This window comes from Artemia franciscana, chromosome 1 (assembly GCF_032884065.1).
Source record: "Artemia franciscana chromosome 1, ASM3288406v1, whole genome shotgun sequence".
In the NCBI taxonomy this organism is placed as follows: Eukaryota; Metazoa; Arthropoda; class Branchiopoda; order Anostraca; family Artemiidae; genus Artemia; species Artemia franciscana.
In genome coordinates, this window is record NC_088863.1 from 7451489 (window position 1) to 7739846 (window position 288358).

The window sequence follows — 288358 nt, forward strand, 5'->3', positions numbered from 1 at the left end:
TAATACGAAAAATAATTAAATTATTTGCTGCGACAAATTCAGAAACACTTCAGATTACTATGGCAAATTTAGAAACACTTCAGATTATTATAGCAAATTCAGAAACACTTCAGATTATTATGGCAACTTTAGAAACACTTCAGATTATTATGGCAAATTCAGAAACACTTCAGATTATTATGGCAAATTCAGAAACACTTCAGATTATTATGGCAACTTTAGAAACACTTCAGATTATTATGGCAAATTCAGAAACACTTCAGATTATTATGGCAAATTCAGAAAAACTTCAGATTATTATGGCAAATTCAGAAACACTTCAGATTATTATGGCAAATTCAGAAACACTTCAGATTATTATGGCAAATTCAGAAACACTTCAGATTATTATGGCAAATTCAGAAACACTTCAGATTATTATGGCAAATTCAGAAAAACTTCAGATTATTATGGCAAATTCAGAAACACTTCAGATTATTATGGCAAATTCAGAAACACTTCAGATTATTATGGCAAATTCAGACAAACTTCAGATTATTATGGCAAATTCAGAAACACAGGTGAACCTGTTTTTGAATGGCTGTTCACAAAAAACAGAGATTGAAGGAAAATTATCGATTGAGGAAAATAGCGGATTCGGCTCATTGCAGCTTCAAATAGTAATTTTTATAATGATAATACCTATGCGTAGCCGAATCCATGATGGCAAGTATTTATAAAGCCCCACCACCACCCCCAGAAAAAAAAGAAAACGAAGAAATCAGTGATGTTTCTTGGAAAGATGCGTAATAACTGTGAATATTACGTTTATATATTTTGATATAGTGAGTTTGCTCAGCCCGCCATTGAGTAGTCAATTTTAAACATGTACATGGAAATACAAAACATTCTAGAAAGCAAGTTTTTTCTATTTGTTTAGGGCATATTCTTTATAACCGCTAAATGCTAAGAAAACAATTTGTTTTTATAATATTTTCGAAACAAATTATGATGTAATGAAATGAAACGTCTAAAATAGGCAAACACAGCCCTGTTTCATGTGCGTCTTCCCAAATTATCGAGCTGTAATGTATTTAAGTTCAAACACACACACACAAATATATATTTATATATACCAGCTGGTCAAAACTAAGATTTCTTGTCTGCCTCCCGTCCCCCATTTCTCGTTATCATAATCTGGCTACCTCATTTCCTGCTTAAAATACTAAGGGCAATGAAAGTGAAAACGTAAGAAGTGAATAAATAAGAGTAAGTGTAAAGAATTGCTTCAGAGGAAAGTTGCACATTCACATACATCATAAAAAAATTTAAAAAATCAAAAATTTAGTATTTATACAAAAAGGCCTCGACCTTTAATTAAGCAGGTTCTAGTAGTTGCAGGCACCAAACTTAAAAAAAAAGAAAGATATATGAGTCCAAAATGGAAGAAAAATAAGCTAAAACATATTGTATCAAACAGCTGAAGAGGGTAGTTTAATCGAAGATGCAGTTGCTTATGAGAAGCAACAAATTGTAATTTTCTAAATTTTTACTGCCAAAAAGCGTTGTTAAGTTTGACAACTTAGTTCAGCTTATTTTCATTGTTGAACGTGGCAACAAAGACGAAAATGTGACGCTTCCTTAAAAACTCAATAAAAAAGGAAATCGCAGTTTTAAGGTATGGACATAAGTGAGTTCGATCCGACGAAAAGATGGGACTACAACCAAAAATGGAGATAATAAACTAATATAATAATAGAACCTAATATAAAATAATAATAGACAAATATAATAAACAAAAAGATAAATAAATCTTGCTTACAGCCGATGCTGTGCGTTCCGTTTTTACTCCAAAAAAACGGTGACCCTGATCCGGCGATCCAAATATGTATCCAAAAGCACGTGTGTCTGTCATGTCCTGTGCGATAAATGAAATCTTATGGACCGGATGATGATAAAGACAATCCTAGAAAAAACCATTAATTGTGCGCTTCAAGTGGTCATGTTGTACTCCTAATTTTAGACAGTTTTACAACATCAACAATAAACAAAGACAAATATTTCATTTTAATTGTCTCCAGGGGAGGAGGGGGGAAACTTTAAATAAAAAACCTTATTTTCCACAAATCTACATATATTCTAACATTATCGTCATTACACTACTGATTAAGATAGACCCCTCCCCCCCCCCCAAACGGGACACGATCTAGTTTCATGCAAGATCAGTGGGTTCGCATGGCCCAGACCTTTAGGGGGAGAAAGACTTTCAAAGTCAACTTTTGAGAAATATAAAATCATCTTCCGACTACATCAACTATTACTCACTCTGGCACCAAGCTGCACTAAGCGCAAGCGGCACCAAGCTGCCAGACGCCAAAACAGCTACACAAAATTTTGTAATACATTTTTGAAACTTGGACAGTATCCTTAGATCTAAAACGGTGAAAATTGGGTGAAAATCAGTCAAAAGGTGAAAATCAGAAAAAGTCAAAAATAAGAATTTTCTTATTATTATAGTGAGTTTTGATCCTTCTCTAAGAAAACTATCATAATTCTGGCCACCATAACCAATGGTTAGATTTCTCACATGGTTAGACAGTATCCTGAGATCTAAAACGGTGAAAATTGGGTGAAAATCAGTGAAAAAGATGAATTTTCTTATTATTTTTGCGAGTTTTGATCCTTCTCTAAGAAAAGATTGAAGCAATATCATAATTCTGGCTCAGTGATTGGATAGCTTTGAGACCACTATAACCAATGGTTAGATTCACTATCCCTTTTGTGCTAGTTGCAGCTTCAGCCTTGTTACAAAATCAGAGGGAACATAAGCCTTAAACCCCAAATCTTTACGCAAAATAGGTTAGGCTATAACCTGTTAGGTAATTTATGCAAAATAGGCTAGGGTATAAAAAACTTCCAAATATCTTCAGGTAAAATTTTTAAATACCCCATTTCTTGCACAAATTACTTCTCCTAAACTTTCAAAACTTACCCCACTTCTTTCGTCTCTAAGTCGGATCCCATCCAAGCCAATACATATGAATATTCGTTGCTTATGTTCACCAGCCGCCCTTACTGCAACCTTTAACTCAGACAGCGCTTCTTGACAAATGGGGTCACCTCTAGGACCACTCACTTCTAACACACCAATAAGTTTGGCTCTGTAGACAACACCTTCTCCTTCAAAACGGTGTGGATTGCTCAAATCCAGAGGCTTTTCTTGTCCTAAGAACGAAAAAAAAAATTTCCTAATGTGCTAATAACAGACAAGAATGAACAGAAAAAAAGTTTCAGTTTGACTCGTATATTGACGAGCCATCTCTTCCTTCTGTTATCAAGGCATAATTTATTATGTTTATTGCAAAAAAAAAAAAACAAAAAAAAGACAATGGACAGTGCCAAGGCAAGAAACAACACAGTAGAATAATACACATCTAACTGACATAATTAAATCCTCAAAATGATTTCCATTACAACGGATACACTTATTCGTCAATTTCGCATGACCTATTCTACCATTGTCTATTAAATAAAGTGTTGTTTTTAAAAACCTAGATATAATTTTCAGTATTCTCAGAAATTACAAATTTAATTAATTTTTCATCATGGGGGAGGGGAAACCTCTGTCCCAAACAAAACAAGTTATTCTGTAAAAAAGATAACTTTCTTTCAAATCATTTCAAACAACAAATCAAGAGGCTTTTTTGCCCTGCAAACAAGAAAGAAAAAGTTGAACCCCCCTCACAAGTAAAACCCTAAACTTTTCCAAAAATGACAAGGTTTGATCTGGCTCACACCCTCTACCAACTATTAGCAGCCTTGCCCTGTATAGGCTCGATATTTTTAAGTATTGTCTCTCATCTGACTTTTTTTTCACCTTTCCATTTTAGGATTATAACTCAAAATGAAGCGATTGATATCGTCGAAACAACTAGTTTGATTGGTGAGTTGTGCTATACATACGATTGACCAGTTTTTCCTTTTCACAGATTAAAAAAAAAGCAAGAACAGCCAACAGAGCCTTGGCAATAAAAATATAATAGCAACCATTAAATAAATGCGTGTCTAACCAGTAGAAATAAATTTACATACAACTTAGTCTATTATATCTTACACAAATAACGTAACAGCCTCTAGAAGGTTTGGAGGCAGAGATAGAGCATTCCGTCTCCAAAGTAGTTTTATTTACCCTGATAAATCTTCTCAGACGCACAGGACTAATAGATATATTCATTCCCAAATCCCAATTGTCAACCGTTCTTTGTCTTATTTCATACATCTAGAGATGTCCTACCACTTTCCACGTCGAATATTTACCTAGCTACAAATCCTTCCCCGGTACTTAACTCGTTAATATTCTGAAATATAAGATGATGAATGAATCCAAACAGCAAAAGATGTGGAAAAAATATTTGAGATAACGATGAATGAAAGTGAACAACAAAATGTGAAGTTAGAAGACAAGCCACACCGATGAAGACATCGAGTCATAAACGAAACTTGCGGTTAGATGACAACAGTGAGAATCAATACGAATTTCAGAAGGATATAAATCCTATATAATGTTTGACTTAGTGAAGCATTAATAGGAAGAAGGAATTGAACTCGCGGCAGTTTTTCTTAGTTTAATTGAAATTACTGATTTGACATAACCCGGGCTCCCGGTACTATAACATTAATTACAGTATTAACTAATAAAATATATAACATAACATTAAATATTTATCAGGAGGCTAAAAGTCCATAAAATGCAACAAATAAAGCGATTTATCATACAAATATTTAAACTCCTACGTTTTGTCATACGGTCATATTTCGTACGTTTTGGTCATATTTCGGAGATTTAGACCAATCTGTATCTTCTTTAGCTAAGAGCCTTTCATTTAGGGAACCCATGGGTATCAAACAGTTCCTGGTAACGAACTGTAAGTAAACCTCTGTACAGCAAACTGTAAGTAATCAAATAAAGTAAATGAGATTTACTTTATTTGACCTCAGTAAATTAGCAAAAATTAAACAGATTTTCTACGGACCAAGGTTTAAAGCAAATTTTCAGGAAAACAAATGAAATTAAAAAAAAAATATTCAAGAATAATTCCATAAACAGAGATACAGGCAAATTTGGATTGAATTCAATTTATGATAATTTACTGAGGTCAAATAAAGCAAATCTCATTTCACCTAAGAGCTTTGACCTCTGTCCACCCGATATATCAGATAAATCTAATGAGCCGGAAAAGGTCAATGAGATTTGCTTCCTCTGTTGCACTGAAAAAAATAAGAGCAACAAAATATATGTGAATAGTTTATTGGGTATAAATTTTGTTTGTTTTATTAATGTCTTTTAGTTTTACTGCTGATGATGGACACTGTATATGTGTTCGAAATATCCAGTTAAAAAGTTTTGTACGTGTTTCACTGTCAATTTCACCCCTATTTTGAATTGTTATATTTTCGTCATGGAAATGCAGTGTGGTCTTCGAAGTTATATGGGTTTGCTATAATAGTCCACCTTTTAATCAAGCGACAGAATTCCTCCTGTATTGACTGATATAGGTTTTTACATCTGCCATTATTTGGAAAATTGACATATTCAAAGTGGCTTATATTTACGTATTAAATGAAGGGTTGTGGAAGATTTTCCTCACAGTAAATAAAAATAGATAAACAAGGGTCATTTCGAGTATAATCATTAATTATTGTAATAACTCCCCCCAAGAAAAAACAAAATAGGGGCTATGCAGTCATTTTTGAAGTAATATTTAGGTTATATGTGGCTATTACAGAAAGAATAAAAACATAAATTTAATAAGGAATTAAAAAATACGGTCTGTGATACTCATTCTGAAAAAAGTTTTCTGTCAAATATTCCATTTTTGTAGTATTCAGTTACTAATGACATGACTCGCCTTTGCTTAGGTAGAGTATTTGATAGTATTTTTGTTTGAATTTGGGTTCTATACATTTCTTTGAAAAACTTATTTTTTCTTTCATAATTTTTTTTATTTACCCTCACAGCTCAGAAACACTCAAAGAATGCTTCTAAACTTAAATGTGGCAGAGGGAGGGTTCTCTAACCGTAATATAGAAGGGATGAGGCAATGAGTATGAGTTGAATTTGGGTAGGCTGCACAATACATGTTGGAAACAGATCCAGAAACATTTTTTAATGCAATTATTAGGAAAACTAAAACAGAGCCTGAGATTTTAATACCCAAGTTATTTGAAAAAAAGCTAATTTAATTTCTATTTAAGGAAAATACTGAGTACGAGCCTCATATGGCAAAGAAGACAGACTATGTGACAATGATGCAGCCTTTCAAGACTTGCTCCCAGCATACGAAGCGGGAATAATGCAGCCACCTCTGCCCTAAGAGGCGACAATAAGGCCACTTCTGTGCGTCCTCGCCCCATGGCAAAAATGGAGTTGCCGAGCTTTTTGTGTTTCCACAGTCCCATGGTGGTGAAGTTACCACGCCTTCGAGACCTCCATAAGCACGGGGAAAATGCGTCCCGCATGCAAGATGAAGTTACCAATCATATCGTTAGTAAAATGATTTGATATTCTTTGTGATTATTTGTAAAGCTTATTTATTACCGGTAAAAAACTTAATTTTTTTTTTTTAGCACGATGAATCCATTCTTTAAGTGGTTAACAAAGGCGAAAAAACTAGGAACTGTTGGGAGAGCATGTTCGATGCCTGTTAGAGGGGGAGGAGGGTATTGCCCAATCCTAAAAAATAGGTTTCTCACACTTGCTGAAGTAACATATTCTTTTAGGCTTAATAAAGGGAAAATAGCAAGAACCCTGTCCAATAATTTTGAGAGACTTTGACTCATCCCAAGCCCCTAAAGAAATAGACTTTTCATCATGTTTTAAAGGTAAAATTTTAAGATTTTTCGTATGATGAATCCATTGAGGGCCCTGGTCCTCATATTAATAATACATTCTATTTCAGTCCGTTGTATATTCTTTTTTTTCGGGGGGGGGGGGGGGGTAATAATATATTTCCTTTCAGAATATTATCATAAATGTTTCAAGGGAAAATAAATGTTTATTCTTTCTCCAGGAACCCCTTGAAATGACAGCAGAGCTGACCAAAAACGAATTAACCAACTGGCCGATTTTTATGGCGAAGAACCAACGAAAGTGGACACTATTACAACCAACACCTCCATAAGTTTTTTTAAGTCTTCTTTCCAAGGGAGAACCTTGTAATAACCGAAGGGTAAAGGAGGGTACTCTATCTACAGTTACGGGATAATTTCAGGCTCTTAAACCTTTAAGTAGTAGTATGGGGTTTCTAGGTCAAACCGGTCCCTTTGCCCCACAAGAAATTTCTAGCCTAATAATATATTTTATAAGCTTAATATAAAGCAAAATTGTTTAAAAGGGGCACTAACTTGCTATTATTTATTTAGGTTCATCTACCCATATTACCACTGAGTCAAGGGTCCTACATAGACAACAAAGAGACAATTATCCTGTCACCACCAATGCAATTCCACGAGTCTTTTCACGGGCCCCCAAGAAAATGAATAGGAGGAGGTATAAGTTCGGGGGTGAAACCAAATAATATAACCTCCCCCAATTTTGATTTAGACTTTTTAATGAGGGACATAGGCCTCGATGCGAAATTTTTTGACAGTATTTTAGAGCAAGTGCCACCTAACGAGGTCGAGAAGGTAATGGAAGACACAGTGCCCACCCCTCATAGTGACAGTGATGAGGAGGAAGCAAGACAAAGTGGTGCTGGTTCAACCCACTATTGCCTGTTCTTTTCTTGGTCGACACCTCCATAAATATTGTTAATGTTTTTAGGGCTGAGTTTGGAGACTCCTTCAACACCCTTTCAAGTGGTTAAATCAATAGGGATCCAGTTGAAATAGTCCACTCCTATGTGGGCAAGATTAGAGCTCTTCTTTTAAAAAAAATTGGGGGGGGGGTAGGGACAGCATAAAATCATCCGTTGCTCAAGAACTATTCTTTTAAATGAAAAGTCTGGAGACTTTTACTTGCATTACCTAAAACCGAAAGGAAGACGCTTCATCCGGACTCGCATAGTTTTGAGGGTGGTTTTTCAGAGAATATGGGAAATATTTTTAATAAGGTGAAAAATTATAATGAGATGGGGAGTGGATCAATAGTATTATTTATAGAAAGCTCAGATGTTAATGTTTTGAAATTTCAAAAGGGATTTGCTTTGAGAGGCGGGAGGGGGAGGGGTGTAAGATATAATGCAAATTTTAAGGAGTGTAGAGGCACAGAATGCTTTCGTTTCGATACGGGCCTAGAGTCTTCAAGTAAGCAATCCTCATGGCAGGACATAACCCATTCTCAATGATGCCACTAAGACACATTTGGATGATTTAGCAGTGAACGGGAATGGAGAGAGGGCAGAGTTTCCTAAAGAAGATATTAACTATTCAAAGGGGCAATATCCTGTAAGACTTAAAGGGATAGACATTTTTGAGAGGGCTAATGAACATTTAAAAATTGTTGTTACAGTTTACAGCACAATACAGAACATAAAGAGGGAAAACTTAAAGACAAAAAGGGGGATATATTCCTATTTTGTCAAGGGGAGTAGCTTTAGTGGACTGGCATATAAGTTTTGTTAAATGTTATGTAGTAATACTTTCTACCCGTTTACCTGTACAATTCCAACTATGATTTGAAATTCATATTAACAGCGCTGGCACCTTTGCAGAAAGGTGAAGTTGTAGATGGCGCATAGGTAGATGGGTCTTTTACACTTAACATCACACCCAGATCACCTACGAGGTTGCTGCTCTTGGAATTCAAATGGATAACATTTGACAATGATAACAAATACTTGAACAAAATCCGTTATTTTTATTTTTATAATTTTTTGCCGAGAAAAAAAATCGTTTTTTTAATTTTATAATTAAAAATTGGCGGCCATCTAAGCGTATTTTTATAATTTTTCGGTAAATCCTTATTCAAGTACAAAAAAGCGACAATTTTAATGTTTCCCCCTCCTTAAACAGCACTTTCCAGATGATAAATGTATGATTTATTAACGAGTAAGGGCATATACCTATATGGGTACTACGACTCCACCACGAGACTAGGTGAATAAAAATTGCTGGCCATCCAAGAGTATTATGATCCACTTCACTAACTTCAATGCACCACTGCCGACTATGGATTTGCTACAAAAAAAGTTAGGACAAAAGGAGGGTGTAAAAATAAAGGAAGATTATTGTAAAATGTACCTGGCAAGTGATGTATTGACGTTGTTGGATATTGTCTGTAAAAGCAAGGATAAAATTTACGAAGAACTTGGGTTGGATTTAGGTTATTATTTTTGAACTCCTCATCTTGTGATGAATTTAATTCTTAAAATCAGTAAAGAAAAATTAGGGTTGATCACCGACGTAGATCAGCACTTATTTGTAGAGATCAATGAGGGGAGGGTATGTTTTTCACAGGAACCGTATCCTGGAAACCGATAAGACTGGATAAAGGACCACTGAAAAGTCGAATGCGGTTTTCCAGAATTGAACTCCATTTATTCGTCGGCAATGTCTCGCTACTCTTTACCTGTAAGAAACACAAATGGCTGGTCACTCCTTTTGATCTAAGTTTCCCCGACATTGCCACTGTTGAGGAGAATGGATTACAAGAATGGTTTTTCGTAATTGGTGGTGAAATACCACTGGAACCTCATGACTCGGCAAAGGATTTTACTTCCCGTATATAAATATACCGTTGCCTAGGGATTCACTATAATATTTCTTTGGTAGAGTAAAGGGGCATGCACTGGACACCTTGAAAACAAAAGCTTATTACCAACCTTCATGCAAAACAGAGCATTGTCGTACACCACGTTCTTTGGCGGTGGATGCTGGCCAACCGTTTCTGGGTCAAAGATTCACAGAGCCCGCCAGCTCAATCAGAAGCAATATAGGAAAACATTTTAAATTCAGCCTTCGGTAAGATGTGCGAAAGTGCACCATAGAAGTCGTTGTGACGTTATAACCGAACCAAAAGAATGCGCCCGAATCATTGCCGATCCGGATTTCAGATTGTTCACGATCATAGACTCCAAGAAAAAAAGTTTTTACATAGAGAAAAATGTGAATTTTCAATAAAAATATTGCCGCTGGCAGTGTATTTCTAAAAATTTCCAAGAAACCCATGTGACGAGTCCATTTAAATGGACGAGTCCATTTACCAGAAGCTAGTGAAGCGCCTGGTCCCAAAAAAGTTATTATATTTAAAATCTGAGACGAAGAGCGACCTGATTTCCCACGGTGTGCTTGCAGGTCCGAAGGTCAACTGTGAGCAAACGCAGAATGAGGAGATCAAACAAGTCTGCAAGGAAGTACCTACACACTACATAATGGCTCTTTAAAATTTAAAAATTATACAGTATAAGTCTAAAAAATGCCATGACAACCATATCAAACAAAGTCTAAGAGTGCGCAGACGGTGTGAATGTAAAACCGCACGGCCATTGCCTCACTTTAGATCGAGATGTATGTGTAGAGTTTAAAAAACGTCTCGATCTGGAGAAAATTCAATAGTTGGCAGGATGTGAGGTCCTTTTTTCTATCCCAGCAGTCTCCATCCAAGTAGTTTGTTCTTCAATCACCATCCCAACAGTTTTTTTCTCAATCTAACTCAGCAGTATTCCTGTTGTTTTTTATCGTGTTTTTTTTTACGCAAGGCAGAATCGTGGCTGTTGTTCTTGTTTTTTAATATACCAGTGTATTTATTTTCAATATATTTAAATAAAAACTGTCTAATATACTATGAATTTAAATGCATCCCGCAGCGGCCACCACCCCTTCCAGCCGCCACCGCGCTATGGCTGTGTGCTATGACTAAGTGTTTTCTGATCTCCAAGCGCCTATTTTTTTTGCCTATGCAAATAATTTCAGTGCTTACGTAAATATGTTTTAGAAACTTGTAGTGCATTTTATTTATATTAAAGAAGAACATGTATTTGATTTTTTTTCTTTTTGAACACAGGTATTTATTTAACAGATTGAGTTTAGGCTAGGTTAGTTGTATTTTGACAGCAAGAAGAGTAACATGCATCAATTTAAAACCCCATTCAGACCATTCCTTTGGGGGCCATCACTTTCTGGCAAAACAACGCTTTTAATTAAAATGATTCAAAATCTTGATAAAATATTTTGAGATCTGAAAAACATCTATTATTGCTACTCTGTGGCAAGTCCTATGAAAAAATTAAGACTATTTCACCACAAAATAACTTCATATGGGGGCTTGACTAGTTTGATATTATTTAACAAAAATTTCCGTAACCGTTCTTCTCCACAATCTCCATCTTCAGAGCAAATGTATCAGAACACTTGCTTTGAATTTATTTTTTAGCAATTAAACCCTATGGTTACATTCTATAGGATCTCATCAAAACACACCCAAAGAGTTACGTGGTCACTGATATTTTTGACAGTGAAATAACTTTACATCTACCATTTAACATTAAAAAAGGTTATTAGTTGTCATCATGGCACTGAAAAAACTACAGGACCAAAGACATTTGTTTTCCGTACTAGATAATTCAAAACCGCGACATCAGAAGGCAATACTCAAACACGGCATTGATAATAAAATCATTAATCTCCTGTCTAAGCTTTGTTTAAATTTAACTGAAGGAAATTTTCAACTTCCAAAAGTGGTTAAGCAACGGACAAAGCAACATCCCTCACTTGTACGTGCCCTAGCTTGCAAAAATAAGGGAAGATTTTAAAAGAAAACGACTTCTTCAAGAGGACGGTAGCTTCTTTTTACTACTACTGCCAATAATTGCGAGAGTTGTAAACAGTATTCTCTAGAGAAAATGGCTAAACCCTAAAAATTGACTTCAATTGAACTCACCCTTTCATTAAAAGGGCACTTTGAAGATAATGGTGGTAAAATTGTTAACAATGACACGATTGCCGACGATAAAAATTAATTGTGCTTCAAAATGCACTTCGACGTGTCGATAGGCATAAACCCTACCGTGAAAGACAGCTCAAAGTACTGGTTATTGATCAGCAATGTAAAACTCTTGACGTATCTCGTAGAAAATCAACATGTTGATGACAAAAAGAATGAAGTTATAATTCATGGCAAGACTTAAAATTTAACTAATTTAGTATCAGATTTAATTTCAAATGGTAGAAGACTTGAATCATTTGATAGTCATTTAGATAAATTTTAAAGTCATCAAACTTCCCAAAAAGTCTTATTGAGAATAAACATTTTCTAAACATGTTAAGGGAATATGGTCAAATATCAAAAGATGTTTTAAATCGTTTTCGGAAAATACTAGCACGTCAACCGGTGATAATGATTTACAGGGTATTAACAGCGTCTTAATATCAGAAGGCGTCTTAATATTAGAGAATCACTAATTAGTATGAAAAAGGGTAGCGATCACCACACCAAGTTTAAGTCTAAAATGGCTCAAGTTTTGAAACGAATTTATGAGAATATTGGTGAAGTGGAAAGTTTTAGTTTCCCCACCATACTTGCTAGAGTCACTAGAATTAAAAAGAAGCTAGCGACAGAGTACTTACAGAGTGAACCCAACTATACTCTCCATCGAGTTCGCGGTAGTCATTATAGAAAAACTGAAGCCTTTTCCTATTGCATATATTACAAGCAGATTGTTTGACTCTAGTCAAGATTCAAAGGCGTCTTAATGTCCAATACAAGTGTAATGTAATTGCAATCAGTGTTTTGAGTCGCTGTGCATTTGCCGATCCATTGTGTACAAAGGGAGGTGATGAAGTTACTAAAGCACAGAAATTAATCTTTGAACAAGATTCTTATAGAAAAATTCAAACAGATGGAGGAACGCAATTTCATAACCCACATGTAAAAAATTTTTTTATTAAAATAAAATACAACGCTCTGTCTAAACGTATGATAAAAAGGATACGACTTTTAATCTCGAGAAATTAAACATTGAAAAAATACTGCTGCTTTTATTCAAGATTTAGAAAAAAATATTTTGGTTTATAATCAACCCCCTCTTCTATCCCAGTCCAATCTTATTCCTCTTGAAGTTCATCACGGTGAAAATATACTTGACATTTTTCTTGAGCAATTTTCCAATGAAAAGCAAGTGAATAATAATAAATTTAATGTTGGTGATACAGTTCCGACCAATCGAACAAGTTAAATTTTTGAAAAAGGGAATTACATGTGGTCCAATAATTTTTTTAAAATAAAAAAAGTCTTAGACAATAAAATTGTAGCAAATCGTCTACTTGATACGGAAGATGAAGAGATTCTTGGTGGTTTTTATGGGTATGAATTACAGTTGAAAACAGGGGAATGTATCAGATTGAAAAGATGTTAAAGAGTGAAAATTGCAAGGGTAAGACAGTTGCTTCTTCGTTGGCTAGGATACAACTCTGACTTTGATTCTTGAATTGGCGCTGAAGATATTCACAATGCCTAATGATTTCTGTTTGATATTCATGTCCACATATATATATATATATTGATTGTAGATATATATATATATATATATATATATATATATATATATATATATATATATATATATATATATATATATATATATATATATTTATTGTAAAGATCATTCCTCATGTCAGGCTACGGCCTATGCAAATGGTTTACAAATTTTTTTCGCTCTGCATTACCCCTGGCTAAAAAATATATTGCTCCGCTTGTCATGGATTTTGCGTCGTTTACACTACAGCATTGGGACTCTGAGAAGAATTTTAAAGCAATTTTTCAGAAAAACTCAAGTCTAGCACGCGATCCCTCGGCCAGCGATTCAAATCAAGTCAAGGTTGAAAAGGTTTACAAAAGGCAAGAAACTCTTCATCCCTCATCAGTCTCTACTCAGGTCAGAAGCGAAAAACATCACTCTTGACAAAGAAGAAAAAGAAATCCAAGAGTAAAAATTGTTAGCTCGAAAAACCTCATCATTGAATCTGTTCAATGTAGAAAATGTTGATGTGAGTGTAAAACATGGTTACTATGAACAATTTATCTGCAACAGGCGCTCTCTGAAAAAGTACATTTTCAAATTTATTCAAGTGAAGACTGTTTCATAACTTTGACTTCCACATTTGTAGATTTGCAAGTGATTGTCGAAAAATCTAACAATGAAAACCAAGTACAGCCGGAGGATTATCCTATCCAATTGTGTACTAGACAATCTGTTAAGACAAATCAGTGTCTGCATAAATAGAACGTTGGAGAGCAGAAGCAACGATCTATAGAACTGCAAGCTACATAGAATCCATGGCTGATGACTCCAAAATCCTACAAGAAATTGAAAGCTTTACCATAGGATACGAATGTAAAACAGATACTGGCTCTTCTAATATACTTCGAGAGGCGACAACCAGTGATTCGCACTTTATTGGGAAAATAAATCATGAAATATTTAGTATACCTCAATGGTTGCCTCCAAATGTTAAGATTGATATAAAGCTACAGCATGCTCCGTCCGATTTCATTTTGCTAAAAGTACTTGCCACTGTACCTGATGCAACAGTCTCGCTCACTTCGGCAATACTTCAGGTATGAAAACAAGAGGTTATCAATTCTGTTGCTTTGGCAATTGAAAAATTAAGAACTAGTGGAAATAGTATCAAACTGCTCGTTCCGCAAAAAATCACGAATCAACGACATAGTGCTGCGAATTCACGTACCTACATCGATTCGTTATTTATCAATAGTGAAATTCCTTCAAAACTCACTTTGGCTTTTATAGAAAAAAGTGCTAGTGCAATCAGATCATAGACAAATTCCCCACACAAATTTGAAATATTTGGAGTTTCATCTCTTGTTTGTAAAGTAAACAGAATTCCACTCTACAGTTTATCCTTTGATATATCCAATAGGACCCTATATGAATTCCCAACTTCGAGATTCACAACTATTTGAAAATGGTATAACCGATCCCAATGTTTGCAAAAACTCATGGTATCATTGTATTGGTTTTTTCTGGCATTCAAGATACGAGTATTGTCCGAACAAGCACTGTATGTTTAGAGTATACCTTTGTCGAACCGTTAGTGGAGAGTATTGCAATAGTCTCGCTAAATCAATTTGAAACCTACAGGGAAATTACCCCCGACAGTAGTGTTCTATTAGACTTGGGACCAAATTAAATAATCAAATTGTCAACGTATTCAAATTGGTTCCGTACATGTCCAAATACAAATCCTATTGCATACCATCAGATTTCCTTGAATAGATTCATAGCGCTAGTAATAGCATTTTCATTGTTAATAGTAGTCCATCAACTGTAAAGACGGGTCCTCAGTTATACCTCTGAAATATCGACGAATATAGAATTTTTCAACCCTCTTGGCCTGCCGTATACATTCTACAAGCCTGAAATAAGTATTCAACTTGGTTCCGTACATGTCCAAATACAAACCTTATTGCATGCCATCGGATTTTCTTAAGTAGATTCATAGCTTTAGTAACAGCATTTTCATTGTTAATAGTAGTCCATCAACTGTAAAGACTGGTCCTCAGTTATGCCTCTGAAATAGCGAAGACTATAGAATTTTTCAACCCTCTTGGCCTGCCGTATGCATTCTACGCGCCTCAAATAAAAAATTCTTGAGGAAAGTGGAAAAACTATTATTCAAAATCGGATTCGAGTACAAGATTTATCAACCAAAAGCTGTGGTTTTATGCACTATCACATATTATTTTTCTATGTTGTGGATATACTTACAGTAAATTTCTCAGCATTTATGTAGACAATCCTCGATTGAGCGACTTTCCTGTTGAAAATACCCTTTCGTAAATGTATAATATAAAAATCAGTGCCTTAAAAGTAAAGTGCTTTAAAAATGTTTGTGAATTTGTGCATTTATCAAACTTGTATGTACAAAAGTCTTCATTCTTTAGATTTCTTCTTCCACGTATAGGTAACGTTCAAGAACGATAAAAGACGGCAGCTCGTCAAGATTCAGCTTGAAATCATCTTGACATGCAAAGTCAGAGTCACATCTTCTACAATATAATGTAACTTCACGTTTATTATATCTGAATGTAAAGTCAATAATACTGTTTCCATGTTTTAAAATTCAAGTGTTTCAATTTGCTTATTTGAAGCAATAGCCCAGAGAATCATTTCATGAAGAACCATTTTCTGTTACAGCCAATTAAAATCACTAGGTTTATAATCACAGAAGCCAGAATCTTCCCAGCGATGTCGTAAAAACCAGACTCCAGCAATTGAAGCGTAGAAAGGTTCTTCCTCCCAAAACAATTTAAAACCACGACGATACCAGTCTCTTAAACTAATCTGAAATCAAGTTTAAAGTTTTTTTTTTCCAATCATACCAGGGTAAGCATTTTACTACTGATTACATATATCATAGAAACCATTGGAGCATAGAAAACCTTTAGTGTGAGAGCCACAGATATCTTCAAGACAGAAATTACAGTCTTTAATTTGCACTGCATATCCTTTATACAATTTAAATGGTTTGCATAATCTACACTTTTCGTCATTGTAGTCAATAACAATAAAATTCTCACAGAATGACCAGCTACCAAATGTATACAAACATAATGGACACATGTAAAAAGTTTTTCAATGTTGACTACCTCACTTCCAAAAAAACTGGCTTGGGATCGATAAAATGAATGTCTTCTAGGAGGAGGATTAATCGTGGGACGATGCAAAACTTATTCGATTTATTTGTTGTTTGAATCTAGGTAGTATTCAAAAGTAAATCCACAATATCGTTTCGATTAGTAAGTCAATAAACTGAGTAAAAGCATCTGGCCCATGACGTAAGAGTTTCATACAACAGTTCAAAGATGGAGAACCATTTTTCTTTACAACGTCAAGCATTCTTTGGGAGAATATTTTCCTTTGAATTGATAACTCCTGAAAATCATCACTTAGAATCAAATATTTTTCCAAAGTCACTAGATTCCACATGTTTTCTCAAATTCAAAATCAATGTTCTCAAATTGTTTCAATTAGTTTCTCAAATCAAACCAATTTTAATCTTGATACTCTCACTGTCGATTATAGACTAGCGAAGACTGTTGGTCTTTGTTAGTCTATTTTGTTAGACGAACAAAAATATATTGATTCAGATCATTGATTCAGACCTATTACGTAACATGCAGGTTTGCTATAATATTACATAACAAACAGGTGAACTGTAGCATTACTCAAGACCCAGATGCACGTAATAACGTTTTGAGGGATTGGTAACTCCAATAGTATAACCCCTATCTGTCTGCTTTGAGTAATTGGGCCGTCACGTCTGTAAAGAGCGGGGAGTTGCGGTGTGGCCAGGACCTCTCATATGCTGGATAATTTCTACTCTTTTTTAGTTTTAATTTGACTCTACTTTCATATCAGATACTTTTTTTTACTGAACTACTTTGCATTTAATACTCTCCGGTCTATTACTAAGAATAAGAAAATTAGTAATAATGTCCCTTCTGAACTACCACTAAACGGTGAATTTTACTTTCTTTTAGACTATTTCTTCTTCAGTATCGGGTAGTCAAATATGTGGATAATAAATATACAATTTTTTAACAACAAACGTCAAAATAGCTAGCGAAAAAAGAGAGCGTATCCTCTCCCCCCTCTCCTTCCGTAATTAAGAACCGTTGACGAGTTTGCAATAATAATAAAAAGAGGGTAGAGAAAAAAGTTGAATATCGTTTTTGTTTTATTATGTATAATTTTTTTTTTGTGTCCGACGCAACTTTAACTTCATTTCCGACTCTTGTTTACCTTTTTTCAAAACCGAATTTTATGGCAAAAATTATTGCAGAAAAATAAAAACCTCTAAGATACATAAGTATACCTGGGAGGAGAACAGGGAAGGAAATTCACAATCCATCCATACAGAACTAAACAAAAGATTATCTTTTTAATAAAGGCTTCATGGCTCTGTCACAAGCAAAGATATACCGCTAGTCCTGATAATTATCACGCTAATTAACGGCTCAAAATCTATATTTGTTTGGCATTAAGCGTCAGATGTTTTATGGCCCAAAACATGAACAGCATCGCAATAATTTTGGGAAATTGGCTTAGAAGGTTATTATATCTCCCCAAAGAAGAAAGATAATTATATGAAGCTGTGGAAATAGCCAGGAGGCAAATATTAGTGCCGTTTCTAATTATCCAATAGAAAATATAAGCTTAGAAACCATAAAAGGGGTTATTCCCACAAAGAATTCTTACAAGTAAATGTGTTTGTGTGTCGTTAGAAAAGTACATAACTATCGGTAACCCGTTAGTTCGATCAATACCTGTCAGCCTGAATAATATTTCGAATAGAACTATGTGATTTAGTGACTTTGTACTCATTTAAAACTTTTGAGAACATTGTTCACCGCAACTTAAATTAAACGTTGTATCTTAGTGATAAATATAATATATAAGTGTATAACTATATAAATAACAATATAAGTTATATAATATATAATAATATAATTATATATAATAACATAATAATACAATTATATATATAATAATATAATATAACAATATATAATAACTATATAAATAACAATAAATAATAATAACAATATAAGTATATAAGTGTATATATTATATAAATATAAGTGTTGCAACAAGAATTTTCATTGTAGCTTACAGAATGATTCATTGGTTCATAGACGCATTAAAGATAAACTGATCGGATTAGAAAAAATACTACCCCCCTCCCCTCAAGTTGGAACCTATCAAAATACTATTGCTAAACATCAAATGACGTAAATTACTTCTCGTCATGAATAATTGTCTAAATTACCTTATTGTACTTGCAATCCAAATAAACACATACCAATCTGAATAACATATTGAATATTTACTTTGTGATTTAGGGAAACTCAACACATTTTAAGACTTTTAAGAACATAATTCAGTATAACTGAAATATCTTCTCTTGGTGATAATATATATATATATATATATATATATATATATATATATATATATATATATATATATATATATATATATATATATATATATATATATATATATATATATATATATATACACATATATATATATATATATATATATATATATATATATATATATATATATATATATATATATATATATATATATATACACATATATATATATATATATATATATATATATATATATATATATATATATATATATATATATATATATATATATATATATATATATATATATATATATATATATATATATATATATATTGTGAAAAAAAATCATCACATATTAAATTATAATGCCTATATCTACAAGCGTATAGAACAAAACTGAAGGGATTACAACATATCCAACCCCCAACCCCCCCATAAAAATCCTGTTAAGTCAAACATGGTCCCACCAAAATAAAACCTATTGCAAGACACGAACATACACAAATTACTTTTCTTTATGGACAATTTTCCAAATCTCCTTATTGCACTAACATTTCAAGTAAAATTTATGTCTTGGTTTTCCAAAAGCAACGTTGAAACGCATGCCTGATTAGACTTGCAGTCTATACAAGTGTCTGTCAATACATACATCGGTACCCAGGCAGTTCCCATTCAGAAGAGGAATTCCGTGCTTGACTGCAACACGTCACTGGTAAAAGTCTAGTTTTAGAGTCTTGAACCCTGTATATAGATTGAAAATTTCATCTTCAATGACAAATATAATAATATTTATTTAATTTTTATTTTATTATCAATAAGTTTTTTGTTATCATTTTTTTATAATCAATAAAAAAATACATAATTGTAATTAAGTGTATAATTATACTATTATACCACTACTACTAACAACTCACCACAGCACCAAGCCGCCTGAGAGTAATAAAGCTAGGCACGCTTCTCCTTCATCCCAACTTATTCAAAGCCTCCCTCTTAACACCCTCTTAGAGTGCACCCATTTCCTTTAAATCTTCAGTTATGACAACCTCCCAGAAGGATAACTAAAATATAATTACAAAAACAAATAATTATAATCAAGAATTTTTTTTTATTATCAATAAAATGTGAAAATTTTACCAATCATGAAGATTGTTTTCTCAAAGTATTTGTTACCTGCCCTTAAAGGGGGCGTTTGTATGAATGTCTGGCTGTTGTTCAATGCCTCAGCAAGTATTTACGCCTGTAAGCCTATCTGGACTTACAGTATTTTCTGGAGTCTTGTGTATGTTGCTTAAGCTAATTGCACCAGCATTTATTAATATTATTTATTAGCTAACCCGTCATACAAAAAGAATACAGAGCATAAACAAAGAAAAAAAGAAAGATAAATCACAGCAAACACAAGAACCAACAATTGCAAAACACAATTGAAGAAATTCAATAAGCTATTCGATTAATACTGAAGACCTTGGCTAAAATGGTTGGGCTTTGATAGACGACCATTATATACAGACAGTTGCTTTTCTAAAGAGATTAAATAAAAAAAGAAGTTTTCAACTGAAAGTAAGGAGCAACATTAAAACTTAAAGCAAACAGAAATTATTCTGTATATGAGGGGTTTCGTCCCCTCGTCAATACCTTGCTCTTTACGCTAAAGTTCGAATGTTGTTCCAATTTTGTAATAATGACCCCTGAATCATAAAGGCCGTTTAATTAGAATAAATAGCTCTTGGGAAAGTACTAAAAAACTTTAGTGTAAAGAACGAGGTAGCCTATTGACGAGGGGGCGAACTCCCTCATATAAAGAATCCTTTCAATCCTCTCACGTAACCCCCTCCCCACCAGAAAAAAAACCTGAAAACGTCTATATATTTCGCAATAACCTATACTATATGTAAACAATGGGCAAAGTACACAACTTGCAGCCCTTCCCTTGGGGACTGTGGGGGATTAAGTCATCCTCAAAGCCATAGTTATTAGATTTTTCGACTATGCTGAACAAAATGGCTATCTCGAAATTTTGACCGGGTGACTTTTGGAAAAAATGTGAGTGGGAGGGGGCCTAGTGGCCCTCTCATTTGGTTGCTTAAACAGGGCACTAGAACTTTTAATTTTCGCTTGAATGAGCGCTCTCGCAATACTTTCTCGATATTCTACGACCACTGGGTCGATACAATCACCCATGGAAAAAACTTCTACAGTAGGGTTCTCTGATACGCTGAATCTGATGGTGCTATTTTCACTAATGTTCTATGACATTTAAGGGATGTTTCCCCCTTATTTCAAAAATAAGGCGAATATTCTCAGGCTCCCAACTTTTGATGGATAAAAATAAACTTGGTCAAACTTATACATTTGAAATCAACGTAAAAATCCAATTCTTTTGATGTATCTATTGACACAGAAAATTCTGTTTTTTCAGAGTTTTGGTTTCTATTGAGCTGGGTCGCTCCTTCCTTACAGTTTGTTACCACGAACTTTTTGATAATAGGGTTAGCTAAGTTGATCCTGACAAGCTAAGAACTGTGGGCCCGTTGGGAGAAACGTAGAACTTACTTATCTGAATTCGTAAAATTTTCCAAAATGGTGGTATGTATAAGTAATGAGGAACATGGACAGACTTAAAAAGTTTCGAAAGCACACAGTGGTTGAAGCAGCTTATCTGTGACGAGAGATGCATAAGATAGCACAACACGGTATTCAATACGAACTAATATGAGTGGTCATGTATTTCTTATTGAGGATCCAACAGTACACAAAGGAAAACATGCCCAGATTTACCAATAGGCCCACTAGACTCAGGCCTAGGGGCGCACAATGCCAGAAGACGCAATAAATTATCATTGAATGATTTTTTTCTTATCTTATCTTTTTTTTTCTTTTTTTTCTTATCATCAAAGGGTCAGGTGCATTCTGTCGCCGCACTGCCTATTCACAGAAAAGTGATTTTAAAACAGTATAGAAATTCCGTAGCCACTTATAACTCTTAGACGTCTCCCAAGGATAGGAGCTGAAAGTTCGGTATAACATCTCTTTTTGGTCTTTTTTATTAATTTTGGCTCATCAGTTGCTTTTAGTTAAGTCCGTCAACTATCCCCGACTTTTCGGGAATTACCCCACAAATTTCGCAAAAATGTAGCAGCAAATACACTTGGGCCTAAGGGCATCAAAGCTTTAAATCTAGCCCTGAAGATAAGTGATGTGGTCAGTGGCATGATCCTACTGTTCCCGAGAGAAATACCCGCTGATGGCGCTTGCTTCCAGTAGAAAAATACTACTTCAGACTTTTCAACATATAATCCAAGACTGAATTTTGCATACTCAAATTGTAGTGAAGTCAAAATATCGCTAGTTCGCTGGAAACTGCGAATCAATTCAGAATATCGTCTACAGACCAGACAAGAGACAAATTTAGACCGGCGAGGACACAATACGCTGGTGCAGTCAAGTGGGCATCAAGAAGTCCATTGATTATAGTCTACTGATAAAAGATGTTTCGATACACCAAATAAATTGACCAGTAAAAAAAGTTTATCAAACTAGACGTATTTTTTAAAATTTCTTAGTAACATATATAGCAATAATGTTTCTTTTGTGGCATTACTATCGGGTTTTTTTCTCAAGTATGTACTTACTGCTTCCCTCAACAACCTTTCTTATTCCAAAAAGGGGGCCAGCAGTATGTTCGTGGTCCCTTACAATCTGATAACCACCAAGACAATTTGTCACCATACTCTGTCAAGTTAAAAAACAAACGTAAATAACTTGTATTATAATTTAACATTAGCAGCATTCCTCAACCCCCCCCCCCTATTAAATTTTATCCAAGATAAAAATGGTTTAAAACCCCCTCCCCAGTCTTCAATACAAAAATACAAATGAAAATATTTTTTCTATGATCTCCTAGTGTTTATCAAAAGTTACCCAGATACTGAACTTGATTCTTCTGAACCAAATGAAAAAGAATAAGAACCAATTTAGTCTGATCAAAGCCGCAACCCAAAATCAGTTGGAAGCCCCTGGTTCAAAATGTAGCAAAGACGCACAAGAAAAGGACTAGAAAGTTGTTTTAAACGAGGCATACCTCAAGTCATCCCAAAGTCCTTAAATAAATGCAAAGACGATAAACCAGCTCTTATGATTCTTAGCCAAACAAAATGGGTCTCGGAGGAGGAGTTCAAGCCGCCTGACAGAACTACTCGATTTAAAAACTAATTGCTTATTCTGTTCAAGCAGTTTTCGAGAAGACTCACAAGAAGGATGACAGCTTTCACGTTTGTACAACATAGTTCAGAGAGATGCTGGAAGCAGTTTTTCAAGAGCAAAATGATCACTCGTCTGAAATAGTTCAAGGCCAAATTCTAGCAGCAAATTTGGATCTGCAGGCATTACCTGGATACCTTGCATCTGGCGAAAACCTCCCTTTGAAACATAAAGAGAATCGAGATTGGAGTGCAAACATGCCTCAAAAGCAAGCATTTGAAAAGGTGATATGGTTGTTTGAAGCAAATGATGACGAACAGTTAGAGTTCATGATTTGGTCAACATGATGGATGAGTTTCTTGTTGATTGAAAAGAGCCTTTGTATAGCGAACTTTACAAAAATAACCATGTCAAGGAGAGATTTGGCACTGGAGTGATGACTGCGAAGACCTACAGTAAAGCTAATGTTGTTACATCAAGGCCCATGGCTCATGCTATACTGCAAAACTTAAGCATAATCAAATGATACCAACGACTATCGACAGAAAATAAACATTACTAGTGCGGCTGCTGAGTGGTTGAGAGCCATAGAAAATGCATTATTTAGAATATATCTGAGAAAATCAAGAAAGACGACCTGGAAGATGTGAAAAAAACTTAAACTGACTCTGAAGTGCCTCCTGAAGAGAACCTGTTTGTGGCAAAGATACTAAGCTGAACATAGCTACCAATGGCCAAAGAATCATGCAAGCCAATCAACCTAAGGCTGTTCAACATCGTCTTTAAGTAAGACCTGCTGTGAAGATTCATCATCAAGTTAGGCACCGCCTAGTTGATACTCTCAGCGCTATGGGTTTTGTTCATCTTACTACTAGACCAGTTGACTTGAGTAAAATGCTTCAGCGTCTGCAAACATTGAAACAGAGGTGTTGCAAGGTAAGCTCTGTGTCCATCATGTTGCTGACAATGCATAACATGCAACATAAGAAAAATCAATGGACACAACATCATCAATGCTATGGGATTGTTATTTGTAATTACAACACTTCTTTGGTCGTCACAAGCACTCCAAAACAACAAACAGTGAGAATTCTTTAAAAATGACTTTTCTTTTATTTTTGATTTGCCAAATGTTTGAGAAATATATCCATAAATGCAGCATCACATGACATCTTACTGCAATAAAAGCAAATGGTTTCAGTGACACTTTATTGATTTAGGTAACGAAAAAAACAGGGGCCTCTTCACCAACGTATTGTCTTCTTGACTATTCTGCGTTGAATATTGTTTAATGTGTTTGTAAGACTATTTGACTTAATTTTATATTTTTCAGATTGTAAAAGCAAAATTTTTCTATGAATAAAACATACTTTTTAATATGCTTCTTAAACAAGTTTTGTTTAGGTTCTTCAACAAGCCAAAATCAGTTGCGTATACCCAAAGCTATATAAATATATATAAATATATATATATTCATAATATATATATATATATATATATATATATATATATATATATATATATATATATATATATATATATATATATATATATATATATATATATATATAGGTAGCTTATCAAATATTCAGTCCAGAGGAAAAGCTTTCAAAAGTACCTTTTTAGTCACAATGAACACTATTTTTGCATGTTTAACAAATGTTTCAAAGTATTTTCTGCATGCACCATCCAGCAATATATCTCTCAACCCAAGATATAAATTTACATAGAAGACTCTACAAATAGGAAAAAAGCAACAATACTAAGTTTAAAACTGAACTGTCTACTTGCCTTTTCTAGAAAGAACGTTTCTTCCTTTGAGAGCTAAGTCTCTCTTGACACTCCCCATAGAAAGGCCAATGTGTTTCTTGCCATGTTTTTTTGAGGTTCCAGATCCCTCGTCTTCTCCATATTCCATGGTTCCAGGCCAGCAAAACTGAGGCTTAGTCACTGAATTTCTTCATTTTTCTGAAATAAAACGTTAAAAAATATAATAACTTGGAAAAAAAAGGATGTCCAAAGAAAGAACATATAAGGAAAACAGTCAACCAAGTTCATATGGTTTTTAAACTTAGATAAGGACGAACGAGACATCTAAAAATTCCAAACCAGACAAAAATATTAAAAGAAGCTCCTATTGTGTATATGTAGTATTAAATGTACTAACAGCATAATATCAAACATACTACATACATACATATCAAACAGCATATTTTTTTAGTTCTCAGTTTGTTAATTTAATGAATTACTTAAAAAAGAAACTTAATTTGTTTTAGAAGGCACTATAACCTGAACCATGAGTTTATTTAATGATAAATTTCCAACAACTTGACAACTGTGTCTCCCCTATAAGGCTTCATGGTCAAGAAGCAAATGGGGAAGGAACACAATGTAGGCTTACTGATAAAAAAAAAAGAATAAAAAAAATAAAAAATAAAACAAATGCAATCCCTCATCTAAAAAATCTCACAAACTATGATCAGACAGTTTCTACTCATAAGATATAAGTAAATAGTAACCCTTGTCAATAGAAACCAAAACTTTCAAAAATAAAAAAGAATTATTAATTTAAGAGCTAAACTTTATTTTTCCCTTTTTGAAGCAAAACTCCCCCAAAATGGAAGAAGTATTGATCAAATGAAATTCAAAATGTAAGAGCCCTAAAGCCACTATCCCAATAATATGAAAGTTTCTACTTTTTCAGACAAAAGTAATCATGAATGTATTTTTCCCCCTGGATGATCAAACCAGTAGTCATATGTTTTTGAAAGAGGATTCACTTGTGTGAGCATTTCAAAGCTATTTAAACTATTTTCAAGGAAGAAAAAAAAACATTACACCCCAGGAAAGTGCAGCATTCTAGCATTCTAGCATTCAACTCATAAAGACCAAAGTGCTGTCAAGCAAAATTTTAGGGGATTACTGAAAGGGTGTTTACATAGCCTCCAAGTCTTAGGGGCCCTATTTGCATACAGTACCATATACCATATGTCCTTAAACTTAAATGCAACCCATAACAGCAAGATTATAACCAATTATTCATCAAATAAAACTTATATTTAAAAAGTATTGCATAATTGCATGCCACCAATTATTGTTTTGACAAATTGGTTGTTCTATGGGGAGGTGGGTATCTACACCTAATAAAACAGTTTAGAGCAATGTCTTCAAAATTCCTATGAGAGGTAGGCTACATCCTATAAATACAATAAATACTCATATGAGTCTGGATTTGACCTCTAAACTCTTTCATTAAGAAAAATACATATATTTAGATGAAAATGGGATGGAAGCATGCAGCACGAATGTCAAGGGATGAAAGTTACCCATCTATTCCAGAGATAATCATTTATTTTGAAAAATATTACTTTATTTTTAAATGCAGATGAGCTAAATCAGCTATTTTTCAAAGCATTGCTTTGCAGAAGTTTTGCTTTAGTTAAAAAAGTAGAAAATATTATGTTCAACTTTAAGTTTTAGTTTTGTTTTTTTTTTTTGCTTTTTATCAGATTATTCATTTTCATTTCAGAGCGCATGAAGAATGGTGACCCAGAAAAAATATGCAGAAACAAACAATTCTGCCAGGAGGGCAACCCCCTAAATGTTTTAAAATAGTTCGTCTTTGGTATCTTCATTCAAAAATGCCAGTTTTTACCATTTTGAATGCAAGAATGAAAATAAATTGATTAGTATCATCTACTCCTGAGAGATTGGTAGATGAGTAGATTGGATGCATCTACTCCTGATACTTCTGGCAGCACCTTGATTTTTAATATCTTGGATGGAGCTTCTTCTGGTTGACTAAAAATCCTGTCACTCAATTCCTTTGTCAAGTTGGCATGTAAGAAGTCATTCCATGTAGGGTTGTTGGATTTTCCAGTAAAATTTTCATTTTTATCAAAAATTAAGATGCAAATATGCACCAGCAAATATAAACAAAAATTCTCAAATTTTTCAACATTTATATTTTGGTGGATGGAGATGAGAACAGCAAACTGGGCTAAAAGAGGCTTCATTCCTTCAAGATTCATCCTTCCTCTTGTCAAGTTTCTTGTGATGAGGCAAGAGGTAGAATTTCTTCATAATGTATTTTAAAGGTTTCTGTGTTCAAATGTTCAAGAATTGATATGTGGGCTAAGTGAAGGTCTGCAGAGATTTGTGGTAGAGAATGATGAGACTAGGGGCATCTCATAATGTATTTTAAAGGTTTATGTGTAGTCACTTAGTGTAGAGTCTGGAATTCAGGAAAGAAAGATAAAATGTTCAAGAATTGATATGTGGGCTAAGTGAAGGTCTGCAGAGATTTGCAGTAGAGAATGATGAGACTAGGGGCATCTACATTGACCTATTGCTGGTCAGGTTTACAGGTTCTTCTATTGAGAACTTGGGCAAAAAATGTGTAAAAAAAATGGCTAATATTTACTTCAGCTAATTCCCTTTTTCAATTAGCTTACTTAAGTAATTCTTACACTAGCAAAAATTCTCAACTTTTAGATGAAGAATCCACTTAGAAAGATCCTGAGGGTAATTTCAAACATTTTTAAAATTAAACTACTACATTGCCTGAAGCACACAAATATCCAGAAAATTTTGAAAAATACATCTCCACCTTCCTAATATTTTTTCAATTGACACCTTAGCTTATCCTTAATATTCCTTAACCTATAGCTAATGCTGCTTTTTCAAATCTGAGTCAAAAGAAACTGTAGTTTTGACTATTTTCACCATCTAGGGGGCACTGGTCTTGGGTGAGCTTGGAAAATTTTGTGTTTTAAAAGAGGAAGTTTTAAAAATAAAAATAAACAACAAATGACAGCAAAGCAAATAAACCATATACATTTCCCAATTCTAATCTTAAAGGCTTCAGGAATATATATTAATAACAATAAGGTGTATTACCTGTTTTTTTTATTAAACACTAAATCAAAAAATTAAATAAAAAAGTGAACAACAGTCCATCACAAATGCAAATAAGGTCAGCTTTATGGAATTAACATAAAAACAACACAAAGAATCACAGGATTAATATAAAACATAAAAAAAAACAATAAATCTTAAGAAGAACCATAAAAAAATGTTCTGTGCCAAACAAACTCTTGAACTTTTGTATCCTTTCTGTAACAGCCATAAAAGGTTCTTACAAAAAATTTGATATTGCATAAAATAAACAAGAACATCCAGTTTTTAAAAATGGTAAAATGAATGGAATAAAAGCTGTTGTTTTTTGCACCTATGAATTTATAAACTGGTTAAGTGAATCAAAAAAAAATTCCTATGGAAATAAAAATGTAGGCTATCTTAGTAGACTGTAAGTACTTGAATTATTTACTTAGAGTAAATTCCAAATCGATTGTATTTAGTGATTACTTTAGAGTTCTCCTATCCCAGGGCAGAAGATTTAGGATATTTTGACAATACTTATAGTAATAAGTTTGTATTGTTCACTTTTTACCTTCCAAAAAACTGTCTAGTAGCCTAAGGAAAAAACAATAATAGGTGCAGAAAGACATAAGCATTATAAATATGAGTAAATAAAAACTGGGATGGAATAGCCAACCAGTCAGCTATCAATAAAGTTTCTATAGTTACACATGTTTAGATTAACCAACCAGATCGCTGTTAGATCTCATCTATATATATAATTTAACCTTAGTTAGCCAACTAGTCAGCTAACAAGAGAACTATATCTACTTTATAGAATCAGCAAACTAGCTGGCTATTAATAAGTATGTAAACTTCAATTTAAAATTGCCAACTAGTCAGCAATCAATAGAGTTCCTTAAGTTTCACATGTTTTGATTAGCCTACCAGTTGGCTATTAGATTTCACCTATATACACTTTAGCCTGAGTTAGCCAACTAGTCAGCTAATAAGAGAACTGTATATACTTTATACAATTAGCTAAATAGTTGGCTACTATAATCCCTGTGTATATTTAAACTTTAGTTTAAAATAGCCAACTAGTTAGCTATCAATAAAGTTTCTAATACACAGCAGAATTAGCTAACTATTTTGCTATTAAGATCCCAGGTATATACACATGTTAATATTAGCCAACCAGTAGGCTATTATATCTCATGCATATATACACCAATATACAGCCTGTACATTAGCCAACTAAGTACCCAACTACTCTGTACCTATACAGCCTGAATTGGCCAACTAAGCAAACTATATATACTTTATGGAATTAGCTAAATAGTTGGCTACTAAAATTCCATTTATATATAAACCTTAGTTTGAAATAGCAAACTTGTCAGCTATCAGTTTGATTTAGAGTGCCTGTTAATTTAAACTTTATCTTAACCATCATTTTGATATGATTGGCAGGAAGGGGTCAGAGGTGGGGACGTGGAACATCTTGCTTTCCACTCATCATCCCTAAACAATATTTAGACTGTTTGGCTATACCACTTGGTTATAAACATCCTAAATATAGCCAACCAGTTGGCTACTGAAAAACAGTTCAATTCAATTTATTTTCAAAATGGGCAGCAGACAAGCCAAATATTCACTTAGTTGTCAAAACATAAATATATATACAACCTGTAGTCAACACTTATGAAATAATTTAAAATAATTCTAGTCATCTGCTTAAAATCAGTACACAATAACTGACTAGTCAAAACATAATAAAAATATAACTAGCCAACTAAAGGAGCAGACAAGCCAAATATTTGTTTTAGTTGTCAAAACACAAGTACATGTACAATCCATAGTCAACACTTATATGATAATTTAAAATAAATCCAATCATCTACTAAAATCAGTATGTCCACTTAAAATCAGTAAAATATAATATAACTACACTAACAAACTGAAGCTGTCGCTATTCCTGCTTACTAGCAGTAGCATTAAAAAACTTTACAATTGAGGGAACATAGCTTTTCAAATATCTGTTTTGAGACACATTGATTGGCTGTATATGAGGTACAGCTTCTGCCACTGCTCTTTCTTGATGTGGTTTGAAATCAGGGGGCAGTATGGATCAATGGGATGTCCTGTTCAACACCCCTGTACCAAAAGCAAGAGACAGTTTTTGTTGATGGCTAGCAAGGGAATCAAGGCCAAACTTTTAAAGGAGGGCACAGTATGGGACTTTGGGCACTTTTGAAATTACCAACAATGCCCAAAATTGAACTCTCTCAATCATGTCTGACTGCTCCTGCGTTAGGCTGTAATGCCAAATTCCAGAACAGTATTAAAGGTAAGACCATATAAAAGAGGCATAAACTTGCAAAAGGTGATCTGAAGGAACTCCATGTAAAGAGAGCAGCTTCGGGGAGCTAATACCTGCATTACTTCTCTGGATCATCATTTCTGTCTGTTTCTCCCACTTTAAATCAGCAGTAAGATACACCCAAAGTAGTTTAAGTCCAGTTATACAGCTGGAAGGAGGAAGGGGAGGGTAAAATTCTGGGTTACTTTCAAGAAAAGAGAAAGTCAGCAGAACAGACTTCTGGACATTAAAAGTCATCCTGTCTGCAGCAGCATCATCTGATATATCAGCCATGATGGTAGCTGTGCTGCTTTGGATAATTTTGTAGCACAGTTCTGCAATAAATAAATAATCAACATATTTCCAGCAATCTGGTATGATTATTGCCAGATTGTTTATCATGATTAGAAAAAGAAGTGGACCCAGTATTGTGCCCTGAGGCACTCCACAAAATATAGGCATTTCATCAGAAAAAGTCAATTTGTACTTGGTATGCTGTGTTCTATTTGCAAGGAAATTAGCTATAATTCACGCTAAAAAAGGGTAGACATTAAACTTAGAGAGGAGCTTCTTTATCAGTGCACTATGACAAATTAGGTCAAAAGCTTTCTTTAGGTCAATTGCTATCAGATTAATCCAGCATTCAGGCTCATCCAGATGTTTGAGAATTGCACCCAACATACTTATCAGATAATGGGCAGTGGATGTTTTGGGCATGTTTCCAAACTGTCTAGGATCAATAAGCTCAATTACCTGCTTCTTTACCCAACCAGCCAAAAAACACATAAACTTTGCTAAACACAGGGGTCATTGTAATTGGTCTAATTCCAGAAAAATCATTTGGTGCATCTTTTTTTGGGATTGGTGTAACATATTGATTTTTCCAAATGGATAGGTAATCACCTGATTTTGTGATTAGATTAAAAATATAGGCCAAAGGGAAACATAATCTGTCAGGGAACACTTTAATTAGATCTAGAGGGATATCAACTGGTGTTACACTAGTTCTTTTCAAAAAACTTAGCTTATTTTTACTTCATTTGGTGACATAATAGGGAAATCACAAAAATCAAGTAGAGAACTTGGTATTTCATCTGTTGGTAGAGGAGGGGTGGACTATACAATATTAACCAGGTGAGCATTCAGCTTATTTGTAGTTTCAAATTCTTTTTCATCTAAATTAAAATCCACTCCTTTCTCTTTTTTACCAACTATATTTTTTATTTCTCTGAATCACTTTTTTACCCACTATATTTTTTAGTTCTCTGTATCACTGACTTTGCTTTGACTTGAACAAATGATTCACTTTTCTTTCTATACATTCATGGGCTGCATTTCTTGTTATTTTCTGAATTTTGTTTTTTATTTTATTTGCTTGTTCATGTTTACCTTTGCAGAAAAGCTGCCTTTTTTTAGAATGAGCATCTTTATATTCTTGGTGATGTAAGCATGATCTACAGAATGATGTTTTGAAGTTTTTTTGGGAAGACAAGACTTATATGCACCTGACAAAACAGTTTGAAAAACTGCCTGACTCTTTACACCAATGACTTATAGCTATTTGGCATTGCAGGAAATAGTAACCTACAAGCTGATCTCAACCAAATTTGAGCATGGACAGATAAGTGGCTTCTGTGCTTCAACATATCAAAGTGCATTGCTCTTTATTTTGGCTTTAGCAATCAGCAGCACCAGTATACCATGTACAAGAGCAAAACATCATCAAAAGTCTTGCTTCCTACTTCTAGTAGTGGTAGAAATCTAAGAGTCCTGTTGAATGACAGTTTAAAATTCTACATTCACAGTGTCTATGCAGTTTTGAAAGGAAATGCAAATTTGAGATTCCTGGAAAGAACCATCAGTAGTCAAACCTCTGAAGTTCTGAAACTATGCAAAGCTATGGTTAGGCTGATTCTGGATTACCATCTGCTAGCCTCTCAACACTCATTTTTTGGCATAGGCATAACAACATGATGCTCACCTATAGGTGCCTCTAGCAAGCAGACCAGAAGCTGTCAACCTTCTCTTCTCACCAAAGACAAACAAAGACTTTCCAAAAAGGTGTTCAAATCCACCATTAACACCAAGGTCTGACTAGATTTTTCAGCCAGCAAGAGGTGAATGATTGGAACCAATTAAGCCAAGAGACAGTCTCCATAACCAAACCTGAGGAATTCAAAAAGAGGCTCAACAAGGAATGGAAGGTCAAATCATAGATTCTAGGGAGAAAGTCCCTCCTAGACCTCACTATCATAACATTCTTAGAAGCCAATGGACAATCAGCTTGGAGGATGATGTGGCTTGTCATACCTAACCATCTTGCACACTAAATCCAAAGTTGCTGTTGTGTGGTGGTGCCAACTCTAAATTGCAAGAGAATGGTTCTTGAACCATACCTACTAGGTGATCACCATTACCAAGTGGGCTCAAATTGCATCTCTCTAGTAGGCTACTCTCTAGTTCTAATGGTTTGTTGCTTGGTTCATCAACACAGCAACTGGATCTATTGCTACCTATCATCAAGTATGGAACAAAGCAATCCTAAAAACTAATTTGCTCATAAGTGCAAAGTAAGGTAATTAACATAGAACATAGGGAATACCTTCACATGGTATATTTTTGGTCCTGGATCCATTACTGATTTCATTTTCCTAGCCTAACATCTTTTTAATAGCCTATAGCAAAAAATAGCTAAATTAGAGTATTACCAGGTGGGGTATATACTCTGTTAATATATGGGCCCTAGGCTCAAAAAAATTTATGAATTCCTTAAAATAAACTGGAAAACAAGGAAAATAGAGAGGATAAAGGATTTCCCCTTACAAAATGTGCTAACTATGATTATTCTGCATGTTATGAAGTAATAATTCTTTTCTAAACATGTTTCTTTCTGTGTGGCTAAGCTTCTAGGATTCCAGGCCTACTGCATTTTAAAAACACTGAGGTCAAAAATTCAATGAAATAAGATTAACAAACCGAAGTTAATCTAGGCTACAATAAACAGTGTTTTGCAAAATCTTATATAGCCTACAGGTATAGATCAATAATATGTACAGTTTTCTAAGCCCTGTGAATAAGAAAAAAACATTGATTTTAGCATGATAAAACCTCCCAGGATATAGCTTATTTAAGCCCTTGAAAGTTCCATTGACTTATCTCAACAAGTCTCACCAAAGATTAAGAAAAAAGTGGGTAAAATTCTAGTTAATTGACTTCTTACTATCTTGGAAAGGGTTTAGGTTAGGAAAAATGAAACTTTCAGGAATGGGTCTACAGGCTAAAGTATGTCCTGGGAAGGTATTTTAAAGTACCTACCTCCACTCCTTCTCTCTAGAGGGCCCTGAAATTTGCCTACATGACAGGTCTATACCTATTGAAATTTTGACAAAAAAACATTTTACCTTAATTTTCAGTTACTAGCCTAGTTGCTTTTTCTCTGCCATTAGTTCTGAAAATGCAATTCCTGTTATTTGAGTAGAATCTTGAGCCATAGCCTATCAATGTTTTTTTTCAACATTTAGGAAATGTATTTGTATATCTTTAAAACTTTATACAATGGAATTGAGCAAAGTTATGAAGCTGAAAACAATTTTGATGTACTTCAAATAAGCCTAAGATCTATTTTGCAAGGTTTCATTTTTCTAACACACATGTTTTTAAAGGTCAGGGCCCTCTAGAGGGAGAAGGAGTGGAGGTAGTTGCTTCCAAATACCTTCCCGGGACATACTTTAGTCTGTAGATTCATCTCTGAAAGTTTCATTTTCCTAACCTAAACCCTTTCTGAGATAGCAAGAGGTCAATTAACTAGAATTTTACCAAAAAGAGCATGGTTTACAATGTCACTTATTCAAAGCAATAATAGCAACAAGATACTTCACTTTCTTCAAGCTACCCTAGACCTACTATTATTTGACAAGATACAAAAAACCGACTTGTCGCTTGTTTCTTCCAAAATTTGTCTTATGCAACTGTAATTGTAAACTTAAAAAGCCCCATTATTCGCTCTTTTCTCAAAGTTTGCGAACTTTGTTTAGGGACCCGACAGACTTAGCCTTTTCGGGCACCGATTTCAGCAGCTCCGTGTGCAAATAACAGCAGTACAGAAACAATGCCCTTTTCTGAAATTGCAGCTTGGAGCAATCAAAGGATTTTTACTTGTACAGCTCCAGAGTTGATAAAAGAAGTTGTTTTCATTGTTGTTTAATGACCAAATGCAGCTGGATCATCAATAGCTTCCCAGTCGAGTTTACGCTTCCTCGAGGACCACTAAGCATCCAGCCTTCATTTCAAAATGTTAATAGATTTAGCAGTATCTTTGGCTTGAGAGTATATGTGTGTACCTGTGGCAGATTTGAGTATCTGTGGCAGTGAGTTTATTCCAGCTATTGACAATTCTTGAGGAAAAGAATTGAGTGTCGGCTCTGGTTAGAGTAGACTGCTTAGCAAGTTTCAGGCGTACCAGAAGGTACGTCTTGAAATAGGAGAGGTTATTGAACAAACATCTTACTTGCACTAAGGAAATACTCTTTAGAGTGCTCCCAAACTTCCATTTACATGATTTATTTAAAACAATATTATTCAAGTAGAAGAACTGAACTTTCTCTGTCAGTAAGCAGTAAAAAGGAAAATTTTGTAATCATAAGAAAGTTAATCTTTGTACCTTTTGCATTAAGGTTTATTTAACTTTGATTGTTATTGGGAAATCCCGAAATAGAGTGATTTACGTTAATTAAAGATGGCTGTCGCATAAGATTGACATCAGTGTAAAAAATATTGTGTACCTTTATATTTGGTTTGTAAAACCCACTGATGAATTAAAGATCTTTGGTATACTGACCATATGAAGGGAGCATAATCATTAACCTCTTGATTTGAGGCTGGAATGAATGGTGTGACAAGAGGTGGTTCGTCTCCCTTATTAAATTAAAGTTTATTTTTAAGGGAAAAAGCTTAAATATGCTTGGAGGATGAAAATGCCCTGTAGATCTTTGCATCTAACTCTTTTGCTTAATGGCAGGTAATCAGACAAAAGAAGACAATGTTTGGCAGGGGCAACGGCAAGAGGAGAATGAACATTCGTGATGCGTATACATCAATAGATAGTCATTGATCCTTAGGTGAACATGAAACAAGATAACATAGGGATAAGAGAGTAATTCTTTTTGAGAGTCAAAATTAAGAAAAGAGTTTGCGACCTCAATGTTGGTGCAAGGATCCTACTCGGTGCAGCAGTCCAGTAAGGCAGTCTCTAAAACCATTAATCCCTATGTGATCTGGATCAGACCAGTGTAAGCCAGGTTAATTTCATAGTTGAAAATACTTCGGGTAAGTTGAATTAACATTCTCTCATTCCTGGTCAAACTTCTTGTATATTTTGCACATATTTGGTTACCTAAGGCACACGTAGAGGCAGCAGTTACCGGCTCCATGGTAATAGCCGCTATTCTTCTGAAATTAGGCAGCCATGGTCTTTACCTAGTCCAGGGGCTTGGCATTTACAGCTAAACAATGGTAATAGGAATCCACATTGTGGGTGAAGTTTTTAGCAGTTTGATTTGACTGTGATAATCCCATGTCAAATCTTTAATTCCTTATTCTTCGATAGATCATATATCGTTTGTCATTCTAGCTATACTTATATCTGATCACTATTCTAAAACAAGATCAGTCGTAATGATGATGTCTCACGAGATTTGTTCCTCTAGTCTATTTTTTCTGAGCTACCTATTCTGCACGCGCATCTGAAGTCTTGGATTCTTGCTTACTCATAGAACAATCTCACTTCTTCCATACCCATGATTTCGATGACTCGGTCTTAGTTTCCTTGACAAGGGACTGCCCCCCTCACTCAATTTCTTCTCCGAAACATATTTTTTTATTGGCGTGTTTAATTTAGACGGATTGATAATAGTCCTATCCGGGATTTCATGCTTCCTTTCATCTTATTGCTGCATCTGGTTATACTCTAGCAACCAGCCATGGAGAAAGTCCCTACATTTCTAACTGGTTAGAGCATAACCTAGAAGAATACATAATCAGAAGAGTGTATTTCATTCTATTATTAATACTGGTTCTTCTTCACTGTTATAGTTTAAAAAGAACATTAGTTTGTTGAACTAAAGCAGAATCATCTCTGACAGTATTGTTATATTTCGTACTAAATTAACTTTTACCTTCGACTTCAACTTTAATAACGTCAAATTAATCAATGTATGCATTTCTTTTGACCCCCCCCTCCACAAAAAAAGCTCCATGGCCTGTGAAAGTAGGGAAAAACACTAAAATCATATTTGTCAAGATTCATAATAAAGTTAAGGGAAATAAACACGGAGATGAAAAAATAACAGAAAAAACAAACAGAAAAATGCAAATAATTACATCAAACCCTCTTTTTTTTATTATTTACACTTATTTGAAATAACCAAATAATATATATATATGTTACTATTATTACTTAAAAAAAGAAGAATAAGAAGAAAAATTCACCCAAATGACTTTTCATTAATATTTTGAAGACCCCAATGGAGTGACAATCTCCGATATTCTTGGGTTGGGAGTTCCAAGCCCTACTATATATTAACAACCAATAAAACTTCAAAGTTACGAGTTCCATGAAGATTTACACTAACTCGGGGTTGTAACACTTTCAAGAAACAAGAGGGAAGTTGACCATGAAAATATTTATGAAGAAAAATAACCGAAGATCGGACATACTGTGGACGGAACCTAAGGAGGGATTTTGTTGACGTAAATAAAACTAACCAATGGGTCTTTTTAAGAAGAAGAGACATTGGCTTTCATAGGGATGGAAAAGTACTCATCCAAACAAAAGAATAGTAATTTATCTACTGCTGTATGAGAGAATTATAAAGAAGCTTTAAAATGCACCCAGGAAAAATATACTTTAGCATACGTATCATGCCTAAGTTTCTTGACACTTTTATTCAGATAAGGTTAATATGGTTCTTAAATAAAAGATTTTCATCGACAAGGCCTCCTAGAAACCTAATAAGCCTATTTGTGATCTAGAAATAATACTTTTAGAACTTGGGATAATATTCAAACCAGGAAATCGCAAGCCAATCCCGAGAAAAAACAAAACTTTGACTTGAAAATATTTACAGCAAGACAATTTGCTTCAAACCCTTCATAAGCTCTGTCCATCGGTATTTAAAGCTTTATTAACAAATTATTTTGATCCCGCTTGGCACAAACAATCGTACTATCATCAGCAAATGCAAATAAATCAACATTTTGTTTATTATATACTGAATTAGGATATCGCAACTCATCTGGGTGACATATATTGCCATAAATGGACCTTGGAGCATCTCTTTTAGCCAAATATAAGTTATTGCCATATACAATATAAAGCAAAGGACCAAGGATAGACCCTTGCGGAATTCCAAAGTCTACTTCGGCCTTAATATCAGACCTGGGATCAAAAGAAATGAACCGGCCATGAAGATAAGATTGCGACCATTTTAATGCTTCTCCCCAAATGCCAAAATATGAAAATTTTGCTTGAAGAATATCATGGGACAAACTGTCAAAAGCTTTTCTCACATCCTAAAAAATTGCCGCTGTTGTTTTCTTCAAGGCTAAAGCATTATTAACCAAATTGAGAAATAGTAGTTTCTACTATTTGTGTCAGACGAAATTTATTTATTGAAAATATCACTACCGATTACTAAGATAGAATAAAGAATCTTTCTCCCTAGTAACAAAGTCACTCCTTTTTAGGCACGAGATGTGGAGAAATGGGATATGTTGGGAGTGGAGTGAAATGAGAGTAAAGATGGAGATTGAAATGTAAGGCTCCAACTGAAAGATTGCTACGACTCCAACTGCCACGACTACTATAAAAAATTTGGGGTAAATATTCTGTGCGATTCTGTCATAGATAAGAATTAGAAAATGTATGTATTTGACGTGAAACATTTTGCTTAAAGCAATAAAATTTTGCTGTCTATTCACTGAAGAAAAATATACTGTTGGCATTTTCATTGCATAAGTAATTAAAAGAGTCTCTTTTTTCCTGTTTTGGAATTTTCTATGGAAATTTCATTCTAATATATTTTATAGACGCCAAAATTTATTTTATTATATTTTATTATAGACGCCAAAATTTAAATAGTTGCTTGGTTGTTTTGCTTGACAAAAGTTACTTTGCTTCGCTTGTTTTTGTTTTAGTAAGTAAAACAAAAATTTGGCTTTTGAGACAACGCCAATCAACAAATAAGAACAGATAGAAGATCCACTTTGAATTTAATCGGATTTGAAGCCGTTGTTTTATTTTTTATTTTTTTTTTTTTTTGGTGAATTTGTTTTAAAACTTAGTATTTTTTAATAGGAGCACTTAGCCATTACTGGGTCACTCTATTCTAGGGTGGATGAACATTCTAAGATATATTCTTAGAAATTATGTTTTGTCTTTTAATCTTTGTTTATCTTGTGCTAAGGACGCCTAATTAGCATACAGGCGAAATACCCGCGTTATTTTAGTTTTACATCTTTTCTCTCTACTAGCTGCAGTTTTTCTTGTAATGTCTTTTCATTGAGTTTTATCTCTTTGTTGTTTATTCTCATGTCTGGCCAATTCGGCTTAAGAACTTTCACTCTTTCTTTAGAATAAATTGGGTCAATTGAGCATAAGGCTCCAATAAGAAAAGATCTTAAAGCATATAGAAAGAAAGTTTGTGAAGGTTTTTATCTGCATGTTTCTAGAGAGAATTGGAACTTCGTTTTAATGTAGTATATAAACCTCCACAGAGCCTGCTCTATGACTTTATGGACATATTTGAAGAACAGTTAATGTGACTCAATTAACTCTATGCCATGTTTTATAATTGGGACTTTGATAATTAGGGGCTCTAAGCCTCCTTGTTGTATTGACAGGTTTGGGCTTAGATCAGGGTTTTCAGTGGTTGAAAGGGGAGGGAATTCTTCATTAGAGAGAACTAGAGCCAAGACTTTCAATTGTATACCTGATTTAAGGATAGCTTCATACTTTTTGGCAGCACCAATGGTGATTTTTTCTTCTATTGCCTTATTGATAACCTTTTCAACATTTTTTTATGGGACCTGCTTTGTCTTTATTATGATGGTTGCCAAGACAATTTCGCCACTTCTCTATAAATAGAGAATATTATGTTAGATGGCTATTGGCACATATGGAACATCTAGGGCTGCTGCAACATACTTTGGCAGTGTGGCTATGTCTTTGGCAGTGGACGCAGATCATGACACGAGGAATATATGTCTTGACCTTTTTTTCAATACCCAAAATAGAAATAAATTCTGGGAGTTCATAAGGGAGTAAGAATAAACCCGTCAACATTCATCTTTTCAGATGCCTGATGACCAAAGAGGGAACGTACTCTTGTAATACCTTGGTCTTTCAGTTCTTCTGATAAAGTATCTACTGTAAAAATACCTTATCAGAGAAAAAAATATCCTCAGGCAAAAAACCCTTGGGGGAATTTGACTAATTACCGGAGTAGGCTACTTTGATCAGGAAAGGTGCCCAACGGATATCGATGAAAAAATTACATTCTATAATAATGTTTGACTACACTTAGTATCAAGATAAAATATAAAGCTAGACAGATAGTAACATTTCTAAGAATCTTACACCTTTACCTACCTAGCTGAATATTTCACTGTCAGTAATCTACAGACTATCTACCTAGTTAGATATATATCAGGAGGGTTAAGACTTAAGTATTATCCACCTAGTTAGATGGTTCTGCTGTGCCTAAGGGAAATGAATTATCTGGCTTGTTGGATATTGACCCCAAACTACTTAGAGAATATACTTATCTGCCTAGTTGAATATATATATATAAGAAATACTAAGCTACATTATTGTAAACTTTGAAAGTAGTGAAAGTAGGTTAGATACATAATTAAATTCTTAATCATAATTAAGTTCTGTGAAATTCCCACTTCCTAGATGACTACATTAATATTATAAATTCTGAATATTTGCAGGAACTGACAGATTAAAATAGGTCAGCTCCTGTCACATGCTTCAATGTTTGTTTCCTTGTTTTAGTGTATATAAGCCAACGTTTTAGATTATTTTATTCAGTTTTTATTCTGTGTCTGTCCTCGTCGTGTGTACATTTAATGTATTATATGTGTAAATACACATTTTTATACTCGACACACAAACCTTATGAAAGTTAGAGACACTTTACATCCTCTACCGGTCGAACCCCAGATTGTGGGCCAACGCTACCATAAGACTCTCAAGAAGAGAGCACAGAGAAAGATAGTCATAATTTACAGAGAAGTAGTAGAGAAAGCTTTTACATTATTATCCAACTAGGTAGATGTTCGTGCTGTTGTCTTAGTTTAATTCTTATTTAACTAGGTAAATATTCTGTATATAGATTCTCTAAGCAGTTTGGGGTCAATATCGAACTAGCCAGATTAGCAGGTAGTAAGCTTCAAGTAAATCATCTTTTTTGGCTACTTTGGCCACTTATCTTCTAACTACATATTTCCTTGTTCTTACTGTCGTATATCTATTGAAAACATAGTTCTTTTTTCTTCATTTTTAATTTTGATCCTCATTGTTGCATGTCTTGTAGTCACATATTTTCTGTTCTTTACTTTTGATTTGAGTCGATGTAATTTTCCCTGCCTTATCTTTTAACCGCATATTTCTTTGTTGTTCACCTTTTAGCTCGTTGTCATTGTCGTTGGCACGAGTTCTGCTTGTTATATTTTTCCGCATGTATTATTTTTAATTTATTTGCATTTTTAGTTTTAACAGGTTTCTTTATTGTTGTCTTAATGGGAAAGACGTATCTCAATAATTTGTAAAAAAAAGTAATCCAAACCTTGCAAACAAGGAATTGATCCAAAAAATTTTTGTTCCACAACTTTTTTTCAAAAAAGTTGCTCTGATTTTCTTGTTACATTTTTCCATATGTGCTCTTAATGTGAGACGCATCTCTAATAATAAAAAAATGAATAATTCAAGAAATTCTTGTTTCCATGGCTTGCAAACAAGGAATAGTTTACAAAATTTTAATTCCAAAACTTCTTTTTCAAGACGCAATAATCAGATAATTTTGTTCAGGAAATCACTTCAGGTATGATTGCCTCTCTCTCCCTTTCTTTTCTCTCTTTCTCTCACCTGCTCTCCCTCTTTTATTCATGTGCTTAATAAAACACGATCTGATTTTCATGGGCTCTTTGTCGTTTTTTTTCTTGTAGAAATCAGCATTTAATAGACATTTATATTTGTTCCGATGAAAGGTTGCAGATTCAAATTTGATAGAGAGAACTTGAGTTTTCTTGGCCAAAATTTCTTGTGCTTCGCACTAAAATTGTTGTGTTCGTTGCAAAAAAAGTAAAGACAAATTCTGTTTCTTTTCTTAATATTTGCCTTACAATAGGCCAAATAATGCCTTTTTTCATAAACTTTCAAGATTCATTTAATGAAAATAAATTTCGTAATATTGGCATAGGCCACGGCTAAATTACGCTATTTTTTTACAACATCGATAAATTACAAGGTGGAAAAGGTACAAACGAAGAGTTTGAGAAACGATGGGTAGGGCATCTCAATGGCTCGATTTTGTTCCTGCTTTGGGGTTGGCAGGCGCTTTATGCAAGGAGGTGACAGCAATAAACGATGCTACTCATACAGCCATATGAAACTAAATTAAACACTACTATTTGTGTCCAGATTTTTAAAAGGGTGTATTTTATTAAAAATTATTGAAAAATTTTCCCCAGCATAGAAATAGTAGGCCAAACTATAAATTCTTAAAGAAAAACCGAGAAGATTTAAACTATTATTTTCTTTTTCCCCGGAAAGACTATGTCAATAGTCTTAACAGATAGTCAATAGTCTTCTAAAACAGAAATTAATAAAAAAAAAACTTTTTCTAATAAATAATTTTTTCAACGAAAAGTAAAGAACTCCATTAAACCAAAAATTAGCAAAAATAAAATCCAATAATCTACCAAGCGCAAAACTACCACAAATCGGGATCGATAATTACATGAAACCTAAAACGAGCCGAAATTGCAATAATCAAGTTAGCTTGCGAAGAAAGGAATACACTCATTGACTTTCCATTTTCGATTTTATTAAATGTAATAATGGCTACCGTCGCAATGGGATCTGACGGTTGGAATTTTTATTGTTCAAACCAGAAAACTAATTCCCATATCCAGAGGAGGGGCAATAGGTTTGAACCCTCCCCCACCTCTGAAATTTTGTTAGAGTCCTTTTGAAATTTGTCTATTGCATTTTGCTGTAAACTAGGTTATTTCTATAATCTGCGTCTGTTTTTTTTCTCGGTGATCTAGACAAACTATGCTATCATTCTGTCGGCCTTTCTTTTGTAACCTTTTGCAGGTTTGCTAATTACCTTCAGGTCAAAATACAACATGTGGGGGTCAGGGTGCAACTATAGTTTTGAATTTAGAAGAGGTACATAAAGAATATGCCATCAAAATTGTCCAGTATGCCAACAAATGTGGAAACACGTGCTAAATTTCAAGGTGTTTGGGACTCGGTGAGAGAGAGAGAGAGAGAGAGAGAGGCACATAAGTACAACTAATTGCTCTATATTTCATTAATTTGTTTATGTAGCCTAGTTTAGTTTCCAATCAAACAGTTCGTGGTAACGAACTGTAATAAGGTGCGACCCGGCTCAATAGTAACCGAAACTCAAAAAAATGAAATTTTGATACCAATAGTTACATCAAAAGAATCGAATTTCAATGCCAATTTTAAATATACAAGTTTCATCAAGATCAGTTATACCCATCAAAAGTTACGAGCCTAAGAAAGTTTGCCTCGTTTTAGAAAATAGGGGGAAACACCCCCTAAAAGTCATACAATCTTAACAAAATCACACCATCAGATTCAGCGTATTAGAGAACCTAATTGTAGAAGTTTCAAGCTCCTATCTAGCAAAAATGTGGAATTTCGCATTTTTTGCCAGAAAACATATCACAGCTGCGTGTTTATTTGTTTGTTTTTGTTTTTTTCCCAGGAGTGATCGTATCGACTGAGTGGTCCTAGAATCTTGCAAGAGGGCTCATTCTAATGGAAATCAAAAGTTCTAGTGCCCTTTTTAAGTGACCAAAAAAATTGGAGGGCACCTAGGCCCCCTCCCACGCTCATTTTTCCCCAAAGTCACCAGATCAAAATTGTGATATAGCCATTTTATTTGCCATAGTAAAAAAAACCTAATAAATATGTATTTAGGGACGACTTACTCCCCCGCAGTCCCTGTGGGAGGGGCTGCAAGTTACAAACTTTGACCTGTGTTTACATATAGTAATGGTAACTGGGAAGTGTACAGACGTTTTCAGGGATATTTTTTTGGTTTAGGGGGGAGAATTGAGGGGGGGTTACGTGGGAGGATATTTTCAAGGAGAGACTTCTCAGGGGGGAAGAGAATTTCAATGAAGGATTATCTAGCTTTATTTGAAAAAAAAAGGAAAAAATAAATATGAACAGTTTTTTCTACTGAAAGTAAGGAGCAGCATTAAAACTTAAAACGAACAAAAATTATTATGCATATGAGGGAACTTACTCTTTACGCTAAAGTATTTTTAGTAATTTCAACTATTTATTCTACGGCTTTTGTGATTCAGAGGTCATTCTTAAGGAATTGGGACAACATCTAAGCTTTAGTGTAAAGAGTGAGGTATCGACGAGGGTTGAACCCCCTCATATACGCAATAAAAACATACGAATATAGATGTTCGATACGTAAGTTAATTCGTAAGTTGCGTATATTTTTTACCAATGAAAACGTTTGTAAAAAATTTAAAGTTCTAGTTGCTTTTTTAAGTAATCAAAAACTTGGAGGGCCACTAGGCCTCCTCCCTCGCTTTTTTTTCAAAATCTTTCGATTAATTGCAATTAATTAATATGCAAATTTCGTTTTAATTATTTATATGCGGAGAGCCAAGATCAAAACATGCATTAATTAAAAAACGTCCAGAAATTAAATAAAAAAAAACGTTTTTTTAACGGAAAGTAAGGAGTGACATTAAAACTTAAAACGAACAGAAATTACTCCGTATATGAAAGGGGCTTTTCCTCCTCAACGTCCCGCTCTTTCCGCCAAAGTTTCTTACTGTTTTAAAGAGTAGAGTTAAGAGAAAGGGTCAAACTTTAGCATAAAGAGTGGGGAGTTGAGGAGGAAAAGCCCCTTACATAGATGAAGCCAAACCCTTGCAATTGGTGTCAATGAAAGCTTATGAAAGGTTTCAACATTTGGTACCTATAACGAAAATTTTCCCATGAGAAACAAATTGTGAAAAAATTCACAAGAACAGAAACTTTTATGTTTTAGCTCGTTTTTCAGCCGAAAATGCTCTTGAAGTTTTTTTTTTGTCCATGTACCAATTACTAGGGTAATCTGGAATTCATAAAAATTGCCCTCGGCTTTGGAATGAATCGTGGCCATTATTTATTTTTAAGTTGCTATGTTTATCCTGATCCAAGACTAACTATTACTATTACTACTACAACTAAAACTCACCACAGATCCAAGCCACTGAGGCTATCACAGCTGCACACACCCTTCCCCCACCCCAACTAATTTAAAGCTTCACTGTTTACCCCGCCTCCCACTCCCTCACAAAGTTCCAATCCCTATTAAATCCTGCCTTGAATTCTTCACCTCATTCGGAGACGCCCTGCTTTTCAATTGGCCGCATATGGATATTCAAAATGAACCATCTTTTATATTCTGTCACCCTTCATCATTTAAACATATCCTAGCCATCTCAACCTTTCATTCATTATAGCCCAAGAAATTTGTATTGAACAACATTTTAGCACAGCTTGGTGTTTTAAAAATGGCGAGTGAAACGGGTACACTATCAAAAACTGTCTATAGACAATTCCTGTGGAAGGCATTTAACAAATCTTTTTCGGCTTTACAAAGCGCCCGCTTTTCATTTTCAGCGGTATTACAAATTCAATTCGGTATTCTATGAATTTGACTATAAGCGCCAAATTATTGAATGCAGTTCACCAAACTTGTTTGATAAAAGCTCTTCTTGATTTTACATAGTCCGTTAGAATAGTATCATCTATAAAAAATCTTATGTTAAATTAACTGACCTCTGCGATATACAAGATTTCTGCACGCCCCAAAGTTGTTTCAGTTTCAGAGGTCTGTTCACTTACTAACTTTTAGCCAAAATATCACATATCTAAATAAAAAGGATACTTACCAACAAGCTGCATTGTGTCATTTGTACCCTTTGTCACTTTCCTGACAAGTTTAATCAGGTACTTCATCATAAATGCAGTGGCAGCAATCCCACCAAGAGGTAGTACAATCAAGAAATATTTCAAAATATAATGAGATCTTGCCAACGAAGAATATTTGATTACACATACGGTGAATCCTGAAAACATAAGAATTTCTTTAATTAAAGGTATGATATTTGTTTATGTCTGATAAGCATACGCAGGATGACGCTTAAAGGCAAAAGGAGCAGTAAATATATTGAACAATTTTGAGATGGTGGAAACCTATTGCAATTCAACTCTTTCCCCTGCTGCGCAAGGAAATTCAGTGAAAATTGGTTATTTATTCTTACTATGCTAACTGTTTATACTAATTTTGTGCCCTCTCTGCCTTCTGTGCTTTTATTATGGAGAGTTTTTCTGTCTTTTTACCAATCTTGTACCGTGCGTTCAAGCACCCACTAAAATGCTATGCTCAAAATATTTCCCTTTTAAGTTGAAGTATTAGCTCTCAAGCAATTGAATGGGGATTTAAGTTGACGTATGGGGTAGAGGGAGGGATTGGGTAGAAGTTGAGACAATACGACCATTGGTTGCATTATTTTTACCATTTTGAAGAATCAATTGCAATTTGACAATTTTATTTTACCAAATCATGATTAAAAGTTGTGATGAAATAATTTTGAATTTTGATTCTTTTTTATATAGTTTTTTTTTTATACTTCCGATTGCTCTGTGCCCTAGACCTGAAGCTCGTTTGTGTCCAATCGTCACAATATAATTGATTCAAATACTGCTGTTTCAAACTTCCTTATACTTAAGTCTTCCAACACTGGCAGGTGCATAAGGTGACAGCGCTGCCTCTCCATGACGAAATCTCTTGTGCTTTTGACCCAAGTTCTTCGAGCAACGATTTCAAAAGCGCAGCATCTTTTTCAAACCATTTGCCTAGTGTTGCCTTCTGTCACCCACGTCTTCTGATACCGGGAGGAACCCAATACCATACATTATGGGGCAGGAAGTTCTCAAACCCTGGTTTCGCCTTTTCAGCTGAATAGTCAACGCCCGAGATTTACAGTCGTATATTAGTACAAAGAGGATATTGCTATTGAAAAGCCAGAGCTTGAGGCTTAGGGAGTATGCTGGATTCCTCAAAGCATTTCTTAGTTTATTGAAGGCGCTTCTTGTGCAAGCAATGCGTGTGGTAATTTACCGCTCAAGGCTTCTGTCACATTTAATGACACTACCAAACTACTTGAACTCTTCAACTTCCTCTATTACATCAGATTTGACTTTGTATTGACGTTGTTTTGCATCACCTTTGTTTTCTGTGCACTGATTTACAGACCAATTCGCCCAGCTATGCTGGAAAGCACAGCAATATTATTCTGTAGCTGTTCTCTTGAATGAGATAGGAGGGTTATATCATTAGCAAAATCTCAGTCGCAGAATCTGTGGTTTTGGTTCAGCTAGGTTCCACTTCTGAAATTATATATTGAAAGTATATAGTCGATGAGTATAGCAAATAACACTGGAGAGAGGATGCATCCTTGGCGTACACCAGACTTCAAACTGAACCATTCGGTAGGGACCCTATCATCAGTCCGTCGAGCACATGACTGATTCTCGTATAGTCATGACAATTATACGAACAATCTGGTCAGGGAATCCGTAATACCATAGTATTCTCCATAGCGAGTATCTGTGGACTGAGTCAAACGCCTTCAAAAAGTCAATGAAGGTAATAATAATAATAATTATAGCAGTGGTTTATTACACGAATAGGCATTCTAAAGTTGGCTTAAAAACCTTCTAATAGGATTACAAATGAAGATTTCCTGATTTATATCACAATCGAGTAAGGAGCGATCATGTATCTAATTATATACAGCAATGCTACTCTTTCAGCACAGGATGATTTAAAGATTGGTTTTATATATCTGAGTCTGGATATTTCGATACTTTCCTATTACGATTACCTTTTGAATTTGCGTTATTCAATTTCTAATATGCAATGCAACTTTAATGAACTTGCAGCCCATTACTAAAGATTAGACCTATCCATTAATCAAGCTTAACCACAAGTACTGTTTTTCTGTAGCCTTAATAGTATGTGATCCTGAAAGTGTAAGACCCAGTAAGTCAGATATCATCCCAACGCCAGAGCTGACTTATCTTGGTCTGCTGATTGGGTCCTCCCTAAAGAATAGAAGAAAACTTCTGTATCAAGTTTAATGAAGACAAACTTCGTGCTGCTTGTGCTAGTCTAATGTATTTGGAAGCTAGTTTAAAGCGCAGGATTTTAGTGAAGTTGCTTTATGGTGTGGTCCTGCCCTACATAATTTGCTTAAGCCCATTTTGAGATGTATTGCCAGATGTATGTATTTGGGGTTTTAAGTACTGCGGAATGTATTTGAGATGATACACGTTCAGTGAACAAATTATTTTTTGAATTTGATAAGCAGAATCTCTAAATTCCGATTTCAGGCTCTAAATGGGTCCCTTTTACCATGGCTTTTAATTGGAAACAGCCTTTACCATTCCGAATCTCTGACAATGGGTGCTGTCTGTTTGGTTGGCTATCCAATGGAACAGGGTACTGGTTATTCGAAAGGTTATTTAGTAGATCCAGTTGTCATTTGTCGCTTGACCTATTGGGTCTTTTTGAACTTGATCACACGCGGCCTTATCCAAGCTCAATTTTTCAGCCGCATAAGCCCTTATTGCTACATCAATCTCCTCAAGAGTAATATCTGGCTTATTACAATTTGGGCCTTAATCTAAATCCCCTTTGAGATAGGCACTGGTTCTCTCTTTTTTGTCGTATGTCTCCCTCCCATCCATTAATTTCTTATGAATGTTAGAGCGGATGCAGCTCCTTCAAGTCCTGATTCCATCAGTTTTTGCATGTCAATCTAGACCCACTGAATATGATAAGCTAGCGGCGCTTATTCTGGCATGGTAGGACCAACGTTTTGATATTGTAATTTGCTTTCCACCAAGAAACTTTACTACAACAGACATGTAATTTTCTGCCAAATTTGTTGTCACGTTGTCTTTTAAACATCCTGCTTTGTGGCAAACGTCATCAACTCTAACGTGTATGTCCCTTGTATTTTTTTCTAGGAGTTTCGTAGCGGTGTTCAAAAGGTCTATACATAGGAAGTTCACGTTTTTGGGGACACAGGTATCACAATCCATGTGATTCCCAAATATGTGATCGGGCTCTTCTGAAAAGCTTTTCGAGATTTTCAGCGGATCCTGAAAGCTCAAATTTTTTTTATTGAACCCCTAATAGAAATTTAGAGTGGATGCCCCTATTCAATTTAACTAAACTATAAAGATAGGCTGTATATTTTTTTTGTTACATGATTTGCACATTCCTGCTTTTGGATGTGCACCCAGTATGGAACACATTGTCTCAATTTAAGAAAATACTAGTCACCATCTCCAATACATTCTAAATACGGGAGATTGTGCATTTCTTCACTTGTACAGAATCCTTCAAACAGAATTTGGGTTACTTTACTCTTGGATGACCCGTTTTAGTTAATAAAGCATACGTGGTCCACGGGAGTCTTTTTACATTTCTTGGAGGCAGAATATATGTAGCAATACTTATTTTTATGCTAACATACAATAATTTTCGGTAAATGAATCAATGATAACAGCAACATATTCTTTTATGGTATTAACATGGCCTTTACTTCGCTTATTCCAACCTCCATCGAAGATTACTTTGGGCCAGAAAAAGTCGTTTTTGTATCGATCTTCATGGATAGCTAACTTAAATGATTCCCGTCCATTTTCTTCTAAAATAGTAGTCAGCTGATTCATCCAAGCACTGCACAGTCTATGCTCTATGCGCATGTAAATTCCAGATGACATATTCTTAACACCTACAACTCTCATATTGCACAGAGGGAGGAATATACATTTCCAGAGGACATAACCCCCCAAACAGCTTTTAAATTGATATCCCCTCGCAACTGACTAATTTGTTGATTTTTTTTCTTTTCATCAACATCAATGAATGTATTTAAATATTCTCGAACAGTCATGACGGGGAATGGGGGTTCACCAACAATGCGTTTTTTCTATTTACAGTCACAGGTAACCATAAACTCTAGTTGCAATCCGGTGTTATCTACATTTCTTAGTTTTAAATTAGACTTCAGATCTTTGTGACTTGATTGGTGATGAATTGCACCCATAAACTAATTTTGTATACGCTTTAGATCTACAATAAATTCATATCAGGAAGAACTGAAATATCAACAGTAAGAGCAGTTTTGGAATTTGAATAGCAAGTAAAATGAACATAACTAACATTCTTCGTAGCCACACTGGCTACAGTTTCACCGGAAACCTCAGACGAAGTAGAAGCGCGAGTAAAAGAACCGGTTCTCTTACTGGCGACGATAAACCGGTTCTTTTACTAAGATGATGAACATTCCACATTTTCCACATTTGATGCTTCGCCATGTACTTGTTTCCCATGGTAGGATCTAGATTTATTCTTGCAATAGAAACTGTATTAATTATTTTAATAAGTAATGGGTAACAAAAATTCTAATGTGGCAAAAAAAATGGCAACATAAATCAAATGAAGTTGTTTGTGATTTCGTCCAGTCCATCGTTAATTCTCTGTTGGTTTAAATCTATTTTACACAATAAAGAGAACATACCTTGATCAGTTCTAGGACTTTATCCCTCCCCCCAAAAAAAATCATTCTTGCTGAAAGGAAATTATCCAAAAAATTCCTCCAGACAGTCCCTCCCTGCAAAAAATCCCCCTCAAAAAATGTCCCTATGTTTCCCAATAACAAATACTATCTGTGAGCAATGGAAGAATTACAAAACTTAAAAAGGCAGTTAAATTTCTACAATGGGGCTCGCCGATTATTTTGTAGTTTGGGAGGGAGGGAGATGCTTCAAAGGTTGCGTTTTAATGCCAAAAAATTCCTGTTCTCATTGATCCATCAGATAAGTAAAGAACTAGTTCTAAGGGAGAGATGAGGGGAGGGTGGAAGGGGTACAAAAGAAATTAAAAAAAAGCGTAAATAATGCAAAATTGATATCTACTCCTTTATGATTTCTGGGAATATTTTTGGTTTATGCTGTTACTGTCAAAGTGAAGAGTAACATTTTCCCCAAAACTGAGCATGATTTGTTCCAAATAGGAGGGAGACTGTTCATTCCTCATCTACATCTCCACCTTATGGTTGCAAAGACTTTGAAGGGTTCCATTAGATTAGAAATTGATAGTTCAAGTCCTTTTTTTCATAAGTCAAAAGTAATTTTAGACCAACCATCCACAGGAGAGGCGGATAAATGCCGGCCACCACCCTGGTCAGTGTTTAGGTTCAAATCTTAACATAGCATGGGAGGTTCAGCATTTCTCTTCAGATTATTTGGTGCCTCAAAGACATTTTGCGAGTCTTGGCATCGGTTGAGTTTCTAAGAAAATTTTAGGGGAATATTTGAGCCACTATTTCCAAATCAAATAACTTCGAATAACTTAATTCAAACACATTCAAATAACTTAATTAATTTTTTTCCAAAATGATAAACAAAAATGTAAAATACAGTGAAGCTATTTTTTCCAGAAATTATTATTAAAAAAAGAAGTCCAAAATCACTCAAATTTTGGTAGTTAGTTGTAATCTTGCCGTGTAACAGGGAAAATAGTATTGGTTAAGAACTGCTGTAGTCGGTTTTAGCAAACAAAGGCTACTGACTGACCTACAAACTCTATTAATCTAATTTAATCTAATGGTTTTTGTGGGACCGTAATTATGTAACTTAAAGCCCTTATGGAGGGTTTTACGGAAAAACCCTGTTGTAGATGTTCTAAACTCCACTCTACTTAGGAATACCATTTTTATTTTATATTAGTTTTGCATACAGCCTAGGGCTTTAAATGGACCATTAGGGCGGAATGGGGCAAACTGTCCAAACACAGCTTAAACCATAAAAAAGAAATGACGAAAACACTTCGCACTAGTTCCTGAGACGCTCCCATTCCTTATGAATCTTTTTTTTGCTACTTACACTTCCATTTTGTTGCCTAAGCTTCCCGATCTGTGTAAAAAAAAAAAAAAATCAGAAGTCCAAAAATTAGCTTTTTAAGTTATTGTGCTGTATCAACTGCTGGAAAAAAAGAGAACAGACATTTATTATTTGTAATAGACAAGACAAATCTAGGAAAGAAGGTGAAAAAAAGGATGACTGGCGTTTACCCCCAGAAAACACCACTCCCCCCTCCGGCGATAAATACCACCGCCACGTGGCTGGCTGGTCTCAAATCACTATAGATATAAAAAAAGAACTAAAACCCTCAATTTTTGAAATAATGAACACACTTGGAAGCTTCTGTGACCATGAAGTGGAAGTATGGATGAGGAGGAGGCAGTTCTCGACTTGTATGGAATACATTCTGCTCATTTTGGGGTTTAATGTTGCTCTTTAATTTAATAATATCAGTGAAGACCAGAAGTATTTCCAGCAATCATAAGGGAGTAGATATTTGATTTTCCAATTTTCAGGCGTTTTTTAAAGTTTCTTTTGACTCCCTTTGAAAACCCCTCCCGAAATAAAATCCTGGGTATAGCCCTGGGGATTATGCATCAATTTCCACCTCACCCTTGCCTCGTCTCTCCCTTAGAACTAAGTCTATATTATTTTTCTGATGGACCAATGAGAGCTGGAATGTTTTGGCATTAAAATGCACCCTTTGAGGTATCTCCTTCCCTCTCAAACTAAAAAACAATCAGAGAGCCCCATCGTAGAAGTTTAAGTGCCTTTTCAAGCTTTGTAACTTGTCCATTACTTCCAGATAGTATTTGTTATTGGGAAACATACTGACATTTTTCTCGGGGAAGTTTTATAGAGAGGGGGGATTTCTGGGGGAATTTTCAGTGGGGAAAACATTTTTAGAATAATTTCCTTTCAGCAAGGATCAAATTATCTGGCAAGAACTGCATCCGTATACTTTTCTTAGCACTTTCCAACTAAACTAAATAAGGAACTCAACTCAAACAGTAAAATTCGGAAAACCCTCTTCACCTCCTGCAAGGGGGAGGGTATTTTCCAGAGGGATAAATCTGTGGGAGGGGTATCTTACCGTTGGGGCTGTTTCTTGGGGGGGGGGGGTAAACGCCTGGAAACCAAAAAAAATGTAACACACAACTTGTAACACACAAGGATAAGACTTGGAAAAAGCAAGAAAAGAACTAATTGCAGCAAGTGTAATTTGTTTCTTTTATGTTCACTTCAAATTTCAATAGACATGAACTTTCAAATGTCTAAAACGAAAATTCATTTCCTATGAAGTACGGCCCATAAACCTAATATTGAACGCTGAAGTAGGTCAGGAGAATTAATACATCATGATCAACCAGATCAAATAGATATATAAAGATCGGGAATAGACAGCAACTCGAAAATACATACAAAAAGATCTGTCAAAAAAGTTTACAGATTTCTCCCCTACTTTTGAAATTATTTATACCAGTAATACTTTTCTAGATTATACACTGTTCCTTGTTTAAACTACCCAACATAAATCATAAGAAGCAAATAGAAATTTGCTTGATTTTACATGCTGATATTTATTTGGGGAATTAATTGGGGGATATCTTAATTGGGGTTGGAATTTTCTGAGGGATTTTTGTATGTAAGGGGTTTTTCCAAAAGAAAAAACTAAATTTATTTGAATTATTAACAGAAAAAAATATCCCTGAGAAAATTTTACACGGGAGAAACTCTCCACTTGAGGGAAAGCAGGAAATGTTTTCAGCCAGGGGGGGGGGATATTTAGTATGAATATAAGAACAATAGTTTTAATATTCATAACGTAAGTAAAAATTAAATATTCTCTTCGAATGACAGTATGTAAAGAAGAATTCTTCAGGCAGAATTATCCGCAAGAAATTTTCTGAGGGCATTTTCATCAAGGATTGAATTTTCCACGAGCAATTTTCCAGCAGGGAGGAGCATTTCAAGCGGTAAGACATTCAATGGAAGAATTTTTCGTGGGTCGTGGAATACACATGAAAAGGCGAAGATCCAGCATTATATGAAAAATGTGTGTTTTTCTAGTTTTCCCCGTTGTCCTTACTTATTTTTGCTCTGTTTGTTAACTTTTTCTTTAAAAATGGGAAATAATATCATTTATTCGGAACTGCAAAAGAGTGAATTTTCTTCTGCGATTACTTTGCAACGTTGCCAGATGGGAGGGAAGTCCTTAAAAATAAAAATGAATAAATAAAGGTGCAATACATAAAAGGCCTAAATATAATCAATGACGTTTCCGTAGAAGCTAAAAAATTATTTAGACAGTCAGCCTGAACATAACTTGCATTTAAGTAGTAAATAATCTTTTTAATGTCCTTTCAATCATTTTCTTTTTTCTAAAAGTAAGGTAGTCATTATCTAGCTGCTTTTATCTAAAAAAATATGAAAAAGCAATTCACGAGTCAAAATTCAGTTATTTTAGTCTAACAAATAAATATTACAGCGGTAAAAGAAATAATTACAAGAATTGAGGTATATTTCTACGAAATATGATGCACGGACTTATATTTTTTAGAAAATATATAGAAATATTCTATATCGAAAAAGTAGTAACGAATTTGAAGTAAGGCGCTTAGTTGTCGTAATTCAACTTAGGCAGCCTATTCCCTGGAAGAGTGGCGGATCCCGGAGGGGATTTTAGGGGCATATGTACAACCAAAAAGGTAAAAATTAACCGTAATTAAAAGAGTAGAGGAGTGAAAATACCGACGGAAGGCAAAACTTTCATTTGTGCCCCATTCACGCATAAATTCTATATCAGCTCCTGTTCTGTAAGATACGCCAGGAAACTTTGTCAACTTCAGTGCTAGGTAAGGAGAAATTCAATAGTATAGCTAAGGGAGAACCAAATACAGTCAAGAAAATATGAACCCGAGCTACGCCTATGCTATGCAGTACGAAACTGTCCAAAAATGGATATAAAACAGTGTATTTAATAAGACGGTGAGAAGAAAAAAATAAATGAATTTTTTTTTTCTGCCATTTAGAATTACCCCAGAATTTTGTCCTGGGTATAACTAAGGCGAGAATGGCCACTGGATGTATTTCACAGTGTCGCTCTCTATTAAAGGGAGATCACCAGGGTGGGCATTTCAAAATAGTCAACTTGAGGTCGACATGCTTTCGGTAGATCTTATGGAGAGATAATAAAGCCCTCGTCCAAAGAAATTATCGTCGGTGTTAGTTTTTCATGATTGTTGCAGTTCCAAAGATTTAGAAATGGTATTGGATGAATGATGAAAATTGAAAATATTGTTAAAGACTATGTTGGTTATGTGACAACAACACACCAAATCAACTTCTGCTCGATCAAGCTCAGTTCTCTCTCTAACACCAACATCACTCTTTGCTCAAATATTTGAGTGCGGAAGCACTTGTTGGTAAAATATCACCAAAAATAGAGTGCATCAGCACTAAGCTCTACAGCTTGTGCCATTGCAACTACTCTTTGACTTTTCGAATTCACAAAAATCTCAGCACTTCCATCTTGAGGCTAGCCTAGGAACTGTGTTTACTATTTTCTGAAGGGGTCAGAGACTCAAGTATAATGTTTTGTCATTAAACTTCTTTTGTCAGCATATCCAACTTTCCTTAGCATGCGCAACTTCACGCACTTTGCTATTTGTAGAAGGTTAATACTTTTGTTGTATGAAGTTGCTGAAATAAACCAGGTACAACAGATACAGAGAAGTAAAGTTATCCATGTTGACTCAAGGGAGAATTGAAATAGCTGCTTACCTGAACCTGCCTTGACTGCAGCACTGAAAATATTGTAATGCTTTAGCATGCAAAACTGGAAACAAATCAAAATTGATATGGTTCTTTCATTTCTATCTTAGCTTTAAGCAGTATACCAAATTATACCAAAAGTAAGAGCCTTTGGTTTATACATAATATTGTCAGGATATTTTATGGAAGAAGAAAAAGTTTACAGAAAATGACACTTGGTAATCCCCTAAATTCTAAATATCATGCAACTTCGCCACATACTAGTTTTCTGAAACTAAATGTACACAACGGTAATGAACATAACGCTATACAAAATAGCATATAATAATTGGAGTTTCTTAATTTATTTGTGGTCAACTCTTGCTCACTCTAAATAACGCAGCAATATAAAAAGCTAATAACAAATTCCGTTTCATTGATTGTTATTTTGTTATCTGAGAATAGATTTAGATAAGATCTAATCTTCTTGGTATATTTAAACAGACATGTATATTGGAATATGCTCCATTTTACACTTAAATCCTAAACAAGTCATTCAAGTCTTTCAAAACATAAAAGACTTAGTTGCTTTATTCAAAAATAAAATCATATCTAGAGTATTGAAGTTTTTGCAGTTTCATAAATTACCTTAGAACACTGACCTTCTCACTTATTGAGTTACAGCCGACCTTCTCACTTATTGAGTTAAAGCTGACCTATATACTGCAAGCACACAGAATAAACGTACGATTTTTACCTTAGTTAACATCACTATCTTCATTCAAGGTTACCATAAAATATTAAGGTGAGCGCAACAGCACATAACGGTATTTCAGAAAACTTCATCATTAATCCAAGATTCAAATAAAAAAAAAGTTAGAATGAAATGTGCTTGAAACTAAAGCAAAGAGATGGAATGACCAAAGAAATGAGAGATAACGGTTAACGACGTGAGACAGATCTTCAAAGTAAATAAATAATAAAAAAGTTTCTTACCTGAAAGTAAGGAGAAGCTTGCAACTTACAACTAACAGAAATCATCCCGTATATAAGGGGAGCTGTCCCCTACTCAATCCTTAGATTTTCACGCTAAAGTTTCCAAGTGCTTTAAAGAAGGTTCTAATTCTGATTAAATGGCCTTTGTGTTTCAGGGGTTGTTCATAAGGAAGTGGGACAAAAAGTCTAACCTTAGCATTAAGAGCAAGGTAGTGAGAAAAAGGCAGCCCCTACTAGTACGGAATAATTTCTTTTTCTTTCCAGTTTTATTGTTCTCTCTTAGCTTCAGTCGACTTTATTTTGTTTTAATTTAATTTCTGATAATACTATTTTTAGAATAATACCGTAAAATCGTCCCCCACAAAAAATTTATCCATGGATATTTCCTTTCGTTTAAGATTACTCCTGGCAAATTTCCTTGGATAATTTTACCTGCGAAAACTTTCATCCGAAAACTTTCACTCGTTTGCAAAATTTTCCTCGGAAACCTACAAAAAATAACATCTGAAAAAGATGGAACATTCGTCAGCAAATTTAATCTTGAAATAATTCAATTATTAAAATTATTTTTATTTCGGCAAATCTTATTTAATGGGAAGACAGTTAATGTACACAAGACCGCTATATCCACATTGGAGAAGCAGATAAGTATGTTACAAAGAGTTTAATTTCCAAAAAGGAGACAACAAATTTCAAGAAAAAAATTAATGGCAATCAGTATGAATGATAGATATATAAAAACAGACAACCAAAACTTTCATAAATACTTCAATATAAAAGTTCAAAACAGAATTGGAATACTTAGGAAAAATGAGGCGTTAAATGAACAATTTTTGCCCCCCCCCCCGAATCTGTCCCAAACTTAAAATCGTTCTTCTAAGAAGTTTCTATTTCCTGATAAGGTCATTGGCAAGTGCTGTTCAGAATATCCCACCCACAACAAATTTCTTTTTGAATACGATTTTGCAATTCGAAGAATCGTTTACATCCAAAAATCCTCCAGTGCCTTTTGAAAAAAAACGAGAGTAGAGGGGGTTTTCCGCTGAAATCCACCAGATTAGGTTTCAACCCATCCATATTTTTTTTAGATATTACGTTCATCTAAATCCCCTCCTATAGCTTTATGAACAAAATGACAGTGGAGAGGTGTCTTCAGTAGAATTAATCAGGAGAGGTTTCAACCCAGTCAAACTTAGATTTAGACATAACTTTGCAATTTCAAAAATTACGTTCACCTAAATCCCCTCTTATAGCTTTATGAACAAAATGACAGTGGAGAGATTTCTTCAGTAGAATCCATCAGGAGAGGTTTCAACCCAGTCAAACTTAGATTTAAACATAACTTTGCAATTTCAAAAATTACGTTCACCTAAATCCCCTCCTATAGCTTTATGAACAAAATGACAGTGGAGAGATTTCTTCAGTAGAATCCATCAGGAGAGGTTTCAACCTAGTCAAACTTAGATTTAAACATAAATTTGCAATTTCAAAAATTACGTTCATCTAAACCCCCTCCTAGAGCTTTATGAACAAAATGACAGTGGAGAGGTTTCTTCAGTAGAATCCATTAGTGGAGGTTTCAACCCAGTCAAACTTATTTTTGAACATAACTTCATAATTTCAAAAATTATGTTCATCCAAGTCCCCTCCTATAGCTTTATGAACAAAATGACAGTGGAGAGGTTTCTTCAGTAGAATCCATCAGGAGAGGTTTCAACCCAGTCAAACTTAGATTTAAACATAACTTTGCAATTTCAAAAATTACGGTCATCTAAATCCCCTCCTATAGCTTTATGAGCAAAATGACAGTGGAGAGGTTTCTTCAGTAGAATCCATCAGGAGAGGTTTCAAACCAGTCAAACTTAGATTTAAACATAACTTTGCAATTTCAAAAATTACGTTCATCTAAATCCCCTCCGATAGCTTTATGAGCAAAATGACAGTGAAGAGGTTTCTTCAGTAGAATTCACCAGTGGATGTTTCAACCCAGTCAGACTTGGGTTTAAATATAACTTCTCAAGTAGAACCCAACAGTGGAGGTGTCAACAACCCAAATTTCGTTTTAGTTTTAAAGTTCCAAAATCGTGTTCATACAAATTCTTTCCCATGCTTTTGTGAGCAAAATAACGGTAGTAATGTCTCTTCATTAACATTTTAATTTATTTCACTTGAACTACTGTTTAAATCATTTTACATTCAGGGGAATCAATTCACAAAATCTAGAGGGGGGGGGGCAAAAGTATGTTTGAAAATATAGAGGGTCAATTTTTTTTAAATACTAACGACAAATAAATGTATTTCTAAATGAAACCACCTAACATTTAGGAGGGCGGAGGAGGGGCGGAGCTGACAATAAAAAAAGGGATGGCACACTTGACCCCCCCCCCCCCTTGAAAGTAAACATTAAAATTTTGATGCATCAGTGAAATGGACAAAAAATGAAGATATACTGCTTTGTCTAGATAACTTTTAAAAATTGACTTGTGTTGCCCCATTCAAAGTAGCCAAAAAAAAACTACAAAAAAAAGAGACATATTGTTAGTGATATCAATGGGGCGGGGGAGACAAAGGTGTATGTGCGTTCCTAGACTATTTTATCCTCTCCTATATTCTAAAAATAACTTTTTTCATGGGATATTTTCATTGAAAATTGCCCTTAATTATCATTTCATCGCAAAATTGAAAATACAAAATTTTCCACCCTCCCCCGCACTTTGAAAAAAAAAACACTTTGTCCCCCCAGTCTTTGCAAAATACCCTTTGCCACGCCCTATTTTTGTGAATTGAGCGACTCTGGAAACAATTTCCAAGGCAAGTTGGGATAATATCAATCATTGGAAGAAATTTTAATTTCTCTACAAGCTACCGTAAATTTTATATTTATAACATGACATAACACGATCATTAACACATATCTTGTATCTATAATACGATAACATGAATCCCAATAACACGACTGGCAATATTTTGCAAATAATCAATCTTTTGGCTGGTTTGTTACCATGCTAGAATTTGTTTTTAACCCCGCGAAAAATAATATTAATTTATTAAATACTTAAATTTAATAAATTAATTAAATCTTAAATTAATTTAAATTAATACGCGAAAATTAATACTTGAAATTTTAACGTGATTGTTAGAACCTAACTTTTAGCTTTTAACAAACCTAAAGATGAAACTGAAAAGGACATTCCAAAATATTGCCTGACTTTTCCATAGCTACTGATGAAGCCAAACACCTTCACTAATTGAAGACATAGGGAACTGAGTGAATTTCAACCTTTTATTATTAAACGGGCAATAATTTTATATATATATATATATATATATATATATATATATATATATATATATATATATATATATATATATATATATATATATATATATATATATATATATATATATATATATATATATATATATATATATATATATATATATATATATATATATATATATATATATATATATATATATATATACTAGCTGTTGGGGTGACGCTTCGCGCCACCCCAACACCTAGTTGGTGGGGGCGCTCCCCCCCCCAAGCCCCCCACGCGCGTAAGTCCTTACGCGCCATTGTAGTTGTGTCCCTGTGTCCCACCTGTGAATATAGATAGATATTTATATGTTTTTGATTACGTAAAACTTGCGAATATACAACATTCTTCGCTGTCCCATTGTCTGTGCATATAAATAGATTGTCAGGTTTACCGACTCTTGAACATGCAACATATAATTGTCCATGGGAAAAACAATCCGTAATCAGATCTATACCTCATTATTCTAATGATTGCCCTTGAGCTTTGTTGATGGTGATTGCTAATCGAACATTTCCTGTGTCCCCGTCGTCATTTATATATATCCCCTTTGTGCCCCCCGGCGTCCCCGTTGTAGTTGTGTCCCGGTGTCCCACTCGTTATTTGTGTCCCGGTGCCCCCCCCCCCCCCTGTGTCCCGGTCGTTATTTATATTCCCTGTGTCCCGGTCGTTGTTTGTGTCCCGATCTGTAATTTCGTCAGTCAACAAACATGACGTCAGTCGACAAACAACTTCATGACGGAATAATGCTTAATCCTCATAATGACGTCAGTCGACAAACATGACGTCAGTCGACACACAAACATGACGTCAGTCGACAGACACACAGACAAACAACTTATTTTTATAGATATATATATATATATATATATATATATATATATATATATATATAAAATATTTTTTTGGAAAATTAGCATATTACTTTTTAATGTATGAAAAAAGAACTCACGACTCAGGGAGAATTCGTTTCTCCCTCTCAGTACCCTTAATATTTTTCGTAAATATTTTGTAACTTTTGACATTGTTTACCAAAGAACTAAAAAAAAAAATCGCCGATTTAAAAAATTGTTTTGAGGCCTAAAGTGAAAAAATAGACTACGGCCGTTAGAAATCCTTTAACAATACTGAATAAAAATACTGAATAATCTACGTTTTTTTGGTAAATTTTGAGACATTTCTATTACTAAGCTATGAAATAAGTGAACATACTATCTAATTCTTGTTTTTATTTTTTTTTCTTCCGAATTTAATGGTTAGTTGACTTGGAAATTCAATTTTTACCATTGATGAACCCTTTAAGATGATAACTTGTTTCTCTTATTTTTGGCAAAAGAAAAAGGTTAAAATATTGGTTAAGACTTACTAACTGATTCTAAATCTATTTGTTAAAATATATAATTCACAGGCATTGATTCATCATGATCTAATTGAATAAACAATTTATGTCAACTAATTTTGCCTTGTTTACTTTATTCTGTTAGCCCTTAATAGAGCCCTTTATTCTGTTAGCCCTTTATCCTTTAATAGCTATGCTTTTTGAGCGCTAGACGTTGCCGAAAAATCATCAAAACCCATAGAAGAAGGCGTAGATAAATTTTAACAGCGTAACATAGATATGGCAAAATAAGAGGATTTAAAAATTGTTTATCCAATTGGATCAGGATGAATCAATGCCATTATAAATATAACAAAATGGATTTATAATCTTTAACGGTACACAAAGGACTTAAAATTAAATTTTCGAGTAAAACGATTTTTATATTAACTCATTAAATTGAAAGAGAGTTCTGACACCCAGAGTAGCAAAAAAAAATAAATTGGCAATTAGAACAACTTTAACCGCAAAAGACAGATAAATCGATATTTTTTATACTATTTCTTCCACTAGTGATATAATGTGAAATAAGTCTATAAGTTCACAAAATATAATCTATAAATAAATAGAACCGAATTAACAAAACGCAACAACTTAACACTCAAAACTACAAAAATACATGAAGGAATTAGTGTGGAATAGCAGTAACCACACTGGTCAGGAAGATCATGTGAGGATATGTTTCACAAATCTTGTAATGTAAATCAGAGGACTACTGCGGCAAGTCGCCTGCATTTTTGAGGTCATTAAACGTTGAGTGGATCCTAAAGTGAAGGCGAGATTCCAGGCTGTAACCTTTGTAGTTTGATCTGCAAGTTAATATGGACATTATTAATATAAACGTCTGAAAATCGTAAAAAGAAAACGTTTCACAAGGATAGTATGAAGAAGCACCCCTAGGTCTCTAAAATTCGAATGGATGCTGTAGAAAAGACGAGATCCCTGGCTGTACCCTTTGTGGTTGAATATGCAAACGATAAAAAAAGCTTCTTATTGTTCTAATTAAACGAACCTCGTGTTTCAAGCGTCATTCTTGAAGAATTGGGATAAAATTCTGACTTTAGCAGAAAAAGTGAGGTGTTGAGGAGGGGACAACCCCCTTCGTATACGTAATAATATCTGTCCGTTCTAAGTTTTAGTGTTGCTCCTTTCTTTCATTTCAAAAACCTTATTTAAAAAAAAATTAATTAAACGTCAAGTGGATCCTAAAGTGAAGTCGAGATTCCAGGCTGTAATCTTTGTAGTTTGATCTGCAAGTTAATATAGACATTATTAATATAAACATCTAAAATCGTAATAAGAAAACGTTTCACAAGGATGGTATGAAGAAGCACATCCAAGGTTTCTAAAATTCGAATGGATGTTGAAGAAAAGACGAGATCCCTGGCTGCATCCTTTGTAGTTTTATATGCAAGTTAATATGTACATTATTAATATAAACGTCTAAAAATCGTAAAAAGAAAACGTTTCACAAGGATGGTATGAAGAAGCACATCCAAGGTTTCTAAAATTTGAATGGATGTTGAAAAAAAGACGAGATCCCTGGCTGCACCCTCTGTAGTTTGATCTTCAAGTTAATATATATACATCCTTAACATAAACGTCTAAAAATCACAAAAAGAAAACGTTTCAAAAGGATGGTATGAAGAAGCACCCCCTAGGTCTCTAAAATTCGAATGGATGTTGAAGAAAAATTGAGATCCCTGGCTGCATCCATTGTAGTTTGATTTGCAAGTTAATATGAACATTATTAATATAAACGTCTAAGAATCGTAAAAAGAAAACGTTTCACAAGGATGGTATGAAGAAGCACATCCAAGGTCTCTAAAATTTGAATGGATGTTGAAGAAAAGACGAGTACCCTGGCTGCACCCTTTGTGGTTTGATCGGCAAGTTAATATATACATTCTTAACATAAACGTCTAAAAATCACAAAAAGAAAACGTTTCAAAAGGATGGTATGAAGAAGCACCCCCTAGGTCTCTAAAATTCGAATGGATGTTGAAGAAAAGATGAGATCCCTGGCTGCATCCCTTGTAGTTTGATTTGCAAAGTTAATATGAACATTATTAATATAAACATCTAAAAATCGTAAAAAGAAAACGTTTCACAAGGATAGTATGAAGAAGCACCCCCTAGGTCTCTAAAATTCGAATGGATGTTGAAAAAAATACGAGATCCCTGGCTGCATCCTTTGTAGTTTGATATGCAAGTTAATATGTACATTATTGATATAAAGGTCTAAAAATCGTGAAAAGAAAACGTTTCACAAGGATGGTATGAAGAAGCACATCCAAGGTCTCTAAAATTTGAATGAATGTTGAAGAAAAGACGAGATCCTTGGCTGCACCCTTTGTGGTTTGATCAGCAAGTTAATATATACATTCTTAACATAAACGTCTAAAAATCGCAAAAAGAAAACGTTTCACATGGATGTTATGAAGAAGCACCCCCTAGGTCTCTAAAATTCGAATGGATGCTGAAGAAAAGACGAGATCCCTGGCTGCACCCTTTGTAGTTTGATAGGCAAACGATAAAAGGGAAGCTGGAATAAAATACCGTCCACCTCTCTTGTCTCTGCTGCTCATAAACTATTCGAACAATTACAACTGGGACTAATGTCAACTCTAGTACTATAAATTTATATTTAGCCCATTCAACTATAGCCCTATTCAAACCTATTACCGTCACCTCTAGCAACTTAAGAAAACAAGTAGCAAATTTAAAAGTTTTTCAGTTTTTCCTTTGGTACATCTAGTTCAAACGCCCTGAATACAAAATTAAACAAAAGTGTACGAGCCATGATTAAGTTTATTGAGGCTCGTAAATTAATTACGGAATGATATAATAGAATTAATTATTAGGAACTGGACAATTTCAATTTGTGAGCTAGAACTATGAAGCAGCAATTAACTTTTGTTGAAAAAATAACATAACACAGAAGATTAAACTCATCCTGCATTTCACACAAAAAAAAAAAGATCCGAAGACAAATAAAAAATAATCAATACGAAGAAAAAAAAACGAGAATGATAATGCGAAGAAGAAAAAGAGAATAAATAATACGAAGAAAGAAAATGACTATGAGCAAATCCATGTTGCAATATTCCTTGCAAGATAGGGGAAATGTTCTCATATCCAGCCACATTCGATCTAATTGAATCAATTCTTCTACAAACCCTCAGAACTCTTATTTGTAGCATCGAGGTTCGAGTTCCATTTTAATAGGCTATTACTTCTTTCGTCTTATGCAACCTATCAAAGATTAAACCTTGGAATCGTATAACAAAAACCTTGGAACTACCACAAATAGGATTTTCACTGAAACGGAAGGTTATCTTGTCAATCAATCAGAGGGATCAACAACTTTCCTCTACTTGGCGTACATATTCAATCACCACGTGTGCCACCACCTGGCATAGTTCCACCATGAAATTCCTGGCGTACTATACTCGCTTTCACCAGGATGGGGCTGGCTTGGATAACTAAAATCCTAATCAAGCTTATTTTTTCCATTAAGCTAGTTTTAATAGCAAAATTTAATTTTTAGATTTTCGGGAACTCAGCTCCAAACCAACTTTGACCAATTAAACAAACCCAGATTTCAAAGTGCTTTCACAGCAAAATTAATGGCAGTTACTTCAATTAGAGCCTTAGTAATGAGCCAAGCACATTCAATGTGTTTATGTTTCCCCGTCCACTTTGAGTGGAAGAAGACTTAAGACTTAGTCACAGAAGTCTTAAGACTTAGTCACAGAAACTTAGCTTTGTCACGGAAACTTCAGAAAGGACTAACTCGATTGGAAATTGAGAGTTCAAGTCTCCTTTTTCAGAGTTGAAAGTGATCCGAAATTGAAAAAATCCCTGGTCAATGTCCCTGATCAATTTGAATTTTGTACCAGCAAGTCATATGGCAAAGAAGACCCTGATATACCAAAAAATTTTCTGGAGGATAAGGGCACCCCCAAAAAATAGGATGCCTTCCCCCCGAATAAAAATACTGGCCCATTTGAGCACGAGACCCGAAAACAGGACAACTAACTTTTTCTTCAAAGGGTTGAAGTACGCTCAATGACACGCAATTGCGTATGCCCCTGGGCCTTGTATATCCTATTGCATAGATTTCTTTTTTTTTACTCGGGGGCATAGGTACCCCTCGATATTGGAACCCAAAAGAGAACCATGAATTCTTTCTGATTAGCCTAAAAATTAAAAGGATCATTGCCTGGTCTAAGGCAACCACACACTTTGTTTGAAAGGAAGTGGATAGTAAGGGACAAGGAAATGAGCCAATTCCTTGCTGCCTGATCAGTTTGACAATGGGAAACTAAAGTCTGCGGTCCAATGGAAACCTACATCTAGGGATTAATGGAAACCTAAACTGAAAATCAAATACATCAGAGGCATCATCCCCCAAAAGAGGACCCAAAAAGGGCAAAAAAACTTTTTTTGATTGGCTATTCTTAAATCATTTAAGAAACTAAAAAAAAAATGGCTACAAATCGGGTTAAGCATCGTTTTTATAATTACAAGTTTTTCCTTTACAATTCACCCATTTTTTCAATTTTTTAGTCCGAAATCATATTTGAACTTTCCCAAATTTCAAATCTTAGCTCCCTCCCATCAACATAGGTTTCCAAACAATTGTAATTGGTGGAGCAAATATAGGCTAGGCCACATTGCTCCAATTATAGAGATTGAAAATCCAGCATAACGCTAGTTCAAACACGGTGCGACATTTCTATTATTTCACACAACTTCATTCATTCTCTAAACCCTTTTTTTTCTCTGGTTTATTCGATACTCTCATACTTTTGTCCTTTTCTTAAAATTTATGTATTATTTTGGATTGTTTTTCAAGATTCTCGATTATTATGCTAACTTAAATTTCCTAGGTCACAAAACCCATCTGTGATCTTCAAATAGATTCCAACAAGACGTGATATATCCATCCAACTACTAATGTATCTATAACGTCTCATTTTCTGAATGCAGTATCCCTTCCTCTCCAATAAAAAAGCTTCGCATTTTCTTTTCATTCTGTAGGCTTGTCCTTACTAAAAGAAATAAAATTTGATTACATTTTACAACAGTGGTTTAAGCAGCTCTTTTAAATATTTTTATTCATACGGTGCCTCCCTTTCATTGGTAAAAAATGCAAACCCAAATATTTTTAGTATTAAAAAATTTATTTAGAACAAACTTAGTTTATTAAGAGACAACGAATAACAATTTTATATTATTGATATGGTATATTATTATTTCAATGTGGCGTAAATAGAATATGCAGAATATGAATAATACAACCATGAAACGGAGAAATTTTGAAATACAAGTTCCTTACCTAGCCTTCTCTAATAGGACTTTGCCCTGGTCTCTCTTCCCATGCTCAATAAACATGAGGCCTAGTTCTACCATGGCATATGGAATGATATAAGTATCTTCAATGATTTTGGATTCGAGATCAATACAATCAATTAAGGTGTCTTCAGCTTGAAGTGGACTCTTCATGTGACGTAAACAAGTGCCTTTCAAAAGAAGGGCCAAAGCAAGGTTGTCATGATAAAATTTGTCACCTGAAACATGTTTTATACATATTACAATTTATACATCGATATATATTATATATAAGCAAAAAGTATACAGAAATGACAAGAGAGGAATCTTTGACTATATGAATTAAATAATATGAACTAAATAATAAATAATTAAATAATTAACTAAAAATAATTTTTAAATATAATTAATTAAAAATAATTAAAATTAATAAATAACTAAATAATTAAATGCTAATAGCACCACTGATGTTGCAGCGTAACATAGAAGACAATTATAATAATACTAAAAAGACTTGTTTTTAATTTAGATTTAATTAGAGGTCTAAAAATTTTCATTTGGGATTTAACCTGGAATTTTTTTAGAGCATAGCAAATTCCATGTTTCGTAAACCAACTTTATTGATTGTAAACCAGAGAGGACTAGGTAGAAATAGAACTAAGAGAATGTAAGCATTACCGAATGTCATACAGATGAAATAAAATACCATGATATAAGAAAAATATTCGATATAAGAAAAAACAGAAAAAATTGAAAAAAAAGACTAATTTTCCTTGAAAAAAAAAAGAAAAAAAGAACTTATTACTTATTGCACAGCTGCAAAACAAAAATAACAAAACAAAATCCAGCAAACTAATACCTTTATTATTTGGTAGGTAACACTAGAGGGGGCTTTTTATTTTATATATTTTTTATTTTTATTTATTTATTATTATTTTTTTTTTTACAGACTAATTTTAGTATATTCTGCTATTAGTTCCCCATTTTCTTTGCTTCATAAATATACATTATATATATTTATAATTGATAATAAATCATAGATTACTATAAGCGAGGGACACCAAAACTGTCAGAAAGCGGCTAAAAAACACTGAATACAAACAAACAATACATTTTAAACACAGACATTACAAAATTCACACATGCAATACAAACAATACATTTCTTGTTCACGTTTAATTTAAAAGCACTATGTGAACCTTTCAAAGGCCAACTTGAACAAGTCCAAAAACAAAAAGCTGTGATAAAAGATATCACTGTTTGTTTTAGTTTTACCAGAAAAAGAAATGTCCATAATTTCCTGGCGTTTAATGTTCTTGAAAAAACAGGCAAAGAAAGGTCTTTTAGCACCAGGAGGCAATGCAGTTTTTACACACATCCCGACCTCTCCTCCTTGACGAGCACCCCAAAGACAAAAGAAAGGTCATCTAGATGACACCACATCAGAAACTATTCTTGGGTGCAAATTTACCCCTTCCCTCCCTTATATGCACCATTGAATGAGCACAGGCATTCTTTTGCTGTATTTCACAATGGACTTGGTCAAATCAGTTTCTTAAAACAATCTAGTGCTCTAAATTGTCTTGGTTTTACCAACTTCACCAAGAGTCTTATTAACTACCACTAATTTATATTTTTGAGTATAAATCTTTACTCTAAGGAAAGATGCCTGTGATCTTACGAGTTAGGGGATATTCATAACGCGTACATTGGGGCTAAAATGTTTAAAATACAAAATTTTGGCTTGATCTCAATAGCTTCTAAATTCCCCTAGGCTTTTACTGGCTTGCTATATCAATAGGTGAGATCTCAGAAACTGCTAGCAGTCGTCTATCAGTCCCGATTAAAATCTTAAGATAAACATAATTTCTCATACCCAAAACCCTTTTTGTTTGGAAAAGAGGAACTCAAAAATAAAGAACAGACTTGTTTATTAGGCGGCTAAAACATTCTTTCTGTTGAAGATACTTTTGGATCGCGCTCTCTAATATCTGACAGCTGAAGTGAAAACAAAGTTTTATCCCAGCTTAAATCAACTCCGTTTACATTGTTTATTAGAATGTGGTAAAAATTTCAAAAAAAGAAAACTAAATAAAATAGTCTCTTTTATGTTTAAAAGAGGAATTCAAAAGGGAAAAACAGCTTTCTTTAGTGATGCTACAACAGACATCCACTTAACTGAGGATATGACTGTACTTCTCCAAGGACAAACAGCCTAAACCCAAAATATCACCGACAGAACAATTGAAGACGGACAAGGTAAGTTAGTAAAGAGTGAAGTGTCTTATCTATAGTTGATTTTTTAAAGATAGAAATAAAAAAAAAGATATTACTAGATTCTACTATTAAAGGAAGGAAGAATCTAGAATATTATAAAAAAAAAAAAAAAAAAAAAAAAAAAAAAAAAAAAAAAAAAAAAAAAAAAAAAAAAAAAAAAAAAAAAGATCCTTTCCAGACAAATTCAACATTTCTCAAATTACTTATATTTATTTACTTATGAACTCTACTGATATTTATTTCTAATTCATTTACTTTACCTCCTTATTTGTTTTTTATTTTACGTTTTTATTTATTTGTCTGTTTTGCCTACTTATATATTTTACCGACTCATCTTTTAATTAAGTTTACTTATATTTCTTTATTCACTTATCCAAAGTATTTGCGTATTTGTTTGTTACAAAATATTATCTATTAAATTTAGATAGACGCTTATAATATTCATTACATATAAGCCAAATTTATTGTTAACATGATTTGCATTATTCATAATATAAAAGATCTCATTCATTATTTTTCTGATTGCTTGTCACAGATGGATGATAGACTATCTATGAACAAGTGAAAATGACCTCATTTGTATACAATCCTCAAAAAGGTTTATGCAAGCTTAGCCTCTCGCTGAGACTAGCTGAGACTATATTGGCCCTTTTTCTACAATTTGCCATGGCAACTTGATTTTAATTCATATAAATAAAATTTATGACTTTGCAACTTTGAATAATTATGAATTAATTGACAGGCATTAGGATAAAATTCAATAAAGAGTTAGAAGGAAACTCTCCGGCTCCTCTGAGCATATAGCTTACCTTGACGTTGATTTTGGATTTCCGTAGCTTCTACATCAGCAATTCTGTACATTCCTTCAATACAGTTCCAATCTTTTCCTAATATGCGAATACCGTTCCACACCAAGATCATTTCTAGTCCAGGTAGACAAAGGCTGTTTTTCTGATTAATAAAACGGGCACTTTTCTTCACTGAAAACTTTTCCATAGGTAATGACTTTCCAGCAATTCTCTGCTTCCATTGAGGAAGTTCTCTATTAAAAAAGTTTCTTAATAATATTAACGAGACAAAAAACCCAAACAAGTCGGTGGTGCAAGATATTAGTATACACACAGTAAAGAGCAATTTGTGGCCCCTTTATAGTTACAGATCAAGGATCAGTGGAAAGTGCAAGTTCGGTAGAAGAAAAAAAAGATTACTTTCCTACATTCCATTGAAAATAAGTGTGCTTTCACTCCATTAGTGTATGTCTATGAAGGGTTTTAATTTCATTAGTTAGTGTCTATGACGTGTTTTCATAAGCCAATTACATTACTACTTAAGCCAATGTCAAAAGGGAAAGCGAAATAGCGCCATCTGTGTTTCGTGGAAGTAAAACATCTAGAGGAGGAAATGCCTTTCCCCTCTCCAACTGAAGCCACTGGTACAAGGGTAGCAAGAAAATAGGTTGTCAAGCAAAATCCTAAAGTTAGTAACAGTTTTATTCTTCTTTTTAATTCGATTTTGGCGTACATTTGGCCAAAGGTAAAAAGAACTTCTTCAGCACAATAGATATATAATATCAACATTAAATTTTAGTTCTGTCGACCGATTCTTATGTGTCTAGACTATTTTTTATTTGCTATAAAATAGGTTAGGATGCACAGCTTATACTGGTTTAAAAAATGTAAACATATATACATATTCTGTCTTTTTGCAAAAGTGGGTCTTTCACATTTTGCGCAATATAAAGCAATTGTTTACTTTTCTTTTGCTAGTCTATCTTATACGCACCAACTTAGCCTTAAACAACTTAGAATCAGCAAAAATATATATAGAAAGAATTGAATTGACTTGTTTTTAAGAAATTTAGTTAGGATCAAATAAATCTCGACTTTTGATTGACCTCCGAATGGTATTGAGTTAAAATTAAACTCGTTTAGAATTCTCCTAGGTCTGCTTGGCAACGCAGCACTGTCAGTGGCATAAGTACTTTTGAATTCTAATAAAATAAATTAAATAACGAATAAGAATATAATAAATAATTTGATATATTAAATAAAATAATGAACATGAATTTATAAACACAATACTATATAGATATTAATTTAACAATATAATAAATAAAATAGTAATATCATATTATATAAATACAATATAATATGAATATCAACAGAACAGTACAATAAATAAATACAAATTTATGTTAAAGTGTCAAAGCCTTCTCTCTATTTTTAGTTCAAACATTTTGAAAGTCAATCGCAAAAAAGCAATACTCAAAATTATAACTCAGCCACCGTGACTTTCAAAATACTTTCTCAGCTCAAAATACTTTCTGCAAAGCACTAGTAAAACAAAATCAGAAAAGATAATGAGTAATCTGACGCTTCTGTGGAAAAGTTTGACCCGCAACCAGAGTGAAAGAAATGCTCCGTCAGCTCATATCTCTGCTGAGGCCTGGCAACAGCATTTTTTGAAAGAGTTTTCAGAACCTGATTTCAAAGTAGAATATCCCCTTAAATGTGATCTCAATCGGATACTTTCGAAAAAGACTGCACCCACGTTTATTGTTTCACTGTCTGATATTAGGAATTCCGCGCAAAAAATTAAGAAACGTTTTTCGAGGGGTACAGATAATATTTGTGCTAAACACATTCTTCTTGGAAGTCCCCTACTATTTTGTCTCCTTGATCTCATGCTCCAAATGGTGTTGACAACGGGAATAGTTCCGACCTCGTTCTCTTCTGGTCGTCTTACTCCTGTTCCAAAAAAGAATAAATCGCTGAATGAGTGTTCTTCATATCGCCCTATTACAGTTGCTACAAATTTCTGCAAGATTTTTGAAACAGTCGTAATGCCAGAACCTACAGATAAATGCTACATGCCGCCATATCAGTTTGGCTTCCAAAAAGGCCTAGGGTGTGCCCACGCGCTTACTGCATTATCCTCAATACTTATAGGTGTTGATAAGTCTGGTGATTCGCTCGTCCTAGGGAGTCATGATGTAAGCCATGCTTTCGACTCTCTGACTCAAGCACAAATTCTCCTTGAGCTATATAAACGGGGAGTTGACACGTCTGCCATTCGTGCTTTGTATGAAATGTATAACCATCTTGCTGTTGTAATCAGGCTACCTGATGGGACCATAACACTTTTCTTTATTCCAGTCCGTCGAGGCGTTAGACAGGGTGCTCTTACCTCTCCAGTAGCCTTCAATAACTGTATCCTGAACGCCCAATACAGCGCAGTTCCTTCGCGGGTTTTAAAAGGGATTGATGTGTCACTTATCGCTTATGCAGATGATATTTTTAACCCCAGTCGAACAGCACAGTCATTCGAAAGAAATTTTGCTATTTTAAGCAAAGAATATGCTAAGATTAACCTTACATTCAATAGAAAAAAATCAGACGTGGCTCTGCTCAACTGGGGTGAAACTGGAGCAGGATTTACTATTAATCTTGACGGCGCGCCAGTTTCCCCAAAATCACAAATGGAATATTTAGGGCTTCCTATCGGTGACACTCTTAAAGCAACTAGAAGGCTCTTGATCCTTCATTTCCAACGTCGAACAGCAACTGCATACGGAAGCTTGGTAGCAAACAAACTTCAACTCAACCGCAAATTGCTGGCGAAACTTTACAACGCTTCTGCACTCCAGAGTTTACTATACCTTGCACCTTTTTGGCGTACGTTTACGATAACCGAGATGAGGGAGCTTAGGCGAATCTATTTCCGGTATGCCAAATACCTGCTTGTCCTTCCACCATGGTCAAGCAACTCCTGGGTCATTAGAAGATACGGCATCATAGACCCGAATGCTTCTATCAGAAAAAGCATAGAAGCTTATAATATTAGAATTGGTCGGCACCAATGGAGCGCTATTTTGATTCAATGAATGTTGTGCTTTTGTATGTTTTAATTGTTTTTAAGTAAGGTGAAGTGTTGTTTAGTTTTTTAGGTCATTTTCTTTTTCCTCTTTTCTTTTATTCACATTATACTCCGTTTTCATGTGTATTATAACGGGTTATAAATAAATTCAATTCAATTCAATAACGACCGAGACTACACTGCCTTTTTATTACGCAAGCAACAAAAGGTAAAAAACCGAAAAATCCGTGGTGGACAGTGAAATCTAGACGAAACTAAATGAATATTTCGGCTCAAACAGTCATATTTGGCAAAACAAATAAATAAATGCATAATTAATCTTAAAAGTGAAATTCGTGAAAATTAAAACTAAAACAAACAGTTAAACAGTCAAAACATCGTTACTTAAAGCACGTTCAGCCAGGACTAAACTTGAGTCGTAAACTAGAAACTAGAAGCTCTAAGTAATGATGTTGGGACTGTTTTATTGTTACTTTTAATTTTCATGAATTAGTGCCGAAACTCTATAGGCAACTGTGTATTCTCCTGATGAGCCCTTGTGTTGGGTTGTTGCCTCTGAATTATTTGTCTTTTTTTTATGTTTGGTAAATGACGACTTATACTTACTGACGACACGACTGCCTGTCCCTAGATTATTCTTTATGGTTGATTGTGTATGGCTATGCTGTTTCACCTATGTGATTGCATGGATGAGTAGGGTTAAGGCCTCATTCAAGTGCTGATCTATATTAATCACTAATGTAGGAAAACAGTCTTCCTTTTCTCCTTCTTCTTTTTTTTATGTGTTTGTGCTGTCGCACTGATGATTTCTCTTTTCATTATATATATATATATATATATATATAATACCACTGTTCACGCCAAAATATTCATTTAGTTTCATTTAAGTTTCACTGACAGAATAATTTTCCGTTGTTTACCTTATGTTGCTTGTATAACACCAGTAAAACTTCAGCTTAAAAAATGGCGGCGAAAAAAAGGGGTCGGGGAGCCCTTCTTTCCTCATCATTATTTTTAATCGTTTCAAGTTTTATGGAATTTTTTTAACAAGTTTTATATCAAGTTTTTGCTCTTTACTTTCATTTGAAAAAAATTGTTATTTTTAAATTTTCACAGAAAGCTGCCTTCTCTTTGCCATTTTTACAATTTATCCCCCCCCCCCCTCTTGCACCACAAAATAATATATTGAAAACACAAGCCCGTGCAATATAGTTACTGAAGAAATAGAAAATAATTTAAAGTTAAAATTGAAAAAAAAAACCAGAAATGTTACCGCATCAAAGCGTTAACCTCGTCCCTCTCCCTGGATGTCATTCTGTCACCTAGCATCAGTAAAAAGGCACATTTCATGTAAGCGTAGATACATTTTGACCATTTGCTTTCCAGTACAAGTTTGCTCATAAATTCCACGGCAGTTCGCCATTCTTGTTTGAAGCTAAAATGACAGAAAAAATTTGTCAATTAATAATACTACTGATAACTCTCTCTAGTACCAAGTCACCTGATGCCCCCATAGCTTCGCATGCTTCTTCTCAACCTCACTATTATCTTCTTACCCAACACATGCTTCTTCTAAACCATTATCTGTATTTAAGGCCCTTTTGGAGGATATTCCAAAAGGAAGATAAGAAAGAATTGCAGTCTACATATTATAAATATGCAAAGCACCTCTTACGACTTCCACCATGGACAAGTAACGTATTGTGACAAGTCAGTATGGGATTTTCGACCCTAATGAAGCAATCATAGACCAGATCGCCAGATATAATTTTAATATTGTTACTCATCCTTGAGCAATTATTTTGAGGCAATAGTTTTTGTTTTTTGTAGTTAGATATCCATTTGTTCTTTATTTTTCTTGTGTTTGTGTATTCATTTGTAGTGTGTTTTCGCTTTTTTATCTTATACTCCATCTGTTTCTTTTGATGGGAAATAAATATATACATACATACTATGTTAAGTGATTAATTCTTTAATCCCTTTAATTCTCTTAAATTTTTCTTATACCCCCCCCCCCAATCGAAGCGCTTTACTTTTCGCTTGATCCCACATGGATTGCAAAAAAGCTCTATTTTCTGACCATTTATCACTCTTCGTGCGTAAGACATAACCTAAACATCTAAGTCTTTCTGTCACTATAGCTATAAAGGGAGAGGTTGAGCTCCATTTTTCGAAGAGCTTCATTTTATATACGATCGTTCAAACAAGCACCTAGGACGATGATTACACAATACCCTTGGAAGACAACTTGCATATCTCAGTGTAACTGGACCACCGTGCAACCGACCAACCGCGCAACTGAACCACCGTGCAACTGTACCACCATGCAACTAAACCACCGTGAAACTGAGCCCTCGTATAATTGAACTTTCGTGCAACTCAACCACTGCACTTACATTGAGTATAACACAAGTTAGAATTTTTACACGTTTAACCTTGTTAGAATTGTTTGCTTTTTAAAGTCATGATATAAATGACTGTCAAGGTGATAAATAAAAAGCCCTATTATGTTGTCACAAAAACAAAGAAAATCGGAGGTCACAAACACTTAAAGCCAGATTCATTTCTTTTTTTTATGTATGATAATGGGGGTTCCCTTCGCCCTGTCACTGTCTACGGGTCTAGGCATTTTTCCCCCCTCTCCCATGGACAAATCCTCCCCTGGAAAGTACCCCACGTGCAAAATATGGTTTTCCAAATTTAAAATATTTTATTTGAGTTATGATATGGTTCAGTTTAATTGAGAAGTGCTAAGGAAAGTAGAAAAGAGAATTTATATGCAAGTTTTGCCCCACCCCCTTCAAAAATGTGATAACTCAAAGGGTGCATTTTAATGCCAAAACATCTCAGCTCTCATTGAGCCTTCGGATAAATGCAAAAGTAGGTCTAAGGGAGAGGAGGATGGAGGTAGAATCTGTTTTATAACAACCGAGCAGTTCTAGACTTTTTTTTATAAGTCGAAAGAGATTGGATACCAACCAACCGACCACAAGGGGCATTTTTCGGGGGGATATCATTCACGGGGAGGTAGTATCCAGGGGGGTTTCTGCGAGGTTGTCATTCCCGGACATATTTTCCACAAAAGGTGTTTTCCCCAGGGGGTGGTTGCACTCCAGTCACTTTTGACTTTTAAAAAGGTCATTAAAACTTTCAATTTACAATCGAATATAAAACATGATTAACAAACGTGATTAAGGAAAACCCGCACAGTCCTCGGGGCAAGGGCTGTAGGTTATTGCAACTTACCCATTGTTAAAATTTAAGGTTTTTATAGAAGGGATGGTCGTACGAACCTTGGAAAAGGCTCATTCGATTGGAAATTAAAATTTCAAAATCAGAGGACAACCAACCTTTCTCTCTCTCTTAACTGCCATCCCCCCCAGAAATTCATCCGATCAAAATAAAAAAAATAATATTTGTTTAAAATAGTCTAAAGATCAAATAACCATTCCTCTGGGGTTATCAATCCCACCAGCAGCTCCTGGAGCAAGGACTGTAAGTTAAGCTAGTTGCTCAATGTTAACATATAGGGTTTTTATTTTTTACTTAAAGGGAGGTGGCTCATTCGATTGGAAATAAAAACGTTCCAGTGCACTTTTTAAAAGATAAAAGTGATCGAAGGGCTTCCACCCCCCACCCTCTTTTTTCCCAAATACATCTGATCGATAGCGTTGAGATGACCAAGTTATTTAAAACAGTTCAAAGGTTAAGTGACTATGCCTCCAGGTTAGCTGCTGATGCATGGGCTGTAAGTTATGCAAGTTGCCTATTGTTAACATACACGAAAATATAACAGTTTAAAACAGGGATGAAACCTTTTAATTGACAGTGAAATAAATATAAAATTTTTTAACTGGATATTTCGAACACATATACAGTGTCCATCATCAGCAGTAAAAATAAAACACATTAATAAAAACAAACAAAATTTATACACCCGGGGGAAAAGCTGCGAGTTATGAACTTTGGCCATTAGTTACATATAGTATTGGTTATTTGGGAAGTATACAGACGTTTTCAGGGGGGATTGATGGGAGGGGGCTACGTGGGAAGATACTTCCACGGAGGAATTTTTCATGGGGGAAGAGAATTTTTCATGAAGGAAAGATATTAGCAGGCATATTAAGGAAAGGGGAGTGGGGCTTCAGGTTTTTTAACCCTTTTAATCTCAAAATTTACCGAATTTTTCCACAGATATAGTGCTACATAATTCCCCCATTGAGATAAAATAAAACACAGATCTACAAAATAAAATTTAAAATAAAGCACAAAAAATGAAAATAAATATAAAACAAAACACAGAGGTATAAAGTAAATTGATAACATAACATAAAGAAAGACTCTCAAGAGACCAAAACCATTACAGGTAACGGAAAAATAATATCATAAAATAACATATAATAGATAGTTACCAGTGAGACCAAGTCAATTCCCAATAGCATATGTGATGAAATTGAGGCCAAATGTTTTGAGATTTCCAAGACATGGTGTACCAGCGAATAGCCTCATCAATATTGCACTTAACAAACTCTAAACGACCCTTAAAAAATAGGAACCAAACACCGTCTGGATATAGCTAAAAGAAGAAAGATTGTTGTTTATTTTTTTCGTTAGGGCTATTAAGCATCTGCTGGCAAAGTGTAAAAATATTTGCGTAACTGGTAAAGTAAGGTCTATCAAACGTTAATTACTTTTAAGGCCGTGATTAAGTGAACTGATGGAACTCGAAAATCCCATGTTAAAACTGAAAATTTATATTTAAAAAGTACTCAAGTATTCATTGGCGGAAGATACCGCTTTTAGTATCACGCCGTAGCTTCTTGAAGATACTACAAAATGTTTGCCAGGATTTTGCTCTATTTCTTCTAATTGCTTAGAAATCTTAGAAAATGTCTAGCTCTTTTTCACAAATGTACTCTATGAAGGATATTACTTTTAGAACAAAATCAGTGCTATCATGAGCAGAAGACAATAACCTGTAAGATGATTGCAACCGTTTTTCGATGTATTTTCCTGTTTTCGACCAGTGCCATGGAATATTTTCAGTTATCTGAAATTTTTACAAGTTTTTGCCAGAAAAAATCGTTCCAGATTGCCGATAATACCCCTAGAGACCAGATTCACAAGCTGATATAACTAACCTGCTATTTCCATTAATGAATAAGTGCTATTTGAAGGGTTTTTGACACTCAACGGTCTCTAGAGAACTGAGATAACAGAAGGCTACCCTAACTTCAATTTTTGAACCTTGATGTTTTCAAGTTCACTTAATCACGGCCTTAATAAAGAAAAACAATATATGAATAATACAAAAGATAAGACATACTGATCCCTTTAGAACAGTAATCTTTGATCGGATTGACTTGCACATTTGAAGAAAAAACATGTTTTAGTGACACGGTTTTCCTTGCCTATGCCCCCATCAAAAAATAGTCAATAAATTGTGAAAAGCATCAAAAAAGTGTTTTGCTAAGGAACTTGCCCTTCATCAATCTAAAATGCAAACACTTTATTCCGAGAAAGTCAAGAATTCACCTGATCTACTGTGGAAGCCATTACTTCGTACTACCTCCTCCAATTTGCCAGACCCGTCACAAAAGCCATGTCTCGACTCAAAAAGAAAGCGTCTTGTGGGATAGACGAGGTGAGCACTCTACACATCATTAACAGAAGTTATGTATGGGTGCGTCATCTCAGCCTTCTCATGCAAATGATATTTGATGCAGTTATTATTCCTTCCACGTTCTGCATCGGTGATCTGACTCCGATTCCCAAAAAGGAGAATCTGAGTCGCTATGTTCCTCCTTCCTTCACATCACAGTCTCTACTACGCTTTGTAAACTTTTTGAACTCCGTTTTATTGATGAGCTAACGGTCCCCCATATCAGCTCAGTTTTTAGGATAATCTTGGCTGTTCTCATGCTCTTACAGCAATTTTTACTGCCCTCACCGACTCTGAGTCTTCAGGAGAAAGTCAGATCCTCGCCGGACACGACGTTTAACGTGCGTCCGATTCCTTAATTCATTCTTCCATACTTCTTCATATGGCAAAGCGAGGTGTCAACCCATCAGTTGTCCGTGTTTTCAGGGATTTGTATAGGAATCTTAGAGTGCGTTTAAAACCCCCAACCCGTTTACCCCTGCAGTAGGCTCTTCATCAATCCAAATACAATTGCATTAACTTTCGTGTGAGGCCAAACTCTTCGAATCCCTCGAATATACCTTCAATTCCTCAGTACCCCATCCCCGTTAAGAAAGGGACTAGACAGGGAGCTATTACTTCGTCAACCGTGCTCAATAATGCTGTCCTGAACGCTCAGGCAAAACGTCTTCCTTCTTGCATTCTTGGAAGAATCAATGTGTCTCTTATTTTTTATGCCGATGACATCTTGAATCTCAGCTGCACGATCCAGCTCATTGAGCAGAATTTCAAAATCGTCACAGATGAATATTCAAAAATCGGACAGTATTTTAATCCTAAAAAAGCCGAAGCTGTCCTTTTCAATTGACGAAATCCCTCTACTTCTCTCCTAAGTCTGGACGGTTCTCTTATCAAACCCGCAGAGCATGTTACATACCTGGGCCTTCCAACTGGTGCATCTATTGGCCACACACGTTTTTTGCTGATATCTCACGTTGAGCGTACTTACGTTGGAATCGTAAAAGGCAAACTACGCTCAAACCGTTACCATCTGGCATCCATCTACAGCGCCTCAGCCCTTCCACATCTGCTTTACATTGCTCCTTTCAGGAATTTTTTTTACAGTTATAGGTAAAAAGCACCTAAGATCAATCTTCTTCAGATTTGCTAAGTATCTTTTACATTTACCTCCTTGGACAGGAAACCGTAAAATTATAAATTTGTACAAGCTTGCAGACCCAAATATTAGTATTGATAAATCTCTATCCCGTCTTCAAAGAAATGTTCATCGTCTATGGTAATCAATCTGTTCGCAAAAGTTTGTTCGTATTAATGTAATGTATGAGATGAATTTTTTTTTTTGTCATGCATTTGGATTTACAATGTGTGTTTCTGGCCTTATTTTTCTTTTTGTTTTCTTTAGTGTTTACTCCGTCTTCAAAGAAATGTTCATCGTCTATGGTAATCAATCTGTTCGCAAAAGTTTGTTCGTATTAATGTAATGTATGAGATGAATTTTTTTTTTTGTCATGCATTTGGATTTACAATGTGTGTTTCTGGCCTTATTTTTCTTTTTGTTTTCTTTAGTGTTTACTCCATCTATTGTACCTTTTCTGACGGTAAATAAATTAATAACGATAACAAATAATATATGTATATATCAAAAAATATGTTGTTACTAAGTAGAGTTTTGGCATTTGACCTTAACGCCTTTACTTGATTAGTTTAGATTTTATCTTGTTTCACAATCTCTTTCCCCTTGCAAGGTCCGTATTTTCAACAAAATTTGCTGAGAGATTTCAATGTTGCGAGCTGGGTAATATTGTTTCGCAGAGTAGTATTTAGTTTAGTGTAGAATAAAGTTTAGACGAGCGCATTGAAGTACAAAAAAAAAAGAAATGACGAAACACCCGAATAAATAAAAATACTGGTACTTTTATAAAAACACCGAATAAAAAAATAAGTACTTTTATTTACTATCCCAATTTTTTTTTTTAAATCGTTTCAAAAATCGGTCAAGCGTTTATCTCGTTACGCTTTTCACCAGTTCTTTGAAAGAATAAGAAGACAAGTTTGCGAGCCAAAACTAGAATATTGGAAGCTATAGTTATGACTTTAGTCAAGCATGGTCCTGAAACTTGGGTGCTTAGAAAGGCAGAAGATTTATTAGAGGTTTTCCAGAGGAATTGTCTATGGATGATTTTGGGTACCAGTTTGACCGACTGTAGGTGAAACAACAAGCTCAAGAAAAACGTGGTTCTATCCCCCTTTCTACAGCTATAATGAAATAAGAGTTGAGATGGCTAGGAAAAGTTGAATGAATGAAGATAACGGACAGTAAAGGTCGTTCATTTTGGTCTTAAGGAACTTTTTGGGAGAGGGTGTAGAGCGAAGCTTTGAACAGATTTAGACGGAGAAGGCACTCTTAGCTATGTTGGTCTCGGGCAGCTGTGTGTTGTAATGAGTTGTTAGTAGTACTACTAGATGTAATATTCTCTCAGTTAGCTGCTCTAAACCGGTTTAAGCATGAATACAGCAGCATATAAATCTAATTAACTATCATACTCAGTCTGATTGAATTTTATAATTAAACTGATAAAGCTAAAATCATCTCACTAATAGTTCGTTTGTAAAGAAATAAATTTTTATTACCAAGCAAAACGATTATCACATGTTTGAAGAGCTATTCGGTCCTAATCTGACCAGTCAAAAAGGTCAAAATGTCCTTCAGACAAACAAAAGACGGCTCAATGTCATTCAGGCAAGAGAACTAATAGAGGCAAAAGCAAATGTCCTCGTTATGTGGGAATCCCCGCAAAGAATAAGCCTCAAAAATCAAAATAAAAAAAATATGAAAAAATTAGGACATCCAAGTTGAAAAGGTGGGACCCACAGAAGAACACTCGAGATCACCATAGCTAATGTTTACAACAGCAACAGATCCACCCATTGAATTTGGGCACGACAGAATTAAAAATTATTATTAATAAAACGATACACTTCATTAAATTAAGTATACAAGATGGTCCCCATGCAACTATTAGCTGACAAGGCTTAGGTGCGTATCATGTAATAAGTTAGTTAGGAATATGTCACTCAACAAATTGGTTATTTCTGGTACAGTGACGCCAATTCACGAAGATGTAGAGGGAGAAGAGAGGTCAAAATGTACAGTTCAGTATCCAGGGAGGGGATAAATTTTTTATGTCTTTTTCAGTGAGCAGACCCCAAAAAATGTTTTGTTGATGAAAAATACCAAAAAACGTACTTTTTTTCAAATATTGGGAGGGGAATGCCCACAAGCTATATTAATTGATTTTGGATTCTGACATATAGTCTGCGTAGCGTTAAGACTGATCTCCTGATTCTCTGCTTTCGGCCAAGAGCACAATGCGTGGCTGGAAGCAAATCATCCAACTCATCCCGCATTTTTGCCCTAGATTTTCTAGACACCTCTTTAGAACTGGGTCGACCCTGGCTGAGCGTACTGAGTCCCACTGATTACTCCATTCCTAACTAAACAATCACCGTAACCTGGAATCACGTCTCAGCTCCTAAGGACGCAGGATTTCAAGTGTAGCGTGTCAATCAATCGACTAGGGCGGTACCAAAGCTACACAGATAGAAACTATAGAGAGAGTGAATATAGCTAGTGTAAGAAACTAAAAATATGTTACTTCATAACTAGGAGAAGTTAATATCAATATAGATAGAATCTGCAAAATAATTTTTATGGAGCTAACAATGTGCTACTATACAACCTAGAGAAGTTGATAGTAATATAGATAGAATCTGCAAAGGATGAATGTAGCTTTTTTTATGTAGCTACCAAACGCTATTTTACAAGAGAAAGTTTACAGTGACATAAATAGGAACTACAAAGCAATGGATTCAGTCGTTTTATGAGGTACCAATGCTAGTATAAAACTAGGAAAAGTTGATAGCTATATATATATATATATATATATATATATATATATATATATATATATATATATATATATATACATATATATAGTAGGGGTCTAAAAGTTCAATAGCCTTTGGGGCCAAAAAACTCTTTGTCCATGTTTGACATATAAATCTTTGTACATTTTTTTTATCACGTCCGGATTTCTAAATAAACAACATGTGAAATTACTCAGAATATAAAAACTGATTAGAATTTGCAAACCTCATGGATATAATTTATTTGCATAGGAATAATTTGCTGACTTCTGAGGAAAAACGTTTTTTATCGTTTAAGGTGCCATCCACTCAAAAACTGACAGTTAGAAAGCTCAGAATGTCATTCACATAATCGTAAGAAGGATTAATGTCGGTCACCCGGATGTAAATGAATTGAAGTAAAAAACCAACCGTGACAGGTTAATCTCACGTGAAGAAGAATTATCAAGTAGTTAAACAAAAAATAGATGGAAAAACACGGAGTTTAGGAAAAATTTACCAAATTTTGGCTATAAAATTAATGCTATAGATGCCAAAAAGCTTGTGAAACCAATAGTTTTTTTGTTTTTTTTTTACAAATATATATCCTAGAATTTTTGGGACAATATGTATCCCAGAAGTAAATGACACTTTTGAAACCCTTATTTTATTTAATAAAGTTTTGTAGCTAGTAAATGGCCATTCTAAGACTCTTAAGAACACAACTGCTTGATTGGTAAATTGCCAGATTTGTAAAAATTATCAACTATACCCATAACGTTGGTTTCGAGCTTGAAACAACCATATAAAATAGTATAATTGAGCTATGCACGCAAAGCCATAGTCGGAATTTTTTCATGGGGGAGAGGGGGGTATTTTTGGGACGTTTACACAAAAACTTTAAGTACAAATAAAATAAGTTTATGTGCATATTTGTACGTTTTTGCGTCTCGGGCATTTTTGGGGGGTGAGGGGGGCAGTCTCTGCTCAAATATCAAAAATAATAACTTACGGATTGATTCCAAATCCCGTGAGTTAATGGCTTTAAAAAAATGAACATAAAGAAAGTAGTAATAAAAAATATTCTCGAAATCTTTAATTTATCAAGCTAATGCCTATAGTTAGTAGCTTCAGATCTGGTGTGATGGCCGGTAATCTTTTAAAACATTAGAAACCACTTCTATATTTCATAATTCCTTTCTGATTTCGATCGGCTCTTTCTTTAGATCAGTCCAACTGACCTATTTGTAGCGGCACAGTCAAAATACGAATTCAACAACCATCTTACACATCAATACTTAAAAGAAAGCAAAGTATGTGACAGAAATAGACCAATCAATGTTGGAATTCTTCAAACATATACTAGTTTTTAACTAATCTTTAAAGGGGGATATTGAGCATGTGGAAAGTAATTATTAAATAGTTTTTTTTATATCCTTAGTTATTCAATTAGTAAATGGCCGATTAAACTGTAAACCTGGTTTAAGCGGTAATCCTTCAAACCCCCTTCGATATAGACCCAATCAAGGACTATTTGGGAGCACTTGAAAACTTTTGCTCCCTTATTAGTATTTTCATCATCTTCACCACTGTAACTAATGCTACTTTTGATCTTCTTGGGCGAAGTGGGGAAGGTACCCCAAAAAGCAACTCCCTTCCTCCTAAAACAATAGGAGACCTAGAGAAGGGCATGTAACAGATAGTTATCGTCAATGTTGCTTCATCATTGTTTAAACAATGATAACGAGTCATAATACAAGATATATGACTCAAATAATTGTTCAAAATGTCAATTACATTGGAAATATGTTTCTTTTAGTCATTTTATCTTGAAACACAAATTGGTTTGACAGAAATCAACCACAAAATGCTGATAAGTCTTGAAACTTTCAGTATTTTTAACTGATCTAGGCAGGCATGACTAGCTAAAAGGCAACAAACAAGTATTGGTCCAATAAGGGAGGCACACTTACCTCAGCCGTTTACCCGTGCCATTTAACCAAACACTTGGAAAACTACAGGTTCTATGAATATCTTAGCTCTATGACTATCTACCTTAGTTCACGTTTTACGAATTTACGTCAAAAACTCTGACAAGACGACATCCAATGACAAAAAACACCCTTGACAAAATAAGTCAAATGACAAAAAACACCCTTGACAAAATAAGTCAAATGACAAAAAACACCCTTGACAAAATAAGTCAAATGACAAAAAACACCCTTTATTGACCTTTTTACAGACTTTTTTATAGCTTCTTTCATGGTCTAAGTTTCTATTAAATTTTCATTTATGATTTAACTCCGACCCACTGCAACTTGCCAAAGAAAATAATCATTTCTTCATAGCTTCTCTAGCAACCACATGCAAGCTAGACACATAAAATTACTGAATAGAAGAATGTTGGAGACATGTCGAAAGAACTGGAGATAAACATCTATCAGATACGATGTCGTACCCAAGATCTACTTATTCTTGCAGCAAAACCAGGCGTTATCCGCCTCACCTGGCCTCTGAAGTTCCAAAGTTACGCGGAAAATTTATGAACTACAAGCTCTCCTGACTCACGATGGCTGGGCTTACACAGTCCCACCCCAAGGCAAAGGATTTGCTCCCACAAGGCGTAAAACCTCATCTCGGAGATCATGGGATCACAAGCTCAGCGTACCATCCATGTGCCATCTTACCCAGGAAGGAAATGGTGGTTCCAGGTTTGGACCCCTCCCCCAAAAAGTAAAACTAAATATGAAATATATAGTTCCAGCATGTGAAGGAAATTTTTATGTGTAATACCCATTTCTGATTATTTCTTCCGATTCATTATCATGAGCACGGTCTTATTCGTAGTCAATTTGATCCAACTTAGAATAGTATCTTAGACAAGAAATCAGAAAAAGTGAACCAAATACCTGCAACTGCTCAGTAACAATTCTGTCAGCTAATTTCAAGTCACCTTCACCAGTTCCCAGGACATATGCCATGATAAGATGATTACCCAAAAGAACCATGGCACATAGTATTCTTCTCATTGAATTTTCTAGATTATAGCCTCTTTCAAGTTCTTCTAAGCCGTAGGACTGAAACAAAAATGGTACTGAATTAACAAAAAATCCAACTTTTTTCAAGAATAAAAAATCAAGGATTTCTTCAGGGAGGGCGAAATTTTCTGTGAGGAGGAGGATTTTCCACAAAGATTTCCGAGCGGATAAGAAGGAACGATGGGGGATTTCCTGGCATGATATGAATAAAATAAAACAAGTTTTTGCAACTGAAAGTAATGCACAACATTAAAATTTAAAACGAACGAAAATTATTCCGTGTATGAGGGGGATTGTCCCTTCCTTAAACCTATTTAGGCAAAAGTTTGACTTTTTGTCACAATTTGTTATGAAATACTGCTAAAAAAAAGGGGGTTGTTAGATTTGAATAAGAAAAAGCTTTAAGACTTTAGCTTAAAGAGGGAGGATTAAAGATGAGACAGCCCCCTCATATAAGGAATAATTTCTGATCGTTTTCACGTTTTAAAATTACTCCTTACTTTAATTGATCACCTTCTTTCTTCATTTAACCTTACAGAGATTGCTGCAAGAAATGTAACAAAAAACAATGTAGCGATAATGCGAAAATGTAGGAAATGTTCTTGTGTCTGTACTTCTTAAGGGAATTGTATTTTATGTGTATTTAATTAACTAAAGGTAATAAAGACCCAATAAAGATATGACCTGCAACTTGTCGTATTTTAATTGAAGAGTATATAACTTCTTCTATACTTATCTTGCTTCTAAAAAGAAAAAAAAATGTCAGCCTTCCTTCTGCCTTTTCTACTTTTTACCCTTTTTCTACTTCTTTTTTTACTTTTCACAGCCAATTTTCTTAATTCGATGAAACTCTTCTCGCGATTACTGTCTTGGTGATTGCTAGTTTTAAGCTTTTGGTTCATTTGTGTTTTTCTAGTCAAATAGTTATAAAAATATTGGCCACCTTTGTTTTTTTAATTAACAATTGTTTTTTTTTCATTTTGTCCCAAAGTTTTTTCTTTGAGGCGTCAAAGACCTTTTCTTCTGCACCCATTGCCGTGAAAAGGCAAAAAACAAAAACAAGCTACTAATGACGATGATAAAATACAAAATTGAAAAAAAGTAATTAAAAGAAAATTAAACGAAAATAAGCTAAAAGAAAAGTGAAATTAAAAGACAATTAAAAAAGAAAAATGGACAAATTTTATGAGTTTTCTTGTAGATATACAATCTTAAAATATACAAAACTGCAATTTCTCGCATCTTATTGAAGAAAATAACGAAAAAAATAACACCAAGCAATGCTTTTAGCGTTTGTATGTTAAGAAAAGGGATGAATTATTCTTAGAACGCAGTTTTTTTTTTTTCTGGAGCGCTCCTTCAAAATAATCTCGGGCAGGATAAAGAATTTCTCTACCCTACCATCACAATAAATGGCTTCTTATGCATTAAAATTAAAACTAAATGAAGACAGTTTTCAAATAACTGCATCTTCACTACATATGGAAAGTAAGTAAAAACACTACCAAAAACAGCATTTGAATGCTATATTATTTACGACAAAAGCAATTTATAACAATCCATCACACTGGATCCGACAATGAATTTCATATTCAATTCCCAAAACGTAGTCATGAATGTGCCTAAGAAACTGGTCAATTATATATCAGTTATCTACATTTTCCGGAAAAACTCAGACAATATTTTATACTTTCATTTAAGATTTCAAGGCTACTGGCAGGTTTTCATCGTCCTTTTTACGAAGAAGCTGCAATAAGTGCATACATAAAACACCTTTTGTGCTTACGTCCAAAATTAAAACTAAATCAAGATGTGCTTTGCAAGGAACAACATCTTGATTACACCAGCGAATAAGTTAAAATATTACAATAACAGAGAAATCATTCGCTATATTATCATCAGCTATGATAGAATCCATTTATAACGACTCATCAAACTGAATATGATATTACAGTAAAATTAACCAACAGCTTAAAAGGAAAAAAGTGAAATTTCAATTTGACGCTGCGGAGACAGGAAAATTTTATTGTAAAATATTGTAAAAATACATCTTCCAAAAATGTGATTGGTGTCCCTCAGATTTTTTTATTTTTTAATTTTGTTATTTACAGTCTTGTGAATCGTTTATAAGATTTTTAAAAACTTTGGATGTTGTTTATAATCTTTCTTTCTTTATATTTTTGTTATCAATTTTAAACTTTATGGTAATCAATAAATTACATCAAATTGTTGGAAATCTCTAGGAATAATTGTAGCATATAATAAGTAGTAACGTTTGGGATGTCAATGATAATTTCCCACGGCCTATACTATTCAATGGAGATATTTATGTAATAGGAACATGAAGAAGTTTATAAGCTTTCCACTCTATGAAAAATTATAATTTTTAAAAGATCTTTGGACGTGAATGAAGTATAACTAATTATTTTGTCATTATGGAACATCAATAACAAGTAAATGGGGCCTGATGTTCTTGATATTTGGCTATTTATTACAGTAAAATAATTTGAATTAGTTGTAGCTTTGACAAAAAAAAACCAACGGCGTCACTTGGGAAGGGAGCGCATTTCCTCCTCTAGATTTTGGAACTTGGTGGGATGTAGATTTTGAACCCATTTTTGGTATTTTCATTGAAAATTTGAGAAAAATCCCCCACCCATTTTGAAAAAAACACCCCACCAAGGCCGTATCCAGGGGGGGGGGGAGTTATACTAGGGGGATTTGAACATATATTTTTGTGAATCGTCACTACTGACTAGCCCCCCTCCCCTTCCATTTATCTAAACTACACCAGCAAAGCAATATTTTAGTTGTATGAATAGCTTTACCAGTCTCTGTGACGAATACCAATCAAAGAATGTACCAGGTATGGACAGGTAAAACAAAAGTTCTGACATTTGAAGTACCAAGGACAGTTAACACAAAACACGTTGTTTGAATTGCTTAAGTGGAAACCCACACAACTATGTCTGTCTCAAGAAATTAGAAAACTCGAGAAAATCAACTTTCCATTAAAAAAAAGACCTTATAAAAACTAAAGATAGTACTGGGCTTCAAATACAAAAAAAAAAATCCGAATAAAATTTTCAATAGCTTACAACGATATGGAAGAATTATTTTCCTTGCGTAGCTAATTTTAAATAAGTTAAATGTTAAAAATATAGAACATTCAAAAATATAGTAGGTTAAATTAATATTATGAAAGGGAAGGAACAATACGGTTTTTAACCCTCCCAAAATATTCCTTCGATTCGTAAATTAGTCGTAAAAATACAGCTGAATACCGGTAAAAAGACTCTTATCCCCGTCCCCCGAAAAAAAGTTATGTTGGTAAAATCCCCACCCCAGACGGAAATCCGGAACACAGCCTGACGTGTATATAAAATAGCAGAGTCGATTGCTGAGCAGATTTTGAAAATTCATGATTTGTGTACAAGAATGATCGCCATCTAGCTTTTACTAGCCCGAAAATAGATGTCGTCTTGATTTTTTTTACGGTATATAGCCCAACCCTGAACCTTCAATCATACAAGTTCAGCATAATTGTTTAACTGAGGTTCAAAAAAATTCCAATATGTTTATCTTTCAGCTAAAATTCAGCAATGAGGTGAAAAGTAAGGCACCTGGCAAAAAGGGATAGGAAAGAGAGGCTTGATACCCTTCAACCATTTTGAATCTTAAAAACGGCACTAGAACGCTCCACTTCGAATCAAATGACCTCTCTCTGAAATTTCTGCGACTACCCCTCCATATGAAGTGGCTCTGTACAAAAAAGGAAAAACAACTTCTAAGACGATTTCCAAATTTACTGAAAAAATAGTCCCGTGACAACACATTATAACCTGGCCAATGGTTAGTTATTACTTAGGCTAGATTTCAATGTATTTCCAATGGTAACACAGATTAAACATTTAGGAGCACATGGGTTCAAACTTTTTGGCAACAGGAGGGATCAAAATAATGTTTCGATGGGAGAGGGTGAATCATTTCACAAAGTGTGTTTAAGAACAGAATTTTAAAACTAGGCTTAGGGATTCTTCGTATTGACCTTGGTTAGGTGTTCCCATACCTGCTTAAAAGAAGGTCTGTTTAAGAGACCTCATTTCAAGTCTGGTAATAAAGCAAAATTAACTTACCGACGCGTTCTAAGAGGGCATGGAAAAATATATAAGAACGATCAATGTTGTTTAAAAAAAATTAAAACAGAGTAGCAGAAAAACTTTAATAGCAGAAATAAAAATTAATAGCAGAAAATATAATAGCTGAAAAATTACAATAATAAAAATAAAAATTAATAGCATAAAAAAGGACAGCGGGAAAATTTCAATAGCAGACATAAAAAATAATGGCAGAAAAATTAACAGAAAATAGAATAGAAGAAAAAATGAGGCAAGAACAATTTTCATAACACAAAACTCAGCTGAAAAAGTCTCGGGCAATAATCTAACAGTTTACGGAAGGAAAAGAAGCTCAACCGTACAATATAAAAGAATAGAAAAAAAGAAACGTATAAAATAGAATATGAAATATGATAAATTTTGTCCCTAAAAAAATATAATAGAAGAAAAAAAGGAGACAGGAACAAACTTGATAACACAAAATCAAACTGAAAAGCATGCAGCAATAATGCAGCGATTTATGGAAGGGAAAGATACTCAACCGTGAAATACAAAGAATAGTAAGAAAAGGATGCTTTAATACAAAAAGAAACCTGTAGTTAAAAATATAAAAGAATGACAAATTGTGTACGGTCATGCTGATCGGTGACAGTTCTTGTCACAATAAAAAAGATAAGGCACTAAACATATAATAATCACAGCCATAGCTACTGTCATACAAGTTTATATGCAAACTCAAAATAACAAAAACAGAGTCAAACTAAAACCTAAAAATTTGTATATCCAACTTTCTGAAAAAAAAACAATCAAGTTCAATTTAAAAAAAAATTTAAAATGAACAACCAACAAAAAGAATAATGAACTAAAACAAATATATATGTACAATTATTGAAGAGAGTGTAGTATTAAAAACCTTGACGAACGAGGGAAGGAAACTATTTGCGTAACACATAAACTATTTGCGTAGCGCATATGTCGTAATGTTACCGGCTGAATTTTAAGAACCAGTTCAGCAACTTGTTGCAAGAGCCGTTGGTGCAAAGGGAGGTGCTCAGGGGGGAGGGGGAGGATTTCACGTACCCATGGATTTGCTCAATTAGCGACACCAAACTTAAAACACAACTCATAACGGCATGCCGAAAGAGTTGGAAGGGACAATTGTTTTAAAAGCGAGCAATAAGGAACTTTGGGGGCTTTTCAAACTGACCGAAGAGCTCGGCATTGGATCCTTTCAGGCGGTCGTTCTAATCCAAAGTCAGGTTGTAATGCCGAACAGGACAAGTATGAAGGGAGGAGCAGGAGAAGGGACTTGCATAAGAATTATCCGAGTGATAGATCATGAGTTGCAAATAGCAAATATATGAACAGGATAGACTTGGAAATGTGCACCTTTTTTAGGAGGGGGAGGGGGACATACCTTTATACATACTCGGCCAATCCAAGTTATGGATGGCTAATACACATACACCTCTAACCTGACTGCCTAAAAATACAATATAGGACTTTGGCCCAAAAATAATTAGAGGCTTTTTTGCATTCAACCTAACTATTACCTTAAAATGTAACAACGCTGGAACACATTTTATTTCATATTATTAAATGTCTTGTATTCAAAGAATGATTTAGTACAGTTAGTTGTCATAAAGTAAAATCATAATTATAATTTGTGATGTTGCTACCAAATTACTTTTAAAAAGAAAAACCTGTCAGTTTATATCTGGGCTTCCACACTCTCAGTAGATGCAATATCAGTTGTTAATGCCCAAGATCAAGAGATAGTATGTCTAAATTAATTCTAAATCTATATTAATTCTAGATTAAGATTAACTAATTCTAGATTCTATTTTAATTAATTCTAGATCTACATTAATTCTAGATCACTAGCCCTTCTAGGACAGGAACTCCCATCCACCGATTTGTAGGCCATATGCTGGGGTAAAGAATTCAATCTCGATGCACATATGTACGGGTTATAGTTATTACAACTACAAAATTGTCATAACTATTTCTAAAGCCAATTGAAATGAACAAAGAATGTAAGAAGACAATCAAACAGTTCGTGGTAACGAACTGTAGTAAGGAGCGACCCGGCTCAATAGTAACCGAAGCTCTAAAAATAGCCTTGCCAATAGTTAAATCAAAAGAATCGCATTTTAATGCTGATTCTAAATATATAAATTTCCTCAAGATTAGTCTTACCCGTCAAAAGTTACGAGCCTGAGAAAATTTGCCTCATTTTAGAAAATAGGGGGAAATACCCCCTAAAAGTCATACGATCTTAATGAAAATCACACCATCAGATTCAGCGTATCAGAGAACCTTATTGTAGAAGTTTCAAGCCCTTATCGACAAAAATGTGGAATTTCGCATTTTTTGCCAGAAGACAAATCACGGATGCGTGTTTGTTTTTTTTTCCCAGGGGTGATCGTATCGACTCAGTTGTCCTAGAATGTCGCAAAAGGGCTCATTCTAACGAAAATTAAAAGTTCTAGTGCCCTTTTTAAGTGACCAAAAAATTGGAGGGCATCTAGGCCCCCTCCCACGCTCATTTTTTCCCCAAAGTCACCGGATCAAAATTCTGAGATAGCCATTTTATTCACCATAGTCGAAAAACCTAATAACTATGTCTTTGGGGACGACTTACTCCCCCGCAGTCCCCGTGGGAGGGGCTGCAAGTTACAAACTTTGACCTGTGTTTACATATAGTAATGGTTACTTGGAAGTGTACAGACGTTTTCAGGGGGATTTTTTTGGTTTAGGGGGAGAGTTGAGGGGGTGGGGTTACGTGGGGGGATCTTTCCATGGAGGAACTTTTCATGGGGGAAGAGACTTTCAATGGAGAGGGTGCAGGATTTTCTAGCATTATTTAATAAAACAATGAAAAAATAAATATGAAAAGTTTTTTCTACTGAAAGTGAGGAGCAGCATTAATACTTAAAAAGAACAGAAATTATTACGCATATGAGGGGTTTACCTCCTCGAAATACCTCGCTCTTTACGCTAAATTATTTTTAGTAATTTCAACTATTTATTCTACGGCCTTTGTGACTCAGGGGTCATTCTTAAGGAATTGGGACAAAATTTAAGCTTTAGTGTAAAGAGCGAGGTATCGACGAGGAGTGAGCCCCCTCATATACGCAATAAAACATGCGAATATAGAAGTTCGCTACGTAAATTAATTCGTAAGTTACGTATATTTTTTACTTATGAAAACGTTAGTAAAAAATTAAAAGTTATAGTTGCCTTTTTATGTAATCAAAAAATTGGAGGGCAACTAGGCACCCTCTCTCGCTCCTTTTTTCTCAAAATCTTCCAATTATAACTATGAAAAACCCATTTAGCCCAAAAAAATTAATATGCAAATTTCGTTTTAATTATTTATGCGCGGAAAGCCAAGATTAAAAATGCATTAATTTAAAAACGTCCAGAAATTAAACAAAAAAAACAAGTTTTTTAAAATGAAAGTAAGGAGCGACATTAAAACTTAAAACGAACAGAAATTACTCCGTATATGAAAGGGGCTTTTCGTCCTCAACGCCTCGCTCTTTACGCTAAAGTTTTTTAAATTTTTAAGAAGTCGAGTTAAGAGGAAGAGTCAAACTTTAGCGTAAAGAGCGAGGCGTGGAGGACGAAAAGCCCCTTTCATATACGGAGTAATTTCTGTTCGTTTTAAGTTTTAATGTAGCTCCTTACTTTCATTTAAAAAAACTTGTTTGTTTTTTTGTTTAATCTAAGTAAGGCCGAAGTCATCTCAAATTTGAAATCCGTGTTCAAGGAGAATATGATAGGCAGATCTTATATTAAAAGAATCAATAGACAGCCATGGTGTTCCCTTTTAAAACAGTAAATGCATCGAGTTTTTTTCTTGAGTTTTTTTGTAATTAATGTGCTTGTTATGTGCTATAATTGTGTTTGTGTGCTTATTCTATGAATTTTAATTTTGTTTTGTCATTTTCTGTCTTCCTCTCCTTTTCTCTCTCTTCTTTTTTTCTCTGTTTGTTATTGTATTTACAACAGGCCGTAAACAAACTTAACATATCACTTGAATGATGATCTAGAAGAGATCCATGGCTCAACCAAGCAATCTGAGGCAACTGAGACAATAAGCCTCAGTTAACTCAGTATGTCCAAAAATTAAATAATCATAATCACACATCGTGACAATTCTGTCTGTAGTCAAGTGAAGTGAGTGGGAATAGAAACACGACAATCCATGGAGTAGGGGAGGAGACCCGACCTGAGCTATCACAAAGTTGAGAGGCCTAATCAAGAAAAATAAGTTTGGCTGATCTGTACATCACTTGAACGATTATTTTGAACGAAGGTTCTCAAAACTGTCGCACAAGTACACTGTTAACATACAAAATGAAATAAAAGCCCAATGTCGGATTATAGATCATTTTAAAATCCAGTTTAAAAATTCTGAGTCTAAAACCAAGCATATTTTATGTATACTACATAACAAAAAGATAATTCGATTATAGACCATTTTAAAATCCAGTTTAAAAACTCCGAGTCCAAAACCACGCATATTTTATGTATACTACATAACAAAAAGATAATTCGATTATAGACCATTTTAAAATCCAGTTTAAAAACTCGCATATTTTGAAAGTCTAATCCACGCATATTTTATGTATACTACATAACAAAAAGATAATTTGATTATAGACCATTTTAAAATCCAGTTTAAAAACTCCGAGTCCAAAACCACGCATATTTTATGTATACTACATAACAAAAAGATAATTGGATTATAGACCATTTTAAAATCCAGCTTAAAAACTCCGAGTCCAAAACCCCGCATATATTTATCCGCTACACAAAAAACAAATTATTGGATTATAGGCCATTTTAAAATCCAGTTTAAAAACTCCGAGTCCAAAACCACGTATATTTTATGTATGCTACATAACAAAAAGAATTGCTTCAGACAAAGAATTGCTTCAGCGGGATTCAACTGGACAAAAATGGATCAAGCACCAACCCTTCCCGGAATAAGTGCTAGTCTTTCTAAACAGGGCAGCAGTATAATTAAAATAGCAGGCCTAGTTGCTTCGGAGCAACTTGTTTTATTTTTAACACCTCTTTCGGGCCTCTTACCAATACAATAAGGCATAATGGCTAACTTACCTGAAAGTCAATAATCAATTTTAGTTCACCTGCTACTGATTCATCCTAGCCTATGAATTAACGAAGCTTCTTGGCTAAAAAGAGTCCTTGCGTTGGACCCACAGCTAGAATCGAACCTCGGCCCTGCTTTACCGAGCAGATATCAACCCACTGTGTTTACCAAAAATAAGTAAAATGAACGTCAGCTCTTGATTATCCCCAACGGCTGGAAGAGCATAGCTCAAACACTACCTGACTCGATGAAGATTTTTTTAAACATTCCAAAATTATCTGACAACAATGTATGAGACATAATTAACGATAAATGTGATAATTAACTTAATAGATAATTAAATAAGATAATTAATAAAACAATTAATGATAAATAAATCGGGCTTCGAAGCTATGATGTTAGCAATTTCAAATTCGAGGATTTATTTTTCAAATATTTATAATTACGACGAGTAATTACCCATCCTAAATTACTTTGTCGAATAAAGTAATAGTAATCTAGCCAAGAATATTTTGTAACAAACGTTTCGAAAAGAAATTAAGTACAATAGTTGAAATATTACCCGACTTGATGAGAATCCAATAAATTCAAGAAGCTTGAGAACCTTTGCAGGCAACATGGATATCATCAAATTGAAAGCTCCAACCCCCATTCTCACTCCTGACTCAAAATGCATTGTATGTTTATCTTCCGAAACATCACGGTTCTGCAGGATTTGCCAACATTCCCTATAAACAATTGTGCTGATTAAAATAGCACAAAAACAAATATTAAATACATTATTTTTAACGTTAAACACAGAATATACCATAAAATATACTTACGAATAACATTAGATTATAAAAACTCAAATATACTTGATCATTACATTGCCACATTGAAATACATTTATACAGCCCTATAAACAACTGTGTTGAATAAATTAACTGAAAATAAATATTAAACAAAATATTTTGATGTTTAATACAAAATATACTATAAACCAGTGGTTCCCAACCTTTTTCGGTCCGCGTACCCCTAGTCAAGGCCCAAAAAGTTTGCGTACCCCTTTCTTGAGAATCGTTGTTTTATTTTTTTCTTAACTAAAATCAGATTTTCAAAAACAAGAGATTTATTGTCCAATATGACGGTGCTTAAATGTACGTACAAAATCAATGAGAAACTTGAGGCTGCTTTTTTGCTAAAATATTATCAAATCTTGGCTCGATGTCACTAACGGCAATTATAAGGTCATTTTGTACACTCAGTCTGTTTCTGTGTTTGGTTTTGATCAATGACATTGCCAAAAATGACACTTCACAAAGGTAAGTGGATCCAAATGGTAACAAAGCAGACATGGCGATTTCACTTAGTTCCTTGTATTCTCCTTTCACCTCCAGCCAAAACTGGGAAACAGTTACATTTTGGAATTTCAGTTCTAAGGCGCGATCACTGGCAAGTTCGATCAGATTCTCTGTAAGCTTGTCACTAAGACCGGAGCTTGAGGTCACGTCTTCAACAAATGGATTTTGGATCCAATCCTGCGTTCTATCTTGGTTCATAATCGATGGGAAATATGACACAAGTTCATCTCGCAACTTTGTCAGATGCTCCCGAATACAATCACAGATTGTGTTGAGGTTATCAATTTCACTATCGTCCGCAAACTTGTCAAGGGTCGGGAAGACACTAACGCTGTTTCTTTGAACCTTTTTAAGCCAGAACTCCAATTTCTTGATGAAAGCACACATCTTCGAATTCAGGGAGAGTTCGGCCGTCCGGAAACCTTGCATTGACAGATTCAAGTCATTCAGTTTGTCGAAAATATCCGCAAGATAGGCCAGCCTGCAGACCCAGTCCTGGTTTTCAAAAAGTGAACTGAATGCAGATTTTTGCTCCAGAAGAAACATATGAACTTCTTGTCGAAGCTCAAAAAGTCTGTTTAAAATCTTCCCACGAGACGACCAGCGAACTTCTGTGTGCAGAAGTAAATGTTGATGTTCTGAACCCATCTCTTGGCACAGCAACTTGAACATTCTTGAGTTCAGTGGTCGGGCTTTGATGAAGTTGATCACTTTTACAGCCTCGTTGAGGGTCTCGTGCAGATGTGCGTTCATCCTTTTCGATGCAAGAGCTTGCCTGTGAATGATGCAGTGCAACCACTTCACCTTTGGATTTTTCTTCCTTATCCAGGCCATGAGCCCATTATTTTTCCCTGTTAGGGCGGCAGCTCCATCACTGCAAACTGATAGACACCAGTCCCACAAGATGCCCCCTTCTGCGAAGAATTTGTCAATCACCTTGAATAGTTCTTCTCCTGTTGTTCTTGACTGTAGGTTTTGACAAAACAGAATATTTTCTCTTATGTCAGAACAATCTTGATATCGAACAAAGACGATCACCTGGGCTTCACCTGACACATCCGTGCTTTCGTCAAGCTGTAACGCAAACATCTTCGTCAACTTTATTTGCTCAATAACCTGCATGACAATATCGCTTGCAATGTCTTCTATCCTTCTTGAAATGGTATTGTTCGACACAGGTATAGACTGAAGGGCAGTAGCAGTTTTCGTGTCAAACATTATTTCACTGACTTTCACTAGTGCTGGTAATATCAGACATTCGGCGATGGTGTGCGGTTTTTTCTGTTTCGCAACTAAATATGAAACAGCATACGAAGCCCGGAGAGCCTTTGAAGAAACTGATGCCACTTTTGCAATTTCCAAACAGTTACTAGCGAATGCTTCTTGTTTACGCTTGAAAAACTCTATGGGCTTACCGACATGAGAAGGGTGCACAGTACTGAGATGCCGGTTCATATGCGCAGGTTTCATGGAACTGTTGGCCAAGACTTGACCACAAAGAACGCACTGTGCATTCACTGGATCAGACTTTGTCGCACTAAATCCGAGCCCTAGGTATTCTGACAAATATCGACGCACTTTGACCGACGATTCGTCATATTTCTTCTTCTTAGGTGCAGGTTCAGAGTTTTGGGTACCATCATTCGGCTTCTTGTTATTCCTGATCAGGAATCTATCCATCTTTGTTTGCAACCACAATTCACGAACTTCGTGTTTCAACAGATGACAAGATACTGAACTCGCTGAGTTTAAATCGAGACCTTACGGCTATGGAGAAAAATTAGCATCGAGACCTTACGGCTATGGAGAAAAATTAGCGGGTTACTGAAAGCGAAAGTTTTGAAAATGAGTCTGAAATTACGTACAATGGGTTATGTTATCTGATTTTGAGGGAAATGTTGGAACTGAGTCAGAAACAAGTTTTAAAGATATAGACTAAATTAATTTTGGGACCTTCGCGTACCCCCTGCGAGGGTTTCGCGTACCCCCTGGGGTACGCGTACCACCGGTTGGGAACCACTGCTATAAACCATACTTACGAATAACATTAGATTATATATATATTCAAACATATTTGTTAATTACAGCTAAAACAAGTTTATATACATTTTAAATAAAATATAATACTCATATCCCACATTTTCTTCTGGTAGATATGCTGATGATTAAAAATTAGGTGCCCCTCCCCCTGAGGTAGAACCTTTCCCTAAATTTAGCCCCCGCCAACCTTTTTTTTTACTCCGTAAAAGTTAGATCGGTTCCTGACAAATCAATAAATAAACTGCAACTACTTGTTACTATAGTAATCTGCTTTTTTTACTATAGTTTACTTTTTCCAACGAACATTACTGATTTGACTGTTTTTTTTTTCTTTTTCTATCCTAGTCAATGAGACATTCGAAGGGACTAAATGTTTGATCATATTTGCTTTCCCTTCTTATCTGCGTCTACTTAAAAGAAACAAAAGATGAAAAATATATTAACAGTAAATGTCATTCATGAGCGAAAGAAAGATAAAGAGGCGAGCAACAAGTTCCCCTTCTAAAATTTCGCGATTCATTGATTGCTATGAAAACTTCCAATCCTTTTTTTTTAATCTTCTTTTTTCTATTTTTTTTTCTCCCACGAAAAAAAAGCTACTTACATGCGTGATTTCAGTATGACAATTACCATGACATATGTTTACTGTAGTCGTCGTTATTACTTATTAAAAATCAAATTCTATGTCCTAAATCGGATGCGAGTACATTTAAGACACAATTTTTTCCACCATATTATTTTGTTCGTAAAATTCAAAAGCATTGGTCTAGTTCCATCAGTCAGACCACCAAATTAACATACCATAATAAAACATTTTGTGTTCTAAGAAGAGAAAATTAAGTCCACAAAAAAAGTATATTTAGTCGGTAGAGCCAAGGTATTATGATTATTTCATTGATAATGTTTTACGAAAATTAGATGTGAAGGAACGGGTTTGATATCTTATTAAATAAAAAAAAACAAGTTTTTTAAACTGAAAGTAAGGAGCGACATTACAACTTAAAACGAACAGAAATTATTCTGTATATGAAAGGGTGGTCCCCTCCTCAATGCCCTGATCTTTACGCTAAAGTTTGACTCTTCCTTACAACTCTACTTTTTAGAACAATAAAAAACTTCGGCGTAAAGAGCGAGGCTTCGAGGAGGGGACAACACGTTTCATGTACAGAATAATTTCTGTGCGTCTTAACGTCGCTCCTTACGTTCAGTTGAAAAAACTTGTTTTTTTTTTATTTAAATTCTGAACGTTTTCGAGTTAATGCAGGTTTTGATTTTGGCTCACCGTACATGAATAATTAAAACGAAATTTGCTTACTAATTTTTTTTTGGCTAAATGGCTTTCTCATAGTTTGGATCGGACGATATTGATAGAAAAAGGAATGGGGGAGGAGGCCTAGTTGCCCTCCAATTTTTAATTACTTAAAAAGGCAACTAGAACTTCTTATCTTTTTACGAACGTTTTTATTAGTAGTAAACATACGTAACTTACGAATTAACTTACATAACAAACTTCTATATTTGTATACTTTTATTGGGTATATAAGGGGGTTCGCCCCCTCGTCAATGCCTCGCTCTTTACACTAAAGCTTGAACTTCACCCCAATTCCTTAAGAATGACCCCTGAATCACAAATGCCGTAGAATAAATAGTTGAAATTACTAAAAATAACTTTAGCGTAAGAGCAAGGTATTGAGGAGGAGACGATCCCCCTTATATATGTAATAGTTTCTGTTCGTTTTAAGTTTTAATGCTGCTCCTTACTTCAAGTTGAGAATTTTTTTTTATTTATTTTCTCTTTTTTTTTTAAATAATGCTAGAAAATCCTGCGCCCCCTTCATGGACATTCTCTTTCCTCGTGATAAATTCCTCCATGGAAAGATCCTCCCACGTAACCCCTTCCACCCAACGCCCCCCACCGAGAAAAATCGCCCTGAAAACGTCTGTACACTTCCAAATAACCATTACTATATGTAAACAATGGTCAAAGTTTGTAACTTGCAGCCCCTCCCCCGGGGACTGTGGGGAATTAAGCTGACCCCAAAGACATAGTTATTAGATCTTTCGACTATGCTGAACAAAATTGGCTATCTAAAAATTTTGATCAGGTGACATTGGGAACAAAATGAGCGTAAGAGGGGGCCTAGGGGCCCTCCAATCTTTCTGGTCACTTAAAAAGGGCAGTAGAACTTTTAATTTTCGTTAGAATGAGCCCTTTTCAAACATTCTAGAACCACTGGGTCAATACGATCTCTACTGAAAAAAAAACACGCATCCGTGATGTTTTCTGGCAAAAACAAAAAAAAATCTAGATTTTTGTAGATAGGAGCTTGAAACTTCTACAGTACGGTTTTCTAATACGACGAATCTGATGGTGTGATTTTCATTATGATTCTGTGACTTTTATGGAGTATTTCTCCCAACTGTCTAAAATAAGGCAAATTGTCTCAGGCTCGTAATTTTTGATGGGTAAGACTAAATTTGATGAAACTTATATATTTAAAATAAGCATTAAAATGCAATTCCTTTGATGTAACTATTGGTATAAAACTTCCGTTTTCGGAGTTTCGGTTACTATTGAGCCGGGTCGCTCTTTACTACAGTTCGTTACCATGAACTGTTTGATATTAGAGTTCGCCAGTAGCAATTCTGGCCTCTCTTAAGCCCGGGCAAAATCTTGATTAGCCCCCTCCCTCCTGCTGTTTTCTAAAAATATTCAGGCCAAATTTTAGTATATTCTCATTTATTAACAGATTTTTCATTTTATTAACAAAATTTGAATACAAAATATCACGGAAAAATAAAAACAAATTAAATTCGGTCTACTTACTTTTATTTTCAAGACAATGTGATTAAAATATGGGAAAATGAGAATTGAATTGAATTTACTTATGACCCATTGTAAACAAATAACGAATGGAATATAAGAGAAGAAAAAAAAAGAAAAGAAAAAGACGGAAAATGACAAATAAAACAAAATTAAAATTAATAGAATAAGCACACAAGCACAATAATTTAACAAGTAATTACACGGTACACATAACAAGCACAATAATTACAAAAAAGAAAAAAAAAACAATATAATTACTGTTTTAAAAGGGAACACCATGGGAACAACCTCTTATTATTTTAAAACTTAAAATAATAAGAGGTTATTACATATATGAGGGGGTCGCCTCCTCCTTAATACCTCACTCTCTACGCTAAATTTTCACTTCTTGTTTGAATTATTTAAGAATAACTATTAGGATAGTAAGTGTCTTATACTCGAGTATCTTATACTCCACAATAATTAATACTATATGTAACCAATGGGGAAAGTTCACAGCTTGTAGTCCTTCCCTGGGGATTGTGGGGAGTTAAGCTATCCTCAAGGATATAGTTACTAGAGCTTTGACTATGCTGAACAAAATGGCTATTTAGAAGTTTTTATCAGATTACTTTGGAGAAAAAAGAGTGTGGGAAGGGGATTACTGCCCTCCATTATTTTTGGTCACTTAAAAAGGACACTAGAACTTTCGACTTCTGACCAAATGAGTCCTTTCCTGATCATTTAGGATCACTGGCTCGATACGATCACCCCTAGTTAAAAACCAAAAAAAAAAAACGAAAAACAAAGACAAAGAAACAAAAAACAAACGAAAAACAAAGATAAAATGTAAAACTCCAAATACGTATATATATAGGAGCTTGAAACCTCAATAATAGGGTTGTCTGATATGCTGAATCTGATGATGTGATTTTCATTAAGATAAATGAGTTTGGGCTTTTAATCACCATTCCTTGAAAATAAAAGTTATTTGGCTGAACATAACTAATTTTAATTTTTTTTAATATTTTAGACCCTAATATAGACTCTACTTTTTTTCGTAAAAAACTTGATTGTTTTATATAATTTATATTTTAGGATGATTAAAAAGGAGAAACGAGTTGGTACTGTATATCAGGATCCAGTATAGTATTAAAGCGTTTATGACACAGTTTGGCAAAGTTTAATAACGAATTAGGAGAAAATTGGTATATCACGCTTTGAAAACCCGTCACAATAACTAATTCTCCATAAAAGATTCTATAAAAGTTACTGGTTTTCAGTAATATGCTAGGCAACGGAATAAAAATAAAAGAAGTAAACTAAATAGCCTACTAGTTCTCGATAAAAATTATTAAATCGCTTCAATTTCATTACTAGAAGACTGTGCAATAACAGTGCAATAACGGTTATATAATATATATCAATTATGCTGGAAAATTGGAAATGTTCCAAAACTTTAAAATGTTCGTCTTCCAGTAGTTCCAAATTGTAACTGATATATGAAGACTCTTAACACATTTATTCCTGACAATATTTGACTATTATCTTCTGGTATAACTTTCTATTATTTAGTGAAGCATCATTAAGTCTTTATTTTTCTATACTCTCTATGTGCTGATCTAATGTACACTCTAAGCGTTTTCCGAGATTTCCTGTTTTCCCCTTCAACTCCACCCAATGTCGCCGGATCCGGTCGGGATTTAAAATAAGAGCTGTGAGACACGATGTCCTTCTAAATATCAAATTTCATTAAGATCTGATCACCCGTTCGTAACTTAAAAATACTTCATTCTTTCTAATTTTTCCGAATTACCCCCCCTCTAAACTCCCCCAAAGAGAGCCAATCTGGTCTGGTTGTGTCATTATCACATCTAAGACTCTTGGTTATTCTTCCCACCAAGTACCATCACGACTCTCCACTCTAAGCATTTTCCACGATTTCCAGTTTCCCCCAACTCGCCCCAATGTCACCAGATCCGGTCAGGATTTAAATTCAGAGCTCTGACACGATGTTCTTCTAAAAATCAACTTTAATTAGGATCCAATCACTCGTTCGTAAGTTAAAAATACCTCATTTTTTCTGATTTTTCCTAATTACCGAATTAGGTCCCTCCCCCCAAACTCCCCCAAAGAGAGCAAATCTGGTCCGGTTGTCTCAATCACGTATCTAGGATTTGTGCTTATGCTTCCCACCAAGTTTCACCCCGATCTCACCACTCTAAGCGTTTTCCAAGATTTTTGTCCCCCCCCACTCCCCACAATGACAACGGATCCGGTCGGGATTTAAAATAAAAGGTATGAGTTACAAGGTCCTTCTAAACATCAAATTTCATATACATCCAATCACTCGTTTGCAAATACATCATTTTTTTCTAAGTGTTTTCCAAGATTTCAGGTTCCCCCCCCCCCCCCAACTCCCCCAATATCACCGGATCCGGTCAGGAGTTAAAATAAGAGCTGTAAAACACGATATATTTCTAAATATCAAGTTTCGTTAGAATCCGATTACCCGTTCGTAAGTTAAAAATACCTCATTTTTTCTAATTTTTTCGAATTAACCGTCCCTTCACTCCCCCCAGATGGTCTAATCGGGGAAAAGACTATTTTTAATTTAATCTAGTGTGGTCCCTGATACGCCTGCCAAATTTCATCATCCTAGCTTATCTGGAAGTGCCCAAACTAGCAAAACCGGGACAAACAGACCAACAGAAATTGCGATCGCTATATGTCACTTGGTAAATACCAAGTGCCATAGAGAAATCCTGGATAAGCCATTGGTTTATGCACTAGTGAAAAGCCATTCGCTATCATACCTTTCCCTAGTAAAGAACTAATTACATCCCACAGTAACCCAAGATTTAAAACTGCGTAAAAAAAATTACACAAAAACCTCCTTGTGGGGATTTGTAAATTGTTGTGTAATTATTTTACTGTTATACGGAAAAATAAATCAATCTATCCATCCATCTATCAAAAACCCGTGAAGGGAGGAAGAATCGCCATCTGAAACTGATTCAGGAGTGGTATCTATTATTTCGGCTAATTTTGATATTAAAAGTTTAGTACGAAAAAAACATTATGGAAATTTCGAAAGAAAGTCTGGAATCCCTCAAAAATAGCATCAGATTGTCAGATGGAGATGGGAACTACGTCCTTGGAATCACCATGGTCGAAACCCCATATAGGATAACTATAGTCCCTCATCTTTCCAGGTTTTAAGAAGTTTTTTTAAGAAATCTATTTTTGAAACTTAAGAGAATTTAGGTTTTAGTGAGATATACCCCTCAAACCTTGTAAGAAACCATTTACTACTTGCCACTAGAATTGACTTTTAGTCGAAATCAAAGCTAACCATCATAAAATATATTAAGTGTCATGAAATGACATTATAACATTTAATAACAGTTTTCACATTCATAGGTAATTTTATAAGCTATGTGGTTAAGTTAAGACATTAAATATAAAAAAAAAGGAAACTTCGTCAACAATTTGAATAAGAAGTGCCCTGAAATTCAGGCAAATTTAAGATTTTGGGAGGGGTCTGGGCCAGAAGCCCCCATACTTAGGACCCTGTTTACAAATAACAAAAAAAACTCTTACTTATAGGATTGGAAGCAAGAGCGTAATTTCATTCCTCCCTTAACAAAACTCATTAAAGTTTCATCTTCCGTGAAGGTCAATACAGCCTTCAGCTGCAGACATTCAGCATACGCAAGTTCAGCATGGACTTCCTCCTCAGTATATGCGTCGTAGTCCGCCTTTTTCACCATTCGACCTAAAGACTCTGCAATAGACGTTTTCCGACGATATGCATTACATACTTCTATAGCTGACTTTAGAACGTTAGATGCACGTTCCATGTCTTTTGGTTGGTATGTCATTATTGCTTGTAAGAACTCGAAGGTACCGTTACCTAAGGCATGGTAAAAACTTCTATCTGCCCTGAAACAAAAACGCAACAATTTGACTACACACCAAAAAGAAAAAAAAATGAATTTTACTGCAATAGGCACCAGTGTTTAAAGACAAGATAACTCAAGGAAAGGTTATACGAAGAAACTTATTTTAATTATAAGAATTATTAAAAGAATGTTAGAAGAAAAATATTAAAAGAATTATTAAACGAAGAGATTAAAAAGATGAAGATTTTCTAGATTAGAAGAAGATAAGATTGGAAGATTTCAGTTATTTTTGAAAAACCATACTAAAACCATACAGACAGAGGCTGTGATAGGGGGCGTATTCAGAAATTGGTTGGGTCCCCATTTCCTCTGAAGGAGGGGAGGTTTCTCAACTGCTTTCATGCGGTTTCAAAGTTCATTTGTAAATAAATAAAATTTGCCAATAAAAGCGATAAAAGTATTACGAAAGGACAATAAAAGCTAAAAAAGAGTAATAAAATAAAAATGCGCATTCTAAATTTGCAGGCCCCCCCCAGATTTTTTCTTGATTTTTCAAGACTTTTTTCCTAAGGCTTATTTTTCTGTTTTATCCAATATTTTTTTTTAGAATGAATTTGTCAATTTGGCCAATTACTCGCACATTTGCACCCCAAGATTCTGCTCATTAGCACCCTTGTCACATCCCCCCAAGATTTTGCTCTAGATCCACCCCTGGATATAATTGAATGTTCGTAGGTTAAAAAAATAAATAAATCCAATGTCTTGGGAAGCCCCACTTCTAACAAACTTTAATAAAGAGCGGGGAGAGCGGGGGATTAAGGAGTCTCCTTCGCCTTCTTCCTAGCACTTTACTCTCCCCCCCCCCAAAAAAAAATCAGACAAGCTCAGATCAGACACTGTTTTATCAAGAAAAGACTTCAATTACACGACAGCCGGCAAAATTATGAGCTTTTTAGTAGACAGTTACATAGAAATGTAATTCGGCTTGGAAGGGGGGATTTGAGCCCCCTACGTTAAGATGAAAAAAAAACATAAATTGACGGAACAAACAGGAAACTATAGAAAAAACAGTAGACATAGGAATAACTAATCGGCGTTCTGAAAATCCAGAATCGTCTTGAAATAAGAATTGACATGGTAATCTACTCTGACATGGTAATCTGACACGGTGATCTAAATCACCATTTATTATGCAAATAAACGCACTATTTCAGTAAGCTTATCTAATTCAAGATAAGCTAATTTTCTTAAACACTTAATAGTTGTTTGTTTTTTCTTTAGGAGAAGTGATTTATGTCAAAAATTTCCAAATTTAGGGATATTTGGACTTTGTTTAGAGAATTATGTTAAGCAATTCTGCAGTCAATCTTTTTAAAAATAAAAGGAAACTGTGTCTAAGTCAAGACTCGTTACGCTAATTATTTCATTACTTGGGTTTTCAACAAGCCTAGCCGATTTTCTTACAAACCTTATAGAAATTTGCTTTTTCCTTGGAAGAAGTTTATACCTAAACTTACATAATTCAATGCATCTTTGGACTTACTTAAAGAATAAAAATTAAGCACTGTCTAGGTCGGTAGAATGTAAGGTCGAAACTAGAAAATACGGTAAATTGGGTATTCACAAACTTCTATATTTACATCCATCACCAGTGCATTGTGGTGCTAACATTGTCGGATGTAGAGATTCTCTTAGGGTGGTGCCGCCCTTTTCGTATATATATGTATAAGTATATATATATATATATATATATATATATATATATATATATATATATATATATATATATATATATATATATATATATATATATATATATATATATATATATATATATCATGAAAAGAGAAATCACCAATGCAACAGCACAAACACAAAAAAAAAAAAAAAAAAAAAAAAAAAAAAAAAAAAAAAAAAAAAAAAAAAAAAAAAGAGAGAGAGAGAGAGACAGAAGGAGAAAAGGAAGACTGTTTTCCTAAATTAGTGATTAATATAGACCAGCACTTGAATGAGGCCTTAACCCTACTCATCCATACAATCACATAGGTCAAACAGCATAGCCATACACAATCAACCATAAAGAATAATCCATGGACAGGCAGTCATGTCGTCAATAAGTATAAGTCGTCATTTACCAAACAATAGAAAAAATAATAAAGACAAATAATTCAGAGGCAACAACCCAACAGAAGGGCTCATCAGGAGAATACACTGGCCTATATAGGGTTTCGCCACTTTAAATTCTCTACCCAGCCAAGTGTTGTGGCTACCACAGAATATCCATGGCATCCCCGTGTCAGGTATCACCCCCAAAATATATGCCTATGAAAGAAAAAAAAAAACAGCAAATGTAAAACAACCAAGTAACACCAAAACAAGATTATCCTGATAAACCACAATATAGCCAAATGGCATCTATATTAATTGCCCGATGTTTATCCACCTCGAAGAAATAATAATTTCAGAACTAATCTTTTCAATCAGAAGATAAAAAAAGATCTTTTTTATACTTTGTTAAAATGATACGTTAAATGTTTCACGCTTATAAGAAAATAATCTTCTGAATAATAAATAAATAATCTAATAAATGATAAATTATTTCGTGTTTTATTTTTGTTAAAATTATTTAGAGGGTGCATTTAATAAGTGAAAATAATTAATAAATTACAGATTGATCAATGTTTAAGTTTCTATTTAAATTAGTTAATTAATATTAATTATTTTAATTTAACTGTTTCAATTATCACTCCTTATTTATTTTTGTTTTTCAATATATATATATATATATATATATATATATATATATATATATATATATATATATATATATTGAAAAACAAAAATAAATAAGGAGTGATAATTGAAACAGTTAAATTAAAATAATTAATATTAATTAACTAATTTAAATAGAAACTTAAACATTGATTAAAAAATAAATTATTTATCAATTAATAAACCAAATTTTTTTAATAAACGAAAAACTTATTAAAATTTGGCCTGACAATTTTGTGAGAGGCAAGGGGGGGGGGCGTTAATCAAGATTTTGCTTAGGGCACAAGAGAGGCCGGAACCGCAACTTGGTTAATTTCAACAGGGTGATTTAATAGCCTTATGATCAGTAGTGTTACAGTGAGAAAGCCATGAATAAAATTTCACCATGAAACTGCCGAATCTGTACTTCTAAACTGTCAGTCGCGAGACCTTCATCCACAATGAGTGGCAGCCTTTCATCCAATTACAGCCAAAAACCATACATGAAACCATAAAACCATACATCGCTTAAACCATAAAACCATACATAACCATGGAAAACCATACATCGTTTTTGCTGCAATGAAATGTTAGTGTCATCGTGACAATGCAATGGATTAAACTGCATCTTGGAACTCCCGGGTCTATGCTCCAAAGTTACTAGTCCCAAGGCCTTCTTCCATGGAGAGTGGCAGCCCTTGAACCAGTTTCAGCCATGAACCAACTATAGTTCACGGCTTATGCTAAAATGAAATATTTGGTTCACTGTGACAACCTAATGCATAAAAATGAACCTTGGAACTACGGGGCTTGTGCCTAAAAGCTGCCAGTTGAAGGTCTTCTCCCATGAGGAATGGCAGCCCTTCTACCACCTATAGCCGAACACCACACAATGTTTATGTCGCAGTGGGATGTTAACACCTGATAGAAAAAATATCGGTAGTTCAAGATTGTAAAAAAAAACAAGGACTAAGAGCTCATATGGCACTCGGGACGAGGTCGGAAGAGCCAAGAGCTCATGTGGCAAAAGCTCTAGCAAAATTCTATGAATCAATAGATTGATTCAAAAGGATAGTAAGAGGCTTAATACCGGTCGGGATTTAAAATAAGAGTTCTGAGACAGGAGGTCCTTCTAAATATCAAATTCATTAAGATCCGATCACCCATTTGTATGTTAAAAATATCTCATTTTTTCTAATTTTTCCACTCCCTTCAGCCCCCCTCCCAGATGGTCGAATCGTGGACAACGATTTTATCAAGTCATTTAGTGCAGCACCGACCAATTTTTATCGTCCTAACTTGTCCAGAAGCACCGAACTCACCAAAGCACTGGAAATCCCCCTACTTCCCCAAAGAGATCGGAGCCTGTCCAGTTATGTCAATAACGTATCTAGAACTTGTGCTTATTCTTCCCATCAAGTTTTATCACGATCTCTCCGCTCTAAGCATTTCCAAAGATTTCCGGTTTCCAAGATTTCTGTTTCCCCCTTCCACCCCCCTATGTCCCCGGATCCGCTTCGAATTGAAAATACAACAACATCTGAGGCATAAGATCTTTCTATATATAAAGTTTCATTAAGATCCGATCACCCATTCTTAAGATAAAGATACCTTAATCTTATTTTCAAAGATTTCCGGTTTCCCACTCCAGCTCCCCTCAACGTCACGGGATTTAAAATAAGAGCTCTGAAGCATAAGACCATCCTAGATATCAAATTTCATCAAGATCTGATCACCCGTTTGTAAGTTAGAAATACCTCGTTTTTTCTAATTTTTCCGAATTACCCCCCCCCCCCCCCAACTCCCCAAAGAGAGCCAATCTGGTCTGGCTATTTCAATCACATGTCTAGGACTTGTGCTCATTCTTACCACCAAGTATCATCACGATCTCTTGACTCTAAGCGTTTTCCAAGATTTCCAGTTTCTTCCTTCAACTCCCCCCAATGTCACCAGATCCGGCCAGATCTTAAAATAAGAGGTCTGAAACACAAATTCCTTCCAAAAATGAAATTTAATTAGGATCCAATCACCCGTTCGTAAGTTAAAAATACCTCATTTTTTCAAATTTTTCCGAATTACCGAATTAGGTCCCCCAACTCTCCCGAAGAGAGCGGATCCAGTCCGGTTATGTCAATCACATATCTAGGACTTGTGATTATTCTTCCCACCAAGTTTCATCTTGATTTCTCCAGCCTAAGCGTTTTCCAAGATTCCCACTCCACCCCAACTCCAACCAATGATGTTGGATCCGGTCAAGATTTAACATAAGACGTCTAAGTCCTTCTACAGTCCTATCTGAGTCCTAGTTACAAGGTCCTTCTAAATATCCAATTTAATTAAGATTCCATCACTCGCTCGTAAGTTCAAAATACCTCATTTTTTCTATTTTTTTTAAAATTACTAATTTTTCTAATTTTTCCACCGTCCCCCCACTTTCCAAAGATGGTAGAATCGAGGATACGACTATTTATAATTTAATTTAGTCTGGTCCTTGATACGCCTGCCAAATTTCATCGTCCTAGCTTATGTTGAAGTGCCCAAACTAGCAAGACCGGGACCGACAGACGGACAGAAATTACGATCGCTATATGTCACTTGGTAAATACCAAGTTCATTAAAAATGCAAACTTAATAAAAAAAAAAATAGCCAGCAATAACAACACGTGAAACTACCTTGACCTTGGAAGAGGTGGAATTTCAGCCCCATCGTAAATGATTGTTCTGATTTTGAGATTTGTTGCTGCTGTTAAACTGTAACAATTGACATCATGATGAAATAAAAAGGCAAACTTCTCAAAAAAGCTTCAAAAGGATGCTTCTGTATTTGCTTTTATTGTTTCCGTTCATTTTTTTATTTGAGTTATTCTCGAAATAGTCATGGTGCACTTTAGCCATGTCACGCCAAACAATAGGTTTAAAAATATATTTACGCTTAAATGATAAGGAAAGCTTGTGTTTAAACAGCATCACTTCGTGATGATCTAAAAGATTATGGAAATATGACAATAATGGGAAAAAATTGCTTTAAAAATTAAAGAACCGTAAAAAAGAATAGACCAATTAATAGTTGGTGGATGGCTCTCATTCGACAAAAATAAAAAATGATCTCGCAGTGAGTAAGAAAAGACACATATATGATTTTCTAGTTTTTCCAATGGTTAAGCTGGATTATTCTAGCCCAAAGGTTCCGGAGTTCAAAGCTTTTCCTGGAGATCTAAAAAACGGCATTCCTACGTCATTACTTTTCATTTTTCCAGGAGAAGATGGCTAATAGGACTAATGCCAAGAGAGTTCTTTCAACATGCCTCGCTGCGCCTGCAGACATAAGCGGGTGTATCAAAATTATAAGCTGAAAAAATTTTGTTCTGAATTACTTTAAATAAAGTTTATTTTAATTAACCAAGTGGATAATTACTTTAAGAAACTTTGAGGCCAGAGACGTGAAAGGGCGACACCAGCAAAAGACGGAAGTGGATTCTAGGTTCATAAAGGAAGATGAAAAGATAAAAGACAGAAGTGAATTCTAGGTTCACAAAGGAAGATAAAAAGAAACAAGAGCTAAGCGCTCATATGGCACTTGTGACGAGGCGAGAAGAGCTAAGAGCCAAGAGATCATATGGTATGAGCTCTAACAAAATTCTATGAATCAATAGATTGATTTAAAAAGGAAAATAAGAGGCTTAATGCCGGTCAAGATTTAAAATAAGAGCTCAGAGTCACAAAGTCCTTCTAAATATCAAAATTTATTAAGATCCGATCACTCACTCGTAAGTTATAAATACCTAATTTTTTCTAATTTTTCCTCTCCCTTTTGCCCCCCAGATGGTCGAATCTGGGAAAACGACTTTATCAAGTCAAATTGTGCAGCTCCCTGACACGCCTACCAATTTTCATCGTCCTAGCAGGTCCAGAAGCACCGAACTCGCCAAATCACTGAACCCCTCCCCCCAACTCCCCCAAAGAGAGCGAATCCAGTACGATTCTGTCAATCACGTATCAAGGACATTTGTTTATTCTATCCACCAAGCTTCATCCCGATTCCTACACTCCAATTGTTTTTCCAAGATTTCCCCCTCCAAATCCCCACAATGTCAAAAGATCTGGTCGGGATTTGAAATAAGAGCTCTGAGACATGAATTCCTTCTAAAAATCAAATTTCATTACGATCCGATCATCTATTCGTAAGATATAAATACTCCAATTTTCATGTTTTCCAAGAATTCCGGTTCCCCCCTCCAACTCCCCCGAATGTCACAGGATCTGGTCGGAATTTGAAATTTGAACTTTAAAGCACAAGATCCTTCTAAATATCAAATTCCACTAAGACCTGGTCACCCTTTCGTAAGTTACAAATACCTCAATTTTCAATGTTTCCCCCCCCCCCAATTCCACCAAAGAGAGCAGATCCGGTCCAGTTATGTCAGTCACGTATCCTAGACAGGTTTCAATTCTTCCCATCCAGTTTCATCCTGATCTCACCGCTTTAAGTATTTTCTAAGATTTCCGGTCCCCCCAACTACCCCCCCCCAATTGCGCTTGATCCGGTTGAGATTTAAAATAAGATATCGGAGTTACGAGGTCCTTCTAAATATGAAGTTTCATGAAGATCCGATCACTCCTTCGTAAGTTAAAAATACGTCATTTTTCTTATTTTTCAGAATTACCCCCCCCCCCCCCGCAATTGAGCGGATACATTCCAATTATGTAAATCACATATGCAAGACTTCTGCTTATTTTTCCAACCAAGTTTCATCCCAATCCCTCCTATCTAAGCGTTTCCCATCATTTTAGGTTTCCCCACCCCAAACTTCCCCCAATGTCACCAGATCCGGTCAGGGTTTAAAATAAGAGCTTGGAGACACGATATCCTTCTAAAAATCAAATTTCATGGAGATCCGATCACCCGTTCATAAGTTAAAAATACCTCATTTTTTATTTTTGAGAAATACCCCCCCCCCCCCAACTACCCAAAAGAGAGCAGATCCGTTCCGTTTATGTCAATCATCTATCTAGGACTTTTGTTTATTTTTCCCACCATGTTTCATCCCGATCCCTCCACTCTAAGTGTTTTCCAAGTTTTAGGTTTCCCCCTCCCAACTCCCCGCCCCCATCACCAGATCCGGTCGGGATTTAAAATAAGAGCTCTAAGACACGATATCCTTCTAAACATCAAATTTCATTGAGATCCGATCACCCGTTCGTAAGTTGAAAATACCTCATTTTTCTAATTTTTAAGAATTACTCCCCGCCCCCCCCCCCCCCAACTACCCCAAAGAGAGCAAATCAGTTCCGATTAAGTCAATCAAATATCTGGGACTTGCGCTTATTTTTCCCATCAAGTTTCATCCCGATCCCTCCACTCTAAGTGTTTTCCGAGATTTTAGGTTTCCCCCCTCCAACTCCCCCCAATGTCATCAGACCCAGTCGGGATTTAAAATAAGAGCTCTGAGACACAATATCATTCCAAACATCAAATTTCATTAAGATCCAATCACCCGCTCATAAGTTAAAAATACTTCATTTTTTCTATTTTTTCCGAATTAACCGGCCCCCACTCCCCCCTCAGATGGTCAAATCGGGAAAACGACTATTTCTAATTTAATCTGGTCCGGTCCCTGATACGCTTGCCAAATTTCATCGTCCTAGCTTACCTGGAAGTGCCTAAAGTAGCAAAACCGGGACTTTAGGTTTTCCCCCTCCAACTCCCCCCAATGTCATCAGATCCGGTCGGGATTTAAAATAAGAGCTCTGAGACACAATATCATTCCAAACATCAGATTTCATTAAGATCCAATCACCCGCTGGTAAGTTAAAAATACTTCATTTTTTCTATTTTTTGCGAATTAACCGGGCCCCCACTCCCCCCCCCCCAGATGGTCAAATCGGGAAAACGACTATTTCTAATTTAATCTGGTCCGGTCCCTGATACGCTTTCCAAATATCATCGTCCTAGCTTACCTGGAAGTGCCTAAAGTAGCAAAACCGGGACCGACAGACAGACCGACAGAATTGGCGACTGCTATATGTCACTTGGTTAATACCAAGTGCCATAAAAAGACAGAAGTGAATTCTAGGTTCATAAAGGAAGATGAAAAGATAAAAGACAGAAGTGGATCCAAGGTTCATACAGGGAGATGAAAAGATAAAAGACAGAAATGGTTTCTAGATTCATAAGGGAAGATGAAAAGATAAAAGACAGAAGTGGATCCAAGGTTCATAAAGGGAGATGAAAAGATAAAAGACAGAAATGGTTTCTAGATTCATAAGGGAAGATGAAAAGATAAAAGACAGAAGTGGATTCTAGGTTCATAAAGGAAGAGGAAAAGATAAAAGACAGAAGTGGATTCTAGGTTCATGAAGGAAGATGAAATTAAGAAAGTTGGAAAAGAGCAAATATAGCCAACACAATATAGCCAAATCCTCATAAAATGTTCAAAATGGACTCCGAAAATGTTAAGAAGAAATCTGAGAATTACAGCATCGAAAACCACAGAAAAGCCTAAGAAAAAGAGAATACTAAGCTTATCTAGGGTAAAGGCACCCTAGGGTAAATACAATATTCAGGGGAATTTTGGAACCACTGTCGACGGGACAGTAAGACAAAATCCGACTCGAATAGAATGACAGTCTAAGATTACCTGGACAGAGTCTAAAGGAATATAATCGTGACAATAATAACTATCAGAACATAAAGCCACCTAGGGTAAGATACCTGATAATCTGATAATACCGATAATCTGAACAGCTGATAATTTGTCCAGAGCTTTGCCGCCATTAATGTCCAGTTTCAATTAAATCCTTTTTTCATCCCATTCGGCAACTTACCTTACTTTTGGCGACTTACCATCATTCATCCGTAAAACATGGTCTCACCAAATTAACTTTTCCTTCATTATGACCCTAAGAAACAGGGCCATAAACCCTGTTTCTTGTTTTTGTTTTTCTTGGTAATTTGTTTTTCTACTAATTACTGTCGTGCATGCGATAAGCGAAACAAATGCCTTAAGCTAATTAAAATCGTTAATTAGGAAATGCAATGGGCCGTCCACCACCGCAGACCAACGACTAATAAATCCTCTCTAGTCCACTCAAAGCGCTCCCTGGGAACTCCAATTGAATCGAGGCTTTACACAGCTCTTTGCCCATCTTAGTGAAAGCATGGTTTTTTACCCTTGGCAAAGCAATCCTACTAACAAGTTTCAACGTCCTACACAAGCAATCTCAGGCCTATTACTTCAGATATAATTTGTATTGATGGCTAAAAATATTATGCTACGATAGGGAGGCAACCGCTAGTAAATAAAATAACCAGGAAGAAGTTAAAAAGAGCAAAAAGTTCAACAAAACAAGCAGATTCCGCAAGCACTACCCCTTAGTCAAAATCCTGCACAATGCTGTGTCATTTACTAGGCAACAAGTTCTTAAAAGGGCATCACCGTTCTAGGTCACCCTGCATCGCTGTTCCTGGTTACGGTTCTGGTTAGAGCCAGATTAGCCATTTTTTTCCAATTAGCCATAGATTGATGGCAACTTAATTTTAATTGAGAAATCAACAGAGTCGGTCAATTTTGAATCAAAAATCAATCTATGACTATTTGGAGAAAAGGCCAAGACAGATAGTCTGAGTGAGAGGCACAGCTGGCGTAAGCTTTTTTCAGGAATGTGTAAAAATGATGTCATTTTCAGATGTTGATAGATAGTCCATCTATCCATCTAGTTTGGGACATAAGTAATGTATATAGTCATAGAACTTTAGGGATCGTCAAAATTTCTGGGTTGACTCATGACGGACAATGTTGACTGGACTTCTACGCAAAAGGGGGGACTGAATTTGTTTGATGACAATTTTTTTAAGTGTATTTAAGCAAGATTAGCATATGGGAAGCTACCCCGATGACAGTGGTCAAGTATGGTTCTGAAGCATAGGTGCGCCGAAAAACGGAGGAATATTGGCTAGATGTTTAAGAGAGAAATTCCATTCGGATTGTTTTGGATACCCAACTGACTGGCCGTATTTCAAACAGTAGGCTGTACGAAAAGCGTGTTTCAATCCCGCTTTCTAGGGCTATAATTAGAAAAAAGGTTGAGATGGCCAGGGCACGTTCTCCGGATGAAGGATGACAGATTGCCAAATATTGTCCTTTTTGGCGAACCTTCTAGGGCGAAATTGGAAGCTGTGTAGGCTTTACACGGATTAGTTCTGTGGTGAGTTGTTAGTAGTAGTAGTAGTAGTATTGAGACTTTCACCTAATTTGTCCAGTTTGACTCGAACATGTCTGATATTTATTTTCTTTTGGGGGGAGGAGGAATAATCATCTAAAATCTCTCCTAGTGGGAGATGGATGTATCTGTAATTTTGCTTCGGCATGATCAGCAAGGTAGACTTCCCTTGCCTTGGAACTTATCTATGAATAAATGGCCGCAGTAATGCAATCTGTTGACGACGAGGATATTAGAAAGTTCCAGAGCGTGCCAAAGTATTCTTTTGTTTACTAACAACTTTTTGAGCATTTTGAGACTTTCACCGAATTTGTTTTTTCTCAGGCCTGAGTTTTACTTTGGGTGATTTTAGGGAAATAATCACCCAAGATATCTCCTATTGGAAGTAAGCATCGGCACTGTTTCTGTTTTCTGTTTCTGTTTTTTCTTGCCTGTTTCTGTTTCTGTTTTTACAAAAAACAGAACAGAAAACAGAAACAGGCTACCTGTTTTTGTTTGACCTGTTTCTGTTCTGTTTTTTTTTCATCTGTTTTTTTTCCGTTTCTGTTTTTTTTTTTATCTGTTTTCTGTTTTTTTTCTGTTTTTTTTTTAATACCGCGCTATCTAGCGGGTATGATACCGAAATCGTCCTTTGTCAACAAGAAGAGTAATTTCTTTGATATTCAGGTGAAATCATAGCGACATCTAAACTAGAAGCTCGATTTCCTTGCTAACCTTCGTCTAATTTTGTGTGCTGGAGCAAGCATCCTAAAGGTAAAAATTATGAATAGTTAAATTAGACCAGCCATGCTAGTCTATTTGAACTTTTGTATGCATGAGGGTTCTAGGCTTATTGTTATCAGTCAGCTCATTCCAGATACAGCACAAGCCCATTTAAGTTCTTCCTTTTTTTTTCTTTTTTGTACTATGCTGTAACTCAGACTTATTTTATCCCCAGTACCACACAATTGGACATGCAGAATTCAAATATCACATTGATTTTTTTTTTTAATTTTTTTTTTTTAAAGAATCATCACAACATTGTCGATAACTACATTGTATGCAAAAATTAGTCCTTCCTTCATCTAATTTTGTGCGCTATAATCCTAAAAGTAAAAATTATGAACAGTTAAATTAGACTAGCCATGCTAGTCTATTTGAACTTTTGTAGGCGTGAGGGTTCCATGCCTATTGTTATCAGTCAGCTCATTCCAGATACAGCACAAGCCCATTTAACTTCTTCCTTTTTTTTCTTTTTTGTACTATGCTGTAATTCAGACTTATTTTATCCCTAGAACCACACAGTTGGACATGCAGAATTCAAATATCACATTGATTTTTTTTTTTCAATTTTTTTTTCAAAAGAATCATCACAACATTGTCGATAACTACATTGTATGCAAAAATTAGTCACCCTGACTGGGTGTATCAGGATTCTTGTAGGACAAATGCCTGTCTGTAATAAAAAAAAAAGAACTGATTCAAATGACTTTCAGGTACTACTGCAAAACTGTCATGGATATTTCCTCTGATGATGAGGTAGAAGTTTTACCTAAAATCATAAGGAAAAAGCCAGTTTGTGCTAATTATGGTGTGAAAGACAAATGCAGCATCACCTGCAAGGTTTGCAAAAAGACTATCAAGGCTAGTGGAGGTTCTTCAACTAATTTTGTCAATCACCTGGAAAATGTTCATAAGATTAAGGTGAAAGTACAGTCATCTGCCTCTAATGCACCAGCACAGCAGGACATGGATAATGTTGCCAATGGCCCAGAAGCTGTTGTTTGTCGTACAGTACAGGGTTCATTGCCAGGATGTGGGATAGCTGAAGAACAGCGAAAGAACCAAAAGAGCAATTTTTCTTTCTCTAGAAAAGGAACTAGAGATATCTGTTCTCTCATGTTGCGCAACCGCTCAAGTCAACTTAAATTGACAAAACAGTGTGTGAGAACAGTACTTGCAGACAAGTTACCACTTTCCATTTTTGACGTGCAAGCCATGCGTTGACTGATACACTCCTTGACAGGCGGTATTTTGCCTCCATCGGGTCGTACCATAAAAAGGCATGTGTTTCAAGCAAAGAAAAAGAAACTGTTGAAACTAAAATTGGATATGAATCAGGCACGAAAGGTATCTATAACATTTGACTGTTGGTCATATACAGGGGGAGGATACTTGGCAGTGACAGTACATTACCCCAAGCTAGTCAGTGGAAAATGGGTAGTTCACAGTTGCGTCTTGCACTTTAAGCGTCTCAAGGTTCGGCATACAGCAGCAAATATACTTGCAGCAATCATAGTAACCCTGAAGAAATTTGAACTTGAAGACAAATTGTTCTGTGTTGTAACTGATTCTGGCTCGAGCGTCGTAAAAGCTTGTCAAATTGGTGGAATTGAACGTTCATCTTGCTTTGGCCACTGCCTCCACCTCAGTGTCACAAATGGCCTCAAATTTTGGGGAGAAATGAATTTGACGTAGAGCAAACACCGGAATGTGATTCAGATGACGAAGGTGAACCCGAACAAGGCACTAGTAGAGAGCAATGTTCCTCAGAGATTGGTCTGACAGAAGATGACCTTCCTGATATCATAGATTCAGACATTGTTGACACTGCTTCAGATGTATATGACTTGGAAGAGTACGACTCCGACACAGAAACTGAATGGGATGAATGGGCCAGTGGTGCAAATGATTTTACTGAAATTGAAGACTCAGTCTCACTCAATGGTGCACTCAAAAAGTTGCGTCGGACACTCAAGCTGCTAAAAAAGTCAAATATTCAACACGACCTCTTTGAGGGGCTTTGAAAAGAAATAGGACTAAGTGGTCACATCCCTCATGATATGAAAGTGCGTTGGAATAGCACTTACGTGATGATTAGTTCCATGTTACACAGAAAATCTGCTCTACAGAAATTTTATGATGTAAATGTTCGCAATGCGAAAATTAGAGAACTTGAACTTAATGAGCAAGACTGGTCACTTTTAGAATGTGCAACAAGTTGTTTGAGCCCTTTTGAAGAGGCCATCGAACTGGCTAGTGGGTCCACTTACACTACTTCAAGCAAAGCATACATGCTGATCAAGGGATTGGTGAGCTTCTGTGAAGCGAGATCGAAGAGGCTGCTTGAGAATCGCCTGAAGGATCAGCTGCTTATGCAGTTAAAAAAGTATTTTGTGCAAAATCCTAGATTCAAGTTGGAGCTCTACCAGCGTGCAGCTTATCTTGATCCTTGTATATATGAACGAATGACTTTAGAAGAAAGAGCGGCAGCAAGACAGTCCCTCATATGTTTACTTAGCCCACCAAAAGGTCGTCCCACCTAAAGGTCGTAAGTACCAGTAGCCTATAAAGAGTGGGGGCTAGAGATTTTTTGACAACCGTGGTATAAAAGTCTGCTATTCTTATTGAATGTAGAAAAATCTTAGTAATGTCAAGCAAGTTCGAGAAAACGAAAGAAATGTAAAAATTTTCGTCCCCGGCTTAGGCAGGGTTTAGGGGACGAAAATTTTTGTTTCTTTGCCTTACTGTTGGCTCTTACAGAAAAGCTTTCTGAATTCTATGGTTGGAGAAGTTAAGGGAAACTTGAAAATAAAACTATATGTCATTAATGTAAGAGGTCTTGCTATTTTTCCCTCTCCCCTCTCCATTCCGTTGTCCTTCTGCCTCTTGTTTTTAGCCTAATTAAGGTGATGCTTTTCTGCAAGGTAACGGATCAGAGTAAGAATCGATTTTTTTTTTCGACAGTCTTTTATAATAAATGAGTGACAAAGAATTTGAGAATAAATGCAATTCGGCCGTTAGGCCTAAGAATTTTTGGTTAAATTGCACCCGATTGGACGCATTTTATGACAAATTTTGCCAAATTTCGCCCCCCCCCTAAAAATACGCTAGTGTGTTGAATTACACGAAGTTGCTCATCTTTTGTATGTAACTAAAAGGATTTAACAAGAAGATGTTTTCTTTCCTATTAGAAATAGAAGAAGTAAGGAAAAAACAGGAAAAACAGCTGTTTTCTGTTTTTTCGAAAAACAGAACAGATTACAGAAACAGGTCACCTGTTTTTGTTTGACCTGTTTCTGTTTCTGTTCTGTTTTTTTTCTAACTGTTTTTTTCTGTTTCTGTTTTTCTCAAAAACAGAAACAGTGCCGATGCATAATTGGAAGTAGGATGCATCTGTAGTTTCGCTTCTGCATTGCCATCTAGAAAGACTTTTTGTTGCGTTTAATCAAAAATTAGTGTTCGACCAGAGCAGTAAGCTCTAAAAAGTTAGGAGGCCAAACCAATCTGATTAATCCATTTTTTGTTTTTACTTCTTTTTCTTCAACCATGGAAATTTTGAACTAAAATCTCAAAAAAGGCTTAGTTTTATAAAACCGCATCGTTAAATACTCTACCCTAGTATAGTTTTAATAATTTTTAAGGTGTATTGTTTTTTAGATTTGAATTTAAAAAGATTAATTTTCGGATTTTTCGTACGCAGGTAACATCTATCTCAGGTCTCACTCCTTTCATTATCAATACTGCTATGGAAAACCAGTTGAATATACATTCAATTAAAGAAATGATTGAAAACAGGTTGATATGTTTTTTCTTCTTATTTTTAACCAATCCTTTAAGCAAGGCACTGTTGTTGCTGTATAAACTCAAACCAACCTCCTTTCGAAACTCAGGTTAGACGAAAACAGCTGGTTCTGCTGCGTAAAATAAAAGAAAATACTCAAACCACTTCCCTCCATAAATAGTTTTTACCAATTTTAGAATAATTTTGAAAACCGATTATAACACTTTGTGTTCTTACTCGTGCTTGTTTGTAAGTCTGAACAGTTTTAACGATAAGCTACTAAAAACTTAATTTGGAACTAATAATTCAGAATTTAATTTTGGAAGGAGTGACTGGGTTGTAAGGCAGGAGGGAGGAGTGAGTGGAAGGGGTGGGGTGGCTGGAGTTGCAAGTAGTAATACCCCATAAGGCCTTCTGTGGGGATCATAGCCGAGACAATCATATGGGGGCCAAATACACTATTCTTTTCTTCTTTGACGAAAGTAAAACAGTTCAAAATAGGGATGATACCTTTTATTGACAGTTAATAGATATAAAATTATATCTATAAAATAAAATAAAATAAATAAAATAATAATTATAAATAATAAAATAAAATATATCTATGTATATATATATATATAATTATTATAAAAATAGCTAAAGTATCTAGTAAACTAAAGGAAAGAAACTTACTTTGGTTCCAATGAATCTTTAGCTTCAGTAAATTTATTATTGAAAAACAGATCCACTGCTTTTTTTGCTTCTACCATGGCTTCATCAAGAGGCACTCTTTGGTCTGTAGATATCTTTCGTATCTTCCTAGATACAAAAAAAAGGATTTGCATAAGATAGTTTTAAGTTATAGTTAAGATAGTTTTGCATAAGATAGTTTAAAATAGTTTCAAGCAAGGTTCAAATTGAGTTGACAAAAAAAAAGTCGGAAAGCGAACTTTTAAAGAGTGTAGCCAAGTAAAAAGCATAGAACATAAAAAAAAACAAAGAAAACTAAACACAATTTGATACCTTGAGATTTGAAGCGGTTCAAAAGCCAAAGAATACTGGCGCCACAGATACTAATACGTTGTCAATTGGAATTAAAAAAAAACAAAAAAAAACATGTATTAGTAGTGCTCAAAACGATATATTGTTTTCAAATTTAATTAAAAGGCCAAAGACAGCATTCAAGGTTTAATCAGAGAAATCAGACGAGGTTGGTTTATACCTAGAGGGCCGACCTGAGCTTCTAGTTGAATCATATTCTCGTAGTCGCTGAGGCAAATAATTTTGGTCGTTTGAAAAAGTTTCCTGGGGACAGGACATACCCTAAACAGGACAAGTGTCTTTTCTTTTTTTAAAACATAGATATTCATAGGGTCAATCCTAACATGAGGGGGGACTCCTTGAAAGGAGTGGTCTCCAATCAGTCTCACAGAGATTGGTAGTAGCCACAATAAGCGATTATCTGAGTAGCGGAAGTAATACTTTGGTTTTTGGTCTTGTCTTTGCTATCATTTACTTTCATCGTCCTGCTGGTTTCAGTTTATTGTGAGTAAGTGGCAAGGGTTTAATTTCTGCAATTTTTACGGATGGTAAAAACACTGATTGGGGTGATAAGCATGATAATTCATTTTGGAAAGTTGTACAAAACAATGGGTAAATGCAAAAAACTCTGAATTTCACTGGTATTCGAGCCAGAAAAAGAAGTGGTTTGCTGAAGTGGGCTTCTATGGTATATATCAGAGAAAACTATCTAAAGTTGTTCCACCAAGCTCCCGTTTGTTCCAGCCATGTTTCTGCTATGCGGCGGGAGACTGTTCAATCAAGATAACGAACAGGTAACAGTTTAAAACTAAATTTAGACTAAAACGTGAACATCCTTAAGATGTAAAACGATTACCCAGTCCCATCGCTTAACTATTATCTTAGAATCCTAAACGAAAAAAAAAAATCAGCTCCAAATGAATAATAGAGAGATATATTTATTAAACCAAAAAAAAAAATAAAAGCAAAAACAGTGATAACAGCCACCCCAAAAAGTAAAAAAACTTTTCCGAAGTGGTGGCAAGAATACATTAGAAAATAATACAGGACAATAAAAAAAAATATAAACCAATAGTACGACCGACAACAAACAAATTCAACAATACTAATGAAATCATACCCCGAGAGGCCTCGAAAATCATACCCACTTCAAAAAAGGAGCATTTCCCTGAAGAACCGAAAGTACTGAGAACTACTTTAACAAGCCATTTCTGTTTATGATTTATTTTTACTGTTTTATTTTTTGCATTGAAAGGAGAAACTGTAGGTTTATCTTTGCCCCTTTCTTGGCTGTAATATTACAAAACTGGCCTGAGACAAGAAAATCAAACATTAAGCTTAAAAGAGGGTACAATTTTCTTTTTAACAGTGATCTAAACTAATTGAAAACCTAATGAGTGTATATTGCGTCAGTCTTTTTATGCATAAAATCTTTTCTGTACAACCCCCCACACCTCACCCTCAAATTTTCGGCAAAAAGTTAGAAAAGCAGCGGTTTTTACGCCAAAATTATGCAAGAACTTTCAGTCTGTGTGATTGAGGGGCTAGAGTGAGCCAATTGCCTCTCAGTCCCCACTTCCTCCTCCTCCTCCTCCTGAAGTCAATTTTTTAAAGAAAGCTAGGCATATTGAATGGTACAATGGTTAATCTTTTTAACTCAAGGCTCTCTTTTTGTAGACTCTCTCAGATCCCCCCCCCCCCAAGTAACAATCATTTAGTACAAAGGCGGCATTCTACATTTTGTTTGAACCAAAATGATTGAAGGATTCTCAATTAATATTACCACGAATGCATAAAGTGAATCTGTGACTCCTTTAACCCCCTTCGCATATTTTGCAGAGAAGCAGCCATAACGTACCTTGTTCAAACCCCAATCACATAAGAACTTCTGATTAGTATTGCAAGAAAGAAAATAGTGAGCCCCTGTCCCGTTAACCTCTCCCAGCTAATGTTTTTGCATAAAAACCACCATGATACATCTTTTTAGATGAAAATCACACACGCATTTTTAATCCATACAATTGGGGGATGAAAGTTCACAACCTCACCCGCTTGTTCAGAAGAAATTTAGACATATTATATTTTGTTTAAATAAAAATGCAAATTCGTTTTCAATAAGTGAGATATAATATAAAAAGCCACCCCCTCTCTCTATCAAGTATTTGTAGATGGGCACACTGATGTCCAATGTGGGCCTTTAGCCCCCTCAGTACCATCTTCCCCGCCTTTGCAATTCCAACTTCTTAGTCGAACAATAGACAACCTTGTCAAACCTTGTTTGGATGAGAATCATACAAATATTTTTATTCTTTGTCATTGGAGACCCAGTGAAAGTTTTAATCTGTATTATCCGAGGCCAGCCTTTTGCCTCTTGAAGACTGAGTTCCATTCCAGGCTTTTCATCAAAATCGCAAGATTTTATTTATTTTTAACTGATCATCTCGAAATTTATGGGGCGAGTACCCTGGGCTAATGGGACATGAAAATGATTACTTTCAGAGGTTTATTCCCTTTCTACGATCACTAATCCACTTTAAATGTGTAGGGATTTTCAGAGGCACCCACCCCTTTATGAGCACCATCTAACTTCTGCGCTAAAATTAAATTTTTCTATTTCGTTGGCCCCTTCTAAATGCTTTAGCTTCTATATACATAGGCGCTATAACAGACAATTACCCGTTTGTTTTGTTGTTTTTTTATTAGAGATACCATTTTGAACTGTTGAGAGGTTGACAAATTTGACGTTTAGTCGATGACGAAGAAATAAAATAAAACTATTGCTTCTATAGCACTTCTGTCAGTGAAGCCAATCAAAGGTGCACTTCATGTTGCCCTAGCTAAGCTATATTTATGAAAGCAATTGCACTAAAAATGCAGGCCGTATAGCAAAAATGAATTTAAATTATATATTATTGCACCTAAAGCCAGATGGTATGTCTGACACGTTTTCCCAAAATGTGGCATTGTGGCTAAGCAGAACATTCCGGTTGCTCTTTATCAACAGGACGCACTTGCATAGGCATCGTTCAAACAGTTAGCAGTAACCGCAACTCTAAAAAACGGAATTTCTATAAAAATATATCATATGATTTTTATTAACGCCAAAAGTTTTCATGGGACAGGGTTAATACAGCAATTGACAAGAGCATGAAATTTAACAACGAAACCACATCCTTAAATCTTAACTAAATTAAAGAAAATGGCCCCATATACCATACCCCTACCCTCAAATACATCAAAAGAATTTGCTTCTTATGACGATCCAAATATGTAGAATCCACAAGTCTAAATTTGCCAATCAAAAGTTCCTAGCATAAGATTATTTACATAGTATAAAAAATGGAAACACATCCCCAAAAAGGGGGAGGGAAAATCTTGATGACTTCACCAGGAAATTCAACATGTCCAGGAACACCTGACATTTAGAATCCCTAAACATGTATACAGTCAAAACAAATTGAACGGTTGTAATCTAGAAATCAAATGCAGGGTTAATGACGGTTAACAAATTCTGCATAGTTGCATATCTGCTACTCGAAGAGTGGGTGTCACTTCTTTTGTAAGGTATAAGTTATCTTAAGCATTTTAATTTTTTAACTGCTAACGAGAGATCCTTAAAATCCAGAGAACATTTAACCCTGAACATCTCTTTATTAGGAAAAATATATTTGGACTGAGCGTGCTGAAACTTGAATGGCCTTGAGCTTGTTGAGATTCTTATATTGTGATATAAAAAACCACAATCCTATGCTTACCTGCACAATGGCGAGATCGAGGGGCATGTGTGTTTTTCGCACACAAGACCAGTGTCAGGTGTTCCCCCTGGAAAATTTCCCCCTCCCCTGCGGAAAATTCCTCATGAAAAAGTTCCCCCATATGCAAAATTGAGGAACAAACAGAGCAAAACAAAATGGGTACCTCAAAATTTCGATCAAATGCCCAAAGGGTTAACAAAATTACCAGATGTCTGATTTTTTTAATTAAGTTTAAGTTATCTTTTTCAGTAACAGTCAAACAGTTCGTGGTAACGAACTGTAAGTAAGGAGGGACCCTGCTCAATAGTAACCGAAATTCTAAAAAATGTTTTGATACCAATAGATATATCAAAATAATCGGCTTATTATGCTGATTTTAAATATATAAGTTTCATTAACTTTAGTCTTACCGATTAAAGGCTACAGGCCTGAGAACATTTACCTGATTTTCGAAAAAAAGAAGGAAACAGTCCCTGAAAGTATTAGAATCTTAATGAAAATCAAACCATCAGATTCAACGTATCAAAAAATCCTATTGCAGTGGTTTCAAGCTCCTATCTGCAAAAATGTGGAAATTTGTATTTTTTTTTGCCAGAAGAAAGATCACGAATGCGTGTTTATTGTTTTTTTTTTTTTTTCGGGGCTATCATATCGACCGATTGGTCCAAGAACAGCATGAGAGGGCTCATTCCAACCCAAATTAAGTTTTAGTGCCGTTATTAAGAGACCGAAAAGATTGGAGGGCAACATAGCCCCCTCCCCGCCCCTTTTTTCCTAAAATCGTCGGATCAAAATTTTAGATAGCCATTTTGCTCATCATAGTTGAAAGGGCCAATAACTCTGCCTAGGGATATAACATGATCCCCCCCCCCAAGAGCTCCAGGGGAAAGGTCTTGAAGTCATGAAATTTGCCATTTTTACACATAGTATTTGTTATTGTGAAGTATGTATACATTTTCGGTTGGGGGAAGATTTTTGCCAAGGGCTCTTCCACAGGCGGATTTTCAATGGGAGGGAAATTGTCAGGGCAAATTATACACTGGGGAAATCTGCCAGAATTCCTATTTAAAATGTTTTTAAATGTCTTGCTTTCTCTTTTCCGTCTCATTTTTACACTTGAGTTGTTAAGGGTAATTTTCCAGGGTAAATATTCAACGGGACTGAAGTGTCTAGAGAATATTTTCGTGGGGAGGGGGATTTCTCAGTGGAGGTGGGAATCATCCACGGGGAAATCTTTTGGGGGGATTTCCCATATGAAGGGGAATTTCCCGGAGAAAAAAAAACAGATCTCCAGAAGACCATCCCATGTAAACTGTGTGATCATAGGACCTTGGAAAACTTAAGTTTGGAGAGCATTTTGAAAGGGTGAAAACTGATTTGAAGGGCACTCAGCCTCCCTCTCATACTCTTTGGAAATTTCCTTTGATATGTCAGTAGCTTCTTCAACACCAAAAAAAATCCATTAAAAAAATGACAAAGAATGCAAGAAGCTTAGATTCAAACAAAGAATAGATAAATGAATACGATAGATTGGTCCCGATAGAAAAATGAAAGAGCGTAAAGAACAAACTTCAACTCAAAGAACATTAGACACAAGGTGTAAATACAAGGACACGCCTCTCATGAGGCATTCAAAAAACGTCTAATATGAATAGAGGAATTATGACAGCTAAACAGGGGAAAAATGATGATCACAAAATGCAAACCATTTCGAGACCATTTAATAAAAGCCTGCACAAAACCAAATAAGACCATCATGGGACTTTAAAATGCACTATGGTTTTAAAAACTGTGGAACACAGTCAAAATACTATTGAATCTGTCATTGCAAATGGTGGAAAAGCGACTTAAAGAAACATAATTTACTTAAGGTTGATGTTCGCAGTGAAACATGGAACTTTGCGACAAGTCAACAGCTGTAGCTTGGACCGAGAGGACAAGATAATCATATTACTGAATTCTTTATTAGTTTAAGTCATATTTCAAAGAGTATGGGTAATTTTTAAAAGTGAAAACTGGCACTAGTGTCGATAAAAAAAAGCTGTTAACGCCATCTCTCGTATGGCGAGACTCGGTATTTTTTCAAATTTTTTAATTGTTTTTTTTTTTCTTCCCTAGGACAGAGATCAGACACTTATCGCTGCCCTAATTTTACCAATTGCACTAATTAAATTGATTATTCTTATTATTACACTGGAAAAATTGTCAAGTGTAGCCAAACGCTAGATGGCAACAACACTAGCACCGATTCCCACTCTTACAAGTTACTCACACTTTTTAATCTATCCATTCATCAAGCTATGATTATGATTTTACTTGGGATTGATTTTTAAAACTTTTTCCCCAAGACAAGTTTTTCAAAGGAAAGTAAATAGCTCAACTAAGCCAAAAATGAGCAGAAATAAAGTCAAATAACCTAAATCAGATAACATAAAGTCAAACAGTCCAAGCGTAAAAATACCATGAATTACCATCGATAAATAAATGAAACTCAAAACGAACAGAAATTACAAGAAACAACTGATTCAAAAAAAGCAAAGCTTAACATGAGTAGGACTGACAACCCTCAAGCCTTTTCAAGATCAAAACATAATTTGCACTTTTCTGAAAAAAAACAAAAACAAATGACCGTGGATTGCCAGTTTAAAATATGTATATAGATATTTATTCCTTGAATTTTTAATTACTCTTTATTTATTAAAGTAAAAACAAGTGAAAACATTATAAATGTATTGTGTTTTCAGTAAAGAACAAATTATGTTCTGGTCTTGAGAAGGCATGTGAGTTGTCAGCCCTACTCATGTTAATTTTTGCTTGTTATGAATTATATATGGAAATGATGGGCGTAGGGGGGGGGACAGTTGCCCTCCAATCATTTTCGACAATTAAAGGGCACTAGCCCTTTCAATTTCCAACCGAATGACCCCATTCGAAGTTTCTACGACAACTCATTCTATACGAAGTACCCCGGTCTAAAAAAATATATATGAATAAATGATAAATTGTGCTCACGTCTCTCTTTACTTAGGCAGCGCTATTGCGCTGCCAGTAATCAAACAGTTCGTGGTAACGAACTGTAGTAAGGAGCGACCCGGCTCAATAGTAACCAAAACTCTAAAAAATGGAATTTTGATACCAATACCTAAATCAAAAGAATCACATTTTAATGCTGATTTTAAATATATAAGTTTCATCAAGTTTAGTCTTACCCATCTAAAGTTACCAGCCTGAGAAAATTTGCGTTATTTTAGAAAATAGGGGGAAAAGCCCCCTAGAAGTCATAGAATCTTGACGAAAATCACACCATCAGATTCAGCGTATCAGAGAACCCTACTGTAGAAGTTTCAAGCTCCTATCTACAAAAATTCGGAATTTTGTATTTTTTGCCAGAAGGCAGATCACGGATGCGTGTTTATTTTTTTTTTTTATTTTTTTTTTTTTGTTTTTTTTTCCCAGGGGTGATCGTATCGACCAAGTTGTCCTAAAATGTTGCAAGAGGGCTCATTCTAACGGAAATGAAAAGTTCTAGTGCCCTTTTTAAGTGACCGAAAAAATTGGAGGGTACCTAGGCCCCCTCCCACGCTAATTATTTTACCAAAGTCAACGGATCAAAATTCTGAGATAGCCATTTTATTCAGCATAGTCGAAAAACCTTATAACTATGTCTTTGGGGACGACTTACTCCCCCACAGTCCCCGTGGGAGGGGCAACAAGTTACAAACTTTGACCAGTGCTTACATATAGTAATGGTTATTGGGAAGTGTACAGGCGTTTTCAGGATGGTTTTTTTGGTTGGGGGAGGGGTTGAGAAGAGGGGGATATGCTGGGGGAACTTTCCATCGATAATTTGTCATGGGGGAAGAAAATCTCCATGAAAGGAGCGCAGGATTTACAAGCATTATTTAAAAAAAAAAATGAAAAAATAAATATGAAAAAGTTCTTTCAGCTGGAAGTAAGGAGCAGCATTAAAACTTAAAACAAACATAAATTATTACCCATTTGAGGGGCTCACCTCCTCCTAATACCTCGCTCTTTACGCTAAAGTATTTTTAGTAATTTCAACTATTTATTCCACGGCTTTTGTGATTCTGGGGTCATTCTTAATGAATTGGGACAAAATTTAAGCTTTAGTGTAAAGAGCGAGGATCTGACAAGGGAGCGAACCCCCTCATATATGTAATAAAAATATGAGAATACAAAAGTTCTTTACGTAAGCTAATTTATAAGTTACGTAAATCTTTTACTAATAAAAATATTCGTAAAAAATTAAAAATTCTAATTGCCCTTTTAATTAACAAAAAAATCGGAGGGCAACTAGACTTCCTCCCCCGTTCTTTTTTTCCCAAAATCATTCGATCAAAATTATGAGAGCCATTTAGCCAAAAAAAAAAATGCAAATTTTGTTTTAATTATTCCTCTGCGGAGAGCCAAAATCAAAGCATGCATTGATTCAAAAATGTTCAGAAATTAAATAAAAAAAACAAGTTTTTTAACTGAAAGTAAGGAGCGACATTAAAACTTAAAACGACCAGAAATTACTTCGTATATGAAAGAGGCTGCTTCCTCATCAACGCCCCGCTCTTTACGCTAAAGTTTGACTCTTTCTCTCAATTCTTCTTTTTAAAACAGTAAAAAAACTTTAGCGTAAAGAGCGGGGCGTTGATGAGGAAGCAGCCTCTTTCATATACGAAGTAATTTCTGGTCGTTTTAAGTTTTAATGTCGCTTCTTACTTTCAGTTAAAAAAACTTGTTTTTTTTTATTTAATTCTTCTTATAGAATGGTATTGATTTTCTTTTTAAAAAAGAAAAATTTTCCTATTTTCGTGTTTTCACAACCCTTTCAACCTGTTTCGCACCTAAGGAAAATGTAAGTAAATTCAACAAAGTAATTACACAAATGGATAAAACTGAATGTCAGCTATTGAATGGCATCAAAATTGTCATCTTAGGTTAAAAAGCCTAGACCGTGGGAGTAAAAAAAAAATATTCCAAAAACGTATACAGGGTACATAAATTATAAGATCATGGAAGCTTTGAAGTTCTCTTTTTGAAGTTACTCGAAAGCTAGATTACGGTAAAATTGAAGACCTTTCCATTACAGACCTACGAACTAGGTGAAACACCACAACGCCTTTTTATGCTCTTTCTGGATATACGGTAATAGTCGCTTTACTGGGAAATTCAATTTAAAGCCCTTTTCTCTCACTTTTGACAATCGAAAAGGGTTAAAATATTGGTCAGAAACTTACTATTTGATTATAAATTTATTTTGTTAATGTTATAATCTACAGGCATTGATTTTTCGCGATCAAATTGGATAAAGAATTTAAAAATCATATAATTTTACAATATTTGTTTTACGCCGTTGAAATCTATCAACACCTTCTATGAGTTTTGATATTTTGACAACGTTTAGCACTTAGAAAACACAACCTTTAGCAGGATGAAAAGGGCTGACCGTACAAAGTAAACATAATAAAATTAGAAGACATACAGTGTATCAAGGTGAATCAATACCTGTGGAATATAGTTTTAAAAATTGAATTTATGATTAAATAACAAATTGTTAGTCAAAATTTTAACCCTTTTCTTTCAGCAAAAATGAGAAAAGGGTACCATCTTTAAAGGTTCAAAAAGGACTTAAAATTTAATTTCCGACTAAAGCGACTATTATATTCGGAAAAGCATAATAAAGGCATCAATCAGTATGTTCACATAATTCATAGCTCAGTAATGGAAATGTCTCCAAATTTACCGAAACCACTGCTAAAAGAAAGAGTTATGAAGAATTTTTATTATTCATATTGACAATCATTTCAAACGATTTACTTGTTACTTATAACGGTGTAATGTTTTACTTATCACTTCAAATACAACTACATAATCAAACCCTACTAACGTTGATAATGATGCTATTGCGGCCAAAGTCATCACCTGTTCAATACCAAGCGGGTAAGAACAACCTTTCCACGACATAAGGCAAATCAAAAATCTAGACTATTGGAACCATCAAAGACGTATATTAATGTCACTTTTAATTTAAGAGGGTCAACTGTCGAAGTTCCAAAGGAAGACCGCCTGTCGGCAATGACAACATCTGATTAACGATAGCTATAAACCGAGAAGAACACTTCTTCAGCTTCAACAGATGTTTATCATTACCACTATCTGAGTTTTCACAATCCAAAGTAAAATTCATGTAGAAAGATAGAGCATATTAACACAGACAAAGCATATTAAGAAATAAAAGAGGATAGCGATGTAGGAACTAAATAATTGCTCCGTAATCTCCCCCACATCACCGTCAGTTGAGTTTTTTGGAGCTACACCTTGAAGTTTTGCACATTATAATCATGTTTCGATTCGACATACTGCTTCACCAGAAATGGTGAATGTCTCTTTAAATTTGACAGCTTTTCAAATATGAATGATTTTCTCTCTTTATTAGACTTCTCTATTAGAGAATTTCTAATAGCATTTCTTAGGTTACCATCTTCATAAAGAACGGTGGACAAGGGATCACAAGGTGTTTCAATTTTATTCTCCACTTCATGCAAAACAGGACCAATGAGCATGACAGATGCTTCTTCCATTGATAGTTCTCTGCTTCTTGCTTTAAAATAGCATTGTTGAGTTTTAAATGGAGCTTTTCGATTTTCTTTTAGGATTACTTCTCCTGAATAAAAAAAAAGTCGGGATGCATCTTGAAGTAATCGTCGGCTTGCTCTGGGCACATTTGGGAGCTCTTGTGCAGAAACTTATTTCTTGTAGCCACTGCCAATCCCATGATCGCTGCTTACGAAAAATTCTTTATAAGCAATCAACAAAACATTATCTAAACTCCCTGTTTAGTACTCTGTTTTAACGTTTCAATGAAAGAAGATAGTTTTACTGCAATTCATTAACTGATATTCAGCATAACCTATCTACCGAATTTTATTTTTAAAATTCACTTGGATTCTCCTTCAGATGAATTTAATCTATAGGATTGAAATGACACTTTAATTTTAATAGTAAATTGTAAACTTTTTACTTATTATTGTTGATATATTTGTGGTGAACTTTAATTATTAGTTATGTTACGGTATTATGAAAGACATTGCTGGCTGGGGGTTGGCCTGTACTGGTCAGATTCGTATTATTTTCAAGGCGTAAGCATTGCGGTATGGTTTCTCGTATTACGTGGTCAAACAGTTATTAGTGAAATATATTCTACTGATTACTTTACGATGTATTTTTTTCTCTTTCTTTCCCTTTCCCCTGGCTATGGAGCCTTATGGGAAGGGGCGTGCTTTTTCGTGTATTTTGTGATAATACAAAACTAATAATACGAACAATAATACAACTAACTAATGCAAACTAATGTGATAACATAAACTAATAATTTTAGTTCACCACAAATATATAAACAATAATAAGTAAAAAGTTTACAATTTACTATTAAACTTAAAGTTTCATTTCAATTTTATAGATTTTATTCATTTGAAGGAGAATCCGAAGAAGGGCGTGCTTTTTTGCGTATTTTGTGATAATACAAAACTAATAATACAAACAATAATACAACTAACTAATACAAACTAATATGATAACATAACTAATAATTTTAGTTCACCACAAATATATCAACAATAATAAGTAAAAAGTTTACATTTTACTATTAAACTTCAAGTTTCATTTCAATCCTATAGATTTTATTCATTTGAAGGAGAATCCGAAGCAGGGCGTGCTTTTTGTGTATTTTAAAATAATATACTGTTGGATACATAAATTCAGAAAATTTAGCAAAAAAATCATAGTTTTGCTCTGGTAAATGCACAGACCTGAAACCAATGAATCCAGTGATAGAAGTATGTTGTCCCTTTGGTACAAGTTTTACAGGAAACACAACCCTTAAGAGTGTTGCAAAGACTACTTAAATATGAATCTTATTACAGTAGAAAACAATCGGGATTTCAAATTACTAAGGATATTAAAAAGGAGATTTCAAAGGAGACAAAGAGAATTTACGACAAAGTGACAAGTTATTTCAATGAGAAATAGTCAAAGCTTTTTAAGAACTCTATTTTCTAGCCTCAAGCCTCTATTTTCTAGTCTTTAACCTCTATTTTCTAACATATAGCCTCAATTTCTTAACCTTTAACGTTTTTCTAACCTCTAATCACTACTTTACTCTTATTCTCTATTTTTAAACCAGAACCATGAAATTCGTACAAGGTTCAGCTATGGCAGAATTGGCAGAACACAAACGGGAGTCGGATTTCACATAGGCGGATTTCCTCGAATTATCGTATTAGCAAATTCGTCAATCTATCGTTTTTCTTTTACCAAAAACTACTGCTTTCTCAAGAAGAAGATTCAGACATAAAATAATCCTCAGTAAGACACAATTCTAAGAGGTTAAGCAAAAATAAAAGGTAAGTCAGACAGTGGTGGTTCTGGTCTCTCTTTCGCCCGGGGCAAAATCTTGATTAGCGCCCCCTATCCAGTCTCCTAAAAATTTTCAAGCCAAATTTAAAAAAAAGATATTTAATAACATAATTTTAATTTATCAATAAAATTTCATATTTATTTAAATCGGACTTTCTTTACTTTAGCCTCTGCAAAATTATTAATTATCTCATCTTAAATGATTGCTTCTAATTCTTCACGTCTAAAATTATTTAAATTCGATCTACTTACTGTTAATTGAAAGGAAATGTTACGAAAATATGGCAAAAATAGAAATTTTGGATTCAATTTGCTTCTGTTTACTGCCAACTGCACCCTCTATTCTATTTCAATAAAAATAAAATTCCAAAGATTTTATCTACGCAATAACCGTTAGATTATTTATTTAAATTTTGCGCCCCCAAATTTCCACAGCCGGGGCAAGTGCCCCCTTCCCCTAAAACCGTAGCTACAGTCAGAAATAAAACATTTTCGAACTATCATATTTCTAAAGCTTTCACTTCTTTTTATAAGAAGCAAAATACAGTAAACATCACAGAAAACCGTAGATTGCTTCAAAACAGGTATCAAAATGGTACACAGCGTAAAGAGCTGGCATATCTATTACAACCTACACGATTAAACAACTATCAACTATTATATCATCGCGCTTAAAAACAATATAGCTTATTCAAAAAATATTCCTATAAAAACTACTTAAAAAATAATTCGGTAAAAAACTTCTTTAAAAATAATCCTTTATTACATGATACTTTTTTTTTAAATGTGAACTAGATATCGAAAAAATCCTCTGGGACATTTTCATCCACTGGTCATATTTGATTGGGGAGATGAATTCATTATGGGACACGAGGACTTAGAATGTTTCCGTCAGTACCTCTTATCAAAAAGGCCGCCTTTATTCTACATTTCCTACATCCCCCAGGCAGAGGCATCGATAATTAAAATGTTCAATGGTGGTAATGGATTTTACCGACTGCCTGATCATTTTTACCGACCAAGTTGGGTGATATTACTATTGAAATTACTTAACTTTTTCATCAACTGATTTTCTTTCATTAATTTTACTTAATTTATTTCCATAGCCCATTAACGTCATAAAAATGTTTTACCGACTGTCTGAGAACATTGGGGGATGTCCCCTCCCCCTTACGTAACGCCCTTGTCCAAAGATGGAACATGGAAGTATTTTGGTAGGCCGTAAGGGAGAAAAATTTTTCTAACAATAATTTATTTCTAAACCCAATATATAAGGAAGAATAAGTGGAATAGCATATATAAGGGAAAAATGTTGAAAATAAACAAGTATACACTCTCTACGACAGAATTACAAAATTTAATGCATCAGAGCTATTGAACGAGACGATTATGAGGACCTAACTGCAAATAAACCTCTTTTTCAACTTTAAATCCAAATTTTCAATTTCAAAATATGAGTAGCACCAAACTTATTCTATGTCAACTTAAAATACTTTGTCCGTGAGGACAGGGGTTCAAGTCCTGGGGTCGCTGGTTATTTGGTTTTGAGCGGGAGTCCACAGTGTGACTCTGTAAGATCAGCCAGAGTCGATCCAGCTCTAAATAGGCACCTGGAGAAATATGGGGAGGAACGCGGGAAACTCGGATAATTTGCCCCAATCCCGCATTGCACTCCCGGCCGATGGCAGCGAATCTGGAGATCAGTACCTGCACTACGAAAACCATTGGTCAGCATGCGAAGAAGTTTTAAAAAGTTTTTAGATCACCAAAGCAAAACCAATAAATACATGCAATGTCGAAACTACAAAACTCGTATATATCACGTACCTTGAATATCAAATAGTATGAGGAGAAATAATCAAACAGTTCGTGGTAACGAACTGCAGTAAGGAGCGACACGGCTCAATAGTAACCGAAATTCTAAAAAACATAATTTTGATACCAATAATTACATCAAAAGAATTGCATTTTAATGCTGATTTTAATTATATAAGTTTCATCAAGTTTAGTCTTACATATCAAAAGTTACGAGTCTGAGACAATTTGCCTTATTTTAGAAAATAGGGGGAAACACCCCTTAAAAGTCATAGAATCTTAAAGAATTGAATGGTTGCAAGATGATGAATAAAAAACAGCTAAAGCCTTACGGACATCAAATAAGAAACCAAGTTTCCCCAACTGAAAATAAAGGGCAACATTAAAACTCAAAACTCACATAAATTATTCCGTATGTGAAGGGAATGTCCCCTCTCCAATACCCTGCTATTCACGCAAAAGTTAGACTCTTTTTCGCAACTACTTTTTTAAAAAGCTTCCTATTCTAATTCAACGACGCTTGTGTTTCAAGAGTCGTACTTCAAAAACCGGGACAAACAGTCAAACTTTGAATTTGATTATACTTTAATTAGACAAACTTTGGCTTCAAACAGAAATTGATTAGATCAAACAGTTCGTGGTAACGAAATGTAGTAAGGAGCGACCCGGCTTAATATTAAACGAAACTCTAAAAAACGGAATTTCGATGCTAAAACATATATCAAAAGAATTGGATTTTTATGCTGATTTTAAATATATAAGTTTCATAAAATTTAGTCTTTGTTATCAAAAGTTACGAACCTGAGAAAATTTGTCTCATTTTGGAAAATAGGGGGAAACACTCCTAAAAGTCATAGGATCTTAACGAAAATCACACCTTCGCATTCAGCATATCAGAGAACCCTATAGAAAAAATTTCAAGGTGTAATCTACAAAAATGTGGGATTTCGTATTTTTTACCAAGACAAATCATGGGTGCGTGTTTATTTGTCTGTTTGTTTTTTGTTTTTTTTTTTTGTTTTCCCCAGGGGTCATCGTATCGACCAAGTGGTCCTAAAGTATTGCAAGAGGGCTCATTCTAACGGAAATGAAAAGTTCTAGTGCCCTTTTTAAGTGACCAAAAAAATTGGAGGGCACCTAGGCCCCCTCCGAAAACCATAATAACTATGTCTTTGGGGATGACTTACCCCCCCCCCCACAGTCCCTGGGGGAGGGGCTGCAAGTTACAAACTTTGGCCAATGTTTACATACAGTAATGGTTATTGGGAAGTGTACCGACGTTTTCAGGGGGATTTTTTCGGTTTGGGTGTGGGGTTCAGGGGAGGGGGCTATATGGGAGGATCTTTCCTTGGAGGAATATTTCATGGAAGAAGAGAAATTCAATGAAAAGGACGCAGGATTTTCTAGCATTACTATTAAAAAAAAATGAAAATATAAATATGAAAAAGTTTTTTCAATTGAAAGTAAGGAGAAGCATTAAAACTTAAAACAAACAGAGATTATTACGCATATGAGGGGTTTTAAAAATACTTTAGCATAAAGAGCGAAGTATTTAGGAGGAGATAAATACTTCGCTCTTTATGCTAAATTATTTTTAGAAATTTCAACTATTTATTCTACGGCCTTTCTGATTCAGGGGCCAATTCTTAAAGAATTGGGACAAAACTTAAGATTTAGTGTGAAGAGCGAGGTATTAACGAGGGGACAAACCCCCTCATATATATAATCAAAAATGTAAGAATATAAAAGTTTGCTACGTATGTTAATTCTTAAGTTACGTATATTTTTTACTAATAAAACGTTCGTTAAAAATTAAAAGTTCTAGTTGCCTTTTTAAGTAGCCGAAATATTGAGGGCAACTAGGCCTCCTTCCCCACCCCTTATTTCTCAAAATCGTCTGATCCAAAATAAGAGAAAGCCATTTAGCCAAAAAAAGAATTAATATGCAAATTTCATTTTAATAATTTATGTACGGAGAGCCATAATCAGACATGCATTAATTCAAAAACTTTCAGAAATTAAATAAAAAAAAACCAGTTTTTTGAAATGAAAGTAAGGAGCGACATTAAAACTTAAAACGAACAGAAATTACTCCGTATATGAAAGGGGTTTTCCTCCTCGACACCCCGCTCCTTGCGCTAAAGTTTGATTTTTTCTCGCAGCTCTACTTTTTAAAACAATAAAAAACTTTAGCGTAAAGAGCGGGATGTCGAGGAGGAAAAGCCCCTTTCATATACGGAATAATTTCTGTTTGTTTTAAGTTTTAATGTCGCTCCTTACTTTCATTTCAAAAAACTTGTTTTTTTTATTTAATATCATTAAATGACGAAATCGAGGCTAAGCTCACCATATTAGGACCTAATATAAAAATTTTTATGTAGAAGGCATAAGACGAAAGGAAGTCACCACCAGCCATTTTGTGATAGTTTAATGATTAAAGTACGGAATAAAAGGACACATTTTCATTTAAAATTTTTAGCTGCAAAACTGAAGTAAAGAAATTTTTTAAATAAAATAATCAAAAACTCCAGACGAAAAATGCCGAAATAGGACATTGCCCAAAACCGACATCGAATCGCTGCTCTATGTAATTTTATGTCTATAGCCTATGCTACACTAACAAAAACTACCTAACAAAAAACTGCCCTCATAAAAAATTATTATGGCTCCCTTATAAGATTCTGAGGATAAAAGATATACCCTTTTGTTTTTGGAACAGCAAATGTCTGTTTCAGAATATATGATTAATATAAGCAAGTTTTTTTCTTGGGTTCCTGGGGCCGAGGGCATTTTTGATTAGATGAGGCTGCACTAACAAAAAGAGAAAAAAAAAGGTTAAAAGTAATAAAATCCAAACAAGCCTTAAGCAATAAGAATATTGAAGAAATATAGAAAGATTTTAGCCTGAACTTAGTAAAAAATTGATCGAAAGGAGAAACTGCAGAAACTGAAGCACTGTGTAAGTTGCAGTTACTTTTGACTAAGCAATTTTTCAACAGTTCACGTTTATTTAAGGTTCTTACAAATATCTTTTTCTTTTTTTCTGCGTTCAAACAAAATTCTTGCATAAACGATAAGTTAGTCTTTTATCAGAGGGAATCAACTGTTCTCGGAGGACAATTTTAGTCTTGTAAAGCATGAACAATACAAATATGTAAAGCCACCAATGTTCGTTAAGGTAGACCCACCCTCTGTCTTTTACTTAGAACTGAATAATGAGGGCCATAGTCTTCACTACTTGGTTGGTAGATTACTTTGGAGAGGTTTTCTCTCATTGGGGCCCATTTTCGCACTTCTTGTTCCTAGTTGACCATAGTTTTGGCAGTAATCCAAAATTAGGTTTTGGCTTTGGTAACCCAGGCAATTTTGAAAATTTGGGATACTGTTTAATATTTATACTGTGTTTGACACTGAACATAAGTTCAGCCCAAACAGTGTTCGTTTTATGTGGTAAACTAGCTACAAGCAAATGCATCATCGGTTCACAGAACCGTAGTGGACTTGCGCGAAAATACATGTCAGAAGAGGGAGCATTGGTTGGTATAGTCTTAACTTCAACACAAAATATGCATTAATGCTGTTGAGACATCATTTTGCTAGCGCGGAAGACCGCGAGGCAGACCAAGACAAGGAAGAGTGACATGATGCATTTCAAATATCCCAGGACCGCTTGTCTGACCGAAGCAAAAATCAGCTTCTTGATTACCAAGAAAACAATGGGTAAGTAGGTACAAGACGTGGAGGCTATTGGTTAGTATGACAAACAAACCCAGGTTACCGCGAAAATAGAGGCCCCTAGCGTTTTCGCAAAAATACTACCCGGTTTTGAGAACCAGAAACGGTCTTGCCACAGATAATTATTCTTACAATAGTAGTGACGGTTCTGGCCTCCCTTACGCCCGGGGCAAAATCTTGGTTAGCGCTCGCCCTTCCCTGTCTCCTACAAAATTTTCACAATGTTTTTTTTACCAAATTTTGCTACACCCCCCCCCCTCTAAAACCGCCTCTATACATTACCGACAACATTTCGGCGGAGCTTCTGGTCAGCAAGAAAATAGGCTTTATAGATAAGTCATTTATACTACCACCGTTCCAAATACAAAGAATCAAAGAATAAAAAAATAAAAATTGCGAAAATAGAACACAAACAAATGCCCGATAAAATAGAACTAATTCGTGAGAGAATTAATCATTAGTAATATTCGTCTAATGAGAATAATCATTCGTAATAACAAAAACGACTAGTAATTTATGCTTAACAATAATTAATAGCAATAATTTAAAGTTAATTTTAATCTAACAGTATTACCAGATAATTTTTATTACAGTAGGAGGCGGGGGAGATAATTGCACCAAAAAGTCTCGTTTATGAGTCATAATTTTGTAACTTAAGACTTTGGGGGAGGGTTCCTAGAGAAAGGTCACAGTACATTTCTCACAAAGATTCCTGCTTGGTAATGCTTTTTTTTTGCGGTATTGGAGAGGTGTGCTTGTTTTCGTGCTGGTCGAATGTCGTTAGAGGAATCAAGAGAAGACTCGTCTCTAGAGTGTCTAATCCTTGTTTTGCGACCGCAAACGCAAATGTTCCTAAGAGTTTCTTTTCTAGAAACTCCAAAACGTTTCTAGAGGCTACATCTCCTGGATCTCAAGAAGGGCTGGTTAAGAAAACTACCTTTATAGATCAATCTTTGGCAATAAAACTCAGTAAAAATCCTAAGCCTTCAAGTAAACTTACCATATATGGCATCTAGAGACTTCTTTTTGTCCCTTAAATGAGAATTCCCTTTAAAGATGGTAGAAGTAAGCGACATTTCCCACCCCTGCTATATGCTTCACGACAGTGGCAATTGGCGTAGAACTTTCTTCACAAAGGGGCTACATGAAAGAATCGCAAGCATAAGCCGTGAGGAGTATGAGCAACCTCAATAAGGAAATCCATGTTTTGACAGTTGCAGTGTCAGGGGCAGAGTGGCATTACTAGTAATTTTTAATATTCCTAGTCCTAGCACTTTTTCACTCATTGCCTTTTGTCACTATTGCTTCAGTGCTGATTTGGTGGCGTTCAGTACTAACCATACTAAGTATACATGATCTTACGAAGTGAATCCAAAAGGGACTAGAACAGTAGGGCAGCAAGCCCTCCTAAGCGCACCGCTCTTTATGCTAAAGTTTTTGTTTTATTGTTTAAAAAGTAGAGCAGTGAGAAAGGGTCAAACTTTAGCGTAAAGAGCGGGGCGTTTAGGAGGGAAGAGCCCCTTTCATGTACGGAGTAATTTCTGTTCGTTTTAAGTTTCAATGTCGTTCCTTACTTTCAGTTGAAAAAACTAGTTTTTTTATATTTAATAAATCTCTAAATCTACTCTTGTGTTCAAATCATCAACTCTCGTCTTCAATTCATCAACTCTCGTCTTCAAGTCATCAACTCTTGTCTTGAAGCCTTCATATTAAAAATCATTAAATAGTCTTCAGTGATTATATTAGTTTAGTTTCTTATTATCCCCATTAAATACACGCCATCTTACATATTCTAACACACAGGACCGAGAACAACAGGACAGCAAAGGGTATGTTTCACCCCGAACCCCGCATACTCCGCTCTTACAATACCTGTGCTAAAAATTTACAGAAAAATTCCTCGAGCTTGTAAACACAATAGACAACGTATAAGAGCAATTTTCAAGATAAAATGCTGCATACTTCGATGGTCTATTTTTATCGGGGAATGGTTTATCTTCTTTGAGTGGCTTCTTCACTTTTGGTCTTCACTAATATGTGGCATAAATTGAGCTATGTAATCGCTAACTAACTGGTCAAACTTGGGGAGTTTTCGTAGCGACCTTTTCAAGAAATTATGTCCCAATTCACAAATTTTAGTTTCCCCTTTTTTTTCTTAAACCCTATTATAGCAGCTAGACTGCACCGTGAGCTACCAAGATTAATAAGCACCAACAGACAAATTAAATACAGAGGTACCATCCCTGTATCTTCGATCATCTGGATTTTGGGATTTAATCTGTCAGAACAGATCCGAGTGCTTTCTTCTTATATAATATCTCGTCTCAGAATGTTTTTCTTATAGGCTGTTCTAGGAACTACATCATATTGTCAGGATAAATAAGGAACAATAGGCAAATCAAATAAAAAAAGGCCATTTCTATATTTCTGTTTATCTAAATTGTGGGCTTAAATCGGTCAATAAAGAGCCACGTGTTTTCTTATTAGATAATGTAATTTTCTACCACATTCTTCTTAAAGCCTGTTCTATTAATTAAGCCCGCATCGTGAAATTACAAGACCAATGAACACCAATATACAGATCCAACAAGGAAAGGCCGGCCCTGATTGTCATTCATCTGAAGTAAGGGCTCTAATCGGCCAACAAAGAGCCTTGTGTCTTATTCTTGCATGATATCGCTTCTTACCACGTTTGTCTTAAAGCCTGTTTTAGTAACTAGGTCGATAAAGATTAATAATGATCTAGGCAAATCACCAGACATTAAAGGAAAGATCTAATGAGAACTATTCGAAAAAAATCCGAATTTGTACGCCTGCATAACTGTTTCTCAACCACCCACTGAAGGCAGGCCTTTCAACCTTGTTGATAAATAAAACAAAAAAAAACAAGTTCATTTAAATGAAAGTAAGGAGCGAGATTAAAACTTAAAACGAACAGAAATTACTCCGTATATGAAAGGGGCTTTTCCTCCTCAACGCCCCGCTCTTTACGCTAAAGTCTCTCTTAACTCTTTTTCTTAACTCTACATTTTAAAACAGTGAAAAACCTTAGCGTAAAGAGCGGGGCGTTGAGGAGGAAAAGCCCCTTTCATATACGGAGTAATTTCTGTTCGTTTTAAGTTTTAATCTCGCTCCTTACTTTCATTTAAAAAAACTTGTTTGTTTTTTTTGTTTAATTTCTGGACGTTTTTGAATTAATGCATGTTTTGATCTTGGCTCTCCACACATAAATAATTAAAACGAAATTTGCACATTAATTTTTCCGGGGCTAAATGGCTTTTTCATAGTTTTAATCGCAAGATTTTGAGAAAAAAGGAGCGATTGAGGAGGCCTAGTTGCCCTCCAATTTTTGATTACTAAAAAAAGGGCAACTATAATTTTTTTAAGAACGGCATTTAATTTTTTAAGAGCGTTTTAATAGATAAAAAATATACGTAACTTACGAATTAAGTTACGTAGCGAACTTCTATATTCGTATGTTTTTATTGCGTATATGAGGGGGCTCACCCCTCGTCGATACCTCGCTCTTTACACTAAAGCTTAAATTTTGTCCCAATTCCTTAAGAATGATTCCTGAATCACAAAGACCGTAGAATAAAAGTTGAAATTACTAAAAATACTTTGGCGTAAAGAGCGAGGTATTACGAGGAGGTCAACCCCTCATATGCGTAATAATTTCTGTTCGTTTTAAGTTTTAATGCTGCTCCTCACTTTCAGTAGAAAAAACTTTTCATATTTATTTTTCATTGTTTTTTTAAATAATGCTAGAAAATCCTGCGCCCCCTCCATTGAAAGTCTCTTCCCCCATGAGAAGTTCCTCCATGGAAAGATCCCCCCACGCAACCCCCCGGCCCTTCAGCTCTCCCCCCAAACCAAAAAAAATTCCCCTGAAAACGTCCGTACACTTCCCAGTAACCATTACTATATGTAAAAACAGGTCAAAGTTTGTAACTTGCAGCCCCTCCCACGGGGAATGTGGGGGAGTAAGTCGTCCCCAAAGACATAGTTATTAAGTTTTTCAACTATGGTGAATAAAATGGCTGTCTCAGAATTTTGATCCGGTGACTTTGGGGAAAAAATGAGCGTGGGAAGGGGTCTAAGTGCCCTCCAATTTTTTTGGTCACTTAAAAAGGGCACTAGAACTTTTAATTTTCGTTTGAATGAGCCCTTTAACGACATTCTAGGACCACTGAGTCGATACGATCACCCCTGGGAAAAAAACAAAACAAAAAAACAAATAAACACGCATCCGTGATTTGTCTTCTGGCAAAAAATGCGAAATTCCACATTTTTGTAGATAGGGGCTTGAAACTTCTACAAAAGGGTTCTCTGATACGCTGAATCTGATGGTGTGGTTTTCGTTAAGATCGTATGACTTTTAGGGGGTGTTTCCTCCTATTTTCTAAAATGAGGCAAATTTTCTCAGGCTTGTAACTTTTGATGGGTACAACTAATCTTGATGAAACTTGTATATTTAAAATTGGCATTAAAATGCGATTCTTTTGATGTAACTATTGGCATCAAAATTCCATTTTTTAGAGTTTCGGTTACTATTGAGCCGGGTCGCTCCTTACTACAGTTCGTTACCACGAATTGTTTGAAAAAATACTGCCTCGTATCACAGTACGGAAACAACATGGTAAACACCGAAACTAGACTTCGTATGCACTCTAATAAGCTTTCTATACTCACTAACGTGTTTCGTCTAATACACCTATGAACATTAGCAGCTGCTACAAACATACTACAAAACATCTTGAAGCATCATTATGAATATACTATAGCATGGATCCATCGGTAAATGCAACGCTCTGAAGTATACTACCAATTCTGCGAATAGTACGTACATCTGAAATTTGGGAAACACCCAGAAGTTTCAAGTGGGTTGAGAACTCTTCAGACCAAGCAGAGCCCCCAAGCATAATAACATAAAAAGTCTTATCTATATATTATATCTATATATCTATCTATCTCTATATCTATATCTCTATATCTCTATCTATATCTATATTATCTATAATAGTCTAAGGAATATTTGGATATCTATCCCATATTACAGGAACCGTTTCTCTCTAATTCATATGAAAACCGCTGAATTAAAGAGCAGGGGGTGACCTAGGCACTGGGACCATAGTAAATTTGCCCAATTTACCTCCAATATTAATAGCCCAACTCAGGACCGTATTTTCGAGAATTACAAAGGATTTTTTCAGGGGGGAGATTTACACAAAAAAACCTTAAAAATGCCAAAACATTATTTATTTTTGTTACGTTTTCATGAGTCGGATAAACATTTCAGGATGGGGTTCAAACCCCCTAGCCTCCCTGCATACGGCTTTGGCCTTGCTAGTCGATTATTGGCCCTGTGTCTAGGAAGTTTCCAACACTGGGAGATAGGACCTCCCAAAGGTTGATTCGCAGAATCTCCAGTGGATTCACACAAATTTTATGTTTAATCCAACATTATACCGAGATGTTGCAAATATTTCTTTGGTAGCTTTAGTTTGGTAGCTTTAGGACAAAAAGCAGTCAACCAATCCCAAAATCTAACTTAGATTTCCAATCTAAGAAATATTTAGATAGTCAATCTATTTATGATAATCAATTATTTTGATTGCATATTCATTTATTTCTTTACTTGTTTTTTTCTGTGCAAAATAAGCTTGTCTCTCAGCCAGATCTTGGCATATTTAGAATTTTATGCATTGGGATTATGATTGGGAAATAAATAACCTGAACCTGAATTTTTCTAATAACCAAATTCCACCGTCAGAACAGACGGCTCGATGGATTTCATTCATATATATTAAGAACAGAAGAGGACCAAGGAGAATAGGTCATGGGGGGCACAGTGAAACTCACTACAAACTTCACTGTTTGTGTGTTCCAATATCTTTCAATTTCCAATAGTGAGATCGGTAACCAAAATTTGAATGAGAATGAATACATTATAAAACCCGATCGAAGTTCAACAGAAACCGGGTAAAAAAAAGAAACATCCAAAACTATACAAAAAAAAAGAAACAAAACAGGCACGACAAGAATTATGGACAACAAAGTTATTAAGGTGCTCCAAGGATAGTTAATGGTCTCTGCTTTTTTCAATAATTTTCTTACTTAAATATCCATGAAATACATAGGAAAATCCAGCCACAATTCAACGAAAAACGGACAAAAAAGTACAAAAAGAAACAAAAGGAAAACAGAAAATACAAAATCCAGCAGAAACGAATTCCACTTGTTATAAAGTAATATAATAAAATAATATCATAGATTACAGACTCCTCTGATTATAAAACCAACATAAAAGACTAAAAGACGTTAAAGATGAAGAAAACTAGTAATTCTTCGCATAATATATATTTCTAAAAATTAGTCATAAGAACCGTTAGTAGCCTACCACTCTCACAATAGGCTAAAACTGAAAGCGGATGAAAGTGTAATCTTTGTTACTATAAAGTCGAAGGGTCTCTGCACAAAGCGTTCCGCATAGTTCCACCCCGCTTAACACGTACCACCTGACGTGCATTGTTTCTGAAAGTGGGACACCTCTCGTGCATAGCCACCCTCTGTTAATCCCCGTAATTGTTATGTCTTTTTCAGGCTAAAATAGCCGTGCGAAAACAGCTTTTCGTTCACCGGGTTTGGCTTTTCTAGAAAAAGTCACTTCAAATGCACCCGATTTTCACCCCGAGTCTTAAAAAGTGCCGATGGAGACAAGAACTGCAAGAAAAAGTCAAAAAGCACGGGCAAACTCGCCTGAAAAAGCCATAGTAAAGACACAGCCTTGATCTGCTTACAGCTTAGTGATGCCATTGTCGTCACCTGTTGGTTGATAGATTGAACTAGCTAACCTACGGAAGGATTTATTGAAGATGTTGATGGCGATGGGAGGTAAGGATGTCTTTACTATTGATAGCAACAATGACCCGGCCGAAATAAGACTTTTACTGTATTTTTCGGAAAACTTGGTTCTTTTCTTTAGAGTCCAGTCATTCGTACTACTATTCTAGAACTGAAGAATTATTCTTACATCGGTCCAATAAGACAGAGCTAGTTTGTGGATATAAGTTGAAAAGAATCATACTTGATTTCATCGTCATTTTCCATTACAAGTTCTTCGCTGGCATCAAAAAACTGATCATCATCAAAATCAACATTAATTCCATCATGTGAGTACGTAATCCCATTAGAAACGCTCCTATAAATGGCAGAGTAGAGCTCTTCTGTGGAGCCACGTCGTCGGAATGACCCGTTCATTGTTTAACGAATTCAAAAATGACACTATGGTTTTGTAGATTCCCTTTTTAATATCTTCCCAAATAAAATTTATCAGATATTGATTATCTTTGCGATTGAAGGAGATTGAAAGAGAGATTTAATTTTTGTGTCGTCAGGTAATTGTTATCATTTTTTGCTATGTTTGGGCTTACTCCCAGAGTTATTGTGCAAATTCTCAATAATTATAGAAGATTAGCAAAAAATCCATCTTTTATTTCATATTAAACAAAAAAACACGTTTTCTTAACTGAAAGTAAGGAGCGACATTAAAACTTAAAATGATTAGAGATTATTCCGTATATGAAGGAGGTTGTCCCCTCCTCAACACCTTGCTCTTTACGCTAAAGTTTTTTATTGTTTTAAAAAGTAGTTGCGAAAAAGAGTCTAACTTCAGCGTAAAGAACGGGGCGTTGAGGAGAGGACAGCCCCATTCACATACGGAATAATTTCTGTTCCTTTTAAGTTTTAATGTCGCTCCTTACTTTCATTTAAAAAAACGTTTTTTTTTTTCTATTTAATTTCTGAACGTTTTTGAATTAATGCAGGTTTTGATTTTAGCTCACCGTACATTAATAATTAAAATGAAATTTTCATACTAATTTTCCTTTTTTTTGGCTAAATGGCCCTCTCAAAGATTTGATCTGACGATTTTGAGATAAAGGGGGCGGGGGAGGGGGCATAGCTGCCCTCCAATTTCTTTGGTTACTTAAAAATGCCACTAGAACTTTCAATTCTATTTACAAACATTTTTATTAGTAATAAATATACATAACTTACAAATTAACTTACGTAACAAACTTCTATATTCGTATTCTTTCATTACGTATATGGGGTGGTTCGCTCCCTCTTTGCACTAAAGTTCGAATTTTGTAGCGTATAGAGCGATGTACTGAGGAGGAGACGAACCCCCTCATATAAGGAATAATTTCTGTTCGTCTTAAGTTTTAATGTTGCTCCTTACTTTCAGCTGGAAAAACTTATTTTTTTATTCAATTTCTCATTGTTTTTTTTTTTTTTAATAATGCTGGAAAATCCGGCGCCCCCTTCAAGAAAATTCGCTTCCCCCATGATAACTTCTCCACGGAGAGATCCTCTCACGTAACCCCCAACCCCCCTCCCCCCCATCAGAAAAATAACCCCCCTGAAAACATTAGTATACTTCGTCAATAACCAATACTATATGTAAACAATGGGCAAAGTTAATAACTTGCAGCCCTTCCCCCGGAGGACTGTGGAGGATTAAGTCGTCCAAAGACATATTTATTAGATTTTCAACTATGTTGAACAAAATGGCTATCTCAATTTTGATCCGGTGACTTTGGGGAAAAATGACCGTGTGAGGGAACATAGTTGCCCTCCAATTTTTTTGGTCACTTACAAAGGGCATTAGAACTTTTAATTTCCGTTAGAATGAGCTCTTTCGCGACATTCTAGGACCACTGAGCCGATACGATCATCCCAGGAAAAAAAAAACACGCAGCCGTAATCTTTCTTCTGGCATAAAATACAAAATTCCACATTTTTGCAGATAGGAGCTTGAAACCTTTACATCAGGGTTCTCTGATACGCTGAAACTGATAGTGTGATTTTCATCAAACAGTTCGTGGTAACGAACTGTAGTAAGGAGCGACCCGGCTCAATAGTAACCAAAACTCTAAAAAATTGAATTTTGATATCAATAGCTACATCAAAAGAATCGCATTTTAATGCTGATTTTAAATATATAAGTTTCATCAAGTTTAGTTTTACCCATCAAAAGTTACGAGCCTGAGAAAATTCGCCTTATTTAAGAAAATAGGGGGAAACACCCCCTAAAAGTCGTAGAATCTTAACGAAAATGACACCATCAGATTCAGCGTATCAGAGAACCATACTGTAGAAGTTTCAAGCTCCTATCTACAAAGATGTGGAATTTTGTATTTTTTGCCAGAAGACAAATCACGGGTGCGTGTTTATTTGTTTGTTTTTTTTCTTTTCTTTTCCCCAGGGGTCATCGTATCGACCAAGTAGTCCTAGAATGTCGAAAGAGGGCTCATTCTAACGGAAATGAAAAGTTCTAGTGCCCTTTTTAAGTGACCAAAAAAATTGGAGGGCATCTAGGCCCCCTCTCACGCTCATTTGTTTCCCAAAGTCAACAAATCAAAATTTTGAGATAGCCATTTTGTTCAGCATAGTCGAAAACCATAATAACTATGTCTTTGGGGATGACTTACTCCCCCACAATCCCTGGGGCAGGGTTTGAAAAAACCCCTGAAGTTACAAACTTTGTGAAAGTTACAAACTTTGACCAGTGTTTACATATAGTAATGGTTATTGGGAAGTGTACAGACGTTTTCAGGGGGATTTTATTTTGTTTGGGGGTGGGGCTGACGGGAGGGGCTATGTTGGAGGATCTTTCCTTGGAGGAATCTGTCATGGGGGAAGAAAAATTCAATGAAAAGGGCACAGGATTTTCTAGCATTCAAACAGTTCGTGGTAACGAACTGTAGTAAGGAGCGATCCGGCTCAATAGTAACCAAAACTCTAAAAAATTGAATTTTGATATAAATAGCTACATCAAAAGAATCGCATTTTAATGCTGATTTTAAATATATAAGTTTCATCAAGTTTAGTCTTACCCATCAAAAGTTACGAGCCTGAGAAAATTTGCCATATTTTAGAAGATAGGGGGAAACACCCATTAAAAGTCGTAAAATCTAAACGAAAATGACACCATCAGATTCAGCGTATCAGAGAACCCTACTGTAGAAGTTTCAAGCTCCTATCTACAAAAATGTGGAATTTTGCATTTTTTGCCAGAAGACAAATCACGGGTTCGTGTTTATTTGTTTTTTTGTTTGTTTGTTTTTCCCAGGGGTCATCGTATCGACCAAGTGGTCCTAGAATGTCGCAAGAGGGCTCATTCTAACGGAAATGAAAAGTTCTAGTGCCCTTCTTAAGTGACCAAAAAAATTGGAGGGCATCTAGGCCCCCTCCTACGCTCATTTTTTTCCCAAAATCAACGGATCAAAATTTTGAGATAGCCATTTTGTTCAGCATAGTCGAAAATCATAATAACTATGTATTTGGGGATGACTTACTCTCCCACAGTCCCTGGGGGAGGGGCTGCAAGTTACAAACTTCAACCAGTGTTTACATATAATAATGGTTATTGGGAGGTGTACAGACGTTTTCAGGGGGATTTTTTTGGTTTTGGGGGTAGGGTTGAGGGAGGGTTTCCTCCCTTTCCTTGGAGAAATATGTCATGGGGAAAAAATTCAATGAAAAGGGCGCAGGACGAATCTGGTCACGTTAGAAAAAAACGTCAAATTCAGAGCTTAATATACAATGTTGGGTGTTCGGAGCCTCTCTATTATGGAGTATAATTTGAAAATAACACAACTATACGAGCGATAAAACATATATACCACAACCATAACTCAAAAAACGAAAGCACTGCTAAGAGATAACACAACTATAAAGCGAAAACAGGTGAAAAATAACAGGAAAATAAACGAACTAAGAGGTGGAAGGGGCCCAGAGAAAAAATATAATCCTTTTCCAATTTTGAGCCTAACTTCCGCAAAGGAGTAACAATGTCAGAAGCCCCGAAATACCGAATTATTTTCTTTTAAAACAGTTCGTGGTAAAGAACTGTAGTAAGGAGCGACCCGGCTCAAGTTTCATCAAGTTTAGTTTTACCCATCAAAAGTTACGAGCCTGAGAAAATTTGCCCTATTTTCGAAAAAAGGGGGAAACACCCCCTAAAAGATATAGAATCTTAACGAAAATCACATTATCGCATTCGGCATATCAGAGAACTCTATAGCAAAAATTTCAAGTTCCTATCTAAAAAAAGTGGAATTTCATATTTTTTGCCAGAAGACAAATCACAGGTGCGTGTTTATTTGTTTGTTTGTTGTTTTTTTTTTTTTTTCCCAGGGGTCATCGTATTGACCAAGTGGTCTTAGAGTGTCGCAAGAGGGCTCATTCTTACGGAATGCCCTTTTTAAGTGATAAAAAAATTGGAGGGCAAATAGGCCCCCTCCCACGCTAATTTTTTTCCAAAAGTAAACAGATTAAAATTTTGAGATTGCCATTTTGTCCCACATAGTCGAAAACCATAATAACTATGTCTTTGGGAATGACTTACTCCCCCACAATCGCTGGGGGAGGGGCTGCAAGTTACAAACTTTGACCAGTGTTTACATATAGTAATGGTTACTGGGAAGTGCACAGACGTTTTCAGGGGGATTTTTTGGTTTGGGGGGTGGGGTTGATGGGAGAGGGCTTTGTGGGAGGATCTTTCCTTTGAGGAATTTGTCATGGGGGAAGAAAAATTCAATGAAAAGGGCGCAGGATTTTCCAGCATTACTATAAAAATAACAATGAAATAATAAACATGAAAACGTTTTTTTCAAATGAAAGTAAGGAATAGCATTGAAATTTAAAACGAACAGAGATTATTAGGCATATGAGGGGTTCTAAAAATACTTGAGCATAAAGAGCGAGGTATTTAGGAGGATATAAATACCTCGCTCTTTATGCTAAAATATTTTTAGTAATTTCAACTATTTATTCTACGGCCTTTTTGATTCAGGGGTCATTCTTAAAGAATTGGGACAAAACTTACGATTTAGTGTAAAGAGCGAGGTATTAACGAGGGTACAAACCCCCTCGTACACATAATAAAAATATAAGAATATAAAAGCTTGTTACGTAAGTTAATTCTTAAGTTACGTATATTTTTTACTAATAAAAACTTTCGTTGAAAATTAAAAGTTCTAGTGGCTTTTTAAGTAACCGAAAAATTGGAGGGCAGCTAGGCCTCCTTCCCCACCCCTTATTTCTCAAAATCGTCTGATCAAAACTAAGAGAAAGCCATTTAGCCAAAAAAAATTAATATACTAATTTCATTTCAATATTTTATGTGCGGAGAGCCAAAATCAAACATGCATTAATTCAAAAACGTTCAGAAATTAAATTAAAAAAAACTAGTTTTTGTAACTGAAAGTAAGGAGCGACATTAAAACTTAAAACGAACAGAAATTACTCCGTATATGAAATGGGTTGTCCCCTCCGCAGTCCCTCGCTCTTTACGCTAAAGTTTGACTCTTTGCCACAATTCTACTTTTTAAAACAATTAAAAACTTTAGCGTAAAGAGCGAGGGACTGCGGAGGGGACAACCCATTTCATATACGGAGTAATTTCTGTTCGTTTTAAGTTTTAATGTCGTTCCTTACTTTCAGTTAAAAAAACTAGTTTTTTTATTTAATTAAGATAATATGACGTTTAGGGTGTGTTTCTCTTTTTTTCTCAAATAAGACAAATTTTCTCAGGCTCGTAATCTTTGATGGGTAAGACTAAACTTGATGAAATTTATTTACTTAAAATCAGCATATAAATCCAATTCTTTTGGTGTATATATTGGTATCAAAATTTCAGCTACTGAGTTTCAGCTACTATTGGGCCGGGTCACTCCTTACTACAGTTCGTTACCACGAATTATTGGATAGTCTACAAAAAGATTTTTGTGAATAAAATAAACTGAAGCGTTTATGTAATAAAACATTAAATAAATGCATGGTTCGCATAGTTCATTTTATTTGAAGGGTTCGCTCGTTTTCGTGCTAGTTAAACACAGTGAGACGGTTAAAGAGAGGAGACGTCTTTAGTTAACTTATCAGTCTGCAGTTAAAAAAAAAAAAATCTAAAAAACTCAGCATTGTACGTGCTGTTGCATGTTCATGAAGAGATGTTTTAGCTCCTTGTTTATAAGAGGTCTCGGGCTATAGAACCACCATTATGGAGCATTTCATGATCATACACGTAATGGCATTTTTAAATTTTCATATACACTTGTCATTAATGGACCCAGGGGACTTTTCCTTGTTCCGTAAGTGAAAATCCCTTAAAGGGATGGTGACAGGAAGCTAAGCCAGAACTAGAGCAAAATCTTGGGGGCGGGGGGCAATGTGACAAGGGCTCCAATAATTGTCCAAATTGACAAGTTTATTTAAAAAGAGTTATTAGCATTTCCAACCCTACTCCGTACTTCACAAGCATAACGATAAGCACGAAACTGCTTTCATCACAGTGTCTATACCAAGAGTCACAAGCATAAACCACCAAGTGCACAAATACCCTCAGTGTGGTCGTCACGGTTTTAGAGATTACAGTGTCTTGAGCGAGGTAGCATTAATAGTCATGTTGACCTCGTGACGAAAGCATTTTTGGAGGTCTGTTCTCCAACAGGAAGAAGAGGTCGTAACGGACAAGCGAAGTCCTTCGATCAAAGAATGACAAGAAGAAGAAGATTCCTGGCATTTCATTACAAATTACCTTTTTTGATATCCCTTCAGTGATAATATTACTATACTTACCAGTGGATTTCAGAACTACATCCAACGACCACTTCGATCTGTCGGCTACAGCTTCCCCAGCGATCTTCGGCCAGTCTCCGTCCCAACTCCTGCCATGCTTGCGGAAGCCTCATGGCTCAAGATCCTTTTTGAATTTTCGCCAAATATTTTTCATCTGTCGTCCCTGATGTCATCTCCAGGATGGTGACGACATCAGGAACAAAACGCTAGTTGTCTCCTAAAGGTAGAATCACAAAGGGATATTTACATTTCCGGGACAGAGCAGAATTCTCTTATAATACCTGTGCGCACTGGCAGAAATATTCTTCGAGCTTGAAAACACAACTGTAGATTTACAAAAGCCATTTTCAGCATTTAATGAAAAACACATAATGTGCAACAGTGACTTTCTCTTCTTTTCAGTGACTCTTCTAGAGTCACTAGAGTGACTCTTCTCTGCATTAAAATCTCTGCATAAACTTGTCTTTAGTTATAAGATTAGTGCATTTTGTGATTACCCACTTTAAATATAGACCATCTAACAGATTCAATTTAACCTATATTGAGACACATTTATTGGATCTTTTGACCGTTCTCATTAAGATGGCAATTCTGGGTTGCCTTCCAATCGGTTTCAGTTCTCGAAAAGTGCACACGAGCTACCAATTATGAGATCAAATGAGCCTTTTCCAAGTTTCGAAAACCATTGGTTCCAAATGACAATGCTGGAAAAAGAATCTGAGGGACACTTTACTCTTAACTAAGTTGATGTTACTGTGCTGACAATGATTATACAATCGCTAGTTCAATACGACAGTCGCTGGTGAAGAAAAACAAGAGTCAAGAGCTCATATGGCACTTGTGACGAGGTCGGAAGACCCAAGAGCTTCTTCCCACCAAGTTTCATTACGATCTCTCCACTCTAAGCGTTTACCAAGATTTCCGGTTTCCTCTTCCAATTCCATCCAATTTCATCAGATCCGGTCGGGGTTTAAAATAAGAGCTCTGAGACACGAGGTCCTTCTCGTGTCATTTCATTAAGATCCAATAAACCGTTCGTAAGTTAAACATACCTCATTTTTTCTAATTTTTCCGAATTAACCGTCCTTCCACTCCCTAACAGATGGTCAAATCGAGAAAGCGACTATTTCTAAGTTAATCTGGTCTGGTCCCTGATAAGCCTGCCAAATTTCATCGTCCTAGCTTATCTGGAAGTGCCCAAACTAGCAAAACTGGGACCGACAGACCGACAGAAACTGCGATCGCTATATGTCACTTGGTAAATACCAAGTGCCATAAAAACGCCCAAGTCCTTCTCAAGAGAAATATTAACTTCAGTATTTTTATAGAAAGAGAGCTAAATCCTCCATTTACAGAATTTCAGACAAGTTGAATCTAAGTAAGAGAATTGCATGAAGATTGCATCCATTTTTCAAATTGTATTTAACCTGTTTCTAGCATTTTGCAATTATTCCAATAGTCAAAACTTTTAGTAAGCAACTTCAAACTTAGTAAATTACATATATTTAACATTAACATAAAACATAGATTCTTTTGATGTGCATATAGTTTATAAGAGATCTAAAGCAAAACTGGCAAGCAATGATAAAACAAAGAGAGAGGAATCTCAAAATGAAGAAAAAACAATGGGTCTAGGGTCAATAGAAGGAAGGAAAAGACAAACTAAACGACGGATATTTCACTTGTATGCGACTAGGCTTCTTAAGCGCTAAGTATAGAAAAAACTATTTAAAAGAGTTAAGAAAATATCCAAAATAATCTACAAAATCTAAGACATAAAACTAAAAGCAATTAAAAGATAAGAAACGAACAAATATCTACACACACTGTGCCTAAACAGCACGGAGTATTTACAACAACATTTATGAGTGACTTACGTGAACACGCAAAAGCAACTGCACTTAAGCACCTTGGTGTTTAGGTGGAATTTACTCATTAGAGTTAATATAAATATTCTGTGATGCTCAATCAAAGTAGGTCTAATAAGATATTAAATAATAAAATACATTTTTTAAACTGAAAGTAAGGAGCGACATAAAAACTTAAAACGAACAGAAATTACTTCGTATATGAAAGGGGCTCCTTCCTCATCAACGCTCCGCTCTTTACGCTAAAGTTTGACTCTTTCTCTCAACTCTTCTTTTTAAAACAGTAAAAACTTTAGCATAAAGAGCGGGGCGTTGATGAGGAAGCAGCCCTTTTCATATACGAAGTAATTTCTGTTCGTTTTAAGTTTTAATGTCGCTCCTTACTTTCAGTTGAAAAAACTTTTTTTTTTTATTTAATTTCTGAACGTTTTTGAATCAATGCATGGTTTGATTTTGGCTTAAATTTGATCTTAAATTTTGTCCCAATTCATTAAGAATGACCCCTGAATCACAAAAGCCGTAGAATAAATAGTTGACATTACAAAAATACTTTAGCGTAAAGAGCGAGGTATTAGAAGGAGGTGAGCCCCTGATATGGGTAATAATTTCTGTTCGTTTTAAGTTTTAATGCTGCTCCTTACTTCCAGCTGAAAAAAACTTTTTCATATTTAGTTTTTCATTGTTTTTTTTTTTAAATAATACTAGTAAATCCTGCGCTCCCTTCATGGAAATTTTCTTCCCCCATGACAAATTCCTCGATGGAAAGTTCCCCCTTTAATAACTTTAAAATCAGCTTTTTATTGTTCTAATTGAACGTCCCTTGTGTTTTAGGAGCCGTTCTTAAAGAATATAGACAAAACTCAAGCTTTAGCTTTAAGAGCGAGGTATTAAGGAGGAGGCAACCCCCTTGATATACGTAATAATTTTTGTTCGTTTTAATTTTTGATGTTGCTCCTTACTTTAAGATGAAAAAATTATTTTTCTATTTAATTTCTTATCATTTTTTAAATAATCCCGCGAAATCCAGCCCTAACTCCAAGGAGAAATCCCCTTTCCACGGAAATGTCCTCTAGACAATTCAATCCCAGTGAAAATTTACCCAGGACAAATACCCTTAACAAACTCTACGCGTAAAATTGAGACGGAATAGAGAAAGCAAGACATATAAAAAAAATTGTATAGAAACTCTTGCAAATTCCCCCAGAGTATAATTTCTCTTGAAAAGTTCAACCCCTGGAAACTTCCCTCTTCATGGAAAATTCCCCCATAGAAAATCCCCCCAGCAGAAAATTCGTTCCCTTACCCTAAATGTATGCAGGTGACCCAATAACAAATACTGCGTAAACAATGGGCAAATTTTATTACTTAAAGACCTTTGCCCTGGAGTTTTGGGGGCTAGTGTTATATACAGAGGCAGAGCTATTGGGCCTATAGAAAAAATGGCTATCTTAAAATTTTGATTCGACGATTCTAACGAAAAAGGTCAGGGAAGGGGGCCTAATTGCCCTCCAATCTTTTTGATACCTTAAAAAGGGCACTAGAACTTTTGATTTCTGTTCGAATGAGCCCTCTCAAGATATTCTAGGACCACTGGGTCGGTACGATCAACCCTAAAAAAAAAGGCATCCGTGATTCTGGCAAAAAAATACGAAATCCCACATTTTTGCAGAAAGGAGCTTGAAACCTCTATAGTAGGGTTTTCTGATACGCTGAATCTGATGGTGTTATTTTCATAAAGATTATATGCCTTTTAGGGGATCATTCCCCCTTTTTTCCAAAATCTGGCAAATTTTCTCAGGCTCGTAGCCATTAATGGGTAAGACTTAATGAAACTTATATATCTGAAATCAGCATAATAATCCGATTCTTTTGATTTATCTATTGGTATCAAATTCCATTTTTTAGAGTTTCAGTGGCTATTGAGCCAGTTTACTATTTACATACAATTCTTTACCATGAACTGTGTCATTGGTTCGTTTCTTATCTTTTTATTGGGTTTTGTTTTATAGTTTAATTTTAGATTTTTAAGATTATTTGAGATCGTATCTTAACTCTTTTAATTAGCTTCTTCTACACTCAGCACTGAAGATGCATAGTTTTATACAGACGAAATATCCGTCGTTTAGTTTGCTTTTTCCTTTTCTTCAATCGTCCGTAGACCCGTTGTTTTGCTTACCATTTGGGATTTTCTCTCCTTTTTGTCATGTAGTTTACGCCAATTTTTAGGGCTTCAGCTATTGCTGACAACAACACTCTTTGCTTACCATTAATACCATAAATGGTCTGACACCAAATATGATTCAAGATTCTAATTTACAAGTGGACTCTGCAATTATAAGAAATAACGAAAACAAGTCAAATATTCTTTCCAATTGGCAATTAGCCAATTAGGCAGCTAAGCAGCAATTAGCCTCTCTACTATATATTTAATTTTGTTCTAATAGTATGAAATGAATATAATTTTGTCCACGATACACGTTTTTTTTTTACATAATGATCAAGTTTATTTGGTTACCTAGCGTCTCGTAAATAAAACTGGTGTTGCTTATACTAGATTGAAACCTATTTTTGGAAATAATAACCGAATTATCTGGTTACCTAGCTTTTAGTATACAAAAATTGGCAGGCAAAGTATTGGTCTTTTATAGAAGTGCGTATGCAATAGCTTTTTTTTCTGTAATGATGTTTACTAGCATAAAACCTATGCAACAAGAATAAACTAAACCATGTGCAATTACTTTACCAGGAATTTTCCAAGTTATATTAACAAAATAAATTACATAGAGGATATTCACTAAATTATAAAAACAGAACACGTACAACTTGTACCAGTCCAGTAAAACTGAGTTACTGAGTTGGAAACTAATAGTTTTTTCTGGAGTTAGAACTCAAACTAAGTTTCTGAGTTAGAAACTAGAAATTAAAACTGAGTTTTTGAGTTAGAAACTATAAATTTTTCTTACTTAAAACTTTAACTGAGTGTCTGAGTTAGAATTAGAACTGAGTTTCTGAGTTAGAATTAGAACTGAGTTTCCGAGATAGAAACTAAAAGCTTTTTTTTGGGTTTACAACTAAAAGTAAATTTTCGAGTTATAAACTAGAAACTAAAACTTAGATCCAAGTTAGAAACTGAAAGTTTTCCTGAGCTAGAACCAAAACTAAGTTTCTGAGTTCGAAACTAGAAATTAAAACTAAGTTTCTGAGTTAGAAACTTTAAATTTTTCTGACTTAAAACTTTAACTAAGTGTCTGAGTTAGAATTAGAACTTAGTTTCTGAGATAGAAACTAAAAGTTTTTCTGGGTTTACAACTAAAAGTAAATTTCCGAGTTATAAACTAGAACCTAAAAACTTAGATCCAAGTTAGAAACTAAAAGTTTTCCTGAGTTAGAACCAAAATGAGTTTCTGAGTTCGAAACTAGAAATTAAAACTGAGTTAGAAACTACAAATTTTTCTGACTCAAAACATTAACTGAGTGTCTGAGTTAGAATTAGAACTGAGTTTCTGAGTTAGAATTAGAACTGAGTTTCTGAGTTAGAATTAGAACTGAGTTTCCGAGATAGAAACTAAAAGTTTTTTTTGGGTTTACAACTAAAAGTAAATTTCCGAGTTATAAACTAGAACCTAAAACTTAGATCCAAGTTAGAAACTGAAAGTTTTCTTGAGCTAGAACCAAAACTGAATTTCTGAGTTCAAAACTAGAAATTAAAACTGAGTTTCTGAGTTAGAAACTTTAAATTTTTCTGACTCAAAACTTTAACTGAGTGTCTGAGTTAGAATTAGAACTGAGTTTCTGAGACAGAAACTAAAAGTTTTTCTGTGTTTCCAACTAAAAGTAAATTTTCGAGCTATAAACTAGAACCTAAAATTAATATCCAAGTTAGAAACTAAAAGTTTTCCTGAGTTACAACCAAAACTGAGTTTCTGAGTTCGAAACTAGAAATTAAAACTGAGTTTCTGAGTTAGAAACTATAAATTTTTCTGACTCAAAACTTTAACTGAGTGTCTGAGTTAGAATTAGAACTGAGTTTCTGAGTTAGAATTAGAACTGAGTTTCTGAGATAGAAACTAAAAGTTTTCTGGGTTTACAACTAAAAGTAAATTTTCGAGTTATAAGCTAGAACCTAAAACTAAGATCCAAGTTATAAACTAAAAGTTTTCCTGAGTTAGAACCAAAACTGAGTTTCTGAGTTCGAAACTAGAAATTAAAACTGAGTTAGAAACTACAAATTTTTCTGACTCAAAACTTTAACTGAGTGTCTCAGTTAGAATTAGAACTGAGTTTCTGAGATAGAAATTAAAAGTTTTTCTGAGTTTACAACTAAAAGTAAATTTCCGAGTTAGAAACTAGAAACTTAAAACTTAGATCCAAGTTAGAAACTAAAAGTTTTCCTGAGTTAGAACCAAAACTGAGTTTCTGAGTTCGGAACTAGTAATTAAAACTGAGTTTCTGAGTTAGAAACTATAAATTTTTCTGACTCAAAACTTTAACTGAGTGTCTGAGTTAGAATTAGAACTGAGTTTCTGAGTTAGAATTAGAACTGAGTTTCTGCGATAGAAATTAAAAGTTTTTCTGAGTTTACAACTAAAAGTAAATTTCCGAGTTAGAAACTAGAAACTAAAAACTTAGATCCGAGTTAGAAACTAAAAGTTTTCCTGAGTTAGAACCAAAATGAGTTTCTAAATTAGAAACTAGAAACTAAAACTGAGTTTCTAGATTAGAAACTAAGTCAAAAATACGTTCGTAACTTAGAACTCAGAAATGAAGCGTTTTGGGTTTTCATATGGAAGGATATCTCTTTCCAACCCAGTGCTGACTTGCCAAGGGCCTAGTATCTGGAGATGCACTGAAACTTGTTTTTATACTTGATAGCAGACATGTGAACTTGTAACAAAGATTGGTCATGGTAACTGTGTAACATAAATATGTTACCTAAAAAAAAGAGGCAAATTGGAAACAAGAACTAACATATAGTGGCAAAATACAATCGCAGGGAACAAAAATATCCATAATCTCTTCTGTTTGGTCTCTCTTTTAATTAAAGTCAACCCAATAGAACAATTTTTCCACTAAATTAAAAATAAATAAAAATAATACTACAAGCCTTTCAAACTCTGAGCAAAAGAGCAGGCTTTGTTACCAAAAACCAAAATTCTAACAATCTTGATAATTAAATCAAAAGGATGTGTTCTCCATGCTGATTCCAACTATGTGAAATTCATTAATCGTAAATTTATCTGTGAAAACTACTTAACATCGGAATTTTTTAGTAGTTTTAGAAAAAGAAAAAAGACAGTCCCGGAAATGCCTGGAATCAATATAAATAGTCACGTCTCCAAATTGAACACACATGAAAAGAACGGAGGACGATCAGCACCTACTTAAAGATACAAATTTTCGTATTTTTCCCGAGAAGGACGATCACGTTTTTTTTTTTTTTTTTTTTTTTTTTTTTTTTTTTTTTTTTTTTTTTTTTTTTTTTTTTTTTTTTTTTTTTTTGGTGATTGTGTCGAGCAGATTATAATAGAACATCGGAAGAGGATTTATCCCATGGGAAATTGAAAAGTCTAGTGGCCCATTTACATAAAAGTGCAAAGTGGCCAAGTTACGCTACTTATGGCAGAAAACAACCTTTTCAGCCCAAAGAGGGGCGAAACGCCACCGAGTAGAAATTTGAATACCACCATTCGGTTTAGGAGTATCAAAAAGCTCTTTAAATACCCTCCAGGTTTCAGAGATGTACATTCGGCCGAAAACAGATTTAAAGTCCATACAAAGTGAATGATTATTATAGTTTGTTTACATAGTAACGTTCATGGTCATACCGTATGGCATCGTTCCACATTAGCTATTATGAGGTGAGTTGTTGGTTTCGCGAAGGAGGAGGGCAATAACAATGTCTCTCATAAATATTTGTATGATGGTCCCCTCACTCTTGAAAAAAATGGTCCCCTCACTCACATTTAAAAATACAACCTGGCAAATTCTTATTAGTATTTCAGACATCTTCAATATAATTTTTAACGTTTTTAATAATTTATTATTAACAATTAAATATTTTAATAATTATTTAATAGTTAATTATTAAGATCTGATTATCAATTCCTAACCATTACTATGAAAAATTAAGCGACAGTAAAAAAACAAGGATTAACGAGGTGTCAGAGCCTCTTATTTTTAGTACAGAGCTGAATATAATATAAAAAGCTTTTTTTAAGAAAAACAATTATTTTTCTAAGCTTTTTTTTAAGAAAAACAAACCGACAGACTTTAAAAAAGAACATAAATTACTTGTACATGATGCGTTCTTAATATGTATATGGAACATTTTGATGGACTTTGTCCTAAGAAGCATAGCAGAGGCAATGGTAGAACAAATAATCAATTGGGGAAGTAGAACTCTCCTAGACTTACATTATACTGATCATTTAAGTACCCTAAATGAAAATGTTAGCAAAATGAATGAATTTTTAGAAGTTTTAAAAGTGCGGGGTGCAAGAATAGATTTGAAGATTAACGTTAAGAAGACTAAGTCGCTAAGATTAGGATTGAAGGTGTAGAGGTCAAGTTGGGTAACGAGAAGAGTGAATGATGACAGATTGTGGAGAGTGACGGATGGCAGACTGTGGAGAGTGAAGGATGGCAGAATGTCAAAGATAGTCCTTGTAGCCTAACCGTCCAGACAAACGAAAAGCAGGTCGTCCCCAAATTAGGTGGGGCGGGGTCTCAAGGAAAAATTTAAGGAAAATAAAACTTCTTGGGAAGGTGTAAATATGGAGTCTTTACATAGATTGGGATGGAGGACAAATGCGCGTAGCTTTTTGGTCTCGGGTGGCTTGATCCTGTAGTGGGTTGTTAGTAATAATAATAGTATTCGGAGCAACAAGTCTAGGAGTCGTTACAAATCAAAAACCTTGAGAATTAATTCGAGCAAATTAAAATTGACCAACACTTCGAACACAGTTGACAAACAAACAATGAATGTGATGTCAATTTACGTAGGGAACAAATATCTATTGATCCATTTCAAATCATGCCATGGTATTGTTTTCTTTTTTATTTTATTTATTACAGTAAATGTATTTAACCCAAAATGACAAAATTGAAATGTTATAGTGTTTTAATATATTATTACTTTTATCAATTTATTATAACTTACAATTGTAATGAAATCATTCGGTAAATAAAAAACGTTATCACAATAAATTTAATTTATTACTATTTATAATTCTATTTACTTATTTTCACCAAAGCAGTTTTAATCACCACCTGCAATAACTTTTAGACTCTATCTTAAATTCTGATTTGAATTTTATATAAAACAACGGATCGTTCAATCCACATTCGCTCTATGCCGATTTTTCGCACTTGTACTATTACTGACAACATTGCTTACTTAGTCCTGTCCTATTTACCCTGTACTCGCATAATGTTATTACCATAAATACCCTATAGTCCTATTTACTCCTATTATCCTTTTTGGTTACATTCACCCTATAAGACAATTCACTATTTACTTTACTTAGTAGCCTACTAGAAAGGCCTGACACTAGTTTTGGATCGAGATTGTACTTTGCAGGTACATTATGCAATTACAAGTAATATAAAAAACAGTCAAATATGCTTCCCCAATTTTCAATGAGCCAACTTATTAGCTAGCCGGTATATAAAGGGTGTATAAAACAAGAGCTAAGAGCTCATATGGCACTTGTGACGAGGCAAGAAGAGCTAAGAGCCAAGAGATCATATGGTATGAGCTCTAGCAAAATTCTATGAATCAACAGACTGATTTAAAAGGAAAATAAGAGGCTTAATGCCGGTCAGGATTTAAAATAAGAGCTCTCACGATGTCCTTCTAAATACTAAAATTCATAAAATACCTAATTTTTTCTAATTTTTCCTCTCCCTTTAGCCCCCCCCCCAGATGGTTGAATCGGGGAAAACGAGTTTATCAAGTCCATTTGTGCAGCTCCCTGACACGCCTACCAATTTTCATCGTCCTAGCACGTCCAGAAGCACCGAACTCGCCAAATCACTGAACACCTCCCCCCAACTCCCCCAAAGAGAGCGAATCCAGTACAGTTCCATCAATCACGTATCAAAGACATTTACTTATTCTATCCACCAAGCTTCATCCCCGATTCCTCCACTCCAAGTGTTTTCCAAGATTTCCCCCCTCCAACTCCCCCCAATGTCAAAAGATCTGGTCAAAATTTGAAATAAGAGCTCTGAGACATGAATTCCTTCTAAATATCAAATCTCATTAAGATCCGATCAACTATTCGTAAAATAAAAATACCCCAATTTTCACGTTTTCCAAGAATTCCGGTTTCCCCCTCCAACTCCCCCCAATGTCAATGGATCTGGTCGGAATTTAAAATTAGAGCTTTAAAGCGCAAGACCCTTCTAAATATCAAATTTCATTAAGATCTGGTCACCCCTTCGTAAGTTACAAATACCTAAATTTTCAAAATTAACCACCACCACCCCCCCCCCCCCCAACTCCACCAAAGAGAGCAGATCCGGTCCGATAATGTCATTAATGTATCTTAGACAGGTTTTTATTCTTCCCATCCAGTTTCATCCTGATCTCACCGCTTTAAGTATTTTCTAAGATTTCCGGTTCCCCTCAACTGCCCTCCCCCCAATTACGCTGGATCCGGTTGAGATTTAAAATAAGAGATCTGAGTCACGAGTTCCATCTAAATATGAAGTTTCATGAATATCCAATCACTCCTTCGTAAGTAAAAAATACGTCATTTTTCTAATTTTTCAGAATTAGCCCCCCCCCCCCAATAGAGTGGAACCGTTCCAATTATGTAAATCATGTATCTAAAACTTACTGCTTATTTTTCCTACCAAGTTCGATCCCGATCCCTCCAATCTAAGCGTTTCCGTGATTTTAGGTTCCCCACCCGAAACTCCCCCCAATGTCACCAGATCCGGTCGGGACTTAAAATAAAAGCTCTGAGACACGATATCCTTCTAAATATCAAATTTCATTGAGATCCGATAACCCGTTCGTATGTTAAAAATACCTCATTTTTAAAAAATTTTCAGAATTAACCCCCCCCCCCCCCAACTACCTCAAAGAGAGCGGATCCGTTCCGGTTATGTCAATCATATATCTAAGACTTGTGCTTATTTTTCCCATCAAGTTTCATCCCGATCCCTCCACTCTAAGTGTTTTCCAAGTTTTAGGTTTCCCCCTTCCAACTCCCTCCCCCATGTCACCAGATCTGGTCGGGACTTAAAAAAGAGCTCTGAGACACGATATCCTTCTAAATATCAAATTTCATTGAGATCCGATAACCCGTTCGTAAGTTAAAAATACCTCATTTTTAAAAATTTTTCAGAATTAACCCCCCCCCCCCTAACTACCTCAAAGAGAGCGGATCCGTTCCGGTTATGTCAATCATATATCTAAGACTTGTGCTTATTTTTCCCATCAAGTTTCATCCCGATCCCTCCACTCTAAGTGTTTTCCAAGTTTTAGGTTTCCCCCTCCCAACTCTTCCCCCCCCCCCAATGTCACCAGATCTGATCGGGATTTAAAATAAGAGCTCTGAGACACGATATCCTTCTAAATATCAATTTTTTTGAGATCCGATCACCCATTCGTAAGTTAAAAATACCTCATTTATTCTAATTTTTCAGAATTAACCCCCCCAACTACCCCAAAAAGAGTGGATCCGTTCCGGTTATGTAAATCATGTATCTAGGACTTGTGCTTATTTTTACCAGCAAGTTTCATCCCGATCCCTCCACTCTAAGTGTTTTCCAAGTTTTAGGTTTCCTTCTCCCAACTCCCCCCTCCAGTGTCACCAGATCCGGTCGGGATTTAAAATAAGAGCTCTGAGACACGATTCCTTCTAAATATCAAATTTCACTGAGATCCGATCACCCGTTCGTAAGTTAAAAATACCTCATTTTTCCTACTTTTTCAGAATTTATCCCTTCCCCCCCCCCAACTACCCCAAAGAGAGCGGATCCGTTCCGGTTATGTCAATCATGTATCTAAGACTTGTGCTTGTTTTCCCCATCACGTTTCATCCCGATCCCTCCACTCTAAGTGTTTTCCAAGTTTTAGGTTTACCCCTCCCAACCCCCCCCCCCCCAATGTCACCAGATCTGTTCGGGATTTAAAATAAGAGCTCTGAGACACGATATCCTTCTAAATATCAAATTTCATTGAGATCCGATCACCCGTTCGTAAGTTAAATATACCTCATTTTTTCTAATTTTTCAGAATTAACCCCTTCCCCCAATTACCCCAAAGAGAGCGGATCCATTCCGATTACGTCAATCATGTATCTAGGACTTGTGCTTATTTTTCCCACCAAGTTTCATCCCGATCCCTCCACTTTAAGTGTTTTCCAAGATTTTTAGGTTTCCCCCTCCCAACTCCCCCCTCCAAATGTCACCAGATCCGGTAGGGATTTAAAATAACAGCTCTGCGACGCGATATCCTTCCAAACATCAAATTTCATTGAGATCTGATCAACCGATCGTAAGTTAAAAATACTTCGATTTTTCTATTTTTTCCGAATTTACGGGGCACCCACTTCCCCCCCCCCAGATGGTCAAATCGGGAAAACGACTATTTCTAATTTAATCTGGTCCGGTCCCTGATACGCCTGCCAAATTTCATCGTCCTAGCTTACCTGGAAGTGCCTAAAGTAGCAAAAACCGGGATCGACAGAATTTGCGATTGCTATATGTCACTTGGTTAATACCAAGTGCCATAAAAAGAACACCAGATTTGAAAAGCTGGATTACGAATCTACTTCGGTCCATCAATCATACAATTGTACGATATGTTTTCAAACAGTTCGTGGTAACGAACTGTAGTAAGGAGCGATCCGGCTCAATAGTAACCAAAACTCTAAAAAATTGAATTTTGATATCAATAGCTACATCAAAATAATCGCATTTTAATGCTGATTTTAAATATATAAGTTTCATCAAGTTTAGTCTTACCCATCAAAAGTTACGAGCCTGAGAAAATTTGCCTTATTTAGGAAAATAGGGGGAAACACCCCCTAAAATTCGTAGGATCTTAACGAAAATGACACCATCAGATTCAGCGTATCAGAGAACCCTACTGTAGAAGTTTCAAGCTCCTATCTACAAAAATGTGGAATTTTGCATTTTTTGCCAGAAGACAAATCACGGGTGCGTGTTTATTTGTTTGTTTTTTTTTTGTTTTTGTTTTTTTCCCCAGGGGTCATCGTATCGACCAAGTGGTCCTAGAATGTCGCAAGAGGGCTCATTCTAACGGAAATGAAAAGTTCTAGTGCCCTTTTTAAGTGACCAAAAAAATTGGAGGGCATCTAGGCCCCCTCCCACGCTCATTTTTTTCCCAAAGTCAACGGATCAAAATTTTGAGATAGCCATTTTGTTCAGCATAGTCGAAAATTATAATAACTATGTATTTGGGGGTGACTTACTCCCCCACAGTTCCTGGGGGAGGGGCTGCAAGTTACAAACTTCAACCAGTTTTTACATATAATAATGGTTATTGGGAAGTGTACAGACGTTTTCAGGGGGATTTTTTTGGTTTTGGGGGTAGGGTTGAGGGAGGGGGCTATGTGGGAGGATCTTTCTTTGGAGAAATATGCCATGGGGGGAAAAATTCAATGAAAAGGGCGCAGGACGAATCTGGTCACGTTAGAAAAAACGTCAAATTCAGAGCTTAATATACAATGCTGGGTGTTCGGAGCCTCTCTATTATGGAGTATATTTTGAAAATAACACAACTATACGAGCGATAAAACATATATACCACAACCATAACTCAACTAACGAAAGAACTGCTAAGAGATAACACAACTATAAAGCGAAAACAGGTGAAAACTAACGGGAAAATAAACGAACTAAGAGGTGGAAGGGGCCCAGAGAAAAAATATAATCATTTTTCAATTTTGAGCCTAACTTCCGCAAAGGAGTAATAATGTCAGAAGCCCCGAAATACCGAATTATTTTCTTTTCAAACAGTTCGTGGTAAAGAACTGTAGTAAGGGGCGACCCGGCTCAATAGTAAACGGAACTCTAAAAAACGGAATTTTGATGCTAAAAGATACATCAGAAGAATCGAATTTTCACGCTGATTCTAAATATATAAGTTCCAATTAATTTAGTCTTTGTCATCAAAAGTTACGAGCCTGAAAAAATTTGCCCTATTTTGGAAAAAAGGGGGAAACATCCCCCAAAAGTCATAGAATCTTAACGAAAATCACACTATCGCATTCGGCATATCAGAGAACTCTATAGCAAAAATTTCAAGCTCCTATCTAAAAAAATGTGGAATTTCATATTTTTTGCCAGAAGACAAATCACGGGTGCGTGTTTATTTGTTTGTTTGTTGTTGTTTTTTTCTTTTCCCCAGGGGTCATCGTATCGACCAGGTGGTCTTAGAGTGTCGCAAGAGGGCTCATTCTTACGGAAATGAAAAGTTCTAGTGCCCTTTTCAGTGATAAAAAAATTGGAGGGCAAATAGGCCCCCTCCCACGCTAATTTTTTCCAAAAGTCAACAGATTAAAATTTTAAGATAGCCATTTTGTTCCGCATAGTCGAAAACCATAATAACTATGTCTTTGGGAATGACTTACTCCCCCACAATTCCTGGGGGAGGGGCTGCAAGTTACAAACTTTGACCAGTGTTTACATATAGTAATGGTTATCGGGAAGTGTACAGACGTTTTAGCCAAAAAAAAATTAATATACTAATTTCATTTCAATAATTTATGTGCGGAGAGCCAAAATCAAACATGCATTAATTCAAAAACGTTCAGAAATTAAATAAAAAAAACTAGTTTTTTTAACTGAAAGTAAGGAGCGACATTAAAACTTAAAACGAACAGAAATTACTCCGTATATGAAATGGGTTGTCCCCTCCGCAGTCCCTCGCTCTTTACGCTAAAGTTTGACTCTTTGCCACAATTCTACTTTTTAAAACAATTAAAAACTTTAGCGTAAAGAGCGAGGGACTGCGGAGGGGACAACCCATTTCATATACGGAGTAATTTCTGTTCGTTTTAAGTTTTAATGTCGCTCCTTACTTTCAGTTAAAAAAACTAGTTTTTTTTATTTAATTCAAATAAGATGCAGCTTGCCTGACGTATCTATATCTATGATGTGGCTATATCTAGGACGTATCGTAATAGCCTGTTGGTGGAGTGGGGGTTGGGGTCTTTGGAAAGGCTACTATGGTTCACTAATCATACAGAATGCAAGTCCTTGTATTATTATAGTTCAAGCAGGGTGTTTCATAGGAAAGCAGAGGTGTTGGAACCAGAATCAAATGTGAATTTTTCCTATGGAGGTACACTAAGCCACAAGTTTATAAAAACAAGCCCAGTAATCTGTTGGAACTCAAACAAAAAATTCAACGGGTTTTCAACAAAGCTTATAGGTAAATGCGTGGCCCAGCAACGGTCAGTTTAACAGACAGAACGAGTGGTTGTAGGACTAGAAGGGGGGGGGGGCATATGCCAGATGTTGTGTTTTAGCTACAATTTCAGCATCTCCTGAAGAGAATGGTAGGTTTTGTTTGCTTCTTGCAAATGGATAAATTCAATTTATAGTAGATTCAAATCCAAAGTTCTTTTGGAGACAACCATTTTGTGATACATATTTACTCCACAATAAGGCTATTTTGGAGATAATCAAACTCTCTAGCTAACAAGCGGAAGAGTTATACTCGAGCCACACTATAGCCACAAATGATGATAATAATACAAAGATTTATTAAAGATACGTCTTTTTACTGACTTTAGTGTCAATCTAATGCTACAGAAGCTCTAAAAGCTTGCAGTAACAATGACTCAAGTAACATGCATTTATATCCGGATTCATCATACAGGTATGAAAACTGCAGTTCCAAGTTTCCATCTTTCGTAATTTCAAAAAACTAAGCCTTAAATCTTCACTCTGATTCCCTAGTGAAGTCCCACTGATACCAGCTACAGCTTATTCTGCTCTCTTTTCCGGAGTAAACGAGCTACGTGTCCAGCTAAAAACTATTTCTAGTCAGTTTGATGTGTTTTCCAATCATTTCCCGCCATTACCACAGCCTGGAGCCTCGAAACCTGCCGACAACCACTCTATTATTGTTGTCTCTAAATTGCCACCATCTATTAGAGATCCGACAAGCCATAAAGACTTTATCGATCAATTAAGTTGTCATGATTCGGTTGCTAGTATTCGGCCGGTGGGAGATAAACTGTTCGTAAACATTGAAAAATCGGTAGCTTCTGATTTCTTTGAGTCTGTGAAGTCTGTAGTCTTGGGTATTGGCACGAAGATTCTGCAGAAACTTTACCTTCGAATAATAAAAGGAATCCCGCTATCATTTAATGCTTCCGAATTCAAAATGCACTCAGGAGTCGTTGACGCAAACCGAATTGGTTTGTCCCAAACTATCAAGCTAGACTTTTCAGATTCGTTTGCAAAACGTGACGCTATGAAGAATGGAGTAAAAATGGGTTACGAGATTTTCAGAATTTATGATTTCGTAAGTGTACCGCGATGTTGCTTTAAGTGCAGGTCTCCTGATCACTTTATCAACGATTGTACCAGTCAGGTGGAAAAATGTGCGCGCTGCGCCAAAAATCACATTTTTTCGAAAGATGCGTCCTGTACAAATAGACCTAAATGTGCAAACTGCGGCGATTCTCACACTTCATATAGTTTATTATGTCCAGTGCTCAAGTCTCGTATTGCGACCGCTGTGAAAAAATGATGTCACGAAAATTCTCGGTTATTTCGTACAATATAAATGGAACACGTCAAAAAGAGCACATCATTGACGAACTTCAATCTTCAGTCACGAAGATTAAGCTTTATTACTGGTGCTGTAGTCACAAGTAATTTCGATCTTATTCACCAATTTGACTAATATATGGCTCAGCCATTAGGGTTTGTTGGTACCTAAATGAGGGTTAAAAGCGTTTCACACAATAAAAAGCTGACCGGACCTTAGTAAAGGAATGCCCCCAAGAAGAGACCAAAGAAAAGTCCGTCTTAAAAGAACTGACGGTAAATTGCAGACTTTAAAACGATACTTGCAAAACTGAAATGGCGAAAGCGTGCACCTAGAAAAAGAAGATTAGAAAATGCACAAAAAACTACAGATAAAGTAAAGATGGCGATTCAATTAAAGAAAACGGGTCTTTGGAGCTTTAGATTTGTTCAAGATAATCAAAAATACAACCAAAAGTCGCTTCTGAACTCGAGAAAACAATCATGAATACTCACATTTCTGGTGTGCTTTCCAAAACTGAAATTGCCTCCACGGCATCTTCAAACTAAAAACAAAAGATTTGATTTCAACTTTAGTATATATCTGTTCAGACAGGTACTATGGGATTGGAGACTTTGGCCCTCTCCCCTCCCCTACCCTTTTATTTCACAATTGGTACTAAAATAGTTAAAATTTATACAGTTTTTTTCGTATGAACTTTTAGGTTTTTCTTCTTCAACAATACATTAGTTCACCTGTTTTTTTTTGTTTTTTTTTGCTGTTTTTCAAACCCCTTTCTGCAATTAATCTCTACGCGAATATATTTTTTTAAGTAAAAAATAACTATTTCAAGTAGGCCTACTGATTGATTTTTTCAGTAAATCTGAACAAGGTCCTGAACAACCCTTCTGTATGCAGTTATCTTTCGTAAATTAATTGTTTTTATTTGTTTTCAAAGAATGAAAAAAAGAGAAGATTTAATTCTAAAGTTGTTTTGAAAAATTTGATTTCGATTTTTTCCTGATTAAAGCATTTAATTAGCTTTACACAATGAAAATGGAAATAATGACTTTAGAGTAACCAAAATTTTCTTCTTCCTTTTTTTCTTCCTTTTTCTGTCTAGATTTTTGCATAATTAAGTCATTTGTAAATAAACTATCGTATAAACTATTTACTATAATCAGCATACAATCATAACTGTGCATATAACTATAAACTGTATACAAACTATTTAGAACCTAAAGAAGCAAAAGAAAAGATTTTAACTTTTGTATGCATCTATTCAGGCAGGTACTGCGGGAAGGGGGGTTTGAGTCCCCCACCCCTAATATTCTACAATTTGTGCACAAAACATTATAAGTTTTATAACTGTTTTAGTAAATACTTTCACGGTTTTCCCCACATTTCCCTGTAATTCACCTGTTTTTTTTCTCCAAATTTGTCCCTCCCTCCTGCAATTAATTCTTGCGTAAGTATAAGTTTTTAAAAACTAATTAGTTGAAGTATATATTGTTGAATTGAATAAGCTATCACTCAGATTCGTTCAATAAACCTGAACAGTCTTTCTATATGCGGTGTTGATCCACTATATTCATATTAAGATTATTTGCATTTACACTATATACAGTTACGCTTTAGTTGTTTTCGTTTCTTTTGGAAAGACAAAAACTATTTTCCATATTAACAACCAATATCTTTTTTACATTGAAATCACCTCGTAATAAGATTTTTCACTGTGCTTTGCAGCAAAATTATACAAAAATACAAAGAAAATACGATTCTACGACTCAAATGTGTGCCTTTCCATCAGGGAGGTCAAGTCTTGGCTAATCTCAAAGAATAGCTCACAAAAATACTTTTTAACATGGCTTTTCACTGTTTTTTGTAAAGAACTATACAAAACACTAAGACATTTTTTATAAAGTTATTACTCTGAAGCTGTGCTAAAAATGTGATTTCCAAATTAAAGCATTTAATTTAATCAATCGTAACTATAAAGATAGGAATCACGACTTTAGAGTAACAAAGTAACAAACAAAGTAACAAGAAGAAGAAAACGAAGAGTAACAAGAAGAAAAATGTTTTTTTCTTGCTTTCTCTTTTGCCTTCAAGGTTTTTTGCTGTCAAGTCTTCAGCATGGGATTTATTTGAATGTAAATCAACTATTAAGAGCAAAAAAATAAATTAATTTTTCGTTTTGGTCGGATTTTGGCTTTACTGACTTCGCCACCACCCCACCCCCTCCTATTGTGAACAAATGAATTACAATTTCTTGAAATTTGCTTCCTAAAAACTTTTACGGTTTTTTCTCCATAATATCATTTACCTGTTTTTCGGTGTTTTCTTTTTTGTCAAATTCCACTCCCATTATAATTAATTATTGAGTAAACACGTGTTTCTAAGTAAAGGTTAAGTATTTAAAATGTATTATATTGGCAGTAGTTGCCACAAATGAAACAAATGAATAATGAATACTTTTTTTCTTTAGATATTAAACTGATTTCTTAAAGGTGTAATAGATTTTAGCTCCTCAAACAGTTCGTGGTAACGAACTGTAAGTAAGGAGCGACCAGGCTCAATAGTAACCGAAACTCTAAAAAACGGAATTTTGATATCAATAGATAAATCAAAAGAATCGTCTTATCATGCTAATCTATATATATAAAAAATAAGTTGTCTGTGTGTGTGTGTGTCGAGTGACGTCATTTTTGTGTGTCGACTGACGTCATGTTTGTTGATTGACGAAATTACACACCGGGACATCGGGACACAAATGTGTCCCGCCAACAACAACGGGGACGCCGGGGGGCACAGGGGGATATATAAATGACGACAGGGACAAAGGGAATGTTCGATTAGCAATCACCATCAACAAAGCTCAAGGGCAATCATTAGAATAATGAGGTGTAGATCTGAATACAGATTGTTTTTCCCATGGACAATTATATGTTGCATGTTCAAGAGTCGGTAAACCTGACAATCTATTTATATGCATAGACAATGGGACAGCCAAGAATGTTGTACATTCGCAAGTTTTAGGTAGTTAAAAATATATATATACATCTATCTATATTCACAGGTGGGACACAGAGACACAACTAAAATGGCGCGTAACGACTTGCGCGGGGAGGCTTGGGCGGAGACGCGAAGCGCCCCTACCAACTAGGTGTTGGGGTGGCGACACCCCAACAGCTAGTACCAAATATGTAAGTTTCATTAAGTTTGGTTCAACCCATCAAAGGTTACGAGCCTGGGAAAATTTGCCAGATTTCCAAAAAAAGGGGGAAAGACCCCCTAAACGTCATAAAGTTTTAATAAAAATCCCACAATGAAATTCCGTGTATCAGAGAATCCCGCTTCTATATGCAAAAACGTGGAATTTAGTTGATTTTATTCAAGAAGAAACATCAGGAGTTATTCCAGATTAGAAATTTTTCAGGGGAAATTTTACATTGTGGGAATTTCCCAGAATTCCTATTCAAAATTCTTCTTATGGCTTGCTTTCTCTTCGCAAACTCAATTTCACACGTGGAGACGTTAAGGACAATTGTCCGGAGAAAATTTTCACCAGCATTGAATTCTCTAGAGTATATATGCGTGGAGAAAAGGGATATTTTCGCCAAGGTAGAGCAATATTTCCTGGCGTTATTCAACTGAAATTTTTTTTAATTGAAAGTAAGGAGCGACATTAAAACTTAAAATGAATAGAAATTATTACGTATATGAGGAGTTGCACTCTCCTCAACTCCTTGCTCTTTACACTAAAGTTTAAATTTTGTTCAAATCCTTCAACAACGACTGCTGAAACACAAAACTCGTTTAATTATAGCTATAAGAAGCTTTTTTAAAGTACTAAAAAAATTTAGCGTGAAGAGCAAGATGTTGAGGAGGGGGCAGCCCCCCTCATATACGTAATAATTTCTGTTCCTCACTTTCAGTTGAAAAAAAAAACTTTTTTTTCATTTAATTCTGTAGGAGAGACCGGGGTTATCCGTACACGGGGTTACTCTGGATAGGACATGCCATTTGTTCCCTAATGGTCAAACTACAAAATTCCATAAAGAATCATGAAACAGTGCTTTCTAACGATATATTTAAGAGGCTCATTAAAAAAGCCAGTAGTTAAACCGTTTCTGAAAAAATTGGATAAGAGTAATTTTGAAAGTAAGTCTCGTGATTTTTCAATCCTTTTATAAGTTCTGCAGCAGCTTAACAGGAGTTACAATAAGATCCAAACTTTGAGTGGGGTTATTTCGGACACCTGGTAAGGGGTTACTTAGGACACTTTACTAAAGCGTCCAGAATAACCCCCTTGTGGTCTAAAACGTACATTTTTAACTTCAAAGATTACTGACCATGTTATTTTACCTAGTAGTCTAGAGCTTTAAATCTCTCCAGATAATACAAAATAAAGCTTTAAGAGTTCTTGGAATTTTTCTTCATTTCCTTGCAATTTGAAAGTTTCTCAGAAATGAATATATTCTCTTCTTATTTCTTAATATATCGAGCCATAGTCAACTTAAAAAATTACTTTGGAATGATAATAATCAATATTTAGCCAATTAATTTTAAGGTTCACAAGTTCTACCAACTTGTTTCTTCGGCATTGGCTTGTGAGATAAATCTTTATCTTTTTTTTCTTTCTCTTTTTACAGGTAACATTGATTTTTTTTCTAATTTTTATTCCTTAAGGAGAAATCTTTAATAGAAATTCACGGCTGTGCCAGGACGTTATAGACGTAAGATGCCAAGTTGCCCGATCATGTGATATATTAACAAGGTAGCCAAAGCAGTCATCTTTGACAAATCACAATGCAAAATGCTGCAAAAGAATTTGATATTAAGAGGACAACCTTAAAAGATTATTGTCTAAGATCAATAGAGAAATAGCTATTGCAGACGAACATTTTCCTTCTCCACCACTCAGCAGTGGCTCTGAAAGTGATGGCTATCACTTTAATTTGACAAAAAAAAATCTTAAACGACGAAGGTTTAGTCCTGAATTGGAAAGATTGGTAGTGGAACATTTCGAGTTCCCTAGGGTACACTTTGCGCAAAGTATGATAAGCAGCGCTGCTCCCAGCATATTAAGACCAGCCGACTATAGTAGATGGATAAACAGTGGTCGACTTTTACAAACAATGCAAGACTTCGTGAAAAGACAGTTAATAGAAAGCCTTGTTGGAAAGCCACTTAACCCCAGTTTGGTTGACCTGTGCAAGAGTTCTGGCATCAAAATGCTTACCTCTCGACTCTAATGGTCACACAAGACAAAAGTTCGCATGTAGGAGGCTTCGAACCTATTTAGCAAAGACTGAAACAAAACAAAAATGAAAGATTGGCTTTATCTGAATCTGGATAAACACATATCTACTTACAAGGTGGTAGAACTCTCTTGTGATCCATATTTGAAAAAAAATTCCCTTGAAACATAATTTTAATAGTCAGATCTACCGGTATGTATCCTTTCATTCGTGTTATTTTCACGGAAGTGGCTTTCTTTCCTCCTTTAATTACTGGTAGGCTGCTCTTATACGAGGGATTAGCTGATGAATCTACTTCAGAATCGCCAGATCGAGATACCAATATTCGCACTGCTAAGAGTCAAGTTTGGTTTCTCCAAAATTGCTTAGACCCTTCCCAAGGGCTGGTGGAACACTGACAACAGGTCATGGAAACCATCGAAGAGGTAGAAGTAAAATATTGACTGACAAGCCAGAAATAAAGTGAACTGAAAGACAAGCAGAGAGCAAAGAAAAGAATGAGCAAGCCTGATTATAAAGCCTAAAAAACGGTTGGACAACTAAAAAGAACTTAAGACTCCCAGACTGCCTCTTCCAGAAGGTGCTGGTAGCACCAGACGAGTTTGATAACAAATTATGAATTATGTTTGAGAGATCAGAAAGTCCCCACGTATTTGAATGCAACCTTTCGTCCAACAACAGTCGTTAAAACTCCATCTCAAATTTCTAGTTTGGTGTTTGCAATCACTTATTGGCTCTGCCGACTGCATCTTTTTACTTGTATATTCAATTATATATCCATCTGGATCCAATATTTCATTCCAACTCGTCCGAAATGAAGCAGACATTCAATAGTTAGACTACTCTAGCTAATCAGGTCCCAGGCCTAGGGTCGCTTGGGCTTGCGACCCTCCACCCGCATCTAATTGCAACGAATAGTGATGTTATTGTCTTGGATAATCAATCTTCTTTTTACCCTTCAAGACTTCAGCATGTCCCCGGACCGAAATTTGACCATCGTTTGAACCTTATTGACTAAGGTGGTCTTCGCCTGGCCACCTGGAACGCTCTAACCTTTAACTTCCCTGGAGCAAAATCAATGCTTGCGCTAGAACTCAAGCGTTTTAGTGTGGCTGTAGCAGGCGTAACTGAAGCTCGCCTTATAGGAAACGACTCTGAAGACATCGGTGAAGGCTATCACCTAATCTAGTCGGGTGATCAGAGAACCAAAACTAATGGAGTCGCACTTGTGCTGGACTCTCGGACCAGGAGGTGCCTCCTTTCTTACGAGCAAATATCAGACAGGATACTAACAGCGCAAATCCAGCACAAACATGGAAAATAGACCATCATTGTCTGCTATGCCCCAACAAACCAAGCCTCAGATGAGATGAAAGATCGTTTTTACGCCCAGCTGTCTAGCATCCTAGCAAAAATATCCCCTCATGACGTTTTAACCCTTCTTGGCGACTTCAACGGCACTCTCAGAGATACAGACGGCGTTTGGAAGAATGTTCTAGGACCTGTAACACCCGACTGCTTGAATGACAATGGGCTAAGGCTCCTTCAGCTGTGCAACATGCACGATCTCGTGATCACCAACACCCTTTTTCAAAGGAGAGAAGTTCACAAATATACCTGGTATAGCAACGACGGACGAACAAAAAAAAATGTTAGACTATATAATCGTGTCACGACACTGGCGTTCCTCTATAACTAATTGCCGAACTTACAGAAGTGCAGAATTGGGAAATACCGACCACAGGCTTGTGGTCTCTAACCTTAGACTACGCCGGAAAGCCCACAAAAGTGACCACCGTCCTCCCTAATTAGACCTGAACAATCTCGCAAACTCCAACACGCGCCAGGTCTATGCTGTCTCCATCTCAAACCGTTTCGACTGTCTTGGTCAAGTTTCGGGATCTGAAGAAGCATGGCAACTATTCAAGGACGGCGTATTGCTTTCGGCCGAAAGTACTATCGGTCGTGTGAAGCCCGGAAAAAAGTCCGGGATATCGCAGAAAACTCTAGATATTATTGAACAGCGTCGTAAAGCACGCCTAGCGAAGGACATGGTTACCTACAGACGTCTAAACGGCGTAAGAAATAAATTCCTCCACAGAGACTGAAATATGTTCACCGAGAAAAAGGCCGCTGATCTCGAGGAGGCCGCCAGAAAGGTTGACACATGCGCTCTATACAAACACCTTCGGGATCTTACAGATGGAAAGTCATCCTTAAACCCTGTCATATCTAATGATGGAAATATTATCACTGACGAGAGCGCTCAACTGTCCGTCTGGAAGGATCACATCTCTTCACTTCTAACCCTGACTGTGTTAGCCAGCCCGACCCTGACCTTCTTCAAGGTGCATCCAACACCCCTAGGCCCCGTGTGCAAGTGTGCACCACCCTTTCACCTTTACAGAAATCTTGAAATCTCTGAAACGGATGAGAAACAACCGAGCCCCAGGAGTCTGTGGTATCCCTGCAGAACTGCTGAAATATGGTGGGGCAGCGACCCTTTTTCATAGTATTTCGTACAGAATGAATTCCAAATGACTCGCGAGCGGGCATCATTCTGCCTCTCTGGAAACGGAAAGGCAGTCGCAGAATCTGCTCCAACTATCGTGGCATCAAACTCCTCTCTGTGCCCGGGAAGCTCTTCGTTATGACCCTCCTGCACCACTGTACCACTTTCCTCAGAAGCCAACAAAGAATCCAACAGGCTGGCTTCATGCCAGGAAGGTCCACCGTGGAGCAAAGATTCACAATGCGACAGCTGATAGAAAAGACTCGAGAATTTCGACAAAAAACATAAGTTGCCTTTGTTGATTTCAAGGCTGCTTTCGATTCTGTCGACCGGCAATCACTCTGGCTCATTCTGAAAACAACGGGACTACCAGCGATTTACTGCAACCTTTCCGAGCGGCTCCACGAAGGGACTGAGAGTCCGTCAGGGTTGTGCTGCTGCCCCAGAACTATTTAATTGTGTCATCGACTACATTATGACTCGGACCATAAACCGCCTCCAGTTTGGGTTGCATTTCGGTGATAGAGTACTTTCAGACGCTGACTATGCCGATGACCTTGCTCTTGTCTCCGATTCACCGTCGAAGCTCACAGAAGCCCTACAAATCCTTGCTGATGAAGCCTTAAAGTTGATAAAGGATGTCGGTTAATTGGCAGAAGACAAAAGTGATGTTTGTTGAACCCCGTAACTCGCCGCGTCCCCCGCCAGTCCTAATGGTCGGTGACAAACCAGCTAAGATTGTTGAGGAATTTACATACCTTGGCTCTATCCTCTCAAATGACGGATCAATCCTTAAAGATCTAATGCACCGAATTGCCAAAGCCTCAGCAGTAGTGGGGAGAATAAGTGCCCTTTGAAGGAAACCTTCTATCACCCGTAGGACCAAGATGCGCATATACAATGCTTCGGTGGGATCCTTGATTCTTTACGGAAACGAAACTTGGCCAGCCACTCAGTCTGTGCTTAGCACCGTAAACATAGCCCAAACAAAACATCTTCGCCGCATTGAAAGACTACACTGGCACGATTTTGTTAGCAACGAGAACCTCCTGGCGTTAACTGCCTCAAACGCCCTTCTCAGTCCAACTTGCCCAACGAACACTACCCTGGTACGGACATCTCCTTCGCATGCACCCCGTCACTCCCAAATAAACGATTTTTGACTTTGATCCCGTGCTGCACGGCGGGAACCGCCCAAGAGGTAGTCCCCCAACCAGATGGAAGGACACGACAGGTGCCTACTTAGTCATGGCAAATATTCAGGAGGATGTCCACATCCTTGCAAGAGACCGGTCCAAATGGAGGCACCATGTGCACCACTCTCGACGCCGGAAGCATTTCGGCAGAACCGTTAAGTCAAGTATATTTAATGCGTCCGAATTCACTCCTAAGAGTGTCCGAAGTCTCCACACTATGTGGGGTGACCAAAAATAGAAACAAGAGCTAAGAGCTCATATGGCACTTGTGACGAGGTCGGAAGAGCCAAGAGCTCATATGGCATGAGCTCTAGCAAAATTCTAAGAATCAATAGACTGATTTCAAAGGAAAATCGGAGGCTTAATGCCGGTCCGGATTTAAAATAAGAGCTCTGAGAAACGAAGTCCTTCTAAATATCAAAATTCATTAAGATCCGATCATCAACTCGTAAGTTAAAAATACCTCATTTTTTCTAATTTTTCCTCTCCCTTCAGCCCCCCAGATGGTCGAATCAAATTTCATTAAGATCCAGTCGCCCGTTCATAAGTTAAAAATACCTCAAATTTTCTAATTTTTCCTAATTAACACACCGCCCCCAACTCCCACAAAGAGAACGGATTCAGACTGGTTATGTCAATCACGTATCTAGGACTTGTGCTTATTTTTCCCACCAAGTTTCATCCTAATCTCTCCACTCCAAGCGTTTTCCGAGATTTCCTGTTTCCCCCTCCAACTCCCCCCAATGTCACCGGGTCCGGTCAAGATTTAAAATAAGAGCTCTGAGACACGACATCCATCTAAATATTAAATTTGATTAGGATCTGATCACCCGTTCGTAAGTTAAAAATACCTCATTTGTTCTAATTTTTCCGAATTAACCGTCCCAGATGGTCGAATCGAGGAAACGACTATTTCTAATTTAATCTGGTCTGGTCCCTGGTCCGCCTACCAAATTTCATCGTCCTAGCTTATCTGGAAGTGCCTAAACTAGCAAAACAAGGACAGACAGACCGACAGAATTTGCGATCGCTATATGTCACTTGGCAAATACCAAGTGCCATAATTTTCAGACATGTTCAAAGAAGAAAAAATACGAACCCTAGACCAAAGAAACTTCATGGCAAAACAAGTAGTTTGAACCCTCGAAGTCACCAATCGGTCAAATAGGTTCCAGAACATAGCTTCCCAAAAGTAGCTGCCCGAGATAACCACGGTCTCCCCTACTGCCTCCACTTTTTTCTTATTTGATATTAGACTACAATTCATTATTGTTGTGGTTGTTTTACAAATTTCCACTTTACAAAAATTCCACTATTTCCACTTGTGCTTTGTCCTTTCGCTTGTTTTGTACAAGGGTTTTTAATTAAATCAACAAAAAATCGATCAATTATCAGAGCAAATAGAATAAAAACCAAAAGGACAAAAAAAACAATAACAACATAAATAACAAAAAACAATAACCAAGACAAATTTTTCCTATGCACCAAGACTTTCCAACAACAATTACGGTATCGCAGGTTTATAACTAAATAATAGCCTTTACACATTTATGTTATCGTATGTAATGTTTGAAAAAAAAACATTAACATCTATTGCTTTGAAAAAACATTAACGCTTAATGCTCTACGTTTAGAGCTTAAGTGGGAATTATTCACGTTTAAAAAGATTCTTGACGTTCTTTAATAGCTTACATTTGAGATTTTCTATCTTATCTTTTATTATTTTTCTTTTCATTTTACGTTTTCTATCCTTACGTTATGTCTGCCTTTTCATTACGTTTTTCTTTGCCTTATTACAATCATACATCACGTTTTTATCATGTATTACATCATTATTTTTAAGCCCTTTATTTAATTTATATTTATTTCTTTTATATTCTATTTGCCTAACCTTGTAACGACGACTTGTCACTAATTCTGTTTCTCAGCTCAAGTCTTCGCGGACCAAAGTGTCAGAATAGGCATGCGGGGCATCAATATAACCGACAAGAGCTCAGAAAAACCTTCATTTAGCTTCTTTTTTCAAACTCATAAAACAACATATTCTAAGAAAAAGAAATACTCCAATTTCTATTATTTTTCCAATTTTTAGTTTTTACTCCATTTCCTACGGACGCTTTTCAGAAAAATAGTAAAACTCTCCAGAACAGTTAAATTTAAATAAAATAAAAATCTCGTTTTATATATGAAAAAAAATGGAGCATCCGAAAATTAACTTTAAGATAAATAAATTCATCAAGTTTTTTGTTCATTTAGATTTGATTAAGTTAATTTTTTTAATAAATTACATTTTCAACTTAAATAAGTTTAACTAAAATTGATTTAAAATATTTAGAGAATAGAATTAAACTTTTTAAAATACAATAAATATTTCCGGGACGGTTCAAGAAAGTTTCTTGTTGATCATTTTTTCTTTACACGCAATGATTTTCTGAATAATGCAGTGTAAGTGTAGATCCTTCATTAGAAAAAATGTACTTATGTTCTTCGGCTGAGGACTTGTGTGTTGTTTTTTGTTTTTTTACAGTTGATCAGTACAGTATTACACATTGCAGAATTAACTGAGATGCAGAAATTCTATTCTTGAGTTATTTGTTCTATATATATATATATATATATATATATATATATATATATATATATATATATATATATATATATATATATATATATATATATATATATATATATATATATATATATATATATATATAATATATATATATAATATATATATATATATATATTTATATATATATATATATATTTTTAGTCGATTTATTTTAAACTAAGTTACCTAAGCCCATTATGCCTAGATTTCTGAGTCCAAGAGATCAATCTACAGAGTATTAATTGTGTGCACCTGTAGTCCTGAAGTCAGTCCCTCGTCACTATTTAAAATGCTTAAATTCTCCTTTTCAATATTGAACCTAACAGTGGAATACAGAACAAGATACAAAGAAGCAAGATTTTAACTATTGGAAAATAAAAATATTTTAGAGACTTTGAAAAACACATAACACAGAGGGCTGCAGCGTGAAAACTTGGGCACACGTTTCCAAAATGATACCCTTTCACTCAAAGATTTTATTTGTCAAATAAAAAACAGCTATAAATTAGCTGAGATCAATATAAAATTGAAACAATAGATATTTTTCAAAAATCCCACGCGAGAAAAAAGGTCCATAGAGCAATCTTGGCGGTCTATGTTTCTGGCCAAGATAATCTTTCGAGAAAAATAAAACATAAACATCTAATTGTTGCCTATACACTGATTTAAGTTAACTTCAGGTAACACTGAGACGGTGAACCCATGCGTGGATTTAAATATTTTTCGAAATTCTAGTTTGAATATTTTTTTCACAAAAATGATTAGTCAAAATCTAGGAAGGAGGGGGGCATGTTCTTGTTTCTTTTTTCCTTTCTTTTCAATGAAAATACAAAAATAAATGTATTTTTCAAAATATAGGAGGGGAAAGGGTTCTACAGAATGGAGGGTAAAATTCCCCCTCGAATTGCCACCACTGCCTGATTAATATAGTAAAAACGAAATTTACGGCGCTTAACCATATTTTGTTTATCCTTTCATAGAACCTCATTAAAACCTAATTTCAGGATTTTGTTGTATCTATTTTGCCACTTAAATAAGAACAGGGTAAAATGCTGAAACAAGCAGATTAATAAAGGTAATAATAAAAAGGTTCTAAAAAGAGCAATACCTGGAATAGCCATAAATGGAAGCTGCCGACTACAATAATTAATTATAAAAAAATAAAATAGTTCCTTCTGGTGTATTTGTAGTGCATGGGGCATTTATATATTTTTTTAAGGGAATTTGTCCAGCCCATGGGTCCCCTTCACACTTCCTCTGCGGCAGCTGGGATCGAACCCAGGGTCCATTTTGCAGAGCAAAGATCAATTTAGATCACTGCCACAGATTCCACAAATCTATTAGAAATAATCTAAAACTGGAAAACCCAGCAACAGTTGTGTTTCCATGTAAAATACTCACTCAACAAGAAGTCATTTTAGCAAAATATAATTATATAAATATAACTTAAAAATTATATAAAAAATATATATATATATATATATATATATATATATATATATATATATATATATATATATATATATATATATATATATATATATATATATATATATATATATATATATATATATATATATATATATATATATATATATATATATATATATATATATATATATATATGTATTATTTATAAATTTATTTATTATTTAAATTTTTAGATATAATTATATAAAATAAAATATAATTAATTACCCGGTCCTAAATTATTAGTAAAAATTGTTGTTATGAACGTTCGAAGTTAAAAGTCAATTAATCACTTTGACTTAAAAAGAAGACTAAAATACTCCTAAAAATATCAGTTATAGTTTATATGAAATATATGTAAATATATATAACAAAGCAATATGCAAAATAATAAAAATCAAATAAATATAAAAAAAATATAAACATTACATAAAATAATATATAAGCAAAATGTCCTAAAAAACAGAAAAGAGAACTAAGTCAGTCTCGGTTATGAAGGGCTAATTTTATCAAGAACGATAATTCTAATTAAAAAAAAAATAATTTAAATACATAAGGTAATGGTGGGCAAACTGACATCACCAGACAAGGATTAAACGGATTAAGCAATGGATTAAGATACGTTTTAATCTAAAAATAAATTATACATGTACATACATAAAATAATGAAAAATGTAACAAATAAATACTAAAAATAAATTAAATATAAAAAATAAAATATAAAAATAAAACTGTTTTATAAGTAGAGGAGAAATAAATCAGTTTCGGCTATAAATGGCAAATTTGGCAGTTAATAATTATTGCGTTTAAGGAATATTTTAAGAACCCAAGGTGAGGGAGGCGGACTGTCCTAAGAATATATAGATGGTTCTCTGCCTCTAACATAGTAGCCTCCGTGCCTCTTATTCAACACGGAAGCGTCCTGTGAGCCTCCACTCAAAAGAGAAATAGCAACAAAACAATGAAGGGTATATAAACTCACCACTACTTCTTCATCAGCCATCGTTAAACAGATCAAATATGAGATTCACGTGAGAGTTCTAAAATAAATATAAAATAAATCAGTACAAACGACAGCACTGATTGGTCAAACTTAAAACTAGAAAAAGATTAAATATTCAACTCTTTTGCGCCTTCAAACCGGGTTTAATTTATTGTGTTACAAATACTAACTTGGTGGAACATTCAGTTAGTAACCAAAAACATTTCGAAGAAAAAATGGTATGCTAGAGCGAGTGTAGAGCATATACTACTTTATTGCCTACGCCTCCTCCCCCAACAAAACTATACCTTAGATATTTTGGCATAGTGTTCAAGTAAATTGCTGTTTTGACGAGTTTCACCGCAAATAATTAACCAATAGCAGTATTTTAGGAAACCTATAGTATTTAGTAGTGGCACACTTCCCCTGGCCAAGTGGCAAACTTCCACGCTACCCTGGCCCTTCGCACCATGCATAGCAAACTTCACATTACACAATTTTGAAAATCATTACCTACTTAATCATTATTACCAAATTACTCCAGAATGAAATGATTAATATGTCAACATTTAGTCTTGAAAATTCTTCAAGTACCTAAGAGTAGTATATCTGCAATGATTCTGGGCCGCTATTTTTTGTTCAAAAGCCTGGCACCATGACACCATGGCACCATGGTGTTCATGACACTGTGTCTACGAGTCATTTTTCCCTTTTTTATCGGTCGTAGGAGGACTTTTTATATTGTGGGATAGCGGCGGGTTAGGAACGGGAAAGAGAGAGCAAATCACCACACCGTATAGCGGGATAACGTCTGATTCATAACATTTTTTTCTCTTTAAGACCTAGGATCCCCTAGACTTTTCTTTCTAAGAGCGGATATTCAAATCAATAAAACCTAAACGTCTAAGCTTTTAACTTATATAGGTGTACCATATTATCGACATCTTGTCAATTTCTCTGCATCAAACAGGGCCAAGTTTAACTCTGCCTAACTTTCTATCAAACAGTTCGTGGTAACAAACTGTAGTAAGGAGCGACCCGGCTCAATAGTAACCAAAACTCTAAAAAATTGAATTTTGATATCAATAGCTAGATCAAAAGAATCGCATTTTAATGCTGATTTTAAATATATGAGTTTCATCAAGTTTAGTCTTACCGATCAAAAGTTGCGAGCCTGAGAAAATTTGCATTATTTAAGAAAATAGGGGGAAACACCCCCTAACAAAACTCGTAGAATCTTAACGAAAATAACACCATCAGATTCAGCGTATCAGAGAACCCTACTGTAGAAGTTTCAAGCTCCTATCTACAAAAATGTGGAATTTTGTATTTTTTGCCAGAAGACAAATAACGGGTGCTCGACATCTTGCAAGTATGCTTCACTCTTTTCTCGTAATTTTCGGGCAATAGTTCCTTATTCGATTACAATTTTATCATGGAGAAAATTAAATAATCAGCACATGCTAAGAGCAGATAATTCATTCCAAACAAGTTCTTATTAGTTCTGATTATGTTTTTTTTCAATTCATTTTTTTTTATCTTAACATATTTTTATCGTTTTCTGGACCAAATGGGTGTGATAATGTGATTATATTGCTCCGTCTTATGGGTGCTGACCATGCTTTTCAGCTTTTCTTATTTAAGTTTTTTTCTTATTTCTTACCTAAGCATTTTTTTTACTATCCATATTTTTATTGTACGACTTAGAGGGGGAGGCTGGGGATGGATAGTCAAAAACACGAACAAAACAATAAAAATGACCGTAAGACTAGCAACCTTTAAGACTCAATGACAAGAAATAGTATTTACTCCCTTTCCCTCCCTGAGAAGATTTACTGAAAAAAGGTCAAATTGTAAAATAGACCACACAATTTTTAGGATAAAAATAAATACTTGTTAAAAATCCATAAGCAAAAGCAAGAATAGACTTACCCTTAAAAATTTTACCTTTTTTAAAAAATTTACTGGTGGAGTTTTTCGTTTTTAGGATAAAAATTAAAATACTTATTAAAAATTCATCAGCCAAACCAAGAACAGACCTGTCCTTAAAAATTTAATCTTTTTCATAAAATAATTTCACTCCTGGATTTTTTCGGTGGTTATTGTCAGGGGTTTGAGTAAGATGAAACAAATCTAAACAAATTTAAACACTTTGAAATTTCTTCCCAGTGGAACAAACGTATAACAAGAGAGCATTATTGAGGAATAAGACTTTAATCGATTTCACTTTTTTTTAAATTACCAAAACAACACAAAAAATATTGTACTGTCTGTAAAAAAAACACGTCAAACTTGGATACCTAATCTTGGAAACATGCCAATGTGATAATGAACTTATTTTACAGGCTTTTTACACGACGGCAACAAGTGAAGGTTTGCAAAAGTGTGTAAACAAGATTATCGGCTTTTTCACGCTGTCCAGTTTCACGCTGCAATCTCATGATATTAGATTGCAGCTTATAGTTCTTGTTAGGATGCTGGAAATAAAATTGCTAGCTAATAAAAACTGTCAGGTAACAATCCAGAAAAGCGTACTAAGCTGGGTGGAAAATAATAATACAAGCATGGAAACAAGACTTGAAAACTGGCTTGAAACTGTTAGTGGGGATGAAGAAAAAAATAAATTGCGAATAAAATAGTTAAGCCGGAATAGCCGAAAAAGTTTTTGTCTTCAAAAGTCAAAAAAAGGTTCTGTCTCCTATTTCTCCAAAAGTTTTGTCAAGAACTATTAGCAGTCCTGGATTTTTTGCAAATGTCAGGCCCGAGACATACTTGGGGTTTCTTACCAAGTGTTTGTTTTATCAAACGTTTTTTTTGTTGTTTTTTTTTTTTTACCGTTGCTACTAGAGCGCGCACACAGTGGGCGGTAAACATTATACCGTCATAAGATAAGTCAATCATAATAGATCTGATAGATCATAATACATCAAACAGTTCGTGGTAACGAACTGTAAGTAAGGAGCGACCCGGCTCAATAGTAAACGAAACTTTAAAAAACAGAATTTTGATGCTAAAAGATACATCAAAAGAATCGGATTTTCATGCTCATTTTTAAATATACAAGTTTAATCAAATTTAATCTTTGTCATCAAAAGTTACGAGCCTGAGAAAATTTGCCTTATTTTGGAAACACCCCCTACGTCATAGAATCTTAACGAAAATCACACCATCGCATTCGGTGTATCAGAACACCCTATGGCAAAAATTTCAAGCTCCTATCTACAAAAATGTGGAATTTCATATTTTTTGCCAGAAGACAGATCAAGGGTGATTGTTTATTTATTTTTGTTTTTCTGTTTTTTTTGTTTTTTTTCCGGGGGTCATAGTATATAACAAGTGGTTCTAGAATGTCGCAAGAGAGCTCATTCTAAAGGAAATTAAAAGCTCTAGTGCCCTTTTTAAGTGACCAAAAAAATTGGAGGGCACCTAGGCCCCATCCCACGCTCATTTTTTCCCAAAGTCAACGGATCAAAATTTTGAGATAGCCATTTTGTTCCGCATAGTCGAAAACCATACTAACTATGTCTTTTGGAATGACTTACTCCCCAACAGTCCCTGGGGGAGGGGCTGCAAGTTACAAACTTTGACCAGTGTTTACATACAGTAATGGTTATTGGGAAGTGTACAGACCTTTTCAGGAGGGATTTTTTTGGTTTGGGGGTGGGGGATTGAGGGGGGGGGGCTATGTGGGAGGATCTTTCCTTGGAGGAATGTGTCATGGGGGAAGAGAAATTCAATGAAAAGGGCGCAGGATTTTCTAGCATTACTATAAAAAAACAAGAGCTAAGAGCTCATATGGCACTTGTGACGAGGTCGGAAGAGCCGAGAGCTCATATGGTACGAGGTCGGAAGAGCCAAGAGCTCATTTGGACGAGGTCGGAAGAGCCAAGAGCCAAGAGCTCATTTGGCACTTGTGAGAAGGTCAGAACCTAAAGTTAAACTTTATAGCACAAGATCCTTCTAAATATCAAATTTCATTAAGATCTGGTCACCCTTTCGTAAGTTACAAATACCTCAATTTTCAAAATTACCTCCCCCCTCCCAATTCCACCAAAGAGAGCAGATCCGGTCCAGTTATGTCAGTCACGTATCTTAGACAGGTTTCTATTCTTCCCATCCGGTTTCATCCTGATCTCACCGCTTTAAGTATTTTCTAAGATTTCCGGTCCCCCCAACTGCCCCCCCCCCAATTACGTTTGATCCGGTTGAGATTTAAAATAAGATATCAGAGTTACGAGGTCCTTCTAAATATGAACTTTCATGAAGATCCGATCACTCCTTCGTAAGTTAAAAATACGTTATTTTTCTTATTTTTCAGAATTACCCCCCCCCCCGCAATTGAGCGGATCCATTCCAATTATGTAAATTACGTATGCAAGACTTTTGCTTATTTTTCCAACCAAGTTTCATCCCAATCCTTCCAATCTAAGGGTTTCCCATCATTTTAGGTCTCCCCACCCCAAACTTCCCCCAATGTCACCAGATCCGGTCAGGATTTAAAATAAGAGCTTTGAGCCACGATATCCTTCTAAAAATCAAATTTCATGGAGATCCAATCACCCATTCGTAAGTTAAAAATACCTCATTTTTTCTAATTTTTCAGAATTAACCCCCCCCCCCCAACTACCCAAAAGAGAGCGGATCCGTTCCGTTTATGTCAATCATCTATCTAGGACTTATGTTTATTTTTCCCACCATGTTTCATCCCGATCCCTCCACTCTAAGTGTTTTCCAAGTTTTAGGTTTCCCCCTCCCAACTCCCCGCCCCCATCACCAGATCCGGTCGGGATTTAAAATAAGAGCTCTAAGACACGATATCCTTCTAAACATCAAATTTCATTGAGATCCGATCACCCGTTCGTAAGTTGAAAATACCTCATTTTTCTAATTTTTAAGACTTACTCCCCCCCTCCCAACTACCCCAAAGAGAGCAAATAAGTTCCGATTATGTCAATCATGTATCTGGGACTTGCGCTTATTTTTCCCATCAAGTTTCATCCCGATCCCTCTACTCTAAGTGTTTTCCAAGATTTTAGGTTTCCCCCCTCCAACTCCCCCCAATGTCATCAGACCCAGTCGGGATTTAAAATAAGAGCTCTGAGACACAATATCATTCCAAACATCAAATTTCATTAAGATCCAATCACCCGCTCATAAGTTAAAAATACTTCATTTTTTCTATTTTTCCGAATTAACCGGCCCCTTCTCCCCCCCCCAGATGGTCAAATCGGGAAAACGACTATTTCTAATTTAATCTGGTCCGGTCCCTGATACGCTTGCCAAATTTCATCGTCCTAGCTTACCTGGAAGTGCCTAAAGTAGCAAAACCGGGACTTTAGGTTTTCCCCCTCCAACTCCCCCCAATGTCATCAGATCCGGTCGGGATTAAAAATAAGAGCTCTAAGACACAATATCATTCCAAACATCAAATTTCATTAAGATCCAAATACCCGCTGATAAGTTAAAAATACTTCATTTTTTCTATTTTTTGCGAATTAACCGGGCCCCCACTCCCCCCCAGATGGTCAAATCGGGGAAAACGACTATTTCTAATTTAATCTGGTCCGGTCCCTGATACGCTTGCCAAATTTCATCGTCCTAGCTTACCTGGAAGTGCCTAAAGTAGCAAAACCGGGACAGACAGACAGACCGACAGACCGACAGACAGACCGACAGAATTGGCGACTGCTATATGTCACTTGGTTAATACCAAGTGCCATAACAATGAAAAAATAAACATGAAAAAGTTTTTTCAATTGAAAGTAAGGAATAGCATTGAATTTAAAACGAACAGAGATTACTACACATATGAGGGGTTCTAAAAATACTTAAGCATAAAGAGCGAGGTATTTAGGAGGAGATAAATACCTCGCTCTTTATGCTAAAGCATTTTTAGTAATTTCAACTTTTTATTCTACGGCCTTTCTGATTCAGGGGTCACTCTTAAAGAATTGGGACAAAACTTACGATTTAGTGTAAAGAGCGAGGTATTAACGACGGCACAAACCCCCTCATATATATAATAAAAATATAAGAATATAAAAGTTTGTTACGTAAGTTAATTCTTAAGCTACGTATATTTTCTACTAATAAAAAAGTTCGTTAGAAATTAAAAGTTCTAGTTGCTTTTTTAACTAACCAAAAAATTGGAGGGCAACTAGGCCTCCTTCCCCACCCCCTTATTTCTCAAAATCGTCAGATCAAACCAAGAGAATGCCATTTAGCCAAAATAAAATTAATATGTTAATTTCATTTTAATAATTAATGTGCGGAGAGCCAAAATCAAACATGCATTAATTCAAAAACGTTCAGAAATTAAATAAAAAAACTAGTTTTTTTTAACTGAAAGTAAGGAGCGACATTGAAACTTAAAATGAACAGAAATTACTCTGTATATGAAATGGGTTGTCCCCTCCGCAATCCCTCGCTCTTTACGCTAAAGTTTGACTCTTCCACAATTCTACTTTTTAAAACAATTAAAAGCTTTAGCGTAAAGAGCAAGGGATTGCGGAGGGAACAACCCATTTCACCTACAGAGTAATTTCTGTTCGTTTTAAGTTTTAATGTCGCTCTTTACTTTCAGTTAAAAAAATTAGTTTTTATGGCACTTGGTATTAACCAAGTGACATATAGCAATCGCAAATTCTGTCGGTCTGTCAGTCCTGGTTTTGCTACTTTAGGCACTTCCAGGTAAGCTAGGACGATGAAATTTGGCAGGCGTATCAGGGACCGGACCAGATTAAATTAGAAATAGTCGTTTTCCCGATTTGACCATCTGGGGGGGGGCGGTAATTCGGAAAAAATAGAAAAATAGAAGTATTTTAACTTACGAATGGTTCATCAGATCTTAAAGAAATTTTATGTTTGGAAGGATATCGTGTCTCAGAGCTGTTATTTTAAATCTCAACCGGATCTGGTGACATTGGGAGGGGGGATTTGGGAGGGGGAAACCTAAAATCTTGGAAAACACTTTAAGAGTGGAGGGATCGGGATGAAACTTGGTGGGAAAAATAAGCACAAGTCCTAGATACATGACTGACATAACCGGAACGGATCCACTCTCTTTCGGGTAGTTGGGGGGGGGGGGTGATTCTGAAAAATTAGAGAAAATGAGGTATTTTTAACTTACGAACGGATGATCGGATCTCAATGAAATTTGATATTTAGAAGGATATCGTGTCTCAGAGCTCTTATTTTAAATCCCTACCGGATCTGGTGACATTGGGGGGAGTTTGGGGTGGGGGAACCTAAAATCATGGAAAATGCTTAGATTGGAGGGATGGGGATGAAAATTAGTGGAAAAAATAAGCAGAAGTCTTAGATATGTGATTTACATAATTGGAACGGATCCGCTCTATTGAGGGGTTAATTCTGAAAAATTAGAAAAAATGACGTATTTTTTAACTTACGAAGGACTGATCAGATCTTCATGAAACTTCATATTTAGAAGGACATCTTAACTCAGATGTCTTTGTTAAATCTCAACCGGATCCAGCGTCATTTGGGGGGGGGGCAGTAGGGGGGACCAAAAATCTTAGAAAATACTTAAAGCGGAGAAATCAGGATGAAACTGGATGGGAAGAATAAAAACCTGTCTAAGATACTCAACTGACATAACCGGACCGGATCTGCTCTCTTTGATGGAGTTGAGAGGGGGGGTAATTTTGAAAATTGAGGTATTTGTAACTTACGAAAGGGCTATAAGAACTTAATGAAATTTGATATTTAGAAGGATCTTGTGCTTTAAAGCTTTAATTTTAAATTCCGACCAGATCCTGTGACATGGGGGGATTTGGAGGGGGAAACCGGAATTTCTTGGAAAACGTGAAAATTGGGGTATTTTTATCTTACGAATAGGTGATCGGATCTTAATGAAATTTGATATTTAGAAGGAATTCATGTCTCAGAGCTCTTATTTCAAATCCCGACCAGAACTTTTGACATTGGGGGGAGTTGGAAGGGGAAATCTTGGAAAACACTTGGAGTGGAGGAATCGGGATGAAGTTTGGTGGATAGAATAAGCAAATCTCCTTGATACGTGATTGACGTAACCGTACTGGATTCGCTCTCTTTGGAGGAGTTGGGGGGAGGGGCTCAGTTATTTGGCGAGTTTGGTGCTTCTGGACGTGCTAGGACGATGAAAATTGATAGGCGTGTCAGGGAGCTGCACAATTTGACTTGATAAAGTCGTTTTCCCAGATTCGACCATCTGGGGGCTAAAGGGAGAGAAAAATTAGAAAAAAATTAGGAATTTATAAGTTACGAGTGGGTGATCGGATCTTACTGAATTTTGATATTTAGAAGGACATCGTGACTCAGAGCTCTTATTTTAAATCCTGACCGGCATTAAGCCTCTGATTTTCCTTTAAATCAATCTATTGATTCTTAGAATTTTGTTAGAGCTCATACCATATGAGCTCTTGGCTCTTAGCTCTTCATCCCTCGTCAAAAGTGCCATATGAGCTCTTAGCTCTTGTTTTTATTTAATTACAAATAGATCTGAAACCATAATCCAAAACATAGGTCATAAATCATAACAGATTGGGGGAGCATATAGTACTTAGTTTAGGGACACAAATTGGATTAACACTCATTTTTTTCATTTACGATATATACGCTTTGATGTGTTCAGGGTTAAAGGCTGGGGTTAATTTGGACCCAGCCCCTTGACCCTTCAAAGTTCCTTTAATTTCAGGGCACTTACTAATCAAATTATCAAGCATTTGTTTTTTAATTACCCTCTCCTTTCCCAGGAAAAGAAATTAATTTACGACTTCCAACTTAGTTTTTTGTATAATATATCCTCTGGAAACACTCTGTCATCAGTAGTGTTCAGCGGAAGAAAAAAACAACAAGTGTGAACGTTTCCATTTAATTCCATAGGTCACCATCTCGGTGTAGGCGTTAAAATAAATGATCGTTTATTTTGCTGTTTGTTTATAATAGTGACAATGGACGGCTGCAAGGCCGTTTTTTTACCACCCAATGTGTGCTGGGCACCACTACCCGATACACCTCTAAGAAATGCTCGGTAAAAAAAACGCTCGATAAATCAAAGAGTCGGCAGAAAACAAGAATTGTGTCTCGGGACTTATAAGCACAGAAATGCTGCGCTGTGCTCAGCGCCGTGAAGGAGAACATGTGAGGACAACTAAAGCCTTGTTTTCAGGCCACCCACATCCAACACGGAGTTCGAAAAGGGTTGTACAGATTACCATTTTGAGTGCCATGTTCAACACGGGCAAATGTCTGCTCGGAACCACTGTTCAACCATTCTAATCTGGGGCGTATCGTTGGGATAAAGTCTGTTTAATGCTAGTGTGAAAGGTTGTGCTGTGGAGCATGAAAGAAGCACTAAAATTTGTTAAGCAGCGTTAAGATGTGCGTCTACCTAGACTTGCATGTTTAGACGCGTGTCTGTCCACACATCAATGTCCAAGCAGTTCCCATTTGCACGTCTATTTCGATATTTGGCTGCAGCAAGTTGCAGTTGCTTGAGCCTAGAACTGTGTGAAATGATACTTAAACTTATTATATAGTTTTTTGTCTGGTGTTGCCTGTATTTTTTGCCTGTTGCTACCATGTTAAATTTTAAGACAATGAAAAGAATGCCAAATCAGTTTGGCCTTTTGCACGAAGATTTAATCAAGCTATAAAAAGAATAAATTTTTTATACACATCATATCTTAGTCGAATAAACATGCACTAAGTAAATGTTCGAGGAGGAGATACCAGTTCTGGTACCCCCCCCCCCTCAGATTTCCTAGGGTTTTCTTTGCTAATCTTCATCAAATTTTACACTACTATGTTGCAAGTATGGAACAAGTGAGTTTAAATACATACAATTTCCAAATCCGAAGATACTTTTTGATTAACTGATTTATAAGCAGTTAATGGTTCATTGAATTAATCACCTCACAGCAGTTCCTGGTGGATGTCTACCTTAGACTAAGTAACTTCTTTAGTTAACGTGAAAATACTAGTCTAAAACAGTGGTTCCCAACCAATTTTTGGCCATACCCCACCTCGGCATTTCTAAAATCCTGATGCCCCAAGTTTTATTTAAACGTTGCTATTCAAAATTTTATATGTATTCACATGAAGAAGCTTAAAAGACAATTAATTTGGTATCTTTTTTTCGGGTTGCCCTCTAGGCATATTTTATACTGTACGAGTTATAATACTATCATGTGCCTTTTTTGCTTTTTAAGTGCATATGAATGTGACGTCATTCACACGAAAAACGTCTTTTTTCAAAACTAAGGCTCTAAGTATGGTCAGCCAAAGGGTGCACGTCTTGCCCATGATCCACCAAATATTAGTATTCCACCAGTGGGACCTGCACCTCACGTTGGGAATCACGGGTCTATGACATGGAATGCAGCCATAAGGTTACATAATGGACAATTTTAACTAAAGCTTGAGTTTATTTGAGATTGCCCATTTTATGGACACAATCTTCTCTGTAAGATTAGTTAACATAAAGTTAAGAATCTTGTGCAAAAGATTCTGAGGCATAGTGTGAAGGAATTATTAAGGCTTGTCAGAGAAACGTGACTTACACTTAAAATAATTGACTTACACGTAGAATACACGGTAAAATAATTTTCTTCTTCTGAAATTTGTAATTTGAATTTCTCATTAGCTAGAAGTTTTCTTAACCGTTAGATTTCCCTACACAAATTATTCACTAATATTGTTGGAGACTTTTGCTAACAAAAGGAACCACTATTTGAGAAATTTGTTGGAGAATATCAGGTGTAAAATTCAAAAACTAGATTTTGCAGCAAAGCAAGATGATTACGTCTTCTTTGGCAAATAGGACTTTGACTCGCAGCGCTCAGGGTCCTTGTGGCTTCAAAGTTCGAATTTGGTTGCGCAATAACTTCAAGTTGTGTTTTCAGGCACTGGGTATAAAGCGCGTTTTGAGTGGGTTAGACAAAACTTTTTCAGGTTCTCCGTGTTCAACCCAGGAAAACTTTAAAGCGTTTTCATCTTACAGATTTCAAACCTGTAAGATACAGGTTCCTCAAAATTTTTACGCCCCAGATTAGCATGGTTGAACATGGGTTCTCAGCAGACATTTGCCCTTGTTGAACATTGCACTCAAAACGATAATCTGCACAACCTGTGTTGAACTCCGTGTTGGATTTGGGTGGCCTGAAAACAAGACTTTAGTTGTCCTCACATGTTCCCCTTCACAGCATTGAGCACAGTACAGCATTTCTGTGCTTATAAGTCCCGAGACACACTGTGTTTTCTACCGACTCTTTGTTTTACTGAGCGTTTTTTTACTGAGCGATTAGTACTGTGTACTGAGCGATACACAGAGGTGTATCAGGTAGTTTTACCCTGCACACATTGGGCGGTAAAGAAAACAGCCTTGCAGCTGTTCATTGTTACTATTAGAAACAAACAGCAAAATAAACGATCGTTTATTTTAACGCCTACACCGAGATGGTGACCTATGGAATTAAATGGAAACGTTCATACTTGGTGTTTTTTTTCTACTGCTAACGACTGCTAATGAGAGAGTGTCTTGAGAGGATATATTATAAAAAGAACTAAATTGGAAGTCATAAATTAATTACTTTTCCTGGGAAAGGAGACGGTCATTAAAAAACAAATGATTGATAATTTGATTAGTAAGTACCCTGAAATTAAAGGAACTTCAAAGGGTCAAGGGACTGGGTCCAAATTAACCCCAGCCTTCAACCCTGAACACACAAGAGCGTATTTATCATAGATAAAAAAAAAATGAGTGTTAATCCAATTTATGTCCCTAAACTAAATACTATATACCCCCCCCCCAATTCGTCACGATTTATGATTGTTTCGGATTACGGTTTCAGACCTATTTGTAATGTTTTATGGTCTATCAGATCTATTATGATTGACTTATCTTGTGACAGTATAATATTTTCTTCCTCAAGCCAGTTTTTCAGTTTCAAGCCAGTTTTCAAGACTTATTTCAATGCTTGTGTCATTTGAATTTTTGCCCAGTTTAGTATGTTTTTTTCAAATTGTTACCTGAAAGTTTTTATTAGCTAGCAATTTTATTTCCAGCATCCTAACAAGAACTATAAGCTGCAATCTAATATTATTAGATTGCAGCATGAAACTGGACAGCATGAAAAGGCCTATGATCTTGTTTACACACATTTGCAAACCTTTACTCACTGCCGTCTTGAAAAAAATCCCATAAAATAAGTTCATTATCACATTGGTATGTTTCCAAACTTAGATATCCAAGTTTGACATGTTTTCTAACAGTCAGTATAATATTTGTTGTGTTCCTTGGCTAGAAATTGTGATTATAAGCACATATACAGGTTTTTGACAAGATACTCTTTTTGTGTAGTTTAGATAACTTTTTTTAAAGTTTGTTATATATTTGATCCACTTGGAAAAATATTTCAAACTGTTTAAATTTGTTTAGATTGGTTTCGTCTTACTCAACCCCCTGACAATCACCATCAAAAAAACGTAGGAGTAAATTATTTTGTGAAAAAGATCTAATTTTTCAAGAGTAGGCCTATTCTTGGTTTCTCTGATGGATTTTTAAAAAGTATTCTTATTTTTATCTTAAAATAAACGAAAAAATCTAGCAGCAAATTATTTTGTAAAAAGATTTAACTTTTAAGTGTAGGAGTAAAATCCTGGATACCTTTAAGTATCCAGGAGTAAACTTATTTTGTGAAAAAATTAAATTTCTAAGGGTAGGCCTATTTTTAGTTTGGTCGACGAAATTTCAATAAGTATTTTTATTTTAATCCTAAAAAAAATCCAGCAGTAAATTATTTTGTTAAAAGGATAAAATTTTTAAGGGTAAGCTGATTTTTGCTTTTGCTTATGGATTTTTAATAAGTATTTTATTTTTATCCTAAAAGTTTTGTGGTCTATTTTACAATTTAATGTTTTATTTCAGCAAATCTTCTCAGGGAGGGAAAGGGAGTAATTACTATTTCTTGTCATTGAGTCTTATAGGTTGCTAGTTTTACTGTTATTTTTATTGTTTTGTTTGTTTTCTGACAATTCATCCCCAGCCCCCCCCCCCCCTCAATTTGTACAATTGAAATATGAATAGTAAAAAATTCTAAAGGAAGAAATAAGAAAAAGGCTTAAATAAAAAAGCTAAAAAGCATGGTCAGCCCCAGAACCTTGATGGGTCAGCACCCGTAAGACTGAGAAATATAATTGCATTATCACACCCATTTGGTCCAAAAAATGATAAAAATATGCTAAGATGAAGAAAAAACTTAATCAGAATAAATAAGAATTTGTTTGAAATGAATTATCTGCTCTTAGCACATGTCGAGTCTTTAATTTTCTTCATGATAAAATTGTAATTGAATAAGGAACTATTGTCTAAAAATCAAACAGTTTGTGGTTATGAACTGTAAGTAAGGATTGACCCAGAAAATAGTAACCAAAACTATAAAAAAACGGAATTTTGATACTATTAGATACATCAAAAGAATTGGATTTTAATGCTAATCTATATATATAAAAATAAGTTGTCTGTGTGTGTGTGTGTCGAGTGATGTCATGTTTGTGTGTCGACTGACGTCATGTTTGTCGACTGACGTCATTATAACGATTGAGCGGTATGCATCATGAAGTTGTTTGTCGACTGACGTCATGTTTGTCAACTGATGAAATTACATACCGGGACACAAATGACGACCAGGACACAGGGAAAATAAATGACGACTGGGAAACTCAAAGAAAAATTACAGACTGGGACACCCGGAGACAAATCACGACCAGGACACAGAGAATATAAATGACGACTGGGACACAGGGACACAACTACAACGGGGACGCCGGGGGCACAGGCGGGATATATAAATGACGACCAGGACACAGGGATTGTTCGAATAGAAATTACAGACCAGGACACCGGGGCCCAAATGACGAACGGGACACCGGGACACAGGGAATATAAATGACGACCGGGACACTCAAAGAGAAATTACAAACTGGGACACCAGGACACAAATGATGACCGGTACACAGGGACACATCGGACGCCGGGGGCACAGGCGGGATATATAAATGACGACCAGGACACAGGGATTGTTCGAATAGAAATTACAGACCAGGACACCGGGGCCCAAATGACGAACGGGACACCGGGACACAGGGAATATAAATGACGACCGGGACACTCAAAGAGAAATTACAAACTGGGACAGAATTACAAACTGGGACACCAGGACACAAATGACGACCGGGACACATCATTAGAATAATGAGGTATAGATGTGAATACGGATTGTTTTTCCCATAGACAATTATATGTTGCACATTCAAGAGTCAGTAAACCTGACAATCTATTTATATGCACAGACAATGAGACAGCGAAGAATGTTGTATATTCGCATGTTTTACGTAGTTAAAAATATATATATATATATATATATATATATATATATATATATATATATATATATATATACATTCACAGGTGGGACACAACTACAATGGCACGTAACTAATATGGCGCGTAACGACTTACGCGCGCGGGGGGGCTTGGGGGGGCGCGAAGCGCCCCACCAACTAGGTGTCGGGGTGGCACGAAGCGCCACCCCAACAGCTAGTATTAAATATACGTGTCATCAAGTTTAGTCTTACTCGTCAAAAGGTACAAGCCTGAGAAATTCGCCTCATTTCTGAAAAAAAGGGGAAACACCCCCTAAAAGTCATAGAATCTTAATGAAAATCACACCATCAGATTCAGCATATAAGAGAACCCTACTGTAGAGATTTCAAACTCCTATCTGCAAAAAATGAGAAATTGTTTATGATTTGCCAGAAGAAATATCACAGATGCATGTATTGTTTGTTTTTGCTTCTTTTTTTTTTTTGGTTTTCCCCAGGGGTGACTGTTTCAACCCAGGTTCTTAGAATGTCAAAGGAGGGCACATTCTAACAAAAATTAAAAGTTCTAGTGCACTTTTTACATGACCAAAAAAATTGGAGGGCAACTAGACCTCCTCCCACACTCATTTTTCCCCAATGTCACCAGACCAAAATTTGGAGATAGCCATTTTGTTGAGCATAGTCAAAAAATCTAATAGCCATGTCTTTGAGGATGACTTAATCCCCCACAGTCCCAAAGGGAAGGGTTGCAAGTTATGAACTTTGCCCATTGTTTACATATAGTACTGGTGATTTTAAAGTATACAGACATGTTTTGGGGGATTTTTCAGGTGAGGGGGTCGTGGGTTAGGTTGGAGGATTTTTGCGTGGAGGAATTTATCATGGGGAAAGAGAATTTTCATGAAGGGGGTGCTGGATATTCCAGCATTATCTAATAACTAAAAACGGCATCACTCTTGTGTTTTATTTTTGCTAGCTTAAACAGGAAATTTAAAAGCAAGATGGGTTATCAGTTCAGGGTCCTTATAGAACAAGAGCTAAGAGCTCATATGGCACTTGTGATGAGGGGTCAGATCTGTTTATGTCAATCACACATCTAGAACTTGTGCTTATTCTTGAACTCACCAAAGCACTAGAAATCCCCCCGACTCCCCAAAAGAGATCAGATCTTTTCTGGTTATATCAATCATGTATCTAGAACTTGTGCTTATTCTTCCCATCAAATTTCATCCCAATCTCTCCATTCTAAGTATTTTTCAAGATTTCTGGTTTCCAAGATTTCAGTTTCCCCCCTCCACCTCCAATGTCCGCAGATTTGATCCAAATTGAAAATGGAGCATCTGCAACATGATATCTTTCTAATATCAAGTTTCATTAAGATCCAATAACCCATTCATGAGATAAACATACCTCAATTTTCATGATTTGGATCTTCTTCATGTAAAAATTGAGGTGGTCTGAGATTCAAACCAAACCTGAAACCTCTTGTAACCTAAATGAGAATTATAGGCTACTGCTAGATCAGCAAGCCACACCTAAGAACAATAATCATTTGTTTTATCAGCAAATAGAGCTCTTCTCACCTATCTCATTTGCTTGCTCCCTCTCCAGATGGTTGAATTGGGGAAGAAACTATTACTAATTAAATCTGGTCTGGTCCCTGATATGCCTACCAACTTTCATCATCCTAGTGTATCTGGAAGTGCCTAAACTAGCAAAACTGGGACCAACAGACAGACAGAAATTGTGATTGGTATATGTCACCTGGTAAATACCAAGTGCCATAAAAACATATACTGTTAGATTCTTTATTTTATGTTTTTTTTCCAAATATAATAGTCATTATAGTTATAGTTATATGCCAGCCTCTCCAACCCTCAGGCACCATATGCAGCCCTAGGAAATATAGCACAGGTCTAGAGTAATTTCCTATGTAGCCTACTTGGGCATGGCCAAATGTTGGACATACACTTTGAATAAAATGTATTCATTTAGTCTATTTAAACACAATTATACTGCTTCAAAACACTTGTCTTGGATTAAATATTTCCCTGGAAGAGAGCATGTAAATGATGTAGTTACTTTGTTCTGATCCAGGGTCCAAGATTATGCACTTCTAACTTTAGCTCATGCTTTAAAGTGTATGTCCAAGATCAGGCTCCATTTTTAATATAAGTGCATTTTGTTGTATATACTATAGCTAAAATATTCAATCTAATCAAATAGCCTACCTATGAAAAAAATTTAGATAAATCCAGTAAAATTCTAGTTAATTGACTTCTTGCTATCTTGGAAAGGGTTTAGGTTAGGAAAATGAAACTTTCAAGAATGGGTCTATAGGCTAAAGTATGTCCCAGGAAGGTATTTTAAAGTACCCACCTCTACTCCTTCTCCCTCTAGAGGGCCCTGAAATTTGCCTTCATGACAGGTATGTCCCAGGAAGGTATTTTGAAGCAACTACCTCCACTTGTTCTCCCTCTAGAGGGCCTTGACCTTTGACAACCTTTAAAAATATGTGTGTTATAAAAGTGAAATGGTTGCAAAATAGATCTTCTGCTTAATTGAAGCACAACAAAATTGTTTTCAGCATCATAACTATGCTCAATTTCATTTTATAAGGTTTTAAAAATATGCAAATACATTTCCTAAATTTTGAAAAAAATAACATTGATGTGGCTCAAAATTTTACTCAGATAACAGGAATTGCATTTTCAGAACTAAAGGCAGAGAAAAAGCAACTGGTAACTGAAAATTAAGGTAAAATGTTGTTTTGTCACAATTTCAATAGGTATAGACCTGTCATGAAGGCAAATTTCAGGGCCCTCTAGAGGGAGAAGGAGTGGAGGTGGGTACTTTAAAATACCTTCCCAGGACATACTTTGGCCTGTAGATTTATCCCTGAAAATTTCATTTTCCTAACCTAAACCCTTTCCAAGATAGCAAGAAGTCAATTGAATAGAATTTTACATAATTCTTATATCTTCAGAAGTTTATAAACACATCAATTACACTAAGCTCCAAACTGAATGCAAAATCGCAAAACCTGGCAAACAACAAAGCAAGACTGGACCCAGGACACTGCCTAGGCTACAAGTCTCAACTAAGATTACATCTTTGATTAATCCTAGGTAATAAATAGAAGCCAAACAACTACTGGGTAGTATTACATCGTTATCCACTGCTACAAATATTTTTCAAATACATTACCTAATAACTTAATCTGAGAGTCAAATCATTAGGATTTTGGATATCAAATATCAATACTCTGTGGTATCATATTCGATATTCTCTATTTGATTTAGGAATTGAATATAGGTAGCAGTACTACTGGCTCATTAACACCGAGGTTTATAGAATATTATTTGCAAGCTATGGTGACAGGCACGTAACTTTTCATTGGGCAGGGGGACAAAAAAAAACCTCCAGACCCTAGTTTTACCCCTCTCAGACCCTAGTTTACCCCTTCTTTCTTTCTTTTCCAGTTTTCTTTTCCAGCTTTCTTTTCCAGAAAACCGAAAGATTAAATATAAAAGGCTTATTTCCAATCCCATGTTCCCATAGAAAAATACTTCTCGGTAAGCAGTATTTGTTACTAACATCAATGAGAAATGTTTGTTGCCATAATGGTCACAGATACTTCTTAGATCATGCAATTTTTAAATCTAGGATAAAAATTGCCCATAAAGGTCGCTAAATCAAAAACACAACAGCCATGTAAGCCATGGCTTACCATTGAAATAACTGAGCAACTGAAACTAAGAAATGCACTTTACGTAAAGTCCCTTGATGAAAAAAGTGACGAATCAATTAATTCATTCAAAATACAGCGGAACTACGTAAACAAGTTGCGTCGCAAAGCCATGACCGAGTATCATAACAGAAAGTTTCAAGAAAACAGAGGTAATATAAAAGAAACATGGAGTTTTATACGTGGAAATATTGGTGGAACAGAAAAGCATGGAAATGAACTAATGCAACTTGGTGGTTTTAATAGATATGATGAAGAGGGAACTGTAAATAAATTTGTTTTTTTTTCTAATATTGGTTTAAATGTTCAAAATAGTAGAAAAGGCAGATGTAAAGAGCCTAATGACTCTGGAACTGATGACCGATGCAAGCCACCTGATTTTATGTTTGAACCCTGTACTAGTGAAGAACTTGTGACAATTGTTAAATCTTTGAAATTAAATTCTGCTGGAGTTGATGGATTGTCTCATAGTGCATTCAAAGTTGTTGCTGGATATATACTTCCTTGTCTACTTTTTATTATTTATCTGTCACTAGAAACTGGAAAATTTCCAGAGCAACTAAAGACAGCAACGATAATACCTCTTCATATAGGTGGTGGCAAAAAAGAAATCGAAAACTGAAGGCTGATATCTATTCGTCCCTTATTCTCAAAGCTATTGGAGAAAATAGTACATAGTCGGCTTTATAATTTCCTACAAAATAATGAATTATTAAGTTAAACTTAGTTTGACTTCCTTAAAGGGCATTCTACAATAAAGGGCATTCCTTAAAGGGCATGCTTTGCAACACCTTGTTGATTGTGTGAATAATGTGTTTGAAAGAGGGGATATACCAATGGCTGTTTTTATTGATGTCCGTAAAACGTTTGATACAGAGGATTTCATAGTGTTGATTAAAAGGTTGGAATCACTAGGTATTCGCGGAAACTGTTTAGAATGGCTTAAAAGCTACGTAACACGGAGATTGCTTAGAGCTGTAATTAATAATGTTATGTCTTCGGCGTTTTCGGTTAGGTACGGAGTACCTCAAGGGTCAGTGCTCGGTCCATTATTATATTTAGTTTATTTTGATTCCATGCGTTTTTACCTAAATGAAGCCTGCACTGTATCGTTTGCTGATGACACTGCTTGAATTTATTTGGAAAGTCTATAGATGAGTTGGTGAGTAAAGCAAATCGTGTGCTGGAAAGACTCGAAGTACTCATGAATGTGTCATGAATTTCTATGTGTTAATGTGAGTAAGACATTTTTGATGAATTACAGTAGAGAGGGCTCTCCTTAAAATGGCCTGGTTACAATGTACGGAAAGCCTGTTCAGCAGGTTGGTAAACTGCGTTACCTAGGATTCATAGTGGATTGTCATCTGTCGTGGAGAAATCATAGTGAAGCTATTTCTGCTAAGATTGCCCGTGGTGTAGGCATACTTCGACGTTTTAAACATTTCCTGCCACAGAAGATTCTTCTTACGCTTTATTATTTATTAATTTATCCGTATATATCTTATGGTTGCTTTATCTGGAGTAGTAATTTTTTTACTAATTATAAGCGAGTGCAAGTTCTTCAGGATAAAGCGATTAGGATTATTGGTAAATAAATTAAAGAGGTCCATGAAACTAGTACTTGTTATAAATCCCTGAATCTGTTAAATGTTTGACAAATTAGAGATTTTCAAGCTTCTATATTTGTTTATCAGTGTATTAATGATCTAGTCCCTGCAATTTTTAAGAAGTTTTATTGTTTTAATAGCCAAGTGCATGATTACGAAACGAGAAATAGTGATGATATCGCAATTGAGTCAAAAGGTACAATTAGATCAGCATTTACGGTAAGATATATGGGCCAGCTTATTTTGAATAAGTTGCCAGTGAGCATTAGCATGTCTGAACACCTGCTTTTATTTAATAAAAAATTAAAAGTCATTTGTTAGAAAGTAATTATTTTTTTTAGGGGGAAGGCAGGGAAGGGGTTTATGGAGTGTGATATAGGGCGATTTTTTGGGCTGTTTTGAGTTCTTTTTTGTTGGAGGGGGGAATGAATATTGTGTTGTTTGTTTAAATGAGAAAAACTGATTTGAAGTCTGAGTTGATTATGGTTATGTTGTGATTTGTAATGGAACTTATATTTTTACTTGTTACTGCCGTACGTCTACAAAACTAGTTTTTCTTAGTGCGGCATCATTTTGTTTAAGATGTGTTTTGGTTTTGTATGTGAAGAAAAAAAAAAAAAAAAGTGGAATAGATGTCACTTTGGAAAAAATATTCATCTCTCTGAACCATCTAATAAAACTGAGTGGCTTCAGCACAGCAGAACTTTCTTGATTGGAGCCTTTGAAATTTAATATATTTCTTGTCAAAGAAGAGTGTATTGCAAAGGTTAATTGTCTACAAATGCATTCAAAAAAAAGTTAGAAAATCTGACACCATCTGTTAGAAAGTATTCCAAGATCAAAATTAGACAATCTACTGCTATTTACTACAAAACAGTAAACTAAAGACAGAAACTCCATTAATCGAAGAGAAGAAATGAATACTAATAAAAAGACATAGGACAGAATTCATTTTGTATTACATTTTTGTCTCTTTGAGTCCACTAATTAAACTGTGAACGGTTTGACCATATATCACGCAGGTCTTCCTTTCCTTTGATGGACCAAATCTAGCCTTCACTTCGAATACGTATCTCCCCTGCTTCCTCACTACAATATTATAATTAATTTAAATGAATTTAAAAAAAAAAAAAAACATTTTCCTTTTATTAGTGATTAGGATGTATTTTCGTTAAACGCTTTAATTATCATTTGACTTTATTTCTGGTCACATTTGGTTTAATGCGACTCTTTGCTTTTCTTTGGAAAACTTATTTTGTGGGAAAAGTATTTTGAAATTTATGTACTTAACAATTTATGTGCGGCAGTGCAAAAAAGATAGTGTAAGATTTTGATACAATTATTAAATCTTGATTTTACTACAAAGACTATTTTGCATTACGTGACATTTTATTTTTGCTAAAAAATTCCCGAAATATTTCTTAATTCCGTAATCACCGCTTTTGATACGATTACAAACAGTCTATTGGGTCAAACGGTTATTCAGAGGTTGTAAAAGTCCAGCTTGGCTATTAATCTCAATAGACCGAAGCGATTCCCATTGTGAAACGAACCACTACTTTCATCCAGATACCGAAAAGCATAATTTATTCCGGCAAAAAAATCCTCTTGCACCATCATCTACTAAGATGTAACAAAAACATCATCTTTGTGCCAATTTCCTAAATTTAGAAGACTAGGGGGACGAAGTGTATTTTTCAAAATTTAAGGGGGAGGATTTGCTTTTTTTCCCAGTTTCACCAGTGAAAATATCAAAACGGATGTTTTAAATTAAAATGCTTCACAAAAAGGTATTTTTCTGAACCTAGAAAAGGGAGAAAAATCTGGGAGGAGGATACATGTCCCTTTTCTGGCCCCCTACCATTGACACCAAGGGTTCCTTTTTATTTAGCTTTAACCTTAACGGAGGGGTTAGAAACGAATTAGTTAATATTCCAATAGGAACATGAAATAGTCTTTCAATTAGGTTTTGCAAGGATATGGCCAAACTTATATCGATTTGTGTTTTTTTTTTATTTTATTTATTTATTTTTTTTAATCCAATACCTGTTCTATCAAGCACTTTTGAAAAATCGCACCCCTAATATTGTCCTGTCGCTGAAGCCCAAAAACTGTTGAAATCGAAGACAGATTCAAAGTATAGCTGAAATAAGTCATTGAAATAAAGGAGAAAAAATAGCCACATTTCTTTTCCAGAAAGCCGAAAAATTAAATATAAAAGGCTTATTTCTAATCCTATGTTCACACAGAAAAATACTTCTCGGTAAGCAGTATTTGTTACTAACATCAATGAGAAATGTTTGTTGCCATAATGGTCACAGATACTTCTTAGATCATGCAATTTTTAAATCTAGGATAAAAATTTCAACTAAATAATCCCTCTACTTCTACGAATACTCCTGTTATTTTGAGAAAAAATCCCTGTTTTTCTTAAAAAAAGTAAAAAATATTAACTGTTTGACAAAATTAGATAAAATTGCTGAACTTAAAAAGAAACAAACTTGTTCGCACGCAGACCAATGACCTGAAAAGCGCAGGGGTTGAGGGTAAATTACCCGACGTTTTTTTATTTTTGCCCTAGATTGCTCTGGGCATGCATTTGGAGCTGGGTTGACTCTGGCTGAGCTTACAGAGTCATACCGCTGATCCCTGTCCCAAACCAAATAATCAGCAATACCAGGACATGAGCTGCTCCCTCGAAGGACAAAGGATTGTCAGTTGAGCGTGCTAACCACTTGGCTAGGATGGCTTGGCCAGCAAAAAATCTTTGAGCCCAACTACTAAATTGCCAAAACAATAAAAAAAGACTATCGATAAGAAAATCTACGTATTAAGAAAATACAGATATTAAGAATAAGCTTTAAGCAGGATATGGTAAAATTGTCCCAAATAGTGGCCGACATTATTGTAAGGCATTGGCTTCAACATATTGTGACCCTTCCATTCTTTCTCTATCAGGTTTGCGCCCATTTTTTAATACAAGTGATATGCAGGATATTTAGATCTTTATATTTCTGTTCGTGTAAATATTTTTCTTTATCTGCCTCTTTGGTATAAAAACAGTAAGATTGATCGAATGTTTAATGCAACTGATATTTTGACGTCTTATAATAAGTTGGATTCCAAATTAAAAGAAGCGGATTGCATGCGGTTAGGCCCTTTTCATCCTTTTTCGCGATTGTTCTGATTTGCATTTGTTGTTCTGTTTATTGAATATTGTTATAAAAAAGTTTTTTTTTTCTTTTTTGTATGCGTTCTTATTTCTTTTGTTTTCGTTACTCCACTTTATCACCGCATTAGTGGGTCAGAAATAAATTGTTAAATCACGAAAAAGTAACAAGATTGGAAGGTTCAATAAGAAGAGAAGGAACAGAATATTACCAAAGAACAGGAACAAAAATATTACAAAGAACCAAGAACAAAAATATTACGAGGCAAATTTGGCAACAATGTTCATTTCAGTCAAAGTATCTTTGTAAGTCTCTAGCTTAACATAATCTAACTTTGTAAATAAGAGTCCCCTCCCCCCCGGATGATACCAAAGGGATTAGTTTCTCCTTCCTCATCAAACATAAAAACAGATGAAATATTTTCTTTCCTTAGTTTTGCACCTCTATATTTAGTCTTATACCACCGTAAGTTTAAATCACTTTCTCTTACAAGTTTTTAAAGTTAGTAAAATAAGCTTTCATAAAATACAGCACCTTCACGAGATGCTCAAGAAGGTAGTTCCCCTTCCTTACAGAAGATTAGGGAGTGGATATAATTACTTCGTTTTTGTTTTCACTAAAGCCTATTAAAAGGGTTTGCTGATTATTTAGCGGGGTGATCAATTGCTATTCCATTAAAAGTAAGAATTAAAAAAGAAAATTTAGAGCTCAAAAGAATCACAAGCCCATTATTGGACTATAGCCAAAACATTATGTGGGAAGGTTCGTTTTGAAAAAGGGAAAAGTCTCTTATATTCTTCCCGATTTTTTTTTTATTAGACAAAAACATAAAACTTAGCTTTACAATAGATTAATCTATAGATATGACAATGATAAAATGATAATAAGATAGGAAGGTTTAATCATATAAGAATAGAAGAGAACTTACTGTTCTTTAATTGAAAACACCGTCACTAAGCGGAAATGGTGGCAATTCACCACGGTACAAGAGGTATTGGCTGCGATGTTATTTTATTTTAAGATGCAAATCTAAAATTGTTCACATCTCCCCACTGACCCCTTTAATATATTTCAAGATAGTCATGGAATTTCCTAACTTTATAATGGTCAATAGATTTTAGCCAGTACCTCTTAGGGTTCTGCTCTTTTGACAGTAATCAGTTGAAGGACCATAAAAAATGTATCGTTTAATCAAAAGCATATAAAATGTAATTTCACAACCTTAAATACTGTACCCCAAATATTTTGTATTTGCAGTGCACGACTAATCCAGCCCTTGTTCATGCCTATCAAGCTCACACTCATTGTGGTCTCTGTGCTCACATTCTTCGAAATGCTTTGGACGGTTATCTTTAAACTGGCCACTGCAACGTTCGCTACTTTCGCCTCTTGTACGCAAGCGCCAAGATAAGTTTTCATCAGCACCACTAGTACTTCGTCTCCATGAGCTAACTTCTGCACGGGAATTTCCTCCTTTTTGCTTAGAAATACCATCGAAGCAAGTTAGAGGTCTATTAGCTCTTGCTGAAAATAGATCAAATCTGACAGTGAATCATTAAATATACACATAAGCACAAATCTTATGTTTTTTTAGTTTTAGCGAAGTGGAGGAGGGAGTTTTTTGCAAAGGTTATCCTTACTTTGCATATTAGAGCATATTTTTATACCTAAGAGAGCGTCGTATAGTTTAGACCTTGAAAAATTCACAAGAGACTACTGACCAAAGTGGTGTTTTCTGCCGTTTTTACCGCAAAATATCAACTTTTACGAAAAGAGAATCAAAATGCTGGTAATCCACGCAGGTTTCTTATCAATTTGTCATGGCCTGAAACATTCAACTGGAAATTTTGAGCATCCATTTTGAAAAACAAGGAAAGAAGATTTTTTTTTTACTATAGCTTGTTACCGTTGATTTGAAATTAAAGAGCATTGCAGGGTGAAATCCTTTATAAGGTTGAAGACTTTGAATGCAGGAGAATAGAACAGGATTTTGCCGCTATTTGGCTGGAAATTAAATAAAAAAGCAAAGTTTTGTTAGCTGAAAGTAAAGAGCGGCAATAAAACAAAGAAGGATTATTTCATATATGATAGGGGCTACCCTCTCCACCTCCTTCTTTCGTTGCACGAAAGTTTTTAGTCCTTTAAGAAAGCTTCTTATTCCAAATCAACAGTCCTTGTTTATTTTTGTGAGAGTCGTTCTTAAAGAACACGTTAAAGTCAAACTTTAACGTAAAGAGTGATGGGTAATTCTTTTTTTGCAATAATTTTCATTCTATAGACTTTAAGCATACATGAGCGTAAAGCTAATAAATGCGGCTGAGTCACTTTAAATAAAGTTTTTAAAATACGACAGTTCAGCCGTCAAGAGACAAATTTCTGCTTTTTGATGACAGGAAAAATTAGGGAAGGGAAAAAGAGAATTATAACAAGCGTGATGAATAACACATTTACAAGAAAACAATTTCTATTGAAGGCAAAGAAGCAAAAAAAATGAAAATAGTGACAACAATAAAAGAGTAATAGAGAGCCATAATCTTAATTATGAGATAGCCCAAAGAGCATGGATAACTTACAAGAATGCAAACTGGCGCTAATGTCGAGAAAAACCTATCAACACCATGTAGTGTTTGGCAAGATTTGACATTTTTTTCAAGCTTTGTAATCTTTTTTTCTGTTCAGGAACTGAGATCAGACACGTATTGCTACAGTGATTTGAAAAACCACACAAATTAGATTAATTATTATTATTATTACACTGAATAAAATGCATAGTGTCGCCAATTACTAAATAGCGTTGAGGTTTTTTTTTGCCGACACTAGTGCCAGTTTCCACTCTTTTAAGTTACCCGTACTTTTTGAGGTAGCCGTGATAGCTGACGCCACAGTTTTTAGCTTTGGGTAATTATTTCTATAGTTTTTTTTTAATATGCAACAATTTTTACCATGGATAGCAGAAAAAATTTCTTGCTCACCTGTATCATTATGCATATGCCAGATAAGTCCTTCGATTTCAGGTATATTTTAGCTAAGACTTCGTCAAATTATGCCAACTACCACTACTAATATTAACAACTCCCTGCAGCACCAAGCCACCTGAGGCCAACACAGCAACGCAGACTCCTCCTTCCCAATCAATTCAAAGCTTCCTCTATACACTCTCCCAAGAACTTCCGACTTTCCCTAAATACTTCCTCACGACCGCTTTCCACCTCATTCGGGGACGACCTGCTTTTCATTTGTCCTTAGATGAATGGCCAGCAAGGACAATCTTTGGCAGTCTTTCATACCTCGAATGTGTCCTAGCTATCTCAATTTTTTTTTCATTATAGCCTTAGAAAGTGAGATTAAACTCCATTTTATTGTAGAGTTTACTGTCAGAAATACGGTCAGTGAGATGGGTACTCAAAATATTTTGCAGAATACTAAGGAGAACAAGAATACTAGTGGTGCTAAGGGTACTGAAATTTGAAGACTCTTCCATGTAACAGTTCTAGGGACTTTGTTGTTTGTGTTTTTGTGGTTATTCCTACTACTTGTTAATGTGTTCGAGAAGTTTTAACGCAAAATTGAAAATATTAGCCAACACAATACAGAAACAAATACCAAAATTTATTTTAGGTTTCTAGTACGTGAAAGACAATGTTTCTCGATGATAAAAAGGAGAAAGGTCAGCTCTGGTCGGTAAAATATTTTGAACAACAGTATTCTGAATTTTTTTTTCTTGGCAAAGTTTTGGATAGAACTACCATTCCAAAATTGCTTTTCAGAAACAGACACTATCATTAAGGCGCCCTTTCTGATCTATCTTATAAACTCCTCCCCAATCATTTCTCTCAATTTCAAATTCCTGTCATTTTTATCAGTTCTCTCAACTTTTCAGTCATTCTAATTTCTCTTGGCGACCACATAGCATAAAACAAAAGAAAAAACTATGGACAACAAGGAAAAGGAGGCAATCCACGGCCAGTGAAAACAAGAAAAAGAAGGTTTAATTTTTAGACTAAATCCAACAATAGGTACTTCCACCTTTCTCCCATCACCACCCTTAAGTAAAAGGAGTTGTATTATTCTTAGTTGGTCAGGGACTATGAGCATGCATAAAGCTCACATAGATCAAAAAGTAAATTATCTCAATGAAATTTTATTATTTTGCATTAGAGCCATATTACTAGTTCCTACCAGCAAAAGGGACAAGGTAGTACCATATACCACCCTACCAAATTACTGGAACTATAAAGGAAAACAAAAATAATAAAAAGGTGGAAAAGATACATTAACACCAAAATTTGAAATTGAAACTATTCCTTTGGAGGGTAATAGAAAAACATTAACTCTTTTACTCTCTGTTCTGAAACTGACTGACAAAATGGGAGAAAAAACCTTATATAAACTTTGTAAATTTAAACAAAACAGCATTGTCAACTATGGCATGGATAATAGGCATCCCTTTTCTCGGTAGTGGGGTTTTTAAAATCCTCGGTTCTTGCAGTTGTTTCTATATTGAAGGGACCCACCAGCAACCAGGAGATATATTACGGAGCATTACACTTCAATCGAAAAAGTTATGAAGTTAAGCAAAAAGCTCCAAAAAGACCAGCATGTCTATGACAACCCGCGCTACTTCATTTCGATCCATAACACCTCCATTACTACCCCTGTTGAATGTCTTCAACCCGTTTTCAAGGAAACGGTTTAAATAAAAAAAAATACAAATACTGGTATATCACAAATAAGTCACTCTTGCATAATAGAAATGATAGGAAAACTTATCTTTGTCCCATTTACTACACTCTTATTAATTCTGGTCTTTCATATTTTTCGTATCATCAAGTTTCGGAACTTGAAATGACATGAAAGAAACAGAAATGAAATTTCCGATTCGGAACGGAAATGAAAAATATGATATTAACTCATCTGGGCAAAGATTAGCATTTTAAAATCAAAATTAATTCTCATTATACTAAATAAATTCACAGTTGAAAGTTTGAATCCACCTTTTATCATCGGGTTTTCACTCAATCGCCTTTTCACCATTAGTTGAGAAAGTTTCGTTTTTTTTTATTTTAAGTTTCAAAGTTTGCCTCATTGTATTGCCCTCTTTATGCCTCTATCCATGCCTTTATGCCTTTGCCTCTTTTTTCCTGACTTATTTTTATATTTATTTCCTTACTTATGTTTAACAACTAAGCGAAGGCTGAAATATTTATAATTTTCTACTTTTTTTACTACTTATAAATTATCTCATTTTTCTTTGTTGTCAATATCCTTTTTTTGTTACTGAAAAAAACAAAAGAAGAAAGAAAATATTGTTAGAGAACAGAAATAATAGTACATGATTAAAGCAAAAAAATAAAAATAGAAGAGTGGTAAGAAACTTACCATGAGGCGGAAGATACGTCTTAGAAACATTTATGCCTTCTTTGGCTGCTACCCGAGTAGCTTTATGTAAGCTATTTTCTGGCTTGGCTTCTACAAGAAATGGGTTCTAATTACTGACTTTATTTTTTAGAGGACATACGTTTGGCGTATGAATAGGATAGCATTTTCCAGGAAAAAGGGAGAAAAAGAGCTTAATCTTACGTATCCTTCTTCTGTGCTATACGCAAAGATTTTCCCTATGCACGTCTAAGGGTTTCCGTAAGCCGTCCTAGCCGAGTCGGTTGGTGCGCTGGATTTGCGATCCTTTGTCTGATAGGACGCGGGTACCTGGAGAAATCTGGGGAAGGTAAACAGGAAGGATGTGCGAAAGCACAGGATGGTTGGCCCCCATCCCCCGATTGCACTTCCTGGCTGAAGGGCCAAGAAACGGAGATCAGTACCGCCGGTAGGGACTGTAAAGTCTAATGCCGTATACTGTACCTTTTTTTTACGTCCTAAGGCCTGAATAAAATCTAATTCCTACTGAATTACCCTATGGGCCAAATAAAATTTAAAAGAAACGCAAACAAAAACTAGGATATAACAAGATCAAATGCGAAAAAGGATAGAAACTTTTTACCAATATTTCAATGTTTTAAAATTATAGCTGGCCATTAAAAACACACTTTCCATAGATATGGGCGCATTGTTACCCCTCCCAGCTGACCATGGTGCACACTGATTTGTAATATATTCATCCCGTTCAAGGTTGGTCATTCAAGTATGAATACTAGCCCAAGTTTTTTTGGGGTTTGGGAGAGTGGGCGGGGATAACAATAAAGAGGAAAGTGGGATAATACTAATAAACTATTTACATTTATTGTCAGTGCTATGTTTAATGCTTTTGAAAAATTTACCCTAATAGAAAAACCTAAGTAAGATACACCAGTTAAAATGGAAAGAAATATTTATGTCAATGAATACACCAATGTCAATGTCAAAGATACACCAGTTAAAATGGAAAGAAATATTTTTGTCAATGAATAAACCAATGTCAATGTCAAAGATACACCAGTTAAAATGGAAAGAAATATTTATGTCAATGAATACACCAATGTCAATGTTAAAGATACACCAGTTTAAATGGAAAGAAATATTTATGTCAATGAATACACCAATGTCAATGTCAAAGATACACCAGTTAAAATGGAAAAAAAATATTTATGTCAATGAATAGGAACATATTGCATACCCTTTAGAGGGGAGACAGTTGAGCCAATCGAAATTCCCCAGTATCCCCCTGTTGAGGGGGAAAACCCCCAATCTTATCTGTCTGAAGGACCTTTCATGGAGATTTTGACTATGTTGGTTGTAACTAACCCCCAATCTACCCGTGAAAACATCCAATGACCTTCTCCTAATTGCTGGTCTTCAACTATGCAATACTTTGTAGCTCTGGGCATTACTGAATAAACGGTGTATCATAACTGTTTGTTTTATATGGACTGCACATATTTTTAGGGATAAATGCACAACCACACGAAAGTAAGTCTTTTGTAACTTGGAGGTAACAAATTAGGTTTTTTTTATGGTTTAGTAATACCTCAAAATTGTCTTTTGGTACAATTTTGGTCCTATTTGATGGGGGAAGGGGCTAAGAGGCTGAAGCCCCTCCGAGGTCTTGTGTTGAAAATATTATCTTAAATTTTACCAAAAAATTGGTATTTTGTTGAATTTGATCGTCCATATTGAATTTTGATCGATCAATATGGAAAAAATAAGAAATTTTCTGTTTTAAAAATGATTATTTGAGTAATTATTACAATTTTAGTTTCTTTTTTTGGTTGATAGATTAGTATAAAGTCAGCTAGCCCTTCCCCTCCTTTCCAAACATATTAAAATTCATATTTTCTTTATTATGAACAGTTTTAACTATTTTTCTCTTAGTCATAGGTGAGGTAAAGGGGCCTTTAAAATGTCCATTTTCCCTTCCTCTACAAAAAATTCTTTGATTCCCCACTAATATGAAAATATATTTTTTTTTAATTTCCCACTTTCAAAACCAATCGACTTTAATGTAATACTGTTTGTTTTTCCGTCAAATAAATAAATTTCTTATTTCTCATTGTGGCAAGGATTTTAAGACAATAATTTTGCCGTAATTTGTTTTGCTCGGTCATTCTTCCATTCAGTATTATTCGTATCAAACATTTTGTGGTAACGAATAGTAAGTTTATTTGTTTTTTTTTTTGTTTTTCCCAGGGGTGATATTATTGAGCCAGTGGTCCTAAGAGATTAGGAGTGGGCTCGTTTGAACAGAAATAATAAGTTCTAGTGCCCTTTTAAGTAATTAGTCAAAACAAATTTCTGGAAAGAAGTTTTTCAAAGAAAAGTAAAGGCGATATATAACTTAAGATGAGCGGAAATCCCATAATAATTAATATTCAAAACAAGTAGAAATTACTGTTAAGGAATGAATAAAACCCAAAATGAACAGAAACTGAATAAAAAAATATAGCAAACAAACACAAAGCAAGTGCAAAACTAATAAAATCAAACTGAATATTTGATATATAATGATATCAATTGCTGAAAGCCCAACGGTTCAAGACTTTATTTCACTTATTTTATTTTGTTCAAAATAGTCCAAAGCACACATAACAATGCCTCTGGGGTGAACAAACCCCTAGCCCGAGAGCGAGGGTTTTGAGTTATGTCCCTGGGAAATACAAAGTTTCTATAGACAAGTGCTAAGAGCTCATATGGCACTTGTGACGAGGTCAGAAGAGCCAAGAGCCAAAATCCCATATGACATGAGATCTAGCACATTCTAAGAATCAATAGACTGATTTAAAAGGAAAATCAGAGCTATAAGACACGAGGTCGTTCTAAATATCAGAATTCATTAAGATCCTTTCACCCATTCGTACGTTAAAAATACCTCATTTTTTCTAATTTTTCCTCATCCTTCAATCCCAGAGATGGTCGAATCAGGGAAAACGATTTTATCAAGTCAATTTGTGAAGGTCCCTGAAACGCCTACCAATTTTTATCGTCATAGCACGTCCAGAAGCACTGGACTCGCCAAAGCACTGGACCCCCCTATCTCCCCAAAGAGAGCGAATCCAGTCCGGTTACGTCAATCACGTATTTACGACATTGTCTTATTCTACCCACCAAGTTTCATCCCGATCTCTCCATACTAAGCGTTTTCCAAGATGTCGGGTTTCCCCCTCCAACTCCCCCCAATGAAACCAGATCTAGTCGGAAAATAAAGTAAGAGCTTTGAGACATAGATTCCTTCTAAATATCTAATTCCATTTAGATCCGGTCGCCCGTTCGTAAGTTAAAAATACCTCAATTTTTCTAGTTTTTCTGAATTAACATCCCCCCGACTCCCCCAAAGAGAGAAGATTCATTCCAATTATGTCAATCACGTATCTAGGACTTGTGCTTATTCTTCCCACCAAATTTCATCCCAATCTCTCCACTCTAAGCGTTTTCTAAGATTTCCAGTTTCCCGCTGTAACTCCCCTCAATATCACCGGATACGGTCGGGATTTAAAATAAGAGCTCTGAGACACGAGATCCTTCTAATTATCAAGTTTCATTAAGATTTGATCACCTATTCGTAAGTTAAAAATACTTCATTTTTTTCAATGTTTTTCACTCCCTCCAGCCCCCCACATGGTTAAATTGGGGAAACAACTGTTATCAAGGCAAGTTGTGCTAGTCCCTGACACGCCTATCAATTTTCATCGTCTTATTACGTCCAGAAACACCGAACTCACCAAAGCAATGGAAATCCCACCCCCCATCTCCCCCAAAGAGAGCATATCTGGTCCGATTATGTCAATAATGTATATAGAACTTGGGCTTATTCTTTCCAACAAATTTTATCCCGATCTCTCCACTCTAAGCGTTTTCTAAGATTTCCGGTTCCCAAGATTTCTGTTTCTCCCCTCACCCCCCTAAATCCCCGGATCCAATTTGAATTGAAATTGGAGCATCTGAGGTATAAGATCTTTCTATATATCAAGTTTCATTAAGATCTGATAACCCATTCTGAAGATAAAGATACCTCAATTTTCACGTTTTCCAGGATTTCCGGTTTCCTGCTCCATCTCCCCCCAATGTCACCGGATCTGATCGGGATTTTAAACAAGAGAAGTACAAGACCCTTCTATATATCAAATTTCATCAAGATCTGATACCCTGTTAAAAAACCTCATTTTTTCTAATTCCCCCCCCCCCCACGCTCCACAGAAGAGAGTCAATCCGGTCTGGATATTTCAATCACTTATCTAGGACTTGAGCTTATTCCTCCCACCAAGTGTCATCACAATCTCTGCACTCGAAACGTTTCCCAAAATTTCCGGTTTCTTCTTCCAATTCCCCCCCAATGTCACCGGATCAGGCCCAGATTTAAAATAAGAGCTCCGAGACACGAGGTTTATTCGAAAATCAAATTTCATTAGGATTGAATCACCAGTTCATAAGTTGAAAATACCTAATTTTTTCTAATTTTTCTGAATTACCAAATTAGGCCCCCCAACTCCCCCAAAGAGATCATATCTGGTCTGGTTATGTCAATCACGTATTTAGGACTTGTGCTTATTCTTCCCAACAAGTTTCATCCCGATCTCTCCACTCTAAGCGTTTTCAAAGATTTCCAATCCCCCCTCAATTCCCCAAAATGGCACTGGATCCAATCGATATTTAAAATAAGAGGTTTAAGTTACGAGATGCTTCTAAATATAAAATATCTTTAAGATCAAATCACTTGTTCGTAAGTTAAAAATACCTCATTTTTTCTAATTTTTCCAAATTACCAGCCCCCCCGCCACATCCCTCAAAGAGAGCGGATCCGTTCTGGTTATGTCAATCCCGTATCTAGGACTTGTGCTTATTTTTCCTACCAAGTTTCATCCCGATGCCTCCACTCTAAGCGTTTTCCAAGATTTCAGGTTTCCCCCTCCAATTCCCCCCCCTCAATGTCACCGTATCCGATCGGGATTTAAAATAAAAGCTGTGAGACACAATATTCTTCTAAATATTAATTTTCATTAAGATCCGATCACCCGTTCGTAAGCTAAAAATACCTCATTTTTCTAGTTTTTCCCAATTACCCCCCCCCTCCCACTTCCCCCAGATGGTTGAATCGGGGAAACGACTATTTCTAAGTTAATCTGGTCTGATTTCTGATATGCTTACAAAATTTCATTGTCCTAGCTTATCTGGAAGTGCCGAAAAAAGCAAAATCGGGACAGACAGACAGATCGACTAACAGACCAACAGAAATTGCAATCGTTATATGTCACTTGGTAAATACCAAGTGCCATAAAAAGGTGTTCGTATAATCTTTGGAGGAGGCTCATTTGATTGGAAATAGAAAGTTCTAGCTCTTTTCAGAGTTAATAATGAATGGAAGGCAACTATCTCCCCTCGTGACGCCTTCTTTTCCCCGAACACTTCCAATCGAAATATCAAGATAGCTCTTTTATTCAAAACAGACTAAAGATCATATAACAATGCCTCCAGGGTTTACAGAGCCCCCCAGAGCACAGGAGGAAGGGTTGTAAGTTATGATCCAGGGCATTTAAGGTTTTTATGGAGGAGTCCTCCCCCTTACAACTTTTTCCCCTTTTCGGATCAATCAAAATTTTTAGATAGCCATTTTGTTCAAAATAGTCAGAAGAAAAAAACAACACTATAGCCCCAGGGTGGACAGATTCCTCCCAGCTCATGGGGAAAGGGTTATAAGTTATGCTAGTTGTCCATTGCTTATGGAAAGGATGGTTGTATGAACTTTGAAGAAGGCTTATTTGGATGAAAAATTAGAAGTTCTATTTTTTTTTGTCCAGGCACCAAGTGCAAGAATCTTGACCCCCACCCTTCTGTTGTAAAAGGTACAACTTGTTGGAGAACAGATTCTGGTCAGTTCACGCGGCTGATCACGAATCTGTCGGGAGCCGTGACCCTCAGGACCCCCAACTTTCAAATGTTTCATCTTTGATAATGTAACACGAGTAAATTCTTAACTTTCACGACACCCAACAGTCATCTAATCAATGAAATTAGCAGAACAAAATGAGGCCCAACACAGCATAACGATAGATCAGGTAATGATAATAGTTCATGACTCACTAAAGATGCTGATGCTGTGCCACGGTCCTGGATCTCTGAGCTTACTTGAAGCTCAACCTTTTATACACATATTTAAAGATAAAAAAAACGTGAAGTTTACGTTAGTACCTTTGACCTTTGTACTGTCTAAGGGTGATGACTGATGCTATACTAAACAACTTAGCTGCTTTTGGAATAATATTACGTTTTGAAATTATTTTTGCTGGCTAAAATAGGTTGTTAAGAAGTAAATGTTAGAAAATACACTTCTCACTGACTAACTTCAAGTTTTCCACCATTAAGTAGCCAAAATTCTTAAGTTTGCCTCCAAATTTTTTTCTGAAACTACACCTGTGACTGCTATGATCTTTTTTTTCTTAGGGAATGTAAATCATTTAATCTCAGCTATTCAATACGTGAAATAAAAAAGAAAAATCATTTTTCATCAGAAATAATGAGGCAGCTTCCCGTGCTGGCACAAAGAAGATCAGTCTTTCACAGCCAAGAAGAAACAGTCGGCCTTGCAGACATTTTTACAAGAGCAGTAGGTTTTCACAGACATCACTGAGGGATGGCACTGTAGCAAAGTGGCAATTGCAACAACCACTACTCCTTCAGACTTAATAAAGGCCCAGCCAAAATCCAATGGAACAGTAGAAGGGCACACTTTATGAGATATTTAAAGGAGCTCTCCGTTGAAGGAAAACAATTCAAGACTTTCTTTTGGTGGAATAAATACACTCGCAGGTTATTCAATGTCAGGAATTCACTGTTTTTTCTACCATACAACACAAGCAATCCTTTTTGAAATAGTTTGGTAATGTCCTCTTCATATTATGGCAGATTTGAGATGCTGCATTGAACAATGGAAGAAATATTTGCCATGAGCTCTGTCATTCCAGAATTTTCTGCAGGACCAACAAAAGCTTATTTGAAATGGTGGATTAGAATAATGATGTTGAACATACTTTTGATACACTTTATACTTGTTGTTAATAATTTGCTCTTCAAGAAGGTGGAGTGGTGAAGGTGGGCTGAGAAGGCGAAATGAGATTGCGAGCTGAAAATGCGGCTTTGCATTTCAATAATATTGTAAATAAATGAAAACCACCAAATAAGTGTTTGCGAGAAAATAAGAATTAGCTAGACTCGGAAAATGAACACAGACCAGAAGTAGAAATTATCTGAGATTAGGGATTTTTTGCAAAAAAAAAAAAAAAAAAAAAAAATAATCAAGTTCTTACCCAAATTCCTTTTAAACAACCTTGTTTTATCAACTTTATACTAATTTGCTTCTTGTTTTATCTATTTTGAAAATAAAAAGAAATTATGAAATGAGTAATATTAAAAAAAAGAACAGAATTGCAGTTGAGATTCAACAGAATTGCGGTATGTTGTTAGTTTGGTCAATTTAAGAACAACCATTTCAGTCAATATTCGTGACAATTTTTTCTAGTCTGTCTTAAATATCAGCTTGGGTTTCCTGCTCGATATTCTTTACTGACACATTTTTCCCTTTAAGACACTATGTGCCACAAATAGTCCCTTCTTCTTACCTGACAATGCAGGATTTAGCCCTTTTTGTGGTTCTTCTTTAAGGGCATCTTCAATATGATCTGCGTCTGTTGTTTCATCCAAGCTGCTATCATTCTTCACCAAAGAACTGTTTAAAGTCAAGTTCCTATGAGTTGTTTGGGATTGGATTTGCTTTAGTGCGTCATTGCGCTTTTTCTCAAGTAAGGACATCTCTTCTTTATGTTTGGATCTAAAACAGAGGATGCTGTATAATTTCTAACTAATTACTTTTAATTCAAAATTATTTCAACATTAATTAAAAATTAATTTCAACAAAAAGCTACGTCTCTCAATGTAGGTAGCGCTGCCAAAGCAACCTTTGAATTTAATGTAATGTTATACTTATCCTATTTGAAGTTTTTATGTTTATTAATAAACTGGCATAAAAAGAAATTTATGGAAGAGTAATTTGTTTACAATTGTTTTATTATTAATTAATACAATTGATATTAATTTCCAATTTTCCAAATGACTAACAATTCTAGAATTCAAAAGTTTTAGAATACTCTAAAATATCATTTTTAAAATTCGACTATTTGGGTGGGAGAAAACTAATACCAGTATGTAAGGTAATTTAGTTATCTAAATTATTTAAGTTATCTATCTGCGTGAACTAGATTTCTGTCTGCACTAGAGCACACCTCTGATACTGATCATTGCTTTCAGGAAGACTATTCTGAGCCATTAGAGAGGCCTTTAAAGAAACACCTTGTCCCTCTAATGGAGCATCGAGTGTACGTTCATCTTTCAGCAAAGAAACTAATCGAGAAAAGCCGACAAGGATTAACCAGCTGTGTCAAAAGCTCGGAAAGAACCAACTCAGAAAGAACCAAGTTTTATCCCATATAAACCTTCATCCCAATCTGGCCCAGAGCTTTACTTGGGAGAAAGTCAATTCATGGCTTAGATCCACCACAGCTATTCTACAAGTAATGTTCTTTAGTAGCCAAATAAAGTCGAAAAAAGCCCAGTTTTCGGGGGACGGCTTAATTTAGGTGTACCTAAGATTAGATAAGGAAAGACTCAGCGAAAGAGACTGGATCAGCCCAGTAACTTAAATAAGGGACTGGTTGGGAATTCTGGTTCTGTCGATAACAGCATTAGGGTTCTCATGCAGGAGAACTTCAGCGTTTTTGTGGTATTCAAAATTGAGTTTTAAGGGCCAAAATGATGGATGGTCAATTTAATTGGCCATGACCTATTTTTTTTCTTATAAAGGGGTCAAAGAGCTTTTTTTTACTTGAAAACTTACGACCACTGCTTCAACCCTGGGGAGAAAACAAACATTCACGAATGACAATCCTTCTTTGGGAAAATAAAAAAAAATTGTATTTTGTAGATAATGACTTTATGGTTTTCATACATGTTCAACTTCACTGCATATATATTTTTTTAAAGATTATGTGCCGTTTTGGGGGAGTTTAATCCCTCCTTCTAGAGTTACACAAATTTTTACTTGTTAATATCTTCGATGAGTAATTTCAGAATTTGTAAATCTGGCATATTTAGAATGGACACAAAAATATAATTCTTGTTATAGTATTTGCTTATAGTTTGTTACTACAAACTGTCTGATCCAAGTCTCCTTCACATCCTCCTTCAAATTCCCTTTTTTTATATTCAAATAAAATATTCATATAAGAATGATTATCATCTCTAAAAAATGACTATTATCTCGTGGCTTATTGGTCACTGAAACAAGAAAGCTTAATATATAGATTTTTACAAGCCTAAATCGAGGAGTTTAATCTTCAAGAATTTTCAACTGATAGTGTTTTGATCCTGTTTCAGCCGAAATGTTCGTTTGGCGCTAAAAAATGGGACAATATATATGCTAAAATATACACTAGTACTTACTTCAACCATTCCTCTTGGACTTTCAGCAGTCTGATTTCCTCTTCCTTAATTTTTTTTTCTTCTGCTTGTTGTTTTTCCTCTTTTAAACGACGCCTTTCTTCTTCAATTCGACATATTTCTTCATTAATCGCTTTTTTCCTTTTCTCTTCTTCAGCTTCTCGTCGTTTTTCTTCCTGTTGCTGCTTTTTGCGCCTTTCTTGTTCCTGTCGCTCTTTCTCTTCTTGAAAATGTTGTTCCTAGTAAAAATAATCCAGTTCTTTTATTCAATTAATTTAAAAAACTTTTTCCAAAAAACATGTTTTCAGAGAAAAGTAAAGCACTCCATTAAGCCAAGAACAAGCAGAAATAAAGTCAAATAATCTTCCAAGCGTAAAACTACCATAAATCACTATCAATAAACAAATGAAACTCAAAACGAACAAAAATTATAATAAATAGCCGAGTCAAACTCAAAATGAGCTAAAATTAACATGAATAGGGCTGCTAGCCTTTATTCGTTCTCATGACCAGAACATAAATAGCGCTTTTGTACTTTAGTACTTTTGTGCTTGTTGTAGTAGTATTGATAGCATGCAAATATTGCCTTTTTTTCTTCTTTGTCTCCCTTATTATTTACTGAATTTTCCAAATCAATATATTCAGTTATTCCTGTGTTCTCCCTTTTGACATTCCGTATATGCATAACATGTTCTTATTTAGCTCAACACTCCCCCCAATATTCTCTGAAAGTCTCACCTGACCACCCTTCGTCTTCTTGGAAAGTAAAGCTCAAACATGCATACCTTTCTCAATAACACATACTAGGTGTAAACAATGAACGAATGGTCTAACTTACAGCCCTTCACCTGAGGACTGCAGGAAGGTTGACATCTCCAAATAAATAATTAATGGACCTTTCAACAAGGCTGAACGAAATAGATTTCTTAAAATTTTGATTGGACATATTTTGGAGAGAACGATGGAAGAGGGAGATGATTGCTCTCCATTCACTTTTGACTATTAAAATAGAGCACTAAAACTTCCAACTTCCAATCAAATGACCTCCGTCTGATCCAAAGTTTATGCGACAACCCGTTCCATAAGAACCTTATATGCCCCAGGCATAACTTACCCAAAGACCTTATTATATGAACTTTGTACTATTTTTGGACAAATGACTATCTCAAAATTTCGTCGGATGCATTTGGGGAAAATACAATGTAGGTGGAGGGAGGAGGTGGGTGCCCCCCATCACTTTGACTCTTAAAAAGGGAACTAGAACATCTTATTTCCCAACCAATGAGTCTAAACGACCACCTTTTCCATGAAAAAAACTTATATGCCCTCGGGGCATAACTTACAACCCTTACGCTGAGGGCTATAGGGGTGTGTGTGTGTGTCATTCTCAATGACATAATTTTCAGACCTTTCAACTGCGCTGAACAAAATGGCTATCTCAAAATTTTTATGAGATTTGAATTTTGAATTTTGATGAGATAAACGTGGGGGGGGGGGGTTGTTGCCCTCCAATCAATTTTGACTATTAAAAAAAAACTTTCAATTTCCAATCGAATGAGCCTTCTTTGAAGTTTCTACAACAACAAATGGCCATCTCAAAATTTTTATCAGATACATTTTAGGAAAATACGAGGTATGTGGGGGAGGGTTATCCTCCCTTGAATCTTACCTATCCTCACCTTGAATCTTAAAAAGGGTTGTCCACTTCGAAGTTTGTACGACCACCCTTTCTATGAAAACTTTATATGCTACCAGAGTATACAACCCTTACCCTAAGGGCTGTGGGGGAGGGGGTTGTCATCCTCAAAGAAATAATTTCCTGATCTTTCAACTACGCTAAACAAAATGACTATCTAAGAATTTTGATTGGGTGTGTTCGGGGAAATGGTGGGTGTGGGAGGGGGGTTAGTTGCCATCTAATCACTTTTGACTATTAAAAGAGACACTAGACATTTCGATTTCCAATTGAATAAGGCTTTTTAGAAGTTTCTACAACAATAAATGGCCATCTCAAAAGTTATCTCAGATGCATTTCAGGAAAACACGACGTGTGGGGGGGGGGGTATATGCCTTCTGATCATCTTGAATCTTAAAACGGGTACTAGAACTTCTGATCATCAATCCAATGAGCCTCTTCTAATGAGAAGCTTATACAACAACCCTTTCTATAAAAAATTTATATGCTCAAAGGACATAACTTACAACCTTTGCCCTGAGGGCTTTGAGGGCTTGTCATCCTCAAAGACACAGTTTCTGAGCCTTTCAAATACGCTGAACAAAATAAGTTTCTAAAAATTTTGATTCGATGTATTTGGGGAAATGGTGGGCCTTGGAAGGAGGTTTGTTGCCCTCTTATCACTTTCAACAATTAAAAGGGCCACTAGCCCCTTTGATTTCCAATCGAATGAGCCTTTCTAGAAAGTTTCTACAACAACAAATGGCCATCTCAAAATTTCTATTACTTGCATTTTGGGAAACTATGAGGTGGGGGTTTAGGGGGTATCCACCCTCCGATTGCTCTGAATCTTAAAGAGGGCACTACAACTTCTGGTTACCAATCTAATGAGCCATATCCGAAGCTTATTGCAATCGCTGTTTCTATATAAAACATTAAATGCCACCAGGGCATAACTTACAACCCTTGCCCTGAGGGCTGTGGGGTGGGGGTGTCATCCTCATAGACACAATTTTCGGCCTATTCAACTACGTTTAACCAAATAGATATCTCAAATGTGTTTGGGGAAATGTTGGGCGTGGGAGTTGCCCTCCAATCACTTTCGACTATCAAAAAGGGCACTATCCCTTTCAATGTCCAATCGAATGAGCCCTTTTTGAAGTTTTTACGATAACTCTTTCGATACGAAGTGCCATCGTCTAAAACCGACAAAAAAAAAACATTGTGCCCACATTACTCTTTACTTTACCATTTTGCTTTGCCTGCGATAAGACTAAACTTAGAGTAATACCCAAAACTCTCTTATTTAGGGAAAAGATTCAATTTATGGGATCCGTATCTATTTAATTTTTTTTTCTTAGTAATATTTATTTCTATTTAAAAAATCTTTATTTGCTATCAAATATTTATTTTGTGTTTAAAATAAAAACACAATTATTTTTAAGAGAAAAATAACAGCAAATTCAAAATAAAAAAAAATGACCAAAAAGTCAAATGGAACAAGGCAATATTTAAGGTCCTATCCCTGAGTCTCCCTCCAGGATTTTGCAAAATTCAGTTTTAGTTGGTATTTTCATTTTAAAAATAGAAAAACAATTGACCCGTCCTCCTATATTTTAAAATGTATCTTTTTTGTATCTTCATTAAAAAAAGAAGAAAAACCTGATTCCCTTACCTTTAAATAATCAGGAATTGCCGCGCCTGAATCTTGGGACTTTCTGCCTGGCAATCTTATTTCAGTCGTAGAACAAACTCAATTTTTCCATCTCAACACTTTTCACTCTCTTTAATGGTTTACCTTCGGATTTTAAGAGCAATTTGTCCCCCACAAATTGCTCTTTGTTCATTTGTTTTACAGTCACTTATTACAGAGGGAGTTGTGTCCCAAAATGACTAGAGAAAAACCAATTCCTCTCCTAAATTCTAAACACATACCTCCATGCATGGCATTAGTGCAAAATTTTTATTTAGCTGTTTACTCAAAGTAATTAGAAAGTATCCGGGATCACATGACCCATGCAACCATAGAAGCAAGGACCTTACATTGCAGTCTTGGTTTTCCAATAGACTGAACACTGTCAGAGATCATTTCATGGTTAAAGAAAACTTCAACTGCTTACAGGGGAGGGAGGAGGGGGTTAAGAGACCCCCAAAACAGGAAGAATTTGTTTTTGGCCAGTTTAAAACTGATAAATCAAATCCCTGGGCCAAGGGGACCCAAATTTACATAACCTTCTAGGTTATACCCCCCTGAATATGATCCAAAATTTGATTTTCCATTAGCTTGAGGCTTTTGCATTTAAGTATTAAAATCAGATGCCCCTTGCTCGAAAATAAGAAAAAGAAAGAAAAATCAATGTTTCAACAGAAATACTCCAACAGAAAGTATTTTTTGATTGGGCTTTGACTTTCAGAGGTACAGACTGGATTAAAAGTGCCAAAAATTTATTAGGAAATGGCGTTATAAAACCTCTTTTTTTACTTTTATCTTTTATCAGTACAAAAAGAGTAAAGCTATTTCTTGAACGGAACAAAAGAACTCCAATATACGAAAAAAATAACTTGAAAAATTTAATTTGCCTGAAAATACTGAAAAAAAAACTCCCGAATACCCTACATCCTTAAATCTCTGAGTCGAGAGTATTCCAATGCATCCAAAAAAAAAACTATTGCAAAAATGTCGCCTTGCCCACACACATGGCCCAAACCTTTTTTCGTTCAATTGGCTTGAAACTTTAAGGGATCATTCCTTAGGCCACTTACAATTTAAAATTTTTGTGCGTCTATGGGTATTAAAGGCCCAGGAATCGACAAAAATAATATATATTCTAACCAGCTTAGAAATTTACGCCTGTAACCCCCCCCCCCCAAAAAAACTGTTTGACACTGAAGCTTGTCTTACCAAATTCAGGCTAAAGAATTGATTTACCTTTCGCCTTGTACAATTATCCTACATTCAAATACCACGCAAATTATGATAATTCCTTAAGTTCTTAATAGCTGATTTCATTCCCCTTGGCCATAGTTTAGTGAATTTCAAAATCTGTTCTTTCCTAGATTTTTTTTTCAGAAAAAGGCAGCAGAACAGAAAAATTGGCTCAGAAGCGGCACAAGGGTCTGATTAGGCTCAAAATCAACGTTTGACTCTAATGAGGAGGGACATGAAGACTTGTTTTACAGGGGAGAATTTAAAGTAGGAAAAAAGTGAAATTATATGAAAATGGCATTTAAAGCCATTAAATTATAATCATTATAAAAGCAATTGCATTAAAATCATGTAGGTGTGGGCATCAAGCTATGGCTAATTGTATAAAAAACCGAGAAAGATAGTCCAAGTGGGTGGGAGGCAAATCTGGCATAAGCTCTTTCTAGAATTGTAAAAAAATAACACCAGTTCATTTGTTGATAGATAAGTCTGTATACCATAATTTCTGAACGACTTCCTTTGAAAAATTCTTAAGGGAGGGGACTCCTCTGTGTGTGCAAAGGGGTGGATCATAGGTTTATCTTTATTAATCTATTCTGGCCAACCAATTCCATCAATTATGAATTTAATAACATAAATGTCTACTATAATGCATGCAAGTTTCGTAATTGACATAGCTCAAAAATAATATTTTTTCTTAGAAGAAAAAGGATTCTGATAATTATCAAAATATTACAAGATTAGTAATGAGAATTTGACATTTAATATAATAATTAACCACATTCTAATAATCCATGGATTATTCTTTATGGTTGATTGTGTGTGGCTATGCTGTTTGACCTATGTGATCGTATGGATGAGTAGGGTTAAGGCCTCATTCAAGTGCTGGTCTATATTAATCACTAATTTAGGAAAACAGTCTTCCTTTTCTCCTTCTGTCTTCTTTTTTTTTTTTTTTTTTTTTTGTGTTTGTGCTGTTGCATTGGTGATTTCTCTTTTCATGATATTATTCCAGGTTGGATCCAGTGCTGGTGGAGAAAATTTTTTTTAGTTTTCTCCCTGACAGACCTTTACCCTGGTCCAGGTTTTTAACCTGATATTGTTAATTATTGGTGAGATGGCACTTATGCAAATTTCATGTTCTTTCATGTTTTTGTTTATGTATTTATTGACCTATTGACCTTGGTAAGTTTTTTGGACTTTGATTGTTGGATTTTGATTTGGATGTTGGTTTGTTTTGGATTTATTTTCAATAACTTTTTATGCAACAAAACACAAATATTAGCCTGGGAACTCGGAACGATTTTTTGAAAGTTAGTAAGTGTAAAAGTCGTTGTTTTCTTTGCCAAGATCATTTTGTCCCACGGACTTCTTTTAAGAGTACATTGTATAATAAAAAATTTGCATGCAAGTTACGTGGTAATGTTAATTGTAGAACAACCAATGTAATTTACCTATTAGAATGTAATAAATGCTGCCTACAATATGTGGGGGAAACAACTAATAATATATATAAAAGATTTTCTGGACATAAGACAACAGTTAATAATGAAAAAACTAATAACTATCTAGTTCAACATTGTAATAATGGTAAATTTTCCATATCAGATATAACTGTCACAATTTTAGAAAATTTAGAATTAGAAAATTTAAATAAAGAAGAGAAGAATAATAGACTAAGTAAACAGGAGGATTTCTGGATCCATACTCTTGGTACAGCTTATCCTTTTGGGCTAAATGATCGTGTAGCAAAATATGGTGACATGTCTCATGTTGTTGTTAAATGTATTGATAGTTTTATGGACCATCCTTCTTTTACTTGTCCTACTAAACGCAAAAAACGATCGAGAGGACATAGAAAAAATAATAGAAAAAATGAATTAGATGTATATATGCTTTCTATAGATCTATGCCAGCTACTTGAATCTAGGGGTATGATTTCTGTAATAAAATGTCTAAATAATTTATCCAAGAGGAATTTAATCAAACCCTTTCTGGATTGTTAAGAATTTCCCCCTTTAATTAGCTAATTTCCCCTTTAATTAGATGATATTTTGGTCTTAAATTGTAAGGATTTCATTGATATTTCTAAAAATATATATCCATCAGAGCTTATTCTTGAGCCTAGTCATGGCGCTGGTCATGAAGATCATTTCTTAGATTTAAATATTAATATTTGTGATAATAATAAATTAAGTTTTAAAATGTATGATAAAACGGATGATTTTGATTTTGAAGTGATTAGTTTCCCATTCCCTGAAAGTAATATACACTCAAATATCACATATTCAGCGTTTTTCTCACAGTTACTTCGTTATGCAAGGATTTGTAGTAATTATATTGATTTTAAAAATAGATGTAAAATCTTAAGCCAAAAATTGATATCAAGAGGTTTTTCTGCAAATAAATTAACATGGCAATTTAAAAAATTTAGTTTTCATTATAACGAACTTTTAAATAAATATCAAAAGAATTATCTAGAAATACTTAAAGAAATTTTCAACTAATTTCGGAGGTTCGAGAAATGTTGTCGCAGCGCCATTTATTTTGAATTGTGTTTCTAATTGAGCGGATTTTTTTTTTAAATTAGCCACAAGGTATAGATGAATTCTATAATTGATTAGTTCATTCAGGTTTTTTGCAATGTGTTAATATTTGTGATTTGGTAAATTTTATAATATTTAGTTTACCTATTGTTGCTAAAAAGAGGGATATATTAACAGGATAAGCTTGTTTTGGTTTTACTTGGTTGTTTTACATTTGCTGTTTTTTTCTTTCATAGGCATGTATTTTGGGGGTGATACCTGACACGGGGATGCCATGGATATTCTATGTTAGCCACAACACTGTACTGGGTAGAGAATTTAAAGTGGCGAAACCCTATATAGGCCAGTGTATTCTCCTGATGAGCCCTTGTGTTGGGTTGTTGCCTCTGAATTATTTGTCTATATTATTTTTTCTATTGTTTGGTAAATGACGACTTATACTTATTGACGACATGACTGCCTGTCCATGGATTATTCTTTATGGTTGATTGTGTATGGCTATGCTGTTGGACCTATGTGATTGTATGGATGAGTAGGGTTAAGGCCTCATTCAAGTGCTGGTCTATATTAATCACTAATTTAGGAAAACAGTCTTCCTTTTCTCCTTCTGTCTTTTTTTTTTTGTGCTGTTGCATTGGTGATGTCTCTTTTCATGGTATTATTCCAGGATATTGATTGTGTATGGCTATGCTGTTTGACCTATGTGATTGTATGGATGAGTAGGGTTAAGGCCTCATTCAAGTGCTGGTCTATATTAATCACTAATTTAGGAAAACAGTCTTCCTTTTCTCCTTCTGTCTTTTTTTTTTGTGCTGTTGCATTGGTGATGTCTCTTTTCATGATATTATTCGAGGTTGGATCCAGTGCTGGCGGAGAAATGTTTTTTTAGTTTTCTCCCCGACAGACCTTTACCCTGGCGCTGGTCATATTCTTGAGCCTAGTCATGGCGCTGGTCCAGGTTTTTAACCTGATATTGTTAATTATTGGTGAGATGGCACTTATGCAAATTTCATGTTCTTTCATGTTTTTGTTTATGTATTTATTGACCTATTGACCTTGGCATGTTTTTTGGACTTTGATTGTTGGATTTTGATTTGGATGTTGGTTTGTTTTTGATTTAATTTTAATAACTTTTTATGCAACAAAACACAAATATTAGCCTCGGAACTCGGAACGATTTTTTGAAAGTTAGTAAGTGTAAAAGTCGTTGTTTTCTTTGCCAAGATCATTTTGTCCCACGGACTTCTGTTAAGGGTACATTGTATAATAAAAATTTTGCATGCAAGTTACGTGGTAATGTTAATTGTAGAACAACCAATGTAATTTACCTATTAGAATGTAATAAATGCTTCCTACAATATGTGGGGGAAACAACTAATAATATATATAAAAGATTTTCTGGACATAAGACAACAGTTAATAATGAAAAAACTAATAACTATCTAGTTCAACATTGTAATAATGGTAAATGTTCCATATCAGATATAACTGTCACAATTTTAGAAAATTTAGAATTAGAAAATTTAAATAAAGAAGAGAAGAATAATAGACTAAGTAAACAGGAGGATTTCTGGATCCATACTCTTGGTACAGCTTATCCTTTTGGGCTAAATGATCGTGTAGCAAAATATGGTGACATGTCTCATGTTGTTGTTAAATGTATTGATAGTTTTATGGACCATCCTTCTTTTACTTGTCCTACTAAACGTAAAAAACGATCGAGAGGACATAGAAAAAATAATAGAAAAAATGAATTAGATGTATATATGCTTTCTATAGATCTATGCCAGCTACTTGAATCTAGGGGTATGATTTCTGTAATAAAATGTCTAAATAATTTATCCAAGAGGAATTTAATCAAACTTTTCTGGATTGTTAAGAATTTCCCCCTTTAATTAGCTAATTTCCCCTTTAATTAGATGATATTTTGGTCTTAAATTGTAAGGATTTCATTGATATTTCTAAAAATATATATCCATCAGAGCTTATTCTTGAGCCTAGTCATGGCGCTGGTCATGAAGATCATTTCTTAGATTTAAATATTAATATTTGTGATAATAATAAATTAAGTTTTAAAAAGTATGATAAAACGGATGATTTTGATTTTGAAGTGATTAGTTTCCCATTCCCTGAAAGTAATATACACTCAAATATCACATATTCAGCGTTTTTCTCACAGTTACTTCGTTATGCAAGGATTTGTAGTAATTATATTGATTTTAAAAATAGATGTAAAATCTTAAGCCAAAAAATGATATCAAGAGGTTTTTCTGCAAATAAATTAACATGGCAATTTAAAAAATTTAGTTTTCATTATAACGAACTTTTAAATAAATATCAAAAAAATTATCTAGAAATACTTAAAGAAATTTTCAACTAATTTCGGAGGTTCGAGAAATGTTGTCGCAGCGCCATTTATTTTGAATTGTGTTTCTAATTGAGCGGATTTTTTTTTTAAATTAGCCACAAGGTATAGATGAATTCTATAATTGATTAGTTCATTCAGGTTTTTTGCAATGTGTTAATATTTGTGATTTGGTAAATTTTATAATATTTAGTTTACCTATTGTTGCTAAAAAGAGGGATATATTAACAGGATAAGCTTGTTTTGGTTTTACTTGGTTGTTTTACATTTGCTGTTTTTTTTTTATTTCATAGGCATGTATTTTGGGGGTGATACCTGACACGGGGATGCCATGGATATTCTATGTTAGCCACAACACTGTACTGGGTAGAGAATTTAAAGTGGCGAAACCCTATATAGGCAAGTGTATTCTCCTGATGAGCCCTTGTGTTGGGTTGTTGCCTCTGAATTATTTGTCTATATTATTTTTTCTATTGTTTGGTAAATGACGACTTATACTTATTGACGACATGACTGCCTGTCCATGGATTATTCTTTATGGTTGATTGTGTATGGCTATGCTGTTTGACCTATGTGATTGCATGGATGAGTAGGGTTAAGGCCTCATTCAAGTGCTGGTCTATATTAATCACTAATTTAGGAAAACAGTCTTCCTTTTCTCCTTCTGTCTTTTTTTTTTTTTGTGTTGTTGCATTGGTGATGTCTCTTTTCATGATATTATTCCAGGATATTGATTGTGTATGGCTATGCTGTTTGACCTATGTGATTGTATGGATGAGTAGGGTTAAGGCCTCATTCAAGTGCTGGTCTATATTAATCACTAATTTAGGAAAACAGTCTTCCTTTTCTCCTTCTGTCTTTTTTTTTTTTTTTGTGATGTTGCATTGGTGATGTCTCTTTTCATGATATTATTCGAGGTTGGATCCAGTGCTGGTGGAGAAATGTTTTTTTAGTTTTCTCCCCGACAGACCTTTACCCTGGCGCTGGTCATATTCTTGAGCCTAGTCATGGCGCTGGTCCAGGTTTTTAACCTGATATTGTTAATTATTGGTGAGATGGCACTTATGCAAATTTCATGTTCTTTCATGTTTTTGTTTATATATTTATTGACCTATTGACCTTGGCATGTTTTTTGGACTTTGATTGTTGGATTTTGATTTGGATGTTGGTTTGTTTTGGATTTATTTTCAATAACTTTTTATGCAACAAAACACAAATATTAGCCTCGGAACTCGGAACGATTTTTTGAAAGTTAGTAAGTGTAAAAGTCGTTGTTTTCTTTGCCAAGATCATTTTGTCCCACGGACTTCTGTTAAGAGTACATTGTATAATAAAAATTTTGCATGCAAGTTACGTGGTAATGTTAATTGTAGAACAACCAATGTAATTTACCTATTAGAATGTAATAAATGCTTCCTACAATATGTGGGGGAAACAACTAATAATATATATAAAAGATTTTCTGGACATAAGACAACATTTAATAACGAAAAAACTAATAACTATCTAGTTCAACATTGTAATAATGGTAAATGTTCCATATCAGATATAACTGTCACAATTTTAGAAAATTTAGAATTAGAAAATTTAAATAAAGAAGAGAAGAATAATAGACAACGTAAACTGGAGGATTTCTGGATCCATACTCTTGGTACAGCTTATCCTTTTGGGCTAAATGATCGTGTAGCAAAATATGGTGACATGTCTCATGTTGTTGTTAAATGTATTGATGGTTTTATGGACCATCCTTCTTTTACTTGTCCTACTAAACGTAAAAAACGATCGAGAGGACATAGGAAAAATAATAGAAAAAATGAATTAGATGTACATATGCTTTCTATAGATCTATGCCAGCTACTTGAATCTAGGGGTATGACTTCTGTAATAAAATGTCTAAATAATTTATCCAAGAGGAATTTAATCAAACTTTTCTGGATTGTTAAGAATAATACAGCTCTTGATTATAATTTTAAAGTAATATTTGGTACAATTTGCATTCAAACTAAAACGAAATTTATTTCAAAAAAGAAAAAGTTCGATAAGATTAGTAATAATGATAACAGATTATATTTACCTATTAATTTTACTTGTAAGCAGATTGAAGATATTAATTTACCAGAAATTTTAAATCAGCGGCATGTGAAACAGGTCCTTCCTAGTAATTTGAATTATAATGATAGTCCAGTTTTAACTTATAAATTTTCAAAAACTATTGGGCAAATTATTTTTAATTATAATTTAATACTAAAAAGATTAGATAGTGATATAAATTGGAAACCGGTTTGTAATTGTAAGCAACTTGACCCATTTGTAAATCCTACTTACAAACATGTTATAACAGGGGACTTGTCAATAATAAAGCAAGATGATCTTCAAATTATAATGAATAAAGGGGCTAATTTCCGTCTTTCTCATCATCTGAAACCATCGAGTGTTCTTGATGGCTTGGAAAATGATTTCGATTTATTTATTGATAAGTGGTGTAAGAAAGAGAATAAAAATAAAGAGAGTTTTCAAAGTTGGAAGAATTTAATTATTAGTAGAATAAGAAATAAAATATATTCTAACTTAAAAAATAGTAACACTAAATCATTATTTCATAATGCGAAGATTAAACAAGCAATTGCTAATCTAAAGAATGAATTTGTAATTGTGCCAGTGGATAAAGCTAATAATAATTTTGCCATAATTTGTCAGAAGCTGTATTGTTATATCTTAAAAAGGGAGTTATGCACAACTAATGTTTACGAAAAGGTAAATATAGAGGATGAGAATTTAATTGAAAAGACTGAAGAAATACTTTTTAAAAATTTTAATATTAAAATAAATGACAATGATAAAAAGTTCCCTTTCCTATATTGGACTGTAAAATTTCATAAGAATCCCCCTAAACCACGGTTTATTGCTGGAGCAGCTAAATGTCCAACCCGCATTGCTGCTACTGACTTCACTTTAATTTTAAAGGAAATTGTAAATAAACTTAAAACCTATTGTTCTGGTATTAAAAAATTTTCGAATTTTAATCCATATTGGAGTGTTAATAATTCACTGCAGGTGATAGATTCTTTAACAATGGTTTCAGCTAAAAGAATTGAGTCTTTCGATTTTGCGACAATGTATACTAATTTATCCCTTAATGTAGTGTTTGATAATTTAAAAACTGTTATCAAGAAATCTTTCCTCTTATCTAGTAAAAGGTTCTTAAAAATAAACACTTATAATAAAAAAGCTATATGGACAAATTACTTTAATACTACAGTTAACTTGAGATGTTACAGCTTGGATATGATTTTTGAGCTATTAGAATTTGTTTCATACTATACTTGTATAAGATTTGGGGGTGATTTGTACAAGCAAATTATGGGAATTCCCATGGGGGGGGAATGCCAGCCCATTTATAGCTGACTCGTTTTTAAGTCAACTAGAATATAAATATATGATGGATAAGAATAATCCAATTAATTTAAAACATGTTTTGTCAAATAATAAAAGATATTTAGATGATATTTTGGTCTTAAATTGTAAGGACTTCATTGATATTTCTAAGAATATATATCCATCAGAGCTTATTCTTGAGCCTAGTCATGGCGCTGGTCATGAAGATCATTTCTTAGATTTAAATATTAATATTTGTGATAATAATAAATTAAGTTTTAAAATGTATGATAAAACGGATGATTTTGATTTTGAAGTGATTAGTTTCCCATTCCCTGAAAGTAATATACACTCAAATATCACATATTCAGCGTTTTTCTCACAGTTACTTCGTTATGCAAGGATTTGTAGTAATTATATTGATTTTAAAAATAGATGTAAAATCTTAAGCCAAAAATTGATATCAAGAGGTTTTTCTGCAAATAAATTAACTTGGCAATTTAAAAAATTTAGTTTTCATTATAACGAACTTTTAAATAAATATCAAAAGAATTATCTAGAAATACTTAAAGAAATTTTCAACTAATTTCGGAGGTTCGAGAAATGTTGTCGCAGCGCCATTTATTTTGAATTGTGTTTCTAATTGAGCGGATTTTTTTTTAAATTAGCCACAAGGTAAAGATGAATTCTATAATTGATTAGTTCATTCAGGTTTTTTGCAATGTGTTAATATTTGTGATTTGGTAAATTTTATAATATTTAGTTTACCTATTGTTGCTAAAAAGAGGGATATATTAACAGGATAAGCTTGTTTTGGTTTTACTTGGTTGTTTTACATTTGCTGTTTTTTTTTTTCATAGGCATGTATTTTGGGGGTGATACCTGACACGGGGATGCCATGGATATTCTATGTTAGCCACAACACAGTACTGGGTAGAGAATTTAAAGTGGCGAAACCCTATATAGGCCAGTGTATTCTCCTGATGAGCCCTTGTGTTGGGTTGTTGCCTCTGAATTATTTGTCTATATTATTTTTTCTATTGTTTGGTAAATGACGACTTATACTTATTGACGACATGACTGCCTGTCCATGGATTATTCTTTATAGTTGATTGTGTATGACTATGCTGTTTGACCTATGTGATTGTATGGATGAGTAGGGTTAAGGCCTCATTCAAGTGCTGGTCTACATTAATCACTAATTTAGGAAAACAGTCTTCCTTTTCTCCTTCTGTCTTTTTTTTTTTTTTTCTTTTTTCTTTTTTTTTGTGCTGTTGCATTGGTGATTTCTCTTTTCATGATAGTATTTGCACTGGATTCTGATTAATGGATATTTCTTATAGATTCTGTCTGTTTTGGTGGGTGTTTTTGGGCTGAAAAACCTCTTCCAAGCCATCGTATATACTATGGGTTGCCTTCCCATAGTTGCATAATATTTGTAGGTATGAATATATAATGAGTTGGATGTAATAGGCTTGAGATTGTAAGTGAAGGATTTTGACTCTTGTTGATAAGAAGAGCACTGACAAGGGCTGAAAACCATGTTGTCACCAATATTGCCCCAAGATTGCACAAAGCCTACATTCAACTTGAGGTCCCAGGGCGTTCTTGTTGTCCGGTTCTAAGCCAGTTTAAGCACTTCTGTATAGAATTGAGAAGATGGTTTGGTCCCCGTCCGGCACTGTTTCTGAGACCACAGCTTTTCCCGAGGCCAAAATAGTTTCAATGATTTAAATAATATGAAAATTACAACTTGGAATGCAACAATTGAAAAAAAATACCTATCAAATCGACATTTTCACTGACGAGTTTGGGGGTTAAGTAAGGGGTTAAGTACAGTAGGTAATCCCAGGGGTAAGGAAACATGAAATGAGATGATATAGAATTTATTTATTCAGGCAGGAACCTTTTTGGATTAACTTTTATATTCCACCAATAGCACTAGAACTTCTTATCACCCACGGACTAATTTTGGATTATTTAAAAATAGGCTTTAAAGATTGGTGTACAAAAGAAAAAAAAAGTGAAGTACCATAAAAAAAGTAAGGTTTGAAATCTTTAGTTTCAGGCAAAAAAAAAAGAAAAAAAAGGCAGGAAAAATAAATCGAGAATTCACTGAGATTCTAAGTTTATTAGATTTTCCTTCAGGAATGTTACCTGATGGAAGTTACGCTTTTATTTAATAGGAAATATATAAATTGTGTAGATTTTAAGATTTCTATTTTGTCATTTAAGCTCCTATTCAGCCTTACAGCTATGATGTTCAATGCCAGCTGCAAGTAGATTCGGATCAAGTAGATGCAAGTAGATGCAAGTAGATGTGTACAAGGTAGGATCTCACCGTTCTCATCTGTAATTCTTATCAACTATTACCTACGTTTTTTATCTAATTGAGTTATATGCATTGTTATAACCTCCTAAATTTTTATGTATTAGGGGGATTGATCTTGCCAACATCAATACTTTTAACTTTGCTGTTGGTTAGTGCGACATGAGTTTGTAAAAAATCGAAGCTATGCAGTGGACTGAATCATCGCGTAGCAATTAATTAAAAATAGACAATTTACAGTAGTTTTCATAACACATTAGAAATTACCTTCTCTAATTGCTTTTTTAACTCCTCGACTAATCTAGCCCTCTCCTCTAGAAGCCTCTTTTCTTGATCACTTTTTCTTTCAGCTTCTTCTTCTAATTTCATTTTTTCCTGATCAAACTTTCTCATCTCCTCTTCAAATAGTTTGCGTTCTTCTCGAAGGCGTAATAGCCCTCTATAAAGATTTTGCTCTTCTACCTCCTTCTTCCGTTCAGTCTTCTCCCTTTCCTGCTGCATTTGCTTTTCATTATCCCGGGTTCTTTGCTTCACCTAAACAATATTACAAAAGAGTTAAGTTCCATATAAACAACATCATCAAGCAACAAAAGGAGGAGAGACAAGAAAAAAGAACAAACGGAACGAGCAAATTTGCTGGACATTCTATATCGCTATACCTTCTATATGTACCTTCTATATCACAATTAAGTTAAAAAAGAGTTTTTTCAACTGAAAGCAAGGAACTACATTAAAAATTAGGCAAAGGCAAACATAAAATATTATGTGTTTGATGGGGGTTGCTCCTTTTAAGCTCCTCATTCTTCACACTAAATTTTATCGGTATTTTTAAAAGAGTTACTTGTTATTAATGAATCCTTGTATTTCAGGAGTCATTTTTAAAGAATTGGGACAGAATTTAAACTATAACGTGAAGAGCGAGGTGCTTAGGAGGGGTCAACCCCCTCCTATACGTAGTAATTTCTGTTCGTTTTAAGTTTTAATATTGCTCCTTGGTTTTAGTTGAAAAAACTTTTTTTATTTAATTTCTGATCATTTTTCAAATATCGCCAGGATATCTGGCTCCATTTCAAACTTCCCTCTCCACGGAACAGTGTAAAATACCACTAGTAGAAAATCCGTCCTCCCTTCCCCACCTGAAAAATATATTCATGCTTCCTAATAACAAATACTATACATAAATAATGGGCAAATCTTATGACTGAATGAAAAGGGAGCGGAAGGGGGCCTAGTTGCCCCCCAATTTTTTGGTCACTTAAAAAGGGCATTAGAGCTTTTAACTTCCGCTAGAATGAGCCCTCTTCCGATGTTCTAGGCCCACTGGTTAGATACGATTATCCCTGAGGAAAAACAAAAGACAAATAAACACACATCTGTGATCTTTCTTCTGGCGAAAAAATAAATGCAAAAATTCCACATTTTTACAGATAGGAGCTTGAAACCTCCACAGTAGGGTTTTCTTGCTCTTCACCTTTGATGGATAAAACTAAACTTAATGAAACTTATATGTTTAAAATGAAAATGAAAATTCAATTCTTTTGATATATCTATTGGTTTCAAAATTCTGTTCATTAGATTTTCGGTTACTATCGAGCCGGATCGCTCTTTATTCACAGTTGGCTGTCACGTGTTGTTTGATACCTTCTATATCACTAATATCTTCGATTGCAAGAGCTATCGAACTCAAATAACCAGTTTACGATGTAAGCTTTTAATAGCTTATATCAATACATTTAAGAAGGATTACTGAATATCTGGTGTAGTGTTCAAATGGTAATGATGACATTTTCAAGGTATGGAGGGCATGCGTAATGACAAACATCACAAGGATTGCTTACTTGTATTTGAAACGAGGTAAAGGCTGTTTCAACCCAACTCGGCACCAGCAATTTGTCAATATTTATGCTGTGGGGTCTTTACCAAGGATAGGCGGAATATCTAAGGACAGAGCATAAACTACGATTCATGCAACAGTCAAAGGTTGGTAAAGACTACTATAAAGTGCCTGACACAATTTTGTGACCCCTAAGACTAGTTCTATCCCAAACTTGGGGCAGTCCATGTAACGAAAGGCAAATATTCATCTTTTTTAACACATTGTTATATAGCATGCTGATATACGCTGATATTGCAAATACAAAACACTGAATAAATACTACGTAGATACTACATAGAAAAAGTTATTAAATTATATGAAAAGTAAATAAATAAATACAAAGATGCTTATGTAAAGGTTTCAAGCTCTCATCTGCAGAAATATGGAATTTTGTATTTTTTGCCAATAGAAAAATCAGGGATCTTTTTTCTTATCTATCTTTTAATCTCTTCCCATGGGTAATCGTACCGAACCAATGGTCCTAGAAGATCAGGAGAGCTCTTTTTGAAGAAAATTATAAGTTAAAGTGCCCTTTTAAAGTGGCCAAAAAGATTAAAGGGCAACTAGCACCCCTCCCACGTCCTTTTTTCCCGAATTTATCCAATCCAAATTTTGAGACAGCCATTTTGTTCAGCATAGTTGAAAGGTCTGATGACTATGCCTTTGAGGATGATGAGACACCCCCCCCCACACAAAGTCCTTTGGGATAGGCCTGCAAGTTATAATGTTTGCTTATTGTTTACATATACTATTCGTTATATGGATATATGTAGACTTTTTTTTGAAAGGGGGTAATATTCTGCTAGGGCAATTTTCTACTGGGGTAATTTTCCTTTGGGAAGGAAGTTTTTGGGGTGAGCTTTCAAGGGGACATTTTACACAGGGGGAATTTCCCAGAATTCCCATACGAAATTCGTTTTCTTCGTCTTACTTTCTCTTCGGCGTCTCAATTTTACAACTTTTTCTGGGGGAAATGTCTGTGGGAAATATTCAATGGGGTTGGAATTCTGTGAAGGATTTTTTTTTTGGCGAGAGATTTTCAAGACAGACATTTTCCATTGGTAAAGAGGGGGTCCAGAAAAATTCTCCACCTAGGGAAAAGCTCCACTATGATTGAATAAATATCAGAAATTAAATGAAAACATGTATTTTTTTCTGACTTTTTCTGGCGGAATCGTGAACAAAGAAAGTTTCTAGGGGGGATTAAAACTGCCTAAAAACTTTAGCGTGAAGAGAGAGATTTTGAGGGAGAGGCAGCCCCTTTCATTTACTGAATAACTTTTGTTTGTTTTTAGTTTTAATGTTGCTCCTCATCTTCAATTGAATTGAATTAAATTGCAGGCTGGTCATTTCAAATTTAGCTGCGGTCATCGTGATATAGCGTCTTGAAGCATATTTTTGAATTCCCTAAACAGGACAATGAAATAAGATTTGGAAGAGGTAGTGCACTTGGGTTATACAAATATTGGCGTATAGAATGTAAAAGGTTAGCCAACCTTGGGTTATTATTAAATTAAAAAAAACAAGTTTTTTTAACTGAAAGTAAGGAGCGACATTAAAACATAAAACGAACAGAAATTACTTCGTATATGAAAGAGTCTACTTCCTCATCAACGCCCCGCTCTTTACGCTAAAGTTTGACTCTTTCTCTCAATTCTTCTTTTTAAAACAGTAAAATTTTAGCGTAAATAGCGGGGCGTTGATGAGGAAGCAGCCTCTTTCATATACGAAGTAATTTCTGTTCGTTTTATGTTTTAATGTCGCTCCTTACTTTCAGTTAAAAAAACTTGTTTTTTTTTATATTTAATTTCTGAACGTTTTTGAATCAATGCATGTTTTGATTTTGGCTCTTATAACGAAATTTGCATTTTTTTTTTTTACTAAATGGATTTCTCATAATTTTGATCGAATGATTTTGAGAAAAAAAGAGCGGGAGAGGAAGCCTAGTTGCCCTCCGATTTTTTGGTTAATTAAAAAGGCAACTAGAACTTTTAATTTTTTACGAATCTTTTTATTAGTAAAAGATTTACGTAACTTATAAATTAGCTTACGTAAAGAACTTTTGTATTCTCATATTTTTATTACATATATGAGGGGGTTCGCCCCCTCGTCAGTACCTCGCTCTATACACTAAAGCTTAAATTTTTTCCCGATTCATTAAGAATTAAATAAAAAAAAATAATTTTTTTAGCTGAAAGTAAGGAGCGACATTAAAACTTAAAACGAACAGAAATTACTCCGTATATGAAATGAGTTGTCCCCTCCGCAATCCCTCGCTCTTTACGCTAAAGCTTTTAATTTTTTTTAAAAAGTAGAATTGTGGCAAAGAGTCAAACTTTAGCGTAAAGAGCGAGGGATTGCGGAGGGGACAACTCATTTCATATACGGAGTAATTTCTGTTCGTTTTAAGTTTTAATGTCGCTCCTTACTTTCAGCTAAAAAAATTATTTTTTTTTTATTTAATTTCTGAACGTTTTTGAATTAATGCATGTTTGGTTTTGGCTCTCCGCACATAAATTATTAAAATGAAATTTGTATAATAATTCTTTTTTCTTTGCTAAATGGCTTTCTCTTAGTTTTGATCAGACGATTTTGAGAAATAAGGGGTGGAGAAGGAGGCCTAGTTGCCCTCCAATTTTTCGGTTACTTAAAAAGGCAACTAGAACTTTTAATATTTAACGAACGTTTTTATTAGTAAAAAATATACGTAACTTAACAATTAACTTACGTAACAAACTTTCATAACCTTATATTTTTAATATGTATACGAGGGGGTTTGTACCCTCGTTAATACCTCGCTCTTTACACTAAATCGTAAGTTTTGTCCCAATTCTTTAAGAATGACCCCTGAATCAGAAAGGCCGTAGAATAAATAGTTTAAATTACTAAAAATACTTTAGCATAAAGAGCAAGGTATTTATCTCCTCCTAAATACCTCACTCTTTATGCTAAAGTATTTTTAGAACCCCTCATATGCGGAATAATCTCTGTTCGTTTTAAGTTTCAATGCTACTTCTTCCTTTCATTTGAAAAAACGTTTTCATGTTTATTTTTCATTGTTTTCTTATAGTAATGCTTGAGAATCCTGCGCCCTTTTCATTGAATTTTTCTTTCCCCATGACAGATTCCTCCAAGGAAAGATCCTCCAACATAGCCCCCTCTCCTCAGCCCCACCCCCAAGCAAAATAAAATCCCCCTGAAAACGTCTGTACACTTCCCAATAACCATTACTATATGTAAACACTGGTCAAAGTTTGTAACTTGCAGCCCCTCCCCCAGGGATTGTGGGGGAGTAAGTCATCCCCAAAGACATAGTTTTTATGGTTTTCGACTATGTTGAACAAAATGGCTATCTCAAAATTTTGATCCGTTGACTTTGGGAAAAAAATGAGCGTGGGAGGGGGCCTAGATGCCCTCCAATTTTTTTGGTCACTTAAAAAGGGCACTAGAACTTTTCATTTCCGTTAGAATGAGCCCTCTTGCAACATTCTAGGACCACTTGGTCGATACGATGACCCCTGGGGAAAAGAAAAAAGAAGAAGAAGAAAAAAAAAAAAACCAACAAATAAACACGCACCCGTGATTTGTCTTTTGGCAAAAAATAGAAAATTCCACATTTTTGTAGATAAGAGCTTGAAACTTCTACAGTAGGGTTCTCTGATACGCTGAATCTGATGGTGTCATTTTCGTTAAGATCCTACGACTTTTAGGGGGTGTTTCCCCCTATTTTCCTAAATAAGGCAAATTTTCTCAGGCTCGTAACTTTTGATGGGTAACACTAAACTTGTTAAAACTTATATATTTAAAATCAGCATTAAAATGCAATTCTTTTGATGTATCTATTCATATCAAAATTCAATTTTTCAGAGTTTTGGTTACTATTGAGCCGGGTCACTCCTTACTACAGTTCGTTACCACGAACTGTTTGATTGGTCAAAGTTTGTAACTTGTTGCCCCTCCCACGGGGACCGTGGGGGAGTAAGTCGTCCCCAAAGACATAGTTATAAGGTTTTTCGACTACGCTGAATAAAATGGCTATCTCAGAATTTTGATCTGTTGACTTTGTGAAAATAATTAGCGTGGGAGGGGGCCTAGGTGCCCTCCAATTTTTTTGGTCACTTAAAAAGGGCACTAGAACTTTTTATTTCCGTTAGAATGAGCTCTCTTGCAACATTCTAGGACAACTGGGTCGATACGATCACCCCTGGGGAGAAAAAAAAAAAACAAAAAAAACAAAAAAACAAAAAAACAAATAAACACGCATCCGTGATCTGCCTTCTGGCAAAAAATGCAAAATTCCACATTTTTGTAGATAGGAGCTTGAAACTTCTACAATAGGGTTCTCTGATACGCTGAATCTGATGGTGTGATTTTCGTTAAGATTCTATGACTTTTAGGGGGTGTTTCCCCCTATTTTCTAAAATAACGCAAATTTTATCAGGCTCGTAACTTTTGATGGTTAAGACTAAACTTGATGAAACTTATATATTTAAAACCAGCATTAAAATGCGATTCTTTTGATATAGCTATTGGTATCAAAATTCCATTTTTTAGAGTTTTGGTTACTATTGAGCCGGGTCGCTCCTTACTACAGTTCGTTACCACGAACTGTTTGATGACCTGAATCACAAAAGCCGTAGAATAAATAGTTGAAATTACTAAAAATACTTTAGCGTAAAGAGCGAGGTATTAGGAGGAGATGAGCCCCTCATATGGGTAATAATTTCTGTTTGTTTTAAGTTTTAATGCTGTTCCTTACTTCCAGCTGAAAGAACTTTTTCATATTTATTTTTTCATTGTTTTTTTTTTAAATATTGCTAGTAAATCCTGCGCTCCCTTCATGGAGATTTTCTTCCCCCATGACAAATTATCGATGGAAAGTTCCCCCAGAATATCTCCCTCTTTTCAACCCGTCCCCCCAACCAAAAAAATCCTCCTGAAAACGCCTGTACACTTACCAATAACCATTACTATATGTAAGCACTGGTCAAAGTTTGTAACTTGTTGCCCCTCCCACGGGGACTGTGGGGGAGTAAGTCGTCCCCAAAGACATAGTTATAAGGTTTTTCGACTACGTTGAATAAAATGGCTATCTCAGAATTTTGATCCGTTGACTTTGGTAAAATAATTAGCGTGGGAGGGGGCCTAGGTGCCCTCCAATTTTTTTGGTCACTTAAAAAGGGCACTAAAACTTTTCATTTCTGTTATAATGAGCCCTCTTGCAACATTCTAGGACAACTGGGTCGATACGATCACCCCTGGGAAAAAAAAAACAAAAAAAAACAAAAAAACAAATAAACACGCATCCGTGATCTGCCTTCTGACAAAAAATACAAAATTCCACATTTTTGTAGATAAAAGCGTGAAACTTCTACAGTAGGGTTCCCTGATACGTTGAATCTGATGGTGTGATTTTCATCAAGATTCTATGACTTCTGAGGGGCGTTTCCCCCTATTTTCTAAAATAACACAAATTTTCTCAGGCTCGTAACTTTTGATGAGTAAGACTAAACTTAATGAAACTTATATATTTAAAATCAGCATTAAAATACGATTCTTTTGATGTAGGTGTTGGTATCAAAATTCCATTTTTTAGAGTTTTGGTTACTATTGAGCCGGGTCGCTCCTTACTACAGTTCGTTACCACGAACTGTTTGAAAGGTAAGATTTCAGCTTATTGAATACTTCTTTGACTCAGTGTACACAGTAACGCTTGTGACACTTAAATTGATAAAAAGAAAACTTTTTCGCATGCTAATTAATGGTCCGTGTTGCGCCAGTAGGCTACCAATTTTCTGATTCAGTGCCTTCGGCCAGGAGTACAATGCGTGGTTAGGCGCAAATCATCTGACGCTTTCCGTTTTTTTTCCCTCATTTAGATCTGGGTCAACTCTGGCTGAGCTTAAAAGGTAAATAATTATTGACTTTGTCCAAATTTCCCACAGGAAGCATGTACTATCGCCAACGTTCTAGTAACCTCCTATAGCAAGTATTTTATCTATTTATTAGTGTTATTCATTCAGATAATTTTACTAAATTTGACTCTACAATAGAGCTGTAAGGGCTACAAAGAGCTAACCTTTTGCAAAGGGCTACAAAAAATAGAAAGGTTATGTTTATCCGGATAGATAAATATATTAAGAGTGTTCTACCTATAAAAGGATGCATCACGGCTTATTGAGTTTTGCGGCAAGACATGAAAATAAAAATTATAATAGGTTGCAATAATAGATGTTAGACAAGAAACAAGAAAGAATAATTAAAAAAACAACAACAGGAAAACGATGGTAATTTTCAGCCATTGGAAAAAATGAAACTACAAGACAAAGGATATTCCGGCAAGGACAATCACCAAGCCATCTTCAGTACAAAAAAAAACTAATCTTTTGAGTGAACATTAAGGATGAAGAAACACGGAAAAAAACAAGCAAAAAGCCAAAATAAATGAAAGACTATTTAGTCTAGGTTAGGCAAGAATTTTTCCACTAGCAACTAACGCAACTTGTCTACTAACCTGATTTTAATTCATATTAAAGAAAAAAAAGGTCTTTTCAACTGAAAGTAAGGTGCAACATTATAAAATAAAAACTAATAAACATTTTCTCGTATATGAGGGAGATCGCCCCCTCCTCAATACCTTCTCTTGACGTCTAAGTATTTTAGAGCTTTTAAAAAAACTTCTTATTCTAATTGAACGGCATTTGTTCTTCAGGAGTCTTTATTATAAAACTGCGAAAAAAAACTTTAGCGCAAGAAGTGAACTATTTAGGAAGGATGAGCCTCCTCATATACGGAATAATTTCTGGTTCGTTTTAAGTTTTTGTGCTGCTCCTTACTTTCAGCTAAAAAATACTTTTTTTTAGTCATTTTTGATTGTTTTTCCGGTCGGGATTTAAAATAAGAGCTCTGAGACACGAGTTCCTTCTAAATATCAAAATTCATTAAGATCTGATCACCCACTCGTAAGTCAAAAATACCATATTTTTCCTAACTTTTCCTCTCCCTTCAGCTTCCCAGATGGTCAAATCGGGGAAAAAGACCTTATCAAGTTAATTTGTGCAGGTCCCTGATACGCCTACCAGTTTTCATCGTCCTAGCACGTCCAGAAGCACCAAACTCGCCAAAGCACTGGCCCCCCTAACTCCCCCAAAGGGAGTGGATCCATTCTGGTTACGTCAATAGCGTATATACGACATTTGGTTATTCTACCCACCAAGTTCCATCCCGATCACTCCACTCTAAGCGTTTTCAAAGATTTCCGGTTTCCCCCTCCAACCTCCCCCCCACTGATGTCATCTGGTCGGGATTTAAAATAATGGCTCTGAGACATGGGTTACTTCTAAATATCAAATTTCATTTAGATCCGGTCTCCCGTTCTTAAGTTAAAAATACCTCAATTTTTCAGATTTTTTCTAATTACTCCCCCCGCTCAACTCCCCAAGAGAGACCAAATCCGTTCCAATTATGTCAATCACGTATCTATAACTTGTGCTTATCTTCCTATAAAGTTTCATCCCGATCTCTCCACTCCAAGCGTTTTCCAAGATTTCCGGTTTCCGAGATTTCTGCTTCCCCCCTCGAACCCCCATGTCTCCCGATCCAATTCAACTTGAAAATTAAGCATCTGAGACATAAGATATTTCTATATATCAAGTTTCATTAAGATCCTATTACCCATTCGTATACGCCAATTTTCACGTTTTCCAGGATTTCCGGTTTCCCCCTCCAACTTCCCCCAAATGTCACCAATTCTAAATATCAAATTTTATTAAGATCTAATCACCCCTTCGTAAGTTACAAATACCTCATTTTTTCTATTTTTTCCGAATTGCCCCCCAACTCTTCCAAAGAGAGCGGATTCGATCTAGTTATATCAGTCACTTATCTTGGACTTGTGCTCATTCTTCCCACAAAGTTTCATCCTGATCTCTCCACTCTAAGCCTTTTCCAAGATTTTTGGTTCCCACCCCCCCCCCCCAATGACACTGGATCCGGTCGGAATTTAAAATAAAGATCTGAGTTACGAGATCCTTCTAGATACGAAATTTCATTAGGATCTGATCACTTCTTCGTAAGTTAAAAATCCCTCATTTTTTCTAATGTTTCAGAATTAACCCTCCCCCGAAAACCCCCAAAAGAGAGCGGATCCGTTCTTGTTATGTCAGTCACGTATCTAGGACTTATGCTTATTTTTCCCACCAATTTTCATCCCGACCCCTCCACTCTAAGCGTTTTACAAGATTTTAGGTTTCCCACTCCAACTCCCCCCAGTGTCACCAGATCCGGTCAGAATTTAAAACAAGATCTCTGAGATACAATATCCTTCTAAATGTCAAATTTCATTCAGATCCGATCACCCGTTTCTAAGTTAAAAATATTTGTTTTAATTTTTTCGAATTAACCGTCCCCCACTCCCCCCCCAGATGGTCGATTCAGGTAAACAACTTTTTTTAATTTATTATGGTCTGGTCCCTTATACGCCTTCCAAATTTCATCGTCCTAGCTTATCTGGAAATGCCTAAACTAGCAAAACCGGGACCGACAGAATTTACGATCGCCAAAAATGCAGGAAATCCAATTCCCTTCCTTGGAAAATTCCCTTGCCCTCAGAAAATCCTCCAAATTAAGATTCCTCATCTCAAATAAAATACCCTTCCCCCTGGAAAATTCCTCCGGAAAATTCCATCCTCGGTGAAAATTCCTCCGGAAAATTCCATCATCGGTGAAAATCCCCCCGGAAGATTTCTTGCAGATTTTGCCTGAAAAATTCTTATTAGCATACTTTCATTTGAAAAAAAAAACTTTTGTACAAACCATGATGGAAATCCATCCTCTGTATAAACAAATTTGGCGGAAATCCTCCAACACCCCGTGAAAAAGGGGATCCCGCTGAAACCCCCCTCCCCCCGCTTATATGGAATAGTCCTACAGAAAATTCTTACTCCACTGATAATTTACATCAGTACATTTCCACAGGTTAAATTTTGTCGGCTAAGAAAAAGAAAGAGAAATAAACATAATTTCGTACAGTTATTTTGACAAATTTCTCTAACGTAAAATTTCCCCAGCTCAACCCCTGAAAATTCCCACCCCGCATAAAATTATCACCATGGAGTATCCCCCACCCCCAAAAGGGATTATACTTCCCAATAACAAATCCCATATGCAAACAATTGGTAAATTTCGTGACTTACAGACCTTTCTGTTATTGGATCTTTCAACTATGGTGAACAAGTGGCTATCTCAAAACTTTGATTGGACGATCCTGGGAAAAAGGGGCGTGGGAGGGGGTGTCGTTCCTTCCAATATTTTTGGTCACTCAAAAAGGGCACTAGAACTTTTGATTCCCAATCAAATGAGCCCTCTCGCGACCCTCTGGTATCTCTAGTTAAATACAAACACCCATGAGGAAAAAAAATGCATCAAAATATAAAATTCTGTATTTTTGTATATAACAGCTTGATTCCATCATAATAGGGTTTTCTTATATACCGAATCTGATGGTATTATTTTTGATTTAACGTCGCTAGAAGTTTAGGGGTTGTTTTCCCCCTTTTCAAAATTGGGCAAATTTTCTCAGGCTCGGAATTTTTGAAAGGTAACATTAAACTTAATCAACTTTATATATCTTGAATCAGAATCAAAATTTGATTCATCTGATGTACCTATTGTTATTAAAATTCTGCTTTTAAGAGTTTTTGCTACAATAGAGCCACGTCGCTCCTTACTTACAGTTCGTTACAAAGAACTGCTTGATACAATCAACTGATCTTGGCTTAGAAATTTGAAATTCAATGATCGCACTTCCTTATTGAACGTCAAACATAATAAAAATATTGTTTATTATTTCAAGTAAGTGCTATTGAATGCAAGGCAAGGTTAAAATTACAGGAAATATCACAGCAGTTATATAAAAATTATGCAGATTACCTAAGAACAGATTTGATGGCGTTCAAATAAATACTACAGAAATTTTTTTGCTGCAATACTGCTGTTCAGACGAGAACTTAATCTTATTGACTTTACGGAAATATCCCATTGTATTTACTTCGAAATTCTTGGGTTAGAGCTACAAATAGTGTCCCCCTTGCCGCCCATCATTTCCACAAATACGTTCAATGAAAATATTTGAGATAACCATTTTGTTCAGCGTAGTTGAAAGATATGGAAATTATGTCTTTAAATATGACCACCATAGTCCTCAGTGCAAGTGTTGTAAGTTATGCCCTGGGGCATATAGGCCTTTTTTTATAGAAAGAAATAGTCATGTAAACTTCGAAAGGGGCTTACTGGATTAGAAATAAGAAGTTTTAGTTGTACTTCGTGAGAGTTAAAGTGTTCGGAGGGCAGCTACCCCCCATCGTTGTATTTTCTCGAAATATACCCTGTAGGAATTTTAAGATGGCAATTTGTTCAAAATATAGTCCAAAGATCGTATAACAAGGCTTTGGGGCTGATACAAACCATCAGAGCCTGGGAGCAAGGGTTGTAAGCTATGCCCCGGGGGTATTTAATGTTTTTAGGGAACGGATGGTTGTATAGACTTTAGAGGTGGCTCATTTGGTTGAAAATTGGAAGTTCTAGTTCCATTTTAAGAGTCAAAACTCAATAGAGATGGAGGGCAACTAGCTCCCCCCCAACTATACCTCCTTTCACCAAACGCATCTGATTGAAATTGTGAGATAGCCATTTTGTTCAAAATAGTCTTAAAAAAACAAAACAACTAACAACACATTCAATTATGATACAAGCCTCCGGATCCATGGGGCAAGGAAGATAAGCTATGGCCCTGGGGCATTTAAGGTTCTTATGGAATGAGTGGTTATATAAACTTCAGAAGGGGGTCATTTGATTTGAAATTGGAAGTAATTATGCCTTTTTTAAGAGCCAAAAGTGATTTGAGAGCAACCAGCCCTCCCCCCTCCATCCATCATTTGCCAAAGCAAACTTCGAAACTGAATTTAGAAACATATATTTTTTCAGCATTGCTGAAACGTTCTCTAATTTTACGTTCGGGGATGTCACCCCCCTGGAGACCTCATGGCAAGGGCTGTAAGTTAAATAATTTGTTCATTGTTTACATATATGTTATTAAGAAAAGGTAGGCATGTTTGACTTCTACTTTTTCCAATATACAAAGGACATTAAGGTGAGTCTTTCAGGGAATGTAAAGGGTAGTGTTGCATTATATCAAAAAGTTTTATGTGTAAATATGTTGTCAAAAGGGCGTAACCCAGGAATGACTGAGCATTTATTACCTTGGGACTTTCAGGAAATGATAAGAGAGATTATCAATTGACCGAAAAGGCAATATTTGCACGCTACCACTACTACAACTACCACTGCTTCTACTGCTACAGCAACTACAACTACCACTACTATAACTAAAACTATTACTTCTATAGCAAGTTCTACTGAGGCTGAGGATATTGAAGTAAACATCAGAAGAAAAGTTGAGAGGAATCTTTCACTAAATAAAACGAAATACAATGTGCATACAGATTGCTGATACGGGCGTATCAGTAGCATTTTGGAACTGCTCATCGTATCAAGAGGAAACTTTGGGGGCATCATCAGTGAGATGTTCAGTTGACCAAAAGGCAAAATGCACCTGCTCCTACTACTAATAATAATACATTATTGCTGCTACTACTGTTCCTACTACTACCAATACTACTTTGATACTAGTACAATTAAGGCTACACGTATGAAGGTGAAATTTTAACAGAATATTGAGGGGGAATTTGAACTAAATCAAAACATGCCTTTTGCATGCAGATTGTCAAAAGGCAGTACGTCAAGAATGGAATTGGGTATTAGAATTGGGTTGGAACTTTCAAATAATACTTAAAGGGGAAGATCAATTGAAAAAAGGTAATATATGCATGTCATTACCAACACTACAGCCACTACTTCTTTCACTAACACTACTACTGCTACAAAAATACAACTTCAACTAAGATGGAAAGAATGTAAAAGGGGTTTCGAAAGCAAACATCAACAATATTTTGGGAGCGGCTTACCTATTGTCAAGGTGAAATTTCCAGGGTATCATGAAAGGGATGTTCAACTGACCGAAGGGCAAGATATATATGCTGCTACCGCTATTAATACTGCCGCTACTACTGTTACTACAATTAATTAATACAACACCAACTACTTCTCCCTTTACCACCGCAACTACTGTGACGCTAATACTATCCATGAAGTTAAACTTTGAGAGAATATTGATGGCAAATCCGAACACTCAAAAAAGACACTATATGCATATAGATTGTCAAAAGAGTGTATCTTGAAATTAATTTGTGTATTAAGTTGGAATTCTCAGAGGATGCTTAAAGGGGAAGAGCAATTGACCAAAAGGCAATATGTGCGCACTACTACTAATACTACTACCCCTGCTGGATTTACTAGTTCTACTACGACTATTGCTATTGTTCAAACTACTTCTTCTGCTGAAACTACCTGTAAGGCTAAGAGTATTAAGATGACAATTTTAAGAAGCATATGAATATGGATGGTATCGAAAGGACATATCGACAATGTCATAGCCATGGCTAATTTTGTTAAATTGGGTACTAATACTATTGCTGTGACTACTGTTACAACTATACCTAAGGGTATGCAGGTGAAATTTTCAGAAAAGCTATAGGGGGGAAGGTAAACTGAATCACAGCAAACCATCCGTATGTAGGCTATCAAAAGGACATATCACCGATATCTTTGGAATAATTTTGTGTGTGAAATTAAAATTTACAAGGTGTGTTGTTGGAAATGTTGAACTAACCAACAGACAATAATTGCATCATATTACTACTGCTTCTACTCCTACAGCTATAATGACTCCAACTATTATTGTTACTGCTTCTACTACTACTGGTGCTAAAGCTGATACTTCTACTATAAATTCTACCGATTCTACTGCTACTGCTATAACTACTGGCGCTACTAAAACTAAGGGTGTTAAGGTGAAAACTTTGGGCAATATTGAAACTATATTGAAATATATCGAAACACACTATTCCCACATAGGTTGTCAGGAGGGCATATTAGCAATGCTTCAGGAATGGTTAATGGTCTCAAGTTTAAACTTTCATTTTGTGTTGAAGCAGATGTTAAAAAAAACAACCAAATGCGCTAATTGAAACTGGTACTAATACTACTACTACTACTACTACTACAACTATTGCTAATACACAAGCTAAGAGTATTAAGGTGAAGCTTTCAGGGAATATTTAGGTGGATATTCAACTTGTTAAACTAAAAAAAAACAAAAAACTATGATCATATAGATTATCAAAAGAGTGATAAAGGAATATCACAATAACGGCTTAAGTTAAACCTTTCAGGGTAAGTTGTGGCGGATTTTGAACTAGCCAGAAGACACTACGTGCATACTTTTAATATTACTTCTACGGTTACTGTAGCTAATGACACTAAGGGCATTAGTTTGATAGTTTTAGGGAACGTTTAGATTAAAACTATTGGTATTTTTTCCCTGAAAAAGACTATGTCAGTATAAAACAAACAGAAATTAATAAAAAATTCTTTTTTTCAAGAAATTTGTTTAAAAAAAAATAAATAACTGCATTAAGCCAAAAATGAGCAAAAATAGAATCAAATAATCTATCAAGCGTAAAACTTCCAAAGATCAGTCTCAATAAACAAATAAAACCCAAAACGAGCAGAAATTACAATAAATAGCCGAGTCAAAGTCAAAACGAGCAGAAAGTGGCATGAGTAAGGCTCACAACCCCTATGCCTTCTCACGGCCTTGCACTTTACTAAAAAAATACAAAAGAATTATTCCTTAAAATCTTAAGAATTTTTCATTTATAAAAGTTATAAAGGTTAAACGTAATTTTTTTTTCGGGATTTTTTTTTTCTCTATATACTGGGTAAGGCAGCCATCAATACTTTGTAGCAGTGTGGAATTAATAAGGCGAGAGAAATGTATCTCCCATTTTCCATATATACTATCGACTTCTGTTCATGACGTAACGATTTTGACAAGTACTGACCCTACTCTATCCCTGTACAAACAGGGGAACTTTTTATGATCTGCATTACTTTGCTGGTTCTTTTAACCACACTAATAACTGACATCTCGGGGTTAGATATCTCGAAATTTTCCGCGAGCCGATAACCAAAAGTTGTAGCCCCGACTTTACATCCAAAGAGACCCCACCCACATACCAAAAAGCCGACCTTTGTCTTACCGTCAAACTCTGTCTTGAATAAATCAGTCTTAACAATACAGGTCTTGAGAAAGAACATGAAAAACATTTTAAAAAGAATTTATTCATTAAGATATATGTTGTTTTCAAGCTTCTAATCGGTTGGAACAACAGTAATTGCAAATTTTTAAGGTGTATATTTGAGTTAAGTTTGATTATTTTAATAAACCTATGTTAGACGTGGAAAAATTAACTATAACGTAGTACTTACAATTTAGACGCCTTGCGTAGTAGCCCTCATACAAGGGCAGTGGGTAATAAATGCACCATCCCTAGCAGACATAGAACACTTACAAAGTATAAAATTGTACAGTATTCAAAAATTGATGTTGCTTAGGCTAAACCTTATTTCTTAATGTTTACCTCGCCCCTCTAGAAAATTTTTTACAGATCTAGTTCAATAGAATTTTGATAATACCAAAATAGGAATTACCTCCTCTAGCTGTTTTTCTAATTCCTCTACTTTTTCAGCCCTCTCCTTTTCTAGCAGTTTCCGTGCATTCTCAAACTGTTTTTGAAGCTTGATCGATGCTTTAGCCCACTTCTCCTTTAGTAGTTTCTTTTCCTGTTCACACTTTCTTTCAGCCTCTCTTTTTAATTCCAATTTTTCTTGTTTGAATTTGCTTATTTCCTCCTTAAATACTTTAAGTTCTTTTTCAAGACGTACTTGTTCTTCACGAAGGTGCTCCTTTTCCACTTCTAACCTTTCATTTCTGTTCCTTTCCTCATGCAGTTGCTTTTCAATATCTTGCTTTCTTTTATCCATCTTAAAACATAATATGAATGAGTGAAGTTCAACTAACAGCAATACCAACGAAGAAGAAGAAGGATAAGAAAAGGTTGTACTTTTCTATTTATCATACCTCATATATAGCATGAAGTATTGAAGAGAAGTATAAAATTACGTAATAATAAACAATACAAAATGGTATATCAGACAGTGTGACATAGAACTCTGCTAATATTAAAAAAAAACTCTAAAAAAGAGAAATTTTAAAGCAGCACATGTACCGGAAGAATTCATTTTTTATGACAATACAAAAAATTCGATTTTATGTATACAGATTTAGGTATCTAATAAACACAAAAAACAAGAATTACAACAGGGAATTTCTCAAGACAGTAGGAAACAAATAAGAATAAATATTCCGGGTCTATGTCCATGGCCGTCCTCAGCAATTCAAAAATATATAAGAGAAAACAACTTCCAACAGGATAACAAGTAGTGCGCATACCCACCCACTCTTTGGGGGGCATATTGGACCTTATACTCACAAATTGTGATGATTTTCGCTCCCGTCCCTTTTCTTTTGGTGCCGTTGGCATGCCAGACCACAACGCAATTCTTTGGAAAGCAAGAGAGTCCTTACCAAAGTCCAAACTATCCTGTGTCACTATTTGTCCTTGTACAGTGTTGGCCATCTGTGAATACTGTCGATGGATTGACACATATGACTTCCCCGAAGTGTACAGTAACAAGCCATTGGATACTAAGGTATTCGATTTCAATGCCACTTTATACTGTCAATACCTAAAGATCTTTACAACAAAATCATTTGTTGTAAGTGAATACAATAAACCATGAATCTCTCCAGCCATTAAATCACTAATAAAAGAGAGGTCTCACCTCTACTCCTGTGGTGATATTATCAACGGCAAGAAATTACGAAATCAAATAGTCTCTTTGGTAAAGAAAGCTAAAGCTTGCTATGGTCGTGAAACCATACCCTACCAGTTACTTATTCAGACCCCAAAAAGTGGCACAACCCTGTGAAAAAAGAGGCCGGCCAAGCTTTTGACAGCAGCGTAAGGATCAGCAATGATGATGGGCCCTTAAACAGTGCAGAAGAAGCGAGCAAATTCTTCACCAAGATTTACACTACCTATCCACATATTACGGCTAATGAAAAGTCCACCATACTAAATGTGAGCCTGTAAACAACATAATAGTCAGTGAGTTCGAAGTTTACACGGAATTACGAAAGATCAAACCGAATACGTCTTCATACCCTGGTGAATTACTTGTCAAATTGCTACGTGAATATGCAGCTTTCATAGCATTACCTATGTCCTGCATCATAAACGATTGTTTTGCTTCCGTCTATTTCCCGTCACAGTGGAAACGGACCTATATTAGAATTATTCAAAAAAGCATGCCCCTATTACTTGCGACGATCTCCGCCCAATCTCACTTACACCTTGTTTGGCGAAAGTAACTGAGTCCTTCATATTCAAGTTTCTTCTAAAACATATTCATGGGCATATTGATAAATTCCAGTACAGTGGGCTCCCCAAGTGTAGTACTACAACCTACCTAGTACGGATGTTTGACAGTGTCCTCCAATGGCTCGAAAACGGTAGCTGTTTCGTTGACATTTGCATAGTAGATTTCAGAAAAGTCTTTGATCTAATCCGCCACCTGACTGCAGGCATGAATCTCTAGGAAATGGGTGCAGAGCGACGCACCCTTGGCCGGGTACTTGACTTCTTAACTGGTAAAAACAAAAAGTCTTTGCACTCCATGAAAACGATTCGAATTCATCATGGTCAGATACTTCTTGCGGGGCCCCACAAGGTACGAAATTAGCTGGAATAGTTTTTCTGGCCGTAATTAATTCCCTGCTTAACCATCACGACGACTGTTGTAAGCTTGTAGATGATCTGTCCATAGTGCTCGCTTATCTGGTCGAAAACACTATCATAACAAAGTAGTATTCATAACAGTTATTTGATCAGCTAAAGACCGAATGTTAGAGTCATCATCTTACCATCAACGTAGCCAAGTCGAAGATAATTCGTTTCAACCGTTTAAAGCGGAATATAGATATGCCTCTAGTCCTTTTCCTGATTGCGAATGAAATAAAAATCTTAGGAGTAATTTTCACTAGTGACTGTAGTTTCAGTGCCCATATTAATTTTACCGTCCACAAGGCTATTGCAAGCCTTCAGACACTTACCAAATTGAGGCGTTTTGGGTGTGATACTGAAAGTCTTCTCCATGCCTAAATGTGTTATATTCGCCCATTGCTCGAGTACGCGTGCCCGGTGTGGGGTCCATCTGCAATCCGCACAGCGTACCTATTACGCGACATAGAGTCCGTCCAGAAAAGAGCAACAAGGATTATATTCCGAAACCGCAACATAGCCTATGATTAAGCCCTCGCTAAATTAAATTTATCTCCACTTAAAGTCCAGCTCTCTCTCTCTTTCTTTCTCTTGCATTTTCTCTTTCTCTTTCTCTTTCTCTCTCTCTCTCTCTCTCTCTCTCTCTCTCTCTCTCTCTCTCTCTCTCTCTCTCTCTCTCTCTCTCTCTCTCTCTGGATAAATCAAGAAAACCAAAATGAAAAATTTTTCAAAACAGTCCCAGCGTCCTTACCTCAGCGAAGTTCAACCAGGACTGATAAATAAATTGTGATAAAACAAGGTAATTCATTGAAATGAAAGAGAATGATTTCAAAACATGTCTTTAATGCCAGCCTTGCTTTTTTGGCAGCTGATCTCATAGGTCTATTTGGGACTGGTTCTGTGTTAATGTCTATTGGTTTTTTTTTTATATTTCGTAAGGTCATTTTTAATTAAATTTGTGTATAGAGCATTTAGTGAATGTTCTCTAAAGTCCCTATTTAAGGAAATATTATTATTAATTTTAAGTCTGATTTCAATTGCTTCTCGAACTACTTGCTTTATGCCTAAGTCATTGCTAATAATTGCAGATTCTTCAAAAAGTATTTTATGGCTAGGATTTTCAAAAACATGGCTGCTTAAAGCAGAATCAAAAGAAAAAGATGTAATATTAGAATTCAGAGCTTTGGTGATATCTTCTTTATGCTGTTGTAGGCGTTTCTCGAAATTCTGGTGAGTTCTCCCTACATAGAATTTGCCACAGTCACTTGGCATTTGATAGACACCTCTTTGGCGAGTAACTGGAATTTTATCTTTACCACAATTTAGGAGATTTATGATTTTCAAATTAATGGTAAATACAGCATACAGATTAATTTGTGTTCATACTTTTTTAAGATTCCTAGTGATTGTTGGGATATGTTTGGGATAATTTGGGATATTATGTTTTGGGGCTTATCGGGATTCTCACGTGGTAAATTATCGTTGATTTTACGGGAGTGTCTTTTCAGTCTACGGTTACTTGTATTATTAATAAATAAAAGAAGATACCCATTTCCAAAAAGTATCCCCATCCATGTAACATCCCCAAAAGATATGTTTCAAAAAATAAGAATTTAATGCCCAATTTTCGATATGCTCCACATAAGTTACGAACTAATTTACGTAACGAACTTCTATGTTCGTATGTTTTTATTGGGAGCATGAGGGGGTGCAACCCTCGTCGATACCTCGCTCTTTACCCTAAAGCTTAAATTTTGTCCCAATTCCTTAAGAATGAGCTCTGAGTCACAAAGGTCGTAGAATAAATAGTTGAAAATGCTAAAAATACTCAATCGTAAAGAGTGAGGTATAACGACGAGGTAAGACCCTCATATGCGTAATAATTTTTGTTCGTTTTTAAGTTTTAATGCTGCTCCTTACTTTCAGTAGAAAAAACTTTTCATATTTATTTTTTCATTGTTTTTCAGATAATGCTAGAAAATCATGAGCCCCCCCCTCATTGAAATTCTCCACCCCCATGACAAGTTTCTCCATGGAAATATCCTCCCACGTAACCCCCCCCCCCCCCTCAAATGTCCCCCCCCCAAAAAAAAATCCCCCTTAAACGTCTGTACACTTCCCAGTAACCATTAATATATGTAAACACAGGTCAAAGGCTGTAACTTGCAACCCCTCCCACGGGGACTGCGGGGGAGTAAGTCGTCCCTAAAGACATAGTTATTAGGTTTTTCGACTATGGTGAATATAATGGCTATCTCAGAATTTTGATCCGGTGACTTTTGGGAAACAATGAGTGGGGGAGGGGGTCTAGGTACCCCCCAATTTTTTGGTCACTTAGAAAGGGAACTAGAATTTTTTAATTTCCGCTAAAATGAGCCCTCAAAAAAGAAACAAAAAAACAAAACAAAAAAAAAACAACAAATAAACACACATCCGTGATCTGCCTTCTGGCAAAAAACACAAAATTCCACATTTTTGTAAATAGGAGCTTGAAACTTCTACAGTATAGTTCTCTGATACGCTAAATTTGATGATGTAATTTTTGTTAAGATTCTATGACTTTTAGGTTGTGTTTCCCCCTATTTTCTAAAATAAGGCAAATTTTCTCAGGCTCGCAACTTTTGATGGGTGAGACGTAAAGTTGATGAAACTCATATATTTAGAATCATTATTAAAATGAGATTCTTTTGATGTAGCTATTGGTATCAAAATTTCATTTTTTAGAGTTTTGATTACTATTGAGCAGGGTCGTTCCCTACTACACTTCGTTACCACGAACTGTTTGAAAGAGCTCTTTTGAGATTACAAAAAATACTTTAGCGTACAGAGCTAGATATTTAGGAGGAGACGAACTCCCACTTGTACATAATAATCTTTATTTGCTTAACCTTTTAATGTTGCTCCTTACGTTCAGTTGAAAAAAATCGCGTTTTTAAATTTCTGAAAGTTTTTGAATTGATGCAGGTTTTGATTTTGGCTCACCGTAAATGAATAATTAAAGTGAAATTTGCTTATTCATTTTATTATTTTTGGGTAAGTGGCTTTCTCAAAATTTTAATCGGACAATATTGAGAAAAAAAGGGTGGCAGAGGGGGCCTAATTTCCTCCGATTTCTTGGGCTTCTTGAAAAGGCCACTAGAACTTTTAATTTTATTTACGAACGTTTTTATTAGTAATAAATATATGTAACCTGAAAAAATGTTGTTATTTTTCTTTTTTGGAACAAATTGTGCTTTAGTTTCATAAGACCATTCTTACGACCAATTCTTACGACCTCATTCTTACGACCAATATCCAATTCGAATGTTTGTTTTTTTTTGGGGGGGGGGCTCAAACGTAGTAGTGCTCTCTCCTCTGGATAATTCCCTGAAAGTGGCAGTTTTCGATTCTTCTTTTATAATCGTATTAGATATAAAAAGAAGTTTTTAATTAAATTAGAGATCAAAATTAATGCTTGAAACGAATAGAAGTTATCCTGTATATAAGGCTGGATGCCCCCTTACATTTAATTCATGTTTGATTAATGTTTTTCATATGTAATTTTTGATTAAAACAATTAAAGCCAGTTGTGAATCGCATATGCTTTATTTACCAATAGTCTTTTGAATGAGTCGAATTGAAAACCTTACTGTTTAAGTTAAATCTGTGTTGATATTGCACAAATATCACAAATAATCTGTGTTGATAAATCTATGTTAATATTGTGTCTGTGCAATATCAACAAAGATTTAACTTAAACAGTAAGGTTTTCAATTCGACTCATTCGAAAGACAATTGGTAAATAAAGCATATGCGCTTCACAACTGGCTATAATTGTTTTAATCAAAAATCACATATGAAAAACATTAATCAAACTTGAATTAAATGTAAGGGGGCATCCAGAAGAGGCGCCATTTGGGCCAAATCTTGGGACGGGCATGAATTCCATCTGCCCCCCCCCCCGATTCACTTTGTGTCACGTAAGAAAAATCCAGGTTTTGGCAGCACATTGATCGAATATTCTAAGTAAAAATACATTTTCAGAACCTGTGTGCAGCTTAGAAATGTACTGTAACCAAATATGGAACTCAGCCACACTGACCTAATATATGAGTTTCATCAACTTTAGTCTCACCCATCAAAAGTTACGAGCCTGAGAAAATTTGCCTTATTTTAGAAAATAGGGGGAAACACAATCTAAAAGTCATAGAATCTTAACAAAAATGAAACCATCAAATTTAGATTATCAGAGAACCATACTGTAGAAGTTTCAAGCTCCCATTTACAAAAATGTGGAATTTTGTATTTTCTGCCTGAAGGCAGATCACAGATGTGTGTTTATTTGTTTGTTTTTTTTTTTGTTTTTTTTTGTTTTTAGGGCTCATTTTAACGGAAATTAAAAGTTCTAGTTCCCTTTCGAAGTGACCAAGAATTGGGGGGTACCTAGGCCCCCTCCCCCACTCATTGTTTCCCAAAAGTCACCGGATCAAAATTCTGAGATAGCCATTATATTCATCACAGTCGAAAAACCTAATAACTATGTCTTTAGGGACGACTTACTCCCCCGCAGTCCCCGTAGGAGGGGTGGCAAGTTACAACCTTTGGCCTGTGTTTACATATATTAATGGTTACTGGGAAGTGTACACACGTTTAAGGGGGATCTTTTATTGTTTAGGGGGGAGATTTGAGGGGGAGGGTTACGTGGGAGGATATTCCCATGGAGAAACTTGTCATGAGGGTAGAGAATTTCAATGATGGGGGGGCGCAGGATTTTCTGGCATTATCTGAAAAAACAATGAAAAAATAAATATAAAAGTTTTTTCTTCTGAAAGTAAGGAGCAGCATTGAAACTTAAAAACGAACAAAAATTAATACGCATATGAGGGGATTACCTCCTCGTTATACCTCACTCTTTACGATAAAGTATTTTTAGTAAATTCAACTATTTATTCTACAACCTTTGCGACTCAGAGCTCATTCTTAAAGAATTGACACAAAATTTAAGCTTTAGGGTAAAGGGCGAGGTATCGACGAGGGTTGCACCCCCTCATACTCCCAATAAAAACATACGAATATAGAAGTTTGTTACGTAAATTAATTCGTAACTTATGTATATTTTTTACAAATGAAAATGTTTGTAAAAAATTAAAAGTTTTAGTTACTTTTTTAAGTAATCGAAAAATTGGAGGGCAACTAGGCTGCCTCCCTCGTTCTTTTTCCCCAAAATCTTCTGATCTATTGCAAATTTAGTTTTAATTATTTATTTGCGGAGAGCCAAGATTAAAACATGCATTTATTCAAAAGCGTCTAGAAATTAGATAAAAAAAGTTTTTTTTAAATGAAAATAAGAAGCAATATTAAAACTTAAGAGGAACAGAAATTACTCCGTATACGAAAGGAGCTTTTCCTCCTCAACGCCCCGCTATTTACGCTAAGGTTCTTACTATTGTAAAAATAGAGTTTAGAGAAAGACTCAAACTTTAGCGTAAAGAGCGGGGTGTTGAGGAGGAAAAGCCCCTTTCATATACGAAGTAATTTCTGTTCATTTTAAGTTTTAATGTTGCTCCTTACTTTCATTTAAAAAAAACTTGTTTTTTTCTATTTAATTAAAGCAAGGAACATGTGTTACCTTCGCTCAGAACAAGGACCCTAAAGAAGGGATCTTATGTTAAGATCTTAAATGTTAAGATGTTCTCTTTAGGGGATCTTTCTTTAGAAGAGAAGGGATTATGATTTCTGTTTCTTCTTTACATGGGATAATGAAGCAAATAATAGGACTAATCATTAGTCTCGGTGTGATGGTCTTTTTAGGTAAATCTTGAAATTAGTATTTAAGTAATAATACCGTAAATACTAATTTATTAATATTTAATATAATGTACTAATATATAATATACAAATACTATTTTATGTATTAGATACTAAGTGAAATTATGTTTACTCCCTTGAATTGTTTATCTGATAAACTTAACTCTGACTTAACTTTTTATACGTGAATACTTCTAAGATAAATTAGTAGAGCTAATATCCCTTATGTCTTAGATAACAAAGTGTGTCTGAATTGTTCATTCTAAACTTTTAGGTTTTATTATTCAGGTTTTATTTTCATTGTATTTTAAGCTAGAAACTGCATTTTAATTTTGTAAACACAACTTTGGTGAGAGGTTTGTGTCTTCTAAGATTAAGCTTCCAGGACTCTAGTGGTTTCGTACCATTTTATTTTTGGCTTGTAGTATTCGAATAGATGCTTGCAGTCGACTAGTTATTTTGTCGGAAGCGTCTGATGATTTGTCCCCAACCCTTCGCTGTACTCCAAGCTGAGGAAAGAAAATCAGGGTGTCAGTACCCATGCTACATGAACCCTTGGTCAGCATGGGGAGTTTTTTGTAGCTTTTACAAATTTAATTCTCTTAGGTGATCACGGTGATTCTTCTCTTATCACATTAGGTGATTCTCTTGGGTTTTTGTCATTTAGGTGATAACACAAGGATTGAAAATTGTACTACAATTTTTTTTTATTAATGTTAAATCGACGTTCATCCGAAGCTTTGGTGAAATATTTAGGTGTGTTCCTCATTGTGATGAAAATCAAAATTTTGAAGGAATAGTGTCAAAAGCTTGGAGTAGTTAACACATATCTTTGCTTCGGTGTTTTCCACGACAACAGGTGTGGAATTTTCAACCTTCAGCTAAAGGAATGACAGAAAGTGTAAACCAGTTCAGGAGTTGATTGAAACGTTATTTTCTAGTTGGCTAATGACGATTCATTCTAGGTTTTTTGCTTACATTTAAAACTTTGAATGTATATCAGGTTGTAAGGGCAGAAACAGCCATGATAAACAATCCACTGGCTTTTCTGATGGCTGTTGAAAGATGCTATGAATACGTTTTTGTTATTAATATTTTCTTATCTAATTAAATTTGAACAATATTTAAAAACATATTATAATTTTCATGTAAAACAACCTTCCTTCATCTTCTATTCCTTGCCCCTCCCTCCTTAGATAAGACTTCTCTAGATACTTTGGATAAAACTATTATCATGACAAAACATTAAAATCACCTCCTCCATTTGTTTTTCCACCTCCTTTGCTTTTCGAGCCCTCTCTTTTTCAAGCAGTTCCTTTTCTTCTGCGCATTTTCTTTGAGCTTCTTCTTTCAATTTTCTTTTTTCCTGTTCGAATTTCCTTCTCTCCTCTTCAAATAGTGTACGTTCCTCTTCAAGGTGTAATTGTCGGGGTTGCTCTTCTTGCCTTTGACATTCTATCTTTTCCTTTTCCTCTCTTAATTCTTCGCTAATATTTCGCGTTCTTTCCTCTTCCTGAAAATGTAGTATGAAGGAGTTAGATCCTGAAAAGATAGATTTGCCAAGGATGATTTCCTTGCTGGAGAGAAGCTGAAAAATAGAAATGGTTTCATGTAAAATTTTATCCGAGACCCTAAAAAAGACACGGATTTTATATGTCAAAGAGTTTGGCCACAAAATGGTGGAAACCTCAGTGTGCATTTTCAGCCAAAAAGTTGTTTTTTTTTCAGCGCAGAAGTTGCAAACCCTCATCACTGAATATTATTGTAGCCTAACAGCCGATTATTACTTACAGGTCCCCTATATGTCTTACCACTGGAGCCAAACTGGTCCTACCATCAGATACACCGGAAACAAAAAATAATAGGTGCACCAACTACCAAAAGTTACAAGCCCCTCATTGCCGAAGATGATTATGAGCTAGCAGCCGAATGTTTCTTAAAACTCCCCTATGTCTTACAATTGGTATCGGCCTATTTTTGGTTTCAGTGTGTACCTTACTACTAAAGTTGTCAACCTCTTTAAACTTTCAAACTGATATATCTCACGAAGAAATTTTTGTACCGAAAAATGAATGATATACACTTTGATCAGCTTATCAAAAGCTATTGACTGCCTTCAAAAAAAAATCTATCTGTCTTACTTCAAAAGTTGACTTTTCTGCCGTAGGCCGTTTCTAACGTCATCACTTAGAAAGAAGCAAAGGATAAATTACAATTTCTCTAGCAATGAGAGAACTTTTAAAGCTTAAGAGGCACACCTGACATCATTTCTCTATCGCAATCCCAAGTGTGAAAAACCGAATAATAAATGTAACTGAAATCACGAACAGAAATGGATAGAAACAATAGATTGTTTGCTCCAGGCAAGAATTCTACGAAGCTGTCCAAAATGCAAAGCCATATTCATCATTCCGGCCTAAGGTCTACACTTTCCGTAAAAACTGCAAAGGTTAGACCCTTACCACTTTCTAGGAATAAGCTGAAATCGGGGTGCTAGAAAAAAAAACAACAAAAAACAAAAAACACGACAAAACCAAAGTGATCGGAGACCGTAGGTAATTAAATAAAAAAACAAGTTTTTTAAATGAAAGTAAGGAGCGACATTAAAACTTAAAACGAACAGAAATTACTCCGTATATGAAAGGGGCTTTTCCTTCTCAACGCCCCGCTCTTTACGCTAAAGTTTGACTCTTTCTCTTAACTCTACATTTTAAAACAGTAAGAAACTTTAGCGTAAAGAGCGGGGCGTTGAGGAGGAAAAGCCCCTTTCATATACGGAGTAATTTCTGTTCGTTTTAAGTTTTAATGTCGCTCCTTACTTTCATTTAAAAAACTTTTTTTTTTTATTTAATTTCTGAACGTTTTTGAATCAATGCATGTTTTGATTTTGGCTCTCCGCAGAGTAATAATTAAAACGAAATTTGTATATTTATTTTTTTCGCTAAATGGCTTTCTCACAATTTTGATCGAATGATTTTGAGAAAAAAAGAGCGGGGGAGGAAGCCTAGTTGCCCTCCGATTTACGGTTAATTAAAAAGGCAACTAGAACTTTTAATTTTTCACGAATCTTTTTATAAGTAAAAGATATACATAACTTATAAATTAGCTTACGTAAAGAACTTTTGTATTCTCATGTTTTTATTACATATATGAGGGGGTTCGCCCCCTCGTCAGTACCTCGCTCTTTACACTAAAGCTTAAATTTTGTCCCAATTCATTAAGAATGACCCCTGAATCACAAAAGCCGCAGAATAAATAGTTGAAATTACTAAAAATACTTTAGCGTAAAGAGCGAGGTATTAAGAGGAGGTGAGCCCCTCATATGGGTAATAATTTCTGTTCGTTTTAGGTTTTAATACTGCTGCTTACTTCCAGCTGAAAAAAAAACTTTTTCATATTTAATTTTTCATTTTTTTTTAAGGAATGCTAGTAAATCCTGTGCTCCCTTCATGGAAATTTTCTTCCCCCATGACAAATTCCTCGATGGAAAGTTACCCCAGCATATCCCCCTCTTCTCAACCCCTGCCTCCAACCAAAAAATTCTCCTGAAAACGCCTGTACACTTCCCAATAACCATTACTATATGCAAGCACTGGTCAAAGTTTTGAACTTGTAACCCCTCCCACGGGGACTGTGGGGGAGTAAGTCGTCCCAAAAGACATAGTTATAAGGTTTTTTGACTACGCTGAATAAAATGGCTATCTCAGAATTTTGATCCGTTGACTTTGGGAAAATAATTAGCGTGGGAGGCGGCCAATGTGCCCTCCAAATTTTTTGGTCACTTAAAAAGGGCACTAGAACTTTTCATTTCCGTTAGGATGAGCCCTGTTGCAACATTCTAGGACAACTGGGTCGATACGATCACCCCTGGGAAAAAAAACAACAAAAAAAAACAAACAAATACACGCATCCGTGATCTGCCTTCTGGCAAAAAATATAAAATTCCACATTTTTATGGATAGGAGCTTGAAACTGCTACATTAGGGTTCTCTGATGCGCTAAATCTGATGGTGTGATTTTTGTTAAGATTCTAAGACTTCTAGGGGGTGTTTCCCCCTATTTTCTAAAATAACGCAAATTTTCTCAGGCTCGTAACTTTTGATGGGTTAGGCTAAACTTGATGAAACTTATTTATTTAAAATCAGAATTAAAATGCGATTCTTTTGATGTAGCTATTGGTACCAAAATTCCATTTTTTAGAGTTTTGGTTACTATTGAGCCGGGTCGCTCCTTACTACTGTTCGTTACCACGAACTGTTTGAAATGTCAATTTGCTCGGCTATTTTAACAACCGATTAGAGTGTATATATGGTCTATAGAGAACAGGATGATAATGATTAAAGATACTTCATAAGAAATATAGAAACACTACTACTGACTTCCAAGATCTTTAATTTAGGCTCATAATAGGCAAGTAATAATAATAATTAGGCAAATAATAAATGGCATGGCAGTACCATAAATACTAGTAATTCTACGAAACATTTATTTCTGCATTATGGAGGGTATCTTTTCAAAACCAACTGATTAATTCCATAGGCTTCCATCTTTTTACAATCCCTCCAACAAATTTAAAGGAGTTTCGATACCACAATTTGTTGATTTTGAACAGGCCCCATCCCCATCTTAGGATAAGAAATGTGATCACTTAGTAGTTATTTAGCCACTTATTTATGTTTCTTGTTAAAATACAAACCAGTCAATGAAAGGGGAAAATACAAAAAAAGTACATGCGCTCACAAGGAGAGATGGGTTAATATTATGATCACTCTTTTAACCATATTAGATAACTTCTATAGCCGTTTGGAATTAGAGTTATAATGATCTTCTTTTTTTTACCACAAATTCTGGCACTATTAAGCCATTATGTCAGTAGCCTTTTGCTGAAAATTTATTTTTCTTCGGCTCTTTAAAAATTATTTCATTCTTCGACTCTTTAATCCTTTGCATTTGGACAATTAAATTCATCATTTTAAAGGAATATCTTGCCGAGCTCAAATTTTTCCATGGAAACATAATTGACACTACAACAGTTGGACATTGAATGCTATAACAACTAACAAAGAGGGTCTTTACGCGCTCACTTTTATTTTAAAATGTAAGATAAATTCATAAAACAATTTTTTTCAATAGCAAGGAGTCCAGCTATAACCCCAAAATTGCAGTGACTTTTTTCCAAACGTTTCCATTATTTTGGTATAAATTCACCTATTTCATTTTTTAAATCACTTAAAAATTATCTCTTTACTAACTTGAATATTAACATTCCCATCAGACGGTTTTTACACTACATTGATTACGTTATAAATTTCTGTTCAAGCAGATATAAAACCAACATCAGAAGTGGATTCACTCCTACTTAGACCAACCGAACCCGGTTACTACATTGATTACTACACACACTACATTGATTATGCTACTATTTTCTGTCCAAGCAGATATAAAACCAACCTCAGAAGTGGATTCACTCCTACTCCGACTAACCGAATCGCGTGATTTGGTCACTTCCTCATTGGTATTAGGATCGACAATTGCAAGTGGCTTTCTCTCACTCTTTTGTTGAGGTGGCTGCTGTGTTGTGGGTGGCACTTGAAGAGGCACTTGACCATTTGTTTGAGGAAATGGTGTAAAAACTGCAAAAACAAATATGAGTGATTACGCTTTTAATTAATTCTAGTGTATCACATTTTCTCACGGCTACCTCGTAAGCATTCGGTCCAGAAGAAATTGGTGTCTGTCTTGTTTTGGTGTTTTAATCCCGTCCCCACTTAAATTCTCCGATTGCCATCCCCCAACCAAAAGAGAAGTTTCAATATATACCCTTTATAGAAACAAAAGCTAAACAGCTTGTGGATTTGTATTTTGTTACGCCATTAGACCTGTGGTAGTTCCCTCGACCTCAGGCTTATTCTATATCTTTTTTGGGATATAGGTGTATACAGGGTAACTAAGAATAAGAGGAGAATTTACATAATAAAGGGTAATTGACACTCACATGCGAGAAACAGTTACAGAAACACCAAAAAGGTAGTAAGAGCCTAGTAACATAGGAGAAAAATAACAAATTTATCTTATTTCAAGAGGAAGACGATTAAAGTCTGAATTTCCTCTGACTAGGCGTAGCCTCTTGGTACCCCTCACACAACTTAATATCTGAGAGAAAAGCATGAGCTTACGCTAAGCACTGTATTTGAGAAAAAAAACCGGAGTAGTACTGTTACGCGACGAATGGACTTGTACTGACTATATAGCGGTATGCCAGTTTGGCAATAATAAGGATTATAGTGGCACATAATTGTATCCATATTGGCAAACCCTGTGAAAAGTAAAGCTTCGAATTTGTTCATTTTATTCCAAGGAATTTTTACACAAGGCCAGAATCCAGGGGATAGCCACACCTCTAATGATGCAGAATCTCGAATAATGACAATGGTCACTCTAATGAATGGTCAGTTAGCAAAAATAGGCTCAATTTCATCAGAAATAGTGGGAAAAAATGGGAGACTGGCCCAGTTATCAACTAAATTGGAGGGAGCGATCGCTGAAGTTAAGGTAGAAAATATAAATACGCAGCGAGAAGTGGATTCTCTGAGAACTGAACTGGAGAAGATGCTACTTAAAAGGAGTAATATGGAGGCTGATTCGAAACAAACAAATGTGATTTTGTATAACATTGATCCGTCAAGACGAGCATAGACATTACTCGAAGATGTAGTTGCCACTTTTAACCAGTTTAACTATTGGTATCTCAATGTATGTTTGATATTGTAGCATTATCTGAAACTTGGTTGGAAAATGAAATTGAGTTTGAATGGTTTCGGTATTTCGGTGTCCATCGTAAGAAATCTAAGAATGGATGAACTTATGGTGGAATCGCAATTTTTGTATCTGATATTTTTTTATCTCAGCAAAAAGTCCAACGACTAAAGAGTGTTTCTTGTAATTTGATAATTACAAGTTATTGCATAAAGTATCTGCTTGGGAGGTTTGGGATGAATTAGTAATCCATCTCCCTCCGAGGGTAAGTAAGGTCCATAGCAGACGAAAGAATAATTGGGGCCGTAAAATTTGGGATATTTTTTTATTTTGAATGGAAGAGTTGGAAAGGACGGAGATGTGGGAAATTTCACTTGTTTTTCTGGGGCTTCTCCAAGTGTAATTGATTATATTTTGGTGGATATTCCTCTTTGGCATCTATGTGCAGATTTCCAGGTGATGACAGTGGTAAGTTCAGATCACTTGCCTGTTAAGGCTACTTTTGAGTAGGTTAGTTCTAAGAAACTAGCGACTAATAGTGATAGGAAGAAAAAACGCAGGGAAACTGAGGATTTAGGGATTAGAAAGGCACTGAAAGTAACAGAAGAGAAAGAGAAAAATTTTCAGAGTATGATGACGAGTGAAGAAGTTCAGCAGGAATTAAAGAAATGTTTGGTTTTACTAGGTGATGTAAAAATAGAGAAGCTGTTAGCATTAATAAAGGATGTTGTATATAAGTTAGGTTCAAAGTTAAATTGCAGAATTAAGAATGATATTAAGAATGTATTTTTTTACGATGATTGTGAAAGAAAACGCCAGGAAGTTTTAGAGGCACTGCGAAAAGCGAGGGATAGCATAGGTAGTACAGAAAATACTAGATTTTATATGGATTATAGGTTGATTCAGAATAAGTATAAGAAAATGTTGAAGAATAAGAAAAAAGAGCATGAAATTAGGACAGGAGAGTAACTGGAAAAAAATTATAGAGAAGGAGATATTAGGACCTTTTGGCGTATAGTTAAAAATTCTATAGGAGGAATAAGGGTTTGTGATGGTATTCTAGCAGTAGATTCTTGGCCTACATATTTAGAGGAGAGAGAAAATGAAGTGATTAGGGACCAAGGAGGAACTAGTTTAAGTGTAGATCTGGTATCTGCATTACGTGATGTACTTGATAGGCCAATGCAATTTGGTTGCTCCAATCCAAGTAAGTGAAGTTTGGAAGACAATGAAAGGAATGAGAGGCGGGTCTGCTCCAGGTATAGATGGAATACCAACCGCACTTCGGAAGTGGGGACGGGTGTGGCTGCTGCCTGTTATAGCAGGGATGTTTTCGGGTATTTTGAACAATGCAGAATGGCCCTTGTCTTGGGCTACGTCTGTTCTAGTGCCGTTATTTAAAAGGGGGGATAGATTAGACCATGAAAATTATAGAGGTATAAGCCTAAGTAATGTGCTTAGCAAGGTTTTTGCTAAGATATTATTTTGTAGGATAGATAGTTGGATAGACCCAAATATAATTTTATCAGATTCGCAGGCAGGGTTCAGAAAAGACTATAGTCCTATAGATCAGATTTTTTTTTTGTTTTAGGGATGAAGAGAAAACAGGTTAGGAGAAAAGAGGGCAGGCTACTTGTTGTATTTTTAGATTTAAAAGGGGCGTTTAACGGAGTGGATAGAGGTTTAATGATAGAGTCGTTGTTAGCACTAGGGCTATGTACAATTTCCCCAAGGCTATTTTCATTGTATATTACTGATTTGAAGAATATTTGATGGGCAGAAGCGCCCCAAAAATTAAGCTTTCAAGTGCAAGCGTTATGGCATTACTTTTTGCTGATGACATAGCATTAGTAGCGGAAAGTAAAGAACATTTAAAACAACTGATACATCTAGCATCTTCTTATTTAAGGAATAAAAAACAAGTATTAAACATAAAGAAGTCAGTGGTAATGGTTTTTAGGAAAAGTGGAGAATAGATAGATTCGCAGTGTCAGTTTACGTATGAAAGTAGGACACTATACTATGTAGATGAATTTCAGTACTTAGGTTGTAGGATTTCGTCAGATGGGAAATGGAAGAAACATTTCAAGATGGTAGAAAGTAAGGGAAATAGACTACTAGGATTGTTAAGTAAAAGTAGTAAAAGGAAATTAGGGATATAGGACTGCTAAAGTATGTTTTTAATGCTAGGGTTAGATCGGCTTTGCGTTACGGGGCGGAGCTTTGGGGACTTAATAAGGGGTTAAATTTAGAAGGAATAAAGTTGAGGTTTTTTAAGCGTATGTTAGGCCTTGATAATAAGTTTAATGGGTTCTGAGAGGTGATATAGGAATAAAGTGTATAAGACAGAGTAGGTTAATTAGTATGGTTAAAAGGGTGTCATCGATAGAAGATAATAAATAGGCTAGTTAAACAAGCATTTTAATGATGCTTTAAGATAGGAGGAAGGATTCGTGGCCAAATCAGGTGAAGAATATATTAGACCGTGCAGGGCTAGGGAATTGCTGGAATGAGGGAGGGGGCATGGGAGAGATGGTAGGGACTGTATCTAGGTTGGTTGCTACTAGGCTAGAATCTCAGAGGTTAAGGTTTGGCAAGCTGAGAAGGCCACCTCGCCGTCCCTTGGGATAATGTGGAGGTCAAGGAGAACTTGGGCGAAGAAATTTACCTGAAAATGGGACTGGCTCGGGATGATTTGAAATGGGTAATTCATGTAAAGGGGAATTTTATGCCTCTTGGAGAATGTAGAAAATATTTAGGAAAAAAATAGATTGAGGGATGGTCCTTACAGTTGCCCTATGTGTGGAGAGATGGATGAGTCTTTGCATAATTTCTCAGGGGATTGTATGGAGTTGAGGGAGTTGCACTTGGAAATATTTGGTAGAGAGGTTGGGGGGAGAGATTGAATTTGGAAATTTTGAGAAGCATGTCCAACTTCGTATTACAGCAGAAGTAGTATATATCCAAGCTTTAGCTGTATTACAAAGTTTTATCAAATAGTTTGTGGTAAAGAACTGTAGTAAGGAGCGACCCGGCTCAATAGTAAACGAAACTCTAAAAAACGGAATTTTTATACTAAAAGATACATTAAAAGAATTGGATTTTTATGCTGATTTTAAATATTCAAGTTTTATCAAATTTAGTCTAACTCATCAAAAGTTACGGGCCTGAGAACATTTGCCTTATTTTGGAAAATAGGGTGAAACATCCCCTAAAAGTCATAAAATCTTAACGAAAATCACACCATTGCAGTCAGCGTATCAGAAAACCTTACTATAACAGTTTCAAACTCCTATTTACAAAAATGTGGAACTTCGTATTTTTGCCAGAGGACCGAATCACGGGTGCTTGTTTATTTTATTTTTTTTTCTGTTTTTTTCCAGGGGTCATCGTATCGACCAAGTGGTTTTAGAATGACGCAAGAGGGCTCATTCTAACAGAAATGAAAAGTTCTAGTACCTTTTTAAAGTGACAAAAAAATTAGAGGGCACCTGGGCCTCCTCCCACGCTCATTTTCCCCCAAATTCAACAGAGCAAAATTTTGAGATTGCCATTATTGTTCAACATAGTCGAAGAACATAATAACTATGTCTTTAGGGATGACTTACACCCCCATAGTCCCTGGGGGAGGGGCTACAAGCTAAAAACTTTTCAGGGGGATTTTTGTGCTTTTTTTTTGGGGGGGGGGGGGTATGTGGCAAGATCTTTCCTTGGAGGAATATGTAATGGGGGAATAGAAATTCAATTAAGGGGGTGCAGGATTTTCTAGCATTGTTAAAAAAAACAATGGAAAAAAAATATGAAAAAGGATTTTCAACTGAAAGTAAGGAGCAGCATTAAAACTTGAAATGAACAGAGATTATTACGTATATGGTTCTTCTCCTCCAAAATACCTCGCTCTTTACGTTAAAGTATTTTCAGTAATTGCAACTATTTATTCTACAGCCTTTCTGATTCAGGGGCCATTCTTAAAGAATTGGGACAAAATTTTAGCTTTAGTGTAAAGAGCGAGGTATTAACGAGGGGACAAACCCCCTCATATACATAATAAAAATATATGAATATAGAAGTTCGTTGCGTAAGTTAATTCTTAAGTTACGCATATTTCTTACTAATAAAAACGTTCGTTTTAAAGTAGCCTTTAAGTTAACTTAACCGTAAGTTAAGGTCCTTATTAAGTAACCGAAACATTGGAGGGCAACTAGGTTTCCCCCCACCCCATTTTTCTCAAAATCGTCTGATCAAAACTAAGAAAAAGCCATTTAGCCAAAAGAAAGAATTAATATGCATATCTCATTTCAATAATTTATGTGCGGAGGGCCAAAATCAAACAAGCATTAATTCAGAAACGTTCAGAAATTAAATAAAAAACAACTAGTTTTTTTGCCCCGCTCTTTACGCAAAAGTTTTTTACTGTTTAATAAAGTACAATTGAGAGAAAGAGTCAAACTTTAGCGTAGAGAGCGGGGTGTTGAGAATCGAACAGCCCCTTTCATACACGGAGTAATTTCTGTTCGTTTTAAGTTTTAGTGTCGCTCCTTACTTTCAGTTAAAAAAACTAGTTTTTTTATTATCTAATTTTCCGCAATAAATTGTCAGGGCTCGGTAGCCTGTCATTAATCAAACACATTTTAAATATTTCCACCAAATAAAGTGTGAAAACTCCGTTGTGACTGATGTCTGCTAAGTCAATTTCCTGTTCTTTCTTCAAGTGAGTAGACTTAAAAACATTTAATTATCCATCTTTTTTTTAAAACAGTACAAAAAAAATTGAAACTTACTCTGTGCAGGATTTTTTGACTGGGAAAACCTCGGCTGAACGAATGGCTGACTTTGATTAGCGTATCTAGGAAATTGAGGCCGACTCTGAGGAATTGCAGCAGGGAACTAGAAAAAGCAAGAGATAATTGTTATCGTTCGAAAAGTACTAGAAAAAAAGAAAAATATGAACACAAGAAAAACCTTAAATTCCTCTTACTACTTTATCAAATATATCTTTGCTCTACCACGCCCACGTAATTACGCCTGCTCCTCTTCTATCCCTATCAGTTCAAAGCTTCATTCTTGATCTCCAGCAATAGAGTTCAAATTTCCTTTAAACCGTTTTTTATAGCCTCTTCGCACCTAGTTCAGGGATGACCTGGTTTTTGTTTGGTCCCACAAATAAAGCCAAAATAATCAATCTCAGGCTAGGCAAAATCCATCATCCATTAAATTTTTCCCGGCCATCTTATACTTTCTTGTAGTATATTCCTAGAAATTGGGATGGCACCAAATTTTCCAAATATCTTATTACTAAACATACGATCAGTCAAATATAGACCTCAAACGATCTTCGACAATCGATCTGGAGAACATTAAACAAATCTTTCTCGACCTTTCGAAGCATCCATGTTTCAGACTCAGACCTAACCCTTGACATTACCGCGGCTTCCAATGTGCAGACCTTTAATATCTTCATATTCTTCCAAAGCTTTTCCAGCTGCGAAAAAAATAACTTTTTATATGGCTATTCTACTTTTCACATCTTCACAGTTAAGATGATTAAGCTTCCCTTGATTAAGCTTCTCATTACCTAACATCACCTTATCACCCTCATTTGTTTCAATTCTAAGCGACTTCGGTCTTCTTAATATTAAATTTAAAACCTATTCTTGCAACTTGGACTCTCAAAACCTTCACAAGTTCATTAATTTTGCTAGTACTTCATATCTAGAACAATTCAATCAGGTTGATAAAAAAAAGATAAAAAAAAATATAACTAAAAGAAAAACAAGAGTGATAAAGAGAAAGATTGTGTGCATTGAAATACTATTAGGAAAGTAGAAAAACACAAGCACCAAGTCAACCGGGGACAACACAGCCAAACACACTTTTCTTCCACCCCCAATCTCTTTAAAGTTTCACTCTTCACCCCCATCCCCAATTTTTGAAATGTAAAATTATTCCAACCCAAATTATTATCGAATATGGAAAGGAAAGGAAATTATCATGTGGCAATAAAGACTTCTGATACAACAGAGACAATAAATCATCGATTGATAGCAATAATGTTATACTGATATAGGCAAAATTTAGATACAACACTATCTAGCATTACTTTGTACACGCTTTCTGGTGGTATTAAATAAAAAATAAAAGAGTTTTTTTTAAATGAAAGTAAGGAGCGACATTAAAACTTAAAACGAACAGAAATTACTCCGTATATGAAAGGGCTTTTCCTCCTCAACGCCCTGCTCTTTACGCTAAAGTTTGACTCTTTCTCTTATCTCTACTTCTTAAAACAGTAAAAAACTTTAGCGTAAAGAGCGGGGCGTTGAGGAGGAAAAGCCCCTTTCATATACGGAGTAATTTCTGTTCGTTTAAATTTTTAATGTCGCTCCTTACTTTCATTTAAAAAAACTTGTTTTTTATTTAATTTCTGGACGTTTTTTAATTAATGCATGTTTTGATCTTGGCTCTCCGCACATAAATAATTAAACCAAATTTGCATATTTTTTTGTGGCTAAATGGCTTTGTCATAGTTTTAATCCGAAGATTTTGTGGAAAAAGCAGAGAGGGAGGAAGCCTAGTTGCCCTCTAATTTTTTGATTACTTAAAAAGGACACTAGAACTTTTTAATTTTTTTACAAACATTTTCATTAGTAAAAATATACGTAATTTACGAATTAACTTACGTAATGAACTTCTATATTCGTATGTTTTTATTGCGTATATGAGGGAATTCACCCCTCGTCGATCCCTCGCTCTTTACAATAAAGCTTAAATTCTGTCCCAATTCCTTAAGAATGACCCTTGAATCACAAAGGCCGTAGAATAAATAGTTGAATTGCTAATAATACTTTAGCGTAAAGAGCGAGGTATTACGAGGAGTTAAACCCCTCATGTGCGGAATAATTTCTGTTCGTTTTAAATTTTAATGCTGCTCCTCACTTTCAGTAGAAAAAACTTTTCATATTTTTTTTCACTGTTTTTTTTTTAAATAATGCTAAAAAAATCTTGCGCCCCCTTCATTGAAAGTCTCTTCCCCCATGAGAAGTTTTTCCATGGAAAGATCCTCCCACGTAACCTCCTCCACACCACAACTCTCCCTTCCAAACCAAAAAGTCCCCTTGAAAACGTCCGTACACTTCCCAGTAACCATTACTATATGTAAACACAGGTCAAAGTTTGTAACTTGCAACCCCTCCCACGGGGACTGCTGGGGAGTAAGTCGTCCCTAATGACATAGTTATTAAGTTATTCGACTATGGTAAATGAAATGGCTATCTCAGAATTTTGATCTGGCGACTTTGGGGAAAAATGAGCGTGGGAGGGGGCCTAGGTGCCCTCCAATTTTTTTTGTCACTTAAAAAGGGCGCTAAAACTTTTGATTTCCGTTAGAATGAGCCCTCTCGTGACATCTTAGGACCACTGGTTCGATACGATCACCCCTGAAAAAAAAAAAAAATAAAAAATAAACACGCATCCGTGATTCGTCTTCTGGCAAAAATTGCGAAATTCCACATTTTTGTAGATAGGAGCTTGAAACTTCTACAATAAGGTGCTCTGATAGGCTGAATCTGATAGTGTGATTTGTGTTAAGATTGTATGACTTTTAGAGGGTATTTTCTTCTATTTTCTAAAATGAGGGACATTTTTCTCAGGCTCGTGACTTTTGATAGGTAAGGCTAATCTTGATGAAAGTTATATATTTAAAATCAGCATTAAAATGCAATCTTTTTTATGTAACTATTGGTATCAAAATTCCAATTTTTAGAGTTTTGGTTACTATTGAGTCGGGTCGCTCCTTACTACAGTTCGTTACCACGAACTGTTTGATACTCCGTTTTGTCGTGCAATATCTCTCTGCTGTATAAATTAACAATACAGCTTTATCGCAATGGCATGTTGGCCCCTTTTGTGAAAGTGAAATCTACTGTAAAAACCGGAAGAATAAACTGTCGACTTTTGTCTTAGCTGTACGGCCACCATCACGCACATCTTCCTCGTGGTAATCTTCATCATTAAAAAAAAAATCATTACTTATTTAACTCAATCACAACTTTTAACTTGACAGGTGTGTTCTCACATCAACAGACTTCTGGAAAACACATTGAAGAGGTGCCCACGTAGTGGCCTGAAACATATGCAAGTCATGGAGCGAACCAACTAGCAAGCAGCGTTACCTTGATGGTTGAAAGAATCATTTTTACCTATCCCGGCGTTTTTTAAAGATTATTATTTGGTCAGATTCATGTGTACCACAGAACAGAAACTCAATGAGCTTCGCTAAGCAGGACATATTTCGTGATTATCATAGACTACTGAAACTGATAATGAAATACTTTGAGCCAGGTCACTCGAACTTACAGGAAGTAGTTACAGTCTTTAGTTGTATTGAAAGAAGTCTGAAGCACTTTGAATTACATTCCCCCTTTAACTAGTGAAGGAGCTAAAAAAGTTAGCACAAGTATCCGTCCATTATTGTCCAAATGAAAAAATGCTGTATTTCCGAAATTTCTCAAAAAGCTACAAGTTCGCTAATATTCTATTTTCCAAAATGAAACAACTGCAATTTGCGCAAAACCCCTCTAAGAGAGCTGGCTATAAACGTTCGCATTCTTAAGAATCAGTCACTGAAATAACCATTGCTGGGGACGATAGACTTAAAGCAAGGAAAGATGCCTCTTCCACAGAGGTTGTTGAGTTTCTTGTGGTCCTAAAGCCATTGGATCGCAAATCTGCTATTTCTATTAAAGAATCGAATGCGTGTCGTCAGTTTGCAAGTTCATGTCTCTTCAGTACAAGAGCGTTTTTGCCGACAGCGGTCAAGCCAACGACTGCCCACCCACTGCAGTACAAACGCCATGCCCAGAAAAAGGAGCTACAACCACCAGCCCCCCAAAAAGCAAAAAAGGGGGAAAAATATTCAGTAAAGCCCTAATCAATTACCTCGCTTGGTCGTTACCATGTAATTAAAATTTCAGACGTTGGTTTATAATTATGTTGAACGGGAGTCAGTTTAAATGATCAAAGTAGAGCAAAAAGTTTGAAACACTGCGTTTGAGCCCTAAGATAAATCTTGTCTATTGCCGGGAAAACCATGATTACAAACTGTTACAACACAGTAGAAAAAGACCCCGAGCACTGTCCTCCACTTTACTTGTAACCATCTTAGTAGCAAAAAGGAAGGGCAAGAGTGGCATATCTAGTTTTAGTTTGACCTTTGCCGTAGTAAATTTCACCCGACAGGACTAATTTTCTACCGGCAAGTCTCTCAGACAAACTGCTTTAAATAGGCGTTTAATTCATTTTTCTATCCACCATACATTCAGCTCCAAAAAATTATTTCTTTCAATTGTTTTTCTTCAAATTTGAAAAAGTGCAGATACGACCTTCTTGATATCAATTACCGAAATACAACTAGAAGAGACAACAACAAGAAATTTTGCTACAAAAAGGAAAAAGAAAAAATAATAAATTATTGCAAGGCAGTACAGACTTCTGATGCAACAAAAGCCTAAAATTATGCTGATGTGAATATAAACTATGAGAATCCAAAGGGGGTAAGTTATTTAAGAAAATAAATAACTTAACAATTTTGTGTTTTCGATTGTTATTAACGGATTATAGGTTAAAAGTTTTCTCTGGGTTTCAGGACAAGAAAAATGCGATCCTGATGTAAAGAAAAAACAAAAAAAAACAGACAAGTTTTTTCAACTGAAAGTAAGGAGCGACATTAAAACTTAAAACGAACAGAAATTTCTGTTCGTTTTAAGTTTGGTTTAGTTATTTATGTTCAGAGAGCCAAGATCAAAACATGCATTAATTAAAAAACGTCCAGAAATTAAATAAAAAAAACAAGTTTTTTCGATTCTGATGTAAAAAAAAAACAAAAAAAAACAGACAAGTTTTTTCGACTGAAAGTAAGGAGCGACATTAAAACATAAAACTAACAGAAATTTCTCCGTATATGAAAGGGGCTGTTCCCTCCTAAACGCCCCTCTTTTTACGCTAAAGTTTGACCCTTTCTTACAACTCTACTTTTTATATCAATAAAAAAAACTTTAGCGTAAAGAGCGGGGCGTTTAGGAGGTAATAGCCCCTTTCATATACGGAGTAATTTCTGTTCATTTTAAGTTTTAATGCTGCTCCTTTCATCCGACTGGAAAAAAAAAGCTTTTTCATATTTATTGAAAGCCATTGTTTGAAAGCTACAGATTCAAATTATTATATTTAATAAAAGGAGACATAGAATATTTTTGAAAAAATATAAACTTCTTATAATCTTGAGAGCCAAATAAGATGTAAATAGGGGAATTGAACTAACCAATTGAACTTTTTAAAAATTCTTTTTTAATTATTTTAAGGCTAGGTTAAACATATATCTACCACATTATGCTTTAGTGCTTTGGCCGAAGTGATTAGCCTACTATTTTAGCCTCTCCCACCCCATATTCTTTACCATCCTCATTGGTTAATAGCTTCCCTTATTAGTTGACATAAAAAGAGATTTGATCTTTTCGAGAAGAATTCACATGCAATCTTCTAAATAATTAGAGACAAATAATTTCTCAATGGTTAGAATACAATATGCTTTTAATATAGGCTACTTATGGATGTTCAAAGAGAAAAGTGCTAGGTCTAACCACCAGCAATAAGCATGGCATAAAGTGGTTTAACATGAACCTCAACAGAAATTGCTTCGATAGATTTACAATTAATTGATTTAGTTTTGTCAAGTTAAACACTCAAATTTAACAAGAGAGTAAGAAATGCTTAAGGTAAGCATTAATTTAGTCAACCTAGTCAGGGACTTAAGAACTTAAGGACAGGGGCTCTTACCTGATGTTGTTGAGGTATTATTTGAGGAATCAGTTGAGGGTACGAGTTCAGGTAGGATAAGTACACCATCTAAATAAAAAAAGAAAATAAGACACATTTTAAAGACATAAAAATCTCACAAATCGTTTACCTATTGCAACTATTAGATGAAACAAGAATTTTTGTTTCAAACAGTTCGTGGTAACGAACTGTAGTAAGGAGTGACCCGGCTCAATAGTAAACGAAACTCTAAAAAACGAAATTTTGATACTAATGGATACATCAGAAGAATCGGATTTTTATGATGATTTTAAATATATAAGTTTAATCAATTTTAGTCTTACCCATCAAAAGAGTAAGACTAAATTTTAGTCTTACCCTTTTGGGGTAAGATTAATTAGGTAGACCATTAGGGGGTGTTTCCCCCTTTTAGGATGAAACACCCCCTAAAAGTCATAGAATATTAACGAAAATTGTACCATTGCGTTCACTGTATCAGAAAACCCTACTGTAGAAGTTTCAAGCTCCTATCTACACAAATGTGGAATTTTGTATTTTTTGCCAGAAGACCGATCACGGGTGCGTGTTTATTTGATTTCTTTTTTCATTTTTTTTCAGGGGTGATCGTACCGACCCAGTGGTACTAGAATGTCGCGAGAAGGCTCATTCCAACATAAATCAAAAGTTCTAGTGCCCTTTTTAAGTGACCGAAAATTTTTTTTTCCAAAGTCAACAGATCAAAATTTTGAGATAGCCATTTGGTTCAACATAGTCAAAAAACCTAATAACAATGTTTTTGGGGACGACTTACTCTCTCACTGTACAAGGGGGAGGGGCTGCTAGTTACAAAATTTGACCAGCGTTTAGGTATAGTAATGGTTATTGGGAAGTGTAAAGACGTTTTCAGAGGGATTCTTTTGGTTGGGAGGGGGGTTGAGGGGAGGGGGTTACGTGGGAGGATTTTTCCATGGTGAAATTTGTCATGGGAGAAGATAATTTCCATGAATGGAGCGCAGGGTATTCTAGCAATATTTAAAAAATAAATAAATATGGAAAAGTTTTTTCAACTAAAAGTAAGGAGCAGTATTGAAACTTAAAACGAACACAAACTATTACGCCTATGTGGGGTTCATTTCCTCCTAATTACTTCGCTCTATACGCTTTACGCGAAAGTAAGGAGCGACATTAAAACTTAAAACGAACAGAAATTGCTCCGTGTATGAAAGGGACTGTTCCCTTCTCAACGCCCCGCTCTTTACGCTAAAGTTTGACTCTTTCTCTCAATTCTACTTTATTAAACAGTAAAAAAAAACTTTAGCGTAAAGAGTGGGGCGTTGAGAAGGGATTCTGTTGTCTTTGATAAAATCACAAGGATACTTTTCAAAATTAAAGGGAAGAGCCCTCCATCTAGTTTATCCTACCGATTGGTTAGGTTTCAACTAACTTAATTTAAACATTTTGATTTAATTTTCACTGTCCTTAGGACTTAGTCACTGAGTGTACTTAGCTGCTTAGCCTAGTACTTATCTAGTGCTGAAAAACATCCAATTCCCGCGTAGCAGGACAATTTTCTGTTTTTACTATTTGGTGTATTCGGAGATAAATACATTTAGGCGTAATACCAATCTTATGGCATATCGAAAGAAATATCGCAGAATAGTTTTCCAACCACAAGGTGTACAAGCACCATTAATAACACGCTACAGCAACGATACACAACAAAAACAACAACATGCGTCTTAGAAAGAAGTTTAAGTACCGAAAAGACATCACATCACATCACATGACATCACAAAGACATCACATGACATCACATGAAAAGACATGACATGAAATCACCGAAAAGACCATACTCACCTTTTGTTCCTCTTTTCGCAAAGAAACTAATTTTACACAAGTGACATTTACAAAAAAATCTTCCACATGGTTATCAAGTGAATTAAAATATTTGTTACCATGGATAATTAGTGACTGAAAACTATGGTTGGAAAAAAGGGAAGAAAATGGAAATCCTATCTTAAGGGGTGGATATTAGGTTTTTCGGGATTAAATCTCTCTTATAGCTTAGAAAATTCCAAAGTGACGAGTCGAAAATTCATGAATGTCTGATAGGAAACAGAAAACCTAGGAGCGTGAAAAATAAATTGAAAAAAATACCAATACAATTCCATTATAATTCCGACATATTTAAGAATAAATCAAGGTAGAAGTAATCCTTGAGATCCAAGGTTTCACACCCACTTTTTTCACTTTTTCAGTTCAGATTTAAGCAAAAAGTTATGATTTTATTCCTCCACCCCCCCCCTGTTTCAATTTTGCAATTTAGACTTGAGAAAAGACTTGATTCAAATATTAATTTCAATTAGAATCCTAAGACTATATACATAAGAAATGATTAGCATAAAATGGTACTTTTAATAAAAAAAATATTCGAAGTCTTTCTCAATCCAACTTGAAAGCAAAATAGTTTAGCCAACCACTCATGTTAAACTAAAAATTCAAAAAGGGTTGTCACTTCTTTCAGGTGTTTGGTGTTTTTGGAGGAGACAGACCTTTGAATAGACTCCGAAAATAGGCGAACCATACAAAAAAAGTAGTCAAACAACTCCGAGGTTTCCGGGAGAGACTCGTATACCCGAAGGCACCCTCCCTCCTCTTATCTCTGATATCAAAGTCTGTCACTAAAATAAAAATATGTTAATTCAAAAATCCATTCTGGTTACGTCAATTGAAGCAGAGCTGTCATTTTCGAGTAGCAGCACCGTCTTTGCTCGATTTTACTCTCTTACTCGTCTTTCTCTTCCCTCCTCAAATCTGTGAAATCAAAGTCTGTCACTAAAATAAAAATATGTTAATTTGCAAACCCGTTTTTGTTATGTCAATTGAAGGAGAGCCATAATTTTTGAGAAGCAGCACCGTCTTTACTCGATTTTTACCTATCAAAAGCCAACGACACGAGGGTAGTGTTTCCAAAAAAATACTCTTTATTTCCAATAGTGACAGGTCTGACTCAAACATTGAAAGCTTCACAGTTGCTCACAGTTTAGAAAAAAATAACATAACATATTTTTTTGACAATCACACATCTAAAAGAAAACTTTTCAGGATTACAAAAGAGCCTACTTGCAACGATAGTCTCAAAACTGAATTAAATGTTAGTTCTATTATTTATAAAAGCCTTTAACCGTCACCAGCCAGGTCTTTCGGGTCTTTATTTCTCTGCCTAACTAAAATATCAACAGGTTTACGACTTCTCTATTAATTTCCTCATTTGTTATTTTCACATTATATTTATTTCTCTTGCGAATATACGTCTGTGCCGGGCGCTGTTCCCCATACATATTACATTTGTTTCTTGCACAGTACATATTACAGTACATATAATATACAGAATTTTAACAATATTACCTGAGCCTGTGCTTGGTCAATCGGGAGTCCTGTCTGGAAAGGCATAGCATGGGCAAGGAAGGGCGGACTTCCAGGTGCTTGTCGTTGATACGCATTTTGCTGATAGGGAGAACCCATTGAAGGGCTTACTAAAAAAAACCAGATACATATAAAGTACACGAGACAAAACACGCTGCTTTCATAAAATAAGCATCACAGGACATGTTCAAAGACTCCTATTTCAATACCCAATACAAAATTGACACTTTATTCATCACAAGCAGCATATTTAGCAATGATTTACCATATCTCGAAAGGAGAGGTCCCAAAAACATCCTGTGGAATGGATGAGACTTGAGTAACTTTATATATCTGGAGATATTGTTCAAGTAAATATTTAATAAACATCGAATTATTTCTTAGCTAGTTCCTCAAGGATAGCATCAGTCCATCCTCCCAAGAGAGAAGACCCAAGACCCAAATTAGCATTGATGATGCTAATTCAAAGCTGAGGAATTTTCTCGATGTTTTTTGGTATAAGTATTGTAAAGGAAATGTATTTGTTTCAGAGTGGGGGGGGGGCAAGCAATGATGAATACCAGCATCCCAGGCATTTATCCAGCCTCCCAGGTATTTATGAGCCTTTAGGCTCAGGAAATAAAAAAGTTTGCGGCGGGGTATGGTTGGTCTTGTAAGGACAAAAGCCAAAAAGATTAACTTTTTGTTTCCCGATGGAGTTCGCGACGTTACCTTTCTCATCTCCTACAGAGTTTTATACGAGTGGTTCCAGCCGATTGGTTAGGGCTCTGGACTTTAAAACTTGAGGTCAGGGGTTCGAGTCCTGGTGTCACTGATTCTTTGGTTAGGTATGGGGATCAATGGTGTGCCCCTGTAAGCTCAACCAGAGCGAACCAATTCTAAATGGGAAACTGGATAAATCTAGGGGGAGGGGCACGAGCAACGTCGGATGATTTGCCCCCAGCCAAGCATTCACTCTCGGTTGATGGCATTGAATCAGAAGAGCGATACCTGCGCAATGTAGACGAAAAAAGTCAGCATGCGAAAAACTTGTGTATACAAAATAAGAGAATTGTCAACAAAAAAATTACGAAGGACACAAACAAACGGAGTACAAATTAAATTTCTACCTAGTCTGTACAAAAATAACTTAAACGCATAAACTCTCCTTCTTCTTATATTTATTTTCTTTTCTTGTTGAAAATACGTTGAAGAATGGCTAAATATTACTCAAAAAGGACAGTTATTGTGCTGCGAGAGCAACACTTTGGTTCTGTCGTGTTTTTCTTTTCTTTTTCTTTTTGTCCTAGCACCCCGATTTCAGGTTATTTCTAGAAAGTGGTAAGGGTGTAACCTTTGCGGTTTTTACGGAAACTGCGGACCATACTCCGTATTGCTGAATATGATTTTGTATTTTGGAAAGCTTCGTAGAACTCTTGCCTGGGGCCAAAAATCTATTGTTTCTATCGATTTTTGTTCGTGATTTCAGCTGAGTTTATCATTCGGTTTTTTGCACTTGGGATTGTGGTGAAGAAATGGTAACAGATGTTACTCCTAAACTGTAAAAGTTCTCTCATTGCTAAAGAAATTAGAGTTTATACTTGCTCCTTTCTAAGTGGTGACGTTAGAAACTTGGCCTACGGCAAAAAGGTCAACTTCTGAACTAAGACAAATAATATTTTTTGACGGCTCTCAATAGCTCTTGATGAGCTGATCAAATTATATGTCATCCATTTTTTGGTAGAAAAATTCCTTCATGAGATACATCAGTTTGAAAGTTTAAAGGGGTTGAAAACTCCAGTAGTAACACAATGAAACAAAAAATAGGCCCCTACAGAAACGGTATCAGTTGTTCCTCCTAAACTTTAAAAGTTCTCTCAATGCTAAATCAATTAGAGTTTATCCTTTGCTCTTTTCTAAGTGATGACATTAGAAACTCGGCCAACGGCAAAAAAGTCAACTTTTGAACTAAGACAGATAGATTTTTTTTGGACGGCAGTCGATAGCTCTTGCAGAGCTGATCAAAGTGTATGTCATCCATTTTTTGCTAAAAAAATTCCTTCATGAGATATACCAGTTTGAAAGTTTAAACGGGTTGACAGCTTTAGTAGTAAGGTACACACTGAAACCAAAAATAGGCCGATACCAATTGTGAGACATATAGTGGATTTTTAAGCAACAGCCGGCTGTTAGCTCATAATCATCTTCGGCAATGAGTGGTTCGGAACTTTTGGTAGTTGGTATACCTAATATTTGTTTCCGGTGTATTTGATGGTAAGACCAATTTGGTTCCAGTGATAAGACATGTAGGGGACTTGTAAGTAATAACCGGCTGTTAGGCTACAATCATCTTCAGCGATGAAGGGCTTGCAACTTTTGCTATTTACAATGAGGGGTTTGAAAATTTTGCGAGTTGGTGTACCTAGTATTTATTTTAAGATCTCTACAGATCAACAACTTCAGTGTTTAATCGAAGCGAGGAAACAAAACCAAAGTGTTGCTCTCGCAACACTTTACTTGGCGAAGCCAAACAAAGGCTGCCACAAGACCTCAAGCTGCCTTTGCAACGTATTTCTAGTTTTGTTTCAATAGGACAGGCTTTTTATTATTTCAAGAAATATAACCCCAGTTGCTGCCTATTAAATGGCATCAGGAAGCGGTATCATGTAAGTAAAAAGTGATGTCTTTGGGGTATTAAATAAAGAAAAAACAGTTTTTTTTTAACTGAAAGTAAGGAGCGACATTAAAACTTAAAACGAACAGAAATCACTTCGTATACGAAAGGGGCTGCTTCCTCATCAATGCCCCGCTCTTTACGCTAAAGTTTGGCTCTTTCTTTCAACTCTTCTTTTCAAAACAGTAAAAACTGGATACAGTAAAAACAGTAAAAACTTTGGATAACTGGGACGGAAAATAAAAAGCAGTTGTATTTAGTCTTTATTTGTTCTAAGCCCTATTAAAAATTTGTTGGTAACTTTTAGCTTTCTTTCTTGACACTTTTGTTGAAAATCGGCACACACTACCGTTTTTCTCAATTTTTTGCTTCATTTTCTTGTCTTCTGATTTATTGGTCATGAAAAAAAGATCTGAGAGATATCTGACACTCCCTGCAACTCGCTACGTTTTCTAAGGAAGTTGGCAGTCTTCAAGTGCTCTAAAAGATGACAATTCTAGATCGTTGTCACCTCAGCAAATACGAAAAATGACATCCCCCAATACTGATTTTTTTAGAATTGGACCCTCCATAGCACAACAGTAGCTTTTACCAAAGCTGAAAATAGTTTAATTGTTAGTAACAGATTTTTTTTTTAATTTTTCCTGTTCCGTGGGAGTACATGATGCACAAGCTAAAAAGAAGGATCAAGACAGTTTGTATGTCGAAGGTACCCAAATAATTCTCACCTTCTGCCCTCCCCCAAAAAAGTAATTAGGGACGCCTTTGTCTTCGGTTATAATTATCAAAGTTTTGCCAAAGTTTTGTTTTGTTTCATAATGGATTCCCCCTCCCCCCTATTTTTTCAAAGCCTGTCCCTATTACTCGGGTTTTTTAGTAAAAATAACTAAGGCGCGTATCAAAACCAAATGGTGAAGATATTTGAAGACAAGAGGACTATATTTGAAAAAATGCATCATGTTCCATGTACATCCGTTATTTTTATTAGTCCAAAGGTTATTTCTTCATATCAAATATCTTTTTTTCCCGATTTGTTGAGATAATGTGCACAAAGCTCCTAAGGTAGGATGTGAGAAAGGAAGCAAAAAGTAAAATACTGTAAAAATGAACATAAATAAGCTATAATGAAAATTATCATATTAAAGTCAATGCAAGCGTTGCAAAGAAACGTTCATATGGGCTGACAAAGGTTGGTTTGAATGTTCCGTATAGACTTGTGAAAATATACTACTCTCTGTCCTGGACTGGCTTATTCTGGGACTAGAAAGTGCAAGATATTGGTCACAATAGATTATACCCCTTTAGAATAGACTGAAAAGGAATTTAATTACAAATGTCTTCTTTTATATTTACAACATTGAAAAAGAAAAAGATGCAGAGAAAAAAAAATCCTGATATGCTGAGTTTTCTGCAATTGATATTATAAAATATTCAGCTTATTTTTTTTTAAGTTCTTTCTAAGGACGGTTCAAACACACACACAATTGCCAAGGTTTTATTGCAGTCTTAAAATTATCTGCCCATGACTGACTCTTTTTAAATTTGTAATGAATCACTAGTATATATCGTGATATTTAAAATATAGGGGCGGTTCCCCTATATTATGTAAAGTCTAAATTACCAATCCATTCTTGATTTTTTTTGACATGCCAAAACAATTATTTATTATAATAGTGTATGGCTGCATCATCAAGATTAATAGCATTTCCATGTGTGGTCTCCACTATGCTCCTCCTTATTTCATAGTTTAATACTTTTTCTGATTCCCTTACATTCTTCTTATTTTTGTACATGATCCGTCACTCCAATCTTTTTTGTACACGTCTCTCCTCTTCTTTATAGATAGATAGATAGATAGATAGATAGATAGATAGATAGATAGATAGGTGTATTTCAATAGCCCATGGGCCATATATACACAAAAACATAGATAAATAATAAACAAGCAAGGAAAGTAAACAATATTACAAGTTACAAACACGCGCAAAAACACATTACAACGCAAAAATACCTAATCTAATAACAAAAGAAATTAATCATATAAGCTTTGTCTTCTTACTAAGGATTTATCTACATACACTCCCACTTGAAATATTGTGGTTGGGCTACTATTTTGCAGAATACCAGGACACATCAAATTAATCACATCCAAATAATTTTTCCGGAAATCAAAGAGCACCGGGTATTTCCAGAGAAAATGATCCAAGTCTTCATCCTCATCTCTACAAAGGGGACAAACATACCGCCTATTAGGACCAACTATCATCTTTTTTGTCAAACATTTTTTGCCTGTTCTGGATTGGAAGACAATTTGCCATAAGCTGAATCCAACGACGTAGAATCATAGCCAGTAAATTAAGTTTAAAATAAACCTCCTCTCCAAAACTAGGATTAGCCTGATTATAATCTTGTAGAGTTGTAGAACCTAAGACCAGCCCTTGTCAATGATGAATTTCCTGACTCTCTAATATAAATTGTACCTGGATTTCTAAACATGTTGGTATATCCCTAGAACAAAGAAAATTATTCCATAATTAAGACATTTCTATTTTTTCTAGTAATGATTTAATCTGGGATAGCCACGAGGTTTTTAAACCACTTTCCAACATCTGATCATATGCCACTCTTACTAGTCTCTCTTCATTGCTCTTAGTCAACTTCAACCAGAATCTAAGGATTAAAATATACCTACTTAGCTTAAAAGAAAATAGGCCTATAGCACCATTCAGATTTACAACAAACCTTTCTCTTCTTCTTCGGCGCTTTCTTCCTCCTCTTCTTCAGCTTCTGAATTCAGGAAAGAATCTGACTCGTATACCTCTTCTGGTATTAGATAGCCTACAATAGAATAGGATTCAAATACACAATTATCACCTTTCAGAATCTGTGAATGAATTGTCTGATGTAGACCAAACACTCTTTTATAATACTGGAGTTGAAGGGACTCCAGTTGCTGCACCGTTTCTCCACCCCATATCTCTGCTCCATATTCTATCACGGGTAAAGTTTTTGTATTAAATATTCTTTTATGCATTTTTTAGGTTTTTAATCCCCATTATTGTCGGGTTTCTAAAAATTGCAGACATGGACACTCTACCTCTCTTAATTATTTCATCAACATGACTTTTTAGGCTTCCGTTTTCCGATAAGATAAAGCCTAAATATTTTATTCTTTTGCTTATAATTAGTTCCTTAATATTAAATTTAAATCTATATTTTTCTTCGCCACCTACACTCCATTTTTTAAAAATAACAACTTCGCTCTTTTTAGTATTCGGTCGTATCTTTTTTTTTTATCTGCAAACATTCTTTTATGATATTCAAAAGTGTCCTCATATCTTGCGGTTTATTAGCCACCAAAGCAATATCATCTGCAAATAAAAGAGTTTTGCAGCTTCGAGTTTTGCAAATAATAGATAGTTTTTAAGTCCCTAGGCTAACTTTCAGAGCCCATCTATTCTCTAGAAAGTTAACAACATCATTTGTAAGAATATTGAACAACTTAGGCAAAAGGTTGCTGCCCTGTTTTACTCCCAGCTTAATATCAAAAAGCCTAGAAAACCTATTACCAACTTGTACGATTCCACTCACGCAAGTATACATGCTAATTATCAAACTAACAAATAAATGGCGAAGGCCAATTCTTAGTATGGCATCTTTCACTAACTCTCTGTTGACACAGTCAAAAGCCTTGTGGAGGTCCAGAAATCCTACATAAAGACAAGTTTTCCCTTTCCATATTTATCTATTAATGCCTTTAAAATAAACACACTATCTATCGTCCCATACCCTTTCCCGAAAACCTCCTTGTTCCTCATGTACTAAATCATTTTTGTTGAACCAATTGGAAAGCCTTGTATCTAATATTTTCTCCAATACCCTACTTAAAGCAGGGACAAGCGCAATTAAACGATAATTCTCATGAGCCTTCGGGTTTCCTCTCTTAAAAAGTGGTGTAAACAGTGGTGTCTTCCAAGCTCTTGGCCATTGCTCTGACATTAACACCTTATTACAAAGAAGAACAATTATCGGCATTAAAATGGAAATAAAATTCTTAAATTACTTTATTGGTATACCAGTCAACACCCGCAGCAGTACCACCTTTTAAATCCTTAAATACCAACTTAAT

At 35.2% G+C, this 288358-nt stretch overlaps 3 protein-coding genes across 7 annotated transcripts in view; all 3 read right to left on the bottom strand.

The window, feature by feature from the left end:
• Positions 1-34279, bottom strand: part of LOC136024977 (protein disabled-like) — an 85619-nt gene extending 51340 nt beyond the window's left edge. Inside the window, exons 1-4 of one of the 3 annotated variants that reach the window (XM_065700602.1) lie at positions 34235-34279; positions 24875-25051; positions 2972-3204; positions 1802-1945 (exon numbers count right to left, since the gene is read on the bottom strand). In XM_065700602.1, coding sequence (XP_065556674.1) covers positions 1802-1945; positions 2972-3204; positions 24875-25001 — 504 coding nt within the window. In that variant the 5' untranslated portion in view covers positions 25002-25051; positions 34235-34279. Of the gene's footprint in view, positions 1-1801; positions 1946-2971; positions 3205-24874; positions 25052-34180 lie in introns of all 3 variants that reach the window. The other 2 variants (XM_065700588.1, XM_065700594.1) reach the window with 2 other exon arrangements.
• Positions 34280-61566: 27287 nt separating this feature from the next.
• LOC136024995 (tetratricopeptide repeat protein 39B-like) lies at positions 61567-200696 on the bottom strand. 3 transcript variants are annotated; one of them, XM_065700623.1, is made up of 12 exons: positions 200617-200696; positions 183025-183082; positions 169505-169554; positions 120655-120780; positions 104164-104505; positions 94934-95099; positions 85000-85167; positions 76935-77098; positions 73796-73957; positions 69456-69688; positions 66377-66608; positions 61567-61841 (listed from the first exon to the last, which is right to left on the bottom strand). In XM_065700623.1, the coding sequence occupies exons 2-12, from the start codon at positions 183043-183045 to the stop codon at positions 61745-61747; spliced, it is 1761 nt and encodes a 586-aa protein (XP_065556695.1). In that variant the 5' UTR covers positions 183046-183082; positions 200617-200696; the 3' UTR covers positions 61567-61744. The 3 variants fall into 3 exon arrangements, with proteins under 3 accessions (XP_065556695.1, XP_065556702.1, XP_065556686.1); XM_065700630.1 differs by lacking the exons at positions 169505-169554; positions 183025-183082; positions 200617-200696 and adding an exon at positions 156423-156466; XM_065700614.1 differs by lacking the exons at positions 169505-169554; positions 183025-183082; positions 200617-200696 and adding an exon at positions 145822-146016.
• A 6409-nt stretch (positions 200697-207105) lies between these two features.
• The window catches only part of LOC136025011 (histone-lysine N-methyltransferase, H3 lysine-79 specific-like), a 469133-nt gene continuing 387880 nt past the window's right edge, over positions 207106-288358 (bottom strand). The window contains exons 10-20 of the mRNA XM_065700640.1: positions 281559-281686; positions 278172-278240; positions 272126-272231; positions 266040-266221; positions 261844-262176; positions 252610-252942; positions 236331-236597; positions 220851-221086; positions 218975-219183; positions 211314-211403; positions 207106-207458 (exon numbers count right to left, since the gene is read on the bottom strand). Of these exons, the coding sequence (XP_065556712.1) occupies positions 207199-207458; positions 211314-211403; positions 218975-219183; positions 220851-221086; positions 236331-236597; positions 252610-252942; positions 261844-262176; positions 266040-266221; positions 272126-272231; positions 278172-278240; positions 281559-281686 (2213 nt within the window). The 3' untranslated portion in view covers positions 207106-207198. The remainder of the gene's footprint in view (positions 207459-211313; positions 211404-218974; positions 219184-220850; positions 221087-236330; positions 236598-252609; positions 252943-261843; positions 262177-266039; positions 266222-272125; positions 272232-278171; positions 278241-281558; positions 281687-288358) is intronic.

Excerpts from the sequence above, each read along its gene's own strand:
- LOC136024995 (XM_065700614.1), bottom strand. The coding sequence starts at position 145,994 with ATGAACGGGTCATTCCGACGACGTGGCTCCACAGAAGAGCTCTACTCT. Across the intron at positions 77,099-84,999 it reads TTGTTACTGAGCAGTTGCAG|CTATATCCAGACGGTGTTTG; the intron begins GTATTTGGTTCA and ends TTCTTCTTTTAG. Across the intron at positions 73,958-76,934 it reads GAATTGACTTGGTCTCACTG|CTTCAAACAAGAATGGCGAA; the intron begins GTAACTATCTAT and ends CTGTCATTTTAG.